This window comes from Manis pentadactyla, chromosome 10 (genome assembly GCF_030020395.1).
Source record: "Manis pentadactyla isolate mManPen7 chromosome 10, mManPen7.hap1, whole genome shotgun sequence".
NCBI lineage: Eukaryota > Metazoa > Chordata > Mammalia > Pholidota > Manidae > Manis > Manis pentadactyla.
Window position 1 is genome coordinate 98062619 of NC_080028.1, and position 288358 is coordinate 98350976.

General features: G+C 44.8%; 3 protein-coding genes and 1 non-coding gene across 17 annotated transcripts; 2 read left to right on the plus strand and 2 right to left on the minus strand.

Moving 5' to 3' along the window:
* Positions 1-736: 736 nt before the first annotated feature.
* Positions 737-103954, plus strand: SMURF1 (SMAD specific E3 ubiquitin protein ligase 1). Of its 3 annotated transcripts, none has more exons than XM_036896973.2 (18): positions 737-911; positions 75949-75987; positions 77086-77194; positions 78421-78554; positions 78700-78765; positions 80007-80082; positions 81566-81807; positions 82506-82590; positions 84076-84222; positions 85102-85300; positions 86826-86929; positions 93304-93418; positions 94640-94818; positions 95834-95971; positions 96651-96771; positions 97715-97916; positions 99215-99299; positions 100755-103954. In XM_036896973.2, exons 1-18 carry the CDS (start codon positions 857-859, stop codon positions 100852-100854), a joined length of 2196 nt encoding a protein of 731 aa, XP_036752868.1. In that variant the 5' UTR covers positions 737-856; the 3' UTR covers positions 100855-103954. The 3 variants fall into 3 exon arrangements, with proteins under 3 accessions (XP_036752868.1, XP_036752869.1, XP_036752870.1); XM_036896974.2 differs by having other exon boundaries at positions 99224-99299; XM_036896975.2 differs by lacking the exon at positions 78700-78765.
* Positions 103955-124333: 20379 nt separating this feature from the next.
* Positions 124334-235452, minus strand: TRRAP (transformation/transcription domain associated protein). 11 transcript variants are annotated; one of them, XM_036897094.2, is made up of 73 exons: positions 235314-235452; positions 233067-233227; positions 232623-232672; positions 227973-228083; positions 226864-226968; positions 225848-225931; positions 224674-224730; positions 222754-222879; positions 221426-221503; positions 221134-221222; positions 220188-220284; positions 217938-218076; positions 214828-214906; positions 213089-213323; positions 212068-212434; positions 211881-211978; positions 211212-211406; positions 210566-210757; positions 208649-208814; positions 206991-207247; positions 204821-205021; positions 202008-202159; positions 190617-190816; positions 189098-189315; positions 188794-188991; positions 187938-188198; positions 187322-187468; positions 184960-185056; positions 183558-183679; positions 183057-183227; positions 181318-181386; positions 179038-179091; positions 178893-178913; positions 177166-177285; positions 176813-176932; positions 176256-176420; positions 175983-176164; positions 175597-175795; positions 175014-175142; positions 173103-173369; positions 171689-171895; positions 170636-170794; positions 170418-170552; positions 169066-169176; positions 168063-168209; positions 166573-166786; positions 165999-166124; positions 163990-164136; positions 163117-163316; positions 162404-162525; positions 161897-162110; positions 159521-159700; positions 157535-157681; positions 154669-154788; positions 154164-154451; positions 153869-154006; positions 153079-153191; positions 152473-152608; positions 150779-150970; positions 150198-150426; positions 149368-149633; positions 148212-148312; positions 144301-144502; positions 142906-143070; positions 141320-141410; positions 139844-140043; positions 138758-139019; positions 135613-135838; positions 134108-134325; positions 132007-132191; positions 127903-128106; positions 127614-127808; positions 124334-125427 (listed from the first exon to the last, which is right to left on the minus strand). In XM_036897094.2, exons 2-73 carry the CDS (start codon positions 233164-233166, stop codon positions 125143-125145), a joined length of 11643 nt encoding a protein of 3880 aa, XP_036752989.1. In that variant the 5' UTR covers positions 233167-233227; positions 235314-235452; the 3' UTR covers positions 124334-125142. The 11 variants fall into 11 exon arrangements, with proteins under 11 accessions (XP_036752989.1, XP_057343346.1, XP_036752993.1 ...); XM_057487363.1 differs by having other exon boundaries at positions 150231-150426; positions 187307-187468; XM_036897098.2 differs by having other exon boundaries at positions 139844-139989; positions 187307-187468.
* LOC130679413 (small nucleolar RNA ZL1) lies at positions 232755-232943 on the minus strand. Its single transcript, XR_008992358.1, has one exon. It is a non-coding gene; the product is annotated as a small nucleolar RNA ZL1 (small nucleolar RNA).
* Positions 235453-239857: 4405 nt separating the features above from the next.
* On the plus strand, positions 239858-256294 carry TMEM130 (transmembrane protein 130). Of its 2 annotated transcripts, none has more exons than XM_036897090.2 (8): positions 239858-240158; positions 245556-245861; positions 247075-247234; positions 250827-250993; positions 251667-251751; positions 252349-252551; positions 254406-254518; positions 254927-256294. In XM_036897090.2, exons 1-8 carry the CDS (start codon positions 240020-240022, stop codon positions 255113-255115), a joined length of 1362 nt encoding a protein of 453 aa, XP_036752985.2. In that variant the 5' UTR covers positions 239858-240019; the 3' UTR covers positions 255116-256294. The 2 variants fall into 2 exon arrangements, with proteins under 2 accessions (XP_036752985.2, XP_036752986.2); XM_036897091.2 differs by having other exon boundaries at positions 254963-256294.
* Positions 256295-288358: the final 32064 nt, after the last annotated feature.

Consider the following 288358-nt stretch of genomic DNA (forward strand, 5'->3'; position numbering starts at 1 on the left):
GACTTTGTTTGAGAAGTCCTTCTGTTCAAAGTGCATCACCAAAACTGTCTTAAGAAATAAAACAGAAGGCACCACATGCCAAATTTGTGCAAGGTGCTTGGTGTAGTGAACGCCACGGTTTCATGGAGCCCCTTCAATAGCTGCCTGGAGGCTTGAATGAGAGACCTGGAAAATCGATTACGTTCTCGGAACCTCAGCGTCCGCACTGCAAATCGGTTCCATCGGAGAACGTGGCGAAGACCGAGGGCGACGACGCGCAAGCGGCCCCGGCTCCGCACGCCCGCACCGCTCCATCGCCTCCGGGAGCGTAGCTCCGGGTACCGCTACGATTCCCCACCCGACCTCGGCCCACGAGCCAGAGGACGCGGGAAGCACCGGTTCCACACCCCTCGCTCGAGAAGCGGGTGGGCGACGTAACCGCGAGCTCCGCCCCGCCGTAAACCGCGGGCGCGCGCACGCACGCAGGCGCGGGGGCGCAGGCCCGGGGCGCGCAGGGCCGGGCCGGCAAAGAGGCGGGCGCGCGCGCAGCTCCGGGAGGCGGTGGCGGCGGAAGCAGCGAGGGCGGCGGGCGTCCGGCTCTGAGGAGGTGGTGGTGGGTGACGGCGGCGGCGGCGGCTCCGGACTGGGCTCTGCTAGCAGCGAGCGAGTGTTGGGGCGCCGAGCCGAGCGCCGATTCCCCGGCTCGCCCATCCTCCCGCCGCCCGGAAGCCTGGGCCGCAGAGTTTGTGCCCCGGCTCGGACCCCGGCGCCCAGCCCGGAGCCGTAACCTTGAGGCGGCGGCGGCGGCGGCGGCGGGGCCGGGCCGGGCCGGGGGGCGGCGGCGCTGGATCCTCGGTTGCCCGATCGTTGGCGGGAGATGTCGAACCCCGGGACGCGCAGGAACGGCTCCAGCATCAAGATCCGTCTGACAGGTACGGCCGGCGGGAGGCCCCCGGCGCCCCCGCGGCCCCGGGATTTCCTGCAGAGCGCCCTGCCAGAGGGCCCTCCCCCACGCCGGCCGTTGTCCCAGGACCTCGTCACCCCGCGGCCAGTGCCCCTCGCGGCTCCCTCCGGCCCCGCCCCCTCACCGCCCCGGCCCCGCCCCCTCGCCGCTCGCCCTCGCCGCTCGCCCCCGCCGCCCGGGGCTTCCAGGCTCTGCCCCCGTACTGCCCCTAGGGTCTGCCCCTGGCCCGCCCCTCGCTCCACTCCTGGCCCCGCCGTCTCCCTCCTCTCCCCCTTGCCCCTCACTTCTCTCCTGCTGGCCAACTCCCCGCCCCCCGCTTCTCCCTCCTGCCCCCTCGCTTCCCGGTCTCCTCAACCTGCCCCCTCGCTTTCCCCCCGGGCCCCGTCCCGGGCTTCTCACCACCCTCCAGGTCCCACCTTCTCCTGCTTCCTAGTCTCTCCCCGACCTGTCCCCTCGCTTCTCCCGCCAGCCCTCCCGGACTTCTCACCCCTTCCCCCATCCGCCCTCCTACCTTCCCCGCTCTACCCTCTCCCACTTGTCCCCCTCTTCTCTCTGCCGGCCCCGCCCCCTCCCAGTCCCCACAAGCCCCTCCCCTCCCCTAAGCCCCACCCTCCTTACTGCCTGGTCCCGCCCCCGCTTGGCTCCCAGCCCCGCCCCCTCCCGTCTCGCCTCCACCCTTTCCTTCAGCCTCGAATTCCTCAGTTCTTCTGTCTTGTGGCATCTCCTGATCCTGTTCTCCTCACTTCCCCTATGGTCCAGACCTCTGGAGTCTAGTCCGTTTCCTTTCTCAGGCCAGGCCACTGTGTACTCTTGACTGTGCTGCTTCAATTCTTAACCTGCCTTGCACTCCATCACACGCGCCCCCACCCACCATGCTTGAGTCCCCATCAAGCGCAGCCCTCTCCCAACACACTGAGGCTTTGGCTGCTGCGCTAACGCAGGATCCTTGCTTCACCGTCGTTTAGTCCTCAATGAAATGTCCGTGTCTCCTAGGTGGCTCTGTAGTGCCACCTTCAAGGGTGAGCGCGAATCTCTGCTCCGGGCTTGTGACGTGGTGGCGTTGCATGTATGTGTGTAGATATGAGCTGTCTGCTGCAGGGGCCCCTGGCTGGCCGTCCCAGAGGTTGGGGGCCGTCTACACCCTTTCCTGCCCCTTCTCCGCTCAGAGCTGCGTTCTGTTGCCTAGTCTTCCAGTTTGCATCCATACTTGAGGCCGCATTCTAGTGTTGCAGATATGGTTCTGCTGGTGGATTTTTCAGACTCAAATATTTCCAGCTCTTGAAAGGAAATAAAGTTTAGGCTAACCCCTGACAGGGATATTGGGTTTTTCTCTTCAGCAGCCCGTCTGGTGAGGACTCCAAAGTCAGAGTCTGGTCTGATCCTTTCAAAGAGCATTTTGGACACTTTATGGCAGATGGCATAGCCCCACATCATCGGTAAAATGCATGGAAACAATAATCGGTGATTGTTTTCAGACAGAAATTTCCTTTGAAAGTCCATAGTTGCGTGATCCATTTTTTTTGCTTCAAGAAAAGGGTTATGATTTCTTTTGTATAGAGATGTCGGATTAGGTTATGGTCAGATAATACGATCAGATGAGATAATGATTAGGACTCAAACCCAGACCCTGGTTTTGTAAAGTAACAGGCGTATCCCAGCGTTCTTTGCTCTGGAGAAACACAATCCTTTATTCCAGGGCCGGTAGGAAACATTCCTTACCAGGTAGATACAGTATATACATTGTAATTTTTATGGTTGCATGAAAGCCATTTTAACTTTGTAATGCTTTGTAAAACTTTAATTACTAACAACTTTAATTTGGTTCTCATTTATAGTGTAATCTATAATTGATGTCAGATTGGTTTCAGTTTTCTTAAAAGCAGAAGTAACCGATTTTTTGAATTTTTTTAATTCCAAAGTTTGTCTCAAATGTATATGTATTAATCATGCCTATCTGGCAGCTCTGGGCCTTTTCATTGTGAAAAGGGAGGGCTTGGTTTGTCCTCCCAAATTCTTTTTGTATTCAGGAATTTAGATGCCATTAGACGCAGGGATGCTTTAAAGAGTTGTGGGTGGCACTTGATATTGAAGGATCAGGTGCTGGGTGTCATTTCCAAAACACCTTTTCCCTTTCCCCCGTTGATTTTATTAGTGATCTGGGATGATCTGAGTGTGGTCCTCCCGGCCGAGGGATTGAGAGTTTAGCGGAGATTGGGGACACCCCAGATGCCAGCCAGCTGTTGAATGAGAATATAAGTGGAAACCTTGGAACTAGGTATTCTGTCGAAGAGAGCTTAGGTTTTGGCCTCATCTTTAAGGTTGTCAGGGGTTTTGAAATCTCTTCACTTCTGGCAAGTTGGATAGCCATCTTTCAAAAGTTCTTATACTTTTGTTACAGGTTTCGGAGTTTATTTCCATAGGTGATATTTGGAAAAAAAAATTTTTTTTTAAATGAGCGATATTCTAACTTGTCAGTAAGTATCACACAGAGCATAATTGAGTGCAGCGGATGAAGACATTGGAGTAATAAAAGAGCATTTAAAACTTGGGGGTCCACAATTGTATTTCAACTCCATTGTAACATTCTTTGATTCTCTTTCACAGAGAATGTATGAATTTGGTTATTTACTTATTACAAAGTATTGTTGGGTGCTTATGTCTTCTGTTAAGTCTCAATCCTGATATTCAGAAATTTGTGTTAAAACACAGCACATGTGTTTGGTTTATGCTGAATATTTTGTGCATTGATTACATTTATGATTTTTTTTTCCTTCCTCTGGAACCTAGTTTGTTTTTGAGAACTTTTGGGTAGTGTGTTGAACTATGGAAACCTGGCCTAAGCAGTAGATAAAAGAGTGTTTGAGTCTTTTATCTTTAAAATAATATAACTTTAGTGAATGTCTTTGTGATATTTTAACAGGAAAAATTTTTAAATGGTTTCAGTAGGTTTAGGCATAATATGTACAAAATAAAGTGATTTTTGTTAAATAGCATTATCTTGCAGACATTTTGGAGTTCGCTGACCAAAGATTTTAAATTCAAGCAGGACTCGCAAAAAATTTTGTTCTTACGTGGTACACAAATGAATCCCAGATATGTTGTTTAGGCCACTTTGGGTATAATAATGGACTTTTGAGCTCTAAGGGTTCTATAGTGCTCTTCAAGCAAATTGAATTTTATTCTAACATTAACCAGTTAGCTGAAATAGCAAATGCCTAAACTTTTTTTGTGCTTTTATACCTTGAAATACTCTCAGACCTTGTTGTTTTTCTACCTTTTCGAGTGTGACTAAGTATTGTGAAGAGAGAAAACTTCTATTTCTGAGAAGCAGACAGAGACCTTCCTTGATAGCATGTGGAAATGGAGGCTATTTTTAAAGTGGTAGCACATGTGGTGTAAGGCCGACTTGTGTTTTGGTGTCCAGATGATGCAGCTGGGAGAGAAATAGTTGTGGTATAGCTGTTGATAACTTTAATTGAGCAATAACAGTTAGGTGACCTAATTCATTCAAAATAGTTAAGTTGCCCTAAAGAAAGTTTCAGAAAGCTGGTAAGTTTTGCCCTTGCCAGTTTGTATTAGCAAAGACTTCATTTCTGTAAGGCAGGCAACACTTTAGTTTTAACCATGGTAACTGGGATAAGATGGAGTAGTCATCAGCTGCTGGGCATGCACTACAACCTGAGTTGTCAGCCTAAGTCTATGAAAGTACAGTCCACACACTTCTTTGAGGCTGACTTAGCTAAGGGTATGGGATGGATTAAATCAAATACTCCTGCAAAACCCACACTGTAATTATGCTTTAAAAGGAATCCCATTCTACCAAATGCAGGTTCTATTACTGATTTTGTGATTTGATCACATTTCTTAAGAACAACTATTTTTCTCTGAAATCCATTTTTTAAATCATCTTGATCCACCTGACTTGGGACATAAATATTTCATCTATTTTATTTCTGTGTTTTTCCAGTAGTTGTGAGGAAATCCACCTAGAATTTTTGACTGCAAGTCTAATTATTTGTCAGAGTTGAAAATGTCTATATTTGCAGCCCTGAATGTGGTGTCTGACTTTGGAGTTTTTCCTTCTTACAAATTCCATTTTCTCTGTTTGGTCACATTGTCAGGTTCTAGCATGGAACACTGGGTGAAAGGGGAGGTGCTGAGGACTGAGTCATTTGTGAAGAAGTTATTTCCTCATGAATAAAAAACAAAAAAAGAAAGCAAAGAAAGACTGACCCATAATATTTCAACATCAGCTCAGTGATCCCTTAATTAGAATTGGCTGTTTTGTAACATGTTTGTGCGCCCTGGTTAAAACTTAAAATAGCTAAATTGTGTATTTTATGGAGTGCTAAGAGAGAAAGGGAAGTTCAAAAAACCTTCTGAAGTGGATGAAATAACTTGGTGTCTTCTCAGTGCTCTGATTTTCTGGTTAAGAAGCCTTAACTTTTAGAGTTCTTACTTGAATCAAATTTTATTAATTTAAAAAATGTCAGAGACTAAATAGTTACAAGCAGAGAATAAAAAATTTGTTACTCTGTTTTATTTTTGTCACTGAATAATTTATTAAATTACTGGTTTGCTTTTTGTTTTGTAAGTGAGTTTCATTGAGAGAAAGCCTGGAACTTCAATTGGCTTGTCCTCAGCACTCACCCTGGCTGACCACAGTCCCTAAGGCCATGCCGGTTTAAGGAGCCCTAGGCTGTGGTGAGAAAACAAAAGCTCCTAGCCCTGTGGATCTGGTAGAGCTACTTTTTTAAATGTTAGAATTACTGTTGCATCTACTTATTTGACTGAATCCATTTACATCTTTAAGCAGAATGTTGTTTCCACATTTCTGGGTTAAAGGGAAAAAAACCCAACCTTTTGTTTTAAAAAACAGCTTAAATAATGTACAGTCAGTGTGTCTGGTGATGTGCCCCATTCTTATTCCAGCTGTGTTCACCTCCATTGCAGCTGAAAGGAATTCTAATTGGCTGAGGAATGTCGGCAGCATCATGTACTGAGCAGGAACCTATTATGCTGGCTGCTGGGTGATGGGTTTCAGATGTTTTAAGCTCCTGAGTCTAAATTGGAGGTTGCTTTCAGAGTCTGGGAGGGAAGGTTGGGAAGCTGCGGGTTGGAGATGCCATCCTGCTTTCTTTGTATGTTGGGCATCACTGAATTCTCGAAAGGCTGTGCAGCTTTCTTGTGGCTTAAACGCTGGTACTCGGAGCGTCCGAATTTTATTTCTAACTCACAAAAGTGCCACAGTGAAGAAAGGGGATGGTGGAATTCTAATCTTTTCATGGCTGTTTTTCTATCTATAATGTGAAATACCTGCCTTTTTATATCGTGCAAGGGTTAAATATTTTGATGAGTAGTTATGAATAATTTATAGAGTAACAGTGTAAATAGAGTTAAATTCTTGTTACTTCTTAGTCCCAAATAATGATGTAAATGCTAAAGCTAATCATGTACTTTGACACTGAAGAAAAATCTGTAGAGCCTATTAAAAACCACAGAATAATAATACTCAAGAACAAATTGTTAAATTCTCTGCATTCAGGAAGTTCCTTAGAGAAATAGTGTTAACAAGTGAAAGCATCATCTTTAATTACAAAACCTGGGAGGTATTCAGGTTTTGTCAGGAAGGATACTGGTACGTACACTGTCACAGTTGTTATTAACAAGAGAAAGACATCAGAAAGCAGAAAAGAAAATTATTTGCAGATGATATTATTTTATATCTTTAAAAATCCAAAAGATTCAACTGGAAAATGATTTACAAGCAATTAAAAACCTTTACTGAAGTAGTTGGATAGAAAATATCTCCATGGAAAAATAAAAGGGATGAAAATCCATATGCAAAGATAAAGGAAAAACAATTTGCAAGCTCGATGAAAATGAAATCTCACTTCCTTAATCTATAAAGGTCTTTCAAAATCAAGTAGAAAAAGGCCAAAAACCTATTTGGCAAATAATGTGCACAATTCACAGAAAAGAATGATTTCAAACACATGAAGACATTCAGCCCTACATGCTAAACAAAGTACCAATTAAAACTAAGGGCAAAACAGTTTTTCATCTAGCAGATTGGCAGAGAACAGTTTGAAAATCTGTCATGATGACAAAGTTGTGGAAAAGCAGAAACTCTTTTACACTGTTGGTTGAGAAATGCCCTCCTTTTACTATGCTGCGTCACTTTATAGTCTGGTACTGTCTGTTAATAAATATATATATATCCTTTGATCTAGTACTTTTGCCTCTAGGAATTCCTTATGGATATATTTATGTAAAGCCTTATATGGAAAATTCAGAGCATTGTTTGAAATTATAAAAGACTGAGAACACCCTAAATGCATCAATAGATAACTAGTTAAAAAAATTTATGGTACAGCCCCAGGGATGTGTAGCTGTTTAAAAGGAAAAGAGTGCTTTATATTCTGATAGGAGGCATTCTTCAAATTATATTATTGAGTGGGGGTAAAACATGATTCAGAAGAGTGAATACTCTTCTTCCTATTTGAGTAATCAAAAATAAAAGGGGAGCTTAATAGATGTATTTGTCTAAAACATCACAGCAAGGATACAGTTGATGTATTGATGTGATTTCCTCTGTGGGGGAGAACCCAGGCCTGAGGTTCCAGGTGACAGAGACTTCTTTTCATTGTATTCCTTTTGTACTGTTTAATCTTTCCTCAACTGCCTTTTCTCCCCCACCAGCATAGGTTGCTTTTCAACAATTAAAAATGTTAAAAACAAAAAAATCTATAGTCCTTGCTCTTCGTATTAGAGCAACTAGTACATTAATTGCCAAAAGTAATTGTTTTCAAATGTAGGAATTCTGAAAATTCAAAGTAATTGTGTCAAATACATTTTGAAGAGATAAAATAAAATAGCATCTAAGGGCCTAATGCCCATGGCTGTGTGTATTTTCACCAGGAAGATCTCTGGGTTCTAGAGTGAAATACTTTGCATACTTTTTAAGGTCTGAACAAACTTATTTTTTCCCAGAGAATATATTTATTCTGATACTGAGACCCCCCATGTCCCCTGCGAAAAAAATAGTTTGAGCATGACATTAGAGTACACTTGAGTGATTCTCTACAGATTCAGAAATCGGGTCCTCCTCAGCCCTTCTTTCTTTAGTGAGTCCTTTGAAAGACTGGGCTCTTGATTCTGCATAATAGTGGTGGTTTATATATGTGGAATGTCATTTGGGGTTATCTCTGACCTACATTTACTTCATCCATAAAGTGGGGGTAAACACTAACTTGCCTAAACCAGTAATAATAATTTGTATTTCTCCTGAGTATTTCTAATCAGCGTGTTTGTTTTGAACTTCTTTAAGGGCCTGTTCATTTTAGCAGTGCCTAAAAAAAGAAACATCTTGCTCTATAAAAGGAAAAAAGTTGTAACCACATGTAATTTATTGCCTTTTTGTTCTTTTAGATTTTTGAGATAAAAATCCTTAGGTTATAGATTTGAGAATTGCTTGATGTCTGTTCATACCTGTCAGTACTAGTAGTGCCTTATATCTGTACAGTGTTTCATAGTTTCCAAAGAGTTCTCATGTGCATTTTCTCCCTTGAGCCAAGATACCAAGTCCAGCTCCTCAAGGGTTTTATTTTTGTATGTGTTTTTTATTTCTAGGTTAAAAACAATAGCATGCAATTTGTTTTTTTAAAAAACACATTTTACAGGCGAGAAAATAGTTTCTCTTGTCTTAAATGGATAATCATTCCATGTGCAGATACAAAAATACTTAGAAGCACACTTAATCCACCTGTAATAAGCTTGTGTGCTATTCAGTAATCAATAGTCATATGTGGGAGAAGGCCTGCATGTACTCATGGGACATTGATCTGACTCTTATTAGGCTTTAGTGAGCATAATCCATACTCACAAAATTAGACAAGCCTTTTTCTTTGGTTAAAAATTGCTTGGTAAAGTAGCCTTTTCTTTTCTCTTTAATTACACAAGGTTGGAAACGTGACATTCTGCTTCCCCCCCAAACATGCCTCACAGACACCTGAAGCTTAACATGTCAAAAACAGTCTGCTTGAGTCCCCTCCCCAGAAAACTTTCTCTCCCACTTTTCCCCCACTCATTAAAGCAGCCCAGTTGCCCAAACAAATCAAGACTCATTGTCACTCTTCACATCTAAAGTATCCTCTGTTTATCTGAAATGTGTCTTCGTGTCCATTGCCCAATCCTGCTTCAAGCTGCGACTGTCTCTGGCTTGGGAAGCTGCCGCTTGCTCTTTTTTATTTTAATGTTTCTTGCAACCCAAACCATGCTGTTATAGTACATTATTCCTCTATTTCAGAGATGTTAAAAGATTAATGATGGAAGTCCTCAGCTGGGTTGCCTCTAAAGCCGAGGTGGAGAAGGATTTGCCGCTGTGGGGTCTCTGCTGGTTTGTGACTTCCTTTGCCCTTTGCCTCTGGGTTCACTGTCTCTAGCTGCAGCCCCAGCAGCCCTGGCGAGGATGGCCAGTTGTGTTTATCATGGTAACATGGAGCTTCTCATGGTCTGATGATGTGGGGATGGCCAGTGACAAGTTTAATTGTGCACAGCCGTGGAGAGAGAGCAGGAGACCAAACTGAAGATTCCCACTTGAAAGAGTTGAGAAAGGAAATACGTAGTCTTTATGGTTCCCAGCACAGCTGCATTCTATTGTACAGGGATGGCACATGTGTCGCCTCTGGATAGCTCATGATTTTATCACCCCCTTCCCCAGTCATTCCCCAAGATGCCCTGACCCTAGTCTGCCCTAGCTTCATAAGTGACATTGTCAACCAGTTGGCTGCTCAGGCCAAAAACCTGGGTGTCCTCCTTGATTCCCTTCTCATCCTCTCGAACTTGTCCACTCTACCTTGTAGTGTACTGAGTCCTGAATCTTTCCGTGGCTCTCGCATCTCCTCCCCCCTTGCCACCCTGGTCGTAGGCATTCTCACCTCTTACTGGGGTGCCTGCAGTAGTCTCCTGAAGGGTCTCCCTGCTTCTGTGTATTGAAGTATATGCATACAGGAAAGGACAGTGTGGTTTGTTGACATTTATAAACCGAACATACCCGTGTAACTGTATCTTAGCTCAGTGATTCTCAACAGGGGGCAGTTTTGTCCCCACCCTTAAGGGACATTTGGCAATGTTGGGAGACATTTTTCTTGGTAACAGCGTTGTGAGTCCTACTGGTATCTAGTGGATAGAGGCCAGGGATGCTGATAACATCCTGCAATGTACAGAACAGACCCCTATGACAAAGAATTACATGGTCCAAAATGTTAATAGTGCTGGAGAAACTCTGATCTAGATCAGGAGGTAGAATATTACTAGTACTCAGAATACCCCACAAGCTCCCTCCCAGTATCCACCCCCTCCGACCCCAAAGATAATCACTGTCCTGACTTACAACAGCCTGTTTTTGAATTTCATGTCAATGGAATCACACAGTCTGCATTCTTTTGTTACTGCTCTGTCCGACGTGTTTATGAGATTCATCTGTGTGTGTCGTATATCATCTTTTTGTGGCATAGTATTCCATTGTGTGAATATACCATAATTTATCTCTTTACCAGTTGATGGGCAATTGGGTAGTTTCTAGTTTTGGCAGTTATGTCCAATGCTGCTGTGAACATTCATGTGTGTCTTTTGATGCATATACGTATGCATTTCTGTTGGGTATATGCTTAGGAATGGAATTGCTGGGTCATAGAGCAGGCATATATTCAGCTTCAACAAAACTGCTGAATGCTTTTCTAAAGTGATTGTACCAGTCTGCCTTTCCACCAGTAATGCACGTGAGTTCCACTTGCTATCTGTCAGCCTTGGTGTTTGTGTCTTTCATTTTAACCCTTTTGGTGCATATGGAGTGGTATCACTTCGTGGTTCCGCCTCTGCTTTTGCTTTTCTCTAGCCCATACCTTAAATGGCAGCCTTAGATGTCTTTTATTTTTAACTTTTCTTTTTTTAGGTAGGGTAGAACTTTGATGTAAGCATTGTAATAGCTAAGGTTTTCTCCTCTCCCAAGAAACAATTTTCACACCTAGGTAATATTGTCCTGTTGAGAATGAATCATCTACCCTGGTGTGTATCAGAATCACCCCAAGGGGTGGGGGGCTTGTTAAAACTCAGATTGATGAGGCCTTCCTTAGCCACTAGCAAATCTGTTCATATTTTAAAAATCTAGGTCTGTATTTGGATGTAATATAAGAAAGGTAAAAGAATGTTAGTTAAAACCTTAACTTGTTTCTGTGAATAGTTTGTAATTTATTATTTATATAACATTTTGTCTACATACCAGGTTTCCTTTCCTGAGACATCCCTTGGATGTTCAGACTTGTTTTCTTTCTAAATAACTAGTACTGTACAAAGATAATATGGACAGAGAATCATATATGGACTAATATAGGCCAAAATTCAATAATTTTGGTACAAATAGAAATAGGTGCATACTTTTCAGGCAATCAGCATGTGAGTTTTATCTATTTGTTTATCATTATAAACACATTTGTTCTTCCTAGAACCCCAAATAAAGTGGCTTGTATTGTATGGGCCAAAGATTATGAGTATTATCTTAGAATTCGTTTAAATATGATTTAGTTATGCTTTTATTTTTGTCTTTATTGATTAAATTGAGGTATAATTGACATATAACATGTTAAATTCACGTGTATAGCATGATTTGATATTTGTATACATTATGCGACTATTGCCACTGTCACCTGATATAGTTACAAAAACTTTTTTTTTTTTACTTTTGCCTGCTAAAAGGCCCAGCTTATTCTTTTTACTTATTTTTTATTTTTTTCTATTTTGTTATCATTAATCTACAATTACATGAAGAACGTTATGTTTACTAGGCTCCCCCCTTCACCAAGTCCCCCCCGCACATCCCATTACAGTCACTGTCAGCGTAGTAAGATGCTGTAGAATCACTACTTGTCTTCACTGTGTTGCACAGCCTAAAAAAAAAAAAAACAAAAAAAAACACAACTTTTTTTTTCTTGTGATGAGAACTTAACAGATCTGTACTCTCAGCAACTTTTAAATATGCAATACATTTTTAACTTTTAATTATAGGTTCACAGGAAGTTTCACAGAAATGTACAGGGAGGTCTGTGTGCCTTTCCCTCAGCCTCCCCCATTTTTAACATCCTGCATAAGTGTGGTACAATATCAAAATAAGGAAACTGATAGTCAACATTGGCACAATGCACAGGGCTTATTCAGATTTCACACGTGTATGTGTGCGTACAGGTGTGTGTAGAGATGTGTAACCACCACCACATACAGGTGTGTACTGCTGCCACCAGGCTCTTTAGTGCTGTCCCTTTATGGCCACATCCACCCATCCCCCCTAGTCCCTGGGACCCCTGGCAGTCACTGATGTGTGTGCACCATCTCAGATTCTCTCCAAAGCACAAACTAGATCGTGTTGTTCCCTTAGGTCCTCCAGTGGCTTCCGGCTCAGAGCCCGGGCAAGCTTACCCTGGCATCCTGCCTTGTGCCTCTCGACCCTCTCTGTGTGTGTCTCTCCCTCTTGTTCTCTAGGCCACAGCCACCCAGTCCTAAAACATGACAGGTTTGTCCCTGCTTTGGGGATTTTGCATGAATTATTCCTTTTTTTTAAAAATGGAATTCTTTAATGCTCTTCCCTCGATTTTTCCCTGGCTGTCACTCAGGTCTCAGTGTAGGTGTCCCCACATTAGGAAGGCCTTCCTTGGCCATCCTGTCAAATAGCCCCCTCAATTACTTCCCAGCAGCCTGTTGTGCTGTCTTCACCACACTCATCATTTTGTTTGTAGCTATGCAATTTTATTTTCTGTCTCGGCTCATAGTATGTAAGTTCCATGAAGCCAGGGGTCTTGCTGTCTTATTTACTTCTGTATTCCCACTGAATGTTGTCTGGCACACAGTGGTGTTCATGGACACTTGCTGCTTGAAAAGAGTTATGATCTCCTTGTTGACTGGGTCCCATGGCCACATCGCATCTGGGCGTCAGAGGATGCCTTCCTAGAGGCCCTGTTGGGTTTGTTAGTAGGCCGCTTCTCTTGGGCCACTTTGTGTGTGAGGGAGCCTGGGGACTGGGCACTCTCAGGCTGTTTCAGCCAGTATTGGAGTTTGTTTGACCATGTGACACCCCCAAAATCTAGTCTGCTTCTGGGCAATTCCAGGGACTTGAACCAAAGCCTGAAATATTCTTAAGTCTAGAATTTGGACCATCTTCGTAGGCTTTGGTTTCCTGGCCTTCTCCTTAGCCTCTCGCTTTGGGGCCATTGGGAATAACTGAGTGGTGTGGAGGGACATTATTAATTTGCCTCATGGCCACGGGATGCTCTGTGGCTGCGTCTTGAATGATGTTTCCCATTTTCAGGCTGAGAATACCTAACGAGTGTTTGGGAGATGCCTGGGGGCCAGGGTTCTTTTGCCCACCCTACTTTCTAGTCCAAGCGGCATCTGTCTTGGTATCTAGTAATGGTGTTAGTTTGGCCTAACATACAGAACAGGGGCATGGCGGGAACAAGAAAATGGATGCTAGGAAGGCAAGGAACAAATAACTGGACAATATCAGTTAAACAAAATTACAGTGCTAGCTTTGTGTATTCTGAGTGTAAGGACAGGAAAGCTGCCGTTCATTGTTGATTTGCATTATAGAGTTTCTGGATTGTTGTGTTGTTTTATGACTATTTCAATACTAAGATTTAAACAAAATTCAGGTACAGATTACAGGAATACATTCTTCCACCATTTCTCTAGAGATAACGGTGATTTTAAGAAAGCAAAATACATGTTAGTTGTAAATTGAATTCAGGATGTATGGGAAAAAAATTCATTTTTATGCAAAGAGCATATGCAAGAATATAATTTTTTGTAAGATAGATAATCCCCAACCCCTTATAATAAAGACTTTGAATTAATACCTGTTTCTGATATTTGAAGCCATGTATTTATTCTCCTGTAGGCCTAAAAGAAGCGCTTCTAAGATGCTTGGCTGAGCCTGTGCTCCAGGGAATGGTTGACTCTCAGATCCAGCTCTTCCCTCTGTAGAGTCAGCAAGGCGGGGTGGTTAAGAGCTGGGCTGGAGCCAGCCTGTGCCTTTAGACAAGTGATCTCATCTCTCAGTTTCCTATGCAGTAAAAATGGGGAAAATAAATGGAGTCACTTTAGAATGTTGTGGGTATTAAATGAAATAACCCACATACAGTGTCTGGTACATAGTAAGAGCTCAGGACATGTTAGCTGATACTAACACTGTCACATTTCAGTGAATCTGAGATGCCATTGATTGAAAATCACACCATAGTTTTATGTACCGCTAAAAAAGAAACACCAGTAGTTACATTAAACATGGTCATTAGCTGACTTCAGAGATATTAAAATAATGAAAAACGGTGTCTTAGAGTACTGTGTCACACAGTACTGTGGCTGCCTCTGACTTGAAAGGCCTGGAAATTGTATGTGTGCCCACCAGTAAGTGCCACTTGTCTTAGGTTTAAACATAACACAGTGTGACCTAAAGTTTCTTTTCATTTTTGTTTTTTTCCTTAATTTACATTGGATTAGGTCTCTTGTATTGGAGTATTGGCAATTTAATAATCACTAATTCATTATGTAGGTTTAATAATGGATTACACAAGGCCCTGTAATAGGTGTGGCAACTTTGGTTATTTGCCCTTCTTCAGCAATTTAGAGAGATTTGAGATAAATTTTGGAGATGATTAATATTGGTTGCATAAACCTATTGGGAAGCTAAAGGCAGGTTAAATGATAATGCCCATAATCTCTTAGAAGAGCACAAGCTGTTGGCAGACAGCCTGCTTGGGAAAATGCCTTTGATACACTGTCAGTCCCTCCCTGCCTCTGACCTGCAGATAAGGGAGGAGACGCCATGAGTTATCAAAGATCTGAAAGGACCAGCCAGGGGACTCAAGGCGTAACAGCGCAAAAGTAATGCCGAAAAGGCAGTCCTCATATTTATTGAGCAAATGAACCCAAACGTCCAAAGAATTTTGAGTAGGGGGTTCAACACATGATCAACACACAATCATTATCTGACCTTGAGTCCAGCCGCTCCTCAAGGACACGGAAACCATGTGAGGGCGGTCACGAGTTGTAGGAGCTGTTTTGTCTTTACTCATTTTGTCATTGATCATGCATCAGGAGTTGTAGGAGAAACAATCAGGTCATATGCGTTTGTACATTTGATTTCTTTATTACTTGATTTCTTGTATTAATCCCATTAATCCCACATTTCCCCCTTTTCTTTTAAGTAGTATAATAAAGAATATAGTAAGCAGATAGTTTCTAATAGAAGGCTTTTAACATAGTTTACTTCTCCGGATTCTGCAGTATGAAATAAAAGTCTGCTTCTTAAATAAAGACAGAAAATAGATTTAGTGCAAATAGAAGGTAATTGCTGGTGATCAGGTCTTTACGCCTATAGATGGAGTTTTGACCTGAGCTGGGCAAGGGCAGAAGGGAATGCCTTTCATAAATGGGGGAATGAGATTCTAAGCCTTGCCTCAGTTGGCCCCCTTCTCCTGGCCTGTTGGCCCCCTGTGACTGTGCCTGTCTTAGGTTGTTCCTCCCATGAGGAATCTTACCCATCTCTGGCTATCCAGCCATCCTTCAGGGCCATACAGGGAGATAACATGCAGCAAAAAGAGGCATTTGAAGTAGGCTGATGCTTTTCCTCATACTCTTACGTCCAGCCATAATCATAAAAATCACAAAATACAATGATTCACTGCACGGACTTTCACGGGTGGTAATGTAAACAGAGAACAATCACTTCTTAGACATTACTTCTTGAAAAGTAGCATAAGCATATATTGGCTTCAATAAGCTAGTGATCAAATTACGTACTCGTATTACCAGAACAGGAAAATAAATACATAATAGAAGTAAACCCATAAGTATTGGCCATATCCAATGAAACCAAGAGAACCAATTTGATAATCCAGGCATTTGTGAAAACTTATCAATAACATGATGAATATTATCTAATTGATTTTGGATAGTTTGAGAGAAATCAGACAAATTAAAACAACACATTCCTAGAAACTGTTCACATCCCATATGTTCTTTTAACAATGGATAATCTATAGTAGCGCGATTTTGAAGCACCGCAACTCGCACTTCTCCTAGGTCTTGATTGAGTTCAGTTAATACGGAAGCAGTCAAATTCGTTGTCTTACTGTACACACAGGCTTAGATATTTCATTTTGCATTCCACCAACAAGTCCAGGAACCAGAAGGATGAATGCAGCTGCAACTGCAACTGCAACAGAGGTGGGATCTAGAAGCTTCAAGTTGTCACAATCAGACGGCAGAGCCCTGAGAAATCTTTCAAGACTATTTCCAGGATAATCTATTAGAGCAGGAAGGATGCACCCCAAGCCATATATACTTTGATAATGTGAAGAGAAGGCTTAGAGTGTGGACTTGTACCACCTGCCCTGCCCCTAAGGTGGGCTGGGTTGTTGTCTGTTTGCTAGGGCTGTTTACAGTGATACAGAAATACCCTTCTTTATTTGCAGAACACTCAAACATTCCAGGCCAAGTTGCTTCTGGCCTTTTGAGCTTTAACTGATGTCACTGAAGAATGACTCTAGAGCTTAATGTTTAACACCGAGTTTTGGTAGGGGGTTTCCTTGCGTGTAGTTAGTTACATTGCTCTGACTGCAGGTATCCTGCCTTGCTTTTTCCGGAGGCCCTCACCCTATTCTGTCTAAGCTCAAGGTCCTGTCTCATTCCCCCCTCTAAAGATAGAGACCCTAGCTGCTGCTAGGGAAAGCGGGTGATGACCGCTCTGGCTGCTTAGTCCTGAGAAGGGACGCAGTAAAGGGTGCAGTTAGGTCTCTGTCAGTGGTCAGTGAGAGGGCCTCGGAAGATTGGCGCTTCTATTCTGGGTTCCAATTCTATTACTATTTGCACTTTTATGGCTTCTGGGCAAGACAGAACAAATCGTGTTATTAGGTTAAGCAGCAACATCTGGAGTTGGATTTTCCTTTCTGGAGCAGCTAGACAAGATTAAGAATGCGTGGCTGAATATGAGGACTAGAAACAGTAAAATTTTAATTGAAATGATGGGAGGAAATGAAAACATCTAGAGAATCATAGCTAGATATTTTGGGGAAACTAGAATTCTGGATCTAGTCTACATCCCAATGACTAGTACTAGGATTTAGTATAGATAAGGCTACATTATTGAAGCCATACTTTTCTCTAAAATCACCCTCATTTTTATTAGAAGTGACTAGATTAAGAAAATGATTAACACTTGGCCTGACTATTTGCATAAGTGAAGCAAGAAGAGCAATTGATTACATAGGATCTTTTAAATGTGCTTTGCTGGAACTTTTTATAAGGAATTGCAGATTGGACTTTTAAAGGCCTCTCGAGGCCAGAAAGCCAAGCCAGATTTGCCATCAGGTTTTGCCTGCAGTACCTGTATATTTGGGTGAATTCCTCTCTTCTTGAGGTCTCCGAGACATTTTGAGGTTCCTGCACCTGCCAGGAAGTGACCTTCTGTGGGGAAGTTGGGGTTCCTATGGCCGGGATTCTCACTGAACTTAAACCACCTGATGATGTAACTGGCCTGTTGCTGGGGTGCCGCTTCCACACCTTTAGGCAGTAAGCTATTATTGCACTATATAGAGAGTTCACCCCAGTGCTCTGGGTGGAGATAGAGACATTAGTGCTTGACCTACCATCGGAACAAGCCAGGTAATAAACCCTTTCACCCCAAAGAATGTTTTGCTGTCAATTTCTTTGGTCACACTGAATCCATAGCGAACTTGCCTGGGGCTGAAACCCATTGGCAAGACACCTTCCTTACTCACCTGGTAAAGCTGCTGGGAACCCTGTAAGCAAGGTACCAAGCCAGTTCTTCCAAGGGGCTTTGTTGGCTATATAAAGTCAACCTTAGTTCCTTAAAGCTGTTCATATCTGAGTTTATGCATGTGTCTCTCAGGTATGAGATTCTAGTCAAAGCCTTGGTAACATAACCAGTGTTTTTAATTGGTCTTGTTATAAGGAAAGCAGATTCTTACTGAGCTTATGCAAATAAACATACTGCCATAAAATATAAAAATACTGAAAGCTTTTAAATTCTGGAGGGGTCAGGTAGGGAAAAAGATAAATGTTTCAATTCTGCTTATAAAGGTATTGTCATTTACTAAACTGTTGTCAGTCAGCTTAAGAGAAAAAGCTTAAAACACTTTATCAGCAGCATTTGAAACAAAAAGCCACAAAGTCATTTCCCTTAGTTTACTTAATCTTATGAAACCAGTACTTGTTCTGCTGAAATCTAGTTCTTTACTAGTTTAGGAGTAATAAAACAGTGACTATAAATGACAAAAGACTAACAAATGACAATGGTTAAAGATCTGATGAGAGCTTACAATAAGACAGTTGACATAAGAAAATTTGGATATTTCTGTAACGTAAAACATTCAGTAACAAAGTTGAGCATCATTCCCTTTGACAGTGCTTTCCAGGTAAATATATATCAGATAAATAAGCCAAATTAGCCAAATATTTTCCCTGATGAGGAGAAAAAATTCCTCTGACATGTTCCAGGGGCCCTCTGGAAAATATCAGAGTTAACTAGAGGTAAAAGCTCCTTTTTTAATTTGATTTTGGAAAGTTTTCAGAAGAAAGTTTCTTTGGCATTTGTTTCAATAAGATTATAGGTTGCCATGAAGCAATACTTATCTATTTAACTAGAAACAACAAAATACTTCAAAGGCAGATACAGAAGTTTACACAGTTGTTAGCAAAGTTTAACTTTTAGTTCTTTAATATTAAGATCTCATTTTCTCATTTTACTCAGACAATTCATTGAGACTTTAAGCATGAGAAACTATTTTGATAAAACAATTAGAAAACCTTTTGCAATCTTTCAACATTAAGAGCAGACTAACAGTTTAAGAAAACTGTCTTTTTATCAGAAAACAAAATTCTAATTTGCTGTGTACTTGATATTGAGACTCATTTGCTTTAATTTTACAGAGCATGACCATATTAATTCTTCCACAAAGTTTCTACGTTTCTTTTTTTTTTTTACATTTAGAGTTCTTCCTCTTTAAATAAACAGCTGTACTTTAGAACAGTTTCTTTTACCTTCAACAGAATGAATTTCCATTCCTTATACTTTCTCTTATTAAAACACACTTCTTTTTTAGCAAGTAGAGATGTTTTCTTCTTTAAGTAGCTTTAATTAGACCTTAAAACCATTAGGAACTTTAATTTTCAGTGAACACAGAAGTGGGCTATTGTAAACCATTGCACTAGCATTCTTTAGATTAACAAATTTATGAACACCCTTTATAATTCCTGGAACCATGTGCTTTACAGCATAATCTCTAAGCACAAAATATGTCTGTTTAACTTAGGAAAACTTTAAGGTTTTAGGTCACTACAAAGATTCTCAGGCTGTTTATAGGTATACACACTGTAACACACTGTAATACATTAACACACTGTTACTAAGATGTTTACTTGCTACACTTATTTAGTTTACTTATTCCTAACAAATGTGCTCACAAAACTTTTACCAAACAATAGACCGAGTCAAGCCTCTCTTTAAGCATTTTTTCTTGAAAGATTTAACAGATAACATCAGCTTTAATGACTTTAGGTAAACTTAGGCAGCTGATAAGGACATGTCTATTTTAGTTCAACTTAAATTAGCATTAATGCTTAATATCTTTTATTAGAATTTTCTGGAAGTTTTAGAATGCCCAATTTTCACAAGCGCTTGTCTTCAAATCAATTTTTATTAATACCATCTAGAGGTAGAAAAATATTTTTCATTTACACACTTAGACATAAACATACAGATTGAGACGTAATGACTACAGTTAGCAACACTTTTCATAAAAGAACATACACACAGATAGATAAACTGATACAAACATTTGAGTTACTAATATTCAGTTGCCTTCTTTCTTTTTAGCTTGCTTGATTAAAGGTATCTCAATTTTCAAGAATACACTCTAAGGGTGAGAAGTTTACATAATTGGGTTAAGGTTTAGATGGCTCCAGATGAACAGGGCCGATGAAGGCTCTGAACTGATAGGGACTTGTGTGTCCAGGTGGCTGGAAATGAAATGCAAGTACAATTCTAGCACCAGTCATTTAAAATCAGGCTGTACTGCAGAAGATAAATTTCTTCCATTTCAGGGAGTCTAATTTTAAAATCTCCCAATTTTTGAAGATAATAATGAACCGAATAAGAATAGATTTTCACCAAAAAAAAATTTAGATAACTAATACCATATTGTAGTAGTCTATGGGACTTTTGACTGTTTTCCTTCTTTGTGGCAAAATATATTTAGCTGAATAACCTTATTATATTGTATATTTCTCTCAGGGGCCAAGCCTTTCTAATCAGACTTAAGACTGGTAGCTGATGCTGATCGTCTTTTAAATGGCTAACAGGTGCTCAGACACATTTTATGAGATAAAGAGTACAGCATTTAGTCAGGAATAAGAGCAATCTCTTCCCTTGCAGTGGTGGGCATCAGGTTCCATGAAACTGATGAAGTTAGGAGAGAGTTAGGAATGTCCCCTGCCTCACTCAGAGGCCAGGGCGGCCTGAAGAAGCAGGCCGGAAGTCAGAGACAGAGAAAGAGAGACACTCCTCACGGATACCCAGTCAGGTGTTCGGGGACTGATTCTGGACACGTGGGCCTTTGAGAAGCCGCTGAAGTGCAGCCTCAGCCTAGACTCTCGCAATTGCCCACGGCTTTCCTCAGGCCCTCGCATCCAAGGAGATGCCTCTGAAAGGGAACCCTGGCCTCCACTCAGGTGACTTTCCCAGCTCCCAAGGGAGACGGGGGATCCACTGAGGGAGACGCAGGGGAACCTATCACTCGAGACTTTGAGATCGGCAGCCGGGCTAGTCCCATTTAAGTGGCTGATGAGTGCCTGATGTTGTGTGCCATAGACGGCTTCCTTCTATAAGGACAGTGAAAGAAAAGGCAGGCTTGGATGCTGATAGTCACCTCTGAAGTTATCTTGGACAAGTCCCCAAAGATGATGCCAGGGTTCTTGTTTGCGGAGCTGATAAATGAACTTAGCAAACAGTCAAGGTAGAAGAGCTAAGGGGAGGCTTTTATTTAGAGATACAGTGAAAGAACAGACAGCTCCTGGCTCACACCAGGAGGGGACAAGAGAGCCCTGTGCACATAATTTTGACAAATTGTAGGGCTGTTTAACATTCCTTGAGGAAGTACTTCCTATTGGAATCCTTCTGAAGGAGCTTGTAAATTCAAGGAGGGTACAGTAAAAGCAAACTTTTCCCTATCTGCCACAGCTAAAGGAATTGTAAAAAAGAAAACAATCTTTAAGATCAATAATAACCATGTCCCAGTCTTTTGGAATCATAGCTGGAGAAGGGAGGCCTTCTTGTAAAGGACCCATAGGTTCAAGGACTGCATTAATTTGTCTTAAGTAATGTAAGAGTCTCCATTTTCTGGACTTCTTTTTTATAACGAATACAGAGGAATTCCACGGGCTTGTGGAAAATTCTAATCTATTTAGCTGAAGCTGTTCTTGAACTAATGTATGTAAGGCTGCCAGTTTTTCTTTATTGAGGGGCCATCGATCCACCCAAACAGGTACAGGGATAATGTTTCTCTGTGAGCCTTTTTGAAATCTCTTAATACATTACTCCAGTCAGCTTGTCTGAGGGTTCCTTGTGGCAGCAATCAGTAACAATGTTTTTTAATATATTTGTGAAGTCGAGCAAAGTCTTTTTTAGAAGTTTTCACTCCTGAGGTTTTCAGGAGGGTACGGAACAATTTTAAGTAATCCTCTGATTAATCTGCTTTAGTTTCATGTTGGCCCTACGTTGTCCCTGACATCTCGATCCTGTCCCTACGTAGGCTTTCCCGGGAGTCTTACTGGTTCGACGGTCTTCAGAGCTTCCCCGCTATGAGTTTCAAGGGTCCCTGTTAGGGCGCCACTTTTTGGTCCCTCCCTGCCTCTGACCTGCAAATAAGGGAGGAGATGCGATGAGTTATCGAAGATCTGAAAGGACCAGCCAGGGGACTTAAGGCATAACAGCGCAAGAGTAATGCCAAAAAGGCACTCCTTATATTTATTGAGCAAATGAACTCAAACATCCAAAGAATTTTGAGTAGGGGGTTCAACACATGATCAACACACAGTCATTATCTGACCTTGAGTCCAGCCCTAGGGCGTGATGCTCCTCAAGGACACAGAAACCTTGTGAGGGCGGTCACGAGTTGTAGGAGCTGTTTGTCTTTACTCATTTTGTTATTGATCATGCATCAGGAGTTGTAGGAGAAACAATCAGGTCATATGCATTTGTACATTTGATTTCTATGTTACTTGATTCTTGTATTAATCCCATTAATCCCACAATACACCCAGACACTTTCAGTTTAGAAAGCCTAATACCGATATTTGAATGCAATTCGTGTTAGTTGATTTTCCACTGAAATTTAAATGTGGACAGTACATTGTAGAGCTTGAGAGATAGTCACAGGCTAGTTAAGTACCAACTTGGGACTTGGGGATGTAAAAAGCTGCTCTGTGATATGCTTAGCCTAAACTTAGAAGTAAAATCCATAGGGTGGCCTTGACAGTGCTGTTTCTCTTGGAGCCTGGTATTTAGAGTGTGGTGAATGGAGAAGTATGAGCCTGTTTTTATTAGGTCTTTTTTTTGATGTTAAAGTCAAAATGAATTGTGAAAGTCCTTTTGGCGACTTGGCCTGACTGGTTACCTCCTGCACTCATCATGGCGTCCGGCATCGGCCGCACGTCAGTGGGAGTCTGCTTTTGTTTAAGACAAACAACTGTGTGAGGGGGCATGTGTGCTCTTGGGTTGCCTTGACAAAAGCCCCAGTGGCTGTCCCCTGGCATATCTGACATGTAAAGTATTTAAAAATTATTTGAGGCTGTTGATTATGATTTTTGTAAAGGATTCTGTGTTTGTGCATTCCACAATTTAACACTGAAACAGCAGTGTTTGCTTCTTGGAAACCCAGATGATTGGTTTGTTGCATTTTGTGTAGGTCTCAGCCTCCATCTTTATTTTAGAAAATGGTACTTGAATTGAAATAACAGGACAGTTCTTTCCAAAAGGAGACAGTTTATCAACTTAAGTAGTTTTCCTCATCACCTGCATAGTGATGTTTGTATTTAGAATAGACAGAAGCCAGTCCAAGCTCTCTCAGCAAGGCTTTGCAAAAGGATATGATTATGTCAGAGGTACTCCAGGGGTTCAGTTTCAGGCAAGATGAGTCAAGGATTTGGCGTTTCTTGTATTACAATAGATTGGACTTTTTTCAGAAAAAAACAAAACTCATTAATTTGATGTGTGTACATCACAGCCTAAAAATGATCTCAGTTTTTAAATAGATAATGCATGCATATGATAGAAAAGGGTAGCCATTAAAGCTTCCTGTCCCTTGTCACCTAGCTTGCCTTTCAAGAAGTGACATTATCACCACAGTGTTGCTAGTGTCTCTGCATTCTTCCAGAGGTTTTTTGTTCCGTCCCTCCCCCACTTTCTCTTTAACACAGACAATAGCATACTATGTGCCTTGTTGTGCACCCTGCTTTTTCACGTAATACGGGTCACGGATTGTTCCATTTTCATACATCCAGAGCTGCCTTTGTGGCAGAAACATCACTGCTCAGTGACTGTCCATGTGCCCTTCGCCGTTTCCCAATGGCCTTGCAGTTAGGTGGGACCACGTGACTAGTTCTGGCACGTGACTAGTTCTGGCTCGTGAACTGTGAGAAGCAGTATGTCCCACTCCTCACTCAGGGCAGGAGCAGTAAGATTCTCCAGCTCTGCTTTGGAGCACAGCCTGTACCAGCCTGGGTCTCTGAATGATTATGTGGAGCACACGGCCCCTTCCTGCACAGTACAGCCCCCAAACCTAACCTGTGTCAGATATGTAGTTGATAATAAAGGAATAAACCCTTTGTTATGTCAGTTCATTTCTACAGCTTATCAATTCTCCGTGACTGATGGAGCCTGTTTCTACTTAACAGTGAGAAATGTGTAACCCTTTGAATGAACCCAGTTCAGATTATCTGATGAAACAAACTAAAGAATATTCATTTTTTTTCTTTTTTTAAGTTGAAGTATTGTTTGGTATACAGTATTATATTAGTTTCAGGTGTACAACATAATGATCCAATAATTATATATAGTATGAAATGCTCACCACACCATGATGTGTATAGTTACTATCTGTAACCAAAGTATTACAGCATTATTGGCTATATTCCCTGTGTTTGTGATTTCTTTTTTATAATTGGAAGTTTGTACCTCTTCATCCCCTTCTTCCATTTCACCTGTCCTCCCATCCTGCTCTGCAGTGGCAACTACCAGTTTCCTGTATTTATGAGCCTATTTCTGTTTTGTTTGAAAGAATAATTATTTTAAATAAATAAATACTGGAGAAATGCATTTTACCCCAGTGTGTTACTGCACAAGTGTAGCATACCTGTTTTTATGAAATATGTATCTATTGAAAAACATAAAGGAGAAATAAACATTTTATTATTGTAATGAGGCTTGATTTTTTAACATTATAGTTCATAATTTTTGCATTCAAACTTGATATTAATTTTCTAGGCAGATGACTTCTATAGGAGGAAAACACCAATGCCATATATACTAGCCTCACTCATTCTTGAGCATGATGCTTAAGGATGAGAGGAGTGTAGCAAAATATAGTAGCCTCTACCAGGAACTTAAGAGTACATAGAGAAGTGAGCCATTCTCTGCAAACAGTTAAGCACAATTAAACAAAAAAGTACCAGACTGAAAAGAGAGCTGCCTGTGGGAGGGGTCCGAACTGAGGGGTCCCAATGGTAGCAGTGAGGTCTCGCAGAGATTGAACAAGGAGGTGAGATGATGAATTCTGATTTTAGAGGCCTGCGTGTAGAAGGGGCTCTCTTGTGCCCAGAGGGCAGCATAGGGTCCAGGGAGTGGAGTAGTGTAGTGGCTCAGAGCAGCCACGCTGGAGGCCTGGGTTCCAATCCTGCCTTTGCCACTTCCTAGTGGTAGAAAGTTCTGGAAGGGGTATGCAGCCCAAGTGCGTAGAGAGTTAGTTGTGTTGCATCTTGCTGTTACTTGGAAAGGAACTTGTTAACAGTGAGAACTGTCTAATGAGGGAATAAATTAGGCTCCCTCCCAAAGTAGTAAGTGTTGTTTGTTTATGCAAATGTTGATTGGTAGTCTCTCCAAGGTGCTTAACAAGGAATCTTTATTGGGGCCAAATTTAGACTAAATGGTGTGTAAAGTTTCTTTTAACAAAGTTTTATTGAATAACTACTATGTGCTCCTGGATAGAGACCAGGAAGGAAACATTCACTGTTCACCCTCTCTGTGCACTGTTACAAAGTTAACATCAGATTCCCTATTTGGCTCTTGAAAACCATTCCAGTAGAGGAGATGAGAAGTGTCTTGTGTGTGAAGCAAGTTAAGTATCTTCAGTCCTAAGTGATGTTGGACATCCTGATAAATTGCGGTGGGCATTCAGGGGCTGTTGAGTTAGCCCTTCCTCCCATGTGCTCTGGTGTCTTGCTGGTTTATTGCCACATGCTTTGTCATAACCTTAGAAGTTCTAACTGGAGCCCAGCTGTGTTCTCCAGTCTTGACAATAAGTTGGTGTTTGTGTAGTGGTTTTTTTGTTTTTTTACTTGACACTGAACTGTTTGCATTTACAGTCAGGTACTATTTAAAATCCTTCTGTGGGCAGAGTAGGTCGAATGGAGAGTGCACAGAAGGGAATTGCTTGGGGTGGGGAGGCAGATCCCATGGAAGGCGCTGTCCCGTTTCCCTTCCCTTTGCCCTGCCCCAGAACACTTATGCTGGGCTGCACAACCTTCACACCCGATGTTTGGAGTCTCTCCGAAAATGTTCTAGAGTGAGAGTCTGCCAAGTGCTAGCTTTAATGCTTCAGGGCTGGGACGGAATCCTTTGGTGCGCCCCTTTGTCCCTTGGTCTTTTTTGGGGGAACTAGGTCAGGTATTCATATTCCATACTGTGGAAATCTAGGGTGACCTCTATGACTAGTGTATGGGTTTTGGGGTCCACCTGGTCTGTTTTCAGTTCCAGCTTTGCTGCTCAGGAGCTGGGTGACTTTCGACAAGAATAATAAAGATAGTTGTCAATTATTAAAGCTTTTACCACTTGCCAGGCAGACATGCTAAGCCTTTTTCAGGAGTCACCATATTTCCTCCTCTCCATAAACTTAGGAGGCACCACTACTCATGGCCCCACTTGGGAGGCAGCAGAGTGCCGGGGAGTCAGCGGGCCCAGTTCCACAACATACCGGTGGCAAATCACACGCGTTGTGATGCCTCAGGCAATACCTACCTCATGAGGTCCTTGCGAGGAACGAATGAAGTGGGTGGGCAGCCAGGTGTTGCCCAGCAGAGGGACGCTAGCTGGCCTTGGCTTTGCTGAGTATTTAAGTAGACTGAAGCTAAGTGTTTTGTGAAGTAATTGTTTTCTTACTTTATAAATTGGTGTAAACATTGTTTCCAAATCTAGTTCTTTGATCTCTTTTCTCCAAATTAAAGTCTTCCCTTAGGTGCTCTCTTGTACATCAACCTTCTGGGAAAGCCCTCATTGCAGGAGCTGCGTATGGAGGGGAAAATGGCACTGGTACTAATGTGACATGGGTTTGTAATATAAACAGGAAAGGGAATATTCCCCCAAATTTTCCACCGGCCTTACCAACTTATTATTTTGTATTGCTACTTCTTAGTTGGCCTATACTCCTATTGCTTATTTACTAAAAATAAGTATAAACTCTGCCTTGTTATTATTCATTGTATATATATTACTGAAATGTTACTCTGGAACTGTGGTTCCACTAAAAAATGAAGTAAAACTTTGGTGACTTCCAAACGTTTGAAAACTCTTGGTTTAAGCTAACTCTGTGCTGTTTTTCTATTTGGTTTGGGCCTTGGGCCTCCGGCCTCATCTCCACCCTCTCCCTGTGAAAGAACTTTACATTCTATTTAGTGTCATGAAGCTGGCTGTCACTTTGAGACAGAGTATTTCGTGGTTCCACTTAATCAGCCTTGAACTCGTGAACCAAATTTAGGCAAGAATTTGTTAGTATAAATAATTGTTGAGTCTTGGAGACATTTTGAATAGTACCCAAAAACAACACCAGGGGTTGTCCAAAAGACACAAATGAAACGATGTGACATTATGATTATGTTAAGAAAAAATGTCTGGTTGATGTCAGGGTAATAGAGTTAGACTTTTCAGTGGTGCAGGGACAATGACATTGACATTTCCCCAAATGCTAAACCCTAGGCCCTTCTAGTCATCTTCACTGCCTCCTGACAGCATCAGGCACCTCCCCCGGGGGCTGTGTGAAGGAGACGCTGCTCAGTGCTTCTGCTGGAGGGACTGCTCCCGGCCGCGCCGCCCCTTCCCACAGGCCAGGCACTGGTGGGAGCTCGTGGACCGGTGGTTTCCCCTGAAATTTGAGGAGTGTGTCCTGGATGTGGTGCTTCCTCCACCATTTGGATTGTTTCCAGACTACTATGATTTTCTTCTCAGCAATGTTCCAGGAGGTTTTCGTGAAAATATTAAACTGCCAAACCGCCTATTGTACCAAGTTTGAAAGGAGACCTCTTGGGACAGGACAAATGAGGTTTTGGAAGTGGTCTCTGGTCCAAAGCATTTCCTGGGCTGAGTGTTTATCAAGGCTGTGCTTGACTTCCAAACTCAGCTTGGGAGGAATCTGGGACTGTTTCCCGGCTGGCTGGGGGTGGGGAGCAGAGGAGGATGCAAGTCTGAAAGAGCAGAGAAAAATCTCACTCTCTTTTTCTCTCTCACAGTTAGTTATCTGCTGAAATCTGTCCACAGACATGGCTTGCAAAATAGAACTGTTTTGGAGTATGAAGTAGGAGAGGCTGTTCAATGTTAATTTAAAAATTATATATAATATTTAAATCTTATTTTGGCCATGGAACATTGGGTAAGATTAGCTTTCAAATGGATCAGTCTTACTCTTCAGGGTTTAAAAAATCGCAGAGAAAAGTGCATTATCTCCCTGGCAATTATTAACCTCAAGTCACACCAGGATTTTTGTTGTGACAACATCTCGGAGTTCAAGGTCTAAACTGACACTTTGGGAAGGGTGAGGTGTTAGGGGGAGGAACTGGTAAGTAAGTAGATGGATTTTTCTTCCTGTCTAATTCAGAGAACTCTTTGTAGACAGTATATTGATTTCCATACCTCGATGCTGGGCTATATCACTACAGACATCTTAGTATATAAGGGTAGTTCCTTGCCCTCTTTAGAAATCTTATAAAGAAATCCTGCCCTCTCTTTTCACTGTTGCTGTCCCTAAGTTTTTGTAGTCACCACTCCTTTATTGAGAATTAAGAAGAAAATTTCTTTGGCCTGTAGTGTCAGCCTCGCTCCCTCAATGATGACACATTAATCTGTATCTTAAAGTTGTTTCCCCCACTACACTGCCGCGCATGTGAGTTCCCTGGTGGAAGAGGCTGGTGAAAGACTTGAGTCTCAATTTAGATTCTTTTCGGAGATTTCATACAGTGCTTCCCTAAACTAAGTCACAGACTGCGAAAGCTGCTGCTGCGTGGGGCTTCCAGGTTTGTTACTTTCTGCTCTAGAAATAAAGAAGACTGGGCAGGAGGGACTGGCTCTCACTCCCAGCTGCTTTGTTCATGAGGCTCTGCCATCAGGGCCAGAATCACTGCAGCTTCGGCAATGAATTTCAAAATTTGATGGGAATCTGACGGAAATGGACAACAATCCCCAGCGTGAGGGAGTGTGGGTAAAGCCAACACTTCGTTTGGGTTACACTGTACGTTGTACGTAGTAGTGGATAATGACAGGACTTCTTTTTTGCCTGACACCTGTTAATTACCTTGAAACTTACAGGGCATGAGTTAAACCAATACATCTAATTTTTAGGATAGCGATACACCCAGAAGTTCTTCAGAGTCAAAAGGAAGAGTTGAAAATGGGCTGTTGACCCTTCATGGCTGTTCTACACACTCTACCTCGCTCTCCTTGAGTCACAGAACAAGTGTTTTAAGGCTCCTTTCAGTAGGAGAGCCCCCTCGGCTGCCTGAGCCCACTCACTGTCAGTGCTCCAGGGCCTCAGACTGGAGAGATCCCGAGCAGTAGGATGCAGGAGGCCAGGTTTTCCTGCCCCCGGGGAGTCGGAGCTCTGCAGGCTGCTTGCTGGCTAGTGTTCCTGGTTGGACAGGCCCGTTGTCACATCCTCAGACAGCCTTTCCATCCCTGTTGTATAAGCATCACACTGTTTATATAATCTTATATTTGAAAAATGAATAAGTATGTTCTTAAAAAGTACTCCAATATCTTTCATTGTCAGATGATATACATAAGATCTCATTCCTAGTGTGTCCCCCCAGCAGGGACCACCAACCTTCTGAGGATATTTCATTGTATAGCCACCCCTTTATTTAGATATTTCCTCTTTTAAAATGGTTAATTTGTATTTTGGAAGAAAGGTGGTATGTACATGGCACAACATGTAAATTGTTCAGATGGCGGTTTTGGAAAGGAAGTCTCTCCCACCTGCCTCTTGCCTTCAAGTCCTCTTCCCCAGAGACTATCCACTGGTAACAATTTCTTGTGTGTTTTTGCAAAGACATGTTAAATAAAAATGCCCACAGGTTTTTCTTCTTCTTTCTCCTCCTCCCTTTTCTAGGGGGAACATACTATATACAGGTCTGTATCTTGCTTTTTTCACTCACTAATCTGTTTTGGAGAGTTTCCCACATCAATAGGCATCTTCATTATTATTATTATTTTTTAATTGAGGGAGAATTCACTGTGTTTAATTGAGTGGCTTTCAGCACTTTCCCAGTGTTGCTCAGCCATCACCACCATCTGATTCCAGGACATTTCCATCACACACAGAAAGAGACCCAGTCTCTCCCTGTCCCCCAGCCCTTGCTTGCCCTGGCGACTCCTGACCTGCTTTCTGTCCCCATGGATTTGCCCATTGTGGGCAGTTCATAAAATGGAATCATTTACTTATGGATTATTTATTTTAGAGTTTTCATTGCTAGTTCATACAACTGATTTTGGCATGTTGATCATGTGTTCTGGAAGTTTTCAAAACTAGTTTATTAGCCCTAATAGTTTATATGTGGATTGTTTAGGGTTTTCTTTACATAAGATTATGCCATTTGTGAATAGAGGTAGTTTACTTCTTCCTTTCCAACATGGATGCCTTTTATCTGGCAAGAGCAGGCATTCTAGTCTTATTCCTGTTATTGGTGGAAAACCATTCAGCCTTTCATCATTAAGTACACTATTAGCTGTGAGTGTTTCATAGGTGCCCTTTATCCAGCTGAAGGAGTTTCCTTCTGTCCTTAGTTTGTTGGGGGTTTGTTTTTAATCATGGAAGAGTATTGGAATTTGTCAAATGCTTTTGCTGCATCAGCTCAGGTGATACCATGTTTTTTCCCCTTTATCTTATTAATATGATATATTACATTGAATGATTGTTGATTGCTGAACCATCCTTGTATTTCTGGGATAAAACCCACATAGTCACGGTGTCTATTCCTTTAATACTTTGCTATATTCAATTTGCTGGTATTTCATTGAGGATTATTTGCATATCTGCATCTGTATTCGCAAGAGATACTAGTCTGTGGTGTCTTTTTCTTTGGCATCAGGGTGGTACTGGCCTCATTAAATGATTAGAAAGTATTCTGTCCTCCACTATTGTTGGAAGAATTTATGAAGGCTGGTGTTGATTTTTCTGTTTGGTAGAACTCACCGGTGACACCATCTGGTACCAGAGCTTTTCTTTTTTGGAAGTTTTTAGATTACTGAATCAGTCAAACTTGTTATAGGTCTATTGAGATTTGCTGTTCCTTCTTGAGTCATTTTTGATGGTTTCTGTGTTTTTAAGAATTTGTCCATTTTGTTTAGGTTATCTAATCTGTTGGCATGCATTTGTTCGTAGTATTCTCTTACAACCCTTTCTATTTCTGTAGGATTGGTAGGAACCACCTCACTTTGATTCCTTATTTTAGTGATTTGAGTTCTCTTTTTTTTTTCTTGGTTAGTGTAGCCAAAGGTTTGTTGAGTTTGTTGATCTTTTCAAAGAACCAACTTTTGATTTTGTTGATTCTATTTTCTCTATTTCACTTATCTCCTCCTGCCTGCTTTGGGTTTAATTTGCTCTTCCTTTTTTAGATGCTTTTGATGGAAGGTTAGGTTATTTGAAATCCTCCTTTTTCAACATAGGCATTTACAGCTATAAATTTCTCTCTTTGCATTGCTCTTGCTGCATCTCATATGTTTTGATATGTTGTATTTTCATTTTCATTCATTTTAAAGTATTTTCTAACTTACCTTGTTACTTTTTTCTTGACTCATAGGTCTTTTAAGTGTGTTAATTTCAAAATGTTTGTGAATTCCAGATTTCCTTCTGTTACTGATTTCCATTTTCATTCCATTCTGGTTGGAGAAGATACTTGATTTCAGTCTTTTAATGTTTACTGAGACTTGTTTTATGGCCTAATATATGGTCTGCCCTGGAGAATGTCCCACATGCACTTGAGAAGAATGTGTTTGCTGTTGCTGTTGGGTGGAATGCCCTATGTGTGTCTTTTAAGTGTAGTTGGTTCATAGTGTCAGGTCTTCTGTTTCCTTGTTGATCTTCTGTCTAGTTCTATCCATTATTGAAAGTGAAGTATTTATGCCTCTAACTCTTACTGTAGAATATTTCTCCTTTCAGTCCTGTCAGTTTTTCCTTTATATATTTGGGGCTCCCTTGTTAGATGCATATATATTTGTAATAGTTAGAGCTTCTTGCTGAATTGACTCTTGTAACATTATAATAAAAGGTCTTTCTTTGTTTCTTGTGACAGTTTCTTGTCTTAAAGTCTGTTTTGTCTGATATTAATATAACCATTCCAGCTGTCTTTGGTTACTGTTGGTGTGGAATATCTTTTTCTATCCTTTCACTTTCAACCTATTTGTGTATTTGGATCTAAAATGAATCCCTTGTAGAGAGCATATAGTTGGATCCTGTTTTGTATCCATTCTGTTCTTCTCTGTCTTTTATTTGAAGAGTTTTAACACACATTCATGTACTTGCTGATAGATGTCTACTATTCGGATATTTGTGTTCTGTTTGTCTTAGGCCCTTTTTTGTTATTCTGTTCCTCCAGTACTGCCTTGTTTGTGTTAAGTCAACTGGCCCTCTTTGGACATGTAGGGTGTTAGCAGTCTTGTGCTTTTACACATGGTGCTGCAGTATATCCTTGAACATGTGTCATTTTGCACATCTGCAAGTTTATCTGTGGATAAATTTCTACAACTGGAAATCAGCTGCTGCTGGAGTGATGCTGACAGGAATAGGAAAACAGAAAGGAAGGCTCTTTTTCTCTCCTCTCATCTTTTAGCCTCTCTCTAGGACTTCTTAACAGAAGTGAACAGGGAGCCAGACAGCTTGGGGTCTGAGAAATGCAGTATGTGGAGGTCTGGGCCCAGCACCATGGCATAGAGTATAGAAGAGTGGGCTTGGGGAGGAGAGAACCTGGGTAAAAATGATCGCACATAAGAAATCACCATATTCCTTTAAGATCTTAGTTCCAGATGTACAGACTGATTTTCAACTTCTTAATAGCATATGGGGAGAAATCAGTCTCTTCTAAATTATGGTCACATCACAAATTTGTTAATCTGGTAGATTCTGAGTCCCATCTATGGCTCTTACTAACCTCTCCCTTGGTTCAAGGTGTGCATATTGCTTTAGGCTTGTAGTTGTGTCTTTAGTGACTGAATTAAAAAAATGGCTCTGGGAAATGCTGTGCCTATAATGGACAGTGCTACTGAGTTCTTTTCACATCGTGGATGAGCAATACTCTCAGTTCCTATAGTAGCTTATTGGATGAATAACATTTTAATAAAGTATTTCAAGCCTTAGCTATATCTTATCTTCCTTTTCTCCCCTAGTTTCTATTATTCTGCCATTATCAAATAGCATGCCTAAGAGGAGGTGACTTATTGCATGTTTTGGCATCTATAGGAGAGTAGAAATATTTCTGGGAACTGGAAAAAAATAGTTTTATCTGGTGGGCAGATTCCAGAGTGATCATATTTTCTGCTTCTGCCTGGGACAGTTCTGTTTTAAACCTGTTGTCCTGACATAAATATTACCCTCTCTTTTTCCAAAAAGTGCCTTGGTAGATATGGTCGTTTGATACAAAACTTACCTATCTGACTCATGTTGAAGACATCTTCTCTGGTAAAGTTATCTTCTTAGAAATTCTGAAACTTAACCTCTCAGATGTTTAGCTGAGTCATAGGTTGCCATGGGACAAAGTCATACAGAGAGAGGTTAAATAAAGTCTGGGGTTGCAATTAACAAAAGGGCCCATGACTGAAGGCATATGTAGATACATGGACATGACATAGACGGGGTCTTAAATTACATGCTTTTGTAAGGATGTATGTTTGTGCATCTAGACACAGGCACATCTCTAAAGAGATTCTTTTCTCTTAAGTGTTGTTATTCTTTATTAAGGGAATGATTCTTTTTGGGATCATTCCTAATCATCTGCAATAGAGAGAGCCTATTAATCTTTTTAAAATTGGAAGTCTTGAGTGCAAGGGCGTAACAGGGATTGCCTGGTATGGACCAGTTGTGAAGACTCCACACAACAATGGCCAAGTGTTCTTTAGGTCGTGAAGAGGGTGTGAGTTTCATTATGATGTGATTAGATCCGCTCTGTTTGTGCCTTTCACAGACTCCCATGGGATTTTCTTAAACTTCTAAGTGAGTTTGGAAATGCCTGTTATGCATAATTTTTTAAAGAATGAATTAAGAAGTGTTCTCACATGGGCAAATTTCCCCTCCTTTTCACACTTTTTGGATACTTGTCACATATTTTCTGGGTCAGCTGTGGATAAATGCCAGTAAGTTAGCTGCTGAGGTGAACGATAAAATATTGGATAAGTAAAATGTGGAAAATGGTAGGAAGAAACCTAAATGTAGTTATAATTATTAACCAAATGGAAAAAATATACTGATCCAATAATGAAAAAATGAAAAGGGAATATTTCATCTTCACTGTAACAGTAACACAAAAAACGCTAAGCTTCTTAGCTTTGATTTAATCTATAACTCACTGGGGGAAAACTAAACCAAAGGACGAAGAGAAATCGAGCAAGGGGCGGGATTCTTAATGAGAGCTGGGCACCTACCTGATTTCCCTGTGGCTCTTACACTCACTGCTCACTCTAGTGGCAGCCAGAGGCTAGCCGGTTCTGTGTGGTCATGTGACCTTGTGTTCCCAGTATTTACGAAATATTTTAAATAGTTTTCTAAAACATTTCCTTCATTTCCCACAGTGTTGCACATTGAGACCATAAAAGGACCTATTGAGATAAATGTTAAAATTCCACAAATGATAGTGTCTCTTAATGATAGGTTTTTAGATTTACAGGGACTGAGAGTAGTTTAATGATAGGCTAAATTTTCCTAAATCCTTTGATATTTTCCAGTTTCCTTCCTTGGGACAGTCCATCTTTTTTTTTTTTTTTTTTATTGAAGGGTAGTTGACAACAATATTACATTACATTAGTTTCAGGTGTACAACACAGTGATTCAACATTTATATACATGATAATTCTAGGTACCAGCTATCACCATACCAAGTTGTTACAATATTTTGAATATATTCCTTATGCTATACATTACATCCCGGTTACTTATTTATTTTACAATTGGAAGTGTGTTTATATATATATATATATGTATATATATATATATATATATATATATTTTGTGAGGGCATCTCTCATATTTATTGATCAAATAGTTGTTTACAACAATAAATTTCTGTATAGGGGGGTCAATACTCAATGCACAATCATTAATCCACCCCAAGCCTAATTTTCATCAGTCTCCAATCTTCTGATGCATAACGAACAAATTCTTACATGGAGTACAAATTCTTACATAGTGAATAAGTTACATGGTGAACAGTGCAAGGGCAGTCATCACAGAAGCTTTCGGTTTTGCTCATGCATTATGAACTATACACAGTCAGTTCAAATATGAATATTCATTTGATTTTTAAACTCGATTTATATGTGGATACCACATTTCTCTATTATTATTATTTTTAATAAAATGCTGAAGTGGTAGGTAGATACGAGATAAAGGTAGAAAACAGAGTTTAGTGTTGTAAGAGAGCAAATGTAGATGATCAGGTGTGTGCCTGTAGACTATGTGTTAATCCGAGCTAGACGAGGGCAATAAACATCCATGTATGCAGAAGATTTCTCTCAGAACATGAGGGGGGAGGTTCTAAGCCTCACCTCTGCTGCTCCCCATTTTCTCACCAGATGGCCCCCTGCGACTGTGCCTGTCTTAGGTTGTTCCTCCCTTGAGGAATCTTACCCATCTCTGGCTAACCAGTCATCTTCCGGGGCCATACAGGGAAATGTGAAGTTGGTAAGTGAGAGAGAAGCCTTATTGTTTGAAAAGGTTAGCTTTTTACTTCTTTGCATATTTATGTCCTGTGGCTTCTATGCCCAGCATTTGTCTTGAGGTGTCTTTACCACTTGGAAGAATTATGATACTCGGTAAATTCGACATGTGGCACGAGTTCTATTTAAAGGTTGTAATTAGGTAGGAAGAAGAAAAGCTATAGAAGTAGCAGGCAGAAGAAAACCTGGGAAGATTGATTATTTCTTTGACATATCTTCTTGTAGAGTAACTTCAGCATGGATAGGTTTTAAACTACTAATTAAATTGTGCACACACATTAACATAATACGAATATAGTTACCTAACCAAAGCATACCTTTAATTACCTGCCATCTCCAGTGAAACCAAGAAAACCAGTTAGGCACCTTAGGCATTTGTGAAAACTTATCTGTGATATGGTGGATATTGTCCAACTGAACTTAAACAGTCTGAGAGAATTCAGATAAACTAGAACAACCCATTCCTGGGGACTGTTCATATCCCATATGTTCTTTTAACAATAAATAGTCTGTGGTTGTAAGATTTTGGAGCGCTACAATTTGCACTTCTCCTAATTCTTGGTTGAGTTCCAACAGTATAGATCCAGTCCAATTTTTTGTTTTACTGTATGCACAGGCCAGCTTAGATATCTCCTTCATCATTCCCATGGCAAGTCCAGGAACTGGTGGGATGAGTGCATCTACACCTGTGGCAGTGTGTGGATCTTTGTTGGAGTTTTTTTTTTTTTGCTGATCATCTTCTGGCATGAGTCTTCCCAAGAGTGCTGATGTTGGAAGTTCTTTTTCATATCGTATCTTAGTTCATTTTCGGGGTAGCCAAATTAGGCTTTGATCCTCTGTATAAACACAAACAGACCCTTTGCCTACACTTTTATATGCCCTTTATATCATTGTGTAGAACTCATTAGAGGTCACCACATAGGAATTGCTTTTTTTTTTAATCATTAATCTACACTTACATGACAAATACTTTGTTTACTAGGCTCTCCCCTATACCAGGTCCCCCCTATATACTCCTTTACAGTCACTGTCCATCAGCGTAGCAAACTGTTGTAGAATCACTACTTGTCTTCTCTGTGTTGTACAGCCCTCCCCTTTCTCCCACCCCGCTATGGATGCTAATCTTAATACCCCTCTTTTTCTACCCCCCCTTATCCCTCCCTACCCACCCATCCTCCCCAGTCCCTTTCCCTTTGGTACCTGTTAGTCCATTCTTGAGTTCTGTGATTCTGTTGCTGTTTTGTTCCTTCAGTTTTTCCTTTGTTCTTATATTCCACAGATGAGTGAAATCGCTTGGTATTTCTCTTTCTCTGCTTGGCTTGTTTCACTGAGCATAATACCCTCCAGCTCCATCCATGTTGCTGCAAATGGTTGGATTTGCCCTTTTCTTATGGCTGAGTAGTATTCCATTGTGTATATGTACCACATCTTCTTTATCCATTCATCTATCGATGGACATTTAGGTTGCTTCCAATTCTTGGCTATTGTAAATAGTGCTGCGATAAACATAGGGGTACATTGGTCTTTCTCATACTTGATTGCTGCATTCTTAGGGTAAATTCCTAGGAGTGCAATTCCTGGGTCAAATGGTATGTCTGTTTTGAGCATTTTGATGTACCTTCATACTGCTTTCCACAATGGTTGAACAAGTTTACATTCCCACCAGCAGTGTAGGAGGGTTCCCCTTTCTCCACAGCCTCGCCAACATTTGTTGTTGTTTGTCTTTTGGATGGCAGCCATCCTTACTGGTGTGAGGTGATACCTCATTGTAGTTTTAATTTGCATTTCTCTGATAATTAGCGATGTGGAGCATCTTTTCATGTGTCTGTTGGCCATCTGTATTTCTTTTTTGGAGAACCGTCTGTTCAGTTCCTGTGCCCATTTTTTAATTGGGTTATTTGTTTTTTGTTTGTTGAGGCATGTGAGCTCTTTATATATTCTGGACGTCAAGCCTTTATCGGATGTGTCATTTTCAAATATATTCTTCCATACTGTAGGGTTCCTTTTCGTTCTATTGATGGTGTCTTTTGCTGTACAGAAGCTTTTCAGCTTAATATAGTCCCACTTGTTCATTTTTGCTGTTGTTTTCCTTGCCCGGAGAGATATGTTCAAGAAGAGGTCACTCATGTTTATGTCTAAGAGGTTTTTGCCTATGTTTTCTTACAAGAGTTTAATGGTTTCGTGACTTACATTCAGGTCTTTGATCCATTTTGAGTTTACTTTTGTATATGGGGTTAGACAATGGTCCAGATTCATTCTCCTACATGTAGCTGTCCAGTTTTGCCAGCACCATCTGTTGAAGAGACTGTCATTTCGCCATTGTATGTCCATGGCTCCTTTATCAAATATTAATTGACCATATATGTCTGGGTTAATGTCTGGATTGTCTAGTCTGTTCCATTGGTCTGTGGCTCTGTTCTTGTGCCAGTACCAAATTGTCTTGATTACTATGGCTTTATAATAGAGCTTGAAGTTGGGGAGTGAGATCCCCCCTACTTTATTCTTCTTTCTCAGGATTGCTTTGGCTATTCGGGGTCTTTGCTGGTTCCATATGAATTTTTGAATTATTTGTTCCAGTTCATTGAAGAATGTTGCTGGTAGCTTCATAGGGATTGCATCAAATCTGTATATTGCTTTGGGCAGGATGGCCATTTTGGCGATATTAATTCTTCCTAGCCATGAGCATGGGATGCATTTCCATCTGTTAGTGTCCCCTTTAATTTCTCATAAGAGTGACTTGTAGTTTTCAGAATATAAGTCTTTCACTTCTTTGGTTAGGTTTATTCCTAGGTATTTTATTTTTTTTTGATGCAATTGTGAATGGAGTTGTTTTCCTGATTTCTCTTTCTGTTGGTTCATTGTTGGTATATAGGAAAGCCACAGATTTCTGTGTGTTGATTTTGTATCCTGCAACTTTGCTGTATTCCGATATCAGTTCTAGTAGTTCTGGGGTGGAGTCTTTAGGGTTTTTTATGTACCGTATCATGTCATCTGCAAATAGTGACAGTTTAACTTCTTCTTTACCAATCTGGATTCCTTGTATTTCTTTATTTTGTCTGATTGCCGTGGCTAGGACCTCCAGTACTATGTTAAATAACAGTGGGGAGAGTGGGCATCCCTGTCTAGTCCCCGATCTCAGAGGAAATGCTTTCAGCTTCTCGCTGTTCAATATAATGTTGGCTGTGGGTTTTTCTTAGATGGCCTTTATTATGTTGAGGTACTTGCCCTCTATTCCCATTTTGCTGAGAGTTTTTATCATGAATGGATGTTGAACTTTGTCAAATGCTTTTTCAGCATCTATGGAGATGATCATGTGGTTTTTGTCTTTCTTTTTGTTAATGTGGTGGATGATATTGATGGACTTTCGAATGTTGTGCCATCCTTGCATCCCTGGAATGAATCCCACTTGGTCATGGTGTACGATGGTTTTGATGTATTTTTGAATTCGGTTTGCTAAAATTTTGTTGAGTATTTTTGCGTCTACGTTCATCAGGGATATTGGTCTGTAGTTTTCTTTTTTGGTCGTGTCTTTGCCTGGTTTTGGTATTAGGGTGATGTTAGCTTCATAGAATGAGTTTGGGAGTATCCCCTCCTCTTCTATTTCTTGGAAAACTTTAAGGAGAATGGGTATTATGTCTTCCCTGTATGTCTGATAAAATTCCGAGGTAAATCCATCTGGCCCGGGGGTTTTGTTCTTTGGTAGTTTTTTGATTACCGCTTCAATTTCGTTGCTGGTAATTGGTCTGTTTAGATTTTCTGTTTCTTTTTGGGTCAGTCTTGGAAGGTTGTATTTTTCTAGGAAGTTGTCCATTTCTCCTAGGTTTCCCAGCTTGTTAGCATATAGGTTTTCATAGTAGTCTCTAATAATTCTTTGTATTTCTGCGGGGTCCGGGACAGTCCATCTTGATAGAGAAGTCTTCATCACCTGATCTCCTTACACCCTGTAGCCACCAGTTGAGCGACTACGTCTCACAATCAGTTTTTTCTGTACAGTGGAGGACACTAAATAGAAGAAGGGAATTTTTCAGGAATAGGCCCTGCTTTCTAGAATCTGACATTGGATAGGGAGAGATGGGGAGGAAAACCAGCCGATTGTAATACATGCCCTACTGAAGGTGAACAGAATCACAGGAAATGGAGGCAGATGGATTTCATTCCATCTGAATGGCCTTGAGGAAGGTTTGTATAGAATGTGATATTTGAACTTGGCATTGTGTTATTGGGTGGAAATAGGAAGATGGGTGATTGGTTGGGAGGGTATCTTGAATGATGGAAAAAAATAGCTTGAGTGAGGGCTTAGTAATAGATCAGCACTTGGCATTTGTGGGGAAGGGAACAATAACTTCTGTGCACTAGCATCAGTCTTAGTGGGAGAAGCTGTAATAGATGAGGCATTTATTGGAGTTTATATGGTAAATATCTTCTTGCCATTTATGTACCAACTCTGACACATAATAATAAAAATGTCATATATTGTCAGAATTTAAAAAAACTGTCATTATAAGGCAAAAAAATCAGGCCGTACAGGTGGTGGTTAAGAACACAGATCCCGAAGCTGGATTGCCCAGGATCAAATCCTGAATACTGTGTGACCTTGGGCAAGTTACTCAATCTCTGATGCCTCAGTTTCCTCACATATAACATGGGGAAAATAATTGTACCTACTTAGAGGTAATTGCAGGAATTAAATGGCTAATAATACTTAAAGTATTTACAATAGCACTTGGTATATAGTAAAGTGGTATATAAATATTGGTAATTGACAGTAGCAGCAATAGTAATAATAGTATTTGGGTATAATGTGCAATTTGATTTTTTTCCTTTGAGAAAGAGGAGATTAGTCTTTCTGTAGATGATAACATTCTATGTAATTTTGCATTAGTTTAATTGTGGCATCCCAGGCTTGTAAGTGCATGAAGACTTTCATAGCAGATTTTTTACCAGAATAAAAATGTTTTTCAGTCTGTGGACCTTTGTGCTTTGCACTGCAACTGTCTAGTTTTACTGACTGCTTCCTGGGACATGGCCAGTTGTGAGGTTAGTTGGTTGTGTATCATTTGTGCCTGAGTAATGGAATATCGTGGAAGAGAATGGTATCTTGTATATCAGTAAGTGTTTGAGTTTCAAACAGCAGAAACTGACTTTGGCCAACTGAACCGTAAGAATTGATTGGAAGGGGGTGGGAACTAGAATGGCCAAAGGCTGGGCACCAAACTTGAGACAAGGCGAGAACCGAGGGAGCTCAGGCTGCCAGGAAGCACAGCCGCTGACGACTCGGCGAAGAGCCTGGTCTGTTCCACTGTCACGGGAATTTAGGACATCCACCTTCCAAGCACTCCTAGTCTTGTTGTATAAATATCCTGTTGTAATAGCCAAAAATTGGGAACATTTTCAATGTCTGGTGAGAAGGATCAGAATACACTGTAGAACAGCTATGTAATGGAATACATTGCGATGCTTGACATTGTACATAAGAATATTTAATGACATGGGAACTGTTCACACATCCTATTAAGTGAAAAGGGCAGGTAGCAAAACTATGGGTAGGATAATTGTATTTAATAATTTGATGAAGTAGTTGCTAGTATTATTATTCCCATTTGGCAGGTGAGGCATAGAGCTATTGACTGGGTTGTGCGTGGTCACATGGCTCGTCAGTGGAAGAGGCAGAATTTAACCTTGGGAGTTGGGCTCGGAATTGGGCGTGTAGGTACGCGCTGCACTCCCACAAAGACGGAAGGTTCTGTGTGAAGCAGTAGCAGGGCTTATAGTTAAGGGTGAGATTACGGGTGCTTTTCTGATTTGCTCTGAGTTCTGTGATGAGCATATGTTATTTCTCTAATGAACCAAACTGATTCGTGAGTTATTGTAAAATTTTTAAATTTTAGGATGTTTTTCTTCTCGTTGCAAAGTTACATGTCCAGAGATACATGCACTGCAAATTTCTTTTCATATGTAATGAGAAATCTCAATCGTTCTCTTCCTTTAATATATCAACTTCCTTTTTAAAATTGTGTGTGTCGACAAAACAGTGAGTTTTCACCATCATCAAAATCAGAAGATGTTCCTGGGATTTTAAACTCAGTGTTGCTGCATTTCCAGGATTACATCCCAATGCTCTGATAAAATAGTTTTGTGATTTCAATGGAAGATTTTAATCTGTGAAGATTTTAAGATATTTGTCCCTTCTTGGCATGAGTTTCTTACTTGAAGCCTGGTTATGAAAAGACTCTAGTTTCCATATACATATTTAAAATACTCTGAGTCATGGATTCAGATATGTAATAACATTATATCCAGATCACATTTCTGCTTTGTCATACCTTTACATGCAAGCACTGCATTTATTTTAGTACTTGCAATAGCAAACACATTGAATTGGCAAAGTGGTACTCATTTATTCTTCCATAGTCTTCTCAGTGATTTTATTACTTCCAGAAATTACTTTATTGGAAGGAAAATTTATGTTTGATTTCACAGGAAGCTTAGGAAAAGGGTCCAGGCGTGTGCACAAAGGCACATGTATGTATATGGTGTCATGGGTGGTGTATGTATAGTTGTTTGGAAATTAAAACTCCACATCTCCATTTCTTCATCTTTTTCACCAAGTCTCATCTCAAAGCTAAAACCAAACTGAGATGTGCCATTATGTGCCCACTAAAGGAGAAAAAATGCCATGTATTAGATGACAATGTTTTCTTACTATCTGTAATTTTTATTTATACTCTTCAAAGAGTGACTTAAGTATGGATTTTTGTCATGTAGTATTCTTGTGCATTATAATTTAAAAGTATAAGCAAAGTCAATTAAAGAATTCCTCAAATATGTTCATGTTCAGTGTCCATCTCTTCTAAATCAACTGTCTGACAGACAAACAACAATAATTGTGTATTTCCACACACTGTGCCATGAAGAGCATTGGTAATGTAACTTTTTTAGAAGAGTGGTCCATTCTTATCTCTGTAAAATTTTAAAAACCATTGTATTGAGAGACAAATCACATACTATACAATTCGCCCACTTAAGTGTAAAATTCAGTGTTTTTTTTGGTATATTACATTATTTTTTTTAATTGTGGAAAATATAACAAAATTTGCCATTTAAACCATTTTTAAGTGTACAATTCAGTTTCATTAACTACATTCATAATGTTGTGTAATCGCCACTATGTATTTTCAAAACTTTAAATCACCTCCAACAGAAGTTCTGTTCCATTAAGTAATAATTCTCCATTTCCCCCTCTCCAGACCTCCTGGTAACCTCTAATTTACTTTCTCTCTCTCTATGAATTTGCCTAGTCTAGATCTTTCATAAAAGTGGACTTGTACAATATATGTCTTTTTGCACCCGGCTTTTTTCACAGCATTGATATTTTCAAGGTTCATTCATGTTCTAGCAGGTGTCAATTTTTCCTTTTTTTTATGACTAAGTAATATTTCCTTGTATGGAAATACGTAGCTTGTTTATCCATTAATCAGTTGATGGACACTCCGGCTATTAACACCTTTTGGCTTTTGTGAATAAGCTGTAATGAACATGGGTAGAAGGGAATCTTTCTGAGTCCCTGCTTTCAGTCCCTTTGTGCATATTCCTGGGAGCGGAATTGCTGGGTCATATGGTCAGTCTGTGTTTAGCTTATTCTCCAAGTTTTAATGCTGGTTCTTTTGAACTTTACACACATATAGACAATGACAACTACATCCCACCTGTCACTGACTGATTGTAAAATGCATCTTGATTTCAGGGGTGCTAAAATGCAGGCCTTGGAGGTTGGTGAAATATTGTATTTTGATATTCCATAAGTTGAATGCCTTTAAGGATGTGGTGGGTCTATGGCCTATATCAGAAGTTTTCCATCTGAATATATTCTTAAAAATCATTTTTTAAAAATACAAGTTTCCCTTTATAAAGGAATATATGCTCTTTGCACAGTATTTGGGGGAACAAAACAGAAGAATATGAGGGAAAACATAACTTGCCCATTCTCCTCAGAAATACTGCTATTAGTCTTTTACTCTTTTATTTTTTCAGTTATTTTTCCAGGCATATATGTTTTTGTTCTTTATCTTTAGGGTCCCTGACAAAAGTAATATCACTCAATTTTTAAATTACAGAATTATTTGCTATAGAGACTGAAAGCCACCTTCCTGTGTGTGTCAGTCCTCTCCACCCCACTGCCCTGAGTGCATAACTGTTGGCTACAGAGTTAGGAACAGGAGCCTACATATTTTGTTTTATGCCTATATCAACATTTATTATTAACATTTTGTTGTCATTATATTGTCATGGGATCATACTAACATTGTTTTTCAAATTATGTGTAAGGAGATCTGGCAACATTGTTCCATTTTATGCTTAATTAAAATTTATATTTAAAAATTTTAATGCCTACATATAGTAATAAATAAATAGCAAAGTAGCACAGAAGAGGTTAGACAGAGAAATTAGCTTTCCCTTCCTTTCTCATGTCCCCTGAGTTTCTATTTTTAGTTCTTTTGGTTACTTCTCATACTACAAATATACTTCTCAGTGTTTACTTAATTCTGCAGAACAGTGCAGCTATGCTGTGAGAATTCGCAGGTCTGAAGATAACTGGCATCTTAGTTGTACCCTTTGTGCTAAGTCCCCCACCCACTTTTGTTTTTAAGCATCACATCTGCTCATTAGACCAGGGTATCACCCCTGCTCCATTGTTGAATTTCCACTAGACCTTTTTCTCCCTACTCCTTGATGTTTCTTAACCAGTGAATCTAGGAATAGAACCCCCCCCCCCCACACCATCATCCACTATGCTGCACTGTTCCCAGTCATACAGCATGGCTTCGGTCTAGTGTTGATAGACTGTTGAGTAAATTCCCTTTCAAAATTCCTTGGAGACACATGTATAGGACGAAAGGTACTATGTCAAAGAACAGAAAAATAGTGAGATTATTCCATTAAAATGCTAGTGAGATTTTCGAGTGAGATACCAAAATTTCAAGTTAACCGTTTTTAGAAGATCATATTTTGCCTAAATTTTGTGCAGAATATGGACACCATAATGTCATTTTTATTCCCTCCAATAATACCATATTAAAATAGTATTTGAGCTTGTCTAGACACGGAAATACAAACTAAGAGAAACTTAATTATTGTATATTTTTGCATATCATTTTTCCCCCTTTAGTGTGAGATGAAAATGTCTGGACCTTCAGGTATGGAATTCTCACCTCCATGTACAAAAGTTGATTGTACATTGTATAATAAGTACATGTATTGTGTGTGTTTGAAATTTAATTGTGCATGTCTCCAGTAGTGTATTTATTTGTATGTCTAAACCTCTGCTCCAAGTAGGAGCCAGGTAAACAGTATCTCAGTTTTTAAATTATTGGAAACTGTATGTCATGCAGATGGGACTTCCTTACCACTCCTGTCCCAGCCCCCACCCAGATTTCTTCAGGGAAAGTAATAGCATTGCTCCTTATCCAGTTCATTAGTAACTTTTCGGAAAATTGAACTGAGTTTAAGATGAAAATAAATAGCTGAAAAATTTATCAAGTGCTGTTAAAAATTGGTTATCTCTTCCTGTAATTGTTAAAAAAGGTCTGAAAATCACTTTTAAGTAAAGAGTTCTTTTTCCTGTCAGGCAGTCTGTGGCCATTGGTTATTGGATTCGGGTTTAAAATTTGATGAGGATTATCTTGTATCTCTTTGACTCTGACCTTTTTGTTGCTTCAGAGTGTCTAAATTTGTCTCCTTCACTCTGTATAATGGAATATGCCCTCTCTAGTCTCTCAGTCTCAGTTTGATTATTGATAAAATGCTTCTAGTATTAGCTTATAAACTATTACTATGAGTTAATGATCGTTGTACTAACAAAAATATAAAACTTACTCAAATAAATACTCTTTTTCACATGCCTCACCTGGGGAGGCTGGATATGCATTTCTTAACATTAGGCTCAGAACTTGCCCCTGCATTTTTAAATAGAGGTGCTGGTTACTCTCTTCCTTTCTTACTAGATACAGTGCAATGTCTTTCTAGCATTGAAGTCTGCCAGCCATTACTGTTAATCTCAGTGTGGTTAAGTGAACATTTGAGCACTTATAAGCCTCAGTTATTAATAGTGATCCTGAACCAGTTGTTTCAGATGAAAGGCAGAACCTCTTTTAGTTTCAAACATAATTTGCTTCAAACCCTCCGAACACAGGAAATAAACACTTAGACTTTCATTCTATCCTAGCTGATTTTAAATTGTATTACAGTGCATGTCTTTACTGTGTATTTCAGAAAAAATATATCCAAAAGTACAAAGTAAAAACTGAGACTGTTGATCAAACTGAGATGAAGTTGACAGTTTTTAAATAGATGTTTCCCTATATATTTAGAAAGATTATAACATGTTGGCATTATTCAAGGTTAAAAATCTTTCATAGTCATACCTCTGTGCTTTTCATCTCACTTTAGTGATAATTTTCTGGTTCATTGTTTTTCCAAATAATTTTGAAACAGATTGTTTATAGAAGAAAACCTATCAGTGCAGATGCAAATTTAGCTGATAAACAGTAGGTAGGTACCATTTGAAAAAATATCTATATGACAGCTTTACTGTGATATATTTCATGTGCCATAAAATTCAACTTTTAAAAGCACACAAGTAGCTTTTAGCATATTCATAGTACTGTACAGCCATCACCACTGTCTTATTTTAGAACATTTCATCACTCGAAAGAAGAAAGGCTGTACTGTACCCATTAGCAGTACCGCCCCATATCCCATCCTCCCAGCCCCTGTAATTGCTAATCTCCTTTCTGTCTCTGTGGATTTACCTATTCTGCATATTGTATATCATTGGAATCATACAAGATGTGGTCTTTTCTTTCACTTCGCATCAGTTTTCAAGGTTCATCTGTTGTATGTATCAGACCTCATTTCTTGTTACTGCTAAATAATAGAATAATGTTCCGTTATATGGATATGCTATGTTTTGTTAATTTATCAGTTGATGGATATTTGAATTACTTCAACTTTTGGGCTGTTGTTAATGCAGCTAATGAAAATCCATGTACAAGTTTTAATGTGATGTATGTTTTCAGTTCTCTTGGCTCTACACCTAAGCGTGGAATTGCTGGGTTATATGCAGTTCTGTGTTCAACATTCTGAAGAACTCCTGAACTATTTTCTGAAATGACCAAACCATTTTACAGTCCCACTGTAAATGCAAATCCAAAACTAGATGATGTGAAGAAACACTGAACTGGCACTGTCTATATATCAAACCATTTCCTTGGTTTCATTATTAAAAATACAAATGTGGCATTCTCTGGTCAGGATATTGACTTTGCATGTTTTATTTTTTTACAACTCTCCACACCATTGTTTTGAGACTAGTGATAGTGTGACAAAATGAAGACAAGGAGCATCTGTGAGAAGCGGGGCTCTTTGGGATCTTAGCTGTATGTTAGAACGGTGTGCACGGCATTGGTGTGCATGTGGTGTGTTGGTGGCTTCTGCCCCCCCACCCCATCTTGAGAAAGGAATTGCCTTAGAAAGCAGGAAAGCACTTTGCAAGATATTTAGGTATTTTTCTTAGAGTCAATTCACTTCAACATTACTGTTCTCTTACTATGCGTAAGGCTAGCTGCTGCAGGGGGAGGAACGAGTAGAATGAGACCTCCCTAGATCATTCAAACAGCCTCTGCATAGGTCAGCTGTCTTGCCTCCTGCCTCTTCCTGGTCCTTTTCATTTTCTACTCCAGTACCAGAGTTCATAGCTTCCTTTAAAAAAGCCCACCTGGTCCTGCCTGGCTCCCCATTGCCCACAGAGTAAAGTTCATACTCCCGAGCATTCCAGAGAAGGCCTCTTCTAGTCTGGCTCTAGCCTTTCCTCTTGCTCCTGAACCAAACAGCGCATAGAAGCCCATGCTTTTCCCTGACTGCACCATGCCTCTCAGACATCATTTTACATGTCCCTTCCCTGGAGAATGCCCTTCTCTACCCTTCTTGCTTGGCAGGGCTAGTTACCCTTTCTAATCTTCCTACAGCGGTGTCTTCAGAACCTTATTCATAGTATTCATTTCTTTGTTTTGGCTGCTGCTAAAGATGAGAGGCAGAGACTCAATCATCTCTATTTCTCCAGTAGCATAGGGCCTGGCCAGAGCAGTTCTGAAATGTGATTTCAAACGAGTGAGGTAGAATACCCACTTAAGGGACCTTCTAATCTAATGGGGAGGGAAGATGTTCAAAGGGCTGAGAGTCCCTGGTGTGTGGTTGAATGGGAAACAGCGTATTGTTCTCTAAATTCTGCAATTTCTCTTGATCAATACAGTGCAAACAGAAATCTGCCCACAGTTTTAATCAACCACATAGCTGAGGGTTCTGTGTCTTTCTCAGAGCACTGGGGTGTCATTTTCTGTGTGGCTGGCCTTTGATCAGTAAAACTCCAGGCACAGTGCCTGTAAATAGGGGGCTGATGTGTGGTGACACAGGGCAGAAACATGAGTCGATTAGTGATGAAAATGGGAAAGTAAGCTGTTGTACGTTATAGACACAGTCATGTCAGATTAAAAAAATATATATTCCCTGTACAGTGTGAGACCTCTTCTGGCATTCTATGTTTTGTTACATAGCTGCCTCTCTCTGACTAGCATGTTCATAAGCAGAGGTCCTTTTAAAACAATTGCCTTTCATAATGTCCGTAAAATGTTCATTTTTGGGATTAAAATGTTACTGTTTTCCCTACCCCTTTCAGTTTCTTTACCTTACCAAAAAAATAACATAATTGTCTGTTGTATTTTAACTGTGAAGATCATATTTAACACCTGAATATAAGAGGCAGATGGTAGATTATTTATTCTCAGATTATTTTATTTATTCTTACAGTAAACATAGATTTACTTATAATGACTATAAAGTTTCACTGATTGAGAACTTTGTTTTTTCTTTTATGTGTGTTTTAAGTAAAAGCATCTTGTAACAATGAAAATTTCACTGGTGGCTTGATCAGGTTTTGTTTTTCGGAAGAGTCATTCTTTCATCTTGCTTCTTGAAAGCTATTTTGGTTGGGTAGAGAACTCTAGGTTAGCAGTTATTTTCCTGAAATACTCCCTGTCTTTTGACTCCACTGTTGCTTTTGAGAAGTCAACTGTCAGTACTTGGAAGGTACTCTTTCCTTTTTCTGTGGCTGTTTTTAAGATTTTCCTTTTGGCCTTTCATTTTCTGGTGTTTCATTGTGATATAGCCAGGTGTGTATTTCTCTTTATTTATTCTGCTTGGGCTTTTTGAATTTATGAATTGGTGTTTTTCAAATTCTCAGCCAGGATCTCTTCCATTGTTGTCTTTGTCCATTTTTTCTCTTTCTCTTCTCGTTCTGGGACTCCAGTTGAACTTAAATTAGAATTTCTCACTGTAACAGTTTATTTTGCTTCTTTTTCTAATTTCTTAAGGTATAAGGTTAGATTTTTATCATTTGCAAGTTTCCTAATAAAACATTTTATATTTGACATTTTATGGATAGCTATTTTGACCTGTGATTATTTAACATAGAATAAATGGTGTGTATTTGTTTTGTACATTTTATCAAAATAAGCTAGCTAATTGACTTTTCCTGTACCATCTTTTCCTATCACTTATGTTCTATTAATTTTATTTAGTTTTATTGGAAACATATACTATTAAATAGCTTGAGTTGAAAGTTTTAAGCCAGATTGGTTAGGACACTCTTTGAACTTCAAGGCACACAAACTAAATGATACTTTAAACATTCTGTTGTAGTTTTTCTTAGTGACTTTGGTTTATTAATGACTCTAGAGAAACTGTGGAAGTGTAGCTTAAATTAGAGTTAGTGGTTATTGATTTCTTAGTCTTAATGTAGTTACCTAGTGGTGGGTTTTCATTATTGGGTATCAATTCCCAGAAAGTGATGAAAGTTTAATTTTCAGATATGTCTTGATTGTGCCCTTTATATTAGAAAAATAGAGATGAAATTTTTATCATATAAATTTCCTTCTAAGGAAATCAAAAGATAATAAATTTGTATGGTATTACTGCTTTAGCTTAATTCTACAAATTTTGATATGTTAATTAAAATTTTTTCAAAATACTCTAATTCTCCCTTAAGACCTCCCCTTTTGCCCTTGGGTTATTTCAAAGTGTGGTTTTTACTATCCATATGTTTGGAGATTTTCCTGTTATCTTTTTGTATTGCTTTCTAGTTTAATTCCATTATGATCAGAGAACATATTTTGTACAGTTTAATTCTTTTAAGATTTGTTTTATGAATATTCCATGTGTATTGAAAAGAATGTGTATACTGCTGTGGTTGTGTGGAGTGTTCTATAAATCTCAGTTTGATACAGTTAGTTGATGTCATTCAGTCCTTCTGTATCCTTGCTGACTTTGTGTCTACAAGTTCTGTTGATTACTGAGAGGATTGTTGAAGCCACCAAGTGTAATTTGGGATTTTTTGATTACTCTTTTTGATTCTGTCCGTTTTTGCTGTATTGTTTTGAAGCTCTGTTGTTAGGTACATACATGTTTTGTGTTGTTATGTCTCCTGGGAAATTAACCCTTTTATCATTATGTAATGTCTCCCTTTATCCCATGTAATTTTCTTTGTTCTGAAGTCTACTTTGTCCAATATTAGTATAGCCACTCCAGCTTTCTTAGGATTAGTGTTTGCATGGCATACTCTTTTTCCTCATGTGAGTTGTAGTTTTCCTGGTTCTTTGTATGCTGAGTAATTTTGGATTATATCCTGGACATTTGGAGTATTATGTTATGAGAATGCCTCTGGTTTAAATCCTGTGGTGAATGTTGGCATATTTGTTTAGCAGGCATTGACCTGGCTGGGTTCAGAGCATGTGTTCTGACCAGTTTTCTCTGGGTTTTGATTTCTTTGTTAGTTCTATTTTCATAACCTTTGCAGTGTTACTTGTATCTGATCTGTCTGTGGGCCACCAGTAAGCACTTAGAGCTTGGTCAGTGGTTTACCCCACAGTTCAGGTGGGCTAGACATTTGTGTTTGAAAGTTACCACAGTGGTCCAGAATCAAGGCTTGATATTTTCTTGGCCACCCAGCTGCTACAAAGCTGGACTACTATCTGAATTCCTACCTGCCTTTTGAGGGCTAGCCCATACTGAGAGATCCCAGGACCCCATCCGTGGCAATTAAGAGTCCAGCCTTTATCCCCAAAGCCTAAAAGGGCACTTCTCAGCATATGACTCCAGGGCAAAAGGAACTGGACTTCTGAGTTCTCTGTAGGCCCAAGTACTGGCCTGGATCTGGGCTCTGTACAACCTCATTGCCTTTTTAGCTATTTTGTGCTCTTAGGAAGATGCTTTTTGTATTTCCTTTAGCTTTTATTGTTTTAGCAGACTGACTTACCTCATCTGCCATTACTAGGAGCTGGAAATAATGATATTTTCTTGTGAATTACAGGTTGTTATGGATTGCATGTGTCCCCCCAAAATTCATATGTTGAAGTCCTAACCCCCAGTACCCCAGAGTGTTATCTTATTTGGAAATAGGGTAATTGCAGATGTAATTGGTTGAAGTGGGGTCATAGTGGAATAGGATGGATCCCTGACCCAAAATGACTGGTGTCCTTATCAAATGGGCGATATTTGGACACCGATGTGCACAAAGTGGAAGCACCATGTGAACATGAAGGTAGGGAGCAGGGGATGGATTAGTGCCAAGGAACACCAGAGATTGCCAGCAGACTACCAGAAGCTTGGAGAGAGGCATGAACAGATTTTCCCTCACAGCCTTCAGAAGGAACCAACCTGAAATACCTAGGTTACTTTTGGGTAACAATTATTGGATTTTAATTTTGAGGAATATATGGTTTCAGTTAACTTCTATCTTTCAGTTTTGAATCTTCTTTTTTTTTTTTAATTTTTGAGAGGGCACCTCTCATATTTATTGATCAAATGGTTGTTTACAACAATAAAATTCTGTATAGGGGACTCAGTGCACAATCATTAATCAACCCCAAGCCAGTTTTGAATCTTGGGCATAAATGTCAATGGACCTATTAATGAAACTTACAACTTGACTTTTGTTACCTTGTTTTGAAAATTCAAATGAATGCATTACAACATTAAAAATCAATTTATTTATTAAAGTTTTAATATCTAGACTTCAAAGCTTTTATTTTAGCAAATTATAATCTATTCATAAATGAAAAATTGGTTTATCTCAGTTCAACCTGGGGGCAGACACTTGGCTTTTAAAACAATTGAAACATATGTACAAAAGGGTGTACATGTAGGATGGTGTACTTTTAAGTAGATTAATTTTTCTAAATGAAGAAAATGTCTTAAAGAGCAACTCTCTGAGGAGAAAAATTATAAACTATACTTAGCTTGGCATAAAATGATTTTTGCATAAGAATCTTTGGAATAAAAATGCAAGAGCTCATCAGAATTTGGGTGCTATATCTCTAGGGCTCTGGCAATTTGGTAATACTTTCATGTTATCCATAGATGGTTGCTTTGTTGCATTTTATTGCATTTTTGGCAGTAAATTCCAAGGGAATCTTTATTTTCCAGGACAAAGTATAGTAAATCATTGTGGTGCTAATACTGGGCACACTCTCACCTGATTTCTATAGCTAATAGTTTGAGAGTAGCTTTGCACTGAGAGAACAGGACATTGGACAGTTATCAAGAATGTAGCTTTAAACATGATTGATTAATTTATAATTCATTTTTGGAAAGGTTTGCTGAGTATAGGGATTTCAGAGATCACCAGAGCTTCTTATAACCCTGCAAGTAGGAAGGAGCAAAGTAATAGCATCATTTTTAGTGGGTGTTGGCATTCTTTCCTCTTCTTTTTTGAGCAGTCCAAGCTTAGTGGGATGCCATACTTGCCCCTCTTTTGTTCCATCTTGTTCCTTCCTTTGCTGGTTCTCTCCCCAGCACACCAGCCATGTGTCTGATGGGTGCTGTGGTGTGGGCCAGGGGACTGGAAATTTCTGCTGTGTGTTTGTACAGTGTCAGAGGTGAAGAAAACACCAGACCTGACAGTCAGTAGAAAGACGACTATACTGTTCGTGGTAGCTCTGTTCTGTAAAGTCACCTCAAACACTGAATTAGCAAATACCGAACTTTGCTCCTAAGGAGTGTAAAATTCGGTTTCTGTGAGCCTGTGGTCACATTTTCATCAGTTAATCAATACATAAGCTTGTTTTATGTGTGCTTCTATTTAAAGACACCTTATTAAATGTGTATTGCTGATCATGAACACTTACCTTGTGGTCAACAGCACTGTCACACCTCAATGGAGCTTTTCTAACATGTATGTCTTCTGTAAGGCACATCACGGCTTTCCTGAGTTTAAGATCATTAGGTAGCACTTGGACACTATACTTTGGAGCTATTGTAAATAGGAAAATTGTCAATAAAAAGCAGAAAAATGTGAAAAAATCTGGCACTAAATAGGCCTCAAAAAGGACACTTTATGCTCAGTTAAAGTAAGAAAGCAGAGTGTCAGTCACAGCTGGTGACAGGCACATTGGGTGACTCAAGTTTTTTGTCACTCATGTCTGTGAATGACCAGAAAAGTGCCACAAGTATTAATTTTGGGGTTACAAGTACATTTTAACAAGTAGGCCGATTCACAAATACAGAATCCACAAGTAATGAGGATCCAGCTGTACTTGAAAGACTAGAATTGGGGGATTGGAGTCTTGACCCCATCACTTAATAGACATGTTATCTTAAGCAAGTTAATCTCTGTTTCCATATTTGTAAAATGGGGATAAATATTACACACATCTGAAGTTTATGAATTTGAAGGAGTAAAGTTATCACATTGCCAAACATATAGTAAATCCTTGATAAGTGGTAGTAATTACTAAGGTAAGTTAGTAATGGAGGTCATCTTATTGAGTCCCCATTCTGATGCTCATGAGAAGTAGGAAGTGATCTCTCTATGGTACAGATGAGAAAATTAGGGCCCAGAGAAGCTGAGTAGTTGGCTCCATGTTATGCATCTGGTGAATAGCTGAGTTGCTATCAGAATCCAGGACTCAGTAATTTCGAAATCATTTGTGTCTTTGGTCTAGTACAGTGATGAAAGATCATATGTAGCTGTAGGTCCCCTATAATCCAACTGGGGTCTGTACATCCAGGCAAGGGCAGAAGGTGGTTAGGCCAAGAGAATGTGCTGTGAGGGAGGGAGGTTGTACTTACTGTTCAGAGTGGGGAAGATTGGGGCAGAGGTAGAGCCTAGAATGATCCAAGTGACAGGTCTTGGGAGGCAGAGACATAGAAATATCATCGCTTAGATTAGGGTAGAAGCCTCAGGTATAGAAAGAATAGAGGCACTAGCCAGCGTTCAGCTGGAGCAAGGCCTTGGCAAGAAACACTGGAGTTTGAGGGGGGATGATGAATTAGAGACTCTCTGGCATCATCTGCCATCTTCCCAGCTGTCCAAACCTGGGCTTGTAAACAAGAGCACCTGTAATCGCTTTCCTATACGTATTTCTGACCTTCAGAAGACCTTGCATCTACAGGAGAGGTAGCCTTAGGGGAAAGCTCTTTGCCTCCCGAGTACACCCAACAACTGGTGAAGACTGTTGTTGGCTCAAAGTCTCACTCCAGAGATGGGCCCTTCCTTTGCATGGTTTTGGAGAAAGGTTTCTCATACTCCCACAGGTAGGCAGCTCATAGGTGGAGCAGTCGGGAACCATCCTTGTTCTCACAGACCCCTGTATCTGGCTCTTTGGAAAACCAGGGCCTCCCAAAGGTGCTTTCCACTCTCCCCTCCCAGTAAGAGTGTAGAGATATTTCTGAGGCAGGGCTGAGTGGGGTTGTGAATGTACAGACTCACAGACATATGGGAGTTTCCCATCACTTTCTGCCTGTACTCTGCAAATATTTTTCAGTAGACTGCGGCGTAGCAGTCTGACAGGAATGCTTCCTGGTGTTCTCGTGGAGTGGCCATTTCTCACGTCTGGGTCGAGGTTGGTATGCATTGCATGCATTTCACCAAATTGTGTTTGTGTTGAACATCCATGTGAGTAAATGAGTAAGCAGTCAAAAGCCAGTGTAGTATTTTGGGGATATGTTTTTCTTCATGAATCCCCAAGAAGTTTGTCTGTGAGGTTATTATGTATACCTAGTCAGTATAGCTATGCATTTGGAGCAAGGGCTGGCAACCTTCTGAAAGGCCCGGAGAGTAAATATCTTAGGCTTTGTGGGCCATATGGCCTTTGTCACACATACTCAGTTCTGCTGATACAGGTGTAGACACTTAACAGCTGAGCTGTGTTCCAATAAAACTTTATTTACAAAAACAGGCAGTAGGTGTGTTTACAAAATTTGTTCCACAGTCCCTGGTTTGCCAATCCCTGATCCAGAGCAGAGCTGCTAGTTCAGAGTGTACGTGTTACTTTAGGACCTTCGTGACTTCTCTGTGGAGGTAAAGGCTAGCCGAGTTGGTGTGTGCAGTCTTGGCAAGTTCGCATTACAGCCTTGGGCAGTGGAAATAATGTTACACAGAAAATGTGTCTCTTATGAATTTCACTTTAAGAAAGAGTCTAATACCAAGTTACTAAGTTCACTGAACACTTTTTTGTTGGTGCTAGGAGAGGAAAACTGAAATTAAATATCAGGAACTCTTTAACAGCTTGCTTACATCATACTGAATTTTCTTCTATTACAAATTGTGCATTTAATGATACATTTTGAGGTATTTAACATCTCAGGACAGCAGAGCTCACTAATTTATTTGTCCCCTAAAATGTAGTGCATTCTCCTTCCTCCCCCGCCATGTGTTGAGCTTGAGAAGTTGGCTCTCAGCGGGCATAGATTTATGTGGGAGGAGAGACAAGGGGGTCCTGACACCAAGATCTCACCACCCCCAACCCTGAGAAGCTGTAAGCGGTAGATTGACAGCTCTCAACCCCTCATCAACTTGTTGGACCTCGATAGTTGTCTAAACATGAGCAATTAGTAGAAGATTTGTTTCTGAAGAGCTCTGTTTCAATGCCCCCTTCTCAAAACACTTGGATTATACCCAGAACCTCATACTACCTGGCCTAGGCCACAGAGGAATCCCTGGATTTGCGTGCAGCTTCTGTTGGGAGCAATAGTGCACATTCCAGAAGCATCACCAATTAACCAGCTGTTTCCCACCATCCCTTTCCAAACTGACATTTACTAACTCATGTTCAGGAAAGTGTATTTTTCTGTAGTTGCCAGTGTCTTCATAAATTTGTGGGTTCTTTTTTCAGGAGGTAGGTCCTTATCTTTTACATGCTATCATATGAAGGCCACATGCCCATGAAGTGTTTGTGATAATGTTATAACACAAAAACACGAGCCCCTTCCTACCAAACATGTACTGTCTCTTCGGAGATTTATGTGAAGTTGAGGAGAAAATAGTGGTGTGATAAAAAGGTCCATGATGGTGGGTCTGCAGGGAAGTTAACCCTGAATGCTATTAGAGGTAGGAGGCTGAAACCCTGGACTTCTGATGGTGTCAGTGCTGATGTCATGTTGTTCAGTGGATTGATGCTGGTTTTCTTTGCAACATGATTTTGATGAATAGCATAAAATTTCCAAAGGCCTTTGTGGATGCAAGAACTAATCAATTGCATTTTAAAGATTCGTTTAGTATGTGTGTCTAGAAGCTCCCTGTGAAATGCAAGTAACTGGCGCATGGGCCCTGGCATATAGCTCCCTCCCCAGTCCACGCCATCTGATTTCTGATATGTCTTCTTGAGAAACCCATAACCTACCAGCCCTTTGGAACCTAACCTGCCTCACCTCCACAAAAACAATCAAAAACACCAGAGCAGTCCCACAATATTATTTCTCTGAATTCTTGCAGTCTGTACAGCTCACTTTGAAATTTGATTCCATATGGTAGTGTTTACTGAGCTTAGATTAGTCTTAGATTTCCTTCTGTCATAGATCCTCTCAGTGAGTTGAAAATCTATGTGGAGTGTTAAGTAATGAAAAAAAAAAAAGGAAAGTGACTTTAAAGGGCAGTACAGGATAGAAGAAGGGGCGTGGAAGTAGGTCTGGAGGTGGAGGTCTGGGTGGGTGGAGAGGGGGAGGGAGCCCGTGGGAGGGGCCCAGGCAAAGGAGGGCACAAAAAATGCCCAAGGGAGGTCTGGGGGCTCAGAGTGCCCTAGGCCTATGGAGAGGATGGGTTCATAGCAGGGTGGGTGATAAGACCAGAAGTCCTGAGTGGGACAGCAGGATTGTGGGAAGTTTTAAGTGCTGGATGCTAGAAGTTTATACTTTCTCTCTCTTTTGAGGGGCGGGAGAAGGTAGTATGGAGGAATTTATATTTCATTTTGTAAGTGGGGCTAAGTGCAGAGGCTATGTGTGGGGGAGTTACATACTGAGGAGTGTTTTATTCATTTCTCCAACAAATAATTATTTCATGATTAAAATGAATTAGGAAAAAGAGATGCCAGAGCCTATTGTAATAATCAGATATGGGACAAGAGCTGCCTGGAATTGCGGCGCGGCTCTGGGGCTGGCAAGAACAGATGGAAGATACCACAAAAGATGGATTGATGTGACTTCATGAGTAATTGAACATGGTTAGTAAAAGTGATATGCTTTGCCCCATTGTTCGGTTGTGTTTTGTCTGTTGAGCTAAACTGTAAATTCTTTTGGGACAGACACAGTGTTTCATACTTCTTTTGTAGTGGGCAGCCTTTTTATTCCTGTTTAAAGAATTCACTTAACACCATTATCCCACGCAGCACGGCATTTTAAACAGTGACCTCTAACTCCCTAACAAGATAAAGCTAAGACTGAAGGGATTGTCTTAGAGGCACATACTGCTTATATTAGTCTTCAAATCACAATTGCATTTCATTTTTTTTATTGTGCTATTATCATACCATAAACTTTGCTCTTTAAAGTGTACAATTAGGTGTTTTTTGTATATTTAGTTATATAACCATCACCATCTAAATGCAGGGTATTTCCATCACCCCTGAAAGAAACCCCACACATTTAGTAGTCCCTCCCTATTTACCCCAGCCTCTGGCTACCACTAATCTCTGTAGGCAGCCTGGTCTGTCCAGGCTGCTATAACAAAGTGCCAGAGACTGACTGGATTATAAGCAAACATTTATTTCTTACATTTCTGAAGGCTGGGAAGTGCAAGGTCAGTCTGCAGGCAGACTCAGTGTCTGGTGAGGGCTGGGCCCTCTTCCTGGTTCATAGATGGCGGTCTTCTCATGGTGTCCTCACATGGCTGAAGTGGCGAGGGGGCTCTGTGGGGTCTCTCTTATAAGGGCATTGATCCCATTGGTGGGAACTCTATGCTTGTGACCTTATCACCTCCCAAAGGCCCCACTTTCTAATACCATTGCATTGGGGGTTAGGATTTAATATATGAATTTCGAGGGGATGCAGACATTTAGTCTGTAGCGATAGATTTGCCTATTTTGAACATTTCATATAAATGGAGTCATGTAATATCCAGCCTTCTGTCTGGCTTCTTTCACTTAGTATAATATGTTCAAGGTGCAGCCATGCTGTAGCACTCATCATATGTCAGTACTTCATCCCTTTAACAGCTGAATGATACTCCACTGGATGGATATACCACATTTTATTTTTCTGTTACATGATGGATATTTGGGTCTAACCTTTTGGCTATTATGAATAATGCTATGGACATTTGTGTACAAGACTTTATTTTCAATTCTCTTGGTATACCTAGGAGTGGACTTGCACACATTTTATGTAGCAATTCTATGCTTAACATTATGAGGAATTGCCATATTGTTTTCCAAAGTGACTGTACCATTTTACATTCCTACTAGCATGCATGAGTGTATGGTTTCTCCACGTCCTAGCTACCACTTGCATTTGTCCATCTTTTCATTTTAGCCATCCCAGTGGGTGTAATGTGGTATCTCCTTGTGGTGTTTATTCATATCTCCCTGATAGCTAATGGTAATGAGCATCATTTATGGGTTTATTGGCCATTTGTATATCTTCTCTGAAGAAATACCTGTTCAGCTCCTTTGCCTATATTTTAATTAGTTTGTCTTTTTTATTGTTGGTTTGTTAGAATTCCTTATAAATCATAGATACAAGTCCCTTTCCAGGTTTTGCAAATATTTGACTTAACAAATACCTTCTCCCATTCTGTGGTTTGTCTTTTTTACCTTCTTCGTTAGAATTGAGAGTTCTGGAGTCAGTGTCTTTTAGAGGAGAAAAACTAGACTTCATCAAAATTAAGCTTATCTGTTTTTTTCTTTTTGCTTCTTGTGCTTTTGATGCTACATCTAAGAAACCACTGCCTAGTCCCAGGTTATGAAGATTTATGACTAAAAATTTATATCTAGGATTTCTTCTAATTTTTGTATATGATGTGAGCTAGAGGTCTGCATTTTTTCTGTATGCTTTATTGCCTAGGTTGGGTTAGAGAGGCTTGGCAGCTTAGGAAGCTGATGTGCAGTGCATGAGCCTGCGTTCTCCTCATAGCTCCCAGTGCTCTCAGTCCCCCATCTGGCTTAACTGATGACTGCCGCTAAATGGAAAGGCCATCCGTTGTGTTTTATGTGGATGATAAGAATTTTCATTAAAGTTGCTTTTAACATTAGGTGGTATTACTTCCCAAGGAGAGAAGTATGGCTACTCAAAAGAATTTTACTGTATTTAAGCCCTATTTTGAGAGACATAAAAATCTGAAAAATAAATGCAGGGGCCACAGACAGGGAAAAAATATTTACAAAGGGTATATCTGATAAAGGACTGTTAATTCAAAATATACACCAAACACTTAAACCTAAACAATAAGAAAACAGCCCAATTTAAAAATGAGCAAAAGACCAGAACAGGCATCTCTGTTCTGTAGTTTGTCTTTTTTACCTTCTTCATTAGAATTGAGAGTTCTGGAGTCAGTGTCTTTTAGAGGAGAAAAACTAGACTTCATCAAACTAAAAACTTTTACAATTTTGCTGCTTGGTATTTAACCAAAGGAGGTAAAAATTTAGGTTCCACACAAAAACCTACCCGTAGATGTTTATTACAGCTTATTCATTATTGCCCGAACTTGGGAAGCAACAATGGCACATCTAGACGATGGAATATTATTCAGCACTAAAAAGGAATGTGCAATCAAGTCATGAGAAGACATGGAGGAACTGCAAATGCATGTTATTGAGATAAACCCATTTGAAAAGGCTACATACTGTATGATTCTGACTTCATGATTATTGTGAAAAAGACAAAACTGGAGATAATAAAAAAGATCAGCGTCTTCTAGGAATTAGGGGAGAGGAAAGGATGAATACGGAAAAAAGAGGGTTTTAAGGGCAGTGAAACTAATCTGTATGATATTGTAATGGTGGATACAGGTCATTACACATTTGTCAAAACCCACAGAACATACAGCACTAAGAATGAACCCTAATGTAAAACTCTACTTTGTGTGATACCAATGTGTCAATGTAGGTTTGTCAGTTGTAACAAATGCACCACTCTGGTGGGGGATGTTGATAATGGGAGCGACTGTGCTTGTGTAGGGGAAGGGAAGATATGGGAAATCTCTGTATCTTCTTGGTTTTGCTGTGAACCTAAAACTGCTCTAAGAAATAAATCAGCTTCAATCAAGGTTGTGTAGATTTATGGGTCAAAGGCAAGAGGTACTTCAGAAGCTCAGAGAAAGAAGAAATCACTGTTGGCTTCACAGGGAAAAGGGTAGGATTTGAACTGTAACCAAAAGAATGAATAGAATTTCAGTCACTGGATAGTGATTAGGTGTGTGTAGCCTTGGGTAAGTAACCTCTCAGATCCTTAGTTTCTTCGCAGGGCTGTGGAAGGAGATATAACACAGGTGAAGGGCTTAAGACTTAGAATCTGGCCTAAAATACTAAGTAGAGCTCTTCAACAGATATTGAATGGGCACCTGCTATGTGCCATCCACTATTGCTGAGCCCACATTCTAGCTCAAAAAATATTGGTCAGATGTCATATAGGACAACATGCAACACAAAGAAAAGGCCAGCAATAACAATGGCTGTGTTGTGGTCTGGTGGCAGTTAAATAAACCATGCTTGGGTTATAAAGTTGGTAAAGTTGATCAAGAGAAGTTGTTTGGTGTTTTGAACTCCAAAGAGAGCAGTTTGTAGGCAGTGTAGACCCTCGAGGTATTATCCAAAAGGATTTGGTAATGTTTTAGGAATAATTAGTATTTAAATCAATACAGGATGCAGGGATTTGAGTTGAGAGACTATTCCAATAATTTTTAAATCATTACAGCAGCCGTTAGTTGGTTTAATGGGCAGGTCATTTATTTGTCAAGCTAAAATGTACTTGATCTACATCATAAAAGTAAGCAGCAGAAGTTTTTTATTTCTTTTCCTAGTTTAATATTATGGCAGTCATATATATCTTTGTTTCAGACTAATTTAACAAGAGTTAATGTTTGGAAGTAAATCACCAGTGTCCTAACAGTGTCTTTTTTTGACACTGCCTTGGGGAGGTGGAACGACCTCTTCCCTACTGAAATAAATGAAAAAGTACAAAATGCTAAGAGTTTGTTTCATTGACTCAGTAGTGTTCTCTGTCTGGTAACATCTTTATTGATAGATAATTCGCATACCAGAAAATCCACCCATGTAACTGTACCATGCAATGGTTTTTAGCATATTCACAGAGTTGTGTAACCATCACAACAAACAATTGTAGAACATTTTTATTACCCCAAAAAGAAACCCTGTACCGCATAGCTGTCACCCCCAAACCCCCTCATTCCCCCTTCTCTATGTAACCACTAATCTACTAGAGAAGAAACTTAAAACAATTCCTTTTAAAATGGCATCAAAATAAAATATTTAAGAATAAAATCAACCAGAGAAATGTTAAGACTTGTACACTGAAAACTAGAAAACATTGAAAGAAATTGAAGAAGCTCTAAGTAAATGGAAAGACATACCATGTTCATGAATTGGAAGACAAATGTTGTTAAGATGGCAGTCGTCCACAGATGTACCACAGTACCTACCAATCAAAATCCCAGGAGGCTTTGTTTGCAGAACTTGACAAGTGGATATTAAAATTCATATAGAAATGCAAGAGATCCGGAATAACCAAAACAGTCTTGAAAAACCAGAATAAAGTTGAAGACTCACACTTCCAATTTCAAAACTCACTATTAAGCTATAATAATCAGGACAGAGTGTTACCAGCAATAAAGGTAGACATATATGTATATCAGTGGGATAGAATTGAGAGTCCAGAAATAAACCCTCACATTTACAGTCAATTGATTTTCTTCAGTGATGTCAAGACCATTAGATGGGGGAAAGAGCAGTGTTCAGCAGATGGTGCTGGGACAGATAATAATGAGTGGTGGCAAGGAAGTAGAGAAATTGAACCTTATATATTGCTGATGGGAATGTAAAATTGTGCTGCCACTTTGGAAAACAATTTGGCATTTCCTCAAAATGTTGAACAATAGAGTTAGTATGTGACCCTGCAATTCTACCCCTTCATATATATTCAAGAGTTTGACAACATGTGTCTGCATAAAACCTTGTTACAGGAATGTTCATTAGTAGCATAATTCACACTAGTCAAAATGTGGTGACAATGGAAATGTCCATTAGCTGAGGAATGGAGTATATCCATATAACTGAATGTTTTTTAGCACAAAGAGGAGTGAAGTACTTACACTTGCTATGACATGAATGAACCTTGAAAACAACATACTAAATGAAAGAAACCAGTCATAAAAGTCACATACTGTATGATTCCATTTTTGTGAAATGTCCAGAGACAGAAAGGTACATCAGTGGTTGCCAGGGCCTGGGGAAAGGGGGGTTGAAAGGATTGGTTGCTCATGGGTACTGAGCTTCTTTGGGGGAATCATGAAAATACAAAATAGAATGGTGGTAATGGTTGACAGTTCTGATATACTAAAACCCACTGAATTGTAGTCACACTTTGAAAGTATGAGTCTTATGGTTTGTGAATTATATCTTAACATGTTACATTTTCAAATGTATACTTAATGAGATACTGCTACTTTACAATTTTTTTTCATTCTCTAGTTAGAAGCAGAACTAGCAGAGTTCCTGTTTAGTATTTTTAAGTCATATTTGTTTGCTTTTCTCAAAATACATGTTTCTCCAGAGTGTTCTGGCTTCCTTATGTTGTATGTCAATTTGTCACCGTAATTATACCTTTCAAAACATACTGCATCCGGAGCGCAGTGTAGAGCTTGGGCGCCCGAGGCAGACAGACTCAGTTTTCCCTCTTACTGGCTTTGTGGTCTTGGGAGGGTAACAATCTCACCTAAGCTTGGGTTCCTTATCTGTTGTGAGTACTAGATAAAATATAATCTGTAAAGTGCTATTCATAGTGCTTGGCACAGAAAAAGCATGATTAAATATTAGCAATTGTTAGGTTTATAGTTAATAATTACTAAATCTATCTCTGGAGAGTTCTCTCCATATTAGGGCCATTCCTTCCTACAAAATCAAACCTAGGAACTTAAAAATAATCTTATGTTTATTCTTCCCCTGGTTTAAAAAGAAGATAAACAGAAAAAAATGCACCAATGAATAGTTTAGGAAGTCTCATTATCTGTTAATAGGGTGGGCTCAAGAGCTCTTCCAGTCTACTATTCTACAATAGTGGAATTAAATGAATTTCTTCCCTCTTTCCTTCCTCCCTAACTTTCTTCCCTCTGTTAAGTTTTCCTTCTTCCTCCTCCTCTCTGCATTCTTTCTTTTCTCTTGCTTTTCCCTTGGTCCTGTGAGATTTACCTTTAATGAAGAAGCAATGTATAAACAAATATTCTCCTTATGGAAGAACAAAAATGTTAGGCTTAAAGGCCTCCCTGTCCACCAGTTTCAAGCCTGGTGTTCTGCCTGCGCCTTCCCTCTGCACCCCCACTCCCTCCCCAGGTAATTTATTTAATTTGTGCAAAGGTTCTTGGTCGGGGTTTGTTTTCCACGTAGTCATTCACGTATCAAGGCTGGCGGGTATCTGCCCTTCCATCATCTCACGTGGTGGCTTCAGGCTTTGCGAAGGCTTTTGGAGACCTCTTACCTGTATTCTGTACTTGGACCCACAAGTGACACACACCCCTTCCGCTACTACAGTCCCATGGTTCCCGCCAACTCCGGGGGAGCTGCAAGTGTAGCCTTCTGGGTATTGGGAGCATTAGGGAGCACTGTTACAACAGCCTGTAGTTTTCTTTTCTTTTCCTGTAGTTTCTGGTTTTGATGCCAGCCTCATAAACTCAGTTGGAGTGGCTTCCCTTATGTTTTTAAAATTTTTTATAAGGTGGGAACTGTCTTTATAAGGTGGGAATTACCAGTATCTTGAAATCTTGATAGAATTCTCCTGTAAAGCTGTCTGGGATTATTTTTGTGGGAAGATTTTCAACTACCATTTGAACTTTTGTGGTTATTGGTCAGAGTTTTACTACTTTTGGGGCCAATTTTGGCATGATATGTTCCTAGAAAAATGTTCAGTTTAACCACTGGTTTAAAATTGCGTCTGTGGTGTACTCTTAGGATTTGTAAACTGTATTCTCGCGGTTTGTCTCCGCCCTTTGTCTTTGTGTGAGTTAGGTGTGGCACCTTTTCGGTTTTGGGGGCTTACATATAAAAGGTGTGTTCATTTTCAAAACCTAATATTTTAAAAGAACTGGCTTCTAATTTTACTGACAACATTCCTGTTTTATTTTTCATCAATATGTGCTATTTATTAAATCCTTCCTCTGCTTTCTTTAGACTTAAACGTATTTATCTTTCTTGAGTTGAAAGCTTCATATATTTTCCATCTTTCTGGGTTTTTAATGAAGTTAAGCCTGCATTTTAACATACAGTTTTTTTTCTTTTCATTTGACTTTTAATCAAAAGTTCAAATTAATGTTTCTGATTTCACTTTGACTTTTCATTTTAATTCCAGAGTTATTTAAAAATAGGTTTAAAATTTTGCAGGTGTATGGATTTATTTAGGATATATATTTGGTGTGGGTTTTTATTACATTTAGTGAATGAATGTGGACTGTCTATTAGTTTGGGGAATGGATTGAAATTTCCTTTGTAGCTTCGTACCTAGTCAGCTTTTCTAAATTCCACGTGTGGTTCCTCTCTTTTAGGAGGAAAATGATTTATTTTCTCTTTCGTGGTGTGACTTCCATAAACGTTTGGTGATTCGCGGGTTCCTTTTTGCAGCTGGGATTTCCCGTTCCTCAGCCAAGGTGCAAGGGGCAGGGAGGGAGGAGGCAGCGGGGCTGCAGGAGCAGCGCAGGGCCGCGCGGGGAAGGCGCTCTGTGTTTTGATGTTCCACGCCCACCCCGCCGCCCTGCGCCCGCGGCCCCCGTTGGGCAGTGGTCCCCTCGACTGGGAGCTGGACCGTACTACCCCAGCGGCCTCTCCGGCCTCCGCCTCCCGACTCCCACGCCTGGAGTCTGCGGCCCCCGCAGCCCGCGTGTGGCTGTGTCGTCTGTCTACACCTAGGTTGCCCCCTCCTGGCTTGCTGTCCATCTCTGGGGATTCCTTTAATCTGCAGGCGCAGAGCCGTGTGCGTATTTGCCCTCCTTCCTGTGGGTTTTGTGAGGAAGGGGCAGCAGCGAGGCCGAGGCTCTCGGGCGGGAGACCTCATCCAGGTTGGCAGTGGGGTCGGTGTGGTGCTGCCTTTTTGTTTTTTCCCAAAGAAAGAAACAGGCACAGGAGTTCAGGTACCAACGCAGGGAGAGCAACACAGTGAGTGCACCCGACGTTCTTTGAAAAAAAACCATTTTGTGAATTAGTTTTTGAAAATTCCATCCTCAGGACAGCTTTGTGTTTTTATGCTCTTACTGACTTAAGTGGGGCCCCTTCTGCACTTGCCCCCGTGTCCGTGGACATGTTTGTGTGCCCGCCTGGAAGGACGCCGCAGCCGGCCCTGCGGGCTGCCGGGCCGGGGGTCTGAGCGGCAGAGCCGCGGTCCGATGCGGAAGCGGAGGCGGCAGCCTCGGCGGCGGTGTGCGGAGAAGCGAGCCCAGGTCATTGCCGGCACTACGGTCCTTTTCAAAGTTGCTAATTTTGTGACTTTAAAAGTAAGATTTTATTTTTCCTTATAAATGTTATTTCTGTAGCCATTCTTGGCAGAAAGTTTAAAGATTACAGCCAAGCAAAAACAAGAAAATAAATGCCATATTAGTTTATATCCCAGACATTTAAATACATATCTACACACACTCACACACACACAGACACAATTTCACCAAAAAAGGAGTGCTGTGCACACTGCTTGTTCTACAACCTGCCTTTGTTTCAGTTTTTTTATTCACAATCTTTATTTTATTAAGATATCATTGATATACTCTTATAAAGGTTTCACATGAAAAACATTGTGGTTACTACATTCACCCATGAAAGTCCCCCCCATAACCCATTGAAGTCACTGCCCATCAGTGTAGTAAGATGCCAGAGTCACTACTTGCCTTCTCTGTGCTACACTTTCTTCTCCGTGAATCCCCCCCACCATGTGTACTAAACATAATACCCCTCAGCCCCTTCTCCTCACCCCCTCCCCTTTGGTAATGCCACTCCCTTCTTGGAGTCTCACAGACTTTATTTTTTAGAGCAGTTAGGTTTACAGAACTATTATAGAGGCAGTACAGAGTTCCCATATTATCCCCACCCCCTTACACACATATCCTGTACAATTTCCCCAATTATTAAAATCTGATATTAGTATGGTACATTTGTTACAGTTAGCGAACCAATATTAATACATTATTAATGGTGTACCTTATTCATTCAAATTTCCTTAGTTTTCCCCTAAATGATTTTGTTCAGGATTACTTCAGGATATGATGTTGTATTTATTTATCATGTCTCTTGAGGCTGCTTTGGGCTGTGACAGTGTCTTAGCTGCTCTCGGTTCTGATGATCTTGACAGTGTTGAGAAGTACTGGTCAGGTGTTTACGGAACATCCCTCAGCTAGGATTTGTCTGGTGTTTTTCTCACGGTTAGACTGGTTGCTTTTGGGAGGAAGACTGCAGAGGTCTACCATCCACATGACTTACCGGTGTTGCTGTTGACCTTGGTCGCCCGGCTGAGGCATGTTAGTCCACTTTCTCTGTAAAGACCCTCTTTCCCCCTTTTCCATACTTTACCCTTTGGAAGGAAGGCACTGTGCAAAGCCCGCACTGAATGAGTGGGGATCCTCACCCTTTCCTTAGGGTGGAATATCTATGTAATTTATTTGGAATCCCTTAGCACACTAGATTTGTCCCTTTTCCTCCATGATTATTCAGTCATTTATTAATATCAGTATGGACTCATGAAATACTGAGTCTTATACTTGGGGGTATAACCCAGTCTTACTTTATTAATTTTGTTTCTCAAAATGGCTCAACTTTAGCCATTTCCAGCTCTTGTCACTTGGCTCCTGTGCCCCTGTGTCATACCCTCTTCAGTATGGTGGGATTTTTTTTTAAAAGCCTCTCCTTGTCTTCTGTCACTAGAAGTTTCTCATTTTGTATATTCCCTGGCCTGGTTCTAGAAGCATCCTTTCTCCATGGAACCTTTTTCCTTTTAATGGATGATGATACTAGAAATGTAACCTTTTTCAATTAAATATGCCAATTATATTGTCTTATGTCATTATATATTCTTGTACAGCTGTAAGTCCGGGAAGAAATCCCAGGGAAAAATACCTCTAAAAACCAAAATCAGTCAAAGGGAGAAATAAAGTTTAAAATCCATTTATTGCTTACAAACTGCAGTCCTGGGCCATTTCTCTTTCCTGCTCCAGTAGGAGCAAAATCGGCCCTCCCCCTCACCTCTCAGGTACAGACAGATAAGCCCTCCTTGCCCAGGTAATTACCCACTGATATGGAGATGAACTTCTCTCTACCCTTGAGTGCCTGTTGATATGCAGATATACTAAAGCCAGGTGAGATATTCTGGAAATATTACAATTTTACCCACAACAGCACTATGACTTTTTTTTTACTCTTTAAGTTTATTGAAGTATAATTTACCTATAATAAAATGCACTCATTCTAGTGTATAGTTCAATGAATTGTAACAAATATGTGACACTCATGTGTCACAAATATTTTTCAAGTGTTTCATGTGTTCTTCCAAATATTTTATACCACCCAAATTGAGGTACAGAATATTTCCATCACTCCAGGAAGTTCCTGGTGATCTTTTGCAGCCAGTCTTCCCATCCAGCTCCCAGACCCAGCCAACCAGTGATTTGCTTTTTACTTTAATTTTACTCGTTCTAAAGTTTCAGTCATATAGCATATACATGCAGTCATATAGTACATACTCTTAAATGTTTCTTAATTTCTCTGAGATTTACCCATGTTTTTGCATCTATCAATAGTTCACCCTTTTTTTATTATGGTACTGTAGTCATTGCATGAACGCATGACCATTTGTCTATTCACATGTAAAAGCCTGTCAGTTTATCGTTTTCGGCTGTTATAAATAAGGCTGCTGTTAACTTATTGCACATATCTTTTTGTGGACATATGTTTTCATTTCTTTGGATAAAAACCTAGGAGTAGAATTACTAGGTCATAAGGTAGATGTCTACTAAACAGTTCTCCAACGTGACTGTTTCATTTACACTTCCCCCAGCCATGTATGAGAGTTCTCATTCCTACATATCCTTGTAAACACTTATTTTAGCCATTCTAGTGGGTGTGTAGTGGAACCTTATTGTGGTTTTCATTTGCATTTTATTGATTAGTGATGAGCATGTCTTTTTGATGTCTTCTGTGAGGTATCCATGGTTTTTTGGCCCATTTTTGAATTGGGGTTGGTTTTCTTTTTCTTATTGAGTTGTAACAGTTCTATATACTCAGCATGTAAGTCTTTTGTTGGATATATGTGTCATGAAGATTTTCTCACCACTGGGAGAATTTTCCCTTGCCTTTTTATTTTCTTAATCATATCTAGTATTTCAATCTGTGCTCCTTTTCAAGTCCATTTTTCTGTAAAGTGTGGATTAAGGATTGAGGTAAGGATTAAGGTTTATTTATTTTCCCCTTAGGGATATCCCATTTATTCCAACTGAATAGCCCATTTTCCAGTAGGAAAAGACTATTTTTTTTCCTCATTGAATTATCTTGGTAACTTTGGTGAAAATCAATTGATTTCATACCTGTAGGTTGGTATTTGGACTTTATATTTTGTTCCATTGATTTCTATGATTGATCTGTAAGTATTTAAGTGTGCAGGTCACTGAATTCTCACAAACTGAACACACATGTGTTATCAGCACCCAGGTCAAGAAACAGAGCCTGCCCAGTTTCTTGATCAAGCCAGGGATCTAGTTTCTTGATCAAGCCAGGGATCTAGTTTCTTGATCAGTTCCAGGGATCTAGCCTTCTTCCCATGATCCCTTGCAGTCATTACCTTGTCCTGCTCCTGGATCATCACACCTGACTTCATCAGCACATACTAGTTCTGCCAGGTTTTGTTCTTATATAAATGATACCGTCTAATGTATATTGTGTCTTTCATTGAATATCATGTTTGTGAGATTCATCAATAATTTCTTCCTAATTGTGTTGTAGTTTGTTCTTATTGCTGTACCCTATTCCATTTTGTGGATACCGCAGCTTCCTTATTCATTGTACTGTGACGGGCATCTCAGTGGTTCTCAGTCTTGGGCTATTGCTAACTGTACTGCTATAACCATTCTGCTGCGTGACAAGCACATGTATATGTGCATTTCTGTTGGTTACATACCTAAGAGAATACCTGGGTCGTGGTTGATTTTTTAAAATCTAAATTAGCTGATGAATCTAGTGTTGGCCACATTTATTTGAAAGTTTTCATGTTGTGACAAACTGTTTCATTTTTAACACTCAGTTGTCTGAATGAAGGATCACAATTCAGTGAACTATGTGGTTTCCATTCATGGATGGACCAAGTTCTTCTCTCACTAATTTTGCTGGGTCACCTTGAGCAAGTTCAATCTCCTGAGCTTCTATTTTTCTCAACTAAATTGAGCATAATGGTTTTATCTTGACTTACACCGTGATGTGAATAATGATTAGCTAAGTAATTATATAAGACTTTATGATTAAAATCATGCAAAATAGTACCTTTTAATACTTGAGTGCTCTAGAACTGATTGTTTTTCATAACCATGTGTGCGGCTATTTGCATTGTGATACTTTGCTAAACTCTGTCCTTACCCTGGGGTTTTCTGTTGACCATCCTATGCATCAAATTATTAAAGCCTCATTTGTCAGCTCAGTAACTGAAGGAGAGAAAATGCTGACAGGACTTTCTCTTGCTATTATTTATTAAATTTTTTGCCTGTTTGTTTTAGGTCTGGTCTTTCAGGTTATAGGCTAGTTTGCCTAATTCTAGCTTTCTTCCCACTAACCCCTCAGTTTCCCCTCAGTAGCGATCACCTTGTTTAAAATGGCATCCCCAGAACACAGGTTTGTTTTATACTAGTGTGCCTGCAGGGGGCAGGTGGGTGAGGATGTTTGGTTTATGTGCCCCGCACCCCCACCCCTGACAACGCACTCACCACTGACCCTGGATTAGCTCCTGTTAATGGAGTTCATTTGGTCTTTCTAGGGTGACAATCAGATATAATGTACTTAATGACAGGATTTTGGGGTTAAAATTCATTTCCTTCCTGACAAAGTTGAGTTATATTTTATACAGTTTATTAACTTTTGGAACAGTCCAAGCTTGAGAAGTCAATTTTAAGCAGTTGTTAAAAAGAGGATGATTTTAGTTACCTTTCCTTAAAAGTCAAACCCTCAGACATGGGAAGTACCTCAGACAGGCACCATATTTAGTTGTTTTTCTTTGGAATCTCCAGAGTTTAGAACAGGGCTTGGCCCATGGTGGGTTCAGCAAATATTTGTTAAAGGGATAAATGGATTCACTGCTCAGAAGCAGGAGCTTCTACTAACTGGGACTTTGATTGGTTAAGTTCTGTGATCTTTTAAAGCCTCGGTTTTCTCTTCAGGAAAATGAATACCAGGAACTATCTCTTGTGATTGTGGCGCTGAATAAATGCAATCCTGACTTAGTATAGTGCTAATCACCTTGTAAGCATTCAGTAAATTTTAGGGGCTGTTATTAGGTCCTGAAGGGAATCAGGCTATATTTTCAAAGTTTCACAAAACAACGACGAAGTTTCCAAACCCTGTAATTCCATTGATAGGTTTTGTCAAATGTTTCTGGCCGATGTATTGGTCGGATGGTTGCCTGGGAGACCTTCCACCTGCAGGTTGGTTTTGGAAGCCCAAGTTGCTCACTGCTCCTTAGCTCCTCATGTGAAATCACCGTGTGCCTTTCAGGAGACCAGGCACCAGACTAACAGCGCTGAAGTAAGTGCTGGAGTTAATAAACTTTGTCATTTTGTATGGCGTTCGAATTAGGGACATCTGAAGGGAAAATAAACATATTTAGGGAGACAATGTTGATAAAGGATTTTCCTCCAAGTAGATTTTAAAAAGTGAGTTTTACAGTTTAAAGTTAGGTGAGGTCTACAGCTGATGATATACATTAAGTGCATATTATGTGTTGGCAGCTATCTTAGGCGATAAATTATATTTTTTAATGAAAACTTAGTGAAAACATTTCTGAAGTTGAAATAATAAAGTATGAAGTTGGTGTTGCTGAAGCCTATGTGGGAGTGAGCGAAACCACAGCAGCCTTTTGGGGACCCAGAGCTTTCATCAGGGACCTTGTGGAGAAGCTTGTCTTCCTAATGGCATGTGCCTCAGTTAGCAAAACACTTCCATGGAATTTCAGATACTGAGCGAACATTATGTCACTTGATCTTGCTATGTCCCCAGCATCAGGGAACTGGCATATGATGAGGAATTTAGGGGATGTAAGAGACATGGTTTGTCCAAGGCAGGGGGCATGTCAGAGTTGGAGATGAGTCGGCCATGCAGTGGGCCACCCTGAACAAATGTTTTCTGAAAGAGCAAATACCTCTTGTTCACTGTTGCGACCCCAGAAGCTCACTCCTGACTGGAGGATAGCCTGTTTGTTTAAAAATGAGTGTAGATCTACATGGAATGGGAATTTATGTCTATCTGGAGACCACAAAATTATTCTAGGAGGAGAAATCATAGGCCATTAACTTGGCTAGTTTCAGTAGGACCCTAAATGACCTTTGCACAAAATGGAAGGAAAAATATTCTTTGTGCCAACATTCTCGAGACCTTCTTCACTTTATAATGTGACCAAAATTCCACTAGAATGAGCCTTCAATGAAAACATTGCTAGTCTTGTAAATAGGAACAAAGATTAATCCTTTTGAAATGTTACCAAAATTCTTACAGTGCCTCAGAAAAATGAGGCGCCAGAGCTGGTGGCTAATACCTGAAGCTGGAGAGGCGCAGTTGGTTGGGCTCGGGGCCTGACAGGGTTGGAGTTTTGTAGTGGAAGTCAGTGCCGAATTTTTAAAGAGGAAGAGACATGAGGGGATTTACATGTTGCAAAGATTACTTCATGATGGCTCATGCTGAGAGCTTGAATGAGGCTGGAGATGGTGAGGGCTCAGCACATTTGGGGGAGATCAAGAAGTGACCAGGTTTCTCTCTTGTGCAGCTGGTGGGTGTTGCTGAAGGTCTCCAAGGTAGTGGATCCTGGGAGAGGGCCAGTCCTTAGGCAGAGTGCAAGAGTTCACCTTTAGCTTTGGACACTTTGAGTTTGATATGAGGGCCTCTGAGACATCCAGAACTGTGAGCGAGAACAGGGAAGTTGAAGGAAATAGTGCCACAGGCCCATTTGAACAGAGCTGAAAAGATGGCTGATGTTAAATTAATGTAAGAATATGAATAGCTTTCCTATATCCAAATGACAATTAGAAAATGCAGTGAAAGGAGCACTCCCATTTTCAATAGTAACAAAAACAGTAAGAGTAAACCCAGTTAGCAATGTGGAACACTTTTGTGAAACACTTTGAAACCTTACTTAAGGACATTAAAGAAGAATTGAGTAAATGGATAAATATACGACATACATTTAAGAATGGGAATATTCAATACTGCAATGAGGTAAATTCTCCTCAAATGTATTTACAAGGTACTTTTTAAAAACTTGCTCCAAAGTTCATTGGGAAAAATAAACATGTGAGGCTAGCCAGGAAAGTGTTAAACAAAAGTGATAATGAGGTTTCAGGAGAATGCATTTTCTACATAACACATTTCCGAGTTTTCATTTGTATAACCATGTATTACTTTTGAAATTAGAGAAACAAGAAATAAAACACCAGTAGGAGCTTTAATAAATTGTGATCCATCCACAAAAAAGACTAAAAGAGTGCATGTGTATGTGCATGTGTGTATATATATATATATATATATATATATATATTGCAAAGAAGGATATAAAGACTACACTGAAGAGGAAATATTACTACCAACTGTACAGAAATAAAAAGGATTATCTGGGAATACTGTAAACAACCAAATGCCTACAATTGGTACCAAGGGTGAAATCAACACATTTCTAGAAAGACAAACCACCAAAGCTGATTCAAGAAATGGAAAATGTGAGTAGACCTGTACAAAGTAAAGAGATAGGATTGGTAACTACACATTTTCTTCAAAGAAAAGGCCAATCCTAGATGACTTGCTGATGAGTTCTAAACTTAAAGAAGGATGAATACCAATACTTTACAAACTCTTCTTAAAAAAAACAACAACTCAGTCCTACAGCTTAGGAGAATATATTCATAAATGACTTACCCGATAAGGGGTTATTAACATCCAAAATACATAAAGAACTCACACGCCTCAACACCCAAAAGACAAATAGCCTTATTAAAAAATGGGTGGAGAATCTAAACAGACACTTCACCAAAGAAGAAATTTGGATGGCCAAGAAGGCACATGAAAAAATGCTCCACATCGCTAATCATCAGAGAATTGCAAATTGAAACCACAGTGAGATATCACCTCTCACCAACTTCCAACATCCGAAAGACAAGAAACAACAAATGCTGGCAAGGATGCAGAGAAAGGGGAACCCTCCTACACTGCTGGTAGGAATGTGAATTAGTTCAGCCGTTGTGAAAAAGCAATAAGGAGGTTCCTCAAAAACTAAAAATAGATACACCATTTGACTCAGTATTTCCACTGCTAGTAGTTTACTGGAAGAAAACAAGATTCCTGATTCAGAAAGACATATGCACCCCTATGTTTATCGCAGCAGCATTTGCAGTAGCCAAGGTATGGAAGCAACCTAAGTGTCCATCAACAGATGAATGGATAAAGAAGATGTGGTATGTATACACAATGGAGTATTATTCAGTCATAAAAAGAAAAGAAATCCTACCATTTACAACAACATGGATGGAGCTAGAGAGGGTATTATGCTCAGTGAAATAAACCAGGTGGAGAAAGACAAGTACCAAATAATGTCACTCATTTGTGGGGTATAAAAACAAACCAAACTGAAGGAATAAAATAGAAGCAGACTCACAGACTCCAAGAAGGGACCAGTGGTTACCAAAGGGAAGGGATTGGGGAGGTGGGGAGATGGGGATTAAGTACTGTAATTTCCAATCACAAAATAGTTAGGTCACAGGGAAGGCAGTACAGCACGGAGAAGACAATGGCTCTTACAGCATCTTACTGATAAACAGTGACTGCAATGAGGGGATGGGGTGAGGACTTGATAATATGGATGAATGTTGAAACCACAGTGTTGTTCATGTGAAACCTTCATAATTTTTTGTATATCAATGGTACTTTAATAATAAAAAAAACTCAGTTTATGAGGTCACTATCACTCTGAAGCAAAAAAAGGCAACACAGAAAAGGGAAACTACAGGCCAATACCCCTTAAGAATATAGATAGGAAAATTCCTTGACAAAATATCAGCAAACTGAATACAGCAGCACATTAAAAGGTTTATGCACCATAACCAAGTGGAATTTTTCTTAGAATGCAAGGTTGGTTTAACATCTGAAAACCAATTAATGTTCTGTATCATGTAGATATAGGACAAATACCAAATTATCATCTCAGTAGATGCAGAAAAAGCATTTGACAAAAGCTAACACCCTTTCTATGATAAGATACTGGATGAACTACGGACAGAAGGAAACTTCCCAACCTAATGCAGGGCGTCTCCAGAAAGCCCACAGCTGACACCATAGTCAGTGTGAAAGACTGAATGCTTTCCTCCTAAGATCAGGGACGAGACAAGGACACCTGCCCCCTCGATTCAATATTGTATTGGAGGGCTGGGCAGTTAGGCAAGTTAGGCAAGAAAAAGAAGGAAAAGGCTCCCAGACTGGAAAGAAAAAATAGAGTTCTGCAGATGATGCAAAAGAATACGAAAATGTATTAGAGCTAATAAATGTGTTCAGCAAAGTTGCAAGACACAAGTTGAATATAAAAATCACTTCTATTAGACATGAAGAGTCTGAAAATGAAATTAAAACAATTCCATTTGCAGTACCAGCAAAAATAATAAAATAGTTCATGAAAAACACTATATTCTTTAAAATTGGCAACATTTGTGACACAATATAAAAAGACACTGGTGTTTATTCTCTTTATAATAGCTTTACTCACATAATGGGTCAGTTACAAAGTTTCTTAGCAGTGATGCCACCTCAACAATGAAATAATAACAGCAGCTTTTGCTGCACTCTTTCCATGTGCTACTGTTGTGCTTAGCGGGCAGTCCGTCATTGGTTTTCCACAATGCCTGATGGTGTCCCCATATTTTCTGCCTCTCCCCTTGCTTTCTGTTCTCCAACGTAACACACTTTACACTTACAAAACTGCATCGTTTATCAGAATATCCAGAATGCACATTTCCTGTTGTTGCCATTAGCAATAACTATAAAAGTGAACACTGGAGGCTTCATTTGACTTGGTATTTATGTGATCCTGAGCAGTTATAAGAACATCGATAAATCTGTATGTGTTTAAGATTTTAAGCTTAAAACATTTTGTATTTGTTATAGTTATTTTATAATTGGAGGAGAAAACACTTTTTAGTTACTTGTCCGTCTTTTGTTTAATGTAGCACTAAATCAGACAATCATTGGCAACAGTAATTTTTAGAAGAACTTTCTTTTTCCATTGCAAATATGAACTAGCATCTTGGTCTGTCTGGGCTGCTGTAGCAAAAAGCTGTAGACTACACGGCTTAAACACACTATTTCTCCCGGTTCTGGAGGCTGGAAAAGCCTAAGAACTCGCGAGGTGCGGGCAGATTTGGTTCTGGTCCCGGCTCACAGACAGCCGCCTTCTTCCTGTGCCGTCACGTGGAATGCAGAGCCAGAGCAAGCCCTGGGTCTCTTACAAGGGCACTAATGCCATCATGGGAGCCCACCCATGTGACCTCTTCTAGGCCTAAGAATTCCTGCAAAGGCCCACCTCCAGCGCTATTCCACTGGGGCTAGGGCCTCAACATGGTGGCGGGGCTGGGGATGGTGAGTGCAAGACGCACTTCAGTCCATTACAACCCGCTGTGATGAATATCTTGTCCATAAATGCTAACCCTAGCGTTTTGTTTGTTTGTTTTTAGTATTATGTGCCAAGAACCTTGCAAAGAAAGACTTCTTCAGTAAGTAAACACCCTTTTTTGCTCTCTTAAAGTATTGTCTTCACATTATTTCTGAAATTTTAAACTTTAAAAAAAAACACTGGGTGGATCCTCCTAAAAGCCCTGCGCTTTACTGAATAGAAATTCAGGGTCTGACAAGCTTCATTTCCCAGTTGACTACAGTGCAGACACTCCTTTGCTCCAAGGCGCAGAATAATTCATATAAGAAAAATGGTCTCCTCTCATTCCCTGTGCCAGCCACACCCTGTTTTCTCTCTCTTTCTGCCCATTAAGTATTGCTTTCTGCTGGATGAAGCAAGCATTCTCAGCTCAAACACAGATGAAACATTTTCCCAGTAACTAACTGGGTTTGTGTAAAATTGTTAGTCAAATTTTATATATTAAATCACATTTTAAAAGCCTAGTCATTAAAGGAGTTGTAAAAAGGAATCACCCCTGAACTTAAGAAATTCACCTACTGTTAAGTAGGTGCCTGCAGCATGAAATTTTCACACTTTTTCTGATCCTGACAAGAGCGTTGCTCAGTTCTTAAGTGGTATTATTCACACTTTAAAGGTGAAGAAACTTAGATTCACAGGCTTTCTTCAAGTAGCTGGGATGCTCAAGAGCAGTGGCTCATATTCAGGTCTGCCCCAAAACCCTTACCTTGCCACTTGGCTGATCTTCTAACCATGTCTGATTCATACTCCTGCATTTAGGAATTTACCGAATTAAGACTTGGTGAATACTTCCTTCAATGGATAAAGTAGACAAAAATCAGTAAACAAGATTATTATTTTTTAGAGGGTGTAAAAATAATTAATTACAGATACCTTTTCCTCCATGAGCCCCTCTGAGTGATCATCAGAAATGGACATGAGAATGTAAGCCCGTGTTCATCATTTTCATTTCTAGCCTCTAAAAATCTGGGGGTGATGTCCTACTGGGCTACTTTTCTTAGAAAGCTAAATAGAAAGAACTGATTTTGCTAATCCAAACTAACCTTAAATTAGAGATAAAATGTACCAGGGTAATCGTCTTCAGCCTGCAAGCCTATGTTCTGTGTTGAATTGATAGGTCTGTAGTCTCATCAAGATGTGGCTGTCCCCTCTCCTCTAGGACTCCCCGACCCTTTTGCTAAGATTGTTGTGGATGGATCTGGGCAGTGCCACTCAACAGACACTGTGAAAAACACACTGGACCCAAAGTGGAACCAGCACTATGATCTGTGAGTTGAATATTCTATAAGCCATTTGGGGAGTGGCAGGAAAGTACGTATCCAGCTTTGAAGACAAGCATTTAATAATTTATAAAAAGGGATTGCTAACTTATTAATGATAGCAGAAGTTGATGTCCAAACAGACATATATTGACCAATTTTAGAATTCATATGTGTGGAAGTTCTTACATTTGACATTTTCATAGATTTTTGTGGTTTGCTTCTGTAACTGTGATCCTCAAACTTTTCCATTTTTCTTGGCCATTCTAACAGGAAAAAAAGAGCCACAGTCATGTCCTTGATAAGCTTTTTTTTTTTCCAGTGAAACCCTAAATCTGGTTTTATATAAGAGTTTTTACTTGAAAGTAAAAAAAAAAAGCTTTTATTTTAAAGATGTGGTACTATTATACACACATATTATGCAAATATGTATTTATATATTTCTGTTGATTTTTTTAAAAAAAATTCAGCTTCTTAGTACAAAAATTTTCTGCAAGAGATAATACAGTTTGGTATATTGAACATATAAAAAGCCTGTGCGTCATCAGATAGCTTCTTATATTGAAGAGTGGATTGTACTTTGAAAGCCACTAGTTTATATGCACCTATGTTTTCATATCCCTGCTAATTAATTATCATCAAGGTAATAATACTGAGTGATTATTGATTTATTAAGACAAATTGTCCTGGGTTTGGTGGGATTTTCAGCAGTGGGGCCCAAGACTCATTTCTGCTTACACTGAGGTCACCATATGTGGCCTTGGAAAGTGGCTGTCAGTCCTTGTCTTGAAAGCTCTCCTCTGTGGTTACCTTACAGTGAGTTTAAGTGGGGGGATGAATGTCTGAGTTAGTACTCATTAGTGTACTTGGATTGGCTCTGCAGATTTATAACTAGTCCCTTATTGCAAATTAGTATTCGATATTAACTCTGTAATTAGTGGGAATTTGTGAATCATGTCACTGTCCTTTGGAACTATTAAAATATAGTAAATCTCTGTTAAAAGATTCTCATCATCATGTGGTGATCTACATCAGCTTCTTCCATAACCGATTGAAGTCCTTTCCAAGCCTATTGAAGTTCATTGATGAATATTTATTGAGTGCCTCTCACATGTGTAGTACAGAGCCAACAATAGTTAAAAAGGATTCTTCTGTACAGTTCAATCAGATAAAATCTTAATGCACTCTAAAGATTCAGAAATGCAATTAAAAGTGAGTTTGCATGTTGTTTTCAGATATGTTGGGAAAACTGATTCTATAACCATCAGTGTGTGGAACCACAAGAAAATTCATAAGAAGCAGGGAGCTGGCTTCTTGGGCTGTGTGCGGCTGCTCTCCAATGCCATCAGCAGATTAAAAGATACTGGATGTAAGGACCAAATGCTTTTCTACCTCTTAATGCAACAGAAGGCGGCTTATGAGGCTTTTTTTTTTTTTAATACTGAATACAGAAATCCTGCCTCCCTCCCTAGTTAATATTTCCCTGGGTTAAGTTTTGAATTGTTTGTTTGCAGACCAGCGTTTGGATCTATGCAAACTAAATCCCTCAGATACTGATGCAGTTCGTGGCCAAATAGTGGGTAAGAACTTTCTCATCTGTATAAGAGATGCTTTTACAGAACTTAACACTCAACTCTTCATCCCTGAGAAAACACAAGTGGGCACTGACGATGGGGACGTACTTCGAAGGGCAAACCACATATGGGGCCATATCTTCAGTATTAAGAAGTTTCATCTGTGTGGTTTTTACTATTTTATCTAAGTCTTGTCATCCTGTCATTCAGAGTTGAGTTAAATGACTAAGGTACAAAGAGATTTAGGGTTATAATTCTAAATATAATTGTAATGATCACTTTAATGGACAATTAGCTTGTCATTGTATTTCCAAGTGTAGATGATAAGAATGGTGGCCACGTATGCGAGAGTTGAGAAATAGTTTCTTCACGAAGGCCCATCATAATATGTATAAGGCAAAGATGATTTCTGAAAATTTTACGTAATATGATTTTAAAGTCAGTGGATTGAATTTTTTAGAATTAAAAATAAAATGTGCTATTGCTACAAAGTGTTCACTGGAGGTATTCTGTCACAAGTGATTTATCTGAGGAGCTCATCCTATCATCCACCCCATTTTTATCAGCATCTCAGGGTACCCAGATGTTGATTGTGTGCATTGCAGAAAATCAAAGAAAACATAATATTTGAGCAGCATACCAGAGTGACTTATAACCCCAAATCTTTTAGGTATTGTCTTAATGTAGACTTGACCCAAGATATAGAACAGTGGGTATACATCCTGAATCATTATCATGAAAAAGTTCCCACTTAATGCTTTTTCTGTTCTGATTTCTTCTTTTCTCTTTGGAGGGAGGTGGCAGGGGGAAATAAACAACTGTAAGCAACTTTATAAATGTCTTTGTTGTTCATATTAGGGATATAGAATAAATATTTAGATTGATCTAGACTTTGCAGGTACTCAAAGTGCTCTCTATGTCCTTTCTAAACGTAAGTCAAAGTCTTCTTAAAAATAAGGTAACTAAGAGGAAGTGAATATTGTGGTGGTGTTTTTATGGAGGGCATGAAAAACAGAGCACTCTTTCTGCTCCACATTTCCTGGAGGGTCCCAAGCAGTGCACAGTGGAATGCATCTGATGGAGAAAATGCTTATACTTGAAAGCACAGGAATATATGTGTGTGTGCATATACATATGACTTGCTTTTAAAATATTGTGTATAAATTATACATTCACAATGGCTCACTGTATTACAGTTGTATGCAATGCCACTGGATTTTAATGCAGGCCGTTCTTCTCTGTTTTAGTCAGTTTACAGACACGAGACAGGATAGGCCCCGGAGGGCCCGTGGTAGACTGCAGGGGACTGCTGGAGCACGAAGGGTGTGTATTGCGCGGCTGCTGAGCTCTGCCGCCAGAGGCTCCGCTCAGAGGAGGGGCCCCGTCACACGTGTCCCTGTGCTGAGTGCTGGGGATGCACGAGTGCGCGTGGGGCTCAGACTGGCATCTGGTGTCCTCGTTTATAAAGGAAGCTGCAAAGACCAGTGAGGTCATGCCCCAAAGACTCAGGGTCCAATTTATGGAGGTCCCCACTGGCCAGTGTGAGCTTTCAATAAGAATTATCACTGCAGTGGACTGAAACACATTAAATATATTAAAAATCCTTGAGTTCATAATGACACACAGAGAAAAAAAAGCCTTAAGAAACTCAAAAAAACCCCCGAAAACTCTCAAAATCTTTCCTTGGTCACTTTCACGATTTTGCAATCCCCAGGGAATGAGTGGAGCTGGGCAGTGATCACTACTAGTTCATGGCATCCTCACGTAATCCAACATTAACATACTCTGGCAAGTCCAGGGCCCAGAGGAAGGTGTTGCGGAGTCCTGGGAACGCAGTCGGCATCCCCCAGAAGAGGGCCAGAGGGGAGAATAGAGCCCAGTGTCTCCAACAAATACATTGCAAAAAAATAAAAGGAAGGAAAAGAACCTATACAATAATAATAAAGAGACTTAAGAGACATACCTCCCAAATGCAGTGTGTACCTTGTTTGCATCCCAATTATAAAACAACTGAGTGGAGAAATTGGAACACTGACTAGGACTTGATATTTAAAAAAAAAAATCTGTGTCCTTTTTTTTTAGTTATGATAATGGAAAAAGTCCTTATCTTCTAGAGGCATATGCTGAAATATTTAAGGGTAAAATGGTAAAATGTTGGGATTGGTTTCATAATAATCCAGTGGAGGGGAGGAGCTGGCAGAGCAGCCATGAGATGATCATGTTAGGGCTGGTGGGGAGTCCAGCGGATTCACTGAAATAGTCTCCACTTTGTGTGTATATTTGAAAATTTTCAATGTAAGATGTTTCTAGAAAGTACTTGTTTATAAGGACAAATGGCCTATTAAGGTCAGTTGTCTTCAGAATTGTTCAGAGGGTGATGATTTACATTAAAGAGTACTTAGAGTCATTGCAGTATCTTACGGTATCAGGAGTTCTAGTACGGAGTATAACAAGGAAAAAAGGAGGATTTGGATTGGACTCTGAAGCAAAAAAAATGTAATCTCATTCCACGAGCTCCTTAGCGCAGGGCTGGTTTTTCCAGTTGTCCTGCTCCCTCTGCCCAAGGGCGAAATCCTGGGTGGCCTCCATGGCACTTCACACATGGCTCCCTTTGGCTGCTGGTTCCTCATGAGAAAGTCTGGCTTTCTGTTTCAATAGGACAGGACAAACTTTATGAGACCGGCACTTGGAACACTGTATCGCCCAACGAAAGCAAAGTAAATGGGTGTGCAAACATCGCGTTGAGTTGCAAGGTGCGTGTCTTGGGCTGGCGTCCCCATGCGTGCTGTGCTCTGCTCCCTTGCAGAACTGTGTATGAAGACTCGGGGCCGGGAAGGCCGCTCAGCTGCTTCATGGAGGAGCCGGCCCCGTACACAGACAGCACTGGTGCTGCCGCTGGTGGAGGGAACTGCAGGTTTGTGGAATCTCCGAGTCAAGATCAAAGGCTTCAGGCACAGCGACTTCGAAATCCGGAGGTCCGAGGGTCACTACAGACGCCCCAGAACCGACCACACGGCCACCAGTCACCAGAACTGCCCGAAGGCTATGGTGAGAGAACTCGCCCTCCCGCCCCAAGTGTTGTCTGCAGTCCCTGAGCGCCTACCTTTCTAAGCCCGTTTTGGTAACTGGCCCCTGCCTTAGCCGCTGGGGCTTGCAGAGCTGTGCCATCCAATGGTCGTGTCCGTGTAGACAAGTACCAGAGAAAGATGGTGCTGAGCGTTGCTCACAGTGAGCTTATCAGCAGTTGCTCCAATCACCCAGTTTAGAATTGTGTGAAAATTTTAGGCAAATGAATATGAAAGAAAACCAAATGGTGTATGGGCCAGTCGAGGGTGTTAGTAGTACTGTGTGCTTTGCGGGCAGAAAGGACAGTGCGGGGTGGGGGACGAGGGGATCGTTTGACAGCCACAGAGAGGAGACCCAACCGAAGAGGACTAGGATTTAGATGTGGCAGATCAGACAGAGTAAATGTCAGAGTAAAGGGTCAGTCCTGAGGTTGCTGGGGGCACACAGCGCCTCCCCCAGGTGGGCTGAGTCAGGGGAGCCTTTGCTCCAGAGGGTGGAGGAAGTGAGACCCGCACCCCCCACGGGGCTTATGGAGGGAGGAGGACAGGCAGAGGGAAACCACTGGCCTCCCAAACCCTTTCCTCAGTGATCAAGGAAGCCGAGCCTCTGCTTAGAGGATTGCTTGAGAACGTGCCCTGGAATTGAAGTTAACTAATTGCATCTCCTAATTTTTTGTGCAGAACAAAGAACAACAGTGCAGGGGCAAGTTTACTTTTTGCACACACAGACTGGAGTTAGCACATGGCACGATCCCAGGATACCCAGGTAGGTTTTCTAACATGAAATGTGCACTTTCCAAGCCATTTTCCCAGCTATTGCCTGGACTCCACCCCCAGCTGTGGATGATAGGGCCTCTTAGGTTTGAAGGTATAAACTTGGATGTCTGCCTCTGGGCCTGGGCTCCAGCTCTCTGGGTGAAAGTCCAGCCCAGCTGCCCTTGCAGACTCTACCTGGTAACGCAGCAGCGTGTAGCACAAGTGGGTCCTCAGGAAGCCATCCTGTACCTTGAAATCACATCCATAACCAAAAAAGACCCTCACCCCTAGAGTAAATCCAGTGTGCTCTATTTAAAAAGCCAATAAACCCTTCAGGATGTGTTGCTTTCATTTTAAACTAAAGATATTAATGAAAGAAGTGAAAAGGATTTGCTTCAAATAATTGAGCTGGAGGAATGAATTGAAGGGGGTATATTTGACACCAGTTGACTGAGTTGGTAATTTTTAAAGTGGGCTATTAATGGTCTCTCTGCTTTTTTATGTGCTTACAATTTTCCATAATAAAAAGTTAAAAAGGAAGTATAAAGATTCTGTTGCCCTTTCTCTTTTCTACTTTACTGTCCCTATTGCCTCAGTCCCTTGGGAGCCATTCATCCGAGCCCAGGTCAGAGAGACCCCACCCCCAGCCTCTAACAGAGTTGTTTTTTTTCCTTTACTTACTTTTCTTTTTTAATTTTTTTGTTTTAGAATAGCATTACTACCTGATAACATTTTTAGTAATGCTCATTTCCTTATTATTCATAATTTGTTTCATCTGAGAACAAGCTTCCTGTCTTGATTTTCTGAGTCTGTTGAATTTATGATTTAGTAGCTATAATTGGAAGGAAATATTACCTGCAAATGAATGAGGTGTCTCTTTAGCACCCACCCTGTGGAATGTCAGGGTCCCTGTGAATTAGAAAAGCATCTCGGTCAGGAGTGCTGTGCCCCTGTGTGATCTTGAGTGGTATTGAACTAAGTAATCAGGGGTCAGGATTAAAAATGCTTGGCTAACAAAGCTAACTAAAATGAAAACGCCCCCTCCCAGGGGTGTTTTGGAGTGCTAGATTTCCAGTGTGTGTTAATGTATCCCCTTCAGCTTTAACCAGCTTGTGCTGTCTGGGAGCTTTTCTGCGAAGAAACCTTTCTGACCTTGAGCATGTAATTTCACTTGTGAATTCATAGTTTTCCAGCAGCTTTCAGATGCCCCCAGTTTTGGCCCTCTTCCCTCCGAGAAGTGGGGCTCCCGGGCTGACCATTCTCTGTCGTGGTCATGGGCCCTGACAGTCCAACTCCTGCTGGATGGCGCTGCCACTTGCAGCCCAGGGCCTGGACTCGGTGGGAGGCTGGTGTAAGTAGCGCCATGACTGGCCCCCTTAGCCCGACCGGGGCATGGCCGCATCGGTAAGGGCCTCTGTGGTTCCTCCTGCTGAAGCTTTGGTCTTTGCCTCCACACTCAGTCGGACAAACCTCTCTGTGTCTTCCATTTTGGCAGAGACCTTAACAGTGTGAATTGTGATGAACTTGGACCACTGCCACCAGGTTGGGAAGTCAGAAGTACGGTTTCGGGGAGAATATATTTTGTAGATCATAATAACCGAACAACCCAGTTTACAGACCCAAGGTTACACCACATCATGAAGTAAGACTTTTACAAAATCTTTGACTTCTTACATTTGTATTTTAATGTTTCCTGCTTATATTTTTCTTAATTTGCCTACTGCATTGTTTGTTAATGGAGAGGGAGCATAAAAAAATACGGTACATGTTTGGTGGACACTTGCATGTTGTAAACTCAAGTTAGCTGAGCAGTGCTGAAGCCATGTGTTCCTGCTGCCCTTTGCTTGCTTGTGGCCTAGACGAAATTCACTGAGGTGGCAGATCAGCAGCTTCATTCACGAAGCTTCTGCCCGCAGTGCTCTGATGAACCTCGTGGCCCTCACACTGAGCAGCAGGGAAGTGGGCTCTCCTGGGCACCCTCTCAGCACTGTCCTGAAGGCTGCAGGCCTCAGTCGGCTTGCTGTGCACGCCATTCCCAGGTGACAGGGACTGGGAGTACCATGGATCCCGGTCAGTGTCCTGGGGTTGCTGTGTCCCCAGAGCTCTTCTCGTTGGCAGCTGACATCAGCAGCAAAACTTGAACAAGACAAGTGCCACTTTGTTCCTCTAGTAGTCCTACTCCTTTTATATTACTGGAATTTTGCTTTTAATGAGTGGGCTTAGGAATCTGTTGGTTATGAAGATGGGGAGTAGTTACCACTAGGTCTCGCTTGGGCTGTTGGCTCCTGTGCATGTCGCACCCCCCGCCCGACTCTAATCTGCCTTCTGCTGGTATGTTGGTCAGTCTCATGGAAGCACACTAGATGCGTGATAAGTGGTAGGCAGTTTGTTTTTATTTATAGCAGTGATAGTGAATGAGGAAATGTGTAACGAACTCTCTCTCAGCCCCATGGTGTAAGGGGCACTGCATGCAGCTCCCCAGGCCACTGCTTTTAGAGTGACTGCCGTTTTTGTTCTCAAGTCACCAGTGCCAACTAAAGGAGCCCAGCCAGCCACTGCCGTTGCCCAGTGAGGGCTCTGTGGAAGACGAGGAGCTCCCTGCCCAGAGATACGAGAGAGACTTAGTCCAGAAACTGAAGGTCCTCAGGCACGAGCTTTCCCTTCAGCAACCCCAGGCTGGCCATTGCCGCATCGAAGTGTCCAGAGAAGAAATATTTGAGGTATGATCCAGCACAGCTCGCCGTCAGGCATAGGCAGTTCCTCCCCATTAATAGCGAGTTCTTTCCTTCTGGTGTCTCAGGTACTCATTTTATTAGTCAGTGAATTGCAGGGTTTATCAGGACCAGAGGCACAAACTATATTTCCTCCTGTGGCAAAAGTTTAAAACCTAGATAGCTTCTGAGGTGAAAACCAAGTGCTCTGTAGAGAAAGGAGTACTGAATAATAGTGACATCCCTCAGCTGCATTATGCAGATTATATACCCTGCAGGCTGCACGGTTCCCCCCGAACCAGTCACTCCTCATCCTGTGGCTTTGCACTGAATTTCATCTCCTCAGAAAAGTGTTGCCACCGCATTGCCTCCTCAGAGAAGCCTGGTGGCCAAGTGGCCACCCTGTTGTCACTTCTGGAAATAGGAAGGTTGGATGAGGAGGGTTCTGTCCTTCATTCAGCCCTCCTGCTGGATCAGGGTCCCTAAACAGGCAGGGAGGGCCCTTTTCTCAGTGAAGAGGATCATAATGGGGAATCTCAGCTGAGTTTGGGCCATGTCCTGCTGTTCCTGTAGGGTCATTGGCAGAAATGATCCAGTGAGTCTGACCTGGCTGAGAACTGAACACAGATCCTCACTGGGCCTCAGCAGCTGAGGGAGGCCGTGGAGGGTGGAACCGGGCTGCGGGGTGTCCAGCGCCTTCTCCACAGCCAAGGCCATGAGGAAGCGCCAGGGCCGTGCTGGGTGCTTGTGTGCGGCCCGGGGTGGATGAGCACAGGTCAGCTGAGCTGTCCAGTTTTGCCCCTGACTAGGTGTAAATGGTTGCCAGGGACAGAAAAGACTGAATTATTGATGTTTCCCTGCCAGATCATTTCCAGGCAATGTCCTCTTTCCCCTCTTGGGATGATAGGACTTCAATTACATTAGACTTAAAAAGTGGGAAAAGATTCGTAAGTGCCTTATCCCTGGAAAGATCTACAAATATTGAGCCAGTTCCATTCAAAAGACTGAATCTGAGGGAGCATGAGGCTGGCCACATGTTCTCTGTTGTGAGCAAAGTACTTCATGCTTTAAAACCTGTTTTGCTTTTTGACTCAGGTGACTTTTCACTTTAGATGTAAAAACAGGCTCAGAAATCTTTTACTATTAAGATTTGCTAGTGATGTCTTCATTCCGGTTAACATGTATAAATTGTTCATAGTCTGGACACATTGAAATAAATTCGGGTAGAGAAGCCAGCTCTAGTGAGGACATTTGTTAAATCTTAGTAGTTGTGTCAGAAATAAATACATGTGCTTCACTATGTCACGCATGTTGGTTTTGTTGCTGTTTCTGAGGGAGACACGGGGGGAAAGAAGGTGCTGGAGGCGGCCACATGCCAGATGCCAAGTGAACATTGAGTGGGGACCGGCTAGAACTCGGGTTTGAATGAATGCTTATTTTTAGTCAGTTTCCATTATCATTAACCTTTAATCTTTTCATAACTTCAAGAATAAGGAAAATTCTTGTATCTGAAACAGTGATTTTGATTATGTAGGAATCTTACCGCCAGATAATGAAGATGCGACCAAAAGACTTGAAAAAACGACTCATGGTGAAATTCCGTGGAGAGGAAGGCTTGGATTATGGCGGCGTGGCAAGGTGAGGTGCTGACATACTTGCCGTCTCAGCACTGTGGCTGTAATAAAGTGCTTTCAGAGAGAAGTTGTTGGCCCTTCTTGGCGCTTGTGTTGGAGCTGTCAGGGCTGAAGTGTTGCTTTCAGTGAGCTTTCTCAAAATCCGGGTTCCAGAGCATGTGCACACTAGCATCTTCCATCACCTGTCGGAGTGCACATGCTCTGCAGCATTAATTTACTTCTTGTGAAGATAGATTGGCTTTTAAACTTACCCCTTCATCTAGCATGTCTGAACCTGAGGCATGAAGGGCCTGCTCCTGAAGTTCATGTGGGAGGCAGCCTTAATTTTCTCATTAGAGGACTTTATGGGTGGGAGGAAAGCTTGTAAGTTGCATTTGTGTCAAAGGAATTTTGTAAAATGAAATTTTGGTTAACATTATTCATGCAGATGATTTTAAAAATAGAATGTAATAATGAAAAGCTACAATTTCCTGTCCTACCTCTTTTTGCCTTCAAGAGAACTGCTTTTTTAACTTTTTTCTAACAGGTATCTTTATATCACTGAATTGGTCACGTTCAGATATTATCTACTGATTTCATGTTTTATGGTTATAGGCACAGATAGTCTGGGTAATGGTTGTGGTGAGGATCTAAATTAATGCTCTCACTTCCCTTTAAAGATATTTTTTGATTTTTAGATCTTCCCTTGTCTTTGAAACTTTATGTAATGTGTTTTCACCATTATTTTTTGGTTCGTCAGTTAGAGACAGTATTTCTTGACCTCTCTTTTCATAAGAAAAGGATTATCAATACGTCTGACTTTCCCTTCAGCATCCCTTCCATCACCTCTTATATTCCATCATTTATAATACTACTATTATTTTGTCAAGGTTGAAGATTTCTATTCTGTAGCCAAAGTGAAACAAATCTCTAGTGCTAGTTTACCTGTTATTATTATCATTATTATTATTTTTAATTTAAAAAATTTTTATTAAGGTATCATTGATATACACTCTTATGAAGGTTTCACATGAAAAAACAATGTGGTTACTACATGTTACCCGTATTATCAAGTCCCCACCCATACCCCAAAGTAGTCACTGTCCGTCAGTGTAGTAAGATGCCACAGATCCACTATGTGCCTTCTCTGTGCTACACTGTTCTCCCCGTGATACCCCACACCATGTGTACTAAACATAATACCCCTCACTCCCCTTTAGTTTACGTATTATTTTTAAAAGTTGAAAATCAATACATTGCTTATATTTTTATGACAGCATAAATATTGCTCACTCTGGGGCACAGAGGTATTCTATATTTTTATCCTTTTGAACAAATTTGGTTTTTCTAAGAATGTTTTCTTTTCTTTAAAGCAGGCTTTGTTTTTACTTTATTGTGCTATTAAACCTTTTCTTTTGCTGGCCCCCTCCCATTTATGTCCCTCATGGAGACCGTCCAATGTGACTGACCGTTCTCTAGGCTTTCTGCACAGTTGTGATCATGGGACTTCACTGCTTTCCTGGGTTAGAGCCATAGTTTTGTGGATCCCACAGCTGCTTCTTTCTTGGATTACTTCCTTGTGTTACTGGAGCATATCTTCAAGTGGCTTTCTAGAAGGGGGATGTGGGAAGTGAATTCTCAAGATCTTGTGTCTAAAAAGGTTTTTTGATTTATTAGTGTCTAAAAATGTTTTTTGACTGATAGTTTGGCTTTCTGTAGACTTTGAGGAAGAAAACAGCTTCCATGTAGAACTCTGAAAGCGTTGCTGTGCGGACCCAGTGTTGCTGTACAGAGGTCTGATGACCCTGATTATATCACTTCTTTCCTGGGAGTTACTTGACCCCATCTGGGGCCACCCGTCATCCATAGCTTCTAACACCTTTTTCTGTTTTTCACCCCAGTCCTGTCCTTACATCCTCTGTACCCATAATCCACTATTGTAATCACTGCCATGTGCCTCATTCCATTTGTTGCACTTGCCTGGCAAAACCCCAGCTCTGTGTAAGCCCCACTCAGGCTGCCAAGCTCGCCAGAGCAGCTGCATGTGCAGAGGGAAAACACATTTTCATGCCACTGGCCTTTCTCCACATCGGTGGCCACAGCCTCAAGGTCTTGGGCCTGCTGCAGCTCTGCCACGGTTCTCATCACCCATCCTGTGCCCTTCCCCAGACCTCCGTCCTCACCTCCCCCGTCCTCACTCCTAGCTGCCGACTTTCCTTCCTCTGTAACTGAGAAAACAGAAGCAGTGTGAAGAGTGTTTGCTCTCCATCACCAAATACCCAGTCTGCCAGTATCTATACCTGTGTGGGGCCCTGCCTGCTGTGGCCCTGTGCCGCCATGCATGTTCCTGCCTGGGAGCAACCTCATGCCTCACAATGCCTCCCAGCCCTTTTGCTTCTGCTGGTGTTTCACATGTGTCTCATTTCATCAAAATGTCCCTTCCTCTTGGGTCAGTCTCATCCACATACAAATGTGCTACAATAACTCCCTTCTTAAAAGAAACAAATTGCCCCCAAAGCCTTCCCTGGATGCTGTATCCACTTCCTGTCTGAGCTTCAGGGGGGCAGTAAAGGCAAATAAAACAAGTAAGAAGAAAAACAGACATGCCAGAAAAACCAAACATCTGTTGAAGGACGCATCCCTCAATCATCAGCTGTCTCTCTCTTCTCATAGCACGGCCCCTCCAAAGAGTGCGCACATCCCCATTTCTGCTTCCACAACCCTCGCTTCCACCCGAGCCCATTCTCAGCAGGTCTTTCTGCCCTTTGACACCCTTTGTGTCAAGATCTCCCACACGCAGTGCTGACACCGCAGTGTCTCCAGCTGTCTGTCAGCAGTTCTTGGCTCCGCTGGCCCGTCCTTACATCCCTTGGCCTCCGGGCCACCGCACTCTGTGGCTTCCCGGCAGGCCCCCCACAGCCCCTCTGCCAAGTTTCCTCAGCCTCCTGCTGGGTTCCGAGCCTCCCGAGCATCCTGAGCTCTGGGTCCGTGGCTGAATCCTGACTGTCCTCCTGCCCCTTCTCTCCTCTCAGCTCCACACTTGTTTGCCCACCTGCCTCTCATCTCTCCTTGGGTATTTTTAAGGCCTCTTGAGCTTAGTTCCCTTCTCATACCTGTTCCTCCTGGTGTCACCTCGCTGAACAGCCCACGGGGCCACTGGCTCAGACTCAGTCCATTCATTCTTTCCTTTTTTTTTTTTTTTAAATTTAATTTTTATTTTTCATTCTTTCCTTTTATGTTTTGTTATAGTGAAATTCGGGAAGGTGTATGTTCTGGTGATTCAGCCCCTCTCGCCTTGCCCCTCCCTTCCTGGCCAGGCCGCACCCTCCCTGGGTCTGAGCCCCAAAGGCATCCCTGTCCCCCTAGCTTCCCCTACAGTCACCCCCCCCAGAGGCCTCCCCCGACCTGCTCAGCAGGCAGCCTGTCCTGCTGTGTGACGGTTCATCCCCACATCTACATCTCCGACAGGCAGAGGCTGCCTGCGGTCAGGAAGTCTGTCCTCTCAGTGGCATCCTCAGGGCTTGGGGGAGCACCTAACACACAGTGAGCACTCATCTCCATAAGCTGCTTAAAAGGAATTTTGTGTTTTGCTAATTTCCTCTCCTCCATTTCCTGGCTTTGGTCTTTCTGAAACATCTGTTACTGTGTTGGGTTCCCTGGAGAGATCCTGTGTGTCTCTCACCTTTGTTCTTTTATTTCCCGTCTTTGCTTTTTTCCTCACTCACTTCTGGGAGATTTTCTCAATTTATTTTCTAGTGCTTCAACATTTTTTATCTTGTTTTTTATAATCACCATAATATACTCCTTCACTGAATTCTACTGCAACAAAATGGAAAATGAAAGAAATAATGTATAAATAACAAATGATTGAATCATCTTAAAGAAGAACACTCCTGTAATTTGTGTGCCATTGTAAGAACTTTATTTATTCATCAGCCACTAAGTATTGAGACCTACCATGTGCTGGGTACTGGGGGAACAACAGAGAAGTAGCATGTTCTCTGGCCCCTCCACCCCTCCAAACCCCCCATGCGGAGGAGTTCCCAGTCTGATGAGGTACGGGTGGGAGTCAGAGATCTCTGCAGGTGTGGAACCCCGTCGGGCGGAAGCTCCCAGGAGGGCCTGAGTTCCTGTAAGGAGGGGAGTGGGCCTGTCCGGAGCCGTCGGGGGATAGGAGAGCCTCACATGCCTACACTTCGAAAACAAAGCTAATCCCAGCCCTGCAGTAGGTATACCAAGCAGAATTATGTTCTGAGAGGCATTAATAGCGGGTCCCCTTTGGTTTCTGGGGAGAGTTGGGGTTTTTACCAGCAGCCAACACAAGGGAATTAAAAAGAAAAAAATTGCGACATGCCCTTTGGCCTGAGAACAGAGTCATCTTGCCTTCCCACTCACTGTCTCTCCCCCTTTCTGCGTCCTCCTGCCCCTCAGCTGTGCCAACCCATCTGGGTTAAAGGGTGCGGAGAGGCCTGCATTTCCCGGACTGAGCTCACGTGGGTACCGCCTCTCCACGGGAAAGATTCGTCCTTGCAAGATTGTCCCAAGTTTCTTGCTTGATCTCGATCTTGATTCTGGAAACCGTCTTCTGGCAGATGTAACTTTGCTTTGCCCTTGGGAGCTGATTCCATTTCTGGGCAGGAGGCTTTCCCATCCCCCTTTTTAGGTGAGGATCTTCCTACTTGGCCACTCATACATGTCCTAACAACAGTCTAAGTACTTCCATTTCCCTTTTTATGTGTTTTCCTTTATAGTCTCGTATCCCAGACTGTTCCAGTTCACCATTGCTCTGCATGTCTGGTGGTACCTATTCCTAGGCACACATGTGGATGGCTTCATTGGGTTCGGTAGGAGCTGTGTTCTTCTGCATTTGCAATTAGCAGGTCTTCCCCGTGGAGACATGTCTTTGTGGAGCTGCCTTGATTGATGTGATGGCCTAGTGGGAAGAGCTGGGAATCCTTGCTTTACTACTTCCGGTTTGACTTTGCATTATGTCACCCTTTGGATTCTTCTTTATGCCTAAATGAGATCATACCCATCTTGGAGAGCTGTAGGGTTTAAATTACACATACATCTATGTATTTGTTTTATTATCTGGTCAACGAGACTCAGTTTACACTCATTTTCCCAGCGTTTGGTTCGGAACCATTTCTGTGCTTGCTTTTGCCTATACCGTCAGCTCTTGCCTTGCCATTCCTAGAACATACCAGTGTGCCTCTTTAGCTTGTCCGTGGCTAGGTCAGAATGTCAGCTTGTATTTTAATCACTTCCTGTCTAGACAGTTACAGGTCCTTGGCTTTTTTGAAAATGATTCTTCTCAAATCCAAACTCCAAGCTAACTTTGGGGATGAAACTGTAGGTGGGAGATTTTGCCTTTCTAGTAAAGACACTTTGTAAGATTTGGAGTCTCATCCCCTCTGGCAGTTCTTTCTGTCCTTTGAGCTCCATACTTAACTTGGTTTGGGCCCGATCATTGCCTGGGCATTCTTGCAGTTCTCTCAAATCCTTTTGTATTTCTTCTCAGTTCTACACGTGTTTGCTACCTGAAAAGGTAAGAAATTCCAGAGTAAATTTGGGGCTGCTGTCTTAATGAGATGTATCCATTTGAAAGTTCTGAGCAGAAAGAAGAAAAGGCTTTTTGTAGACCTGCCACAGGTGTTTATATAAGATATATATATATAGAGAGAGAGAGAGATTGGGGGGGGGAATATATATAAGGTTATATAGTGGGCCCATTTCAACCTGAGCAGGGCAACTCAATCAGGCAGATTTTGTATAGAGTGGTTTTTTTGTGTGATTGCTTTTGATTTTGGGCTTTATTAAAAATAATGAAATGATTGAAACATAAAGGAACTGAGCAAATAATTTATTATGAAGGGCAGTTGTTCTTAAACTATCCCTTTCTCTCTAGGTGGAATGTTTTCTGCTTGTTTAAACAGTAATCTGTTACAATTGGAAGTTTAAACACTAGAATCAGAAGAAAAATGACAGTGCCGCAGAATGCTAATTCTCAAGCTAATTACTGTCAGCGTCATGTAAACCCTCCCCATTTTTTTCTGTGCTCAGTGTGTGTATCTTTTCCTGCCGTGTGTGTGCTATGTACATACATGCCTTTAACCACATAATTTGCATCATCGCCTGAGATGTTCCTCTGGGAACATGTACTTTCCAGGTGACAAACACTCTAGGCAACTGCAGCTCTTCCTCAACTTCAGAATGGGGGGTGGAGTGATCCTCCCTGAGGCACGTTTTCACTTCACTAGGCTTTCTTGCCTGATCTGTGTTAAGTCACATTCTCCAGAGCCAGTGTTGCCTTCTAGGGCACAGTGAATCAGTCCTTGTGTTATGATCTAAGACTAGTGATTTTAGCACATATAAAATGTTTTTTGTTGTTGTTCCTAGGGAGTGGCTTTATTTATTGTGCCATGAAATGTTGAATCCATATTATGGACTCTTCCAATATTCTACAGACAATATCTACATGTTGCAAATCAATCCAGATTCTTCAATCAACCCTGTAAGTATTAATGAATAAAGAGGAAGGGAATTTTAGTTGGAGGATTTTTAAGGTGGATTTTCAATTTCAGTCTCTATCCTTGGTTTATTTATTGTAGACTTACCTTAATGTCTATGGTAAGTAAAACATGGAAAAGTACAGTGAGAACAGGGTTAAGATGAATGATTTCAGTCCTGTATTTTTAGTGATTGTGGGGTCACTGGTATGTTTTCAAGGAGAACAAGAGTGAAACTGAGCTGTTTACATCAAAGTGCCTGTCATTTGGGGGAGATCTGGTATGACGACTATATTTGTTGACAGTGTCATCCTGAGATGTGGGTTAGGAAGTCCCTCCTCCTCCCAGTCAAAATTGGGGAATTTCCATTATTGGCCCTCTTGGCCACCACTGCTGACACCCTGAGCTGCTTGTTTTAGAAATACGGAAGTAGGTGCAGAGTGTTTCAACGACCAGCCCTGAGTTGGGCAGCAGGTGAGCAGAGGACCCTTCCTGTGCCACCATGGACATGGCCCGAGGCAGAGGCAGGGGCCGGCTCTGCTCTACAAGCTTTCAGATGTGACAGAACCTTCTGCCAGTGTGGAAATGAAGCTTTGACTAATTCTCTGATGATAGCTCCAACCTGAAAGTAGAAATGCAAGGTTCCCTCGTTAAAAGCAGAGTGGCTCTGGGTCCAGAGGGTCTCGCGCTTGTGTTGTCCCTCCTTATTTTCCTCTGTGGTCTTTCTTTGTTCCTGCCCTTGGATTTCTTCTCTCCTTTCCCCTGGGTTTAGGGGAGGGACGACAGAGGAAGGAATGCCCTTTGCTCTTTATCTTTGTAGAGCAATGGGAAGGAGAAGTGGGTGGCTTCCTGGGCAAGTGGCCAGTGCAGAGCACAGGCCCTGCTCTTCGGAAGGCAGCACTGGGGTGGTTTTCTGCTGTCACCTTGTTGAAATTTTTACTAATTTTTGAATAAAGTGTCCTGCAAATCATGTAGCAATTCTGAGAAGGTATTTGAACTAATTGCACATACAGAGTCGTTCAGAGGATCTGTACGAAAGACGTGCTCTAAATTTTGGCTGCCTGAGTAGTCTTCTTTCATTTGGTCATGAGCACAGCCCGTGAGTAACTCTGATTGTTGGGTTGCCCATGGCCAGCCAGTTCTGCCATGAAGCTTGGAGAAAGCACAAGAGACCCCTCAGCTGATCTTTTTGCTCATGAATTCGTGTTCTCTGGTGCCCCCTACAGGACCATTTGTCTTATTTCCATTTTGTGGGTCGGATCATGGGCCTGGCTGTATTCCACGGACACTACATAAATGGGGGATTCACGGTTCCCTTCTATAAGCAGCTATTGGGGAAGCCCATCCAGCTCTCTGATTTGGAATCGGTGGACCCGGAACTACATAAGAGTTTAGTGTGGATCTTGTAAGTATTGACTCCCTGTTCAGTTAACTGAAAATTCATACACAGCCAACCACTTAGTGTGTACCACACACATTGTGGGTGTGTGTACATGTATATATACTTGATTTATTTTCCTCATGATCTTTGGCCAGTTCTTCTTCATGGACTAGTTTTTTGTGTTGTTTCCTTCAGTTATTAATGCAGGATCACAAATATTAATCCCCAGGCCTGGTGGTGGGTTGGTCGGCTTTTTTTGACAGCCCAGGGCATCTTGAGGATAATTATCAAAAACAAAATTAGTGTCAAAGTACCTTGTATCAAAGCAGAATTAACATTTAGTCCCCTTTGTTTTAGAATTATCCTAAAACTCCCTTGAGAGCAGCAGGCAGTTACGTGGTCAACTAGGTGCTGCATTCCGTCTTCCAGTTAGATGGGAGGCCCAGGCTCTGCAAGGGAGGACAGGCCAGGGAGCAGGGCGGCCGGGCCTCTGGACAGTATCCCGTCTTGCTTCTCACCTCCCAGCCTGATGTGGGTCATCTGCGAGGGTGAGGGCCTTCATACTGTAGGGGATCTTTCACTCCCTGTTTTCAGAAATCCAACAGATGAAGAAGCCAGTTCGGACTTTGAAATCTGCTTTGTTTGGACTGATGCATTTGAAAAGGCTGCCTTAAAAAGGGGAACAGTTTTCTCTGCAGGTTGATTTCCCTTTGACTCAGTTTCCCTGTCATGATTCCCTCCTTTCTGCTCATAGACTTCAGTTTACAAGGCAGCCAGGTCACCGTGTCTCATGAGGTCACAGGCTGGGAGAGCTACCATCGCCTCCCAGGACCCAGAAGCCGAGAGCCCGGGGTACACCAGGGGCCAGCACTCTGGCCCCTACCGCAGGCCCCATGTCCGCCTGAGGCTCTCCTTGCCTCTTGGCTCTGGACCTGGCAGTCAGCAAATGCTGTCTCTCTCCCCTTCTCCTGGATTGTTCTCTCCAGGTTTGTTCGCTGCTGTGTGTAACTGATACCCATCTTCTGTCCTAATTCGACAGGGAGAACGATATCACCCCTGTGCTGGACCACACTTTCTGTGTGGAACACAACGCCTTCGGGAGGATTCTGCAGCATGAGCTGAAGCCCAATGGCAGGAATGTTCCTGTCACAGAAGAGAACAAGAAAGAATATGTCCGGTAATGTCCTGGGGAACTGTGGTGGTGGCCAGGGATGACAGCCGGGTGCTTGGGACTGTCCTGGGCATGGCTGGGTTCACGTTTAGATTCCTGTGGTCCCTTTGCTGTGTGAGGCTTACCTGTGCCCACTGCACCTGAGCTCTGTGGGGGGGAGCCCTGGTGATGAGAGAACAGTGACCCCCGAAGCCCAAGTGGGGGAAGGATGTGTAAGTGACCAGCCAATTCTGGGCGTGAAAGGTGGTGAGCACAGGAGGCTGGAGGCCTGGAAGCTTCCTCGAGGTCAGTCACAAGGAAGTCTCCACTGCAGTCCACTTTCCCACCCCTTGTTTGAGGCAAATAAGCAGCTGGGCAGTTATGGGGGACATATGGAAACGGGGGCAGACGGAGTGCTCAGCCGCAGCCGGCGTGTCGTTCTCACAGGTCCCGTGTCTCATTTTCAGGTATACTTAAATTATGGCAGTTGCTGTATGAGGTCAGATGATCAGATTGGGGGGTCTGTGCTGATTTGTGTATAGCCCGCTACTGGGTGAGGTGCTTACCCACTGGCAGGGATTTCCTCCTGGCAAGGTGGGGTTGGTGGGCTGGGCATTAGTTTCTGCAGATGTCAGGCCTACTAATGGAGAGAGGTATTTTCGTGAACCAATTGGTATTGCTTCCAACTTGAGAATTTTTCTTTCAGATTATATGTAAATTGGAGGTTTATGAGAGGAATTGAAGCCCAGTTCTTAGCCCTTCAGAAGGGGTTTAATGAATTAATTCCTCAACACTTACTGAAGCCTTTTGACCAGAAGGAACTAGAGGTACGTGCTCAGCAGCTGAGCCAAGTTGGCATTAAAGGGCACAAATGTCACGGGTGTTTTCTTGGTTTATGACCTGGCTGCAGTGAGGCTTGCGGGGTTTCCCAGCAGCCCAGGAGCTTGTCGGGAAGAACCCAGGACCGGAGTGATGTCCGAGCCTGTTTGTGACAGGGCCGGTGTCTACTCGGCCACCATGAATGCGGGTAACTCTTGGAACGTTGGTCAGAAAGCTCTGTGGCTTCTCCTTGTGTCAGGATGTCCAGCAGTGGAGACTCCTAACCCCTCCTGTGTTCACCCCAGATCCTGGAGGTGATCTCATATATAACCAAGTTCTCCCATAATGTCAAGCTATTGGTTTTACTCTGCTGTTACTAGGCCCAGCACAGAGCAATATTGTCTCTTTAGCCATACTTCATGCACCTGAACCTCTTCTGTCCCTGGTGCCAAGTAGCTTGGGCCTCTTAAGTTGCTCTCAGTGGGTGAGATGCCACGGGCGGGGGCAGAGCAGGGCTGGGGGCAAGGCACGGTGTGCACTCCCTCGCTGCAGCCCATCCTCAGTGCAGACCTCACAGGTCCCCGTCCAGGAGAGCTGTGCCCTGTGGTGGTCGCCCTGTGAGGTCTCGCGGGTGGTTCTTTGTGCTGACCCCTCGCTGGGGTGGTGGCCGGGCAGACACAGACGCAGCTGTAGGAAGCGTCCTGTTGGTGCTGTGCATGCAGTCCTCGGGGACGAAACAGGCCCATGGTGGCACAGACAGAAGCATTGTGCTTCAGACATACTGTTTATCTTTCTCCTTATCTAATGTGCATCTAGTTTCTTGGGACATAGCTGTCGCTTTGCTTGGGGAACCAAGTTTTTCCCTCCTTTCATATATTGGGAGCCTGGGAGGCATGTCATGGTCTTGGTTTATACATTTGAGAAATAACCTGTCTTTAAACGTCATCACAGTTGATAATTGGTGGCCTGGATAAAATAGACGTGAGCGACTGGAAGTCCAATACCCGGCTGAAGCACTGCGTGGCCGACAGCAACGTTGTCAGGTGGTTCTGGCAGGCAGTGGAGACCTTCGACGAGGAGCGGAGGGCCAGGCTCCTGCAGTTCGTGACCGGATCCACCCGAGTCCCTCTCCAGGGCTTCAAGGCTCTGCAAGGTGACTGACGTGGAGGAAGAGCTGGAGTGTGCTGGGGTGTTCCTGCATTGCCCGCTGGGCCTCGTATGTCCTTCCGTGACAGATGCTTGGCATTGCTCAGGTGCCACCTGGCCAGGGGCCATGGGGACCCCCTTCCCTTCATAAAAGATAAAAGCCCAGTGTCTGGTTGCCATTCTCCCCCATCTCCCAGCACAGGGTCTGCTGTCCTTTGCCCAAGTTGAAAGAAAATGTGAACATGTAGAATAGCCACACAGCAGCCCAGCCTCCTCTGCACCCACCTCCCTGGTGGCTGTGCAGGCTGAATGTTACCCGCTGCCCACTTGGGGCATAGTGTGGGAAGACCTGAGCAAGGAAGGGTCCAGTGGAGCCTGTCGCCTCCCTCCCCTACAGGACTGGTGGGTGGAGGGCAGGCACGGAGAGCAACAAGGCTTTTGGGAAAGAAACATGTTTTTAAAGGGCACCAGTGGTTCATTTCTGGATCTTCTGATAGTAGCTCTCTAGTTGCAGTCCTGAGATAGAGCAGAGAGGCCTGGCCTCCTGCTGCCTTGTGAGTCATTAGCTCCAGGGGTCCTCCCTGGTCCCGTTTCTTCATCTATATAAGTGGACTGCCTGACAGGCTCCACTCTCCAGTCAGGTACCCATCCTCTCTCATCCCTTTTGGCTCTGATAAAAAAAAATGTGATACCTAGATTTTTGATAACTGATGCCTGGAAGTAATAAGGTGAAGAATATTATGTATTAAAATGTAGTAAATTGAAGGTGGCTTATTAACAGAGAGAGTAGATACAGTTCATGTACAGAACATTACCTGTAGATTGCCCTTATTTTAAGGACCTCTTCAGGTAAGAGAAGTTACTTGTGTTCTCTTGGGCTTTGGTCCCAGGTTTGTCTTTTCAGTTGGAGCTCTGCCTGGAGGGCTTTCATGACTCCAGATCCTGCTTTTCTTGTAATGCTTCTGTCTTTTGCCAGTGGTGGGCCCACTTCCTAAACTGTCCCAAAAAAGGGAAAAAAACACTGGCAGTGTAAGGATTTTTCCCCACATAGCCACCCAGGTGGGCTGGTCAGGGTGTGGAGCGGAGTGCTCTCCGGACTCGCCCTGTCCTGTGATTTTCTACAATGTCTGGTACTAGTCACTTGATGCCATTGTAGGCATAGCCTAAAACCAGGCTGCTGCTGCCCCGCCAGCCCCACAACCCTCCGGAAGGGCAACCCGCCTGGGCCTCTGGGCCTTGGGTGGGGTCGGCAGTGGGCCCGGGCCCTGCCTCTGAAGCGCGTTAACTAGAATATTGTCTTGTAAGGTTCTACAGGCGCGGCAGGGCCCCGGCTATTCACCATCCACCTGATTGATGCTAACACAGACAACCTGCCGAAGGCCCACACCTGGTAAGGACAAGTGGTGTCCCCATCCCCGTGGGGTGTGCTCATTCACTTGACTTCCGGGAGCTGTTTTCCTGTTTGTAGTGCTCTGCATCTCATTTACACAGGCGCCCTACGACAGCTGGGCCGGGCACTGGGTGGGGTGGCGCAGGGCGGTGGGAAGTCTCTCTCACTGAACCAGGTCTGTGTTGAGATGCGATTACTGTTGGCTGCCACTCCGGGCTGCAGCCTTCCCTTGGCCGGTCTCGCTCTGGGGTATGTGTGCACATCTGTGCACGTGTGGGCCTGTCAGTACAGAAAATTGTAGTTTTTAATTTGAAGTTATTGGTCTTTGCTTTGAAATTCCTGGCCCCCCGTTTTCCCTCTCAGAACTCTGCCTATGGCAGATGCACCTTAGGTATTGGAAAGTTTCCTCCCTAAACTTAAACAATATCTGTATTGGAGTATTTCCTTTGTGATTTAAGTCAGATCACTTACACTTTGTCTCGAGCCATTTATTGGAAAGAGCAGCTACCTCTAGTTCAGGTTTTAAATGTTGCTGAGGTGCAGCATGATGTTCTGGAAGGTTCCTGGCTGGGGACCCCAGGATGTGGGTTCAATAGCTGGCAGTGACAACACCCAACACTGCGACTGTGGGTTGATAAGTGACCATGGTGCGGACCCAGAGCCACGCACAGCTGTTAGGAGAGGCAGCTCCTCCAGTGGCCCTCAGTAGTTGGGTGGTTGGCGTAAAATGGATATGAAACATGTCCTCTGATGCTAAAGCTCTCTCTTACGCCTTTAGCCCAACTCTTCTTGACAAAAACCATCCTTAATTGCTTAGCCCCTGGTAATTCAGTAGGCTGCCCTATGTCCTCTTGGTGAGCATTCTGTATTTTTTGCTGTTAGGAGAGAATAGCTTCTTAAAGGGTGTTTTATTTTTTGCACTACAGTGGAAATGAATTTCCCCATGGATGTATTGGTTAAGTAGTTTGATATTTGTTTCATTTGTCAAGGATTTGACATTTTGTTAGTTCTGAGGGACAGTATCTGTTTTGTAGGAATATTCCAGACTGCCCCATTTTGGTCTCAGATCAAGTCACAGAGAACTAGATAGACATGCAGTCAATTATTAGTGGTGATCTGACTGCCAGCCAGTCTGGATTATGGTGGTCTGCAAAGATGGTATTCGTGGAACTGAGAAATAATTTCTCCCAAAGACAACAAACAGAACAAGTCAAGAGCCTTGTCCTAATATACTAGCATTAAATAGTAATTTGGCTTTATTTTGGATTTCAAGATCTTAAGATTTGTTTTGCTGGTGTTGATTGAAAATCTTAGCGTTAGAAGCCAAAGAGCAGTAGGGGGAAGCCTGTACTTGTCCCACCCCCAGAACTAGCAGATGCGTCTCCTTCCGCTGGCCCTGGCCCGGCATGCACATGTCCCTGGACCAGCAGCAGTGACTCCTCTGTCCTCTTCCAGCTTCAACCGGATAGACATCCCGCCTTATGAGTCGTATGAAAAGCTCTACGAGAAGCTGCTGACGGCAGTGGAAGAGACCTGTGGGTTTGCTGTGGAGTGAGGAGCAACCGAAGGCACCGATTCTCGCTCACGACCACCAGACGGAAAGCGCTGGCTCTGCGTGCCTCCTGTGAAGTTGGCTGAGGCACTGGATTCTAGACAACCTGAGGGAAAGGGCTGTCGCCCTCCTTTTTGCTGGGGAGCGAGGGGGTGGGAGAACTTCAATCGGTGGCTCCCACCCTTACTTTACTCCTTCCTGACAGTTCTCCACCCCTTCCATCACCCATCCAATAAAACGCAGCCAGGGTTTGCATTTGGCTTCGGTCACAGGGTTGTGCCCTCATGGTGACCGGCTCATGGCCCTGTGGTCCTCAGGAATGTTGGCCCACAGCTGCAGACCGAGCCGGGCTTACCGAGGGTTGCTGACTGCTAGCTCTACAAGCTATTCTGTCTCAAATCAGTCTGGGGGCCCCTTTTCAAGTTCAGCTCGAATTCCAAATTTCACATTCTAGCAGCCTGCTCTGTGTAGCAGATTAATTTCTAACGGAAAAGTAACTGTAGAATATGTGCTTATTGGAATACTGCCACAGCAGGAAGCGCGGGTTAAAATATGTTTTCCCTTTTAGAAAGGTAAAGGAATCGGGCAGCTTTCACTGGAGACCCAGGGTATTACTTATTTTCAGGGTATCCTGGCTGAAAATTTTGTTTTACATAAGGAAAAATGATCTTTCCCTTTAAAAGTCCCTTTGCCACTTTAGCCAGTTTGAGATATTTTTCTGCATAATGGAGCTTAGAAAGGAACAGACCCAAACAGGCCTCACAGCCATGCAGCCGGTCCCGGGCTGGGGCTCCCACGCCATCTGTCCATAGAGGAGTGGTGGCTGGGTCACGGGAATACTAACAAACTACTGTGCAGAACATGCTCAGAGCCGAACTAACGCAACACAACTGTTAAAGCTGCTGGCTTGGTGCAGGCTAGCTTTAATGGGAGAGGGGCACGGGTGACCCAAGTCCACCCAGGTTACCTCTTGCGGGGACATAAACCTGACAGCAGGGCAGGGCTGGTCCCCCGCTCGCTGGGCCCCCTGCCTCAGGGTCAGATGGTGGCGCTAACAGTTGCTACTTGATCTACTTGCCCAGATGCCTTTGAATGGTTAGCAAGGTAAAGCAAGCGTAGAGTCTGCGTCTCTGACACTGTTCTCCAAATTTGCACAAAAGTCCAAACAATATTTCAACAAAGTGGCTTGATTTCAGATAGCTGAATTTCAGTGTAAAACAGCGGCAGCAAAAACTATCTGATGTGTTTTGTTGTTGTTTTTGTTTTGGGGGTAAGTCAGGGTAATCCATTATAGCAAGATATCACTGTTGAAATTCTGCTGTTGAGGTTTCCAAGTCGAGCGCCGGGCCCCAGCTGCAGGGCTGAGGTGTGCTCGGCGGGGGCTCTCGGGCGACTGTTTTTTTGTCACTGATACCTGGAGACTGGTGGGATTGGAACATCCACCCGTATGCCCCGGAAGCAGTGCTTCGACCTCTTGGGAGCTAGGCCCTGCCCTGAGTGGGAGGTTGGCTGGCTTGGCGGTCTTAGATTGGCAATTGGCAGTTCCAAGAGCTGCAGGGGTGTGCTTCTGGGCCCCTTGTGGCGGTTCTGGGGCTGGAGGGACATTAGGTGCAGTTCTGTCCATTCAGAAAGTCCGTCCAGGTCTTTCAGAAGTTGTGCTTTGTCCCAGTTGGGTCAGCCTGTCCCGTGGTACTTCCTGACAGCGTTCCAGCAGCTGACTCCCCATGACTCCATCCAGTCCTCCCTCGGGATCTTCCTGTGGCAGGGTGAGGAAATGAGACATACAGAACCCCCCCGCCCTGTGGGTCTCCCTCTGTGTAACTCCAGACGGGGGGGGGGGGGGAGGACCCACCCAAGAACTGAAAGGACCTCAAGGCCCGGGTGGGGAGAACCACCGGTCTTTGCTGTGGTGTTGGCCAAGATCTGCTCTATTTAGGAAGGAAACGAGGGTCTAGTAGGAATGTTGCATTAGACTCCTGCTGTTAGGTGTGAGGACAGTCCTTAGGAGCTGTGCCTGTCACCCCCTTGCTGCTCTCAGATGTCAGTGTCACCTTGGCAGGATCCAGAGGGTGGTGTCCTGGTGCCTCCAAGTGTGCGAGTGACCCATCTGAGGCCTGGGTCTGTTTTCCTTGCACTTGCACGTGGGCCCCCTTGTCTCCTGTGGGAGTGTTACAGAGCTGGAAAGAGTGAAACTTTCCAGAGCTGCAGCTTACTCTTGCCCAGCAGACCTGTCAGTGAACCCTAAATATCAAGAGTGGATTAGGCCTTTTGAACCAACCCAAAGAACAGTGTGGCAACTAACTGGCAAAAGCTCCCAGTGCCTCTGCTTAGGGTCTGCGTGAATCCAGTTCCCACAGGCCCGTCTGTCTCCTTCTCGGTACCTCCAGGCCTCCCACCCACCCGTCCCCCTTACCTCTTTGCCCAGATGCTTCAGGGCCCAACTGCCAGGCTTGCCCTCCTGCCGTCATCAGCCGGCCCTCAGGGCTGCGGCAAACGTCGGCCCTGCCAGTGCTCTTGCTCGGGAAAGCGAGGGGGCTGCTTGGGGGAGCAGCGGCTATGGTTCTCTATGCAACTCCGACTTCTGAAGGGAGCATCTGCCTGCCAGGGGGAGCCGCGGCCCCTGGGCTTGCTCAGCCGCGTGATCCGAGTTTAGGTGAGGTGGTCCTCCAGTCTGAGCTGTCAGGAGTGGCCTTCTGCAGAGAAAACACCACCCCCACCCCCCACCCCCACCCACCCCCACCGCCAGGCAGGTATGTGCTGCATGGCAGCCTTCCCAATACGTAGTATGAATTTTAAAATTTTGTTTATTTTTGTTTCTCAACCACTTTATAACGTATTTTTTAATTTATTTTGTAATGTCTCATTTTTAAGTATTGCTGCTATCCTTGTTACTCTTCCCACTGTTTTATTGCTGATTTATTTTGTGAAAGTTGTACACTAATGTTCTGTTTTATGTCAAAATCAAAAGTATTTAAAGAAATACTAGTTCTATTTAACGTAGTTATGGAACCAGCTGGAAACACAAAACAAACTGATTGTACAGCAGGCTGGACCCAGGAGGTCAAGTTCATTTTGTTACATATGCAATAAACTCACTACTTTACATTTTTGCCATATGTTATTTTGGTGTGGAAATGAGATTCCAGATTTTTTTTTTACAGTCCCACAGAAAAGGAAGTCAGTGGTCAGAAGAAATACTGGCAAGGGCCTTCTGAGGAAAGAGGCAAACCTAAGGACAGAGTTGGAGAAGCAACTGACGAAAGCTTGGCAGTCGGACATGCTCTGCCAGGCAAAAATCTGTGGGATTGAGAAAGTTTAGTATCTGTCGAATTCTTCACATACTGCTCATGTTTGTTGGTTTGGGTTTTTTCTTTTTTATACATTTCTATGGAAGTAAAATATACACACTGTTTTATCAATTTAACCATTGGTATATGTGCAATTCACTGGCACAAAATAACATTCACAGTGTTTGTGTAACTGTCAGCATTATCTGTACCCAAACCCTTTCCACCTTCCCAAACTGAAATTCTGGACCCACTGGGCCAATAACTGCTATTCCTCCTTTTCCCCTCCCCCTGTTCTACTCTGTCTCTACGAATCTGCCTCTAGGTACTTCATTAAGTGGAATCATAAACTATTTGTCCCTCTGTGTCTGACTTACTTCACTTAGCATAGAACATTTTGAAGATCATCCATGTTGGAATATGTATCAAAACTTCATTCTTTTTTATGGCTGAATAATACTCCATGGTAGGAATACAGTACATTTTGTTTGTCCATTGACCTGATGGACACTTGGTGTGCTAGTTAATTCTGTGTGTCAACTTGACCAGGCCATGGTACCCAGCAGAGACATTATGGGCTAATATCTGCGTCGTCTTTAATTTCTTTCTGCAGTAGTCTGTAGTTTTCAAAAAAATTTTCTTTTCAGATTATTCATTGTTAGTATTGAGGAATGCAGTTGCTTTTGATGTGTTCATTTTGAATCCTTCAATATTGCTAATTTATTCTAATATGTGTGTAATCTTTAGGGTTCTCTACGTTTAAGATCATGTTGTCTGCAAACAGTTTTATTTCTTGCTTTCCAATTTGGATGCCTTTTATTTCTCTTTCTTGCTTAACCGCTCTGGCCAGGACTTCCAGTATTGTGTTGAAAATAAGTGGTGAGTGTGGGCATCCTTGTCTTGTTCCTGATCTTCTGATCTTAGAGGAAAAGCTTTCGGTCTTTCGCCATTGAGTATGGTGTTAGCTGTGGGTTTTTCATGTAAGACTTTTATTATGTTGAGATAGTTTCCTTCTGTTCCTAGTTTTTTGAGTGTTTTTCATGAAAAGGTTTTGAATTTTTTCAAATGATTTTGTTGCATCAATTGAGAATTTTTCTCCTTTCATTCTGTTAATATGGTACATTACATTGATTTTTGCATGTTGAGTGATGGTTGCATTCCAGGAATAAATCCTACTTTGTTAGGAGGTATAATCCTTTTACTCTGCTGTTGGAGTTAGTTTGCTAATAATTTGTTGGAGACATCTGCATCCATGTTCAAGAGAGCTTCTGGCCAGTGGTTTTCTTGTAGTGTCCTTGCCTGGCCTTGGTATTAGGGTAATGCTGACCTCACAGAATGAGTCAGGAAGCATTCCCCCCTCTTCAAGTTTTTGGAAGAGTTAAAGAAGGATTGATGTTAATTCTTTAAATGTTTGGTAGAATTACCTGTGAAGCCATCTGGACCAGAACTTTTCTTTGTTGGGAGGGTTTTTGATTACTGATTTAATCTCCTTACTAGTTAAGAGTCTGTAGAGATTTTCTGTTTCTTCATGATTCACCCTGGGTAGGTTGTAGTTCTAGAAATTTGTCTATTTCATCTAGGCTGTCCATCTTGCTGGCATACAATTATTCATAGTACTCTTGAATCCTTTTTACTTCTGTAACATTTGCAGTAGTGTCCCCTTTCCTTCCCTTAGTCATTATGTTGATTGATTTTTCTCTACTGTTTTTGTCTATTTTATCTGTTACAGATTCGAAACTTAAAAAAGCATTTAGAGCTATAAATTTCCTTCTTAGCACTGCTTTCAGTTTTGATATGCTATATTTTCATTGTCATTTGTCTCAAGATATTTTCTAATTTCCATCTTTAAAAAATTTTTGAGACTTGTTTTATGGTCTAACATATGGAGACTGTTCTGTGTGCACTTGAGGAGACTCTGTGCTCTGCTGTTGTGGGAAGAGTGTTCTGCATATTCCAACTGGTCTTAGTCTAATTCAAGTCCTCTCTCTCCTTCCTCGTCATCAGCCTTGTTCTAGCCTACTATTATTGTGGAGCTATTTTGCCTTCGGTTTTTCAGTGTTTGCTGTAGGTCTCTTTAGATTTCTCTTTGTTGAAGTTCATTGAGGTTCTTAAATTTGTATCTCCATTTCTTTCCTCAAATTTGAGAAATTTTTGTCCATTATTACTTCAGGTAAGTTCTCTGCCCCTTTCTCATTCTCCTGGAACTCCAATAATGCATATATTTCTCTGCTTAATGGTGTCCCTTAAGTAAGCCCTGTAGGCCCTCTTCAATTCTCTTCATTCTTTCTGATGATTTCAAATGACCTGTCTTCAAGTTCACTGATTCTCTTGACTGCTGTTGAACTCCTTTATCGGATTTTCAATTCAGTTACTGTTCAATCCAATTCAATTCAATACCTCTCTCTGATACTCTCATTTTGTTCAGATAATCATTTCCTTGGTTTTCTTTCATTCTTTGTCCATGTCTCCCTTCAGCTCTTTGTAGTTATTTTAATGTCTTTTCTAGTAAGTCTGATGTCTGTATTTCTTCAGGGATGGTAGCTGAAGATATATTTTGTTCCTTTGAATGGGCCATGTCTTTGTTTCTTTGGTCATTTGAAAAAAACAGCCATCTCTTTCCAGTCATTACAGAATAGCAGGAATACCTTCACTAATCAGCAGGGGTGTGTTCTAAGACTTGTGATCGACCCAGGGTGATGGCTTAAGGTCTCAGGCCCTGCCTGGGCCTGTTATGTGTGCCACTCTCTTTGCTTTTCCCTATGGATTTTTTTTTAAGTCTTAATTTCCCAGAGTCTCACCCCAGCTTATTCTTGGAGCTTAGATGTTCTGTTGTAGTCTACCCATAATGTCTTGCTGCAAGCATCCATAGGTCTGCTTTTCCCCTGCAGCTTTCACATGTGGTGGTGCCTGCCACTGCTTTCCCTGGCTTTTACCAGCCTGAGGTTTGAGCTGTTATATCTTTGCCTGTCTGAGCTCCAAGTCAAGTGAGACACAAACCAGTCCCTTAGGCAGTTCACAGGTCAGAACATAGCAAATGAGTTCTGCTCTGCTCCTGGTGCAAAGGAGGAAACCAGGAATCTGGCTGCTTCCTCCCAACCACACAGTGAAAATGCCACAGTTTCCTACCATTTTGAATGTGGCTTCTTTTGATTGGGCGCTCACCTGGTTGTGCTAGGTCTTTGGTTCCCAGAGGTCCTATAAAGCTAGTCAGTCTCTAGTTGTTTGTATTTGATGTCTTCTAAAGGGGTAGCCAGGGCCTGGAACTTCCGAGTCTGCCATCTTCAATCTCTGTCTCTTACCGAGTTTAATTCATTAACATTTAAAGTAGTTATTCGTAAGGAAGGACTTCCTCCTTTTGTTTTCTACATGCCTTATGGGTTTTTTTGTACTTTGTGTCTTCCATTACTGCCTTCTTATGTTTGATTTTTTTTGTAGTTACATGTTTTGATTCTCTTATTTCCTTTTGTGTATGTTTTATAGATACTCTTTGTGGTTATCTTAGGGATCGCACTTAAAATCCTAAAGTTACAGCAATCTAATTTGAATGTATGCCAATGACTTCAATAACATACAAGAACTCTGTTCCCATACAGCTCCATCTCCCTCTCCTGTTATTGATGTCACAAGTTACATCTTTGTACCTTGTGTGTTTTATGCATTTTTTGACTAGTTTTATACATTTGCATTTTAAATCCTGTAGAAAATACAAAGTGGAATATAAACCAAAATTACAATAATACTAGCTTTTATAATTACCCATGTTATTTACCTCTGCTGGAGATCCTGATTTCTTCTTACAGCCTGAATTACTGTCTAGCATCCTTTAATTTCAAACTGAAGGACTTAAGCATTTCTTGCAAGGCAGGTCTACTGGTAATGAACTCCCTCAGCATTTGTTTATCTGGGAATGTCTTAATTTCTCCCTCATTTAGGAAGAACAATTTTTCTAGTTACAGAATTCTGACAAATTTTTTTCTTCTTTCATCAATTTGAATAAATGAACCCTCTGATTTCTGACCTTCAAGAAAGCTGGTAATCTCACTGAAGATCCCTTGTATGTGACAAGTCACTTCTCTCGCTGCTGCAAGACTCATAGTGTGTCCTTGAGTTGATTCTATCTGGAGTTTGCTGAGCTTCTTTGATGTGTAGACTGAGAGATTTTAGGTCATTATTTCTTCAAATATGCTTCCTGCCTCCCTCTGTTCTGGGATCCCCATAAGGCATGTGCTTGTCCGCTTGCTGGTGTTCCCATGGATCTCTGTGGTTTTGCACACTTTTCATTTTTCCTCAGTAATTTCAACGGTCCTATCTTTAAGTTCATTGATTATTTCTTTTGCCTTGTGTTTTTTCTACTCCCCTATGGGATTTTTCATTTCAGCTCCAGAATTTCTTTTTGGTTCCTTTTTATAATTTCTTATCTCTATGTAAATAACAGTATTGATATTGTTTTCTTTTGTCTCAAAGCAGCTTTGAGACAGAGTTGTTTTCAAGTCATTGTCTAGTCAGTCTGCTGCTTTGTTTAAATGACCTATACTTTCTGGTTTTTTAATATGCCTTGTGACTTTTTGTTGAAAATGACATTTGAATCTTCTAATGTAAATTGGGAAATCAGAGCCTCCTCTCCCTGCAGGGTTGTTGAAGGTGTCTCTGATCAGCTTGAGGTGAGCCCTTAAGGTCTTCACCAGTCTTCCCTGAGCCCGTTTTTCCAAATTCCCCTGTACACAGGGTTGCCTTTTTAAAAAGCAACACATTTATTATCTCACACTTTTCAAAGATCAGGACTCCTGGTACAACTTAAGTTGTCAGCCAGATTGTAGTCCCCTCTCAGGGCTCAACCAGGGAAGAATCCTTACCCATTTCCTGCAGCTTTGTGACTGAGGGTCCTGACTTCTTACTAGTTTTTAGCTTGAGGCCATAGAGGTTGTTTATGCAGTTGTTTCTGAATGTCCTGATGCTTAACTGTTTGGCTCCCAAAACTGGGGAAAAGGGGGGAAAAGAAAACAACTGAAGCTGTTTCTCTAAATCCCCTGAGAGCCACTTCAGCCAGAGGGGGCTGCCTGCCCCCTCGCTCAAAAGCTGCATCCATAATGGGAACACAGAACCTGAGAGATGGAGGGCAAGCCCTGGCGGCCTGCCCCTGGCTCTGGCAAGTTGTCCCAGACCAGCTGCCTGCCACAGGGCTAGGGGTTGGGGACAGGCAGCCACTGCCACACTGAGAGCCGGAACTGACTGGGACTCACCAAAGGTAACCACAACAGGTTTTGTCTAAGTGGAGATGGGTTCCTGGTGCTCCCTACTCTGCCTGCTCCCTGACACCACCGTGGTGCTGTCTGCCTGTGTTCCCAACCCTGTCCCAGTCACTAGGACACAGAGCGTGCCTGTGGGGCATTCCTAGGCTAGGAAACATGTCTGGCTCACTAGGGCTTCTTCACAATACTCTGAGGCTTTGGCTCAAGGGTCTCCCTAGGTAACTGGGGCTTTCAACAAATCAGTACACCTATCTGCGTCCCCACACCTGCCCTGCCTACTCTCAAGAAGTCTGCTCTTTGAAACTTCCTGGCTGTTCCCTTCACCCTCTCCTCAGGCAGCCACATCATCAGACCACCTGTCTTGTGTACTTTACCTGAGGATTGGAAACATTTGTCATACAACATGCCCTCAAGAAGCAGGATGGCATCATTGAGAGGAAAGTCAGGACCTGGGACTGAACCCTGGCTATTAACTTGACCTTGGACATGTTACCTAAACTGTGCCGCAGTTTATTCATTTGTCAAATGGGGGCAACAGCTTCCTCCCGGGCACTGTGCCCTGTAAACGTGTTCGTGCAGACATAGAAGCACTCCCTCATCATGGCGCATGCTGTTCCGGCACAGTGAACATGCATGGCAACGTTCCGCCACGCAGGGTCTCCTCACCAGTCTGCACCATGCTTGCCTGGGAGGCTGCTTCTCCCCTTCTGGTCTGGAGCTGTCCTGGGACCCTGGTGCAGCCTCTCCTGGAAAACAGCATCAGGGTCAGAGTCTGGAGGGCCTTGAGTTTGAAGGCTCCAATTCAGAACTATGACTTAACCCTTCTCTGTAAAATTAGATTAAAATAGGGGGGAGGAGCCAAGATGGCAGCATGAGTAGGGCAGTGGAAATCTCCTCCCAAAACCATATATATATTTGAAAATACAACAAATACAACTATTCCTAAAAGAGACACCAGAAGATACAGTACAACAGCCAGGCTACATCTACACCTGCGAGAACCCAGTGCCTCACGAAGGGGGTAAGATACAAGCCGTGGCCCGGCGGGACCCAAGTGCCCCTCACCCCAGCTCCTGGCGGGAGGAGAGGAGTCAGAGCGGGGAGGGAGAGGGAGCCCAGGACTGCTGAATACCCAGCCCCAGCCATCCGCACCGGGAGTGCAGACACACAGTGTGTGGAGTGCTGGATACTAGGGAAACAGGACAGTAAAACCTGCGAGCGGGTCCCCGCAGCCGGTGCCCCTGGGACAAAATAAAAGCGAGTGCCTTTTGAAAGTCTTAAAGGGACAGGAGCCTCACAGCTGGACGGAAGCGTCCCGGCACACACAGCCCAGCAGCTGGGAATCCCGGGGAACTCTGGGCACCCTAACCCCCTGGGCAGCAGCGCAGCTAGGAGGCCCCTCATGGCAATAAACAGCCTCCCGCCCGTTCCCCCTCTGGCGTGGCCCCACCATGGAGAGCAGCAGCCTGAGACCAGCCACGCCACACCAGCCACACACAGCCTCCCCAGCAGCCGCCCGGGCCAGACTCAAGAGACCCCGTTGGCGCGCAGTTGCTCAGCACAAGCCACTAGGGGTCGCCATTCTCACAGAAGAGAAAGGTGACCAGCAAGTAGGAAGGGACTTTGTTCTCCCAGCTGACACGCGCCAACTGCCCACGACTACCTCGTATCACCATGAAAAGGCAGAAGAATTTGATCCAGACCAGAATCACACAGACATCACCTGAGAGGGAACCTGGGGAGAAAGATTTAATCAATCTTCCTGAAAAAGAATTCAAAATAAAGGAGGGAAAATACAGAAATAAAACAATCTCTGGAAGGACTTAAAAGCAGAATGGATGAAGTGCAAGAGGCCATTAATGGAACAGAAATCAGAGAACAGGAACACAGAGAAGCTGACGCAGAGAGAGATAAAAGGATCTCCAGGAATAAAAGAATATTAAGAGAACTGTGTGACCAATTGAAATGGAAGAATATCTGCATTATAGGGGTACCAGAAGAAGAAGAGAAAGGGGTAGAAAGTGTATTTGAAGAAATAATTGCTGAAAACTTCCCCAAACTGGGGGAGGAAATAATCAAACAGACCACGGAAGCACACAGAACCCCCAACAGAAAGGATCCAAGGAGGACAACACTAAGACACATAATAATTAAAATGGCAAAGATCAAGGACAAGGACAGTATTAAAGGCAGCTAGAGAGAGAAAAAAGGTCACCTATAAAGGAAAACCCATCAGGCTATCATCAGACTTCTCAACAGAAACCTTACAGGCCAGAAGAGAATGGCATGATATATTTAATGCAATGAAACAGAAGGGCCTTCAACCAAGGATACTGTATCCAGCACGATTATCATTTAAATATGAAGGAGGGATTAAATAATTCCCAGACAAGCAAAAGTTGAGGGAATTTGCCCCCCACAAACCACCTCTTCAGGGTATTTTAGAGGGACTGCTCTAGATGGGAGCACTCCTAAGGCCAAAGAGATGTCACCAGAGAAAATAAAATCACAGCAAAGAAAGCAGACCAACCAAATACTAACTAGGCAAAAAATAAAATCAACTACCCACACAAGCAGTCAAAGGAAACACAAAAGAGCACAAAATAAAACACCTAACATATAAAGAAAGGAGGAAGAGGAATAAGAAGGGATAGAAATAAAGAATCATCAGACTATGTTTATAATAGCTCAATAAGCAAGTTAAGTTAGACAGTAAGATACTAAAGAAGCTAACCTTGGACCTTTGGTAACCACAAATCTAAAGCCTGCAATGGCAATAAGTAAATTATCTTTCAATAATCACCCTAAATGTAAATGGACTGAATGCACCAATCAAAAGATGCAGAGTAATAGAATGGATAAAACAAGCAAGACCCATCTATATGCTGCTTACAAGAAACTCACCTCAAACCCAAAGACATGTACAGACTAAAAGTCAAGGGATGGAAAAAGATATTTCATGCAAACAGGGAGAAGATAGCAGGTAGGTGTTGCAGTACTAGTATCAGACAAAATAGACTTCAAAACAAAGAAAGTAACAAGAGATAAAGAAGGACATTACATAATGATAAAGGGCTCAGTCCAACAAGAGGATATAACCATTCTAAATATATATGCACCCAACACAGGAGCACCAGCATATGTGAAACAAATACTAACAGAACTAAAGGGGGAAACAGACTGCAATGCATTCATTCTAGGAGACTTCAACACACCACTCACCCCAAAGGATAGATCCACCGGGCAGAAAATAAGTAAGGACACAGAGGCACTGAACAACACACTAGAACAGATGGACCTAATAGACATCTATAGAACTCTACATCCAAAAGCAACAGGATACACATTCTTCTCAAGTGCACATGGAACATTCTCCAGAATAGACCACATACTAGGCCACAAAAAGAGTCTTAGTAAATTCCAAAAGATTGAAATTCTACTAACCAACTTTTCAGACCACAAAGGTATAAAACCAGAAATACATTGTACAGAGAAAACAAAAAGGCTCACAAACACATGGAGGCTTAACAACATGCTCCTAAATAATCAATGGATCAATGACCAAATTAAAATAGAGATCAAGGACTATATGGAAACAAATGACAACAACAATACAAAGCCCCACTTCTGTGGGATGCAGTGAAAGCAGTCCTAAGAGGAAAGTATATAGCAGTCCAGGCATACTTAAAGAACGAAGAACAATCCCAAATGAATAGTCTAACATCAATTATCGAAATTGGATAAAGAAGAACAAATGAGGCCTAAAGTCAGCAGGAGGAGGGACATAATAAAGATCAGAGAAGAAATAAACAAAATTGAGAAGAATAAAACAATAGAAAAAATCAATGAAACCAAGAGCTGGTTCTTTGAGAAAATAAAATAGATAAGACTCTATCCAGACTTATTAAGAGAAAAAGAGAATCAACACACATCAACAGAATCAGAAACGAGAGAGGAAAAATCACAACAGACTCCACAGAAATACAAAGAATTATTAGAGACTACTATGAAAACCTATATGCTAACTAGCTGGAAAACCTAGAAGAAATGGACAACTTCCTAGAAAAACACAACCTTCCAAGACTGACCAAGGAAGAAACACAAAATTTAAACAAACCAATCATGAGCAAATAAATTGAAGTAATAGAAAAACTACCCAAGAGCAAAACCCCCAGGCCAGATGGATTTACCTCAGAATTTTATCAGACATACAGAGAAGACATAATACTCATTCTATGAAGCCAACATCACCCTAATACCAAAACCAGGCAAAGACCCCGCCAGAAAAGAAAATTACAGACCAATATCCCTGATGAATGTAGATGCAAAAATACTCAACAAAATATTAGCAAACCGAATTCAAAAATATATCAAAAGGATCATACACCATGACCAAGTGGGATTCATCCCAGGGATGCACGGATGGTACAACATTTGAAAATCCATCAACATCACCCACCACATCAACAAAAAGAAGGACAAAAACCACATGATAATCGCCATAGATGCTGAAAAAGCATTCAACAAAATTCAACATCCATTCATGATAAAAACTCTCAGTAAAATGGGTTATAGAGGGCAAATACCTCAACATAATAAAGGCCATATATGATAAACCCACAGCTAACATCATACTGAACAGCAAGAAGCTGAAAGCTTTTCCTCTGAGATCGGGAACAAGACAGGGATGCCCACTCTCCCCACTGTTATTCAACGTGGTACTGGAGGTCCTAGCCACAGTAATTAGACAAAACAAAGAAATATCAAGGAATCCAGATTTGTAAAAAAGAAGTTAAACTGTCACTACTTGCAGATGACATGATATTGTACATAAAAAACCCTAAAGACTCCACCCCAAAACTACTAGAACTGATATTGGAATACAGCAAAGTTGCAGGATACAAAATTAACACAGAAATCTGTGGCTTTCCTATACACTAACAATGAACCAATAGAAAGAGAAATCAGGAAAACAATTCCATTCACAATTGCATCAAAAAGAATAAAATACCTAGGAATAAACCTAACCAAAGAAGTGAAAGACGTATACCCTGAAAACTATAAGACACTCTTAAGAGAAGTTAAAGAAGACACTAACAAATGGAAACTCATCCCATGCTCTTGGCTAGGAAGAATTAATATCGTCAAAATGGCCATCCTGCCCAAAGCAATGTACAGATTTGATGCAATCCCTATCAAATTACCAACAACCTTCTTCAGGGAACTGGAACAAATAGTTCAAAAATTCATGTGGAAACACCAAAGACCCCGAATAGCCAAAGCAACCCTGAGAAGGAAGAATAAAGTGGGGGGTATCTTGCTCCCCAACTTCAAGCTCTACTACAAAGCCACAGTAATCAAGACAATTTGGTACTGGCACAAGAACAGAGCCACAGACCAGTTGAACAGAATAGAGACTCCAGACATTAACCCAAACATATATGGTCAACTAATATTCGATAAAGGGGCCACGGACATACAATGGGGAAATGACAGTCTCTTCAACAGATGGTGCTGGCAAAACTGGACAGCTACATGTAGGAGAATGAAACTGGATCACTGTCTAACCCCATACACAAAAGTAAATTCAGAATGGATCAAAGACCTGAATGTAAGTCATGAAACCATAAAACTCTTAGAAAAAAAACAAAGGCAAAAATCTCTTGTACATAAACATGAGCGACTTCTTAATGAACATATCTCCCCGGGCAAGGAAAACAAAAGCAAAAATGAACAAGTGGGACTCTATCAAGCTGAAAAGCTTCTGTACTGCAAAGGACACCATCAATAGAACAAAAAGGTACCCTACAGTATAGGAGAATATATTCATAAATGACAGATCTGATAAAGGGTTGACATCCAAAATATATAAAGAGCTCATGCACCTCAACAAACAAAAAGCAAATAATCCAATTAAAAAATGGTCAGAGGAGCTGAACAGACAGTTCTCCAAAGAAATTCAGATGGCCAACAGACACATGAAAGATGATCCACATCGCTTGTCATCAGAGAAATGCAAATTAAAACTACAATGAGATATCGCCTCACACCAGTAAGGATGGCTACCATCCAAAAGACAAAGAACAACAAATGTTGGCGAGGTTGTGGAGAAAGGGGAACCCTCCTACACTGCTGGTGGGAATGTAAGTTAGTTCAACCATTGTGGAAAGCAGTATGGAGGTACATCAAAATGCTCAAAATAGAAATTCCATTTGACCCAGGAATTCCACTCCTAAGAATTTACCCTAAGAATGCAGCAGCCCAGTTTGAAAAAGACAGATGCACCCCTATGTTTATTGCAGCACTATTTACAATAGCCAAGATATGGAAGCAACCTAAAGTGTCCGTCAGTAGATGAATGGATAAAGAAGATGTGGTACATATACACAATGGAATATTATTCAGCCATAAGAAGAGAACAAATCCTACCATTTGCAACAACATGGATGGAGCTAGAGGGTATTATGCTCAGTGAAATAAGCCAGGCGGAGAAAGACAAGTACCAAATGATTTCACTCATCTGTGGAGTATAAGAACAAAGGAAAACTGAAGGAACAAAACAGCAGCAGAATCACAGAACCCACGAATGGACTAACAGTTACCAAAGGGAAAGGGACTGACAAGGATGGGTGGGAAGGGCGCGAAAAGGGGGGGTGGGTGGGAAAGAAAGGGGGCCATACGATTAGCATGTATAATGTGGGGGGGGCACGGGGAGGGCTGCGCAACACAGAGAAGACAAGTAGTGATTCTATAGCATCTTACTACGCTGATGGACAGTGACTGTAATGGGGTTTGTGGGGGGGACTTGGTGAAGGGGGGAGCCTAGTAAACATAATGTTCCTCATCTAATTGTAGATTAATGATACCAAAAAAAATATGATTAAAATGAAAAGATCACAACACCAATGATTCTCAGAAATGTGGACAAAAGAATCTCACAAAAAGACATCATGTCAGAACAGTCCTTCCCTCTGGGGAGCAGCTGAGGGAGCTTCTGCATCCCTGGACCTGCGTCCCTTGGTCTGGGTTGTGGTAAATGAGTGACTACAGATGTAAAATTGTTCACCGAGTGAAAGAGACAGAGCGTCCACCATCAAAGCTGCAGCCACAGCAGGAGGGGAGCCCTGGGTGGCTGGCTCGTCCCTCCCCGGCTTCCACATGAGGGCAGTGCCTCTCCGCCTCCCGAGTGGGGCTGAGCAGGGTGACTGGGGGAGCCTTGCCCGGCCAGATACACTGGCGGTTAGTCTCCCCCCACTTCCCTCACATGAAGATTTCCCATTCTCTGCACAGGCCATGCAAGCTCACCAGCCACACTCACCCCAGCAGCTGCTGCCCCGAGCCCTTCCCCACACCGAGCACCTCATTTCCCACTGCAGCCGGCAGGCCTGAGGCTCTGCTCTCTGGCACCAGCTGTCCTTGGAGGGAGGGGTGGCCAGGTGCAGGCCTACCCCAGCACTCACGCTTCTCCTGAGACCGCCCAGTGCCCCTCTAAGCGGGCTCTCCCTGTCTACTGTCACCTCCCTTCCCACTCACCATGCAGCAGCCACAGGGAAGTTGGTGAAAATGCCGCTACAGGGCACTGCCCTCTCGGGAGGCGGCAGGATGCTGGGCAGCCTGCAGTCCCGCCAACCAGTTGGAGCTGCTCCCAGAGTCCATCAGGTGGGGTCCTGGGGGCAGGGATCAGCCGACGGTGGGCTCAGATGCCCCCAAGATGGGCACTCGGTCCCCCTGGATCCCCATTCTGATGTCGGTGTCCTGGAGGGCTTCTGCCTCAGCCTCTCACTGTTTGCAGGCAGAGTTCTACAGAAAGTGCCCTTGCTCACAGCTGGACCACACGCTCCTGAAATGGAAATGAGGAAATGCCACTGGCTTTTAAGGGAAGAATAGCAAGGTTAGGAGAGTCCTGTGCAGGATCCTCTACAATCCCCCACCATCCAGGCCGGTCAGATCCCAGCCTGGAGGAGCCTGTGGGGAGGAAGCTGCCACCTCTGCCAGGTGATGAGGCCTCAGGTCACGGGATGACTCGAGGAAAGGAAGAGGGCTGGCCAGCACCGGCCCTGCCCCGGCCCGTAGACCGCGCGTGTCCTCGGCCCTCGCCTGTCAGGCAGGGCTGGCACCTCGTCTAGTTCACCCACCCTGGAGGGCACAGAGTAGGATCCGCATCCAGGGACCCCCAGGGACAAGCCTGTCCTTGTGCTGGTCTGCCAGTGACAGCGGCTTTCCGTCATGATGGTTGTGGTGACGCTGCTGCAGGGGGCCTGACACGGGGCCCAGCGGCCATGATCGCTGTGAGGCATCATGAGAGGCCGTACTGGACTTTTCGTCAAAAAAAGCCTGCTTTGTGCAGACAAGATGAGCAGCTGCTGCCGGCGTCTGCTCTCCTGGAGATGAGGCAGTACTCGTGGATGCTTCACTTCATGCAAAAACACTCTGGAAGCCTTGAAACAACACTAGTGGAAGCCAGACTAGAAGGTAAATTCAGAGAAATAAATCTATAGGCCACTTATAAAGATCTGGAGAGCTCCTACTCTTTACTCAGGCTCAACATTGAAAGTTTCACAAATTTTGTGAACTAAACAGACATCTAAATGTATGGTATGAGCTGAGCTGACGGCTGATATAAGAACAAAAGCTCAGTGTTCAGGGGATGCCTCAAAACATACCTGGTGTTGGGGGATGGAACTGGAACAACAGCCTCCAGAACCCGCCAGAAGAATGAAGGCCAACCTCAGCACTAAATGCCCTTGTCCAAGTTCTGATCTCAGGGAAGCAAAAAGCAGTTTTCTAAAGGTGAAGATGGCAGAGAAAAGTACGCCTGCACACTGAGCAGGGTGGAGTGCAGCAGCAGACCCGCCTGGTGAGCAGGGGGGCCCGGCCACGTGTCTGGGTCAGTCCTGCCACAGGTGAGGCCAGGCTGACCTGCACCTGGGGCTCCAGCTAGGAGGGATGGGTCCACACCATAGACAAGATGTGACCATGGGGGCGTGGACCTGGATGCCACGGCTCCTTCAGGAGATAGAAACGCCTCAGGAGGTGGGTCAGAGGGATTCTTTTTTTTAAAAATTTTTTTATTAAGGTATTATTGATATACACTCTTATGAAGGTTTCACATGAAAAAACAATGTGGTCACTAAATTTACCATATTATCAAGTCTCCACCCGTACCCCAATGCAAGCACTGTCTGTCAGTGTAGTAAGATGCCACAGATCCACTATGTGCCTTCTCTGTGCTACACTGTTCTCCCCGTGATACCCCACACCATGTGTACTAAACATAATACCCCTCAATCCCCCTCTCCCTCCCTCCCCACCCACCCTCCCCTTTGGTAACCACTAGTCCCTTCTTGGAGTCTCTGAGTCTGCTGCTATTTTGTTCCTTCAGTTTTGCTTTGTTGTTATACTCCACAAATGAGGGAAATCATTTGGCATTTGTCTTTCTCTGCCTGGCTTATTTCACTGAGGGGTCAGAGGGATTCTGAAGAAACTGACTGATGGGGTTGAGTTGGATACTCACTCACAGGCTCTTAAAAAAAGCTGAAACCTAACGGCTGCTAAAGGGGCAAAGAGAGAGGAACCCGTCGGTGGCCTTAACACCAGAAACCCCCAGGCAGAGCGCTTCGCTGCACCCACAGAAGACAGTGGTAGATAAAGACACCAGGTCGTCATGACCTTGGAATGATACAATGTTAGGTCAATCATGTTCAGTGAAACTGAGAAAACATTCCACAAACTTTTATAAAAACTTAAAAGTTAGAAATTATTTAAATGAGTTTGAAAAATATTTAAATAGGCTTGGTCTGTACCCGAGGGGTTGGTGAGTTCTGACTGGCTTTTGGCAGCAGTACAGACATCAGGATCCAATTCCGAGGCAGAGAACTCCGCTCTGAGGAAGTCGATTGCATTAACTCATGACCGTGTTAACTCAGAAAGCTGGTGCTGGGGATACACTATTGTTCCCATTTCCTTTTGTGAGTCTCTAAACAAAAACCAGTGGTAGAAAATGAAATGTAGATGTTCCAGCAGGAAGTACACTGAGATAAAGAAATGAATTTGTACTGAATATTAAATCTGGATCGAATTCCTTGTGAAGAGAGAGAGGAGAATCTTCAATAGAAGAGATCAGACATGAATGTGAAGAGTTGGAAGCTGACAGAGAGATCACAGTTCTTCCAGAAACATCAGAAATCCTCAATGGCCACCTTCAAAGCCAGCTTATTTCCCATGAGAGAAACACTCACAGTACCTTAAGAAAAGAAAATGCAAACTTAAAACAATAATTACTTGGAAAGAATTCAGAGTTTAACATATGTCCCCAATGTTTCAAGTGAGGCATGGGCAGAGGCCTGAGAGGCCCACCAGGGAATCCTCTGGAACCAGATTCCCGAGGGAGAAGGAACACGGCACCACAATGGTGCAGGGCCCTAGGCTGTGACCTGCATCCCCCAGGCCCTCTGCAGAAGGGACCCTCCACTGGCCGTGCCCACCCTCCCGGTGACCAGGCAGAGCCAAGACCCTCAGACTCACTGGCTGGAACCAGTGGCTGAGACTCTCTGGTCCTTCCCAGGTGCTACTGAGGGGGCCCCAGGACCGGCCCCTAGAGCACCTGTCCTTCACTGTGTTGAGGAAACTGAGGACGGGGCCTCCCAGGAATTCCTCCCCCAGTGGGTTTCACTGGCCCAACACATACTCCACTGATGACCCATGTCCGCAGCAGGCGCTGGATCCCAAATGTGCCAATTGGAAGACCCAGACGTTATTTAAATGTGAATCTTATAAATTGCTTTCACTTCATTCTGTTTGTAGGTAGTACTGATACAGAATTTTTGTTGCTAATAAGGTCACAAAAACAATCCATAAATACAGCAATAGTTTGTCTTCTACAATAATTTTGACTATTTTCTTTTGGATTTTATTGCTGTTATTTAAGTGATTGCATAAAAGTTAACTGAAGGCTTCATAATATTTTAAATTCTTAGGATATGATTTATAAATACATGAATCTTATTACAAACTTATTTCCATTCTATTTGGCCTCTGGCTAGTATAAAAATAGTACTTTTGTTTTGCTGCTTAACAAGTTTCTTCTAATGGCCCAGAAACAGAGCAATTTCTTGTTTCTTCTCCAAAGTAATGTTGCAGTTTCTTTTAGTTTCACTTATGTAGTCAGCTGATTATCTAAGTGCTCAAATGGAAACTTAGCAACAATTAGAATCCTTTGGGGCTTACTTTAAAACTGAACTTCATTTAAAGGTGAATTTTATAAGAAACTGTTTCCTTCTTTCTGGGTCTGGAGGATGAGAAGCTGGGTTTTCTGGGTGAAGTTCCTGGTCGGTGTGAGCACGCTGGTGCACCTGGGGGCCTCAGAGTTCATTTCTGTGAACCAGAGGTCAGATTTCATCTAGTTTTTAAGGTTAGAGTAAGTTAACATAAATGTATTTTCATTTACAGTTTTAAAAACTCACACTTCTGTAAAATAGAACTTAATAAAAATTTAAATCCATTTTAAGTTAAATAGATTTAAATTAAAATAAAATGCCTGGAAGTGACATGCCAAGGTGGAAGATTAGGACTAGGACACCCCACGTGGGAACATGAGGTGAGCAGCTAGAGGCTGTGGCTAAAATAACCAGCGGCCCTGGGAGCAAAGACCTGTTGGGCAGCACAAACCCCAGGCAAGGAGGAGCTACAGAAGGGCAGGAAATTTCAAGGCACTTCTCCTGCCCTTGGTCCACACCCTCCCCAGCAAGGCATGGCTGATGGTTTGGGGGATGGGGCTGCCTGGTCCCCAGGCTCCCTTCACAGCCCAGAGAACAAAGCAGACTGACGTGCAGCATGCTTACCTGACCAGCTGCCTGAGAGAAGGGTCGTGTTGCCTAACTTGGAGCTCAGTCAAAAGCCACTCAGCTCCAGGTGTGCCTGCGAAAACCAGGCTTCCTGCAGGCCCTGGGCAAGAGTCCTGACTGCGGAATAGACGGAACGTCTGAGGCCCCTGAAGGGAAGTGGGGTGACTCTCAGCAAACCTGTGTGTGAACAAGCATACGAGCATGCAGGGAACTGGAGAAAGCCCAAGGCAGGCCGCGGGAGGATGCACGTCCAGAACAAGCCGGGGAGACCCCAGGCCCCCACACTGGGCTGATGGGCCGGGACACCCCTGCACACAGCCAGCCCGCAAGGACTGGGACGGGGTCTTCGTGAAACGCCCAGTATTCAACAAAAGATCACAAGGCAGAAAAACAAACATGGTTTGCACACAGGAAAAACGAATCTCCAGAAACTTCTGAAAAAACATGGGCATCAGGCTGATTAGACAGAGACCTGACGACGGCCGCCACAGACATGCTCGGAGCCGAGGGCCACACGGACAGAGGACTGACGGAATCAGGGAGGTGCTGTAGGAACAAGTCAAGGTCTCAACAGAGAGAGATTAAAAGAGCCAAAGAGAAATTCTGGAGCTGAAAAGTAGTTACATAAGAACAAGAACTATGAAACTCCTGGATGAAACATGGGGAGGGTGTCCTGACATCAGGCTTGGCACATTCCTTGGACATGACAGAGCGAGCATAATCAGCTGGAGAAAAACTAGGTGATTAGGCTATATCCAAACCTAAAGCTTGCACGGGAAAGGCGGCCCACAGAATGGGAACAGGGGCTAATATCCAGAAGACACAAGAACTCCTACAACTTAAAAAAACAAAAACCCGATCTAACAATGGAGAGTAGATCTGAAGAATTATTTCTCCAAAGATACACAATGGTAATAAGCTTGTGAAAAGGTGCCCAACATCACTGATCAGAAGGGAAATGCAAACAAAACCCTGTGAGACACCACTTTACACCAGCTAGGATGGTTATTGTGAAAACAGAAAACAAGCACTGCTGAGAATGCAGAGAAGCTGGAGGGCCTGGGCGCCGCTGCAGGGGGTGTAGAATGGTGCAGTCGCTGGGGAAAGCTCTATGGTGAGTCTGCAAAAAATTAGAAATAGGACTGCCATGTGACCCAGCAATCCCACGGCTGTGGACGTTCCCAGAATGAAAGCTGAGAGTTGAACAGGTATTTGTGCAGCCACATTCACAGCGGCATTATTCACGGCAGCCAAAGGATGGAAGGAATCCAAGTGTCCATCGACGGAGGAACGGATACACATGATGTGGGTGATGGATACGCGACGCAACACTCAGTCTCATGAAGGAAGTAAGTTCTGGCACCTGCCACCACACGGGTGAACCCTCAGGACGTCAGGCACAGGACAAATCCCGCAAGATTCTAGTTTCGTGAGACTCCTGGAGGAGTCAAATACACAGACAGGGTAGAAAGCTGGTGCCAGGCCCTGGGGTGCGGTGGGGTTAGCGTTTAATGGTGCAGAGTTTGGGTAGATGAGAGAAGTTCCAGAGATGGTGGTGGTGGTTAAACGTGAATGTACTTAATGCCACAGACCCGCATAACAGAAAATGTTTATATAAATGTTATGTGTATTTCACTGCAATAAAAAAACCCAATGTCTAGTAACTGTACTTCCCTTGATGTGTTTGGCGAATCAGGCATACACCAGGCGTGGCCCCTTCTGTTTTTCCTCAGCTCCTAAGGATTCCTGATGTTCCCACTTAACGACTGAGCTCAGAATATGCTCCATCCCCACTGGGGAATGCTCGTCTCCCTAGAAGCTTGGGGCATGGTGGCAAGCCTGGCACAGAAGCTGGGGCCCTGCTCACCAGCGCACGGCCTTCCCTTTACCCAAATGCCATCCACGTGACCTCTGCAACCACCACAGTCAGTGAGCACTTGGCTTTCAAACGACTCCTGACCCCAGCTTATGAGGCCATTGTACTCACAGTGAGAACTGTTGGGGGCACGTTCCCCACTTCACAGTCCCCATCAGCTGCCAGTCTGCAATCAGCTGTCATCTTAGACACATGGCTTTCGTAATGGTCATTCCAGAATCCAAAACTCTCATGAAGACAGCCCTGTAAGTAATTGTAAAACAACTGACAATTAGCTCCAAAGAAGGAACAGGCCAGTCCAGTCAGGCGGCCAGAAGCTGGCCGCTCTGTCCATGCTCCAGGGTGCAGCTAAGGGGGCGGCAGTCAGGCGGGCCGAGGTGCAATCCCTCTCCATGACTGGCTCTGGGACCCTGGGTGAGTGCCTCACCTTCTGAGCTGGCAGTCCCCTCCCGGTAGAGCAGAGACCTGGCTCTGGGCTTCCAAGGACGAGGCCAGTGTGAAGTCCCCTGCTGCGAATGCTGGCGTCCCAGGAGCGATCTGGCACCACCTCGGCCCAGAGCTGCTGCCTCTGCACATTTGGTTACTAGAAGCCCCTTGGGGCTGGACGCTGGTGCTACCGAGACCAGCCACAGGCTTCACCCCAGGCTAGCTAGGGCCATGGTACAAAGAGGACAGCAGGCCTGGGAGCCCCGAGTTGTCCTCGCAGCAGACGGAGCACTTCCCAAAGGGGTGAGTCCTTCCAAACTCAGAATCGCAATTTGAGAACCAAAAGGGCGACGGCCCCAGTCGTGCTTCACCGTTATCTCATCCCGCTGGTGTGCTGGGAACTGCCCCCACGTCTTCCAGGGCAGAGCTTAACTTTGTTCTCTCTCCGCCCTTGGTGTGGATGGATAGGATGAAGAACGACCAGCTGGTGGAGCCGAAGCCCCTGCGCATGCAGGTTACACTCAGCTGCAGCCCCGGAATACATAAACCCGGCTGAGGGGGCCCCAGTCCCCCACGTGCCCCTCCTGCCCTCCACTTGGCACTCCTCGTCACCGTCACACACGCTGAGCAGTTTTGGTTCATGCGGAGACCACGCCCGGGCAGCACGTGTCCATTACCAGGAAGCCACACGGGAGCAGGACTCCTGCTGGCCTGGGGCCTCCAGTCCCTGAGGGGCTCAGAGGGCTGCAGGCAGACACACCCCACACAAACAAGCATTTTAACACATGGAAGGCATGACACATCCTTTTATAAAATATTTATTCTAAAAAAATCACACTGTACAAATTTAGATAGAATCTTCTCAATGCTCATATTTATAAAAATGTGAACATTTAACAGACTGGAGTTAAGCTTCTGTTGCTGTTTCTTTTTAAATAAGGAAGGAAAAAGTGATTTTTTTCCCCCAGGTATGATAGTAAACATCCAGATGACATCCAAAGAGCCAGCTGACAGAAAGCGTAAGGCCCGCCTGCCACCTCCGTCCCGCTCCTCCCAGGGGCTCCGCACCCGGGCATCGGGGGACGGCGCTGCCTGCAGGTCACAAGGCCTGTGGACCCACGCCTAATGCTCAGTGGGATTCCCAGAGCTGGTTACATACAGCATAAAGCTTGTGCTTAAAGGACAACCAGCATGATCTGTTCATAATTTCCTGTTTCTCTAACAAAGGTTTTCTGTACACTTCTTACAAAGGTCTGTACAAAGCAGGAGACTCCTGTGAGGTGTAATTTCTGAAAGAGTTAAAAATGGAAGATACAGAATTGTTTTCCACAGTTCAATCTGTACATTCACACAGAGGGAGGAATATGATAAAAAAAGAATTCACAAAGAAATTCCAGACCAGGGAATCCTGGTTACTTAAAAGATCAATTTAAAAGCTTAGGCGGAGGCTGGGCCCTGCCATTTCTAAGCACTTCACTGTCTAGTGCAGGCTCCTCCCTTGCACACACCTTCAGGAGGGCAGCTGCAGCCGGCTCACACCGCAGGACTCCTGCACATACCATGGCTGGCGCGGCAGAGCTGTAAAGGCTGTGGGCTCGGGAGGGGCCGGGTCACAGCCACGGGTGCCAGGCGGGGTCCATGCGGCACAGGTTGTCCAGGCTGTTGGCGGCGGCCACCAGGGTGTTCACCTTGCTCTCCCCGCCTTCAAACTGGGCCAGGCTGTGCAGGCGGGTCACGATGGCGGTGACAGCCTTCTGCACGAGGGAGACCAGCTGCTGGCTGTCCATGTTCTCGGGCTGCCCGGCAGCCGAAAGAGGAGAGGACGTATCCTCCTGTGTTTTTTTGTGCCAAGCAATGATCTCATCCCGGAGCACTGTTTTCAGGATGCCGTCCACCTGCGGGAAGAGAAGGAAACAATCTGTGTTTGACCAACAACCCAGAGGGGCAGCTTCCCAATGACACTGCTTGGCCGCAGCAGCCGTGGGGCTAGCCAGCCTGGGCACCCAGCGCTGGGGCATGTGCCCTGTGCATGTGCTGGAGAAGCCGCCTGGGGTGAGATCTGCTGCCTCAAGAGCGCCAGGACATGTGTGTCTATGGCCCCTGCCACCACCAGGCTGTTGACTGGTGCCAATGTGTTAATCCATCTGTTCCACTCCAGGCCTTTGGGGGCCTGGTCGGGCAGACCTGTTCCTGGCCCTGCTGCTAGGAGTGCACAACACAAACACCACGCCCCCTGCCCCTATAATGGGGGCTTAGGTCCCCCTGTGACTGGCCAGGTGATGGGCGCTGTGGAGAAAGCAGCAGGTAAGGAGGGTTCAGCAGGGTTCTCAGCAGGAGACGTTAAGAGGTCACATTTGGGTAGAGATGGGACGGAATGTAAGGCACATCTCAGGCTGAGAGAACAAAACTCGGGCCAAGTAGCACAAGTCTCCCTGGACATCCTGGAGGATCAGCGAGAGCTGTTGCCAGGCCTCCGTGCAGTCACAGCACAGATGCCGGGTCTGGCCCCAGCTCCGGCACTTGGTTTCCCTGTTTATACACAGGACATAGCAATAAGGCCCCTTCCCCCACATTACATGGAGACTAAAAGCTAGCAGCTATAGAGGGTCCAGAAGAGAGAGCACTGCTGCAGACACCCCAGTCCCAGTCACATTCAGAGCCTGCACAGCGCTTTTTCACCTCAGGCTCCCAGGCTGGTGAGAGTGACTTCAGACCAGCAGGTTGAAGGCTTATCCTGTCTGACTTGCTCCCAACACAATGTTTTTAGGAGAGATTCCTGCACAGAATGGTCTACATTTCAGCCTTAACCTAAGTGCATCCCCTTGACTTAGCTGCTAAGAAATTTGGGCCCAAGTGTGGAGAAGACCCAGCCCCACCCCGTTTACACCAGCAGAGTCTATGTAAACAGTCACACACAGTGTTACTCCACGTTGTAATAAAATATGGAGAGTCTTCTTCATTCTTTTCAAAGTTTCCAAACTAAATGCCATCCTAAGGATTACCCTATCATTCCTATAAGTGTAACATTTCTGTATAAAAGAGAACTTCCTATTTCAAGCCGTAAGCCAAAGGCGGATGGTGGGAACTGCTATTCACTGCACTGTTCAGAGTACAAACTCCTCCCAAGAAGAAACTGAAAGACCAGATCACAGCAGCATATGTGCATAGATACACCGTTCCCCAAAAGCAGCCGCACTAATGGGGGTGTTCAGTGTACCACTAACATCAAAAAGAACAAGAGGAGCAGCTAATACAAGGTCCTTGTTCACAGCTAAGCATTTATTCAATAACCTAAAAACAGTTCTGAGTAAATGTTTTTGGAAAGCAACTGCTGTCTAAAGCCTTCTGTGGTCACAAACTGCTTATTTGGGAAAAAAAGAAAAAAATAAGGTACAACGCATCTCATAAGTTAAGACAAATAATCTGTGTCCAGTCCCCAACTAGGAAGATATTAGTATCTCGGTGGTGAGGAGACAGGCTCAGGGTCCGAATGAACTGGACCTGAATCCCCGCCTGCTTCTCCCTGCTGGGGGCCCCCTGACAGACACCTGCCCTCCCGGCCTCAGGGCTCCCATCCGCACCACCGCTGGGGGAAGTGGGTGGTGTTGTGCTGGGCACAGAGAAGGTGCCGGGGAGTGGCCACCGTCCTGTCCCCGGGCAGGGCTCTCACACTCCTTCAAGCAGCAGGGCGCCTTGTCACACCTCACACCTCTGGGAGGTGAGCCCATGCCTCCCATGCACTTGTTTAGGCCCCACAACTACAGCCCTGGTGAGGTAGGTGCTGCCTTAGAGAACATCGCTGCCCTTTTATACAGCAGAATGGTCTGCAAAAATTGGCAATTTATCCAACAGAGGCTTCTAGATCTCTTTTTGTAAATGGAGTTCTCAACATCCTAAACATTTCTGGATGGAGAACACCGTAAAACCCCTTTTCCCAAATGAATACACTTTAATTGTACTATAACAACTAGGTTTTCTAACTTGGCTTTCTCTTCCTCGTCAGCAGATCAGCAGCTCCTGCCAGGACACATGTGCACTGAGCAACCCCAGCCTGAGCCTTCTGTGGGACATGGCGACCCACCTTAAAGTTTGGCTGAGCGAAGCACCGTGCGACGGCGATCATGGAGGCAGTCAATGGGCCAGAGACGCCAATGGTGGTCAGAAACTCAGAAATGTTGGGTGTGAGGCGAAAAGGGACAGGTCGGTTGGCATCTAAGTCTCCAGTTGCATCATTTATATCAAATCGAAAGTAGGCAACATTCAGTTTGCCTGTGTCCTAAATATGAGGAGGAGAATTTCAGAACTTACACAGCAGAGTGTAGTTGTTAGTAGAGAGGGTCTGTCTGGTCTGGCTATTCACACCAAATTACCTGAGCAATCTGTAACATCTCGGGGTTGAGTCTATTTAAATGCAAGACGAATTCTGCAAAGCCAATCAGTGCGAGCTGGATGGTGAACATCTTCCGGAATGTCCAGTAGTCTGTGGCGTTGGGGAATGTGTGCAGAGCCCACTCTTTAAGCATGCTGCGTGGCACCATGTTACTCTGAACCTCCTTGAGGATGTCTCGAAGGACCTGAAGGGACACAACATTCTGTCACTCTTCCACTGAATTTTGGTACCAGTACAGTGAATTTTAAAAGCTGACAAATACATATGCATTGTCATTTGACTAAACACGGGGATGCACAAGACCAGTTGGCTTCCTTCTAGGATCCCACATCTTTTGCTCAAAGCCGTCTGAACAAAAGCCTTCGTTTCCTGGGTGAGATCTGTCTCGCTGAGAATGTAGGCAAATATCTGAATACTGTAACTTGCTAAATACAGAAGTATAACAAAAAAAATATTAGAATATAACAAAAGAACAAAAGAATAGTTGAGCACTGACACCAACCACCACTACATATAAGACAAAGACAAAAATATTATAAACTGAAGGAGCTTGTCTAACATTAGAGCAGATCTTATACAATGCTTTCAACTGAATTCTGTACTGGAAGACTCACAAGACTGTTTCAAACATCACGAATTTAGAGATCGCCTCAATGAAGAATTTATTAAGTTAATTTAGGTCTTGTTAGATAGACCAGCGACTAAAGGCACAAGACGCTCTGGGCTAAGTCTTACGTATGTGCTCTGAAGAGCCCTAGAGTCCAGGCTCTACACAACCAAGAGCCACACAGACCAGCCGCCGCACGGAGCTCCAGGCACGGACACACGCACCTCTGAGAGCAGAATGAGGACTTCTAAAATCCAACCCTCCATAAAAGCATTAAGAACACGGGCAAAAATCATCAAAATAGACTTTTCCAGAACTCTGAAAATTAAACAAAGGCTTACAACAACCTGAGCAGTTCTTGTTCAAGAAAAAAAGGCCAAATCTTGGTGAGAACAGTGAACTTTGTGGCAGTTTAATTAATTCATCCTATTCCCATGCATTTCTCCCCAGTTCCACAAGTGGCCTTGAAAACCATCAGATCTGCACCCACGCCAGCTAGAAACACCAGCAGCCTGACAGCCTTGGGGTGGACAGACCAGGTGTGGTGAGCGCCCATGGAGCCTCAGAGCCTGAGCACTGTCCTGTGTGACCTGTCCTCAGGAAGCTCCCTCGCAGGGCCATCTCCGTTTGGCCTCAGAGTTCAGTCGGCGATGAACAGCCTGCATGGGGCACTTGTTAGCAGTGAGCACAGGTGCCCATGTCACAGGGACCCCAAGCAGGAATGCTGCCTGGAACGCACGAGGGTGGCCAAACCCAAGGGCGGGCTGGGAATGCCAGGACTGGGAAGCTTTGAAAAGCTCCAATAGGTTTCTGGGACCCTCTGCTCACGAAAGCCTCAAAGGCCTGCGGCTCTCACCCACGGCTGACCTCAAGACTGCACAGGGGACATGAAGGCTGATGCCGAGTCATAAGCTGCCCAACCGCTGAAGGCACGCTGCCCCGCACACCCAGAGGCCCCAAAAAAGGAGGCGGACTTACTGGTTCAAGGCATCTAGGAACTGCTCTGTCAAATTATTAGCTGACAACTGAGGTAAGGGAGCAGGACAAACACTCCATAGAATCAGTCCGGGAAAGTCACTCAACAGAGCAACAATAACAAACCTAGAGGTGGGGATGGATCTGGTTTCCTGAGCTGCCACATTGTTTTATTTAAGATGTACAGCTTCCAACAACAACAAAAAGGTAAGACATGCAAAAAATCAGGAAAACATGGCTAATATACAACACAGGAAAAAAGTGAAGCTGCTTGTATAAATATTAAAGTAGAATCAACAATAAAAAGACAAATCATCCAATTTAAAATGAACAAAGGGACTGAATATACATTTCTCCAAAGTAAATATGCCAAGAGCCAATCAGCCCATTACGAGCTGCTCGGTATCCCTGGTTACCAGGCAGTGCGCGCCCATGAGGGCCGCTGTGGGCAGAGGGGCACACACAGCTGCTGGTGGGGAAATGTGGGAACTGCGACCCTCACGCATTAGGGCCACTTCGGAAAATCTCGGGGCAGCACATGAAAATGTTAACAGAAGACTTACCACTTGACCCAGCAATTCTCCTGGTGTATATCCAACCGAAATAAAACATATGTTCATAGGAAAACTCATGCATCAACGTGCACAGCAGCACTTGTCATAATAGGCAAAAAGATAACTAATCCAAAAGCCCCTCAGCTGATGGACGGATAAATTACACATGGTATATTCACACCAGGGAGAATTACTCCATAGTAAACAAGGACAAACTGCTGACTGATGCCACAGAGTGGGTGAACGTGGGAAACACAGTGCCAAGTAAGAAAAGCCAGAACAGAAGACCACATGCTGTTTGACAGTATTCGTAAGATATGGCCAGAATAGGCAGATTCAGAGACGGAAGATCTGCACTGGTCAAGGGCTGGGGGCAGATGGGAAGGGGGAGTGACTAGTAATGGGTATGAGGTTTCTTTTGGGGCTGATGTTTTGCAGACAGACAGTAGTGATGACTTCACACCTCTGTGACTTTATGAAAAGCACTGAGTGGTACATTTTAAAGGGTGAATTTTCTTGCCCATGAATTGTATCTCAACAAAGGTGTTAGTAAAGAAACGCAAAGGATGAAGCAGCAGAGTTAATGAAATAAACCAGGTACAAAGGGTAAGCAGCAGATTGACGCTGGGACCAGCATCCTTAGCTGTTCCTAAACTGGACCAGTCATCACAGCTTCACCAGTTTATTAGGGGGATTCTCATGTACATGTTTATCCCAACAGAGGTCATCAGTTTCCACATTGTCAGAGGTAAATGTAGCCACAGAACACAATCCATTCACTGCCCACGAGCACCTCAAAACCATCCACAGTCCACAGAGCGACGAGGCAGTGACCCGCGCGTGAAACTGAGTCCCAAGGGAGGTGACAGACTCTGTCCACACAGGCCAACGAGAACAGAGGGACTCCACCTCCTCAGCCTGCACGAATGCGGGAGGCCGCAGCAGACCCGGAGGCCCGGAGCCCCAGGCCCTGCCTGCACCCTGAGTGCCGCCATGGCCAGTGAAGCCAGCGCCCTGTGGGCTCCATCCTCCTCAACAAAACATCTGGCAGGACCCAGACCAACAAAAATGAGTCGCTGGAGGAATGGAGGCCAGGTCATAGCTTCAGGCTCTCCTACAAACTGTGAGGCCCTCTAGGGAAGTACAGGAAGGCCAACAGTGGCATCTGGTGAGCAGGCCAAGGGAAGCGCCTCTCAGTGATCTGCAACAATCCCATACAAGACCTCCTCATCCAGAGCCCACACGTGCAGGCCTTCTACCTAGTACAGCGATCTGCTCGGCAGAGGGACCTCGTCCACCGCTGGGAGCTGGCCAGAGCGGCCAGGTTGCTGTGGTGGCCATGTGCTCCTGCCAGAGGCGACGGAAAGAGCTGGGCCTGATGCATTTTAGCAACTATACATGGTACAGAGACTACATATCCCCTAACGCCCCCAAGCAAAACCAGATGAGGTGGGAAGAGCGAACAAATAGCTTCACATCCCTAAATCAGGTGTGGCTGCCAAATGAGTTTGCCATAAAGTTATTTTTAAAATTTGAACTTCTGATTCTACAGCATCTTACTAAGCTGATGGACAGTGACTGTAATGGGGTTTGTGGGGGGGGACTTGGTGAAGGGGGGAGTCTAGTAAACATAATGTTCTTCATGTAATTGTAGATTAATGATAACAAAATGAATTAAAATAATAATTAATACCAAAACAAAATCGAACTTCTGTGCTTCTAAGTGCAGCAAAAGACCACAAACATCTCCAAGGCTAAAATTTTGCTTGATTTTGTTGTGACAAATGGTCTGTAGCAAAGGACACTTCACCAGGGTCTGTGACCATCTAACTGCTACCATCTCACAAGCCCAGCCCTCTAGGGAAGGCACCTCTAAGGCCCCACCCCCTTTCCCAGCACACACATCATGGAAGCACCACCTGGCGCCCTGCCCCTCCCGACCCGGTACCTGGTGGCTGGCTTGGGTCCCACGTGCCTGCACGGTGGCCAGTCTGTCATAGTAACGGGAGATGGGGTTGTCGTGCTCGATGCCCTTCTTGGCACAGCGCTGCTTGTAGATCTCCACGAGGGACAGGGAAGAGGGGTTGTCCTGCACCAGGCGCATCTGCGGGGACACTGCCACCACTCGCGGGACTGAGGGGGCAGGGAAGGAAGGGCAGCTGAGGGGATGGCCACGGGCGGGCACCAGCCTTCATGCCAGGCAGCCCTTTGTGAGCAGAGGAAGCTGCAGAGCCGATCCCACACCACGTACTGACTCAGCACAGGGCGTGAAGCTCGGTCTCCTGGGGGACAGAGCTGAGCAGCCACCATCCTGAATTCAAGACGCAGATGAACAGGAATGACTCAGAAAATCTTTAAAAAATTAAAAATAAAGAGACTCTGTCAACTGTTCACATTTTAGAGGCTCTCCTTGATTGGGGTTCATCAGGGGAGTCACCCTTCTCCCCGCTCCCGTCGCCTTGCCCCGCAGGGCCAAGTGTGACGGTGCTGCGTGTGGTGAGTCAGTGACCACTCAAGGGGTCCTCTGTGCTCTACGGCTTGACAAGGAAAGCACCCAGAGTGCATCTTGTGATTCCATCCTGTTAATTTACCTGTACGGACAGATGGCGACACATGGGGCTCCCCAGTTACCGTTCTCGCATCTGAGATGTAGTTTATGAAACAATTCATGGAACAGGGCAACAGCCGGCATCACAACCACACCCAACCAGCAGGCCGGGGGAGCCGGCCCGCCTGCCCTCCCGCCCCAAGCCCACTGCCCAGGTGCGGTGACCCTGCAGACAGCTCCTGGACTTGGGGAATGTCAGCTTCTTCACCCGTACACCAGAGAGCAGCGCCCACTCCACAGTGTTGTTGGTGGATTAAATAACACTTCAAAGATAGTAGATTAAAGCCTTATCATAAAGACATTTTGTAGAAAGCTGAGTTTCCAGAAGATGGCAGCAAAATTAAGCTTGTCCAGGGTGGGGGTGTCACAGCACAACCTGCTCTGGTGCTCTGAGCAGGGCCTGAAAACCAGGGCCTGCGGCGGCCTCAGTCCATCACCACATGAGCCCAGGGGTTGGCGCAGGGCACACAGATGCCATTCTAACAGACACACTGCTCAGCGAGCCCGCCAGTTAAATCACAGCTACTGGCTTCCTGCCATGGCTTCAGTCCATGAAGAATTTCAAAGTGACTCCAGGGCACATATTTGGACACCATCACTTGGTGCTAACCAAGGGTCTGTTTCTTTGGAAGCAGCCAAGATCAATCTATTACATAGCTGGGTCAGCAGCATGATCATGTTTCATATGTGGTAACTACACACGGCTTCCCACAGACTTGTTTCCAATCTACTTCTTATTTTGGCAATACTGAACTTAAAGGGCAATAGATGTAGGTCAGAGTGGGTCAGATTTCACCTTAGCTGTCAGGACAAAGTTCCACATGGGACTAGACAACACGTGTCACAACGGGCCCCTAACCTCAGGGACTAAATGCTCATATGTTTGAACCGTGGTTCTTCCCTCCGAGTGAGATGACAGGCGTCTCACTCACGCCCCATTATAACAGGAACAGGTCACCCATAAATCAAACATGACCACTTGGTGTGGAAAGACCTCACTCAGGGGCTGCTGGCTGCCTTAGCCAAGATTTCTGGGGCCTTCACGGAGCTTCCTCAGCTTCCCAAGGCCTGCACTTTGCTTGGGGAGGGTAAACCCTGCAGTGTGGGTCCCAGGAGTCACGTGGAGGCTCACTCAGACATGAAAGCGTGCTGTGACATGCCTAACAAGCCCCGTGCTCAGCCCAGGCTGATTCCTGGGGAAGAAACTGGCAGCACCCTGGGCCTGGTGCCCCCTCTCCAAACTGGACCTGGGCACAGCCTCGTCCTGCAACAAGGAGCCTGAGGGCTGGGGGCCACGGCCCTATCTAGGGGACCTGATCTCCCACCAAGGCCTTTCCTACTTGGTCAGTCCAGGCACTCTGGGCTGCTGACAGAGGGCACACACGAAAGCCCTCAAAGGCTCATGGGAGCAGCCATGTGCCCCAAAATGCAGTTCTCATACCTGTGAAAAACAAGTGCCTCTTTGTGGTTTCCTTCCTCTTCTCCAAACAGGGATTCAGCAGGCGGAGTAGCTGCAGCACACGCTCCTCTCTCCGTGACTCTGTCAGGCAGGCATCGTTCATGACAAGGTAGGGGTAGATCTTGCCATTGTGTCCACGGATGTGCAGCCTCCTGGCTGCAGTATTGTGCTTCTGCACAATCTCCACCCTGGGCATAAACCTACAGAGACAAGCAAATAATCAAATACCAGCTCCGAGGCTCAGTTTCCAATCCTTCGGCAGTCAGACAGTGTAGTTACAGCAGCCATTTGTTAACTTATTTCGACCCCACCTCATTCTGACAAGGCATAAACAGCATGATAATGTTTTATGATACAAGAAAAGAAACTACATCAGTTTCCATACTGGCAGAGGTGGGGCGGGAGGGCAGGCAAAGGGAAAACAAAAGGTAGAAGAGATGACGCTGGAGTCCAATCAGTCACGCCACGGGGACAACTTCAGAGAAGACAGGCTGCTGATCTGGCTGAGAGCATCAGCAGGGAGCTGTGAGGGACCAGGGTCTGAATGTCAGTCTGCAAATCTGCACTGGGGCAGTGAGGAGCCAGCGTGGGGACTGGCACGCCCCGCAGTCACCCTCCCCGTGGGCCTCTGGAAGTCAGGGAGGAGGAAGGGCTGGCCAGACACAAGCTGGACTTGGGGGAAAGGGAAACCAGATTCTGCATGTTTGGAAAAGCAGAGCTTTGGTGATGACCATTTGTCACAGCACCTTTTATGTTTAACATGAGAAGCAATGCCTTCTAGTAGATTTTAAAATTGTCTGTTTTTTTTTAAATTTTTTAAATTTTGGTATCATTAATCAACAATTACATGAGGAATATTATGTTTACTAGACCCCCCCCATCATCAGTTCCCCCCACATAACCCCATTACAGTCACTGTCCATCAGTGTAGTAAGATGCTACAGAATCACTACTTGTCTTCTCTGTGTTATACTGCCTTCCCTGTGCCCCACCCCCTACATTATGTCTACTAATCGTAATGCCACCCCCCCTTTTTTTCCCTTATCCCTCCCTTCCCACCCATCCTCCCCAGTCCCTTTTCCTTTGGTAACTGTTAGTCCATTCTTGGGTTCTGTGAGTCTGCCATTGTTTTGTTCCTTCAGCATTTTTTTCTTTGTTCTTCTACTCCACAGATGAGTGAAATCATGGTTCTGTTTTGAATATTGCATTTTAAGTGTTTACAAAAGACTGGGAAACTATATTTTGTCAAGTTCTCTGGGGATTCAGAAAAGGTTCTTTTGGAAACGAAAGGAACAGAAATTTGACTCAAGACATTTGACCTATCAGAGCAGACCCTTTAAGGGTGTTTGATTACTCAAATCCTAGAGCATCTCATGTTCCCATGTTCCAGGGTAAAGGAGAGCACAGGGAGGGGTCAGAGCCTGAAAGGCTGCCCCAGGCCTCTCACGCCGATAGGTTAGTGATCAGGTGCTGCCAGGCGGACTCACCGAGCGATCTTGATATAATAATGTGTTGGCTTTGGCATCAGAAATTCCCCAGGGATTTCTACTTCTGCTGTCTGTGCTGAGAAATTGCTCAAAAACCGGCACTTTTCTTCTATGAGGAAGAATTTTGGAAGCTGCTTCGTTTTAGCCTCTAGGATTTTGATCCACTTTTTCAATTTAGAAATAAGATTATGAAGCTTCATGGATCCTGGAACACTGAAGTCAAAATCTTCAAAATAAAACATGATTAAAAACATTTAAAATCATCCAGGCTACTTTGAATTCACTACAAACTCGTGCTTAAGCAGCTCCTTGCTAGGAACCAAGCATCCTTTAAATCTAGTCTGGAGCAAAAACATTTTAAGTCCCTCGTACTCTTGAAGTGTAACTTAAGGCCTGAAAAAACAAGAGAGCCTAGTGGGGGGGGGCCCTGTCAATTCCCCAGGCAGGAGGAGGGGGAAGAGATGAGTGGCTAACAGGGAAGGTCACCCCCATCACAACAGGCTTCTTTCAGGAGAGGATGCAGGGCCCAGGGCTGTCTCAGCGCTGAGCCACGGGGCCTGAGGGCTCAGGAGCCCATGGAGACGGCCCACAGATGACTGCCTGGCGGCAGCCCCGCCTCCAAGCACGCATCACCCCGAGGAACTAGTAAGGCCCCCGGTCAGTGACCAACACGTGACCGATCTGAAGCTAAATGGGAAAAGGAAGACATCCAGGTGAACACTGAATTATAAATCAGTTCATTAAAGGGATTAAGGCAAGAAATAAAAATCACAAAAATGGAAAATACATACTTCTTGCTTAAGCAATTAAAACCCCCAACTACTGTATTCTCTCATTTTACTGAGACTCAGTATTAAAAGGTCCATTAAATTGAAAAGTCCTTCTTTTTTTAAGAAACCTCAGTTCCATCCAGATTAACACCTATAGTGGGAGGGGCTCTAATCCTAATTCACCAGATTCTGAAGGTCAGGATAAGCCCAACGACTTCTGTCTGAAACACAGATTCCGTGGGGGCCGTGAGGAGGCCCAGTGCTCATGTCACCAGGAAACCGTGATCCAGCGGCCAAAGGAAAGGTCGGATTGTGGTGCAGAGAGGCACCTTCACACACACGCTCGAGGCGGCCAGACCTCTCAAGCGCCTTCCACGCGCTTTTCCGTGTTTGCTTTTGCAAAGGCAGGTTGGGCAGCGAGAGCCCAGGCAGGGCTGCCCTGGAAGGTCCTCTTTCCACTTGGCTGGGGCAGAGCCTTCCCCGGGCTGCTGCAGGGTGGATGGAGCTAAATGCAGCATGAATGCGGATCCAGGGCTGGCGGGGCCCCATCAACACTGCTGAGGGAAGCCCACAGGCACCAGAGGGGGGTGGCCGCCCAAGTGCAGACCTTGGGCGTAAGTAGCACCACAACCAAGATGTCCTACTTGCCCATCCCCTCACAGCCACACCCACCTCCTCCCCAGGGAGGGGCCCCCAAGGAGGTGGTGGGGCCACAACTCATCCACTCTCCACCTGTTATTGTTACCTTATAGATAGAATTATGCAGTATGCCTCCTTCTGAGATTGGCTTTTTGCACTGGGCATAATCTGAGGTCCATCCAGGCTGTGAATAACCATAGTTAACTCCATTCTGTGTGTTTCATGTGTGTGTGGACGCACCGCACTGCTGGTCTACTCCCCTTTGAGGGGCGTCTGGCAGTGTCCAGTTCGGGGCTCTTACAGAAAGTGGACAGGAGCACCGTGTGCAAGCACCCGGGTGTAAAGGGGTCTTTGCTCTCCGTGTGAGTCCGCTGTGCCGTTTCTGGGCTGACTGAACCTCCACATGCACTCCTAGTCAGTGGCCAGTGGACCACCTCTGATTCTCTAATTCAGACTATATTTGATTTAATGATCAGACATTGGAAGGTAAACACATACTGAGTATCATTTCTTTTAAGTAAAACGTGATGATATCCATAAAACTTCACCTCAAACTCTTTCTCTTTCAGGGAACAGGGACAGACGTCACCTGGACGTCACACAGAAACATCTGAGATATGAAGCCCTTTGTTCAGTGTGAACAGCAGGAGGGGCCGGACTCACGAGCAGCACCTTCCTCAGGGTTTCGGCTCCAGCGAAGCCCCTCAACCTTCCAGCAAGTCCAGCGTTTAACACCCGACCCACCAGGAGTGGGGGACCAGTGCCCCCGGTCCCTGGGCACGAGGTGGTGGCACGCTGTGCTCCAGGTGGGTTGCTCCCTTTGTAATCAGTGGGGGTAATGTTTTGTTATGTGATTTCAACCTACTCTACATACATACAATTTTTAACTGTGTTCTCTGAGGTACAAGTTGTTAAAACATACTTTAATTATCTAAAAATGAGAACCATTTATTTTCTCATTTAATGTATCAGTAAAGAAAGACTATTTTAAAGTCAGTTACAAAAGGGTTAATTAAGCTGAAATGTTTCCTTCAGCTCTCGGAGATTCAGCTATCTTGTTTTCACATGGTGGTCTCTCCCAGGTAGGTGCTCAGGACAGAAGCCTGCAGAGGTCACTCAGAAGCCAAAGCGACCGTCTGGGACCTGGTGCTCCCCAGGCATGTCAGGGGGATGGCGGCAGGGCAGGAGAGGGATCGGGTGCTGGAGCACCTGCCTGAGGCCGGGGGCCTGGGAAGGCTCAGACCAAGGGAGGCCGGACTCGCCTGCCTCAGGTCGCACAGGGAGTGAAGCCAGGATCCGCGCTCCTGTGGGTCTAGGGACGTGCAATGAAATATGATCTCCCCATCACTGCCACCAGGATCCACTTCGTGTGTGGACTGACTCATGCCTGTGAGTCTCACAGCCTCACCTGACAGTGTTAAGTTTCTCCACAGAAACCAAGTGATGGGAGGAGCAGGCGAGCAAGAGCAGGGTCAGCTCGAAACCACCCTCCTCCTGACGCGAGGTGGAGCCCCGAGCCCTGGCTCCACACCTTAACCCTCGCTGTGATGGGTGTGAGCTCTCAGGCTGCGGAGCCGCAATGTCCTGAAGACCTGAGTCTGTTTGAACCCAGGGCAGCCAGCTTCCCACACGGTGCTAACACAGACGGTGACCGCAATCAGCTTGGAGGCTGAAGACGGAGGAAGAGCGGGGGACAGGACCTCCCCCAGGCGCAGGAAGAGCAGACAGAGACTCACCAGTGGTGAACTGGCCCTTCAGCTTCTGGAAGACGGGGTCCTGAGCAGTGGCCTGCGCCCGCCTAGCCAGAGACTCGGAGGCGGCGCTGGAGAACATGGTGGAGACATTGGACACGTTCTCCAGGCCCACCCCAAACGTGCTCACCAGCTTCTTGACGAAATTGAGAGTGTGGGGGGTGATTTTGGCATCAGACACAGCCCCGCTTTTCTCAAATGCGACAGAGTAACATTTCGCCAGGCCCTGCTGGAGCTGCCTGAGAACCTGGTGGGAAGAACAAGGGGCAGTTCGCCAAACACAGCTTCCCTCCAAGCACTTGACTGACCAGATGCATCTGTCTAGCACCCCACCCTGGCCTGGGGCTATTCTGACAGCCGCCTGGTGCCCAGCAGGTGTAAAACCAATGGGCACAGAATATACAGGCCACCCACGGGCTCCACACAGCGAGCTGTGTCCCCAACAAGGATTAAGTGTCCTGAGTGTCACAAAAAAACCAAAACCAAAACCCCACTCTTTTGATCATACATTTACCTTCTCCTGATCAGCCACGGAAGACCTTATATCCAGACAGGGTAGTGCTGCCTGCATGGCTGTGCTCACACAAAGTAACGGTCATACCTAGGAGCCTCATGGCCAGCTAGGGGAGCATCTGGATAACAAGGGCTGGTCTATTTTATTATCAGCTTATGCAAACAGCTTTGAGGAGGGGGCCTGGCTACTGAAAAGATCTGGAGAGACTCACTGGTGCCACGGGAGATCAGGAGCCAGTGGTTCCTTAAACCATTGCGGCTGCCTGGTCGTCTGGCGCTAAGTGACTGAGCTCACAGGGGCAAGCAAGCAAAGTAGGCATCTTAAGGACAGACATGGTGCTCGCAATTTCATCTCATTCTGAAGTACTCTGCTTCAAATAGTTAAGGCTACACCAGTGCGCAGACATTAACTATTTGCCTGTTCCATTGTTCAGTTCAAGAACAAAAAATATGTAAAATGACCAGGCAGCTAACCTAAAGATAATATGGCCACAAAAGAATACAGAACGATACAGTCCCTCGCCAAGAAGCCACGCTCCCGAGATCATGTCCAAATACCTCCTCATGCCAGTTCTCTCTGAACCAGACCATCTGGTCGACGATGCCTTCCAGGGAAGACAGAAGTGTCGGGTGGAGCTCTCGTTGCATGTGCATGATTCGGCTGCAGCGCCACATGGGGGCTGTTGCTCTTATGGGCCCTGGATCTGATGCAGAATGGGACTGGTTACCCACTGAACTTGGCTGCTGCTGTCCAGAATCTGAGAGCAACACACACAACGCCAATGTCAGCGCAAACCTGGCCCAACGTGAGAGCACAGGGCTCTAGAGGACCCATCGGCCAAAGGAGCGCTGGCTCCTGCCGGAGCGGACTCGTCATGACACTACTTCCCCAGGGCTGTGGGAAGCGCAGCCTGGCTCCAGGGTCTAAGGAGAGGTGTGCTCAGGGGCACAGGCGCCTGCCCACAGCTCGGCTTCAAACGTTATGGTGGGAAGCAGGATGTGCCCACGCTGAGAGAGGGGAGGCATGGTGGCAGGCTGGGCGACGGCTCCAGGTGAGGGTGTCACGGGCTCACTCCACTCTCTCTTAAGTCTGAGGATTTTTAAATTTGGGGGAACATATTCCACAATACGTTTGGAATCTAAAAGTAGTTAATGAGCAAGTCTACATTTTTTTAATGTAGGAAAGCCAAAACACATGTATAAAATGGTATTTTGGACAAAGAGCTGCCAGCTGTATGAGAACTATGTTGTAGACCTGTGACAGCCACTTTTCTAGCTTTAGCTCAGTTACAATTTAAAAAATCTTAATTTTCAGGAGACCAGAACACAGATCTACCTCAGCAGACCAGGCCAGAGCTGCAGTGAGCAGGCTCGTCACGGGCTTCTGTGCGATCTCCTAACCAGCCCAGCCTGTCAGTGGGCGATGCTGTGGCCGTCGGCGGGGAGACCACCTTCTCAGAGACAGGCCTCGCAGCATGGAGTGCTGCGAAGCAACAGTGCTTTGACTGTTCACCAAGTACCATGCTTAGTGGGCACCTGAGCCATTACGTAAGCTATTTCTTTATACCCTGGGACTGTTAAATTTAAATTAAAAACCTTGTATTTCAAGTAAGTTTTTTAATCTGGGGGTTTTTGATTTCTGTACTGGTTTTGACAGATGAAGACACTCCTTATGAGCCAAGTAACATACACAGAGCAGCTCGCATTTGCACTGCTGAGCAGGTTACATTTATACCTCATGAGGCAAGTTAAACTTTGTAATTATCTATAACTAAAAATTTCATCTATTTTTTCCTACTTATGGATGAAAACTCTCAGTAAATGAACGCCCCTATACATCATGGAAAAAAGAAACAAACTTCACTCCAAGATCAGGCTTTGCCCTCTGACCCCCCAGTGTCCTCACTGGCTAAAGATAAGACTGGTCCATGTGCTGGAGGTGCACCGAGGGCAGGAGCGTGTCCACAGCAGTCTGGACATGGAGTCCCCTGCGGACGTGCTCTCTGCAGCCGGCCGGCCCCGCCTGAGACGTACCGCTCTTGTAGCGTTCCCGCTGCTCTATTTTCAGGGTCAGGTACAAGGTCCGGATGGGGAAGTAGACTGCTTGGGGATACACCCGTCCAACCTGCTCAGAGACATGGAGCAATAAAGGGCACCACTTAGCACCACGCTTCCAGCTGAGGACAACGTGCACAGACAACAACTGATGCCATTCATACATGGGCTGGGGTCTGCACCTGGACCAAGCAAGCAAACACTGCACTGCTGAGCTCACACACGGGGCCAGATTAAACAGCAGGTAAAGCATCTAGCTCAGCTTTAAAGATCCAAGGCAGAGCAGCACCATGCACGTTGTCAGTCCTGCCCAGGGGCGGCTGAGGACAGAGACCGCACCTTCATTCGATCCTGGGAATCTGAACAAGTAAAAAATGCACTAGTCCCTATGGGTTACGTCCCTCAGGCAAGTAACAGGAGAAAACAAATGACACCATTCTGCGTACGAGGTACAACTTGCTGGGCACTGTGAACTGATCCTAACTGACTGCTAGGCTCCTTGGTGAGAACTTTACCCTGTGTTAACTGCAGCACAGAGAGTGAAAGTTTTCTATTTAAGGTAAGAAATACCACTGCTACTAAAGTGGGATTTTATGGCTCCTTCAGAAGGCCTGACTAGATATTACCAGACTCCTCAGACCTTTGAAACCATACCTGTAAGAAGACAGGGAAAAACACCCAGCTCTGCCAGGCCACAGGGTGGCTGGTTCACCACACTAAACAGTTAGTGAACGCTGACTCTACATCCTGACCAAGATGCTCTGGCACCCAGGAACACAGCCCCTCGGGGAGAAAATAAACCCTTTTCTGGGCAATGCAGATGGTGCACCACATGGAAAAAGCCGAGTAATCCAGACAGAGGATGATGCTCGCTGAGGACACTGTTCCTTCGTGAGATGTTGTGTGATGCTGGGATTTTATAAAAGCAGCCCCAAGGTGCTGTATCCCAGACTGAACTGTATCCAGGCTTCCACTTTTTGGTCCTTCCTCATCCCATCAGTCTTTCCATGGGAGAGGGACAATCCGGCACCATCTCCCCTGACAGTCACAGTCACCAAGGCCTTTCTGCAGGGCCTGGTCTGTCCCAGCCGCACCCACACCCAGTGCACCCGCTTTCAGCCTCTAACAGCTGCAGCCGAACAACCTGGCAAAGGGCCGCGACCACCACGTTATTACAGGTGAGATTTAGTCCAAGCAGATCTGAGGAGCTGGGAGTGTACGCCAGGAGGCATCTGTGAAACACAACCTGAGCATGCTCTCAGAGTGCTAAGTAACCTTACGCTTTAAGAGAATGTTTACTTTAATTGCACCTTAAAGGGCAACACAATCGAGCAAAGATATTACCATTTTAATATTGTGATGCCCAAGAAACTGCTTTATTTCATCCTGACATATCCATCAATCACTTTTAATTATGCTTTATATCAAGTGATACCTACATACATACATCTTCGTGTCTCTGTGACTTATGTTCAGGACTATGAGCATCACATTTTCCTTCTAGAGGAAAAGAATATAAAATGAAGACAGTTGTTCAGTGAACCAAGCCACCCTGTTATCCCCACCTGGCTAATGAGGTTCAGAAGCAGCTTCCCCTCGGAGCCCACGAGGCAGGTGAGCAGCTGGGGGATCCAGGCCAGCCACTGGATAGGCGGCACACCGATGCAGTACTTGTCCACAGCGTCCGCCAGCGTGTTCTTGTCATCATCAAAACTCAGGAGCCACAGCACCTAAGGCAGAAGGAAAAACCACAGAGCGGAAGGAAAATCCTGAGGCCTTAATCAAATGGCTTTCCCTCAACATGAAAATACCATACTGAGTAGCTTTATTGGCAGTGTGGAAAAATAGCTACAAAAGGGCCAATAATACTGCTAAATTTAACATATAAATCTTACCAATAGAACCTAAAATTTGAAAATACTTTTTATGTAGATTTCGCTTTACTGCCAATTGCTGACTGATCCGATCTGCTGCCTGGTGGTGGCCAGTGACTCTGAGGAAGCAACAGGCGGAGGGCAAGGGCCACCAACCAGTCGAGTCACACTCGTGATCTCACCAAACAAAATGTACTTCTGCTAAACATCTCAGAGGAACACCACCCCAGTATCAGGTAGGCCACACGTAGGCAGCCAGGGGTCCATGGATGTCTGAAACAATTACATCTAGAACATAAGCAAATTCAGAGTATTTAGGCAGCTTCTCTGTGTCACTATACTAGCTGGTCTGTGTTTCTGTGGTTGGCTTTAACTTCTACATGCTGATGTTCACTCTATATATCGACATTAATGCAAGAAATTCTTAAAAAATCCAAACCTTCAGTGGACAAAAGACAAAAGCAGAACAACTTATCCTGAAGTTTTCTGCAAGAGTTAATTCTGGGTTTTATTAATGTGTTTCCTGGGGACAGAAGAAAGGGAGCAATGCTGAGGGGAATCCATCCCTAGCAAACACCACTTCAGGCACCGGTCAGCTGCCAACCCTGTGCCAGGCGCTGTGCTGGAGCGATGTGGGATGGGAACTCCAGCACCCAAAGCCTCATCCTCAAGTGTTCACGGCAAACGTGTGATCACTGTCACCTGCAACTGGGGCCAGCTGGTTCTGTGACTCTGCATTGCCCTGCAGGTGAGAGATCAGGGCCTGGCGGGGGTCTGAGAGACCCCTCCCCAGCCTCCAGGAGCCTCTGTTCAGGATGAGACCCCACAGGATGGGTCTGAGTCCTAAAGACCCAGACTCCAGGGACAGTTTTGCTGCTTAAAGTCCTGGGACCCCAAGTATGTCTAGGCCTCAGTTTTCTCAGCTTTAAAACGGAACAATGGAAGACACTTTGAAGAGGGGTGGGATCCGACAGTCAAGGCACGGAATCACACCCACACCCAGCATGGATTAGTCCACGGTGAATCTGCATCCAAACTCGAAGGCTACCTGATGGTCCTGGGTCAGAGCCAGTTCTTCCATCTCACCTTGGCTAAGTACTTCCTGGATTTGCTCTCATTCTGATGCCGGCATGCGTGCAGGTAACAGGTGATGGCAGACACCCCGAGATGCAGCTGCCGTTCCTTCACGAAGATGTTCTCCAGGTAGTCACCCCACATGGCCCAGGCTTTCACAAGTACGTCGTGCATCTGCACAGCTGCAGAAAAGGCCTTGTTTGCTTCCTCAGACCTGGGAGGAGACAAAATCAAAACCTAAGCCCCTGGGGGTTTTTAGGTGAATGTCACATATCATAAAATTAAGCATTTTAAAGTGAGTAATTCAGGGGCTTTTAGTACATTCAAAATGCTGTACAATGACCACCTTTGTCTGGTTCCCAAACACTTTCATCCCCCTAAAACGAAGCCCGTACCCCTACCACTCACTCTCCATCCCCCCACCTCCAGGCCCTGCTGAACCACCAAGCTCCTTCCTGTCTTGGGGCATCTACCTAACCTGCATGTTTCCCACAAATGGAGCCATACTATATGTGATTATTGATGCCTGGCTCCCTTCACTTGGCACAGTGTTCTCGAGGTCTGTCTGCTGCAGCATGTTGGCACTTCACTCATTTTTATGTCTGAACAGATACACCACATTCTGTTCACCCATGCACTTGAGTTGCTCTGACATCACGGCTCTTGTGAACCGTGCTATGAACATCAGTGAACAAGTACCTGCCTGGACACCATCTCTAATTCTCTGGGTGTGCACCTCGGAGTCAAAGTGCTGGGTCATATGGTCTCTCTGTATGATTTCCTCAGGAACTGCCAAACTTTTCCACACAGATGGAACATGTCACTATCATACCAACAACGTGCAAGACCTTATGACACATGAGAACTGCAGACTCATGTCCCTCATGCACACAGATGGCAACATCCTTCACAAAATACTATCCCAGCAGCATATTAGAAGGATCAGACACTATGACTGATTTGTCCCAGCAATGCAAGCTTCCACATACAAAAATCCATATAATACACCACATAAACAGAATGAACGAGAAAAACAAGACCAACCAACTCAGCTGATACATTAAAAGGATCTGACAAAGTCCAACACCCTTTCACAATAAAAACACTCAACTAGGAATAGAAGAAAACGATCGTAACAAAACAAAGGCCGCATCTGAGAAGCCCAAGCTAACATACTACATGATCAAAGACTGAAAGACTGTCCTCTGAGATCAAGAATAGGGCAAGGATCCCACTTTCCCCACTTATACGTAACTTTACTGGAAGTTCCAGCCAGAACAATAAGGCAAGAAAAAAATTAAAGGCATCTAGATTGAAAAGGAAGCATAAAACTACCTCTATTTGCAAGATGACATGATCTCATACACAGAAAACCCTAAAGAAATCACTAAAGAAAACAGAGCAAATAAACGAATTCAGCAAGGGCGAAAAACATAAGAGCAATATATAACATTCTTTATATCATAGCAATGTAGAATCTGAACATAAAAACTTAAAAAGTGATTTATAACATCAAAAGGAATAAAATATCTAGGAATAAACAACACAAGAAATGCAAGACTTATACACTGAAGACTATAGAACATTGTTAAATGAAATAAAGGTAAACCCATCCTGTGTTCACAGACTGGAAGACTCAGTACTGTTGTGACAGCAGTGCTCCCCAAATCAACGTACACATTCAAAACAACCCCTATCATAACTGCGACTGCCTTTTTTGCAGAAATGGATAACCTAATGTCCATATGTAAGTATAAAGGACCCCAAATAGCCAAAACAATCCTGAAAAAGGACAGAGTTGAAGAGAACACTTCCCAATTTCAAAACTTACAAAGCAACAGTAACCACCACAGTGCAATGCTGGCTTAGGGATGGACATGCACCAATGGAAGAGGAGTGAGACCTGAAATAAACCTGTGCTTTCCTGGTCAACTACTTTTCAACAACCGTGCCAAAGCTATTCAATGGGGAAAGAACAGTCTTTTCAACAAATGGGGCTGGAACAGCAGGTAAACATGCAGAAGAGTGACTATGGGCCATTAGACCTTATGCCAGTCAATAAGGATTAACTCAAAATGAATTAAAGATCTAAATATAAGAGTAAACCTGTAAAACTCCTAGAAGAAACCATAGAAGTAATTGCTTGTGACCCTGGGTTAGCCACTGGTGCTTTAGCACCGACACCAGAGGTAAGCAATGAGAGAAAAACAGGTAAACTGGACTCCATCAAAATAAGCTTTTTGCATTAAGGACACTATCAAGAAAGGGAAAAGAGAACCTGCAGAATGTGAGAAAATACTTGCAAATGATTTATCTGGAAGACACTTAGAACCAGACATAAAAATTAGGACAATAAGAAGTCAATTTTTTTTTGCCCTAGAAAAAGGGCAAAGTAACTGAGTACGACATTTCTATAGAGAAATAGACAAATGGCACATAAGTACACAAAACATGCTAAACATCCTTAGTTCCTAGGAAAATGCAAATCAAAACCACAGCGAGGCACCACTTCACACTCACCAGGATGTCTACAATCAGAAAAATGGAAACTAACAAATGCTGGCCAGGATGTGGAGAAATTGGAAACCACAAACATTGTTGGTGTGAATGTAAAATGGTTTATCTGCTATGGAAAACCTTTTAGCAGTTTCTCAAAAAGATAAGCAAGGAAGTACCATATGACCAGCAACTACACTCCTAGGTATACATCCAGGAAAACTGAAAACGTGCTCACATGAAGCCTTGTACATGAATGTCCACAGCAGTGTTATTCCTAATAGCTATGAAGTGTCAGCTACACAAATGTGTCCATCAATTGTTGAATGGCTAAATAAAACATATGGATATGCAATGGGATATTAATCACGCATGCAAAGGAGTGAAGTACTGACGCATGCTATAATGTTGGGGAACCTTGAGTACATCAAGCTAAGTGAAAGAAGCTAGACACAAAAAGCCACACTGTGTATGACTCTATTTATAAGAAATATTCAAAATAGGTGAATCACAGAGACAGAAAGTAGACTACTGGTTGTCAGGGGACAAAAGAGAGGGAGAATGGGGAGAGACTAACAGATATGTGGTTTCTTTTGGGGGTGATATTCTAGAATTAAGTGGTGATGGCACAATACCATGAATACACTAAAACCCACTGAACTGTACCCTTTCAAACAGTGTACTTTATGTCATGTGAATTTAAAACATTAAAAAAAAGATAAAACCCTTCTATCTCAACAAAACTCACTTCATTTAAATATAAGCTAAAAATGTGACGCTTACAAACTAAAATTGTGGAAAGTGGGCTCTAAAGCTCTCTATTTGGCAACTTGCAGCATCTTGTTAAGTTCATTTTATTTGTATCCTAATTGTAACAAAATTTCATCTCATGTTTCTGGCTTTAAAACAGAGCTCTGTGACCTTTTTCTGTAATGGGCCAGCCAATGGTTCAGGCTCTGTGGGCGATGAAACTTCTCTTTTAATTACTCAATTCTGCAGCTGTAGCATGAAAGCAGCCACAGCGTCAAGGGGTGTGGGTGTGTTCCAATAGGCCATTTGCAAAAACCAGATTTGGCCTGCAGGCCACAGGTCAACTGACCCCCAAAACAAGACTCCATATCCATTAAAGCAATCAATCAACTGTTAAAAACTGTCATGCTGAGAAAACAGGGAAATGAATCCATGCCTTCAGCAGTTCTGTGTTCAGGCCACTTGTTTTTAAAAAGTTTGTTTAAGCACTAAACATCAAACTGGCTTATTCTGCTCCAAGGTACTAGCTTCAGAGGTATAATACCAGAAATACCACACCCGACAACTATCATTAAACCACATCAATTTATAGCTTGAGCTACACAATGACTTACCATTATAAAGAACTATCTAAGTAACCCGAAGCCCCGGTCCCTCCTCCTGTGTGATATACATACTTGTTGATCTGAGCCAAGAACATTCCCTTCAGTGCATAAAATTCAGCTGTCATCTCTTTTGTGAAGTATTTTAAGTTTGTAGATTCAATAACTTCAAGGCCCTGTTTAAAAAAAAGAGTAGAGATAAGGGCAGGGAAAAAGAAAGGGGGCCTTACAATTAGCATGTATAATGTGGGGGGTGCATAGGGAAGGATGTGCAACACAGAGAAGGCAAGTAGTGATTCTACAGCATCTTACTACACTGATGGACAGTGACTGTAATGGGGTTTGTTGGGGGGTGGGGACTTGGTGAAGGGGGCAGTCTAGTAACCATAATGTTCTTCATGTAATTGTAGATTAATGATAATAAAATGAATTTTTAAAAAAAGAGGGAGAGGACAAAATAAATGGTATTACTATGCTTCTTAGTACCTCTAAGAATGCTTGACAGCTTCTCTTCTCCCTAGACAAGTCTTCAGAAATAAAGTTTCCTTAGTACAGCACAGAGAAGCTTACTATGCTGATGGACAGTGACTGTAATGGGGTATATGGTGGGGACTTGCTAATAGGGGGAATGTAGTAACCACAATGTTGCTCATGTGAAATCTGAGCATAAGATTATATATCAATGATACCTAAAAAAAAAAGTTCTTGAAGTTTCTGGATAATAATGTGAAAGCTTCATTAAAATACTTATCTAGGCAATAAGACCTAAAGGTTACTGATATGTAACCTTTAAACTAACAGCAGACTTACCTGTCATGAATATCTGACTGACAAGTAGATACTAAATGCCAAACTCAGTCCTAAACACTTTAAGGATATTATTTTCTGCAAAGCTTTGTATGTCTATAGTCAGCCTAATTGTTTTTATTAATATTCCTCTGAACACAGCCCAAATAGATCCTCATAATTCTGCAGTTTTTAATTTTCTTTCCTTAATTACATTAACCAAGTATACAGTAGAATAGAGACCATAAAATGTTATTAATTCAAATACCCCAGCAGTTTCCTTTCCCTTTCTTGTCTTAGAAGGATTGTTCCTACCATAAAGACTGTGTTTACAGAAAATTTGAATCCCCTTTCTCTACTACCTGAACCAGTAGTTTCCCACAGACACTTGTTCTTCACCCCCAAGCCCCCCTGGGCAGGGGTGCGGGTCCTGTGGGCGCCCTACCTGCATACACTCGTTTTTCCCCATGACTCCTGCCAGTTGGAGGTAGCATTTGACTTGCTGTCGAATCTTCTGGAAGCAATCCACGATAGGAACGGTTGGAATAGTATGAATACGACTTAATATATCCAGAGCCACATTGACCAGTCCTTGTTTCCGGGCAATTTTTCCATATTGGATGATTGCAGAAGCTGATGCGTGAACCCCAAGCATAGCATTATTTGAACTTGGATCATGCTGAGAACTATTTTCGTATGCAGTTACGATAGCTAGAGAGCAAAGAAATGAGTTATCAGTCCAAGTCAACCATTTTTCGGTGTTCTACAATAAATCGTAAATAAAACATGAAAAACAAAACACGTATGGCTTATGAAAACAGGACGTTCTGTGGCAGACCCTCATTACTGTTTTTTATATCAAAAGACAGACATAAGGAGCATGGACTGTTGAGCATTACCATCTTGGCTAACTGAATCACGAACGGCGTTCTAAAGAGATGCCTGGCAGGTTTAGGGGATGAGCAGAGGGCCAGGAAGCTGGAGAGGGCTACACAGAGCCACCTGAGAGCAGCTCTTCTTCAGGGGATTACTAAACAGTGTTACAGCCCAGAGCTCCAGCTGCGCTGCGACGGGCGTGTCTGGCAGCAATTCTGTTCTAGTTAGAAAAGTGGGACAGGTTGGGGAAGGCCTTCCTGTCTCTCACACCTCTGTCCTCACCCTGGCCACACCGACCACCATCTAACCACACCTGCCGAAACATAGAGAATCCAGTGAAAGATAAAACAAAACAAAACCAAGACATGAAACCAGAACAGTGGGGCGTCTGGAAATTACATGATGAATGCATGCCGGACCAGGTAGGTTTACCCTGGTAATGATGCTGCCGCCACATGAAGACGCTGCTCCAGTGGGACAAGTCGTCGGACACGATGGGCAGCCTGTTCCTCCAGGTCTTCACCACGGTCTTCATGTCGTGCAGGCTGTTGTTCCTCCCCAGGTTGGTCGGCTGAAGGCCTGCATTTATTTGAGCAGCTTCCTGAAGTTCAATGATTTGCTGGGCAGCCTAAATGGGTCCAGCATAGAGACCACGTCAGCATTGTAGTAAAGACTAAATGACGAAAATAAACTGCAGAGTGAATCAGGAACCTGCCGGTTACAAAGACCTCACGACTCACTCACCAGGAGGCCCTCTAACTCACACAGATACCTTGGACTCTGCATTTATTCCTCACCTCGAGCACGGCTCGTGTGAACCCCCAACCTCAAACCTCAGCTCTGGCCTCCTTTTGCTGAAGACAAGTTTAAATGAGAAGAGACGAGCAAGACAAGCAGAAAGAGCTTCCTGCCTGCTGGCTATGTCAGTTTAAACCGGAGCCTGGCCAGGAGGTACTGGGCTCACAGTGCAGCCCACCCACCTGGAGAAGTGGCGTGTGCACGTGAGACACCACGTGGGGCAGCCTCCGCCACTCACGGATGGCCAAGCTGCTGGCCATTTCCACCAGGCGCTCGATGAAGCTAAGCTGCTGCTCCTCGGGGTGGCAGATGGCCAAGTATCCACGGTACATGTTCACCTTCCAAGCCATCTCCTTGGGACAACTTACTTCCACCTGGTGGTGAAAGAACATTACACAGGAAGCGATGGGATTCTCCCTCTTAGTATAAAGGGTCAAAAAGGAAAGCCAGTGTATTTGGTAGCCAATTATATGCAAAGCAATAAACAGAAATTAATCTATAACAGACATTTATCTTCTTTAGGGAAGTCATGTATTTAGACTGCGTTTTCTAGATACTCTTCTTTTCCAAATACGAGAGAGTGGCCAATCTCCCCAGCTACAAAGACATCCCATAGGCTCCTTGCTCTGAGGTCATCAGCTCCGACAAAGAGGGAAACCGATTAACACTATTATGATAGACCGGATTAACAATCACCACCCGCCTAACAAAGTCAGCCACTGAATTTTCAAAGTATTAAATATACATGCATCACCACTCTGATAAAATCAGTATAATTGTGGATTGTTTCCAATTCACATTGTTATCCTGGGAAATGTATCTGATTTGTTCTACATTACACAAGGAAGAAGGTGGCCATGATTCAGGTTCCTAAGAATATTAGTGAACATTCACAGATTTTATTGTCATTGAAAAGCTGCACTTTGGCAGATTTCTTGGGTCCTGGTTATCAGCTCTGCCATGAGGCAGACCGAGCCTGGAGTCCCCCCACTTCCTGTTCCCAGCCCTGACGGCTGCGGGCCAGGTAAGGGCTCCATGTGCCCCGCTTGTGCCCCCCGCCTTTCGGCCACTATGTTCTACAGAGAGCGCTGGAACCCATCGCATCTTATCCATCTCTCACACAGCATTTAAGACATAAATGATAAAAAATTAGTCTTTTCCAAAGCCATCGGTGTGTGTGTAAGGAGAAGGTCATCTGTTGAGGGAATTTTATAGGACCTGCTGCAACAAGATCAGTGACACTGAAGCACCTTTGCAAAACAATAAAATCATCCAGTTTAGCGCTATAATACCATCTGTCCAAATGACCTAAGTATAACGATAATGCCATCGTGTTTTTATACAGCTCTTTGGCTTGTTTGTCTGACATGTTTGAAAGCACAGCTGCTTTCACGGCCCCCCTCTGATCTAGTAACCCCATGGTGAAGGAAGTCAGGGAGGCACACAGGTGACACATCTGCTTCCAACGTGATCCTGTTAGGTGCACCTGTCTCACAGCCTCTGGGCTGACCACCCAGGACAGGCTCCTGTCGGCTGCTGCACCCCCAGCTGTGTTTCTTCCCACTGAGTCCTCCAGTAAAGCTGCTTTCTCCCAGATTTCTCCAGGCACCATTAAATGGCCTTCTCACAGAATCCAAGTCCCCACACGTGGCACTGTTACCATCAAACAATGAACCAACACTTAATTTAACTCCTAAATCTTAACAAAATTAGGAACAATACTAGGCATATCCCAAAATAGCACTTGCTTCCTAAGAGCTATCTTTCATCCGCCAGAATGCCCAGCTTGCTCCCAGATCTCCAGAGGATGCACGGCTTTGCAAAAGCAGCCCATGCAGCTGGGGCATGTGCCCCGAGTGTGGGAGGGCCGGCTCACCTGCACCAAGGCCTCCTTCATGGCGGTCCAGTTGGATACCCGCCAAGCACACTCCAGGACGAGGTAGGGGTTTATGTGACCTTTGGACTGGCCGTATTCCGTCAAAGCTTCCCACTGGTTCAACTCCTTAGAGCACCTAGAAGATCAGGGATTCCAGCAAAAAGCTCAGTTCCAACACCAACAGGTTCAGAAAGGGGGGGACAGGATTTTAAATCCTTTATTTCCATTCTGTAGAAGGAAAACAAATACTTTCCCCCACATAGCAAAAGATGGGCTTTGTGGGACACTGTGGTGGGCCACGGCACTGAGCTGCCTGCTGTCCGGAAGAGAAGCCCCCAGGACAGCAGGACCGCCTACTGCCCAGCAGAGCTCCGGCACCCAGGTCAGTGAAGGCAGGACTACACACTGTTTCTACAATGCACACTGTTAATTACTCAAGACTTTAAAGCTGTTTCAGATTTTCATCTGCTCTTTTCTTTACAGGGCCATAAAAAAAGGAGCAAGGTTCCCCCTTAAAAAAACAACACTCATTATGAGGAATTTTAAGACATTTTTTTACTGGTTCCTCAACCGACTCTTCAATACATCCAGTGCTGTGCAGCTCACCGAATCCAGTGGTCCTCCCAAAGCTGGTATTCTGGGAAAATAGCAGGGGACGCGTTATTCCTCTCATGTTCCTTTTTGGCTTTATCCATCGCCTTTTCATAGGATTCTTGGGCCTAAAAAAGTTAACAATGCTCTCAAGCTGCAGTTCTACTAGGAACTTCCACTCAGCCACTGTTCAGTTATTTAGGGCAAACTGGCTCACAGGCCTGAGAGGGTCCCTGCTCTGTGGAGGTCATAGAGCCTGGGGGCCTCTCCTCCCAGAGCCTGGGAGAGAGCGGGAGGAGAGAGGGCGTGTAAGCCCCACATGGATCCAGACGGGCGGGCAGGGCCCCAGGGTCAGTCTTGCCCTGTAGACAAGAGCAGGGGCCACAGCCGGGCCTGTGCTTCTGGGGTTTCTGAGGCCCAGTGTCCCACACAGGGTTGAGGACCAAATCCTGTGATGCTGGCTCCACTACACTGAAAGGACAAACACAAGGACTGAAGTTTAAACACCAAAAGCAGTCTACCTACCACTTCCAACAGGGTCATGGACTGCAGATAAAAAGCACCCCCGTTCGCAACTGACAGTGAAGGGTTTAGGATGCGGCTTTAAATGTCTGTAGCATATGTGCACGTTTATCTTAAAATCGAGACTTCAAAGGGCTTTTACACATAGGATAAATGCTTCAAATAAAACAGTAAGCTTCTTGCTAAAACGTGAACTCTGACTTAAGGACACCGTATTGAACAGATACTATAAACGATCCTTCACCAACCACGTAACCCAGCCATTTTGCTCGGCAGTGGCTACCTGCTCAAAGAATCCGTGCTGCTCGTAAGCAATAGCAGTCGCTGTCTCTGAATACTTGCACCGCTTCTGCCATAAGCCAGCCCACATATCTTCCTCTTGTAACAGAGAGTAAAGTTCAGCAAGGGAATCCAGTATCTCCTGAAAACACAGATCATGGCTTCTGACTGCTTGTGACAAAACCTTGTTTTCCTAGTAAAGCAACTTTGTTGTCCTGTACTTCAAAATCTTTGGGAATGTTTGCTGAAACCCTGAAGTCACTGGCAAGAAGACTACTTAAAACAAGGTGAGGCCTCACCTGCTGAGGGGGAGTTATGCTCTCTTGCTCATAAAATTCTGTTGTTTGCTTCGGTTTAATCTGCAGACTCAGACCTTTTTCAAAAGCCTGGTGCTCTAGCATTAATGTGGAGCGGAACCACAGGTTGTGCGTCTTCCCCAAGTACTTCAGGACGCAGGGCCTGATGGGGATCGGAGGGACACACTGGGACATGGCCTCCACGAAGCAGTTCAGGGCGCTGGGCTGACAGTCCCGCTGCACCTGGTGGCTGCCGCTGCACAGGAACGGACTGATCTCACCGGCCAGAGCCTGAAACCAGACAGCACGTGAGCTCAGGGCTTCCTCAAAACTCAGCACGTCTCTGCTCTCACACAGCATCTGCGACTATAGTTTGGTAATTCTTAGGTAACACTCAGTAGTTTCCTCATCCTCTGAAACATTATCAAGATCATTTTCATTCACAAATACTTAACCAAAAGCTAAAATGAAGCACTGTCCAAAGCAGGATCTTGAACAATATACTCACATGCTGCTGTCTGTCAGACAGAATTTTCCACAATCTGGGAAAAAGCTGGACCCATGTCTTTTCGGCCAGTGTTGTGGAAATGTGACACAGCTGCACAAAAGCACCGAGCAGTGCCCCTGTCTACAGACAGAAATGAGATTAGTGTGGCTAGGCGCAGGCCAGTGCGAAAATCCTGCCACCAGGAGCCCCACGCGTCTGTGCCCAGCAGACTCCACCATCCCCTGCTGCAGCAGACACCCCTCCACTTTCAAACTTTCAAAGATCTGAGGGCAGAGTGAGAACACTATTCCAAGCACCTGCACCCAAGGCCACAGGTATTTAGCAGCCAGGCAGCCGTGGGAGGGGCTCAGCAGTCACAGGCCCTCGTTTCTTAACCTTAAAGGGCATTTCTCAACATATCTGAGAAGAGGGAACACAATGCCCACGTGCGAAGTGCCAAGATCACACAGATGCCATTGGCGCAGAGGCACTGCAAATGTGAGAGAAGAGAAGCACATGCACAGAGGTACACTATCTGCCAACAGGTGCAATTCTGAAGAACAAACCAAGAACCACAACAGCTCAGTCTGTGTGACTGACCGGGGACAAGGGGCAGCATGTGCCTGGACCGGATGTGGTGCCCTGTGGACAGGGCTGGGCTGGGCACAAAGGGCCTGAAGAAGGGGGCTGTTTTTGTCTATGGCTTTGTTTTTAAACACCTAAATTAGATGCCAACATTTCCTATACACAGGCAGGCTGCAGTCTGCTTGAAGCCCACAGGGCCCCGGACCCCCACGCAGGGCACACACTTCACAATTATGCTTCCCCTTCTCCACAGCAGATGTGCGAGCGGTTACCCTCACAGCCACATCTCCATTAAAACTGCAGAGACCAGTGACAGCAATACTTCGAGGGGAACAAGTAAGCACACTTAAGTGACAAATCTGAAGCTCAGGCTACCCGTGGGGAAGGCCAGGACAAAACGAGTCTGCTTGACCTCACGTGACTGCCCCTTGTACCCTGGCCAGCACGTCAGGGGGCCTCTCGGCTCCCAGTCACTTTAGCAGAGGCCAAGAGCACTGACCACACAAGGTCACAGATCTGCCGGTGAAAACTCATCTTGAGCTATGAGTGGGGGATTCTCCAGGTCCACGGCTCACTCTCATTTACACATAACCGCAGAGACAAGTGAAAGGTAGGTGGATGCCGTGCAGGCTCTGCCTCACCACGGAGACCAGCAAGGGGACAGCAGCTCTGACAGACCTCCCCCAGAAAGGAGGATGGTCGACCCCAGGACAGGACACCCAGGACCGAGGAAGAGCAGGGGTGCCTCCCAGGCCCTCTGGGCCTAGAAACAGAGTCCAGAGGAGCCAGCTGGCCGCTTCAGGAATGAGTATGTCAACGTCAAAACTATTAATGCAGTGATTTACAAACCCCACCTTACTCTACGAAAAATGTATGAAAAATAACTCCATAAATGCTTATGAGCTGAAATAACATGAACACCACCCCCTCCAATTCCCTGAGACTCCTGGCTGCTTTGCTTTCCTCCACGGCACCACTTGACGCAGTACACACCAACGTCACCTCTGTTTGTTACCATCCCGCACACCAGAACAAAAGCCTGATGAGGGTCAGCAGCTCTCACCTTTGTGTTCAGTTCTATTTCCAGTGCCCAGAGCAGTGCCTGGTACACAGCAGGCACTCAGTAAGTGTTTGAATGGCTCAGTAAGATAAAATGTAAAAGATGGGAACAAGAAAAATGAGGCCAGAGCCTGAGTAACTGTCTCAGAAAGGGTGAGGCCTGAGCAGCAGGCCCTGATGCCGTGACACCGAGATGGAGGGGCGGCGAGGGGGACGACCTCCATGGCAGCCACGTCCCGTGTGCACCCCAGCCCCAGGCCAGGGGCAGCAAGGTCCCAAAAGTGAGGAAGCACACAGCCGCGACCCACTAAGCCAAGGAAAACGTTTAAATGCGTGAAACCAAATAAATGTTGACACTTTGAGCAGCATCCTGCTGACATGTACTCTGATGACCTTCCACAATGAGCTGATTGCCACCCTTGTGCCAATGAATCAGTATCTGCATGGTGACTTATCACGGTGACCATCAGCCAAGAAGGCCTTTGGTCTTGGGGCATGGATCCCAACCCCTCTTCCAGGCAGGGACGGCAGGAGGGATGGGTCTATCAGGGTCTTCAGCCTGAGAACAGAGCACGGCATCCATGCATGACACTCTCTCACAGAAGACCAAGCGTTTTGTGTTTATCCAACACCACAACTATGTGACTCAGATCCAGGTGCAAAGTTTGATTTACTGCACGAATTCAAGGATGGAGCACCAGAAAATATCAGACATAAAAATTATTTGTAGTAAGGGGTTTATCATTTTTTCTCCTACTTCCTGACATGAACCAGAATCATTGCTGTTGTTTTGCAATACTCTTCAAAAGCAGCCTGGGATATGGAGCCTTAAGTGATTCTCAGAGTCATTACCTGAAGACGATCACACTTATAATTCATCTGAGATTTCAAATAGATACATTTGGAGGTCCTTCCCCCAAAAGTGGACTTCATTTACTACATTAACCAATTCTCATTCCCTCTTTTTATTGCACTTGAAAAATAACCCAGCAACGTCTCATCACCTATTTTTAGTAAACAATGTTACCATTTCTTTCAAAGGACAGCAGTGGAGAAATTGACCTCTTTTCCTTATTTTCTCCCATAAGACTCTGCAATTCCTTTCTCCCATTTTACATAAAATATTCACTTCAGAGTCTCACAGACCTATAGTGCTGTCAATTGCAAATGAAAGGAAACTTTACTCTGCTGTGCAAATATTCAGGGGAAGAAAATACCTATCCCTCCAAACTTGCACACAGACCTTCACCTCCCGGAGAGTATCAAGAAACTTGTCATGTCTGTTGGTTAGCATATGCAGCTGGTTTCCAATGTCCTTCTCAGAAAGTTCTTTGGTTTTGGGTGTGCTGGTCTGATCTCCAGGAGCTAGTTCAATATCTATCTCTACATCCTAAAAAGCAAACACAAATAAGCAAAGCCAGAAGGTCAAATAGTTCAAGGAAATCCAACAAACACAACTCTTGTAAACTTCTTGTTACACTTTGGGCAAGTCAAGTGTTAGTTTCCTAGAAGTTTATAATTATTTAACTGATCTTGAATTCTAAAATAAACCAACAAGCAGAATAGCTATACCAGAGATACCTCTCTCTCTTTTAAATGACACTTGGAAAATACCACCTTTTATTTTCATATTTAGATTAGGGAAAGCAAAATAAAAAAGGAAATACAAACTTTAGACAGTAAAACTACTAAAGAGTATTAGGAATTACAGTCTACCATTCCTCAGAATGCATACAGGTGCCTAGCTGCCTGGCATGCAGATTAAGAACCCTGTCAGGGCCCCTGCACAGAACCTCGCTGGTACAATGCTTTCTATGACTTTCCCAAAAGGGAACAAACCTTATTTCTGTCTCAAGAGTCTGGGGAGCCACAGTCAAGATTCATTCATCAAACTGCCTCTGAGTCAAGTTACCAACTGTTTGGTACGTACCCTTGAAAATGCAGAAGAATCACTTCAAAGTCAGAAATTTACTCCACACAGGAGAATTACAGAAAGAATATCATTACCACCAAATGATCTGGTGTTTAGCAATAGTGAAGAGAATTTTTAATTCTGACTTGTTAATAAAATGACAGGCTATGCCACATACAGGAGAGGGAATGAACTGCCCCTTTGAGAGCCAAGCAGGGCCCTCTCCTTCGTTAACATGTGGTGTCCTCCGAACCCAACACCCCAGAGAGACTGGGCTTCTGGGAGCCAACAACGTCAACCACACGTGGCTTAAAGATCTGTGTCTGCAGTGTCAGCCGCTCCATCACAGACCACTGAGAGCTGTCAAGATACAACATGGGCTGCTTCTCACCTGGACAGAAAACTCACCATACAGTAAAATATCCTGTACTAAGAAATACAGGCTCACCATAAGTGATCTGTCTCACAACTGAATGGCACTGTGGGATGCTTATCACTTCTAACTTTAAAAAATCTAATTGAATGGAAACAACCCAAATGTCCATCCATGGATGGATGAAGATGTGGCATATATAGACAGTGGGAAGTTATTCAGCCATTAAAAAAAGAAATCTTGCCACTTATGACAACACAGATGGACCCTGAGGGCCTTATGCTAAGTAAAGTTAAGTCAGAGAAAGACAAAGACCATATGATCTCAATAACATGTGGAATCTTTAAAAACAAAAATGAAACAAAAAACCAAACAAAAACAAAAAGCCCAAGCTCACAGATATGGGGAACATACTGGTGGCTGCTAGAGGGTAAGTGAAGCAGGTCAAGGTGGTCACAAGGTACAAACTTCCAGTTACAAAACAAGCAAGTCCACAGGATATAACATACAGCAAGGTGATTATAGTTAATAATGCTGTACTGCATATTTCAAAGTTGCTTAAGAGTGAACCTTAAAAGTACTCATAAAAAAAATCCTAGTTACATATGGTGATGGATGTTAACTAGACTTACTGTGGTGGTCATTCTGAGTATATACAAATGTCAAATCACTACGTTGTCTGTACACCTTAATCTAATACAATGTATGTGAATCATACCTCAATGAAATAAGGAAAAAAAAAACCTAACTCAGGCTTTTTTTTTTTTTGAGAGGGCATCTCTCATATTTATTGCTAACTCAGGTTTTTTACCACACTCTGGTAGAGACAGGTTTTAATACATTGCTCTTGCCCTAAAAAACTCTTTTAAGGCTCATACAAAATTCTTCAGAAGAGATGGGAATTCTGCTATGACAAGGAGGCGCCACCCCACCCAGAGTGTCACCTCCTCCTTGGACTCGCTGTTCTCACGCTCGCGAGGCTCCTGCTTGACGTGTGTGACCATGGCAAAGGCCGCGCGGTCGTGGCTGTCGGCCAGGTTGATGACATTTGTGATGGATGGGAGCATGGCTCCCTGGCAGCTGGTTCCAATGGGCGTGCTCTTCTCACACACAGCCAAGAGAAGCTGAAGAGGTTTAGGAAAAAGAATACAAACGTTGGACAAGGGCCTGGCAGGTGGGGATTTGGGACGCAGAGGTAATGCCCAAGCGGCTCCCATGTGCTGACTCCCCCCGCGCCTGCAGCTCTGCCCTGGGCTACTATGCAGCTGGGGCAGAGTCTGAGCCACCGCTGCCCTTCCAGATGTCCGCCACTCAGGTCCCACTGACTCCACATCTAATTGTAAGCACAGTGCCCTTCCTACCAGATGGGCTTCCTCTCAGAGGCATCTCTCCTCCCAGAGAGAAACCTTTGCCTCATCCACCTACTTCTCCTTCACTCGCCCCCCGCAAACCTGTCACCAAGTCCTGCCCCTTAAACCTCCTGAAGACCTAGGCAGCCGTCACCTCCTGGATGTAACTACCTAGCTCATCCTGACTTAACTCTTCTCAAACCCACCTTCCTCCACACAGCTGACCTCGGGGCCCCTCCCTCGCCTTCCGATGGCTTCAACAGCCCTCAGGGGACAATGCGAGCTCCTCAGAGTGGCTCACAAGATCTTCCGTAATGTGACACTCCCCACCTACACGGAACATTTTGGAGACCGTCCCCACACCTCAACACGCTCCACCACCCGGCCTGTGCTCATGCTTCCCCACAAGCCACTCTTGCATTCTTTCAGCAGATATTTACTGAGCACCCAGTAGGTGCTGTTATGAGGCCCTGGAGATTCATCTGTTCACCTCACAGAGATGGTGTCCCCTGCCCTTGTGGAGCTGAAGTGTCAAAAGGAAGGACAAGACCAGCACAAACACCTTCTCATGGTGACAGTGTGGCTGAGCCAGGCAGGCCAACAACAAAGGGTGCCCGCCCACTTTGGCCTGCGTGTCACGGTGGCATGTCTGAGAACTTGAGGGAGGGAGGGAGGGAGGGAGGGAAGGAAGGACAGCAGAGGGCTGGAGACAGGCGAGGGCCTGGTCACTCGGGGGTCAGCAACTCCGTATCTTTGGAGGCTGGATTTGTGCCAAGTACAACCTGCGGCAAGGGCGGGACACGATTGGCTTTCTTCTTCAAGGACAATTTTGCAACAATAAAAAAACTGGTGGGTAAGAGGGAAGATGGATGAACACAAAGGAAACCCTTCCTGTCATCCTTGTGAGCAACGATGGCGCCACAGCCGGGAGGCAGCAGAGGTAAGGGAGAGAGGTGAGTGGCTGTGAACTGGTGCCAAGCTGCGAAGGAGCAAACACACAGGACAAAGGGGAGAAGGAAAGAGGATTCCTGGCTTGCACCCTGGAGGCGCCCCCTCCACTTTCAGCTCCTGGGGACATGCCTCAGCCAGTGTCCCCTCCATCCCTGTACCTGTGGTGCCTGACCCCAGGCCCGAAACACAATGGCAACTGACAGGTCTCCTGAGTGACTGATGGCCAAACCAGGGAACTGTGCCCGACGTGTAGCCACTAGCCATGTTCTGGATACATGCTGTCTACGGCACTAAGAACACGTACATTCAGCACAAATGGAAAACAAGCTCTCACTGACACCCAGTGCCACAACTCCCTTCTTTTCCCTCAGAGAAAATCTCACAATCTTGTCTCATCAGACAAGGTAATCTGCTGACCTTCTGGCTTCACTCATTCCAGGTAAGTGGATTAGAACCATTTGCACAGCATCAGTAACTACAGGAAACGAGATTGGTCATCTGGTGCAGGAAGCTGGTGATTAAGCCAAAGAAAGGACAGATGACCCGAGTACCAGAGAACAAGGAGCCTCCACTACAGTCCCGTAAGGAGGTCAGACGCGTGACCTGCAGTCCAGGGGAATGGCCTGACCATCAGGCCTCCGTCACTGGGCACCGGCTCCTCACACTGGCAGCTGCTCTGGCCTGGTTGCTCTACCTTCCTGTTTTAAGAATCATGAGAGCCGACAACTACAGTACATTAAATTTTCTAGGGCACATAGACAGAATTTACAATTTTTACATTTGAGGAAAAATGCATCGTTAGCTAAGCTATAAACTATGGAATAGTTTTCAGTTTTCTGTTTAAAGGGTTTTAAAAAATCACTCAAAAAAAGCTTTAGGTGAAAACAGAGCTTTAGGTCTTTTTTCTTCTTCTCATTAGAGATTAAAAGCAGCTTTATGGTGGAGATTTCTTATTTATCTCAGCTCGTGTGATCACCTCCCGGCTTCAGCGCCCCAGCCACAGGGCTGAGCACATCCTACCTCGATGCACTGTTTAATCCAGAAGTGGTTCCCCATGGCCTCCCAATTCTGAGAACAGGTCACATAAAGCAGGCGCTCGTAGACCCGACGTTTCATAGAGTTGTCAAAAACCTCAAAAAACTTTGCCCTGATGAGAGGCTGGGCACAGCGCAGCCCAGAGAGGAAGGCAGGCTCGAGTTTCGCAGTCAGCTCACTGCCGGACAGTGTCTCGTCCCTGTAAGCAAAGGAATGACACCCAGTGGGTGAGCTGCCCCAAGGGCAGGCTCCCCAAACTGCAGCAAATGAGCAGGACACAAGTTATATCAGTTTTTCAAAATGCTGCTATCAAAGCCAAGACTGTGTTATAATGATGCAGTATTTGAGCAAAAGGCTCATTAACGACACCAAATGTGTTAAGTGATTTAGTATTTAAATGAATATTTAAAATTTAGGTATAATGAAAAGTTGTCAGTCAGAGAACACATTATGGAATGATTTATGCAATATTTGATTAATTGCTGTAATTACCTGTAGACATAGTTAACAAGGTCTAAAAACTGGGCGTTTAATTCAAGGTCTTCTGGAAAACGCTTTTCTATGTAGGTCATCATTTTCACAAGCAAAATGGACTTCTCCCGTAGTGTAGGTGTCTATGAATTTTATTTTAAGAGGTTAATTACTTATTACTTACATTTGAGAAAAGATACTTTCAAAAGCATTTCAGCCACCTGCCCTATCATTTTTTTAAGCTCCTACAATTCTGTTAAGTAAAATAACATCATTTCTAAACAGAAAAATCAAAGATGGCTCTGATGCTTTGGATGCTTAAAATCGAGACAGATACCAATGAAATTTTCCAAGTGGCTAGAGCTCTCTGGAAAGGACACTGAATTGTGAAACAAATCAGAAGTTTGCACACATCTTACTAAATTAAATAATAGTCCCTCATTATTAGGTGGTTTTTTTTTTTGGCTTACCTTCGCCACCACCAAGACTAACAAGTCAGGATTATTTAATACTTTAACCAAAGTAAAACCACATTAAGATGAGTGACCTAACACTTCAACTTTCTATTTAAAATCTGGTGAGCACAGTGAGAAAAATTCATCTTAAGAAAACATACAGGGATGCAAATATGGGGAAAAAGTTTCACCTGAGAAGTTTCAGAAGAAGAGCTGAGAAAGCAAAGTGAAGCCTGAACTTTCAGGCAAAGAGACCGCAGAACGGCCCTCCCAGCTCACCTGATTGGCTGCCATTGGGGAATTATTTTTAACCCATTCTTCCACAATTTTAACCACAGCCCGGAGGATTTTGGCATCGGGTGATTTTTCGATGAGGGAGGTCAGGATGGCCTGAATGAAGTTCTTGCGCATCTCCATGCTCATCACAGCCAGCCGTGCTTTCACCAGCTCCAGACTGAGCATCACCAGCTCACTCGTTCCTGCTTGTGCAGAAAAGGGGCCCCACAGCCTCTGTAAGTCCAGCTCCGCAGGCAGCCATGTCGCACTGCATGGCATGCTGGATTCTGCCCACTTGCCCCATATTTTCTCCAGCAACTAGAGCTCTGGGATTTGAGTGCCTCCTCACTTTCTCACTACCCTTGAAGAGCCTCCCACTGTGGGAGGGGACGGTGGAGCTGGTGGGATCAGTGCAGGCCACCCCATGCAGCCACGCCCTACGTCAGGCCCATGGCACTTGTGATGTGAAGGGCCAACCACAGCGTCCTGCCCCACATCACATGTCACCCAGGTTCCTGAACCCACTGCTCAGATCTCAGACCTGCCACCAGCTCTCTGTCAGACGGAAGAGCTTTAAGCAGTATGTTTTACAGCAAATTCGTTAGATAATTCTCATTTAGTGGTGAATGTTCCACTTGAACATCCAACCACTTAAAAATGTCTTCATTCTTAGGCTCAAAAATATTAAAAGTAACTTATTTTAAAAATGACCCTCACTTTGGTTTTAAATGAAATGCTCAGAACCAGTTAAGAGCAACTGATAATGGATGGCGTAAAAACAACAGGAACTCATGTTTGTTTTAGGATTCAGTCACACTGCTGGCCCCATTTAGGTGTCAGAGTCTGAGGAACACCCAGGGGGACCAAGCCTGTCACCTGAGGTGGCTTCCGTGCTGCCCGATGCGGCCTGCGGGCTCAGGTGCTCTCGGACCATCTTCTGGAGGGAGCGCATAAAGACGGAGATCAGCCTGTCTATGTAGCTGGGATTGTTGCTACAGGCCGACTTGAGGATCATAAGGGTCCCTGAAAGGTAGAAGGGCTTTATTAAAAGTAAAAAAAAACCCACAACTGGGTAATTAACAAAAATACACTACTTACAACATTAAAAAGTGTGCTAAATGAAAATGTATTTCTGACATATAAATCTCCAAAGTCACCATAGGCTTTTACATGGCATACGCACTGTGAAGCATTATAGTTTCACTCCCAATTAACTCATTGTTAACACATCAGGCATGAAACCTGGTTTTTGTGCTTCAGTACAAACAATATTCTTAGCTTCAGGCCTGCTTTTTATGTTTAGGTTACACAAACCACCCTAAGTGATGTTTTTTGTCCCATGGTATGTTTGGGGAGGGAAGGGAACCTCTTTTTCTATCTAGGTCATCTGGACATGACAATTCAGCAAGCCAAGAGCAGAGCATGGCCACTGAGTATGCGAAAAACAATTTATCTTTCATAACTAGCATTTTTACGAACACCCCTGACCTACACATTAAATAGTAAATTTACATTCATGGCTCACATCACAGTACCATAAAAGGTATTTATTTGCCATTTGCAGATGTGATCATCCCAGACTTTCTGGACAATTTCAGGCTTGCTTTGTTAAAAGGTGATTCTCAGCAGAACAGTGAACACGTGAGCAGGCTGAGTACCCGACACCTGAGGATGAAGAACACAGCCACTCTTGGCTGCCGTGCTCCCCTCTTCAGAGCAGGTGTCGGTAACTGTGCCCTGGGTCTCACACAGGGGGAGCAGCATGGCCAGCTCCCCAGGCTGCTAGCCCTGAGCCTGCCATCACCCCCATGAAGTAGGGAGGCAGGGCCAACAGGAGTCAGCTCTGCTCACTGCATTCGGGAGAGTCAACTCCATATTCAAGCTGACTCACGACAGAAGCCAGGCTGCAGAGCATAATCCACTGTATGATACCACTTAAAAAACCGACACGGAAGTGTACCTCACTATCAAAGTATATGTGGTTCCAGAATAGAGACAGCAAGCTTGGACAGCAAGGGGTGCTGTTTTAACTACATCTACCTGGCTCCTAAATTTCAGATAGTAAGTAACAAGAGTTTGGAGGGCAACAAATTCGTTAAACAATGTGTTCAGTTTGCACAAGTGCTCTGCGTAACAAGGGTTACTATGTATGTATATACATGTGCACAGAAAAGACATACACACCAAAACACTACGAGTGATTACTACTAAGTAGAGAGGCTTATAGGTTACTTTTATTTAGTTTTCCTCCATTTGCATTTCCAAAGTTTTATACAACAAATGTGTAAAAATGAGAAAAACATTTTCAGAGTTGCTAACCCAAAATCTAATCTACTCACAGATGTCTGAGTTTCACAGAAAGTAATAAGCAGCTATGCATGTGACTTCTGGGAATCTGAAAGTCAATGTCGTACAGCGGCCCCACGACCCAGAGACCAGTTTTTGTTTCACCTATGGCAGCCAGAGCCTCACCATGGCGATGGGGGCTAGCCTTGTGAGCAGCCTGATAGGTGAACACGTGGTGAGAAGCAGTCACTCCGCGTATCTGTGTACTACTTTAGCAGCATCCCTCCTGTGTGTAAAACTGCACCCGCAGGATCCATGCAACCTGGTGCAATTCCTCTGGCACCCAAATCTTCACCTGAGGCCAAGGTGGGAGGACCCGAGGAAGTACTGGAGCTGGTGGTGGAGGCTGCTAGCCTCAAGGCCCACAGGGGACTGTGGCTTGTGTGTACCAGGCCACACAGACACTCTCACCAATTCATCAGCTCAAAGCTCCTCCTGACACCCCAAGCCTTTCCCAGAAGGGAAAGCTCATCCAGAAAGTAGATAGACGAATGCCAAACTGAACCACTGCTGGGAAAACCAGTAAGATGCACACTTACCAAAGAGCTGGGAGGGATTCGCATTGCCGGCCTTCTCGTAGTTGGTGAGTCCTTCATAGATGACCTTCCCGACGGCCGCATACAGACACTCCAGCTCTTCGTACTTGGAGGCCACACTGGAAGTGCCTGAAACAGGAGTGAGAACCTGGGCTCATGGTTTCGGTTCTCACACCCATCCAGGCACCACCAGGACTTTCCTTATTCTGGGATCTGCAGCAACTAGCACAGGCAGGTCCCTTCACTGCAGCACAAGGGAGGTCTCTGGGGGGGGGGAGCAACAACCTTTTATCTCACCTCAATTTGCTCTAAATGCGCTTCTTTACTACATGCCCAAACTTGAACTTGCCAACTGTTCCACATCTGACAAAATACTTTAACCTAACTTCCCTTAATACCTTAAGGGAACAGGAAAACATTCAGCTGACGAAGAACTACATTTCCACAGCAGACAAAACAAAGAAAAGTGGGATGATAAAATGTTCGATACAGTGACTGGAGGATGAACACTCTCAAGTAATGAGCTTGGTGCCTGCCCACCCTCAGAAGGAGAGACACTGACAGAACGGTCACATACTTGGCTCTGTTGGGAAAATGCTCATGAGGCGTGAGAGGAGGCTGTGGACTGCTCGTAACACTTTGGTGTTCCCACACGTCATACAGGCAGCGACACCACGCTGCAGGGGTTTGAAGCTGCTGAGGATGGCTGGGGACTGGAGAACAGTTAGCAAGAAACCCAGCACTTCCAATCCTGTGCAAATATTTCCATAGTTAACTTGATTAGGCTGCTCCTGAAACAGAGAACACAGGTCACACAAGGATTGCAAAGTGAATCACAGAATTTAAAGCTATGCACCATTAAGTTAAGTTTTTGGAACAAAGTAAAAAAACCACTGAAGGATAAATGCACCAAACATATAAAAACATGTGACCACTATTTTATTAGTACACATTTTTGTGTTTCTTTTAATAAATTTATCTTATTCAGTCAAACCTCTTTAAAAGTGCATGAAAAGTATCAACATTCAATAATAAAGTTTTGAAAATGACTAAAACCTGGCCTAAAAAGGCTATTACTGCACTGAATTTTGCTTTTCTCCTCCTACTTTTTCAGTTAAAAAACAAATATCCTTTCAAAAGGAAGGAAGTATCTTTGAAATTGTGTATCATGAAATCATCTAAGAGAGAGTACCAGCATTAAAAGAGAAAGAAAGCAATACAAAAGAGAAGAGGGTGCATGGTTAGTGGTGAGGTGATCCCACTGCGTGACGCTCATCTCTGATGGAAGCACACATGTGGCACATGTGCGCTGTGAGGGGCGACCTCCCACTATGGGAAAAACGTGGACGGTCTTCATAAACCCAGCCCATGGCATTATGCAAGTGTTAGCCTATTCAGTGGAAGAGGCTGCCTGCTCATGGCTGAGCCTGATTCAACTGTGCCTGCCTTTGATAGGAAAGTAACTGCCCTTTCAAAGAGAAAAAGGGGAAGGAAATCTGCAGACAATCCAGAAGTTAGGCACCATGCTGGAATCAAAGTGCGTGCTCCCACTGCGTCTCACAGCGCAGGTAACCTGTGCAGCCCTCCTAGCTGTGCAGAACAAATGCTCACAGCAGGTCTGCACCTGCCAGAGAACTAAAGGATGCTGGCTACTGCATAAACAAAACAAAAACCCAACAAGTTAATCGGCATTTGGGGCTATTTCTTTATTTCTTTGCTACCTGAATATTCTGCTTATAAATTATGCACCCATCTATCTTAAAAATGTAAGTTCATTTTAAAGGTTATTGCAGAAATCAACTAAAAACGTTTATCCCAAGCCAGCCAGTGGGTCAGTTTAAGAAATGAAACTTTGAAAGGCAGGAGAACTATTCAATTTTCACAAATCCTAGCTGTGCTTGGCACCAGGGCAGAGCTGAGGTTTTAAAACCAGTTTCAGGGAGTGAAACCCCTCTCTCTAGGTAGCACTGGAAGAAAGTGGAAGGAACCCAACTGGCTGAGGCAATGGAAGATTCAGGCTTCAGCGTCCCAGCCCCAGCCCAGACCGCTGAGGGCCCGCACACCTACCACGCTCATCAGCAGCTTGTCAAACCACTGCAGTTTGAGCTCAGACTTGGACCACATGTCTGGCCGCAAGGCAGTCTTCAGCAGGGTAACGCACCGGCGAGACAGCACCTCCCCTGGAGACCCCGCAGTGTTGGTGTTGTCGTTCACCTGGAAAGTCACCCAAACTCAGGCCAGAGCTTCACCCCGAATGTGTCCTCGTCCTGCCGCCCCTCCTCTCCCACCAGACTCAGCTCAGCCATCCTGGCTTCAGGGACACCCACAGGGGACCCTCCAGCTCCTGGCAGCACTATCCGCACTCCAAGTGGCGGCTGAGCGTCAGGTGGCCAGAGGGCCAGCCCAGGCCGCACCCAGCGCACTGCCCCCCAGGGACATGGCACTGAGCAGCTCAGTAGGTTCTTCTCAGGGCTGGCAAGTCCTCTACAGTATTGCAAGTTACACTACTTTAATCATTATAAAACCATACAGCTCCCAAATTCTAAAAAAATACCCTGGAAATTTCATTTACAATGTTTTTTGACATGTAAAAATGAAAGTTTCAGAAATAGATTCCCAACAACTCCTTGAAAATATATATATTGATATGAATGGTAAATAAACACTGGTACAAAAGTATTTAAATGACTAAATGTTGAACCTAACTTATGTAGGTTGGATCATCCAATACCTTTATGAGATAGGTAACTTGGAAGTTAAATAATCTGTCCAAGATCACTGAGCTATCATGTTTCCCTAGCACCAACATACCTTTAATTTTAAGATACAGTATTTTATCACTGCTGAAAGAAAAAACGTTCTTAAAAAAATCATATCATTTCTAAGACAGGCAGATGTCAGCATTACTAGCATATTGTGAGATCAACGGAATTTGTTATGGAAGTGACAGAACTAGCTCTGACTTGCTTTGTCTATTTCTTTTTTGACTAAACCACCACAGAAAAGATTCTGGTGTCTAAGTGGTCTTTGTTCTGAAGAATCCCTAACATGAGCCATGAGAAGGCCGCACCTGACAAGCCACCCGGATGAGGAAGTTCACCACAGTGTCCGTGTGCTGCTTGTCGATGGGCTTGGCAAGAAGGGAGTCGGCCCCGGGCAGCGACTGGCTCCTCCCGAACACCTGGTGAAGGCAAGAAGGGCCTTCAACAGCGCATCCCATGCCAGGTGCTGACTCCTGTGGCCGCCTAACGGCACCCAGTCCTCCGGAGCAGGCGCTGTCCTGGGCACTGGCGACACCAGAGGCAGGACAACAAACAGACAGAGCAGCCACAGGGAAGGTAATGGGCCCTGTGCTCTGGGGTGAAAGGATGACATCAAGTGGCTCTTTAGACAGAGAAGCAGCCAGCATGAGTGGAGAGGAGGGGCAACTGCTCTAGGGAGAGGAGAAGGAGCCAGCGGACAGGTCCTAAGTGAGCAGGGACTCTGGGGCATTTCTGGGGCGGAGGAAAGGCCTGTGAGGCTGGCACATCATGAGCAAAGTGTGGGAGCATGAAAGCCACAACCAAGGGAAGGACTTGGGGAGTCCTTAATTGCTCAAGTTTTTATTTGTAAGCAATTACATATTCATAAGAAGTTATAAAACAGTACAGTACAGGTCCCACACACATCCAGCCAGCTTCCCCTGAATTAAATTTTGAAAAGAAAGTTTCTGGTACTCTGCTTTGTGAAAAATGCACGGAAGAGACACAAAAAGGGAACAGGTGGGAGGTAATTCCATGGTCTGGGTGAGGCACCAGGGCTGGCGCATGATGGCAGGGCAGGGGGAAGGGATGGGTGCTCATGGGGCAGCTGACAGAACTGGCTCTCTGCCCATGGTTAGTGGACAGTAAATGGCCAGGTGGTAGGGGGCTCCCGTTCTAATCTGGCATGGGGATGGGGAGGTGCAGGCCACATGCCCTGGAGGAACTGTGAGGCATGGGAGGGAGAGTTTACCCCCGGCAGACAACGTTACAGAGTGCTCACCTCCACAAGGGGCAAGGAGAGGGGGCAGCCGGGGCCTTCCTGGTGGCTGCCCCCCTAAGGAGGACATGCTGTCTTTTTAACAAAACTGAGTGCAACATGGTGAGAGTTCTCAGTGAATCTTCTCCTCCCCGGGAGTCCCCTGGATTCCTTTCTGTAAGCAATTAACCATTCCCGCTGGAACTCTAAGTACGTGCAAAGGAGAATATGTCTGGTAACTTGGGAAAACCCCGGAGTGGGTCGCGTGTCACCGGGGTCTGGTGAGTGTAGCCATTCCCAGTTGTCTGACACGGTGCTGAGCACTCCGCACCTATTCAAAACTTGGGAAATAAATGAACAAACTTCCACAAGGAAGCACAGACCCCATAGAAGAAAGCATACAGCAGGGACACACGATCTTACTGCACTGATGGCTCCCGTGGCCGTCCTAAAGCGTTTCACTTCCTGGGCAGAGTCCACCGACAGGCCTCTTTTAATGGAAGACGAGACAGAGTTGACTCCTTCTCCGCTTGAATTTTGGTCCAAGTCTGAGTCCGGCTTAAAACACACACAGACACACACACCTTACTGACTGATTTCTAGGGAGGAGTATAAGGCCCAGGGCTGGGGCGACACCCTACCTGCTGGTCCTTGATCCTCTGCAGTTCCCACTTGATGACAACTTCAGACAGGTCCACAGCCAGCCTCCTCTGCTCGATGGTGACGCTGGGTGTGAAGCCCAGCCTCTGCATGGCGCTGACCATGTGCTGAACGAGGTGGTGCCGCACGGGGTAGTACACCTATGACAGGGGACCTGCATCATGCCAGGGCCGCCACACTGTGACTCCGGCCTGTGTGTGTGCACACGCACTTGTGCGTGCACCCCCCACCTGGGCCCCAACACAAACACACCTGACGTCCTGCTCAGGAATTCTGAACTGTAACTTCAGCAAGGAACTTCTCATTACCTTCGCATGTGTATGTATGTTTACGACTCCCTCAACCCCTGGCTGAATCTCAATAAATAGTATACTTCAGTCTGTTAGTACCATCTTTTAAAAATGCTGAAACACTGAATTATGTTTTAGGTAGGCAAGTCTAGTCACGTGGTCACATGTATCAATCTTTAGACTTGACATCATAGAAGTTTAGCCAAGAAGCAAATTTCTAATTTGAAAAGAACTGGCTGTAGAAGAACTAGCTTTCAACTCAATCCTTTATCGTCCACCCAAAATCTACAAGAAATATTTACATATGAATAAATCCAACAAAGTGGGTGATTTGGCTGTAGGGAAGGTGCCAGTGACATGAACAACTTTTCAAGCCAAGTTGCCAAAATCTTGAACTGACGACAGCCACCCAAGGTTAACTCATCTGTAGGCACTGTTAATTCTCTGAGTTTTCATTATTAAATGGTTGTAATAGTCATGAGAAGTCACAAAAACCTTCTTGTAAGTACTGACAAGAGAAATGCAGTCTCAGATAGAAAGCAGCATACATCTGGGACACGTTCTTTAACCTACAGCAATTTCCAGGTTGATGAAGCCATACACGTACATTATCAGTGCACCAGAAGCACCTTTACTGAAGGATGAGTAATTGCCTCATTATTGCAGAAAACGACAGAAAGGCAAAAACTCAAAGGAAACACTTGACAACGCATACACCCCCCACCCCCCAGGGTGCTCTCCTACCTTACAGTGCTGCACTATCAGATGGAGAATGTGGACCAGCTGAGGGACCGTGTGGCCCTCCTCCACAATGATCTTCCGCGTCCAGTGGGTCAGCATCTGGTGCCCATCCTCCATCCTGGCAGGCACAGCTGGGGTCAGGATGGCCATCGCTTGTCTGACAATTGCTCGAGCTTCCATCGCATGGGCCTTGAGAAGACTGTGAAAAACCTGAAACCAGAAAGAAATTCGTCAGATGATTATGAAGGCCTTAAAAAACAGTAAGATAAAATCAATTACCTAGAATTCAGGCATGATTCTGCACAATGATTTTTACAAAATTCCTCGGGGCTCTACAGGGAACAAGGTAGTTGCTATCTTCTTCACTGAGGTTTGATAACCGAAGACATTCATGCTAACATTTCCTGAGCACCAGCATGTGCCTGCCTGGGCTGGGCTAGGGTGGAGTGCACAGGGAAGGAAGCCCTCGCTCGCTGCAGACCTCAGGTCTGCCTAACTTGGGGAGTGAGCTGAGGCGTGCTGCTGCGGGACGGCGGAATGACGGGGCCAGGATCAGAGGCAGTCTTGCAGTCACAGGTCCAGTGAGCCGTGAAGTCCTGATACAAGCAGGGCCCTGACTGGCAGCAAGGGCGGCAGGGACAGGAAAGGTGCAGGAAATCAACAGGACTTGCCCAAGCCTGCACACTGGGGAGAACCAGAGGGAGTCACGGACAGCCCGAAGGACATGGGGTGGGCAGTGATAACCATGGAGACTGTGCTCATGTACCAGGGCCTGAGGCAGAGGATACTGACAGCCACGGGGTAAGGCCCGGCTTTAACGCCAGAGAGGTTCCCAGAAGAGAGAAGTCAGAGGAAAGCAATTAAGAGCAGCCTCACAGACAGGACGGAGTGATCACTCAGCCGATGCTAATGGGACAGACAGGCTGCGCATGCAAGTATATCATTACATTTAGTTCTTATATGGAGATGTAACTAACTCAGGGTCACAGAGCTCACAAGCAGAAGAAACAGAACTCAAACCCAGGCTGCGATGAAACAAAGCCTAAAGCACTGCGGGGCTCAGACTCGTCAAAAACCACCAGTGGCAGAGGCTGATGAGCAGAGGGCTCCTAAGTCCCTACTGTCCTTCATTGCAGAGAGGGCCAGGGCCCTGGGCCCAAACGGGGTCAACAGACCTGTGGGCTGGCAGCAGCGGGCAGAGGAATGCAAGGAGAGCGGCAGTAAGTGGGGAGGAAGGGGAGAACAAATACCCACGGGAGGCTCCTAGTGCTTCTAAGATAGCAGAGAGCAGCACTGCTGATGGTGCTGGGAAAGGAAAATTGGAAGGAGAGGTCATGACCGTTTGTGAGAGCAGCAGCATTTACACATGTGTGCAAATACACGTGAGTGTCAGGGACAGGAGGAAGCCTCAAAGTACCTGGAGGACAATTTTCTTGTGTATTGCAAACTTGGCAATGATGTGCGCCAGAAGCAGGTGCCCGCTGTACTTGCACGCCGGGTCCACACAGGCCTTGGAGAGTAGGCAGGGCCAGGCAAAGGTCATGAGGCGGCGCAGCTTGCTGTTGCGGTTCTTATTGTTGTCATGGATGTGGTGGGGGGCGTGCTCCACCAGCAGCGTGGCGCATTGCAGCAGGTAGATCCTCAGTGCGTCCAGCATGTCCGCCTGCTTCTCTGGGTCGAGGACCTGTGGGAACAACCCACGGAAAGAAGCTCGCTTCTGGGCTTGAGCTGTGTACCCACTCCAGGTCACACAAGTTCAAACCGTAGCAACACAAACACACACACTACGTAATGCTGTTCCAGACAAGGGAACCAATGACGCTGCATCAATTTCCTTTAATACGTATGGATCAGAACCACTGAATTTATTTCAGTGCTAAAGAAAAAAACTCAGAGCACCAGGAGAAAGGGGCTTGTCATGGAAAAGGAGGGCCTCCTCTCTGATACAAGGCAACAATGGACTCAGCTTCCTAATTTCCAAACAGTTGATATATTTTTTCCTGATCAACTATTAATTACCTGGTCCTTATTTTTCAGTATTATGAGAAAATGTCACCTGGAAAAATTTACTGTACCTGGTAGATTTACTTGTATGCACTGTATGGCTATAAAACATGCACACTGAGGAATGTCTAGTTGCCTGTACTGAATCAAGTGTACTCACCATGTAAGTCGCCTAACTACTCTCAGCCAAGAAGGCCTGGAGGAAGGACGGTTTCCATCACAAAAGTGTTTCCATCAGGGTCCCTTGGCCACTAAGTCCTTCTCCCCTGGACTTGCCACCTCACAGAGGCTCTGCCCCAGGGCTCCCGCCTGCCTGGTGCCGTTCATCCTCATCCAAGGCTCAAATCCCTCCTCCCACTCATGCCGGATCAGCAGTGTCCAACCCAGAAGACCCAGCCTAGAGAGGGCAGCCCAGGGGAAGGTGCCACGTCTGGGGCACCATCTCCCCACAGTTGCCCAGACTACGGCTAGTTCATCTTGGGGCGAGGGGAAGGGTGGCTGGGAGCTAAAACTGCTGGAAGGAGGCTCATCTTGAGGGATCATAACCTGCCAAGAACAACAGTCCCCTCTGCCTGGACCTCCAGCGAAGAGGGGAGAAAACCGACTGCATCTTCCAAAGAGTGTCTGTGTGTGTGCACCACACCGCAGATGGGGAAGGCCCACGACTCACAGCCCTCCACCCAGCAACGCATCTGCTGGACACTCAGTCTAACAACCCTGAGGCCAACACAGTACCTGCTAGTGAAGGTCAACAGCCCCACCTGCAAAGCACATGAGGCTTGTGAGTGACACGGTGCAGGCATTTCTCAAAGACACTCAACTCTAAACCTCTCTTTTGCAAACTGGAAACACTACTGTAGAAGGTCAGAGACCTTAAAACCTAAGCTGATTTCAGATATCACTACTGCCACAATGATGTTTCATTAAATGGCAGCAAAAGGTCACAAGAGCAACTGGGGTCAGTCCAATATTCTCACTGGTCTTTAGCAGATTCCTTTGCAAAGCTAGAGATGAGAACAGTACATGAAAACTCTACTGATCAGCACTGGGGTTTTTATAAAAAACTTTAGTATCTGAATATTCACTGAAATATATGCTGTTTCTTACTGGAATCTATTTATGTGGAAAAGTCAATTCATTCCAAAGTGAGGTTGCCTTGAAGAGTCCCTAGTAAAAACAACGTAATGCTCTGCTATGAACTAATGCAATTGTGAAAAATAAAAGCCTTAGGGAAATAGGCTTGTTCGGTGAACCCATCTCTCTTTCTCTGTCTCTCTCTCATCCACCAAGCCCCTCGCCACACCAATGCACTGAGTGATGTCACCTTGGTTATAAACACACTGGTGATGCTTTCTGGGTTATCGCCTTCTGGGTTGGGAGGTCCTAAGAGCTGCTCTCCTTCCCCTTTCTCAAAACTGTGTAAGAAAGCAGGATTCAAGATATGCTGCAGAACCTACAAAAAAAACCAAAATAGAATAAAAGGGAAGGAGAATGAAAACAAAGCCAGGCTCTCTATTTCTGTAAGGTGGGCAGGACCACCCATCTGGTCACACAATACGCATAAAGTTAGAACTCAATCAAGGGCACAACTAATGACCTTGACTTTCATTCAAATGGTCAACTGGAAGGGTAGGTTAAAAACTTGAGAGAAAGAGACTTCAGCCTGATTTACTAGTCTCATTTCAAACAAGTCATTTCCTAAAAACAAGAAACTAACAAACTACTTTTCAACACTGACTCACTGCTGGATCTGCCTTATGCTTCTCAACAACAGGATTTCCTCCTCAGCAGTCCAGGCTGCTATTTAAGTGTCAACAGAGACCCAGCAGATCGTGAGTAGTGCCCTTGATTCCCTAGGAAACTAGCTCGCATGCCCATGGCTGCTATTGCACAACAGCGGGACTCACCCTGGCTTTGAGCTCATCTCCAAAGTTGGGGTCACTGAAGTCCACAAAGCGAAAAAACAGGGCACGTTTCTGAGCAATGCTGTAATTTTTGGGGATCTCTTCCTCCATATACTCTTTTAAGAATGTCATGTTGCAGAGAAAGCGACCAGTAAAGGCTCGGAGCAGCTGGAACAGCAATTCTATATCTCCGTAATTCCTTCTGAAGGTCAAATAAGAAAACAGGTTAAATTATGGCCAATTTCATGACTAAGTGCCATCTGAGACTTGCCTTTTAAACAGCTCAAAGCTAAGTCTGTTCTCTACAGTAAGCTGGACCACAACTATGCACAAGTGTGGACAGAGGGCCCCAGCTTCCTGGAAAGAACGGGTCACATGATGACACCCACTTGCAGTAGTTCAGTAGACAGTAGGCCAGCAGCTTGGGCTCCTTCCAGTTTGTGGCAGCCATGTTCTCCTTCCGGTGTCTCTCTTGAAAGGTTTCACTGACCCACACGCGTCTCAACTGGCTCACCAGGGAATGCTGGTTGGCCAGCCAGGAGTCATCGTTTTTAACTATGATGCTTATGATCTGTCAAAGAAGAGACAATCAGGGAACTGAGAGCTTCCCTCTGTGTCTATCCTAAATGTTTAAGATTCTGAGAGTCTAATGCGGCTGCTACCTTGATGGCCTGAAACTGAAGGTCCAGGCGCATGGTGCTGGCACTGGGTGAGCCTGGGCGTACGGTGGGCTGGGTGCCACCAGGCAGCAACAGAGTGATGAACCTGTTGGGGTTTGCTGCCAGCACATCTCGCAGAGGTCGGGCATCTTTGTGTTTTAAAAAACTCTGAAAACATAACAAATAAGCTGTTTGAAGCTAATCAAAACTTAAATGGTTTAGATGACATAAACTCAAAGGTTTCTTCATAAATCTCTCTAGGAAGGCTTTAAAAATTCACTGTAAGCACCCTTTTCAAATAAATGCTTTTCAGAAGTAATTGCACATCATGATCATGATTTTCTTAATCCTAGCAGCTTATTCATTTGTTACCACCACCAAAACCCACAGAGAGGGATTCCTGGACTCTTAACTTTACCTATACACAACATTTTCAATATTCAAACACATTATACAATATACAGTCAAGACACTGAACAGTGAAATATGAATTTCAGATTTTCCCACACTGCTGACAAAAATTTGCAGGGACACCCACCTCCTATTCCTCTCGCTCTTACCATAAACATCCTGCTCCACTGAGGATCATTCAACGTCGCTTCCATCATGAAGAGCTCCACCGTCTGCGAGGGGTGCCGAGTCAGGAACTTGATCAGAGGCTCTCTGAATGGACTGCCAGCCTAGAAAATATGTGATGAAAGCAGCATCTTCCCAGGGCTCAAGGCTTCCCCAGTCTACCAACCCAACACAGAAGAGCACGTTTCTCCCCCTCACAACCAGGGTACGAGCACAGGCATAAGCAGATGTTAATATCTAGCATCTTTATACTTTTAGATAATCCATCAAAAATATAACAAAGTGAAAACATTATAAGCAACAGATGGGGGGAGAATCAGAATTAACTCTCAATTACCTCGATCAACATAGCCCGTTCTGTTTTCATCACAACCTCTAACAACGGCTTGACCAGGGTTTGAGGTGCAGCTGGGATCAGATGAAAAAGGTTTATAATTGCCGAACAGATTTTCATTTCCTGATGAAGAAAACCAGAAATTATAAAACAGGCCAATTAATTCACTAGCTAGAGATACTGACATCACTACAGATCTGACTACAGTCTAGCTACATTCTCAAGGCTAGCCACCGGAAGAAAGAATTAACATGTAAGGGAACTACCTGCCCCTGGGCCTTCAGTGCTGCTGTCAGCGGGGAGCAGGGAGCTAACTGCGTGTAACTGGTGTGACCGTGCTGCATCTGTTCTCACCAACACACAACACTCTGACACGTGTTGGAAGCAGGCTGGTGGTGGCCTACACTAGCCCCCCTCACGGAGGAGGCAACGATCATGGCCGTGGCCACGAGAGCATCAGGCTTCCCCTACTTTGTTGTGACATCACAGTGTCTTCCCAGTACACTAAGTTTGGAGGGCATTCATTTCTTCTGCCCTCAAAACTTAGCACAGAGAAAGACATCAAAAGGACTTTAGGTATTTACCCTGGAAATTAAATATCAACATAAATAAACAACTGACCATGATGTTAAGTATTTGTCAATCAGGCCTAAAAATGAAGCTGAAAACTGCTCTACTCAATCAAGTGAAAAATGTGATGTGCCAAGGATTTCATGCTTTTCAATGTGCAACAGCTCAGTGGCCCAGTTACACTAATTCTAACTTTCTATTCTCAGTTTTAGTTTCCATAATTTTGTGTCTATAATTTAAAGGAATTCTACATGGCCGCAGGAAAGGGAAGACTCCCTGATGTGCCATCCTGCAGTGTGTATCAGGCTACCCATTACTGTAAGCAAGGTAAAATGGGGAGGATAAACCCTAGTCACCAGGGACCACATCCCAGCCACATCCCAGCTGCTGCTCAAAATGCCTCTTTAAGCAAAAGGCAGAACAGTGAGATGGGTAAGAAAGGAGAAAAATTAGCTCAGTGTCACCTGCATCCCACCTCTAGAGTTTTCTTCTAAGGAATTTCTGCGTCTTCAGACAGAGTAAATTGTATCCTGAAATTGTAACATTGTCATAATGGTGCTTTTTATATTGTGGTTTTCATTTTCAAAGCACTGTCACAAAATCACTTCTTTGGTCTTCACAACAGCGCAGAAGACAGGAAGGACAGATGTTATCATCCCCATTTTACAGAAGAGGGAAAGCTCGGAGTCTGTGCAAGGTCACAGCGTTGTAACTCCATCAGTGTGGGGCGCGTGAGTGAGGTGCTGGGCCTGGGAGCGGAGGAGCCATGAGGTTGTAAATTCAAGGCAGGCAGGCAGGCAGGGGGGAAGGAGACACAACTCTCAACTTCTGGCAGGTATAAAACATTCTTTGTGTGGTTTCCTCTCAAGAGACTGGATGTATGAGTACAGAATGAACCTTATAATAGCAAAACCCAGTGAATCTTAAACAGTGCCGAGGGACGGCAATTCTATTATTAGAGAACCAAAGAACTTAAACGTCCTAACAGAAAACATGCGTGGCACCCGGACAGTTCACAGCAACGGTACTAGTAGGACTCCGCCACAGACAGACGATACGCTCACTGCACTCCAAGGCACAAGGCACTCTGTCCACCACAGACCACGAGTCACAGCAAACCCACAACAACGACCCCCTCCTGCACTCCACTGAGTTCTCACCTCTACCCCTTCCATGGCAGGCTGAACCAAAAAAATTACAGCATGAAAAAAGGCAACGAAAAGGTAAAAGGGAAAGAAAAGAAAAGGAAAGAAACTGTTCTTCACATTGCAAGTCATAAACTGACTTTCAATAGGTTGTTCTCACCTCAAACTGACAGAATGGAGACAAGGAACATCTCCCGCACTCGGAAATGCTTTCCTGAGGATGGGGAGGAAAATCATCTTTTTTCTATTTATGTTATTTACATTGAAACTTCCCATATACTCATACACAGTAAAGGTTATTGGGGTAAACAAGACAGTGAAGACACAAATATCAGAAAGCACACAGTAATTAACAAATGCTCAACAGCCAAGAATACACCTCCACCCTTCAGATGTCAGACACGGCCCTTCTGATAGTACTGAATGGGGTGTTTCTTCCCAAAATCACATTTTAAAAACAGGAATTTTGGAATTCTGGTTGAGGGAGAGAAACTGTAAGACCTTGTATGCAAAAACATTATAAAAAGTGCTTTGTTAGAGTGAATATAATTTAAGAGTTTGTGTGCAGTGCTAAGACATTAAAATAAAAATTTATCTTTCCCAGCTAAAGTCAGAAGAATACCAAGTGGTTCAGCCCCATCAATTTAGGCATGTCTGAAGCCCCCACACCCAGAAGGGCCCCCAGACCATGATACCACCCACCGGATACCTGGTTATCTTGCGAAGTGAGGCTGCGTGTGTGTGTGTTTACAGACATGGCATTAACAGGTGGGCATCAAGTCTCCCCTCTAAGTTTGATGCCCAAAAGGCAAACCTTCCTAAACATGATGATGTGCAAAGCCCTGGTCATCGGGGCTACCTGACATTACAAGACCTTTTATTTTTTAGTCAACTATTTAACATGTCTTCACTTAAAAGATTCTCAACTGGGCAGTGTTAGTTGGGGATTCAACCAAATAGGTACACACAACTTTCTAAGACTCATTCCCAATCCTGCATAACATCCATAAAAAAACGATCAAGGCTCAAGAGCAAAAATGTAGTGTGGCCCCCAGCTGCGGTGACCCCAAACGCCATGGCCCGAGTTCAGAGCTGCAGAGCAGACGTTCCCAGGCTGCTCCTGGGTACACTCACACAGCAGCTAACGGGCCTCAGCAGGAGTTCTCGGGCTTCCCGATCCCACAGCTCCACCTGCTAGGCCACTGCCCCTGTCCTGCCTCCAGAGTGCCCTCCAAATACCTCGCTGGGGAAGTTCTCGATCTAAGGAAGTCATTCATGTGCCCCCTAGGTTTATTAATGTTTATTCTAGAACTGACTATGTGTTTCAGAGAATTAACAGCTTATTATAAAACAAAACTTAAAATTTAGAGCAAAAATACCTAACAGATGAGAGACAGGGGAAAAACAGAGGCACCTGTGCCTCAGAAGCTTAGGATTCTGAATTTAAAATCCTGGCTTAGTTTTCTTTGCTGGCTGTTTGGCAGCAGCAGGAGTAAGATTTACATAAACAAAACACCTTAACACAGGATGGTCAAAATAAAGCATGATAAAGCCAAAAAGAAAAACCCAAGTTGGGATGAAGGGCAGCATCTGATAAATATACACAGGAGGACAAAAAGCCACGTGACTTTTGCCTCTGAGGAGCTACAGGACTTCCCCTATCAGGACACGGCTGTACGACTGCACGGGGTGGTAAAGGGTACTGAGGGAAAACGCAATCCCACTGATAGGATAATAAACTTTAAAAATACTTTAAAAGGGTATTAACATATACAAATAAGAGCAGATTTAAAACAATAAGAACAGTTTGTTCTTAAGAGACCAAGTATTTAATAACCAACATAGATACTTAAGATTTAACTGAAGTGGTTTTCCTTCAAAGCCATAAAATGTGTTTTCAAGTACTGGCTATTTGACTCTAGTCAAACCACTGGGGTGGAGGATTTAGAAACAGAAAACATATATGCCAGTATTTGTGATACTTTTTTACATGCTCCTTAATGCGTTATTCAGTCTTAAACTGTCTACTTGGCTTTTTCAGGCGACTATGACAGAAAGCAATGGAAAACGAGAGCTGAGGTGCACCACCATGCAAACAGCGGCTGCTAAGAACAGCTAGAAACACACTTCACACACTTTAAGGCAAAACTAGTAAAATTGAAATAAAACAATTCAAGCTTCCCAGAATTTTCATCAACAAAAACATCATGTTAAATTGGACAAAAGGGAGACTTTAAAGAAGCATAAAAAGGAATGTCCAACAATTAAGAGAAATAAAAGCAAAATGTAATGCAGATAAGTTATATTCAACAAGTTACACGGACTATAATCATGTAAGACTAGACTTCTGACCGGCAAGTTAACTAAGAGCTCCGACACGTGCACTGGCAGCCGTGGTGCACGCAGGGCTGCCCTCCCCACAGACAAATGAGTCACTCACGTTTCCGTCGCTCCTCTGGCCCCCTTTATGGGTGAGGACCACCACTTCCATCCACTTTCGCAGATGTTGCTGTTGAAAAAGTATGCTTTAGACATGTTTTTCCTCACAATAAGAGTATTTCAATTACAAAACACTGCTTTTTGGTGAAAACTCATACGTAATTGTTCACTTCCATGTTTCAAGTGAGGACAGCAGTGTTTGCTTTACTGACAGGACACCCATCAGACGAGTGATGTTCAGTCACTCTCATCCAAGAACGTCAACACTCACTGCTTTTAGAGGGTTTTCAACCACTTCAAAGGCAGCTTTGATGGCAGAGGAGTGGAAAAAACCCCCAACAAACCAGAACACAAAACCCAAGTACTATATTTTAGGGAAGGACTCCCAGCCTTAGCTGGAACCTACAGGCTGTAAGCTACAGTTCATTCTCTTCACACTGCTCTAAAAAAACCTGGGTAGGATGTGCACTGAGTGAATTCCCAGCTCACAGCAAATCTGGAGTGTGGTTATAAAACAAACGAAAAACCTGTAAATACGTCACTTCGGGTAGGCAGGCAAAGGCAGCAAGAAATGACAGCTGACAGAGGGAAGAGGCAGACTAATTTTTAAAAAGAGTTGAGTATGAAAGACACTGAGGACACACGCATAGATCTCACTCATTATGACAGAGGCACGGAGATACCAAGTGTATGTTTGATGTGTTCTGGTTAGGAAGTGACACAATTTCATTTATTTTAACCATGTTTGTGAATGTTTCATATACATGTAAACTGGTAAGTATATATGGGTATTACATATACTTGGATGCTTAAAGGGAAGGAGTCTCCAATTTGGAAAATTAGCTTCCCTGTAATACTTTATTTCCCAGTTACACTCTATCACTGGGGGCACTGCTTACAATTTTTAGGACCTACCATGTTACTATCAATTCTCAGTTAGGTGTTTTGGTCATTGTTCATTTTGTAGGTTCTATAAACATGAAACCAGTATGTGAGGTAAAAAGGTGTGTGGTTTTCATATACATGTACACCTACACTCCTTACACACTGCATCTGTCTACTCACTCCTGCTCACAGCTGGGGGAAAGGTGTGCCACAAACAAAAAAATACCTCTAGTATCTTAAGATGTCTACTGGCCAAAGACTACTTAGGAAACATAACCGTGAAAGTAGAGGCAGAAACGCACCACGAAATCCTAAGTTAACAAGTTATTTATAAATGTGTTTACTAGAAGGAGAACCAAAGCGTAAGAAAGTTAACAGTTGAATGTCCTTCATATGCTTATACTTCAATTTAAACATCATCAAACAAATTATTTTACTTGCATTAGTTATTTCCTTGGTGATTCTTAAAACCTGACGGCAAAAGACTGGACAATCTAGATGTTCTCTCGAGGCGGAGGATTCAATGAAGTGTGGCGTGTTCACATAATGAAGTATTATGTGGCCAACAGAACAAAGCAGCACTTCACTTTCTGATATGAAGTGATACCAAATAGAAAAAGCAAGAACTGTGGTATATCATGCTTCCTTTGTGGGAAATAAACACTGCACCCACGTCCTGTCACGAATGACCCGCAGGACACTGTCCACCTGGCAGGCTCTGGAAGGCTGGAGGATGGGCAGGAGGGGACGCTCTGCACATATGTCCTTTCACATCTTTTGGATTTTAGACCAGGTAAATATATCACGTACTAAAAAAAGAATTTAAGTTTTCAAGTTTAAATGCACTTGGCTTACCATCATCTGATCACAAAATTTATCATTGAAGGAGTTTGGGAAGAGCCTGGTGACCGAAGTCAGACGATTCACGACGTTCAGCGTCAAACTTCGATAATCCCCCAGCATCATCAACAAAGGTCGCATGTGGGTATGGATCTGATCTACTTCTATGGTAGCACCTTCTAAAAACTATTTAAAAAGGAAGGATACAAAGTAAAAGAGATAATGGAATATCCTTTTAACAGAATAGAACTCATTCAGCTCTAGCTAGCAGCAAGTTTCTGCTTGTCTTGGGAGAATGGAGTATTATTCACATATATTCCAGAAGTTTATAGTGAAATGGGGAAGACCAGAATTACTGTTAAATATTTTAAAGGCTCAGTCTAACTGTGAAAAAGGGAGAGGCATTATTATAAACCAGTGTGTATTAACCACAGGTAGACTTCCAGGTGTAAGACAGAGTAAACAGAACTCCTAAGGCAAAATTCAGCCACATGCACACACACCCCTCTTGCTCACCTTTCTCATACAGGCCTCCCCAGCCTCCTGGAGCTCACTGTTTGTGGAATTAAGGGCTTTGAAGAGTGCAGCGATGATCTTCTCTCTGGACTGAGGAAGGTAATTGCAGGCAGCAAGTGCATCTTTAAGGAGAGAAATCAATACAATTTAATTATTAACCTGAAAATTATATGAAAAATTCCCCCGAAGTCTCTTAGCAACCAATAAAAAAAACCAGTCTTCCTAACATCTGCCTTCCTAACATCTGGCCTCAAGAAAGACAAGAGAATGCATGGTCTTCTCACATGTTCAGTAATCTAAAAGGGAAGTCAACAGCCTGCCAGAAAGGCCCTGATAAATCTTACACTGTCCAGATAGGAGGAGGAAGGGCTGGAGGGGGGAAAAAGGCAGGGCCCCCACTGGTACCTCTGTGCCCAATATAGCCTCACACAGGGTGAGAGCAGGGCCGACCTGAGGGCAGGAGTTTGCGGAATGAATGTAGAAGGCATGGCCCTGAACCCTGATGATGAAGGAAATGGACACACAGCCCAGCTTCTCCCCACTATCCATGTCTAATCAGACAGTCTGTACCCAATCTGGAGGGTTAAAGGCTTTGAATGTGCAAGTATTCTTAGAAAGGGAGACACACCTTAATCCTCTGTTACTTAAGAGAGAACATTCTACCAAGAGAAATGCCCAGCTTAGCTAACAGGAATGCATCAGTAGCACCCCAAAGAACAGAACCACAGGAGAAGTGAGAAGCTACCATGCGCCTCCCTTATCTGGCTGGCCCTGTCTTGACCACCCCAGCTCCATTCTTGAGCTCAGGTATTACAATCTGCCTCTCAGCTCCTCATCCTCTATTCAAGGAGGATTCTAGCAGTACTTTATTAAGTATATAAAAATCAACAAAGAAAGAGGCAAAACCAACTAAAGAAAGTGTATTCGATATTTATTTGCCAAAAAAAGGGAAATGACTTTTTTTAAGTACAAGGGTGAGTACTGAGTGTATTTTCCTAAACTTTGCACAACTCTGTACTAAGCAATGACAACAGACATTTTTCATGAAAGCCTTGAAACAGAATTCTCAAATGCATCTGAATCATCAAAAAGTCTATAAAGGTTTTAATATATCTAGTTATATACACTGATTCAGAAGAAAATGGCAATATATGGGTGGTATGGCAACTCAAACCAGAACGTTAGAGTCGTAAGTCAACTAGAGTAAAAATAATTTAAATCCTAACAATCTATATAATCCATTTAACATCTCATTATTAGTTTGATAAACATACACACATCAATTTTTGATCCCATCTTAAAAGGAACATAAGCCAGAAAAACAAAAAGAGACAACAAAAAAGGCCACAGTTTCCTTTAACTTTTGTAACCAGCAACTTGCTTCAGATTTGTATTAACTTACTTAAAGCTGCAATTCGTAAAGGTACAAGTGACGGAAGGCTTTTATAACAGGGTAGCTTTGTTAAAGCTGAATCTTCTGCCTCACACAAATTCAGTAACTGCAAAAGACAAAATGATTTAATTTAGCCTGCTCTTATTGTGAAAACAGAATGACCTTGCAAATAAAAAAACACAGCAAACTTAACACACACGCCAGAACACAATTAACTGAAACTAGGCCCATAAAAGAATTTCAGTGTCAAGTGTGACTGAGCTTTATTCTAAAGCAAACTCAACCTCATTAGTGAAATAAATTCTTAGACACCTTCTTACCCACCCTGGCACTGTAACATATTTTTCTCTGCACAGAGGAACACTTTATTTAACTGCCAATGCCAAGATGGCAGGACACCGCCTCGTTCAGAGCTGCTTCCCAATGCCTCAGACCAGCGCTCAACAAATATACAAGCTGTAACTCAAATATGTGAGTGGTAATTTTTTTTTTTCAAGTACAGGAAAGCATAAAGAAGGAAAGTGGAAAGTCACTGGGAATACTGTAACTCAGAGATCCCACTGGTTATCTGTGTAGACATTTTCCCATACCATAATATATTTACATATCTACTATCTGAAATATCATATATGGTATTCTATTACTTTCTCCCCCTTTATTTACATCCTAGAAAAATGGTGTAGTCTTTGCCATTTTTTCCTGAAAGATTCCTAATTAGTAAAAGATTTAAAACAGCAGGAAAGGATATACAGTAAAATACACTTCAAACCACCACCCTATTGTGCTCACCTAGGAAACTACCATTACTAGTTATTTGTAAGCCTTCAAAATTGCTCTCCTCATATATAAACACGTGTTTATGTGCACACATACAGGCACTTATATCTCTATCTCTTCTTAAAGAAAAGAGAGAGAGAAAGAATAAAAGAGAGGGAGAGGGAGAGAGGGGGAAAGTGTCAGTTACTTCAATATAAAGCCATGTTCCAAACAATGCATGCACAGGGATCACCTAGGGAGCTTTTAGATGGTAGATTCCCAAGTCAGACCCTAAATCTACAAATCTACTTCTCCCAAATCTCTAGGGAGAAGACTCAAGAGTCTCTATTTTTCATAAGATCCTCACGTTTGCACAGCTGGTGCACTGATTTAACACTTAGAAAACCAGTTTCATTCCCTGAGACTCATCACTCAACACTCTCAGGTTCTGATCTTTAAGCTGAGCGAAGAATTTTCCACACAGATTAAAATACAGACGCCCCTCTGGAGCCACCACAGGGAAGCCGCCCTCCCACCCTCTGATGCCACTCCTCGGCTCTGCCAAGCCATGCACACCATGCTCTCGAAGGCGAGGCAAGGTCTGAGAGCGCACTGCTGGACCGCGTTATCAAAGGACCCTCCGTGCCAAGGAACACTCAGGACTTAAAATTCCAGGTGGTACACTTTTCATAATTGGAAATTCAGACTGAGCTTGGATCAGGAAGAATTCGTTTCCTTATAACTTTTGTCTTGGTTTATTCTGACAATGCCTTTAGGAGTATAATTGACATCTTATAAAAATTTCAAATTGGGACTGATCACCAGACCATTATTGTATTCTAAGAATTAATGCTTATAGTTTGACTGTTATCTGTAATTTGTTTCTGTGTATCACTAACATCACTCCACTCTGGAATGTACAGTGACAAATACGTGTAAGATGCCACCAGCCACTGCCCACATGTTGGGTTAAGGAGCAAGTTAAGTCCACGCAACAAAATGAGAACCTGGCAGGACAGTGTGGTGAACTGGGGCCAGACTCTGGAGGTCATGGTTCTGATCGGAGCGCCTGGGCGGTGCTCTAGGTGCGTAACAAACCCCAAGCTGTTTCTCACCTTCAGAACAAGAATAATCAGTATCTGTACTTCATGGGGTGCCGTCAGAGCTAAATAAGGACATTCACGTGAACTAAATTCTCAATAGTGCAAGGCACATTTAAGTGAGTAACAAATTCAATAAACCGGCACTTGCTCTGAGCCAGCCTGATTCCAGGCACCCAGCAGATGGGAGTGATTGAAAGAGATGTTTCTTTAGATTACAACTTTAAGGCTCCAAGGAGCAAGGCTCATCACAGAGGGCTAAGAGAGTTCTAAGGACTCAGAAAACACCCCCATTTTGTTGAACACCTCCAGTCACCCTGCCCACCCTCTCCCCAGGGCCAGAACATACCTGTGCAGAGGGCTGTGCCAGGTGTGGCTGGCTACCTGCCGTCGCCACCAAGCCTTCCCTGCCTGCTGCCCGACTGGTCTCCATGCACAGAGACGGGCCACCAGACACACGCCATCACCATCCACACCACACCGCACCGCCACCCCCCTACCTCTGTGTAGAACACCTTATGCTCCACCACGTTAAGGTCCATCGTGAAGAGCCGGGGCTGCAACGTGGTACAGAACGTGTTCCCCTCCATCAGGCCGATCTGCGCGTTGGCAGGCTGGTGTCTGAGCAAGTGCTTCTTAGGCGGGACCATGTCCTGGAGGACCTGGGGGAAGCAGGGAGGAAGCACCACTAAGTGGCTATCACAACATTCTGGAGCAACTGCCGGTCTGCAAACCCTAAGCAGGATGAAAAGATACCACAGCCGTCCTTCAATTAGGGGAGGCTGGGCATGTTTCGTGTACTGGAACTGGGTCGTGGATGGGGAGTACGTGTTGGATGCACTGAATTCCTAGGTCCCAGAGTCACTTCTCCTAAAACAAACAAAATGAGAACAAAGCTACCAGACTGGGCTGCACAGACCGAGGAACCCAGTCTTCCTTTCTCTCGACACTGACTGATCTAGCCATGCATATAAATACACAGTTTGCGTACCAGGGGTCAAAAAGAGCATGTAGAACAGCACTTTATCAAGTGGGCATAAAATAACACATATCATCTGCAAGTCAGATTTGAAGGGATAAGTGACAAGGGTGTTGCTCAAGCTGTGCTAATCCCTGCGACAAAGCTCTCACCTCCTTATGGGGCTCCATTATGACTGTCACACTTTTCCCAGTGACCTGGGCCAGCACCTGCAACGAATGCATGGCCTGTTTTCTCACAGTGGAGTTCGGGGAGGTGACTTCTCGAACCAAGTCGTGGGTCACATGGTGAAAAGACTTTTCTTGGGCTGCCACAATCTCTTCGGCCCTCTCCTCGTCTCTCAGGGGCGTGGCACACCGCATCAGGAGCTGCTCCAGGGTGGTCTTGGCCATGGCCACCGCCCCATTGGACACCTGTAGGTGAGGGGGTGCCTCAGAATGGAGGGGCAACGTGTCTGTGCACCTATGCCTCCTGTGCGTCAGCCTGCCACAAACACCACCCCTGGGGGTCCATGCCCCTCACATCAGCTCATTTAACAAGATTACGTCGTCACCTCCACCTTCCATCAGGAGCTAAATCACCTTCTATAGGAAATTCCTGCTGGTCATTCAGGAAAGAAAACATGGATCTAGATGTTATCCTTGGGTAACAGCTAAGCTGGCAATGCCTCCCACGTTCTATCTGCTTGGACTACACTGCAGATAGATTCATCCAGAGGGTGACTACTATGGAAACTTTGGCACAGCGTGAACTCTTCAGCCCTATGGCAAGAATGAGCAGACGGGCACCTTAAGTGCTCCGGCCCATGGTTGTTCTTTATCAGGGCAGACAGGTATTTAGGTACCCAGCAAAAAGCCTAGAGGGCTCTCATCTGTCCTGCTATGAGAGATGCTGTGATGGATTCGAAGCTTCCAGAGGAGCATATTTACAGAATTGGCTCACATTATTCCTCAGGCAAATAAGCTTCTGGCAATAGCTCGGTTAGGGCCGGGGCTACACATTACCTACCTCTCCAGTCAAGTCCATCATGACAAAGAGAAGTGCTTTGAGGAACGTCTGCTGGTTCTGGAGAACCCAAGTGAGAGGAAGCCGCTCCATGAGAAACTTGATGGACACCACGCCCCCCAGCTTTGCATACCAAGCCTGCTCATAACAGCACGCACACAGGCGCTCCACGATGTAAGAAAACAGAGGCAGCTGGCACGCCTGGGGAGGGAAACAAAAAACCACCATGTGTTACCACAATCCCTAAACCACCCACTTCAGGCACAAACAGCCCCAAAATAAAAGACACCCTTCAGTCCCTCCTCACCCTCTCCTTTGAGCCCAAGATGATACTCGCAACATCAAATATCACAGCTAGGGCCACCTCCCCGATCTTGCAAAGCTCCTTTTCTTCATATGCCATGCAAATAGCTATTGCGTCAATAAGAACCAAGGGATCCATTCCTTTCGACCCATTTTCTTCACTGTGAAACATGGCTGTGCTGGGCTGGCTGCCCACCTGGTAGCAAGGCAGCAAGAAAGGACCTGAAAGGAGAGGCAGAGGGCATGCAGGAGTTTATTTCCTAAACAGTCTTGTCAACCTCATTTTTGCCTTGGAGGTTAGGAGCTCAATAAAAGGCAGCACGGGTACTTTAAACCAATGTCTGTTAAACCGTAATTATTTGTTAACTAAACGGTCTGATTTGCACTATGGTTATTTTTATGAATGTTTTCCATCTTCCACTATATTATTTTCAGATTTTGTCAGTCATAATTCAAAGCTGCCTTACTTTAAAATGATAACTATACTCAGTTAATCTTCTTTTAAAAAGTCATTAAGCAGGCCACAGGGCACAGCACAGGAATGACTCTGGGTCACACACTGGACAGTTCCTGAGAAGCAACAGGATCCAGCTGTGGGGCACAAGGCACACGGGCAGAGGACCATCTGCCTGTGCTACTCACACCTTGTGGGCGCCCAACACCACCGCGCGACACGGGCGTTAACAGGCAGTGGGTACGTCTGCTGTGCTGACAGTGTTAACACAGAAGAAACACTGAGAAACAACCTAAGTGTTAAAGTGTATAGTCCTGATGGCTCTTCAGGGTCAAGAGGAATTCAAAAGGGGAAGGTGCTACATGTTCTGCAATGTCCAGAGAAAGTTGCTCGTTGGTCTCGAGGGTGAAAGGCTTTGAGGACACAAATTGAAGTGGGTTGCTGGCCCATGCTGCTCCAGGAGGTGCAGAAAGTGAGAGAATGTTCAGAAACTTATAAAGCAATCGGCAGTCCCACATTTTTATTGTTTTACAAATACATCTGTCTACAGTGGATTAGAAATAAAAACAAAGGGACAGAATGGTTCTTCATCATCGAGAGCCTGAGAACCCCTGAAGCGGAGGTTAGCAGTCCCTTAAGGTAGAGGGACGGTAGGGATGGCAGATGGTGGTAGAGATCAGCATGGACCTGGGACTCAGAGCAGCCGCTGAAGAGTGGAGGGGAGATTGGGCCTTGGGAATGACCACCAGGGAGATGAAGATGAGCAGTGAGTGTGACCACCAACTGTCTGTCTTCCAGGAAGTGCCCAAAAATATTCAGCGCCCATTTTACATTAAAAACAAAGGCCCAAAATATTTAATTGGGTGTATTTTATACATAAAACTTACAACAGTTAAGCTAATACAGCACCCATTGCTGAAATACCAGGTATCTTTTTCAATGTACTAAGTGGAAAATTAGAATACAAAGGCCAAAAACCAATCAGCCAAGCCCAGCTTCTCTGAAGCACCGGTGTTCTAAGTTTTGAAGTCCCTGAAGAAGGCAAATGCCACTCCCACTGCCTGCTCACCGCACTGCTGGGCGACTGCTACCATCGTGTAGTGGCGGATCAAGCTGGCCACGAATGGCAGGGCACTGGGCCGGAGGTCTTTAATGACGGCAGACATGAAGGCGCCAGTCAGAGCCTGCTCAAACGTCTTCCGCGCAGGAGTGTCCTGTGCTTTGTAGCGATGTGATATGATGACATTAGGTATGGTCTTTTCCGTAAAGCTGAAAGACAAATTAAATCCTTCAGCCCAATGTTGAAGCCCTGAGCTGATGATCCCCCATGGCTCATTATTTTATTTTCAACCTGCCCACTTTCCCCCTTGCTAAGATACGCCTGTATGAGTTACCTCTTTAATTTCAGCAACACCTAAAATCAAACATGATGAACTTCACTATAAACATCTGTAATGAATGGTTCGAGACACTAAGTATGTCCTACCTAACACAGGTACAGGCAGTGAAATCAGAGTAAGTTACAGAATGGAGGCCCATTCAGTATTACCACAATTTTTTTAATTGTAAGGAAGCTGACATGTGATTTTGACATTTGATTTTGGTCTTTTCTAATTAAGCCAAATAACTCCATCAGTGATCAAACATGGATAAAAAAAGCTATTATTAAAAGGCAGCTATACACCTATTACACACTGAAAAATCATTCCATGGGTATGGAATTAAATGGGGCTATGGATCTCATTGATAAAGCATTTATCACCAATGATATGAACTTAACTACAACCCAGGAAGTCAGACAGGGAAGTACACACCAAACATAAAGATAATAGGCAGCAATATTTTTTTATTTTTATTTTTATTATTTATTTATTTGTTTATTTTGGTATCATTAATCTACAACTGCATGAGGAACATTATGTTTACTAGACTCCCCCCATCACCAAGTCCTCCCGACAAACCCCATTACAGTCACTGTCCATCAGCCTAGTAAGATGCTGTAGAATCACTACCTGTCCTCTCCGTGCTGTAAAGCCTTCCCTGTGCCCTCCTCCCCACACTATACATGCTAATTGTAATGTCCCCTTTCTTTCCCCCCTCAGCTTATCCCTCCCTTCCCACCCATCCTCCCCAGTCTCTTTCCCTTTGGTAACTGTTAGTCCATTCTTGGGTTCTGTGAGTCTGCTGCTGTTTTGTTCCTTCAGTTTTTGCTTTATTCTTATACTTCACATGAGTGAAATCATTTGGTACTTGTCTTTCTCCACCTGGCTTATTTCACTGAGCATAATACCCTCTAGCTTCGTCCATGTTGTTGCAAATGGTAGGATTTGTTTTCTTCTTATGGCTAAATAATATTCCATTGTGTATATGTACCAACTCTTCTTTATCCATTCATCTACTGATGGACATTTGGGTTGCTGGCTTTTCTTGGCTATTGTAAATAGTGCTGCGATAAACATAGGGGTGCATATGTCTTTTTCAAACTGGGCTGCTACATTCTTTGGGTAAATTCCTAGGAGTGGAATTCCTGGGTCAAATGGTATTTCTATTATGAGTATTTTGAGGAATCTCCATACTGCTTTCCACAATGGATGAATTAATTTACATTCCCACCAGCAGTGTAGGAGGGTTCCCCTTTCGCCACATCCTCACCAACATTTGTTGTTGTTTGTCTTTTGGATGGTGGTGATCCTTACTGGTATGAGGTGATATCTCACTGTGGTTTTAATTTGCATTTCTCTGATGATTAGCGATGTGGAGCATCTTTTCATGTGTCTGTCTTCTTTGGAGAACTGTCTGTTCAGTTCCTCTGACCATTTTTGATTGGATTATTTGCTTTTTGTTTGTTGAGGTGCGTGAGCTCTTTATATATTTTGGATTTCAATCCTTTATCGGATCTGTCATTTATGAATATATTCTCCCATACTGTAGGATGCCTTCTTGTTCTATTGGTGGTGTCCTTTGCTGTACAGAAGCTTTTCAGTTTGATGTAGTCCCAGTTGTTAATTTTTGCTTTTGTTTTCCTTGCCCGGGAAGATATGTTCATGAAGAAGTTGTTCATGTTTATGTCCAAGAGATTTTTGCCTATGTTTTTTTCTAAGAGTTTTATGGTTTCATGGCTTACATTCAGGTCTTTGATCCATTTCTAATTTACTTCTGTGTATGGGGTTAGACAATGATCCAGTTTCATTCTCTTACATGTAGCTGTCCAGTTTTGCCCGCACCAGCTGTTGAAGAGGCTGTCATTTTCCCACTGTATGTCCATGACTACTTTATCATATATTAACTGACCATATATGTTTAGGTTAATATCTGGACTCTCTATTCTGTTCCACCGGTCTGTGGGTCTTGTGCCAGTACCAAATTGTCTTGATTACTGTGGCTTTGTAGTAGAGCTTGAAGTTGGGAAGCGAGATGCCCCCTGCTTTATTCTTCCTTCTCAGGATTGCTTTGGCTATTCAGGGTCTTTTGTGGTTCCATGTGAATTTTAAAACTATTTGTTCCAGTGCGTTGAAGAATGCTGTTGGTATTTTGATAGGCATTGCCTTGAATCTGTAGATTGCTTTAGGCAGAATGGCCATTTTGACAGTATTAATTCTTCCTAGCCAAGAGTATGGGATGAGTTTCCATTTGTTAGTGTCCTCTTTAATTTCTCTTAAGAATGTCTTATAGTTTTCAGGGTATAGGTCTTTCACTTCCTTGGTTAGGTTTATTCCTAGGTATTTTATTCTTTTTGATGCAGTTGTGAGTGGAATTATTTTCCTGATTTTTCTTTGTTGGTTCATCATTAGTGTGTAGGAAAGCAACAGATTTCTGTGTATTAATTTTGTATCCTGAAACTTTGCTGAATTCTGATATTAGTTTCAGTAGTTTTGGAGTGGAATCTTTAGGGTTTTTTATGTACAATATTATGTCATCTGCAAATAGTGAGTTTGACTTCTTTAACAATCTTGATGCCTTGTATTTCTTTCTTTTGCCTGATTGCCGTGGCTAGGACCTCCAGTACTATGTTGAATAACAGTGGGGAGAGTGGGCATCCGTCTTGTTCCCGATCTTAGAGGGAAAAAAAGCTTTCAGCTTCTCGCTGTTAAGAATGATGTTGGCTGTGGGTTTGTCATATATGGCCTTTATTATGTTGAGGTACGTGCCCTCTATACCCATATTGTTGAGAGTTTTTATCATGAATGGATGTCGAATTTTGTTGAATGCTTTTTCAGCATCCATGGAAATGATCATGTGGTTTTTGTCCTTCTTTTTGTTTATGTGGTGGATGATGTTGATGGATTTTTTAATGTTGTACCATCCTTGCATCCCTGAGATGAATCCCACTTGATCATGGTGTATGATCTTCTTGATGTATTTTTGAATTCGGTTTGCTAATATTTTGTTGAGTATTTTTGCATCTATGTTCATCAGGGGTATTGGTCTGTAATTTTCTTTTTTCATGGGGTCTTTGCCTGGTTTTGGTATTAGAGTGATGCTGGCTTCATAGAATGAGTTTGGAAGTATTCCCTCCTCTTCTATTTTTTGGAAAACTTTAAGGAGAATGGGTATTATGTCTTCTCTATACGTCTGATAAAATTCAGTGGTGAATCCATCTGGTCCAGGGGTTTTGTTCTTGGGTAGTTTTTGATCACCGATTCAATTTCTCTGCTGGTAGTTGGTCTGTTTAGATTTTCTGTTTCTTCCTTGGTCATTCTTGGAAGGTTGTATTTTTCTAGGAAGTTGTCCATTTCTCCTAGGTTTTCCAGCTTGTTAGCATATAGGTTTTCATAGTATTCTCTAATAATTCTTTGTATTTCTGTGGCGTCCATCATGATTTTTCCTTTCTCATTTCTGATTCTGTTGATGTGTGTTGATTCTCTTTTTCTCTTAATAAGTCTGGCTAGAAGCTTATCTATTTTGTTTATTTTCTGAAAGAACCAGCTCTTGGTTTCATTGATTTTTTCTATTGTTTTATTCTTCTCAATTTTATTTATTTCTTCTCTGATCTTTATTATGTCCCTCCTTCAGCTGACTTTGGGCCTCATTTCTTCTTCTTTTTCCCGTTTCAAGAATTGTGACTTTAGACTATTCATTTGGGATTGTTCTTCCTTCTTTAAATAGACCTGGATTTCTATATACTTTCCTCTTAGAACTGCCTTCGCTGAGTCCCACCGAAGTTGGGGATTTATGGTGTCATTGTCATTTGTCTCCATATATTGCTTGATCTCTGTTTTAATTTGGTCATTGATCCATTGATTATTTAGGAGCATGTTGTTAAGCCTCCATGTGTTTGTGAGCCTTTTTGTTTTCTTTGTACAATTTATTTCTAGTTTTATGCCTTTGTGGTCTGAGAAGAATTTGGTTGGTAGAATTTCAATCTTTTTGCATTTACTGAGGCTCTTTTTGTGGCCTAGTATGTGGTCTATTCTGGAAAATGGTCCATGTGCACGTGAGAAGAATGTGTATCCTGCTGCTTTTGGGTGTAGAGTTCTGTAGATGTCTGTTAAGTCCATCAGTTCTAGTGTGTTGTTCAGTGCCTCTGTGTCCTTACTTATTTTCTGTCTGGTGGATCTGTCCTTTGGACTGAGTGGTGTGTTGAAGTCTCCTAGAACGAATGTATTGTATTCTATTTCCTCCTTTAATTCTGTTAGTACTGGTTTCACATGTTGGTGTTCCTGTATTGGGTGCATATGTATTTATAATGGTTATATCCTCTTGTTGGACTGACCCCTTTATCATTATGTAATGCCCTTCTTTATCTCTTGTTACTTTCTTTGTTTTGAAGTCTATTTTGTCTGATACAAGTATGCAACACCTGCTTTTTTATCCATACTGTTTGCATGAAATATCTTTTTCCATCCCTTGACTTTTAGTCTGTGTATGTCTTTGGGTTTGAGGTGAGTCTCTTGTAAGCAGCATATAGATGGGTCTTGCTTTTTTATCCATTCTGTTACTCTGTGTCTTTTGATTGGTGCATTCAGTCCATTTACATGTAGGGTGTATCAATAGGTATGTACTTATTGCCATTGCAGGCTTTAGATTTGTGGTTACCAAAGGTTCAAGGTTAGCTTCTTTACTATCTAGCCGTCTAACTTAACTCTCTTATTAAGCTATTATAAACACAGTCTGCTGACTCTTTATTTCTCTCCCTTCTTATTCCTCCTCCTCCATTCTTTATATGTTAGGTGTTTTATTCTGTTCTCTTTTGTGTTTGTTTTGACTGCTTTTGTGAGTAGTTGATTTTGTTTTTTGCCTTTAGTTAGTATTTGGTTGGTCTACTTTCTTTGTTGTGATTTTATTTATTCTGTTGACATCTATTTAGCCTTAGGAGTGATTCCATCTAGAGCAATCCTTTTAAAATATCCTGTAGAGGTGGTTCGTGGAAGGCAAATTCCCTCAACTTTTGTTTGGAAATTGTTTAATCCCTCCTTCATATTTAAATGATAATCGTGCTGGATTCAGTATTCTTGGTTCAAGGCCCTTCTGTTTCATTGCATTAAATATATCATGCCATTCTCTTCTGGCATGTAAGGTTTCTGTTGAGAAGTCTGATGATAGCCTGATGGGTTTTCCTTTGTAGGTGACCTTTTTTCTCTCTTTGGCTGCCTTTAATACTCTGTCCTTGTCTTGATCTTTGCCAGTTTAATTATTATATGTCTTCGTGTTGTCCTCCTTTGGTCCCTTGTGTTGGGAGTTCTGTGGGTCTCCGTGGTCTGAGAGACTATTTTCTCCCCCAGTTTGGGGAAGTTTTCAGCAATTATTTCTTCAAAGACATTTTCTATCCCTTTTTCTCTCTCTTCTTCTTTTGGTACTCCTATAATGCGAATATTGTTCCATTTGCATTGGTCACACAGTTCTCCTAATATTCTTTCATTCCTGGAGATCTTTTTATCTCTCTCTGCCTCAGCTTCTCTGTGTTCCTGTTCTAGATTTCTATTCCATTAATGGCCTCTTGCACCTCATCCAGTCTGCTCTTAAGTCCTTTTAGAAATTGTTTTATTTCTGTGTTCTCCCTCCCTACTTGCTCCTTTACCTCTTGCATATTTCTCTGCAGGTCCATCAGCATGGTTATGACCTTTATTTTGAATTCTTTTTCAGGAAGATTGGTTGAATCTATCTCCCCAGGCCCTCTCTCGGGGGTTGTCTGGGTAATTCTGGACTGAACCAAATTCTTCTGCCTTTTCATGGCGATAGAGGTAGCTGTAGGCAGGTAGCGCAGTGTCAGCTGGGAGAAGAAAGTCCTTTCCTGTTTGCTGGTCACCTTGCCCTTCTCCACTGCCTGTGTTGGTTACCCACACACCTGGAGCAGCCTCCGGATTAATCCCCTAAGCTGCCATGGGTGGGGTCACAGTCAGGGTGCCCAGTGCCCTGCAGGGAGTGGCAGGCGTGCCGGGTGTGCTCTCCTGCGAGAGAGGTGCCTCTTCGCACCTTGCCCAGCTTTCTTCTCCCTGCGCCGGGCAGCTGTGCGCTGGCAGTGGCCTTTCGGTCTGGCTGGGTGGCTGCATGTTGGGAGGAGATTCTGGGAGGCTGTTGGGGGCGCGGCCGGTCCGAGGCTGCTCTGTCGCCGCCGCAGATGCACGTGGCTGTTCCCAGGCTGCTCCACTGCCGCTGCGGGCACATGCAGCTGGTCTCCGGCTACTGGGCCACTGTGTCGGGGGCCATGCCAGCCAGGGGAATGACTGGCAGGCTGATTATCGCCATGAGGGGCTTCAGAGCTGTGCTGCCACCCAGAGGGTTAAGGCTCCTGGAGTTCCCCGGGATTTCCAGCTGCTGGGCCGAGTGTGCCAGGACGCTTCCGTCCAGCTGTGGGGTCTCTGTCCCTTTAAGACTTTCAAAAAGCACTTGCTTTTCTTTTGTCCCAGGGGACCCAGTTGCAGGGACCCGCTCGCAGGTTTTGCTTTTCTGTTTCTCTAATATCCAGCACACCATGCAGTGTGTGTCTGCACTCCTGGTGCGGATTACTAGGGCTGGTTGTTTAGCCATCCTGGGCTTTTACTCCCTCCCTGCTCTGACTCCTTTCCTCCTACCGGGGAGCTGGGGTGGGGGGCGCGCTCGGGTCCCGCCGGGCCATGGCTTATATCTTACCCCCTTTGTGAGATGCTGAGTTCTTGCAGGTGTAGATGTAGCCTGGCTGTTGTCCTGTATCTTCTGGTCTTTCTTTTAGGAATAGTTGTATTTGTTGTATTTTCAAAAATATATATGGTTTTGGGAGATTTCTGCTGCCCTACTTGCACCGCCATCTTGGCTCCTCCCCTCTCAATAGTCAGCAATATGTTTTACACTATTAGGTTCTTTCAACCTTGAACAGCTCCAGTTTACAGAAATTTCTTCCTATGACAACAACTCTGCCTCTAATTTTTACCCACTCTATCTTGTTCTGCCTCTGGAGCTAAGAAAATATATCAGACCCTTCATTTATACATCAACATCTTCAAGCAGAGAAAGCGTGGTCACATCCCCTCTCCACACCTGAATGCTTTCTCTGCTCTCTCCCAGTCCTGATCACACTCTTTAAAATACTACTGGCATCACAGTGCCTAGAACAGACATCTCGGTCCTCCTGTTCCTGCAATTGCTCTTTCCCAATGTTTCTGACACCCTGTCAGTGGCACCTTTGGCTTAAACCAAGAAAACTGCAGTCAGCTAGAGTTAGATCCTTTCATCGACTTCCTGGGACACCCAGAACCCCAGCCCTCCCTGTGACCTCCTGAAGCCCCACACAGCCCTGCCCTCCCCACGGACCACTCCAGTATCACTAGGCTCTGGCTCTGCCCGTTGGGTTTCTTTTTTCATGCTTGCTGTCTGTCTCGGCCACCAGAATCATGTTTCCTGGAGGCTAGCATGCAGCCCTGTATGCAAACCTTGGACAATACTTGGTACTAGAAGGTACTCAATCTACGACAGCAGTGTCAACGGAGGGAGATGGAGAAAGGACAGTCTGTATAACAAAAGCATACTGGATATCCAGAAGGCAAAAATCAAACAGACCCCCACACCACACCGTCCACAAAAATCAGTTTGAGAGCCTGAAGACTAAAATGTGAAGGACAGAGCTACACAGCTTTCAGAAGAGAATACAAGAGTAGCTTCATGGCTAGGATGTAGGAAATGATTTCTTACGAATGATGAAGAAAGCACTACGCAAAAGAAAAGACCTATCAATCTGACCACAGTAAAATCATGAACTTTTATGTATCAAAAAATTCAGCGGAAAGGCTTGGAAACAATGGCACCCCACTGGCAATGAGCACTTCTCCAAGGAGCCCTTCCTTCCTTCAAGGGGGAATGGCAATTCTGAGGCTGGACAGAGAAGGCACAGGGGAGCCAGAAACACCCTGCTGAGCTAGAAAGGAAGTGCTCCACACTGATGGGGCTGTGCCAAGGGGATACAGCCACCCGTGGAGCGGCTCTCCTGAAGCTCACTAGGTCTGCAATAATGAGCTGTCATCTACTAAGTAGCATAAGACTCCATCAGTCTACCTGCTATACACACATTATTAAAGAAGGGGGAAATGTTCTCCTTTACTAAAAAAGGGAAACTGGAAATAGGAAATCTCCATTTAAAAATCCCTAAAGTGGAGTACTATGCAGCAACGAAAAGGAGCAGACTGCTGACTATACATTGTGGATGAGCTCAAAAGTATTAACGCTACAGGAAAAAAGCCAGATACAAGAGACCACATATCGCATGGTTCCGTTTTTATGGAATGTCCAGAAAGGGCAGATTTATAGAAACAGAAATAGATTAATGGTTGCCTGGGATGGGGAATGGGGATTAACTGTATGTGGACATTGAGGGATTTGATTTGGGGGATGAAAATGGTCTAAATTTGATTTACAGTTGCTAAACTCTATAGGGTACTAAAAATCTGGAATTGAAGTGGATGAATTCTGGATATGTAAAGTATACTTCAATGAAGTTAAGAAGAAAGAAAACCATTCTGTAATTGTCATACCAGCACTCATATCAGAGAGATTCATGAGTGACTGCTATAACCAGGAGATGAAGTGTGATGAGAGACAGGACCATTCATACAGTCTCAACCTTCCTCTCCACCAACATCTGTTATTACAAGGAGCAAAATAATAACCTGATGGTCGAGACAGGGCAGACACTCTCTCACCACAGGGATGAGCCGACACCAATTGCTGGTGTGACTGGGGGAAGAACACCTGCGTGGGGTTTCTTCCAGACAAGCAGTCTGAATCTAATCATGACACGGGCAAACCACACTAGGGATATTCTACAAAATAACTGGTCTATATTCCTCAAAAATATCTATGTCATAAAAGACAAAGAAAGGCCAAATAACTAGTCTACTTTTCTATGAAGTTATCTATTTCATTGAAATTTTTAAACTTATTGCCAAAGTAGTTGCTGAAAACTGCTTTTTTCCCAATGTCTGACACATCTGGAGTGGCCACTGCATTTTTTGTTTCTGATACTGGGTATTTCTGCCTCCATGTCTTTCCTCTGAGGGAGCCCTGCCAGAGGCTTTCCCATTTTATTACCCTTTCAAAGGATCAACTTTTGGACTCATTAAACCATTATATTACACATTTGTTTTCCTGTTTTGTTTATTCTTCTTGTCTTTTTTGCTTACTTAGTTCTACGTTTTCTGACTTTTAAAACAGAATTTAGCCCCATCTTCAACCTCACTCTTTTCTCTCTTGCTTTTTCACAGCCTCATGCAGGTGTAAACTACGTGCTCATGAGCTCAGCAAGTTTCAGCTGGGTTATACAGATGTGCAGCCATCACCATAGTGCAATTTAACATGTCACCCCGAGAAGGTAATCCCTACCCCCACCCCCAGGCAAGCACTGATCTACTTTCTGTCTCTGTAGTTCTAACGTTTTTTTGAAACATCACATCGACAGAACAACATAGTGTGCAGTCCTGGGTTTGGCCTTTTGCCCAGCACGGTGCTGGGATGATTCGTCCACACTGCAGCTCGTCAGTGCTCGTTCCCTTTCCTGCTGAGCAGGACGTCATCGTATCCATGCAGTTTACCTACGTACCGCTGGTGGACATCTGCCTTGTTTCCAGGCTGCTGTGACACTTCTAAGGCTGTAAGTTTGCCTCTCAGTATCACTCTAGCCCTACCTTACCTACAACTGACCCCAGACTGTATTCCTTTTCCATCTCAAATCTTCCACTGGGGAACTTTCATGCCTGCATGAAGACCTGCTGGCGGGAGACTTCTGTTTTACTTAAAGACATACATCCTCTTTCACCTTCGCCCTGAGTCATATTTTCCCTGGGACATGATTCCAGGTTGGCAGTTATTTCCTCTTGGACTAAAGGCTGACTCCGCTGTCCAGTGGCTTTCACAGCTGCCAATCTATTATTCGTCTGAGGGAAACCTATCTTTCTGTTCTGTCAATTTTTAAGATTTTCTCTATTTCTGATTTGTAGCTCTTTCAATACAATATGTCTATGTGTAGACTTTTTATTTAGTCTGCTTTGGTTTCATCAACCATCTTGAATCTGTGCACTACTGGTTTTTAATTTTTTCATCAGTTCTGGGAAATTCTTGGCCATTATGCCAAGTGTTGCCTCTACGTCCTTTTCTCTCCCCTCTCCTGGTGGGACTTCCAGCAAACGATGCTACTTCCTATTCATGTCTCCTGCTCTCAAATTTCCCATCTTATCTCTCTCTGTATGCATTCTGGATCATTTCTTTGGCCTCTTCTCTTATCTAAAGATTCTCTTTGTGCTTTTTCCAATCTGTTTGGGCACTCTTTATAGGTTTGGACTTTTTGGAGTATTTTCCAGTTTGCCTTTTATTTATTTTAAACACTGTAAGCATAGTACAACCTAGTTCTGATGATCCTAACATCTAAAGTCTGTGCACATCTATTTCTGTTTTCTGCTGATTCTGTAGGCTCTTACTCATGTTGCCTCATTTCCCTCTATACATGGTTATCTTTGCTCTTTCCAATGCCTTTTTAACAACTGAGCACCTACTATATACTCAGCATTATTTCTGATGCTATGAGAAATGTGAAAATGTAAAGGAAAAAATCTATTCCCTGGTCACAGCCATTAAGTGGTAAGAGCAAAATACAAATGTCAAATGACAGATATTTGGGGAATGAAAGGATCACCCTGGACTAGAGAAGCAGCAGATCTGCTGAATGCTTATCATGTATTAGAGCTGTGGATATAATGCTGAGCAGAAAAGAGAGAGAAGGACACAGTCCTTGGTTTTTGAAGCTGAAAGCCCAACAGAGGAGGCGACGATAAAGGGTGTGTTACAACTGAGAGAAGTTCCAATTCCCAAGCACTCAAGTTCCCCTTTCCACTCTGCTGTAAAAGCCAAGAGAAGCATTACTAGGCAAGCAGCATTGTCATTTTTCTGACTTGAAGGAACATGCTTGTAACACTAAGAAATCTGAGAGGTCCTGCCCACCCCTAATTCCTAAAGTAATATACATCCCCTCACAGAGAATTGAATTAAATAACCAACTTACTTAGGGTGTGCAAGGAGCTGGTAGAGCGCATGTTTATTGTCCTCTAGACTCATCATTGCCACAAGGAAGCATTTGATCACTTCCCATGCCTGCCTCCGGTAGTAGGGCTCAGTGTTGGCACTTTTCAGGCAGTCCAGAGCAGTTTCAATGGCCTATGGCAAAGAAACACAAAATCTATCATTAGTGCTGAAACTACATGATTTTGAAAGGTTTTCACTGAAGGCATCTGCAGCACCCAGAAAAATCTTTATGCATATTTTCTTTTGAAGAGACACAGTGGGCCTATGCAGGCTAAGAGGTATTTACCAGATAACACCTCTAGAAAGGCAACAAAATCTCAGTGTTATGAAATAAGGAACTGAGTAGTTTGAATTAAAATGTAAAATGAGTTTACTAATTCCAAGCTTACATAGCAAGTAAGAGATCCCAGAAATTATGTGAGCTCAGAAGGCCTCTTACAGCTGATTTGCTGGATTAAGCTGGATTCTGAGTCATCTACACAAACCTATCAAGGTCCCTGTGTGAATAATGAACTTGTTGCAGACCACAGGCTTTCCTGTGTCTAAGTTCAAAACTAAAAGATGGCTTTCCCAAGCTTTTACTAAATTCTCTTTGAAAGATAAAAGGATTTCCTTTATTTTTTCAGAAAACCTACATAACTACACACCCATTTTATCCTCTTCAATTAGGTAGGCCAGGAATGTGGTGGAGGCACTATCACACACACACACACACAAATAATCTAAGCCTTCAGTAGCTAAGGTATTAGCCCTAGTGATAATAATATACCAATAAATCAAAGAACTATTCTGTTAAAGATTAAAGATGTATCCAGGCTCTGTGTGAGGAACCAGAGGGGCCGACAGGGACCGAGGCCCTGCCCTCCAGACCTAGCCAGCCGACAGAGCGCACGGCCACACAGCGTGACCCCAGTTCCCCACGTCAGCACCCCCAGCTGTGCCCCACTTCTTCTGGGGCCCTGTAAAGCTGCCCTAACTCCTACGGCCTCTGATCTGGTCAGTAATAGGTAATAATTCATGTGAGGGTAACTCCAGAGGGATTATTTTTAAGAACCAATGTAACCTGTGAGCCAACTGCCTGCCAAAAAAGAATACAGGGTTGTAAAGTGTGCCAAAAGCAGGACTGTTTTAACAGCAATCTGCTGGCGTGCAGTTTGGTCCAGATGATTCCCTTCACCTAACTGGCTCCCTTGGCTCCGCAGGCTATGCCACAGCCTTCAGGATGCCGCCTGCTGGGGTAGGAGCTCCACGAGCACTGGGAAGTCTCTGTGAAAGTTCAGGAGGACTACTGGCCCATCTTCAAAACTCAGTTTCTTGCATGCGTTAACTGCACTTGGGAAAACTACTTCAAAGATTTCTTGCTCAGTTTAGTCTATGCAGAGGTCAGATAAGTCATACACCTTAGTTTTCACTACTAACACCAACCTTGTGACTGACAGGCTAAAGCTAACGGAATCCTAAATTAAGGATATTACCTAAAATGTGGGAATGTGCAATAGATACAAGATGTTTACTATAGTAATTTTCAATGTAAAGATGGAGATTTACGGTTGTCAATATTCTCTTAGGAGTCAAGTAGTGTTTATTGGCAAATATTTTGCTAATGGTTTGGTGAGAAGCCAAGACTGCAGCTCAGTCCTGAGATTTGGAGAGGACACCAATCCCTGGGGCAGGGGTTCAGGGAGGGTCAGGGAGAGCACATGTGCTCGAGGAAGTGAGGGGGCAAGTTGACTGAGAAATGACGATAGGAAACTCCAGAGTAACACTTAGCTGTGATGGGTGCACCTCCTCCCAAATGCTGAGTAAAGTGTGATTAAAAAACAAGACAAAACAAAAATCACAGAACTTACTATCTGTGGGTAAACTCCCTATATAGAAAGGTAAACAGGCAGAGCCCTACAACATGATGCAACAGGACAAGACAGTTATTTATTCCCAAGCAAAGAGAGGACTGAGTCATTCCAGGCCTAGAATGCTGGCTTAAGACCAGAGCTGCAAAGTGCTCAGGAGTCCCGGTCAGCATCCGGGCACTGAGAGGACCGAGCCACTCACGTACATGCAAAAGGCTGCTACAACATCCTTTAAAAAACCCCACATCTATAACAGCTAGATAAATGCTTTGAGAGACATGGTAACAAAAGCTGTAACACAAGTAGGTAATGAGGGAAACGCTGAGGAGGACGATGTAGATAAAACTAAATAAAATAAGATGTCTGTGACAAAGGGCTGGGGAATGGTTTTCAGAAAGGGCAACACAAACACAGGAGAGTGGGACACCCCGGCGAGTGCTGGGGACACTTATTTTTTTACACCATGAAACGGAGGTTCTAAGAGGTTGGAGAGAGAGAGGCCGCAGTGGGCTCAGGAGCCAGGGAGACAGCAGGTACTACACCTGGACAGGGGGTGGGAGAAGAGCAGGTTCTTGGGAGTGCCGGTCATGACTGAAGGAATGGCAGGAACTTGGGTTCCACATGACACTGGAGGCTAAGCCTGTCAGACACCAAAACCGACTAAGTTCAAGGGTGGGCTGGGCATCACTTCCTGGTCTCTTAGGAAAGAGGAACTGATCAAGGGTCCAAAGTGCTCAGGGGCAACACCCCTCCAGTGGCCTCTCCATGCCATAAAAGGCCCCTCTGCCAACCCAGCCAGTTCCCAAATAAATACTGTCTACTTTGAGTCAGAAATTCCCTCCCAAAAAGTACATTTTATTTACATATTTTCAAGTAGAAATTAACTCTTTGAAAATGAAAACTGTAGTATCTTTGAAAAGCTCCCACAGACTTCCAAATTTACCTTCTCCATTGGGAGCTGAAGAGACGCCTTACAGTCAGAAAACTCCACTGTAATACTGGGGCCTTGGACTTCAGTCACGACATAGTGCAGCTTCTGGGACTCCTTTAGCATCTTCCTGTTACTGCCACCGAATTTACCAAGTACCCGATAGGCCACGTGAGAAATGCTATCAGCAGGATTGCGCAAAGTGCGCCATAAAGCCTACAAATCAACGTGTTCATTAAAATTATTTCAAGGAAATGCATTTGCACAGTTCACAAATCAAAATTCAAAGGTTGTAAAAGTCTCTGTAGTGAAAACTCTTTCACCTCTGTCCCCCATATGGTTCCTCTTCCTGAGAGAAACCAATGTTATTAGTTTTGTATATCCTACCAAAAAATCTTGTCTTTAAAGAAAATGCAAATATAAATAAATACAAACGTTCTTCCATGTTCCTGAAATACAAATGGTAGCATATAATAAATAAAAGAGTGCTCAAAGAACAAGAAAACTAAGCTATATATTGTTTAAGCATATATACAAAATGGGATCCAGAAGAGCATAGAGGGAAATGCAATTTGCTGGTAAAGTTCTCCTCCTTGGATTTGATGGTGAGTTCTTACGTTTTTCTTCTATCATTGGGCTTTATAACCTATAGACATGCTATATGAATCGCCTTATACATTTCAGATCTCACATGAGACAGGACAGTGAAAAGGGAAACATGGACTTATAAAGGGGCCTGTGTGATGGCAGTGAGTCGACTTGTCCCTCACGCTCAAGGTCAGCAAGCAACACACACTCACCTGCTTCAAAACACTGTCAATTTTCCTACATTCTTTCACCTAAATTATCATTAAGTCTTGAAAATTACTACAGCGGACTATGTGAGTCCATTTTCTTAAGTCACCTCCTGTAACAATGCCAGATATTAGTAACTAGCAATAGTTGACATAAAATCTTGGAACTTTTCTTTAAAGCAGAATACCAATTTCTCTTTCATTTGGGTAGGTCCAAAGAGGCTTGTCCTTACTGATTGCTGAAAGATGCAGGCCAAGCCCCTCACCTCTGCCCCCTCCACCCAGCCCACCCTGTCCTCCTGTGTCCTCAGAAGACAGAACCTCTGCCTAACTCCCAGCCTCCAGCCTCCCAATGCCCACTCCTGGACTGGCGGCTGCTGGGCCAGGGAGAGACGGGCTGGGCCGCCGTCTGGTGGAGGCAGCTACTGTGCCTCCAAGAGCAGGAAGCAGCCTCACCCAACCCCTCACTGGGGCTGTGTGCCTCACAGAATGGCCAGTGACCCAAAGGCCAGCCTGCCACTCGCAGGGAGCTTGCCACTCCTGTGTCAGGCCCGGGGTTCTGCCTTTCCAGAATCAGTGGTGCTGTTCTTGTGGCAGGCTCACCATCTGTCCTCCAAATGACTGGCTGACAGAGTGGGCTGGAGGCCCTGAGCCAAGCTCCTCCTGCCTAGATGGAGCCCAAGGCCTACATTTCAGAACTGATAGGCAAAGCTCACAACCTCAGCCTCAAGTCTGAGCTGCAGTCTCCAATCTCATCTGCCCAGAGACCCCTGTACTTTGGGGGTTACTGAGTCTCCATCACAGAAAGCTGGCATCCAGACCCTACCTGAGGTCAAATACTTCACACTAAAGGGACAGATGAGTAAGTAACAGGCAACCTAAACCACTTAACAATTATAGATAACAGTACAAGTCAGTAACCACAGCAAAACATGGAAAAAACCTGGTTTTGACATAAGAGCTCTAATGAAGAGAAATACAAAATGCTTTCAAAACAACTTCACTATGTGTTCCATTTCCCTTAGGGTGGATGGGACACCCACACCTTCCCTTAGGACTGTGATCTCTTACTATTTTACTCAAGATCTTTTATGTATAAAGAAAGGATCTCCCTGGAAGCAACACTAGCCATACAGTAACCGTAACACCTGCCTCCCCAAGTCCTCATCTTAATGAGCATGTGACACTTGTAGCCGCCTCTGAAAGAGGGGGCAATGATACAAAACAAAAATCTACTCAATGCTCACAGTATTTTACATCTTTTCATAGACCAGAAAACCCACAAAGTAAGGTGGAAGCTGCACCATTCCATCTTGCAGAGATGGCCCATCACTTCCAGAAACTGCTGGCCTAAAATCCTTAGCAAGAGCTAGGTCAGCGAGCACACATACCTGCATGAGCTCTGCACGCACCGGCTGGATGTGGTCGTAGAGGAAATCGGGCTGCAGGTTGTCCACACACAACTCCAGCGTCCTCAGGCCTTGGCTAACCAGCGTCTGAGACCCATTGAGTGCAGACACCAAGGGGTCCATTAACATGGGCAGATAGGGCAAAAGCGAGCTCAGCCGTACAGGTACCGTGAGGCACAGCTCCACGAAGAGGTCCTTCATGTGCTGCTTATGCAAGCCACTCTGCAGCATATTTAGTCCTAGAAACAGGGTTAAGGACGTCAGAGCAACTCCCAGACAGAGGCTGAAGTGAACTGTACCAAATAAATGTTCCACCTGTTGTCATAAACATCAGTGGGATGACGGGAAGGCTTTTTATGTGTAGCGGATTATGTATAATCTACTATATGAGTTAAATCTATCACATAATTTCAAAAGACCCTGACTCCAACATGATGCGTTCATCTCAAGTTTAAGGATTACAACCTTACATAGTTTTCAGGCTTCTAGTAGACCCAGTTGATGTCTAGGCTCTAAAATAAATCTTTTTTAAGAAATCCACTTTTGTTTCTTATAAATGGAGAGGAGCTTCCTTCTTACAAAGTCAGTATCCCCACTCTTCACGAGGGTAGCCAAATATTTACTAAGCTCCTTCCTAAACTTGGAGCTGTAAGGTCAGGACCCTCCCACAGAGAGAAGCTCAAGAGAGAAGGGCCCGTAATGGTGGACCCCAAACAAGGAGCAACTAGGAGGTGCAGGATGGAGAGCTCAGAGAACAGAGCATTTACCAGGGGAGGCATCATGGGGCAGCAGCACCAGATGAGGGGAGGATGAGGAGAGAGCAAGGCTGAGTTCTCACTTGAACAAAACTAGGTGGGGAGAAAGGAGCTTGGACACAGCACAGAGGGCAGGAGGGAATCACAGTGACGGAGCAGAGAGCTCAGGCCAGGGAATGACTGCAGGCAGGGTTAAATACAGAAAACGGAGCCTGCTCGTGGGCCGCCTTCCATGGTGGACTCGTGCCACGTTACAGTCAATGTATTCAAATAATCCCAGGGCCTCCTGGGAATACTGCACTGAGGCGGCTTCTCTAAAGACTGTGCAAAGAAAACACAGAAGATTCAAACTCTTGCCAAGAGCTCGTATTTACCAAAAAAAAAAAAAAAAAAGTAAGTCCTAGGATAGGATTTCCAATCAGCTCGCACCAATAAATATTCAATGGACTCAAGATCCCCGGGCTCTACATCTTGGAAACATTCCTAATTACATAGAGATTATAGGAGTCTGGATACACAAATTAGCAGCTAACTAAAAACATAAAACTTTTTCCCTTCTTGTTCTGCTTCTCTATCTAGGAACCCCTAATCTAACCAAACCACTAGAAACCACTTCCTAAACATAGCCAGGTCCTAACCAGGGTGATAAGATCCTTCCAACTCCCACCTGACTCTGAGTGGGGAAGGGAGGGCCCATCCCTGACAGGTCTCCCTTCAAAGTCCCATGGCCTTTAAGGAGGGCAGTACTTGGGGACACACACACTACCCACATGGGACACAAACACATACCTTCACTGGGGGCAGGGGAAGAAATGCAGCAACCCAGGGCAGCCAGGCCCAGGCACACACACAAGACTAAAAGGCAAGCAAAATTACAGCTCTGACCTTGCAGGAGGTTTGGTAGGAGAGGCAAAAATTCCTGATACAGGAGATCATGGCTACCTCCCCCGATGGAGCGGAACAGGGCCCGGAGCAGCAGGAAGTAGTTATAGGGCTCTTTGGCAGTCTGGGCAAGCTCCATGGAGCTGTTCACAATCTTGTGCAGGTGGGGCTGCGGGGTGGAGCAAAGGCAGGTTAACAGGCCCTACAGTAAGAGGGTCACAGCCCCAAAGACTGCAAAAGGATCACCACAGCCAGACAGGAGTACAAGGGAATCGTGATGGATTTATTCCAACATGAAAAACATGGACTTCCCAGCCTTTGTTATTGGTTCAAATTAATTTCTCTTAAATTAAGCTGGCTTCCACCAGTTTGGCAGTGAAAGCAGCTGCGGCAGGCTGGTCGGCTGGGCAGCAGTTAATGGTGTTTGTGGCGGGAACCAGGGCTTTGTTGGCGCCATGGCTCTGGGACTGGGGGCATCAGTCATTGGGCTGAGGGAGATTGTTTCCTGTTAACACCTCAGGGCAAAGTAACCTAACAGGACTGAAACTTCCCTACCAAATCCAATATATGCCAAATTTGGAAGAGCCTCAGGGGACATTTGAGATTGTAATGGAAGACTGAATTGAGAAGTATTTTTAAAACAAGAAGCACTTCATTAGCTTATAGTACTTCAATTAACTTCTTGAACCAGATTAGCTTTTATTTTGCACTTTAAATCCTGGTATCAGGTTAACAGTTTAATGTGAATTTTTCCTGCAGGGGTGTTTAAAGCCAACTACTGGTACAGTCACTGATACAGCTCCCAGCTGCTTTGGTATATGGCATGCTACATTTATTTCACAGAATACATCACCTATCTTATACTCTTGACAAAACCTTCCATGAAATTTGTTCGCTGAGTATCTTTCTTGAGCAATATTCCAACATCCTTCATTTGGTTTTATTGTTTTGTTATTGTTCTGTACACTTGTACTTAGTTTGAAAAAATGCAATTACTTGAAGATAACAAATTTTGTGGTCACCGATTACAACTAAGTTCTTTTTATCTTAAAAAAAAATTGAGTATTTTCCTTCCGTAGTAACACAAAAGTAATGTTAGAGTTGTTGACAACTGGTTCCTGTGTAGCCAAAAAAAGCTGAGGAAAACTGTTGCATAAAAGCAGAGATTACTGGCGCTTTTTATCACCATCTGTACATTTACCCCAGAAAAAATAGATCCTGTTTACATCTTCAAAATGCTCCCTAAGGGAAAACATCTCTCTTCAGACACAACCAGTGACAATGTTCAACTTCCTACAAAAATTAAACTAGTGGGAAGTGAATTTTTATAAGATTCTGCCATCTGCTGCTTTTAGTGGGTGATACAACCACAGGTAGGTTTTTAGCCATTTGCTAGAATCAAAGAACAGATGGGATCAAAATATATAGGATTAGTCATCTACAAAATGTGTTAGGAGACACATTCCTCCAAGATGATTTTCATAAAGGGATACAAATTGGTTGGAATTCTTGATTTAAAAGAGAAAAATAAACAAGCAGTCCTGACCTGGGATGTTTAGGTGCTGCCGCAGAGAACGTGAGACCAGAGTGGAATAAGCCCAACAGAAGATGGTGAGTGTCACAAGTGCAGTTAAATAGCAAACTGTCTCTCATCTCACCTGAGAGTTAAGTGAAGACTTTTTTCCCTTCTGTGTTCTTGGGTATCACTCAATTTTTAAAATAGGGACACTGTGCTCCTATTTTAGTTACGTGGATAATCCAGAAAAAGAAGCTGAGTTTGTAATTACTGGTGGCAGGACTAATGACAACCCAGGGCCTATGCTAAGAGTTTCAAGTTCTCATTTTAAGTCACCAGACAAATTAAACAACAACAAGCCCTCCCTGTAAACCAAGTCCTAGTTGGATCTAAATGAGCTTTACCTTCAGCATTTGTTCATTTTCGGCTGCAAAGAGGGAGACTGAGCCAAAGACCAGCTTGAACAGCTTGAGGTACAGGTTGGAGAGCTCCACGTTGGAGCCCATTTCTGGCAGGCGCTCAAGGAGATACTCCACCAGAATCGTAGCAAACAGGGCAGAGGTTGTAGGATTTGCCAAGAAGGAATTGGCAACAATCTGTCACAACAAGAAATACGTGGGACAAAAATAATCCCTCCCCCCACAGCAGCTCTAAGAGAAAGAAAGGAACTTCCCAAACCTACAAAACTGAACCAGATTAGACAGTCTGAGAAATTAAGTGTCCACCAAAGGACAAAAATGAGATAGACTTACTAAGCATTGAATGGAGCAGTTCAAGTACGTCATCTGTTATTTTATTCTCACCATCAAATACCAAAAGCCTGCATCTAACATGTGTTTAATCCCTACTTATGAGAGGAACTGTCCAAAACATCTTGGTTTTTCAAAAAAATTCTTTTAGTATCATAGCCTAATATTTCTCTAAGTTCTGCTCTTCAAGCACATCTTTAGGCATATTATCTAGAAAATCCTCATGATAAATGGAATACCAAGCAACTATTCAACACAAAGAATTTTAATGTTGAAAGAATATAAATAAGGCACTTCATACCTGAAGAGCATAATTTTTGGAGATTCTTTCCACCATATAAGGGACTGTAGTTTGAAAGATTTCTTTAAACGTTAAGGGATTCATCATTGTGAACACGCCAGCAAAGTGTTCCAAGACCTCCTTCTCTTCCTTCATTCTGACAGTCTGGCAGTTTGCCACTCGAATGTATGTTTGTCCATTTCCTGCTATCTGAACCTAGTATAGGGAAAAAAACCCACGGGCATTAAAGCTGGGCATCTCTGAATGTATTCTATAACATAATCACATCAGTGGCATAATGAAAACAGCACTGAATTAGATAATCCCCTCCCACCCTTACCAATTCTATTCAGTTCTCTATTCTCAGCTTTCTTTGGAAAATAATTGCTTAACAAATGCTTGTTAGGTGTTCCAAATAGGAACAAATTTAGTAAACTTAAATCTTGTTTATATTACATTGCATTTACATGACTTCCCCCATGAAATATACACACTGACACTTGTAAGTAAGAACTCTCACCATCAATTCAATGCTATGCACAGAACAGCAACAAACCTGGGCATACAGACACCACAGACCACCCCCCACATGACAGAAGACCTCTAAGGAGGTCTGTTCCATCACTAGCATCTCTAATTCTAAGAGGCGTTTTCCACACTCAGGAGCCTGGTTTGAGAGCACTTCCTTACCTGATAAATATCTAAAGCCTGCATTGCATATTTCACAAGCTTTATGTAAATCTGAGTCTCTTTGGGCTGTAACTGCTTGTTGGGAATGAACTGAGCTTCTGGAAAAGGAGACAGCATAATAAGTTACTGTGAATAGCACCCACTATGAAAAACATTATTTATCTAACTAATTCAAGAGCAGAATTACCACCAGGTGCTTTACATGACGTTATACCCCAGGTGATTGTCTTCACACCACAGACCAGGGTTTTCACCAAACTTCGACAGTCTGTGACTTGGAATGTCTGCTTGTCCTCCTTATCCTTTTCTCCTTGTTTCTCAAAGGGAGGCACAGGGGCTGGGGTCACTGGGGTGGCAGGGGTGGGGGGAGGTGGCGGGGCTGGGGCAGGGGTGGGCGCAGGTGCGGGGGATGGAGCAGGGCCTGGAGCCGCAGGTGCAGAGGGCACCCCGGGCAGGGCTGCTTCCACGGCACTGAGTTCTGACTGCGGCTTGCACTTCTTAAAGATGGCAGAGAGCTGGTACCGGGCGATGGTGTGGAACTTGAGAACAAAAACCTAACAGGAAGAGAAAGTGGAGGGGGAAACAAAAATCATTACTCTTCAATGACCAACAACCCTTTCAGAAAGAGAGAAAGAAAATCTCTCTCAAACCTGCCGAAGTTGTTCAACTTTGCATAAAGGAAAAGAAATGCAATGTTTTTCCCCTATGGTGTCTACACAAGTGTCACTATCCCCACTGTCCCTGTGAAGAATCTGACTCAGGAAGGCTCTGTGACAAGCAGGACCTGCACACGACCCAGGACCAGTCCACAAGCCACACTGTTGCCCACTTGCCCTGGGAGTCACACTTTACCCCTTCCCCACGCACCAGCCAGACACCTCTCCGAGGCAGTCGCAGTGAATGGAGCACCTTGCTACATGGGGCCCAGAAAATACCTCTTTTAACTACTTGCCAGGAACTGTGCTAAGGAGCTTTCACGTGCCCTTTTATTTATCCCTTAAACAACAATCCTATGAGGCAGACACTGATTATCCCTGGTCAGATGAAGTTAAGCAACTTGCCCAGGGACACTGGGCTACTTAATGGGGAAGTGAAGATTTGAACCCAAGTACTCTAGCATATGGGATCCAGCTTGGCAGTAAGGCAGCTCCATAAACCTGCCAGGACCACACTTGTGCAGGATGCCAACACCTCACGGGAGCAGGTACCTCCAGCATCCGCATGAGAACGTCCCTCCCGTTGCCACTCTCCTGCTCGCTCTTGGAACGGATGCAATCCACCAGGTTCAGCAGGAGCTTGCAGGACATGGTCTGGATGCTGCTGGGCAGGGACTCATCGTCGATGTTCTTGGCAAAGAGCTGGACGGCGAGGGAGAGGTCACTGAGGGGCAGGTGCTGACGGACGTGGTGCACGAGGTCGGCCAGCGTGCTGTAGGCAAGGGGCCTGCAGGCAGAGACCTCTGTTAGTACATATCAAACAGGGCCACACCGCAGGCCACCGTCTGCTCCTCTACCTGCCCAGGAATACCACCATGGAAAGGCATGCTTTCCATGGTTCCAGTTTCCCTGCTACAAGACTCAAAAGGCTCAAGTCTTGTCTTGGGGCTTAAATCTTCACTTTCCAAGTACATGCATGTCATAGTTACACTGCCACACACAGTTAACATGAGCAGAAATAATTACCAACTTCATCATATACCGAATGAGTTTTCATTCAGTATTTCATTCAATTAATGTCAGTTAATACCTTATATATCACAGTCATTTTATAGAGATACTATATAGGCTACTAAGTGCTCTCACTCACTAAATATCTGGACAGCTGCCATGGGCCAGACACCAGGCTAGGCACCAGGGCACCACAGCGACCAAAGTGAACCAGCCCCACCCCCAGGAGGGGAGACGCACAAGTAAAGAATTAAATTGCACAAGCTGCGAAGTGCCGGGGGGATGTGAAAAGGGCTCTGGGAGGACGACCTGCGGGGAACCACTGTCAGGCAGGCAGCCAGACAAAGCCCCAAAACCTTAAGACTAAAAAGGGGCCATGTGGCAAAAAGCCAGGGAAATTTCCAGATGGAGGAGATAGGAAAGACAAAGGCCCCGCATGGGAAATGCCTGGAGTAGCCAAGGGGCCATGGAGACCGGCGTGGCCATGGCGCATCTGGGGGGGAACCAAATCCCTCTGGAGTCTGAATTTGGGTTTTTTCTTTGTCTGAGGGCAGCAGAAAGCCACTGGGGGGGTCTGCAGCAGGAGTGGCACAATCTAAGTCTAACTCCAGCCAGGTTCAACCCCAAGTTATATAAACAATGTCTTACTTAGTATTTTGTAACTATATAGAAATATAGGAAACACACGGAATAGTCCACACCATATTCATGTTTCCCTCACACCTCCCTCGTTACAGTCAGAGCATTACTAATGTCGATTCACTGTACATGGTAGAAGGTAAACATGTTCATTTTCTCCCTCAGAAACAACAAGCAGGATCATTGTTACATTTATTTTATAAAACATGTAAGAGATAGACTAGAAGGAAATACACCAAAATATTATCTGTGTTACTTGAGCTCCTCGTGCAGAACCAAAAGGCTTTCTTTCATTCTTTTTTCTTGGTAGGTTAGTTAACATATATTCTTTTATAGAAAAAAGAAGCATTTATTTTATAGAAAGCAAAAAAAAAACAAAACTAATGCTAGTCAGATAAAGAATAACCTACAATTTAAATTAATACAACTACTCTGATTTTTCCCCTTGAGCTAATGCACAAAAAACAACCTAAGGCATTTCCGTAAATCTCTGCTGTTCTAAATCCAATGGGAGAGTGAAGGCCCAAAGAGCCTGTTTGTCAGAACGCTCCTAACTGGAGTTAGTTAGCACTCCTAATGGAGTGCCAGGAATGGCCGCCCCTAGCATTTAGTCAACCAGTACCATGGGTTGGATCTCATACCTGAGAGTCTCTCGAGCAGTATATCCTGAACCAATTAGTATGGATTCATCAAACAGCTTGTCCATGCAAGGAATGAACTCTAGAAAACAAATACCTTTATATATATCACCAACTACACCAACTATACATTAGGTTACTTAAGAGCTCTGTCACTGATGGCAGTCTGCAATCAGTAAGCAATCCAGGCTTGGGAAGGGGTAGAGAGGGGACCAGCAGCCCCGTGGGCCTGAAGACCCAGCTGGGGCAGAAACAGCTGGTCTCTGCTTGGGGGCAATTCACCCTTCCGAGGGTGGGCAATCGACATTTTCCAGGCCTCTCTACTCCGCATGCCCCATGGGAAACTGGCCACAAACCTACAAAGGACATTTAGATTCCGGAACAAGCCTGACTTCACACCAGCTTCAGTAATTCAGATAAAATACATTCTTTATACCAACTTTACATCTCCCTGTATGGCCCCGGAAGATGACTGGTTAGCCAGAGACAGGTAAGATTCCTCAAGGGAGGAACAACCTAAGACAGGCACAGTCGCAGGGGAGCCATCAAGTGAGAAATTGGGGATCAACAGAAGTGAGGCTTAGAACCTTTCCACCCCTGTTTTGAGAGAAATCTTCTGCATCCGTGGATGTTTTATTGCCCTTGTATAGCTTGGATTAACACATAGTCTACAGGCACACACACCTGATCATCTACATTTGCTCTCTTACAACACTAAACTAAGTTTTCTACCTTTAGCTTACATCTACCTACCACTTCAGCATTTTATTAAAAATAATAATAATAAAGGGAGAAATGTGGGATCCACATATAAATCAAGTATAAAAATCAAACGAATATTCATATTTGACCTGATTGTTTATAGTTCATAATGCGTGATCAAAACCGAAAGTTTCTGTGATGACTGCCCTTGCACTGTTCACCATGTAAGAACTTATTCACTATGTAAGAATTTGTTCACCATGTAAGAACTTGTTCGTTATACTTTAGAAGATTGGAGACTGTTGAGAATTAGGCTTGGGGTTGATTAATGATTGTGCATTGAGTACCCTATACAGAATTTTATTGTTGTTAACAACCATTTGATCAATAAATATAAGATACGCCCTCTCAAAAAAAAAAAAAAAAAAGGTACATTCTTTAGCAGCAAATAGCTACAAAGGGTCAAAGCATATGAGAAACATGGCCAGTGAGGGACACAGTGTGGTGAGGTGCCAGGTGAGGGAAGCTGCCTGGACTGTCCCCAGGGAGGTGGTCAAGAAGCAGAGGCACCGAAGGAAAGATGCAAAGGCTCCGTCACCAAACGCTGGAGGACTGGCTGGGGGACAAGCTAAACACACGAGAGGAGCAACAGAAGTCGAGCTGTACGGCGCTGGTTTCCAGATCCGCCCCTGGCCAAGAATCAGAACCTCTAGGATGGGTAACCTTGTCAAATAGTCAGGTTTTCTCAAATGATTGCTCTACAGAATTAAAACAAATTGATTACCACTTGGTATTTTGTCAGATGCCAAAAAAAGCAAGGCTATGTGAAAGTTAGTGGATGGATAGATTTTACCTATATGGATACAGTTTGTATTTTATAATAACATGATTAACATTTAACAAGATTTTTTTTTAAACATTAAACATGATTCTTTAAATGTTTCTTTCAATAAAAATTCTTTTTGAGATGTGTTGTGGTTACCTATTTAAGTCCAGAAACTAGTATGGGCTTCAATTAAATCATCCTAGCTTATTTAAAAAAAAAAAAAAAATCAAGCCAATCAGTAATAAGACTTAAAAGAAAGTGGGGGACAGGAGATCCTCTAAAAGGTGAATTCAAGTCTGCAGTGTTCCTGGAGAGCAGCATCTTGGAAACCCATCCATCCTTGCAGGGCAGGCCTGTCAAAAATCAAGCCCTCATAACAGGGCCTGTGGTGGAGATGGGACAGAGGTTATCTGGTAAGGATGGGGAGGTTTTTAACCTGTCAGCACTTCAACAAGTAGACACCTTCTACTACACAGCTTCCCAAACACCCCTTAAATCCGTTATTACCCAAATGGCAGGAACACTCCGTTAATCTCAGCGTGGTAATGAGCACAACTCAGTGCCTCAGTAAAGACTCTAAAACATCCATTTAAAGGTCTGCTATTTTGGTATCGCAGTGGCCATCAGCTCTGGAGGCTAGGGGCCTCTGAGTGACGACAAACTCAATTTCTCACCCTGAGAGGCTGTGTGATGGTCACACTCAGGTTTGTTCTGTGATTTTTGGTGACATACATATCTTTCGTACATTTTGTTATATGTGCTACATTTAAAAAAAAAAAAAGGGATTCAAAAATGTCTATGTGCCGTTCAGGTATATCCATATGTAATGGTCACACTATAATCTGTATGTTAACAGCACAAAAACCATCTGAGCTTTACGCTATTAACTCATGTATGAGCACTCTGACTGGACCCTTTCTTTCATGTTTAAAAACTATGCAAGGAAGCCCAATCTCAGTTTTATCTATGCTCTGATTTACAAGCTGGGGACAAATAAAACACTGAATATTTGAAAAATTACTGGGGTAAATGGTTATCAACTCAAAACAATCAGGACAAAATTTCAACTTCATGGCTTAGACATACCAAATAGGAAAAGTATTAAATTATAAATCAATAATTGATAGAAAAAGTATAATTATCAGGTTAGCAAAAAGCTCAGTCTTCTGCATGAAAACAGAACCAATCCATCATTTCCACAGCTTGGAGAAAGAAAACAGTTTTCTCACCTTCTAAAGATTGCCGGCTGTGACTCAGTTAGCAAATGGCTATTTGCAATTTCAAAAGATATGCAATCAAAAGGTGGAGAAGTACTATGAGATACTCAGGAGAAAGCCATGCTGAGGATATTATCAATGACTTAGGAGACTGTTGAGAAGGCAAAAGGAGAGCCCTGGAGGCAGGCGAGGAGAGGCAGCCAGAGGGGGAGGTAGAGAGGCAGAGAAAGAAGAAACCCAAGACAGCAGGGAAGAAAGGGCATGTGGGGCCAGGAGCCAGCTGGACCAGCACCACATGGGATGTCCACAGTGCCCTCCTAAGATGACAGTGGCACCACGCAAGCAACCCCAGGACAAGGCGGACGTACGATTCCGCAGCTCTGTTGTGAGGATGTGCTTGGCAGCGATCAGGAGCTCCTTTCTGAGGTGTGCAGTCTCTGCCGGACAATTTGAAAGTAACTGTAACATTCCTTTAACCATCTGCTGAGAATACTTAGTCACCAACTCCTATAAAAATAAAGAGCAAAACAACAGTTACATTGACAGGTGGGGGTGTTAATTTTATAAACTTTAAAAACGTTTGGGTAAGACTCACCTTGGTTCAAAGGACCCTCACAAAGTAACAGGCTTAATAAACTATTATCCAGAAGCTTTTAACTGTGTGTGTGTGGGCATGTGCATGTACATGCACTTGAGGAAGGATACATAGAAACATAGACAGCAGTTTCTTTTACATAATGGGATAATGGATACCTTGGTATTTCTCTATATTTTCCCAACTTTCAACAATGGAAGTTTGTTATTACTTTATTATTGGGAGAAGGAGGGTGAAGCAAATACTGAAATTAAAAAAATACTCTTTGTCACCCATTAATAGAAGCTGTGAATGACATCAGAGAGACACCTTCAATTAACTCAGAACAAGTCTGATCACAATCTTCTTCTGAGGTATTTTAGGAAGGCAATTCACCAACATAACTCAAGCTGACTGAAATACCAAAGGGTACCTTAATTCAGATTTTTTAAATCAAATGTTCCATATTCTTGGTGTAAGCTACCATTTTCTAGATAAACACATTAAAAAAGGAAAAACATGGCTACAAATGCTTTCAAAGGTAGTTTTTATTCTAAACAATATGGCACACAATCTTTTCATTTTTATTTTCCTGAAATAAATTCCTTTAAAAGATGATAAATTATAACATAATTCCATTGCTATAGAATTAATCAGTACTAAATTTATTCTATACTTTAAAACAATCACAACTACACAAGAATGTCATTCAGAAACATTATATGACTAATGGGAGATAAAGTGTCATTTTTTTTCCTTCAAGTTTTTATGATCTAAATGAGGAGCCTATAAGTATAAACAGGAAAAACAGAAACAAAAACAAAACCCCTCTACAAGCTCCTCAGAAAAGCACCCAGAGCTCCTTTTTTGGTTTCAATAATGCTGTTTTGAAGTTCCAATCTCTCCTACATTATTTGCTATTAACACACAATTTCCAGCAAGAGTAAAAATCTGTGAACCAAATACATCCATGTGAAAATCTGTGTGCAGATATTTATAGACACTTTATTCATAATGAGGCCCAAACTGAACCAGGCAAATCTATGAAGACAGAAAGCACATCAGTGGTTACCAGGGGCTGGATCCAGAAAAATGGAAGTGACTGCTAAATGGGTTTCCTCTTGGGGTAAAGAAATGGTTCTGAAAAATGTAGTGTTGACGGTTGTACAAATCCATGAATAAACTAAAAACCACTGAACTGTATGTATACTTTAAAACAGTGAATTTTGATATGGGAATTATATCTTGATAAAGCTGCTTTACAAAAAATTGGAAACAACTCAAATGTTCACCGACTGGTGAATGGCTACACACACCATGGTACATCCACTACTGCGGTGGACTGAATCGTGTCTCCCCACCCCCAAATTCATGTTATACCCCTCACCCGCCTTGTGACTGTATCTGGAGATAGTCTTTGGAAGGTAATTAAGGGTAACAACGTCAATGCGACAGAACTGTGGCCTTACAAGAAGCGAAAGAGCGCCTCTCTTACCTCCCCTCCCCTGTCGGAGGACACAGTAACACAGCGGCTCTCTGCAGAACCAGAGTCCTCCCCAGAAACTGAACTCTGCTAAAACTTCAATCTTGGCCTCTCCAGGCTCCAGAACTGTGCAAAACTAAATTGCTGTGTAAGCCACCCAGTCTATGGTACTTGTTATGGCAGCCCGAGCTGACTTCAGACAACCAACTACCAATAAAAATAAAATACCAAGGACGACACTCAGCATTACTAAGTGAAGAGACCACTCTGTGAAGGTTATATACAACATCAATTATATAACTGATTTACATGACATTCTGCGAAAGGCAAAACTACAGGCACAGAAAAAAAACATCACTGTTTGCTGGAGCCTGGAGATAGGGGAAGGAAACAGTCTAGGAATGAAGTTTGGAGGTGATGGAAATATGCTATTTCAGTGTGCTTATTGGTGGGCGCCAAGTATGTGCATCTGTCAATTCGTACAACTGTATACCTACAAAAGGTGAATTTTATTGCATGTATTACATCTCAGTAAAGCTGACTTAAAGTCTGTGAACTTACCTGGTAAATTCTGATGATATAAGCCAAAAACGACAATGTTTTAATCTGAGCAGCAATGAAATCAGCATACAACTCCTTGTTGTAAAGCTTATGTTGCCTGAGTAAGTGAATAAAATTTACAATATTAGCTCTTAACTCTTTAAGTGACATTAATATTAAATAAAGCCTATAATGATTACTAAGTCCCAAAATTTGATTTCTACACAGACCAGAACACAGCAGTAACAATGAGCACTCTACACTTTCACGCAGTTCCGAGAACACACAGGGTTTAAAGACATAAAGCAAGGACTTCTCCAGGCCATTCCACAGTGGCTACAATGTGCACACCCGCAAAACCCAGCTGAGCCCCTCACCCAGCAGACAGCATCAGAGAACCTATCTGCTCAATAAATAATCCTGTGCTAGGGCTACAGGGGTTGTTAGAGCTGATTCACCCTCAGATCCTGCCCTCACATGACTCAGAGCCCCACAGACTGCAAGTCAAGAGAGAAACTACTAAGAGAGGATGCTCTGAAGCTTGAGAAAAGCTTTACGGAGAGGCATGAAGGATGAATGCTGTGTGCCTATTCACTGACGAAGGTTGATGGGGTTGGGGAATCAAGGGAATAAAGAATGTTCTAGCATTCGTGCTGAAAGACTGGCAAGAACAAAGACTGGAAGGTGAGAAAGGCTTGGCTCTCCCACAGCTGTTGAGTAGTTAAGCCTAGCATTGGCTCTAAGTTTACAAGACACCAAAAACTGAGGTATTAGCTTATCTTTTTAAATTAAGGAACTAAAATAACTATTACTATCACCATTGAAATACAAGTTCAAGTCAAAAATGTGTATGATTTGATTTTATCCCTCAAAATTTTCATCTTACAAATGACAACAGCAAGTGTATTTTTACTTGGTATTATGGCACTGTGGCAGTCAGCTATGTGGCTGTCCGAAGAAGTCTCACCTGGCTTGTGCAGACACCTGAATTGCAATGGTATTCATGATCAAGGGCACAAATTCAGCAACAACATTGTGGATATTCAGTTTGTAGAGCTAAAAGCAAACATATCAGATGTTCATGCTCTTACACTCTGCTATAGCAAAATAATTTGGCACAGGGAAGAAACAATAGAGGTCATTACATTAGTTAGCATGTGTGTATGATACACATCTATATTTGCATAGAAAATAAGATGTGAACTTTGTCATGAAATAGGAAGCCCAAAACCCAAGAATCTAGTGAGGAATATGCATACCTGATACATTAAAACAACAATGATGGGCAATTCTGCTAACACTTTGAGAGAAAGAGATCCTCTTGGGATGATGGAATGCTGTAAGACAGGAACAGGGAGGGCTCTGGTTACCACTGCTCCACCTAAAATACCCCAATCTGTGCCCCACTGCTAAGCATCACCTACTGAAATAAAGGGAAAGTACTGACACATCTTTGTAGATACCTGTGGCAAAAGATCTAGACTATTTTGAAAACAAAGTGCACAGAACTATCATTTAATGTAAAGGTTTTTATGCCTTAAAATGTAATCCCCTGTAGTAAAAAAAAAAAACTTCAGGAAAATCTGTCAAAACTTATAAAGATTCAAATCACCTGGCAAAAACTTTCAATTAGTACCTATTATTTTATGTGCTTAAGAGGACAACAAGCAGGAGGCACAAATTTATCCAGTTTTATCCAAAGGTATTTATAAACGGAAAGTGTTTTCAGCAAATCTAAGAAAAAATTTAATAGTCTCATGTAAGAACTCGTAACACAGGTAAGGAAAATGTCAGACTCAAAATAAAATGGACAATGGCCATGAACAGACAACAGAAAAAGAAACAAAGCCTGATAAGAAGAAAACAAGTGGCCGATTCAGGACGGGTGAAGGGTGGAAGCTTCATTCACAATGTAGTTCTTGTTTATCCTCGCGCAGATGGAAATATTCTGCAAAACCATTTCAGTAAAACAAATGCAGACAATATTCTTAACTCAAGCATAAAAACGTAGCCATTAATAAACGCCCAGTATACGTTATGTGGCAGATACTTCAAACACATTACCTGCAGACAATACCTACCTTTACAAGATTCCATGAGGCAGGTTTTTACATATGGAGAGGAAAAATATGGTCAGAGCAAAGGTTCATGAACTTCCCTACATTTAGAAAATCCAAATGGTGGTGCTGGACACTGGCCCTGGGCCCACACTCTCAGGCACTGCCTTACAAATTTCTATGTAGTATAAAGGGCCTTCACTAACGACAAAGCTAAGGATGAAACAGAGGTCCCCCAGCCTGCTCAGCTGCTCTTTCCAACAGGTGATTCCAGATTTCCACTATAGTTTTATCTTTCTATCTTTGCATCAGCGGTGAGCAACTGCTCACTCACTTCTGCCACTTCCAGACTGCACAGTGTCAGCAATGCTTCTCGTGCACATGCCCGTGTGATAATCTCCAATGTCTCCAAGTGTTTTAAAAAAGAACAGTGAAAACAAGTGGCCTGAAAAGTCAGTATCTTAATTTTTCCTCTACCAAGTATAGGAGGCATGGGTAAGAACAAAGTGAAGTAACTAAAAAGCACGTACTGTCCTCGTCTCGCTGTCCTCACGCTCAGGATTGACCTTCACAGCAACTGTTGTGATCATACCAACCATTTCTGGGGCAGGGACCGTGTTCTCAGGGATCACCTGTGGGTTCTCAAAGTAGCGGTTCTACATAAAAGAAACAGAAGTTGTTTTTCCTAAGGTCAAACACAGTATTCCTTAATAAAACATACTGACATGTGGTAGAAGAAACCAAACGTTCCGCAAGTTTATGCTGTGCCATCCCACAGTACCTCTTTATTCCCTTAAGGGTGACATGACAGAGAAAGCAGTCTCCACCTCCAACCACAGAAAACAAAAACCTAACCCCGACATTTTCTACTGATAAACATGAAATGCACTATCACATGCCATCACTACCTCAGTGAGGCTGGGGACAATGCACCCCTGCTGCAGGGATGAGAGACTAGGCACTAGGGCCACTGAATGAACTTTCCAAACTGTCTCCAAAGTAAAAATCAAAGACAGGAACATAAGCAAAGCACACAGATATTTTTAAAAGCCAAGACCTCCCTGCCATCCTCAGCTCTCAATGGAATCTGGGCTTCAGCAAGACAGCTTCTTAGGAAAAAGCAGCTCTAAGGCTCGAACTGAAATGGTAAGTGACATGACTTGATAACTCAGAACAGAATGTTACGTTTTATGCATTCTTAGCAGATTAAAATCTTTAAAATAAAAGGAGTCAATTTTACCATATGTGAACTTCAAAAAATTACTTCAAAGCTTAAATAAATCTTTAAAATACAGGCATACCTCAGATATATTGTGGGTTCGGCTCCAGACCATCACAGTAAAGCAAGTCAAATGAATATTTTGGTTTCCCACTGCATATGTAAGTTAAGTTTACACTACACTGTAGTCCATTAAGTGTGCAATAGCATTATGCATTAGAAAAAATGTATATACCTTATTTCAAAAATACCTTACTGCAAAAAATGCTAACCACCATCTGAGTTTTCAACAATTAGAAATCACTGATCACAGATCACCATAAACAAATACAATGAAAAATCTTGATATACTATAAGAATTACTAAAACATGTCAAAGACATGAAGCGAGCAAACGCTATTGGAAAAAAGCATGACAGACTCATTCAGTATAGGATTGCTACGGACTTCACAGATTTTGTAAAAAATGCAGTTATCTGCAAAATGCAAAAAAGTACAATGAAATAGGGAATGCCTGTAAAAGCCCTGACACAGAAACAGACTTAAGCACAGTGACTTTTACCAAACCATTCTTTGTGATAGTAGAGAACTGGGAAAAACAGCAAGAGGACAACAGTCAACGTACATGCATGTGATAGAAAATTATGGGGTTGTTAAGAATTGACCGCCAGAAAAAGAGTCTTGGGAGATATTCCAAAGGTAACAGCAATTCCTTCTAGTAAGTGAGAACACAATGGGGAAGAGATGCCCCTCTTCTACTCCACACATGTTCACATTGACGGCCCTGCCTGGAAAGAGCTCTTTCAATACTGGGAAGAATTTGAATGACAGGGAAAGATGCTGAGAGTGTACACCACCTCCCCAAAAAGGCTTCAAGATTGTGAGTGCAACCATCCTTAAAAAGCACTAGGTGAAAAGCACAACACAACCGCAATGTCCATGGTTGCTTACAAATTAGAATTTGGATGATTTGTCTTCTGGTTTTTATGCAAAATTTCTATAATAAGAACATACAGCTCTGATGCCAAAAATAAAGTATTTAATCTAAACAGTGGAACCAAAAGAACTCCTTTTTTAAGCGGTTGATTTATCAACTTATATTCCAACCATTACTAAACATGTCTCATTCCAAAATTGGTATTCTCCCAATTATTCCTCCAAGCCAACTGTTCCAAATTCCCTTCCAAATGGGAAAGTAATAAATATAAGTTCAAATGATATTAAAAACATACCACTACTTTTGGAAGCTCCTTGTAAATCTGTTTCACAAAATCCAAAAAATGATGAATCTGCAAAATAGAAGGAAGATATTTATAAACAGAAAATGCTTACAATAAATAACAAAGGTGGTAACAGTTTTAATACACAGAACTCATAAAACAAGACAAATGTCAGACTCAAAATACAAATAGGCAATGAAGGAAATATAAAGGACTGACAGACAAGAAACAAGTCTCTACTTTGGGAAGAGTAAAGGAATGGAAATTACAATAAATGCTACTTTTTACCTTTCAAGAAGTACTAAGAGTGCACTGAGATGGGCAAGCTCATACACAACCAAAGGAAGCACAAATGGAGGCTAGAACCTTTCTGGAAACCCACTGATCAATACCTATCAGCAGCACTAAAATATTTAACACCTTTGACTTGGTAATTCTACTTCAACACACCCAGCCTATGAAATAATTTGGACTGCACACAAGATGTTTAGTATTAGTGAAAAAAGTTTTGAGATGCCTTAAATATCCAAAAATAAGGACACCATAATAAAGAATATTTTGCCTCCATTAAAAATTATAAAGAATTTTTTATGATTGGGAAAATACATATAATGCGAAGGGAAACAAAATACAAAATGTCATATGCAGTACTATTACAATTATGTAGAAAACATACACAAGGTGGGAAGAGCAAAAGGGAATCAAGACATTAAAGATAGAAATTCTACTTCACATTTATGCTTTTAATTTCTAAATAATCTGCAACAGGCCATCTACTAAGATTATCATCAGAAAAGATATTATCTTAATTGTGGCTAACACAGTATATATGTAATGCTTATTGTGTGGATGCCAATCACTCTAAGAACTTTGCCTTTTATATTTAATTTGTCAAGCAACCTTTTGGATGTACTGTGATTGCCCCCATTTCATGGAAAAGACTCCCAAGTCAAGGGGCTCACCCGGGATCACACTGCTACTCAACTGCAGAGCTGCGATTCAAACTTTGAGACCTGAAAATACCAGAACTGCCCCAATAGCCATGTCACTGCTAAGCCCATCAAGAATTTCCCCCAACTTAGGCTGTATTTTCTTGAAATGTATTCTGTCAATCCTAAACGGTAAAAAATTCACACAAAGCAACTTGCTGACACGCTTTATAAAAGCTATGAGGATAAACACTTACTTCCTGTGTGATGGGAGGCCGGAACTGTTTGTGCAGCTCAATAATTATTCTTAAACAAATAAGAACGTTTTCTTCATTCTCCGTCTTAAAAAAAAAAAAGCATTTAAAAAAGAATTATACTTCTGAGGTTACTTCACTCTCAAGATTAAAGACTATTTTCTCAGCATTTTCCTGTATACACTCCCTCCATATGCTGAACGTTCATGAATCCAGAGAGCACTGCTGTCCCAGGAGCTTTCATTCTTTGGTGGACCATCCCAAGGACACCCCACCAGTAAGTTCTGGGGGGGGGACACTCTGACAGGTGAGTAACTGGCGGTTTGGGAAAATCACACCATGAACTGAGGTCTTAATGGCCCAACTGACACTCTCCATTGCTTGAAAATAATGCTAGAAGAACAAACAATTGTTGAGCACCCACTGTGTACTGGACCCTGTACTAAACAATTTCCAAACACTGAGTAAGGGGTGCCTGGGAGGAAGCTAAGCTTGGAGAAGGTAAGCAACATGGCTGACGCTGATACAACTAACAAATGGCAGAGCCAGAAGCTGAATTCAACTCTATTCCCCTCCAAAGCTCATCTTCCCAAGGGACCCAGAAACACAACAGAATTCTAAACACATGAGTATCAGGAACAGTGAGAACACAATTTCAGAGGTTAGATGGATTCACCCCAAGAATTTGAGAAACCCTTTATGAGTATCTACTGTGCTCGACACACACAAAACTAGAAAACTCAAAGCCAAAGAACCCTGTCCTCTGAGTCTGTGGACCACCACTCAACTCACTTTCAAAGATTTCCACTATCTAGTCAATTCCCCAGTGACTCAAAAAATTGATCTTGAATTAATCATCTTTCTTAGTAATTTGATTGGTAAAATGGTTTATTAAGAAAATTTTTACTTATGAGAATCATGTTTAGTGAAAGGGAAATAAATAGTTGCATTAATACTAGATTAAGAAAATCATTGAAAGTTTTGAATGTGGCTAAATTATGAGAATTCTCAAAGGTTACCTCTAAAAAACGGAACATCACAGACAGAACATTCTTTGTATGAGGACGGAGATGTTCATTGGTTGGTATTCTGTGAATTATTTCAAGTACTAGTTTCCGCAATTGCTGGCAAAGAAAAATAAAAAAATGTAAATATAAAATCCTTCCAAGAGCCCCACAGTAATTCTTTCATGCATCTGCCAAGGGTCACACGCTGTCTGTAGCCAGGCACTGGCAACCCCCATATACAACAAGAGGGATCCCATTTAGGAAGAATCCTGTTAATTATTTAAATGTAAACCCAAGTAGGTACTGCAAACCATCACTTTCAACATTTCTACAATTGTGTGCCAAATCCACCAAGTCAAATTGGTCCTCTTTTGCAACTTAACGGTATTTCCAGTGGAAGGACATGAGTATAGGAATGTGAAGTGGATTTAAGACAAAAGAGCAAAATACAAATGGAACTTGGTTTGAGCTCTCCCTTCACAATCTCAATTTAACTCCTATAATGCCCTTCAATTACCCCAGGGCTAATTATATCACAAGCTAAGTTATCATGAGTTTATGGAGCAGACGACTAAAAGGGAGGCCAACTGTGTATCTTGAACTGATATGGCAAAAAAATGCTTTATTTAGCAAGGAGCTTTCACTGGCATTATGGTAATCTTTTTTTTAAGAGCTACTTTTAAGAGATACATGATCAAAGTTATAGGGAAAAAATGGCATCACAGAACTGTTTTCTAAAATGATCAAGGCAGGAGGGAGAGCAACAAGTGGGTGGAGGTACAGATAAAACAACACTGGCCATGTGGAGCTGGGCAACAGGTAAGGGGAGGGGTCATCAAACTAGTGTTCCTTCTTTTGTATGTATTTGAATTTGTCTATAATAAATAGTATATACACACATTACCAGCTGGCAAATATGAGTGATTTAAATAAATACCAAGATAAAATAAAACCAAGACATCTACCTGAGAAGGAAATGGTCTTGTACAAAGTTATCCTTATGTGATAAAACCTCTCACATTTAAAGTAGAACTGTAAGTTTTCTGAATTGTTTTAATTCATAAATGCTTGTAATCCTACATGACATTTTTTTCCCTCCCTGATAGTTTTGAAAAGATTACCTGGGCTGGTTTCTCCTGAAGAAATTGAACTTCTCCATCTTGAAGAAATGTAAGAAATCGAGGGATGATATGTTCCAGGAACGTGGAATATTGAGGAGATGATGTTACATTCTGATTATGCAAAAATAAAAGAAAACCCCATGAAGTTTGGGTACATAATTTCAAGTTCACATATTGTAATAACCTCAAGAAAATATGAAGTATTTTAGCAGAGTCAATAATTTTTAATGTTTTAAAGATGTTTTAGTGACCATATAGTTTTAAGTAAACTAGGATGACTGTTGCTTCTGAAATCCAATTCAAGAGAACTAAATGCTAAAATTTACTATTAAAATGGGATATTCTAACGCTGTGGAAAATGTTGAATCTGGGCCTGCTTTACACTGGCTCTGCCACAGTCAAGCACGGGACCTCTGGGAAGTCATTTCACTTCTGGATCATACCTTCCTCATCTGAAAATGAAGAGCCTAAACAAGCTGCTACCTTTTTCCAATCTACAACTCCAATTTACTGGAGCTATACTACTTAGATTATACTCTAATCCAGTCTTTATCCCAGCACTGATTTTGAAAGGACAGGAAATGAAACTACATTTGGGAGATGGCATAGCATAATAGTTAGTAGTGCAGTTTCTGGACCCCACACAGGAAGTGCAAACCTGTGCTCGGTGTCCCCACCTGCTAAGTGAGCATAATATTATTTCCTGCCTTATGTAATCATGTGAAGATTACATGAGCATGGTAGACGCTCAAGAGACATCACCTGATATTAGTACCAAAGCAGCTGGCCACTAAATACTGTGCCAGGTGCCCATTTTCCTTTCCACTCCACCCTCACCACCACTGAAAAGTAAGTATTAGCTCCATTGCACAGATAAAAAAGAGGCTCAAAGAAGCCAAAAAAACCTGTGGACATTAGTGGGTAAATGTTGGAAGTGGATTCAAATCAAGTGTCTCTAACACCCAAGGCCTTTTCCCCTTTTAAGGCCTCACTTGCTCACTCAGCAAATATTTACTGAGCTCCTATCATGTGCCCAAAGGATAAAATAATAGAGAAAGTAGATACAATTCATGCCCTCAGAGATGGGGAGTGGTCATGTGGAGGGGAAGTCAGATATCAAGAGAAGAACAATACAGAATTACGGTGGGGGGGGGGCCCTGGCGGATAAGAGAACATCTAACAACAGGACATACAGTACTGGATAAACTACCAGCAGAGAATGTCTTCCTGAAGAAGTGATGTTTACCGAAACCTAAAAGGCCAGTGGTAGTTAACCATACAGAAAAGAAAGTTCTAAGTACACACACACAGACACACAGCTATGAGAACGCATGAGTGTAGAAGGCACTAGAAAAGTTAAGTATGGCAGGGATGGGGGAGTCAGAGAGAGGAGTTCAGCTCTTACTTTCGAGTCTGACCAGCCAGGGAGACAAGGCAACTGGGCAGTTAAATATGAGTGTCTGTACCTCCAGACACTGATCTGGGCTGAAAATAAAGTTTGGGTCTGTCTGTCATATAAGGTAATCTTAGAAGAGGAGTCTATAAAGGAAGAGAGAAAGAAACAGGCAAAAACCAGAAGACTGGTGGTACCACAAGGGCAAAGAAAGAAGAGAAATTCTTGGAACATGCATCTGTGCATGAGCATCCCTGGGCCAACCAGGTGCAGAGTTCTGGGGGCTCCACCCACACATAGTGCTGTGAGGGGAGCATGCGCAGAGCACCACAGCCTCTCCCCTATGCAGACTGCGAATACACTTCGGGCAAGAAATCCCCAAAGCTTAAGCCTTTTTATGAAATACCCATATTCAAGGATTCAAGGAAAACAGGAGTAAGATTCGTGCTGGAACATTATCAAAGTTATCAAGAAATCAAGTTAGTGTGCACATAAACTCATACCAACCACTGATTCCACAGCCTTCAAAACATCTGGGCTTCAAAGTTCTCTCATAAAAAAAGATTCACTCAACAGATTTTCCAGTTATTCTGCCAGTATTTCAACTCAATCCCCAGCCTTTGGATCCATATGAATCTTTCAAGTGATGTTAGACTTGAAGGTGTCTTTATTTTCTGTGCAGAATGATGGCCCAAATGACATCTACTTAGCCCAGAATTTTATTCCTAAGAGGTTAAAAAAATGAATTCCTATGACTCCTGAAACCATGGGGATTTTTTTTTTTTTTAATTCACTCACTTCATTCAAGTATTTTCTGGGGTGGCATTGGTGGTGTTTCAGAATTACTGATGGTCATTCTAGTATTTAATTATTTGAAGGACTTAAGTCATCTGAAGTAAATGTTTATATCGTATAGATTTCAAAAGTCACTATTTGGAAAAGTCCCAAGGATACTGCTTCACCAACTTTTAATTCTGCTCATTTAATCAGTGCATCCGAGACCAAAGCCAGGAATAAACTTGCTACTGCCAGACACACTCACTACAGTCCCATCCCCACTCTCAGGGGCATGGTGCATGTGCGTGCTCTTGCTGATTTCAGCATCTCAAGCCTGCTAGGGCCGTGGTTCTCTACCATCAGTTCTTTCAATAAACACAGAATGCTGGCCTATCCTGTTCTACTTCCCACCTCTTCTTATAGTTTCTTCTTAACAGCTTGTGTTAGCAGCTTGGGCAGAAGAGAAAGCTCTTTAGCTCAATCCCTAAATACCTCTGGGGTTTTTTTCCATCTCAGTTCAAGGGCAACAAGTCCTTGAAAATGTCTCCCTAAAAGAAAACAAACAAAAAATCTGCACCAAATGAAAATATTATCTATCACTCAGATAGTAGGGTATCCAATTCAATCCTACTAGCATTTATTTAATGTTTCTAATTCAAATGAGTATGCCAGCAGCTAGGAAACATTTTATCTTTGTTCTTTTTTTATTTTGTTCTTTGTTCTTTGTTCATTTTATCATTTGTTCTTTGTTCATTTTATCATTTGTTCTTAATCATACTAACGGTGAGAAGGGCTTTATTATCCTCAGACAAAATAAGTGATGTGACTTTCCCTTCAGTCTGAGACTAAGGGACCCAGACTAACCATGAAGGTGGACAAAATACGAGAAAACGTTTTTCAGGGGCTGCGTAAGAGGCAGTGCAAGACCATGATCTCCAGGAGAAGGGGGATTCAAGAGCTGAGCCCCAAACCGACACCTCTCTGCCTAGGTACGATTTCCAGAATGGGACTCAGCAGGCTGGCACCCAAGGAGAGCATCGTAGTCCTGCTGTGCTGAGGTGCAAACACGAGAGTCTGAGGCAGCTGAACTAGCTGGTATCTGCAGGGCAGAGGCCCAGAGAAAAGGGAACTACAGAATGGAGGTGGGATGGTCTCCCATGAGTTCCTGAAGCCTTGACTGAGGGCTGGGCTGTACATACAGGTAAGGTAAGACCACCTGAAGCTCACCAGAGAGTGGCAGCCTTGGCCTCAAGAGTTGAGCAGAGATATCAGAGGTCTAGCTTGCTGTCAGGATATTGGGATTACAGCCTCACCACAGTGCAAAGACTTTCTGAACACCTCAAGAACACCCCAGACATCTAACTGAGGAAGGACTATGCCCTAAAGAAAGGCCTATTCTAGACCAGTTCCAACAAACCCTAAAATCAACTTCTGATGAGATTCACGGGGAGGCAGAGCTCGAAGGTTGAATTCCACCAAATCAGAAGGACTTGGGAAACACACAGCCCCTCCCTCCACAGCAGAAATCCAAGCCTCACAAGTTCAATGAGATCACCCAACAACAGACTGCCTCCTACAATAAAAGTATCAACACTCTTCAGAGGGAGATAACAGAATCCAGAGTCCCTACATTTCATGCCTGATGTTCTGTATACAACCAAACAGTGCTGGACATGCAAAGAAGCAGGATGATGTGACTCATAATCAACAGAAACTGACCTTCATATAGCCCAAACGTTGGATTTAGTGAAGACTAAACCAGTCATATCTTTGAAAAATAAAATATAGTCTTAATATATAATAGGGAATCTCTGCAGAAAAGTGAAATCTATAAAAAAGAAGAACCAAATGGAAATTCTGGAATTAAAGGACAATAACTGAAATTTTCAAAATTTGAAAATATAAGATGAAATTCTAAAACATCCCAGCCGATTGGAGATAACAAAAACATAATGAACCTGAAGACAGAGAACAGAAATTATCCAATCTAAAGAACAAGGAGGAAAAAAAATTGAAGAAAACTGAACAGAGTCTAGGAACCTCTGGGGCAATATAAAATTGCAGAACATGAGGCCCAGAAGAGAAACTACTTCATCAAGGTCCCAGAAGTTATAGCAGAGCCAGAACTGCCATCTAGCTCCCCATCACAGCAATGTACTACCTATTACCTAAACACACTATATTGGCAACCAAAGTGTGAGTGCATCCTGAAGGAATGCACCTGAGAGAGCTACCATATTTAAAAATGAAAAAAAATGTTCCAAAACTAAAGCAACACTCCTCAGCTGTTTGGGGATCACTACTGCTAGTGTGAAGAGGTTAGAAAACACTGCACAACTTGCAAATTTCAGTTTTGACATACAAGAAATTACATTAACAAAGATGACAGTTTTTTACCTACTAGTAAAAAAACTGACAGAGAAACAACAGGAATGCAGATGTATTGACCTCAGAATGAAAACAGAACATGAAGCTCATACCTCAAAATTTTCACTGACTTCTTGCATCATTTTTAACTTTGTCTCATCAGCTGTAAATGGCAAAACAAACCAATGGGTAATTGAAATTATGTTCACAATGTTCCTAAAATCACTGGATTTAATAAACTAGGAGAAGCAATCAGATCTTATCAGTTTGACTGTCATGGTCCATAGAAAGCACCTAAGTAGTTCCCTACAACCAGTCACACACATTCACATTCCCAGACATACGTGTGCATGCACACACACACACACATACACACACACACACAGGTGCCTCTTTAGGGCTCTAGCCAGTAATGCTCATCACTTTGCTTCTCCACCAGGCAGAGAAAGGGGATATTAGGATAAAAGTTAATGCTACTATTTATTTCAATGTGCATGTACAACATCTGAACTGAGGTCTCATTTAAGTATTTCTGAAGACAAAAAGGATCGACTCACGTGTATTTACATCTGTAAGGGCGGCCACAAACTGAAGATATTTTTTCATCAGAGTGGTTTGGTCAACCACCGTGGCCCCTTGTGTTGCAACGAATGCCATTTTTCTTTTGAGCTGGTTTGTTTCTCAAGAGAAAAGTATCGGGTCCATGAGCTCCCCTGGCCTGTGAAAAGCAGCATATGGTTAACCAACTTATTCAGAGTGTAGGCTCACAATCTTTATGAAAATCTTACCTGAGTGCCTACACTAACCTAAATATTTTTGCATTAATCCAGAATACAATATTCCCTCTGCTTTTCTGAAAATTTACTTAAATCCATTTTGTTTCTAAATTTCTCAACATGATTTGTATACACAGATACTTTTACTAATTTCCTTTTTTTCCCTAGGCCAGGAGTTGGAAAACTCTCTGTAGAGTGCCAGATAATAAATATTTTAGTCTCTGTGATCTCTGTCACAACTACCCATCTCTGTTGTAGCCAAAAAACAGCCATTGACAATATGTAAATGAATGAGCATAGCTGTGATGCATAAACTTTATGGACACTTAAATCTGGATTTCATATATTTCTCCAGTGTCTTGAAACATCATTCTTCTTTTGACTTTTTCCCAACCATCAAAAAATGTTAAAACCACCCTTAGTTCATGAAAGCTTTATAAAAGCAAGCAGCAGACTGGATTCAGCAACCTCTAACCTAGGCGATTGGTTCTCAAACTTCAGTGTGCATTAAGATCTGCAGGTGCCAAAGTTGACTTCCAAGCAGCACCTAGAGACTAACTAGTTCAGTGAGCGACCAGGAAGCTGTAAATTTTGTTTGCAGCTGGCACAGAGAAGACAACTCACAAAATGCTCCTTCGATGAATAAATGCTGCAGGTTGTTGATGACCATATGTTAATTGCCTCTCCAGGCTAACAGACAGAGGAGACTTGGATTCCATTTTGAGAGCCCTCAAAAAAGTGGTGAACCTGTGAAACTGCTTTTACCCATCTTCCTTGTCTATATGACTGCTTCATTTCATTCTGTCTTAAGAGGCAATTTCTTGACTTTTCTTCGTTCTTCAACACACACACTAATAGCTCTTCTGCAAGCGTTCCAAAGGCCCTCCCTGCCCGATGAACTCCCTTGCAGCTCACACTTCTGCCCCAAGTGGTGGGGGACGCCCTTGGCCACAAAGCCTCATCTGGCCACTCGAGTCACCAGAAGCACTTCTCCCAGGCAGAGAGGGGTTCCACGACTGCACTGTTCCAGCACGGCCCCCAGAAGGTTCACTCCCCTGGCTCAACTCAGGCCAAGCAGTAATGAGACCAAAGGGAGGGATTCTACTAACTCAGCCGCTTGACGCGCCTACTGCTTCCTTTTTCAGGTCACACTCCCGCCTCCAAACACCGAAGGCCCCACATCTCCACCCCTGGGCACCCCAGACTCTGGGTCACAGCTTCTCACTGCCTAAGAAACTTCTGGGCGTGCCCCCCTTTTCACCGAGGTCGCCAACCCTTCCATTTCTCGGGGCCCCGAGAGGCCAGGCTCCGCTTTCCGCAGATCTTGGGGGGCGCCTTCGGAGGGAAAACGCCCCATCACGCCCTTCTGCTGGGGGACAGCTCGCAGACCCCGTAGGCCGAGAACCCAGGCCTGGATTCCGTCGAGCCCCGGCGTCCCGGCCCAGATGGGAAGTTGGAGCAGGCGCCGGGCCCCGGCCGCCGGGGTACAAACGGTCCCACGGTCCCGCCGTCCCGCCCGCCCCGAGGCGGCGCCGCCGGGCCAGAGGGGGCGCTGTTGCCTCCTCTACCTTCGTTCTCCGCGCCCGACCGGGCGAGCCAGGTGCCTGCGTGGAGGCCGAGAGGTGCCAGGCTGGCCCGGGGCGCCTCCGGGGTAATGGGGCCCCAACCGCACTCTCTATTTCCCAGTGCCCAAACGGCCCTCCGCTTCCATCCTTTTGTCACGGCCCCGGGCACCGAGGGCCCGCCCGCCAGGCCGTGCTACGGCGAGCGCCGAGGGCCAATTCCCGCGCCGCCGGTCCTCCGCTTCCCAAAGCTCCCCGGCTCGGCGGCGGCGGTTCGAGGGCCGCCGCCGGCCCCTGCCAACCCCTGCCGCCCCGGCTGGGCACCGGTGGGGAGCAGGGGGTTCCAGAGCTTCCGGAGCCTCTCTCCATCGCTCCGCGGAGCCGCAGAGGCCTCTTCACGCCCGTGCTCGCCGCGCGCTCCTGCTGGGGCCATTCCGCCGCCCCCCCCACGCCTGCCGGTGCTTACCCCGACCTCGGGGCCGGCCTCCCGCAGCTCAGGTCCGCGACCCCCAGCGAGGCTCTCGCAGCCGCTGCCACCACCACCACCGCCGCCGCAACCGCGCGCAGTCCCACCCCCGCTTAGTGCGGCCGCGCCCCGCCGCCCGAGAAATAGGCCCCGGCGCACCGCCCCCAAGTGGGTGCGGCCTGGGCGGGAGCGGGAGGGACGTCGCGGCCCGCGTGGACCCGCCCGGCCCTTTAAACCTCCGCCCTCCGGGTCGGGGTGGCAGGCAGGTGCTTGGTTTTGGGGCTCCTACCCAAATCTCGCAGGAGCCAGGCCCTGGGTGGGAAGGGGGGAGGGCCCCCCTCGAGGGCTGCTACGGGCTGGGGGTGCCCGATGGGCTTCCTTAGCAGGCCGTGGGCGGGGGAAGAGTGCACCCCTGAGCTGAACGCAGCAGGCAGGGCGGGGTTTTCGCGTAGCTCTCACCCCCGCCGTCTTGGGGTCCTACTTAACCCGCTCTAGGGGGACGAGGCTAGGTGGGGCCTTGGGAAAGGGAAGACTGGAGACCGACTGAGACCCTGTAAGAAAAGGAAAGCTCTGGTGTTCTGCTCGGAGGCGGCCGGCCTAGTCAGTTGTTTTGCAGCTGCATGACCCCTAAGCTGACCTGCAGCAGACTGCTTTCTGTCTGCTCCTATCCAGCAGGCAGATGCCTCTGGGCAGGCCAGAACAATGATGAACCTGGGGCAGAATGCTCTGAGGCCCAGGTGAGGTGTGGGCTGGACCGAGAGGCCCTGGAAGGGAAAAATACTGATGGGACTCATCTACAGACTCCACCAGTGAGTAATTGAATGGTGAGCCGCTCCTGGTAACCCATGGTTACCATGTTAGATGGACCGCGCTAGAGTGATGGTCTGCCTCCACCACTGCCAGGACCTGGCCCCACCTCCTACCTCTTCCTGACAGCCCCTGCCTGCTCCACACACGCCCAGCATCACTAACTCTCCAAAATCTTCTTGTTTCCTTCCTAGACAGATCCATTTCACACCTTGTAAAAACAGAGCCTGTGACAACTGCAAGATATCCTGGAGGAAACGTGCCCAGTTCAGGAGCATGTTCTTGCTGGTTTAATGTTGCCACTCATGAACCAGCCTCTGCTGAAGTGTTGGGATTGTAAGTGGATGTATTTAATGCCAATTATTTCTACCCCAGGAGAAATAAAATGGGCCAGAATATCCTTTCTCCCATGGAAGAAGTTGCCCACTTGGAAGCAAAATCCTCTCTGCTCCTACCACCACCCCACCACCCCAAAAAGGAGGAGGTCCAAAGTTGGAAGTGGTTGAAAAATTGAAAAATTGAGACCTGGAATCAGTGCAGTGCTGGTTGTAGTTTAGTATTGTTTAGGGGGTGGAGAAAAAAGCAGCAGTTGACAAATCCTTTGATAAGCTTCAGCTTAATTGCATACAATAAAGACAGTTTGGCCTAGCCCTAACTTTGGGAAATCTCAATGCTTTCCATCCATCTAGCTTCTAGCAGAGTACCCAAAATGCTGTTAGATTTTTGCCTGTTTTCTTGTCTTTCCTGAATTAGAGGTCAGGACTGTATCAGCTTCATCCCTATCAGGTAAATTAGATCACACCCCTCTACGTAAAACCCTCCAAAGACCTTTCAGCTCCTCCTCATTCCCTGGCCCTGCACACCTTCCATGCTCCTTTGTGTTCTAGCCACAGTGGCCTCAGTGTGCCTCCTACCCACTGAAGATCTTTATAGCCAGTTCTCCTGTTTGGGATGATCTTCCCTCAGAAGCCCAAAGCTGACTTCTTGTCTTGTTGAACACAAATGTCCTTTTATAAAGGTCCAATGTAGGAAGACAATTGCCCCCATCCCGTCTCTCATAATAGTGAATTTTCCCCCAATAACTTCACAATCTGAGATTATTTATTCATTTATCATCTGTTTCCCTCCTAGAGGGTCAGCTTCTTTTCTGTCTTTACTAATGTTTTCCTGCTGGCATTGTCTTAGCCTCCTAGAGTTGCCATAACAAAATACTGCAGTCTGGATGAGCTACACAGCAGAAATGTATTTCTCACAGTTCTGGGAAGTCCAAGATCAAGGTGCTGCCAAGGTAAGTTACATTCTGAACCGTTTTCTCTTGTAGGTGGGCTGTCATCTTACTGTGTGCTCACATGACCTATTCTTTGTGCCCATGAAGAGAGAGAGGTCTCTGATGTCTGTTCCTCTTCTTATAAGGACACCTGATCTACTAGATTAGGGCCCACCCTTAGAACCTCATTTAATCTTAATTACCTCTTTAAAGGGCCTATCTCCAAAGCAGTCATATTGAGGGTCAGGGCTTCAAAACATGAATTTCTCAAACAATTCAGTCCACACACAAATGTATAAATTTGTACCCTGTTTGGAATAATACTATGTGAACCCATAAGGCAGGGTCAGCTGGAACACTAAAAAGAAGAATGCAGGGACCCCCTCCCCAGGTGTTCAATCTTTTGAGCATGAGCAATTTGTACAGGTGGTTTCTGCATGGAATGTGTCAGGTCACTAGGTCTCAGTCTGACCTTTTGAGAGCCCCCAAGAGGCCATCCCCCCTCCACTCTCCCCTGGTGTGCTAGAGTCCTTACCTTTATCTCACCTGTTGAGCTTCCTGGAAGCTGGCCCTAAGGGTTCCACCCCTGCAGAGGACCTCCTCTGTGATGAATTAATAATCCAGCATCTTATCCTCTCTAGGTCTCCTGTGGATTTCAGCAGGATGGTTGAGTGTCCTGACATCTAAGACTGCCAGCAGCCCTGGCAGATCTGAGTCCCAAGCCTGGAATCGTGGTAAACTAAACAAAGGGATCATGCAGAATTCCATTTTGCTCCCTCCAAGCTCATAGGATTTAGCTGCACAAGCTTCTCCAGAGCTGATCTGGGGTGATTGTTATCAGCTTAGCAACCCCCACTTCCCACACATTTCCAGTGTAGGACAGTGAGGAATGGTGGTAGAAATATTAACCCTGGGGCTGCTTCTCTTACCAAAGGGAGAACGACATGTAATCATGCCACCTTGCTAGGACCAACATACCAACTAACCTACTTTAGAAAGATTTTCAGTGACAAGAATTAACTCCAAAACAGGTGCTGTGAGAGCCCAAAGGAGGGAAGGTTTCTGGGGAAGGTGACGGCTGTGGGGAATTTGGGCCAAAAAAGACGGTAATTAGGCAAAGAGTTACCTCATCAGCTTCAGGATGGCCTTACAGGTGGCTTCGGTGACACAGATGAGACTATCCAGAGTGTTCAGTGTAATAGTTACACATAAAAACCCCAATAAATCTTATTAGTCTGTGCATTTAGTACATTTTAAAAATCACAACCAGACCTTTGAATAATGATAAATAAATACTTAAAACTCAATTTATAACCTTAACATACTGTTTTCTTTTCAAGCACAATTTTCTTCTCAATTCCTGATGGACAAGCAAAACCCTCCCAAGTCCTTAAGCAATTCTAATGATGAGAGCCAACACTGACTGGGTGCTTACTGTCCTGTGTGTGAACTCACTTCACCTTGACAACAGACTCATAGGGGAAGGACTATTTTTATTTCCATTGTAAAGAAAGGGAACTGAGGCTCACCAGAGGGGAAAGTGACTTTCCCAAGGTCACAGCTCTCAGGGAGAATCCAGAGTCTCCTGTCTCCTGGTTTCTATGCTTGGTATTTGTCCCCACAGGGTAACTGATGCTCTGGGGAGTGACAGCTGTCAAGCACTTGTAACTTTTCTAAGGAGCTCATTCTGTTAGGGTGAGATGGCAGCTGGGGCCACGGGGGCCCATCCTTGGGGGAGCCCACATCTGTCCCTGAGTCTTATGTGTAGCAGGTCAGGCAACCATGGAGCAACCAACTCCTGCCTCTGGGTGGGGTCCCTCGTGGGCTACAGTGTAAAGTAGAGGCAGTGCTGGAACGAAGACCCGGGCAGCCAGTCTCTAAGGCCGGCCAGGCCCAGCCACCTTCTAGTAGGAAAGACGCACTCTGCTCCCTTAGGGCAGATGGGAGCATCTGCTTAGGCCAAAGAGGGTCCAAGGAGCTGTCCCATAGCTCTTCACCGCCGTTGTCTGAGTCTCACAAGATCCTCAGTGTCGGCTGCTTCGCCATGGGCCCAGGTGTGACCACGAGCCCCATTTTACAGCAGACACAGAGGGAATAACTGAGGAATGAATGACATTATCTCAGCGCAGGGTCCCTGCGCTCAAGCCCCTCTCCCAGGAGGGGCATGGGGCGTTTTCAAGCGCTTTGTCCAGCGCCTGGCAACGGTGGGCACTCAGTATGAATGGAGAGCCGCATCTCCGAGTCGTGTGCGTCAAGAAGACAGATGGCACCTGGAGAAGAACCCAAAGGGGCCTGCGCGCGGCTCTGCAGCGGCGTGCGCGCCTCAGGGGACGCTGAGTCAGAGCCGGCAGGCGGGGACGCGGGGAGGGGGCGCGGACAGGAGGAGCTCGGAGCCGGGGAGGGGAGGGAGGGGAGGATTGCGGAGAGAGGAGGGGAGCAGTGAGGGGAGGGGGCGCGGACTCGAGGAGGGACGCGGGGAGGGAGCCTGCGGGGAGGACGCGGCGCGACTGACGTGGGCCGGGGTCGGCGCGGCGGGCTGTGGGCAGCGGCGACGCGCAGCGACACAGTGTCCCGAGACGAGGACGAGCTGGCGCCGCGTCCGCACCTCCCCGCACAGCCCGCGCCGCGCGGCATGCGCCGAGTTCAGCTGCGTCCGCTCGGCGCTCCGGCCGCTCCGGGTGCCGCCATGGCCCCGGCTTTCTGGCCATGCCTCAGCCACATCCTCGGGCTCGCCTGCCTCCTGCCGTTGGCCCCGGCTAGGGTGGCCGCAGGTAAGGCGCTGCGCGGGCTGGCCGCCCCTCCAGCCGCAGCGCGCCGCGGGGCCCAGGGCCATCGCCGGCGGGCGACCCAGCCGGAGCCCGGACTGCCGCGGTGGCGCTGTGCGCCCTGCGCCCTGCGCGCACTCCCTCCTCCGCCGAGGCCTCTGCAGCACGCTGCGCGGGGAGCACGGCCAGCCTGCGTCTCGGAGCCCGGTCCCTTCCCCCTTCATCCCTCTCCCCAGAAGTCGCCCCGGCACTTGAGGGGCTCCTCTCGCCCCTCGGTTCCTGCTTCCATCTGCAGATCAGCCCTGCCCTGGGAACGGCGCGCGGTGGCGGGCGCATCCATCCCGTAGCCTGGGAACCTCGCAGCCTCTGTGGGTGGGGGAGGACGATGCGTAGAGGTCCGGAATGTGCGGGGTCGGTCATCACGCCACAGCTCCCAGGGCAGCGGGGACAGGTTGCCCGCACAATAGCGTTTTGGCCTTAAAACGTCGCCCTGTCTGAAGAGGTTTTCCATCCTGTTTGAATTGGCTTCGAGAAGGGTGCGATTTTAGAGCCCAGGAGGGGCGGTCTGCCATTTCCTCTCTGGGAATAATTTCCAAAATGGACCCCGAGCTGGCAGGTTCCGCCGGGTCCCACCCCGCCCGCCCGGGCTTGCTTCTGCCGTACCCACCTCCCCACCGAAGGCCGGCACCAGCCTTTCTGCCTCCTTTTAGCTACATGTTGGAGAGCTGTTGGGAGACAGGTGCGACTAGGGTAGCTCTGGGGAGCTGTGCTTGTTAAATATCCAGTATTTTTCATTGTCGTCCCCCTCCTCTTAAAGAGTGGTAAAGAGAGGACGAAATGAATGCAAAATGATGAAAGAAGAGCCACAAGGTAAAATAAAAATCTGCGTCTTGGGGATGAATTAAGAGAATTTTGTGGAAATTGTGTTTGGTCAGGATCACGGGCTTTCCCCCCACCCCCACCTCCGCCTGGAAATCCGTATGGAGATGGGGCCTCTTGTCCAGTAGGTCTACATCATCCAGAAATGATCGATGCGGCCTAAACTACAAAAAAAAAAAAAGGCTATTTATTTGGAAGTTATGTATGGTTCCCAGCCTGGCCTACTGCACCCATATGGTCAAAATAGCTGGGAATGGGGTTTGGGAGCTATACCTTCTCCCTCACCCACGGGATTAAAATAGAGGGTCCACAGCTCCTTTCACCCTTGCTGGGGTTTGGGTCCGCTGTGCTGTATGCTTCTACACCGGGGGTTAAGTTGGAAGTCCAAATACTGTACCGTTCATTAATTCCAGCCTGTGTTATTCAGACTTCAGAAGTACCCGGGAAGAGTTTAGGGCTGTCTATACATGTGCAGTGTGAAAGGGCTGATGTAGCCAGTTTCTAGAATGTTCGGAGTGTGCGTACTTCCAGAGGAAGCACTGGGGCCCCGATGTGGGTGTTGCTTCCACGGGTCCAGCTTCGCAGCAGCTGCCACTTTGCTTTTTGCTTTGGCCCTTCCAGCTCTGGGGCACCTGGGGCACCTGTGGGGCCCTCTATACTCTTGACCCAGTTGCTCCTTGTACCCCAAGGCCATGTCACACTCCGGGCTCCCACACCTGGGAAGAGGGTGTTTAGAGGGGGAGTCCAGCAGGACCTGGGCTTTCCTTCGGCCACATGTGGCAAAGCCTCGATGGGCCACTCCAGCCTGGACGCCCCGGACACTGCCGAAAGCCCTGAGGAAGAGCGGCAGCTTCACCAGGGGCCAAAAGATGGCATTTAAAAAAGAAAAAGAAAAAACAAAGCTTGAGAGGAAGTGCCCTTGGAACCTCCTTGTGTCTGAACAGGTGAGGGGCTTTCAGGGTCTGGGCCCGTGGGTGCAGCACTGTCGGCTGTAGCCACAGCCTCCTCCCTGCCTAGCCTGCAGCGCTCTTGACTCCATTGCCCTGGCAACGGATCTGCGTCTCGCTGACGTGCGCCCTCTCGCTGCAGATGCTGGATGGCCATTAGCATGCAGCCAACTTCCCCTCCACCTGCCAGCCTCGTTCTGGCCCACACTCCTCGCCTGGGGGGTCGGGGGACGGGAGAAAGAAGATGGCCTCTCATCCAAGCACCTCTCCCTAGAAGCCTGGTCAAATGCTGCCTCCCAGCCACAGGAGGGAGAATAGAACTCAGCTGGGGTGGTGCAGATCTGTTGGGTGGCCCCAAGCAGTACTTAGGGGTCTCCAGTCCCTCAGTGTAAAATACACACCATCTTTTCCTGGAGAATCTTCTGCTGCAGAGTCTGGAATTCTCTCTTTGGGGTTAAGATGCCGCAGGTCCCTTTTACAGAGCCAGTTCAAAGGACTTTATAATCCAAAAATATGGCCTGAAGAAAGGGATTCAGAGCAGAGAATGCGCGGCAAGGACATGGGGAAAGGCTGGGCCCAGAGTTCCCATGGGGGCAGGCAACGTTGCCGCAAGGCAAATGGGGCACAGTTAAGGACACATTGCTCGCCTCCCAGGTGTGCTGAGTCCAGCAGGTCTCTTGTGAGCTCCCTGAGGGCAGGATGCATTTCCTGCACTTCTGGATACTCCCCAGCACCCATGGGGGTGGGGGGCGGGGTGGCATAAGGAAGGGGCTCAGTCAGTACCACCTGGATGAAGAGTCTCCTGTGGTTGTGCCAGGTGGACTGGGCTCTTTGCCATGCCCTTCTTTCCAGGTGCCAGCGGCAGTGTTGAACACTTACTATGTGCCAAGCACTTTGCTAGACACAGGGAAGATGGAGGTGATCCCTGCTCTCAGAAGTTTGCAGTGCAGTGAAAGAGACAAGAGACTTTTCATGCCAACATGAGATTGTGACCACTGTGTGCTCAGGCTGTTTGGAGAGTACCCAGGGAGCGAGGGGTTCAGGGAAGGCTTCTTGGGAGAGGTTATATCTGTGGATAGGTGGAGAAGGACAGTGTGGACAGCATGTGCAAAGGCCCTGAGGCTAAGAAGGACAGATTCTGTGGGGGCGCTGTAAGATTTAAAGTGAACAGCTACAGCTTGGATATGCCGAGCTGTGAATCTGGACTCCACACCATGGACAAATTAGCTGTGCAGGAACCAGGATGCTGGGGTGTGGCTGAGACAGGGGCTGGACTGTAGCTGAGGGTCAGGGACAGAATGAGCAGTAATCCAGAGAGCTGAATGCTGGCCTTAGGCAACGTTAATAGTGATGGAGAGGAAGTGAACGTGCCCAGAAAGGAGGAGTTAGAGAGGCAAAGGGGTGGGGCTTGATTCTGGGGATAGAGCTTCCAACCCAACAGAGAGTGATGGGTGAGGATACTAGCAGTTCTGCGGAGGGGAGAAGTCCAGAGTTTAGAGCTCTGGGTGATGAATGAAATGATCTGTATCTGTGCTGGCCAGAAGTGTAGCTACCAACTCCATACGGCTATTGAGCACATAAAATGTGGCTAGTGGAACTGAGGAACTGCATTTTTCATGTTAATTAAATTTAAGTAATTAACTTTGATTAATTGAAACTTAATTACATGTGGTTAGTAGCTATTGTATAGTGCAGGTCTGGAGCTCAGAGAGCGGGCCTGGGTTATTGGGTCCCATTAGCATTTAGGAGGCACTTAAGCCATGAGATGGGAAAGCCATGGTGGGAAGGTGAGTGGGAGTGAGAGAAATGAGGAGAGTTCGCCCCTCTGAGACCTCTGCCCTTCCTTCTGCGTCACCTCTTCTGCTCAGGTGTCCACCACAGCAGGCTGGACATTCTCTGGCCTCAAGCCCTTCAGAGATCTCACTATAAAAGGAGAATTATAAATTATAGGAAAATAGTTATCAATACATGCAGTAGTGCTACTGACAGGAGTGAAGGGTCCTGTGAATTCAGATATACCTGCTTGAGGGATTCTTGTGCAGATACTGAAATTTGTATGAGTGTGATTATGGACATGCTTTTGACATGTTATCAGGTGAAAATAAAATAATTCTGAATTGTGTGCAGAGTGTGATTATGACTAAATTGAAAGCTTTTATGCATGAAAGAGGCATAGGACAGCAATGTGAGAGCAGTCATTGTTTTGGGGGAGTAGGACACTGGGACATTTTTAATATTCTTTATGCAAATGTATTTATTTTGTGATGGAAACAAACCATATTTTTAAAATCCGACCTTATTTGCATGATAAAATGTTACGCAGCTCTCTAAAGCAGTTGAAGAATAATGACTTAGAAAAAATGTCTATGGTATAGAATTGAAAAAAACAATGGCTATGTAATCTCAGAATATAAGCATAATTTTAAAAAATAGTAGGATATATCCAAATATGGTAACACTGGCTGTTATTGATCATTTTAATTTTTAATAAAATTTAATTTTTTTTAATTTTAAACTTTTCTCTATTTTCAGGTTACAATTAGTGTCACCTTCAGTGTGGTGGTCAGGCGGGGAGTGTTATTTCCAAGACCTCTTACCTGGCCTCCATCCCATATGTTCAAGGGCCTGTTCTCTGCTAGAAACCTGCAAGACGAATTCCCAGGTTCCCTGTAAGAGCAGCACCCCCAGTGTTTCAGTTCAAGTTCCTTGAGGAGTCAGCCCAGATGGAATCACAAAGTTCCGGGATCGGCCCTGGCAGGAGTCTTGGAGGTTGCTTAGAGCAGTACAGTCCCATGCAACTTCCTGTGATAATTAAGATATTCTATAACCATACCAATATGATGGCCAATATAATGACCCTCAGCCCCAGGTGGGTACTGAGCACTTGAAATGTGGCTAGTGCAATGGAGAGAGTGGAATTTAAATTTTGTTCCATTTTAATTCAAACTTAAATAGCCACATGTGGCTAGCGGCTACTCTGTTGGGCAGTGTAGGCTTAGAACTTCTCACTTTACAGATTTAGAAACTGAGACCAAGAGAGAAGGTGGCTTGGTGGGGTCAGGGTGGACCATCTTCCCAAGGTCTGTTCTATTACCTCCAAGGCTCGAGGCCTCTTATGGGGTCTGGGCTCAGCTTTGTGTTCCAAACTGGAATTTGTTTCATGTGCAAAAGATGAGTCCGGAAGAGTGGGTAACAGTGACCTTGCTTGGCGGCCACTGTGGCAACTCCTCGTGTGACAATCATTGGCAGTCTTTTAATGGTTGAGACGTAAGTCTGTCATGCCAGGCCTGTGGCACACATCAACAAGCCCTGCAAGACCATGGTTGGCTGGCATGTGAAGAAAATATAAATTGGGGAACCATGGAAAGAGCTTAGGATATGGAGTCAGTCAGGCCTGGGGTTTGAATCCCAGCTTGACAGTGAGCTAGCAATATGATCCTTGGGCAAGTCACTTGAGCTGTCTGGGCCTCAGTTTCTCCACCTGTAAAACAGAAAAGAAGCCAGCCCAGAGAGTAGCAGTGGGGTTCCTTGCCACACCCCCTCCTGAAACACTGTCTTTGTCTCTGGGCTCCTCTAGGGCTGTATGAACTTCGCCTCACCACTGATGGTGCTGCCACCACTGGGGCAGAGGTGACCATCACAGCCAGCCTGGTGGCCAATGACAACGGCAGCCTGGTCCTGCCCAGCAGCACCCACCTCTACCACTTTCACTGGATCCATACCCCGCTGCTGCTCACAGGGAAGACCGACGAGGCTTTCAACTCGACCATTCATGCCGTGGGGAATGTGCCTGGGGACTTTCCAGTCTCTGTCTGGGTCACTGCTGCTGACTGCTGGAAGTGCCCACCTGTGGCGAGGAGCCTCCTTGTCCTCCCCATCACAGGTGAGGACATTTCTTCTTTGCTAATTTGCCTTCAGAATTGGTGCATAGAAAAACATCCAGCCTGGCTGGTAATCGCATAAATGCAAATTAGACCCGTTGTTTCTTCTCTGTCATCAGTTAACAGCAGATCAGAAAATGGTAATACCCACTGCAGGCAGTGTTGTGCTGAAACAAACACTGAAAGCACATATTGCTAGTGGGGATATAAATTAATACAACCCTTTGGGGAGCAGCAGATCTGTTATGTATTAATGGTGATAAATTAGTCCTTGGTCCATTTGTTCTCATTCTGTCTATCTCCTTCTAAGAATTTCCTGCTCTCTTGGAGTTACAGTCTATTAAAGTATTTATCTTCATGAAATAAATCTCCATTTGGGTAATGCTTTAGGCACAAAGATATTCATTGCAGTGGTGTTTATAACAGAAAAAATATAGACAAGGATGCAACCATATGGGACTGGTTAAGCATATTGATATAATTTGTATAACAACTAATAATGACCTTTACAAAGAGTTTGTAATGTCCTGGGGGAATACTCATGCTTGTACAATTTTGAAAAGCAAAACACAAGTTCTATAACCAATTTGATCAACTGTGTTTAATATACTTATACATTAACTGTGTACACAGATACATTGCAGTTCTTTCAGAACATCTACTATGGTTTTGAAGGATACACTGTTTCTTTTCTTTTCATTTTACTTTTCAGAATTTTCCAAATTAGTTTATGGAGCATGCGTTACTTTCTGCTTTTGTGGTAACAAATCAGCTCTTACATTTTTTTAGAGGAGACACAGAATGGTGATCCTTACCCAGCCCAGCACATTGTGTGTGAGGATGTGATCAGTAGAACTGCTAATTTTTCTAGGCTCATCTAATATTTCGAAACATTTCCTGAAAGTTACTTGCAGAGCTTATGTACTTCCTTCTGGCCCTGGACATCTTTGTGCTAGAAAGTTCAGGGTCCTGGTGAATGAACTGCAGGAGCAAAGGAATGTCATCTGCCTGTGACACAGACCATGAGTCTTAACAGTGTCACGCAGCACCTCCATGTTCAGTGACCTGCAGGGTCCTATCTTGCCACTACTCAGTTCTAACAGCTAGAAGGCCAGGGCTGGGAGAGCTGCCGGACTAGCTCATGTGAGGTCCTGCCCTGGCTCCGCCCTCCTTCCACCTCAGGGGACTCACCTGCCTTCCATCTCTCTCTCCCAGAGCTTCTGGTGGGGAACCTTGTCGTCACCCAGAACACATCCCTGCCCTGGCCCAGCTCTTACCTCACTAAGACAGTCCTTAAAGTTTCCTTCCTCCTCCATGACCCGAGCAACTTCTTCAAGACGGCCTCATTTCTCTACAGCTGGGACTTCGGAGATGGGTATGTCCTTCCCTTGATGTCCCAAAGCCGTGGGCCGTGGTTGGTGGCCCTGCCGTCCTGTGCAGAGTGCTCTGTACTTTCCCACCTTCACCTGCTCACTTTCTCATACCAAACATTCCTTGAGCACCTGCTCTGTGCCAAACTTTGGGTGCATGGGGACCAGTGGTGAGTCAGTCACAGGACCTGCCTTTGAGGTACCTACTAGTAGAGGAGGGCACTGGTGCCCAAAACTGCCCTTTAAGGAAAGACAACATAGGCAGGATTTTTCTCCCTCCATATGGAGGGACCTCATTGATGACGACACGTGCGAGTACCTGTCCGTGCTAGGACTCAGGTGTTCCAGCTTCATTTCTCCTAACTCTCCTTCAAGCAAGTCTGGCTGGAGGAGGCGGTCGGGAAGTGGGGGTCAGACAATGAGCCCCAGAAATGCACAGACATCCAGAACTTATGTAAGGGTAGTGACTCCTCACTCCACTCGGGTCCCCAGAGCCCCTGGCCAATGGTCCCTCATGCTGAGCCTGTAAGTCCCATCAGGGTGAGAAGTGGTGCCTGTGAAGGGTCACCCTGGAGCCTTTGATGAACTTTGGGAACTCATTTGTGGGCTCCAAGGTTCCAGTGCCCTCTGTGCACACCTGAGAAACGTCTTGTCTTAAAGAATGCCAAGATTTGGAAGGTAGAAAGTAGGGACTAGGGTGGAAGTTAGAGAGGCCTGTTGGGCTGCCCCCCTGGTTTTAGGGAGAGATGCTTGTCTTTCTTCTTTGCAGAGATCCCAATCCCCTAGCAGCAGGGAGCACTTCCTCCATGCCCTACTGAGAGTCATGCATGTCTAAAATTGTCACCAAGATTCTTTTACCTTTAAAGGAGAGCGAGCAATCCCCAGGCTCTTGAAGGAGTCCATCCCAAGAGCGGTGTGGCTTTCTAAGTTGTATCTGATACATTGAAACAGATGCACATTTCGTTCTCCACTCTCTAATGTTTCTGTGTTTCTTTTGATCTAAAAATAACAGTAACATCTCTGGAAGATGCTGAGCTTGCCCATGGCCTTTGCATAACAATGTGAGAAGTATAGAAGTCAAGATTATTTTAGAATACTAAAATGGTTCGCTATTAGGAAACCTATGAAGATCATGCAATCATCTCTTTAGATGCCAAAAAGGCGTTAGAATGAACAGAAATGGATTTTCGATGTTATCTCAGTAAACTAGAAAAAGAAGTTTCTGGAACCAGCAGCAAACACTAGGTATTCTTAGCCCTTGGTGAGAAAAGAGATCTGTGGCCAAAGGCTTTTGGGGAATCATTCCACTGAAATGCTGGGGAACCCTTTCCTGCATTCAGGAAAAAGAAGGATACCTCTGTCATTCAACATTATCCGGAAAGCTCTAACTTACTCAGTAAGTCAAGAAAATAAATGAGATGTACATACTGGAAATCAGACAATTTACAGAAAAGATCTACTTAAAGAACTCAATAGGAACACTGCCCAATGGGACTTTAAGCGATATTAGAAATACCCTATATCGATGCCACATGCAATTACTGGGCCCTTGAATTTTGGTTGGGATGCCTGAGAAATCAGTTTTTAGTATTATTTAATGTTAATTTAAAATTGAATAGCCACATGTGGGCAGTACATATAGGAGAATGCAGTGCTATAGACCCAACAAGAAAAAAAAAAGAATTTGGTAGGGTAACAATTTAAAGTATCAGTAGCTTATGTACCAGTAATGAGTTAGAAAATAAAGTGGGGACTCCTTCTAATAATAGCAAAACAATATACAAAATAAACATAGGAACACACTTACTTGGAAATGAGCAAAATCCTGCGTGAAGATAACTATAGAGCAATGAGTGGAATCATCTGGACACCAGGTCCAGGACGGTGAGTCTTTAAATTATAAAGCTGCCCATCCCAGTTACTCTGTAGGTTTAATGGAAATCCGATAAAAATTCCAGTAAGGATAATGTTTGAAATGTGACAAAGATTCTACAGCTCATCTAAATTTGGTGTATAAATATACAAATGTATACACACACACACATGTATACATATATAATGTACACAAATACATTATATATATATATACATATATATGTGTAACGTCTCAAACCAGGGGACAATCTCCATACTTATTAGGGGCATTTCTTTTCACATTAAAGACTATTTCTTTAAACATGAAAGACTTCACTTGCTATTTCTACTGCAAATGAACATTTTTGACTAGCCAATGAAATAATAGAAGAAAAACAAATATGAATATTGTATGGAGGGGACAAAAACCATCGTGCATAATAACAATACTGTTTACCTGGGAAACACAAGAGACTCAACTAAATAATCTCAGAACCAAAAGAGATTTTAGTAATATGGCTGATTACAAAATAGAGAGTCATAGCATTTCCATAAAACGGCAATCAAAACAAGTCTTTCATAATAGTTTTAAGACATAAAAACTGAGAGAATAAACTTAGCCTGGAATTATAGGATTTATGTGAACAAAAACACAAAATGTACTGAGAACCCTAAAAAGACTTAAAAAAAAAAAGAAGTTCACAGTATTGTAAGGAGAAAAAAAAAGATCAGAAAAGGAGAATGATGATAAGTGAGGATGAGGAGAGGAACTGGAAATACATACCTAATGTGTTTTAAAAGCTACAAATATTTGCATCAACAAAAGGCAACTCAATGAAACATAACAGAAGAAGCAGGGACAAACCTAGGTTTAAATACACATTGGGTATGTGAAAACTGCTACTTCTAGCCAGTAAGTGAAGACAGCTTATTTAGTAAATGGTTACTAGGGCAGCTGGTTAACTATTTGGGAAAAAACAATCTGACTCCTAACAAAAGTAACTCCAGGTAGATTAAAAAATTAAATTTAATGAACCAGGACTAGACTGAAATGTAGATGACAACCTGCAATTAGATAATTTGGCAGTGGGAAAGGCATTTCTAAGTACAGAGCAGAAGATTTAAAGCAAAAAAAAGAAAAATTCTAGATTTGGCACCACCAGATTTAAAATCTGAGCATGAAAGAAAGAAAGCAAGATAAAGGTTAAACTGGGAGAAAATATTTGGAAGATACATAATAAAGGCTTGTTAAACTTCATATATAAAGAGCATTGAGAAATCAAAGATTTTATTGAACTTCCTTTTGAAGTGATTTAGGTAACTGCAGGGAAAAATCATGATCTTATACACTTTATAGGTTACAACATAACCTGTAGTGGAGGTATGATTCTGTTTTACTGATGAAAAAAGTAAGGCTTAGAGTTATACAGTTAGGAAATCGAGCTGAGATTTAAAGCCAGATGTGTCTTAACCCCAAGTTCATACTTTTCCCCTCCCCAGATTGTCCCTGTCTCTAATGAACGCCTGTGCCAGGAGTTCTCCCCTGTAACTTAACAAGCACAAAGACGACCAGCAGCCACTTATCCAGAGACAGCTGACCTTGTGCTCTGGCTGCTGCTGCGATGACCCGTTTGCTCATGAGGCATTGGCAGCCGCATGTGTCACTCACTGTACAGTCACTCCTGACACTGAGAAGTCAAGTGAGTCACTTCTGTCATCTTTCTCCTCCCTGTCACCTTCCAGCACCCAGATGGTGACTGACGATGCTGTGGTCTACTACAACTATTCAATCATTGGAACCTTCACTGTGCAGCTCAAGGTGGTGGCGGAGTGGGAGCAGGCAACTGTGGACACTGGGAAGGGCACTATGCAGAAGACGGGTGACTTCTCTGCCTCACTGAAGCTGCAGGGTGGGTCTCCAGGGCTTGGTGCAGGTTGAGCATTTAGCCCCTCAGGGGGCCCAGAGCAGCGCTCCTTCCAGGACTGGGCCGCCACAAATAAGAGTGGCTCCAGTAGGGCACTAGGCTGAGCTTGGGCCGACATCCTCTCCTTCCCTGGCAGCCCTCTAAGCAGTCTGTTATTTCCCACTTCTGAGAGGGCACTCAAGGCCATGGAGGAGGTCATGTGGCCACCAGGTGGCAGAGCTGGCCCACCTGCTCCCAGAGCGAGCCTGTGGCCAGACACCGCTCTCTGAGGTGAAGCATTCACATTGCACCTTGTTCCCCAGTCACTTCAGCCTCCGTCAAGGACAATCCTGTCATGGCTAGGACAGCCTCGGTCTACTGCAGAGAGGGAACACCCAAGCCTGCCTCACCCTGGCAGGATGAGCAGGGAGTGGTTACCCTGAGCAGCCCTCGGTCCTGCTGTCCAGAGCCCGCCTGCTTCTTGCAGCTTCCTCACTGTGAGCCAGCTCCAGCGCCGGCCGTTGATGGGGGGCTGGACCCGGGCATGCCCTGGACAGACCCGCGACTGCCTTGGGAGAGGGTCAGGGGGAGGACATGGTGGTCTCAGAGCCCCAGGCCCTGGGAGCTCTGGGATGGTTGTCCTCGGTCACCAGATCTAATGGGGCCCTCTGCCTTTCAGAAACCCTTCGAGGCATCCAGGTCTTGGGGCCTACCCTAATTCAGACCTTCCAGAAGATGACTGTGACCCTGAACTTCCTGGGGAGGTGAGTGAACCCAAGTGGGCTGTGGCCCTGCCCTCTCTCCCCACCAGGTGATCCTGAGCTGCTCTATCGGCAGAGGGGCCCAGGTCTGGGGGCTGGTGGGAGGGTGATGCCATCCTGCTCTGCGACTGCCAGGGGAGAGCCATGGGCACAGTACCACTGTCAGGCCCAGGGGACGGCAATGCGAGCATCAAGGCAGAGGCAGGTGAAAAGCCCTCTGTGTGTCTTGGGCTTGTTCCCAGGCCCCAGGAACCAGCTCTTGGCAGGAACAGCATTAGGCTGAGTTTGTAATAAGGAACAAGACGTGCAGATGCCGAGCGTGTTCTCCCCGCAAGGGTGGACAGAGCTGCAGAGGTCAGTGGCGAGGGCCCAGCCCCCAAGGGCTATCTGGGAGAAGACCAACCCACCCCCGTGTGGGCACACGTCAGAGGGAAGCAAGGCTAGACTAGGAGCAGGCAGAGCAACCTAGGAAGGAGGCAGATGAGCAAGCAGCTGGAGATGGCTTCCGAAGCTGCCAGGGGCCTGGCCTTCCTAGGACTTACTCTGTGGTCATCCTCCTTGCCGAGCCATTTTTGAAAAGCCACCCCCATGTCCCTGCAGCCCCCCTCTGACTGTGTGCTGGCGTCTCAAGCCCGAGTGCCTCCCGCTGGAGGAAGGGGAATGCCACCCGGTGTCAGTGGCCAGCACAGCCTACAATCTGACCCACACCTTCAGGGATCCTGGGGACTACTGCTTCAGCATCCAGGCCGAGAATGTCATCAGCAAGACGCACCAGTACCACAGGATCCAGGTGTGGCCCTCCAGTAAGTGACACCTTGTTTTCTGCTCCAGCACCACACAGATCGCAAAACCCAGGTAACCCTGCCACCACCAACAGGCTACCGTCAGCCAATCCCACCGACACTGGAATCATCAATAAACCTACTTCCCTGACTGACCCCATGATCAGCTGCCCACTCTTCTCCCAGCAGACGCTGCTGGTGCCACCAACAACCAGCCCCAATGCCCACTAGTTTTACCTACACCCACCCCAACACCAGCACCACTAGCAGTGACAACAGCCAGCTCACTGGCCACCAGCCAGCAGGACCACCATTGCCACATGCACTGCCACCAGAGCCAGCAGACAGCTCTGTACCCTCCCTCCTGCCCCCCAACCGGCATGGCCATCAGTGCCCTCCCATCAGCCCTGCACCAACCTCCCCCGACCCCACCGTCAGCCGGGCTGCAGCTCTCTCATTACCACTTGCACTGCTGTCGCTGTCCATGTCCCTCTGCAAGTTACCAGGGCCACACTTGTCCCCAGCACAAACACTCCCACACTAAAATGAGCCACAATGGTCACAACACTCCCTCCCTTCCCAGCACTGCCCCTGCCCCAGTGCCTCTACCCTGGCCCTGTTGCCACCCCCCACAGTGGCTCTGGAACTCGGGGCTTTGGGGGTCTCCCCAGAAGTGTGAGCCACTCAGAAAGTGGGAGATACAGTTCCCATCATTCATAGGGACGCCCAACCATCTCCCCTGGGATGCCCTTCCCCAAGCCACCATCAGACCTGGCCACTGGCTTACAGTCACAGGATTAGCCGATGGTGGCATTAGGTTCTACCATTCATTTCTAGGGAAGACTGTTCTGTGAACCCAGAAGAGTGCCCTTATGTAGAAGGGAAAGTAGGATCTCAGAACCCTACAGGAAAGTCTTTCAGATGCTCAGCCAGTCCCACCCTGTAGACTACAGAGGAGACCCTGCCAACTACCCTTGCCCACAAAGCTGGTCCTGTAAGTGTACCAGAGGCTGTTGGTGTTCCTTCTGGCCACCCCAGCCCTTTGCGAAGCCCTTGACCAGGTGCCATGCTCTGCTCTGGGCCCAGGCTGACCTTCTGGGCCAGGCAGAGTCTGCGACCTGTGGGCATCATCAGGGGTCTTAGGCCCTGCCTCCCCCAGCGCCCCGTGAGCACTGAGTGCCAGGAACCCCCCGAACTCTGTGGAGAAGCCAGCATTTCAAGTAATCAGTGCTGCCTCTTCTTGGGAAATAGATCCTATGACATATGATGGTGTCTGTACCAGGAGGAGGGTCGGAAGGAGTGAGGAACCTGCTGTGCACCTGGCACATTCACACACATCCCCAGAGCAGCCACGCAGGTCAGCATTAGCATCAGGTAGCTTGGCTGGAGCCAGGATGGGAACCCAGGACCACCTAACTCTAGACACTGGGCTCTTCCTGCCCAGAGCTGCCAGAGGGCAGAAGGCTGTGACAGAGCTCACAGGGCTGCTCAGGTGTCCTCACAACATGGCTTCCCTTCTCCAGTGCATCACCCAAGAGACTGAGGAAGAACATTTCTTATGGCCTAGACTTGGAGTTTTTGCTGTCATTCCTGTCATATGCTATTCATTAGGAGCAAGTTATTAATTCCAGCCCACACTCAGGGGATTGGGAACTTAGCTGCACCTCTTGAAAGTGACTATCAAGTAACTTAAAATCCTTATACACCCTGACTTGGTCTTTCTGAAATCCTAGATTTGCCTGTTGGGGTTGCCTAACTGAGGGACATACACAGCTCTGGTGGGGTCTGACTGTTCTCTCCCCTGCTGTGGTCTCCTGAGAGCTAGCATTCGGCACCAACTACGCAGGCCTGTGACTTCACCTCTCTTGCTCCCAGGCATCCAGCCGGCCGTCTTTGCCTTCCCCTGTGCCACATTCATCACCATGATGCTGGCCTTCATCATGTACATGACCCTGCGGAATGCTGCTCAGCAGAAGGACATGGTAGAGGTGGGTGCTTAGGAGGGTGAGGCTGGACCACTGGACCCTCACCAGAGATCCATGGGGAGGGTCCAGGGCCATGGAGGGAGGCTGCATGTCAGAGCAGGGTCCTGGGGCTGGGGGTGATTTGCCCAAGAGTCGTCCACAGACCAGGCCAAATCGAGTTGGCTTTTTCCTGTATGATTCATCCTTTGTGCTCGCCCCTTGCCTGCAGCTATGCCCATGAACTGGTAAGGGAGCAGGAGGGCAAGCAAAAGAGGGAAACCCAGAGAGCAGAAAAGCTAGAGGCATGGGAAGTACATTGCTTGGCCAGAAAAGCATTTCTTGTACTCTGCCACGGGCTGCTGAGCTCATAAGGCCACCTAATGGGGCTCCTGGCAGGCGGGTGATTGACCCGTGGGGTTTTGTTCACCATAGGTGGCTGATTTTGACTTTTCCCCCATGTCTGACAAGAATGCGGAGCCACCTGCTGGGGTCAGGTGCTGCTGCCAGGTGTGCTGTGGGCCCTTCTTGCTGGAGACCCCATCTGAATACCTGGAAGTTGTCCGCGAGAACCATGGGCTGCTGCCACCCCTCTACAAATCCGTCAAAACGTACACGGTGTGAGCACCCCCACCCCCATCCCATCTCAGCATTGACTGACTGCCAACAGGGAGCTTCAGGCAGGGTGGTGCACACGACCAAGCAGGAGGGGTTTGCGCGTGGGGGCTGTCTGCCCTGGCCAGCCACCCATCTGTAATTCTCCGTTACACAGCCCAGCCATCATCCATCTGTATAGTCAGCCACTGCTGTGAGCCCCTCGGTCGGCTGCACCCCACCCCTGGCCTCTGAAGAGGCCCCAAGCAGGACTCGACGCAGTCCCTCCTCTCTCCCAGGTGTGCCTGGCTGCCCCTCGCCAGTTCCTCCCTTACTGGTATATCTGCCATCCCTCTGGGGTGAGCGTCCCTCCCCCAGGTGGCCCCACTTAGGTTAGAGAGCTGGGAGGAAGGTCACAAATAGTTAAGGCTACATCAAAGAAGGTCATACATATGGAGACAAGCATACACACATGCACACAGCACAGAAAACACACGTGTCACAAAGCCAGCTCAGATGACTTCCTGTGTGTCACTTACATCGGTTGCTGGGCTGTACCCTGAACTAGAACTAAAATGAAATGTGACCTTCTCTACTTGCCCCACAGCTCCTGGGCCCGGCCCCTTCCCTCCCTTTGTATGCTGCCCCTGTGGCTACTGGGCCCTATTCTAAGGACACTATTTCCAGCCTGCTTGCTGGGGTTTTAGTAGGGGCAGGACTGACACTGTGTGAGTGCAGAGTGCTTTATGGGGTGCAGAGCACCTCCTTCTGTTGAGACCACTGTAACTGCCACTGAGGAAAAGGCCATGCAACAAAAGAGGAGTCAAGCCAGTGGGGACGTGGGTTCCCTGCAGGGGGAACAGCGTTCTTACCTGTTCAGCCGCCCCAGGGTGGCCTTGAGAAGGAAGAGGCAGTGCTGGATGGAACCAGCTCGCTCCTTTCTCCTGTGGCCCCGAGGCCTGGGAGAGGCAGAGCACGTGGAGAGAGCAAGTTTGGTGCAGAAGGAGACCAGAATTAGGCCCTGGCACAACCACGCAGTAGTAATGGGAGCAACCTAGGCCTGTTTGCAGGGGGGCAGGGCTGGAGCTCTGTTACTGTAACCATTTGCTCTCCGACTTTGTGCACTTTTCCCACAGTCATGCAGCTCATCTCATGAAATACTGCCATTATTGCTGAATAAAGCTTTTGTGCTCTGAATGTAACCAAGCATATGCCAGGTGGCAGGTCTCTTTCTTTTTCATGCATGGACATTTGGGCCTTGCAAGCAGCTCGAGTGGTTCTCAGACACAACAAGACATCCCCATCATCTTTGGCAAGCAGACTGGATGGCACCACAGTGTGGGCTTGGGTCCTAGTCAGTGGTTCAGACCCATGGTTCTTAAACTGCCCCTTAGGCTGCACTGCACTGATGAGATTCTGATGAGGGTCTCTCAGAGGTGTGGCCCATGTCCCTGGGTGACTCCGAATGCAGCCAAGACTGAGACCCCAGGCAGATTCTAGATCAGAGCAGGAAGGTAGGAACTTAGAAACTCAGATCCTTGGGCCCACCTCACACCTGAATCAGCCCTGGAGCGGGGGTGGTGTGGGGAGCCACGTGTGTTTCCACAAAGATCTGGGATCCCGGTGCGCCACCAAGCATGAGAACCTCCAGTCTCGGTAGGGCTTCTAGAACTTGCATGTGTGAGAATCCCCGGAGGTCTTGTTAAGTGGCCTGTCTTCACCCAGAAGTCTGCAGTGGGTCCTGGGATTCTGTATTTCTAGTACGATTTCCTGATGCTGTGGGTCCAAGGGCCACACTTTGAGCTGCAAACCTCTGTATCTACTGCCTTCCTAAACTCTTTTCCTTCTGGAAGATACCTAGGGTTTTTTCTTAATTGCCTCTGCTCTCTGCCACCTTCACCACCCAACCCACCCAGGGGATGTGCCCCAGTCCTCAAGGAGCTGGACATGGGTGGGAACACACCCTGACCCCACCTCTGCTGTACCACTCTGGGAAGCCCCATGTTTAACAAGCCAAGTTGTTGAGGGAACTTTCTCAGGAATCAGCATCGTTGGCTTGTGGAGCGGTTGCTACCACACACACCTTTTCCTCTGACCAACCCCCCCTTCCACCAGCCAGGGTCAGCTGCATCAGTCAGGGTTTGGGGTGGGAAGGAACCTGGGTGTTGCTGGGGACCCTGATGCCTCAGAGAACCAATTAGAGGATCAAATGAAACCTTAGAGAAACGGGAACTGTTCTTGCCCTGAGTTGCTGTAAAGTGTCCCTAGTAGAGGAGGGGCAGGTGTCATTTTAGAGCCAGTCCCTGGCTTGACAGGTGACTTTAAGAGAACCCGGGAGAAAAAAACATCTGAACTCCGCCCAGTGGTTGCTCACGCTGCAAAAGGAGTTACATCAATGCAACCACCCAGGGAATCGGGTGTTCGTCTTTCAGTAGTTGGAATTTTTTTGAAACGAATTGTCAACAACATAAAAGAGTTTTGATAGAAAGAACCACTGGGACAAAAATGCAGAAAAACAGCTGTAGAGGTAAGGGTCACTTTGCCAACGGAAGACACACACAGCTGCCATATGATTCAGCAGGAAAATACTAGGCTTGTAAAATCTGGGGAGATGTAGGCTGTTGAGGCAGTATGCGGGGTCTCATGGCAGAGCTGTGTACTTCCCATGCACTTACATCGGTTGCTGGGATGCACCCTGAGAACCAGGCTGCCTCCTCACCCCGAGCAAGGGAGGCCTTCCAAGGGGCTCCCTGATTGTTGGTGTGGGTGTGGGTGTGGTGCAGTGGCTTCCAGAGCTGCAGCCCAGGTTTGGGGACTTCTGGGGAGCTCACTGAGTATTTACTCACCAGCTGCTGGTGTCCTAATAAGCAGTGTTACAATTCACATGTACACCGTACACCCCAGCCTCGATGGCAAGGGGGCCTGGGGCAGGTATTGCCACCAGCCTGCAGTTCCAGGAGGGGCCTGATTGTCACTGTGGCTTCCTATGACCACAGGGAGTGGGGAGAAGAATCAACTTTATGTATTTTTGCCTGTACCCAATAAAAGCCATATTTTCCTTTAAGATGCCTGACCCAGGGCTTAGTGGGGTCCCCTACCCCATCATCCTGGACATGGGTGTTTTGGAAGGACTCTGAGGGTTTATACTTGATAGGGTTAAAGTGGGTTTCCAAGGAAATGGAGGTGAACACACTGGGTTGAATAGTGACTTCTCCCAAATTCATGACCCCCCAGAACCTGTGAATGTGACCTTATATGGAAATAGGATTTTTGCTGATGTGATCAAGATGATATGAGGTCATACGGGAATAGGGTGGGCCCGAAACCCAATGACTGGAGTCCTTATGAAAAGAGAAGAGACACAGTGACACAGGGAAGATGGCCATGTGAGAGGCAGAGGTTGGAGGGACGCAGCTACAAGCCAAGGGACGCAGGACGGCACCACCACCAAGAGGAGGCAGGGAGCAGACTGGGTAGTGGTCTGCTTGGCCGCCGTGACAAGGCAGCACAGATGGGGGCGGCTGGCACAACAGATGTTACCCCCTCACGGTTCTGGAGGCTGGAAGCGCACCAAGGAGTCGGCCAGGTGGGTTCCTCCGGAGGCCTCTCTCCTCAGCATGTAGAAGCCTGTCTTCTCGCTGTCCTCACGTGGTCATCTCTCTGTGCGTGTGTGTCCTAATCTCCCTAGAAGGACACCAGGCGATGGACTAGGCCCCCCTAATGGCCTTATTTTAACTTAATCACCCCTTTAAAGGCCCTACGTCCAAATGCAGTCACATTCTGCGGTGCTGGGGGTCAGGACTTCCACATAGGAAGTGTGGAGGACACAATTCAACCCCTCACACTTGCTTTCACACTTCTGGCCTCCAGACCTGGGAGAGCAGATTTCTATTTGAAGCTGCCCAGTTTGTGGCACTTGTTTCAGCAACCACAGGAAAGGGATATGCTCTCCGTGTCCATTCCAGCAGCTCCATCTCTTCACTCTGCCTCACCCAACAGGGAGCCTTTCCAGACAGACCCAGTGTGCAACCACTCTCCCCACCCCACCCCCTGCCCCACGGCCTCCCTGGTGGGGCCTCCCGCTCCACCGACCAGCTCTGTGCCCCAGTATGTTCTCAGCAGGGCAGCAGGACCACGTCCTCTTCTGCCCAAACCCTTCCATGTCTCCCAGCTCAGAGTCCCTCCTGTGACCCCGAGGCCAGCATGACCTCGCCACCCTCACCCCTGCTGCTCATTCCTTCAGCTCTGTCTTCCTCAAGGCCTTGCTTTGGCTGTTCCCTCTGCTGGACACTCTTCTGTACACATGCTTGGGGTTCCCTCCTCTGCTCCAATGTCACCTGCCTGGGAGGCTGACCCAGCACTCCTTGCCTCCTGTACCCATCGTCCCCCACCCCTATAGATCACCTTTTAGCATATTGTTACTCTTGCTAATTTATGTATTTAATCTCTCTTCATAGAGTAAAAACCTCAAGAAGGAAGGGACTTAACCTACTGTGTTCACTATTTTTATTTCTAGCACCTAGAATAATGCCTGGCACACAGTAGGTGCTCATTAAATATCATTGAGGAACTGAGGTAGGGATGAAAAATATCCCCCTCCCCCAGTTTATGACCTGATAATGTCTGGAATTTAGGAAGGAGGACTCTAAGGAGAGGACTCGGTGTCTCCCCTGATTGTCCAGAAGGGCAAAAAGCCTGGAAGCTCTGGCTTGGGTCCTGTGTGACATCCAGGTGACAGAAGGCAGAGGCCTCCCCACCTGTATCCTGGACCAGGGGACTACTGCCTGTCCTTCCCTTCCTGGAGGACCTGGACTTGCCCCAACAGCATTTCAGAAATCATGTGATTGTCCATCATCAGAGCGGGAAGCCCCTGGGCTGCCTTTGGAGGATGATGCCTCCTTCTGTGTTGAGCAGGGAATAGGCAGCCAGGTGGTGGGTGGTGTGGCACGGCCAGAGGAGCCAGCTGGGCTGCGATGTGCTTGGCAGCTGGCCAAGGCACTGAGGAGGAGCTGGGTGCACCTGCGGCTCTTAACCTGGGGTGCCTGACCCTCAAGGGAGCCATGGAGAGAATTCATGAACCTGGGTGGGAGAAATCACATCTTCAATGTTACAGACCCTTAATCAGATCATGGTGTTTCCTTCCACCATAAATACACGCAAAAAAGAAAAAAAATGGTAGCATTAGCACTTTCTGTGATTTTGCCATCAGTAGAATCACAAATGTTTTCGTATCACATTCCAGTCATTTTGCATCTCTCAATGTCATCTGTGCTGTTCATGTCTTCAAAATTACAGTTGCTATTAGACCTGTTGCCGAATCTTATTTCACTGAGCATGTATAGTACAGTCACTATTTTGATAACTGTATTTCACTGTAATTGGTTTCCTTTGCAATCCTACTATTTTATATTATGCTTTTAAAAACATCATTCTGAAGGGTTGATCTGACTGGAGAGAGGCTTATGGTGCCAAGAAAGCTGTTAGGCCCCTGTAGCTGTTCCATGGAGAGGCTCCCAGGTACACGGGGGCTACAGGGGACTCTTCCTACTTCTGGCAGAGGAAAGGATCCTCTGGAGGCCAGCAGACCGGGAGCCTTGAACATCTGACCCAGAGACAAGGCACCAGGTCCCCACAGGCCATCTGCCTGCGGTACCCTGTGTGACCAGCAGGTGGCAGCCCCATATAGCCATGCTTCCTGCTCCATCCTCCCAGCAGAGGCCGTGGTCACCACAGGGGGAGAGAGGGGACACGGATGGCACAGGTCCCAGCACGTGCAGACATGTGCGCACCTGTGCATATGCGTTGAACACAAGCACACACCACACACATATGCATGCTCACACCCACACAAACAGAGCAGCCTACCTGGCTGGGAATCAGCTTCCAGAACATTCGGCCCCTTCCAAGACACAAGTTATGCACACCAGGACACTCCTCCTCGGAAAGCCCTTTCAGAAAAAGGGACTCACTGTGCTTTGCCTCATCTTTCCCTTCCCTAATAGCTTTCCTGAGGGGTCCAGAAGTCAGCATGAGCCAGCAACTCCAGCTACAAAAATGATCTAATTGCAACACAGGTGGGAGAGGGCTGAAGAGTTCTAGCCCAGCTCCAAGACTCTGGGCAAGAGACTGAGTCTCCCTCAGCTTCTTCTTGTTGCCCACTTTGTATAAAGAGTGAACTCTTAAAACTTAACAACTAAGAGACAAACAACACAATTTAAAAGATGGGCTAAATAAAATCAAGAAGAATAAAACAATAGAAAGAATCAATGAAAGCAAGAGCTCATTCTTCAAGAAAATAAACAAAATAGATAACTCCCTAGCCAGACTTATCAAGAAAAAAACAGAGTCTACACACATAAACAGAATCAGAAATGAGAAAGGAAAAATCACTATGGACACCACAGAAATACAAAGAATTATTAGAGAATACTATGAAAAATTATGTGATAACAAACTGGATAACCTACAAGAAATGGACAACTTTCTAGAAAAATACAACCTTCCAAGGCTGACCAAGGAAGAAACAGAAAATTTGAACAGACCAATTACCAGCAACGAAATTGAACTGGTAATCAAAAACCTACCTAAGAACAAAATCCCTGAACCAGATGGCTTCACCATTGAATTTTATCAAACATTTAGTGAAGACCTAATGCCCATTCTCCTTGAAGTTTTCCAAAGAGTAGAAGAGGGAATACTTCCAAACTCATTCTGTGAGGCCAGTATCACTCTAATACCAAAACGAGGCAAAGACACTACAAAAAAAGAAAATTACAGACCAATATCCCTGATGAACATAGATCCAAAAATACTCAACAAAATATTAGCAAAGTGAATCCAAAAATATATCAAAAAGATCATCCATCATGATCAAGTAGGATTTATTCCAGGGATGCAAAGATGGTACAACATTCAAAAATCCATCAACATCATCCACCACATCAACAAAAAGAGGACAAAAACCACATGATCATCTCCATAGATGCTGAAAAAGCATTTGACAAAATTCAACATCCATTCATGATAAAAACTCTCAACAAAATGGGTACAGAGGGCAAGTACCTCAACATAATAAAGGCCATATATGACAGACCCACAGCCGCCATCATACTTAACAGCGAGAAGCTGAAGGCTTTTCCTTTAAGATTGGGAATAAGACAAGGATGATCACTTTACCCACTTCTATTCAACATAGTACTGGAGGTCCTAGCCACGGCAATCAGACAACACAAAGAAATAAAAGGCATCTAGATTGGCAAGGAAGAAGTTAAACTGTCCCTGTTTGCAGATGACATGATATTGTACATTAAAAACCCTAAAGAATCCACTCCAAAACTATTAGATCTAATATCTGAATTCAGCAAAGTTGCAGGATACAAAATTAATACACAGAAATCTGTGGTATTCCTATACACTAACAATGAACTAATAGAAAAAGAAATCAGGAAAACAATTCCATTCACAATTGCATCAAAAAGAATAAAATATCTAGGAATAAACCTAACTAAGGAAGTGAAAGACCTATACTCTGAAAACCACAAGACACTCATGAGAGAAATTAAAGAAGATACCAATAAATGGAAACACATCCCATGCTCATGGATAGGAAAAATTAATATTGTCAAAATGGCCATCCTACCTAAAGTAATCTGTAGATTCAATGCAATTCCTATCAAAATACCAACAGCATTCTTCAATGTACTAGAGAAAATCATTCTAAAATTCATATGGAATCACAAAAGACTTCAAATAGCCAAAGCAATTCTGAGAAGGAAGAATAAAGCTGGGGGGATTATGCTCCCCAACTTCAAGCTCTACTACAAAGCCACAGTAATCAAGACAATTTGGTACTGGCACAAGAACCATAGACCAATGGAACAAACTAGAGAGCCCTGATATAAACCCAACCATATATGGTCAATTAATATATGATAAAAGAGTCATGGACATACAATGGGGAAATGACAGCCTCTTCAACAGCTGGTGTTGGCAAAACTGGACAGCTACATGCAAGAGAATGAAACTGGATTATTGTTTAACCCCATACTCAAAAGTAAACTCAAAATGGTTTAAAGACTTGAATGTAAGTCATGAAACCATAAACTCTTAGAAGACAACATAGGCAAACATCTCCTGAATACAAGCATGAGCAACTTGTTCCTGAACGCATCTCCTTGAGCAAGGGAAACAAAAGCAAAAATGAACTCATGGGACTACATCAAACTAAAAAGTTTCTGTACAGCAAAGGACACTATCAACAGAATAAAAAGGCATCCTATAGTATGGGAGAATATATTTGTAAATGACATACACAACAAGGGGTTAACATCCAAAATATATAAAGAATTTACATGCCTCAACACCCAAAAAGCAAATAACCTGATTAACAAATGCGCAGAGGATATGAAGAGACAGTTCTCCGAAGAAGAAATTCAGATGGCCAACAGACACATGAAAAGATGCTTCACAATCACTAATCATCAGGGAAATGCAAATTAAAACCACAATGAGATATCACCTCACAGCAGTAAGGATGGCCAGTATCGAAAAGACTAAGAACAACAAATGCTGGCAAGGGTGTGGAGAAAGGGGAACCCTCCTACACTGCTGGTGGTAACGTGAGCTAGTTCAACCATTGTGGAAAGCAATACGGAGGTTCCTCAAAAAACTAAAAATAGAAATACCATTTAACCCGGGAATCCCACTTCTTGGAATTTACCCAAATACAACTTCTCAGATTCAAAAAGACATATGCACCCCTATGTTTATCACAGTACTTTTTTTTTTGAGAGGGCATCTCTCATATTTATTGATCAAATGGTTGTTAACAACAATAAAATTCTGTATAGGGGACTCAATGCACAGTCATTAATCAACCCCAAGCCTATTTCTCAACAGTCTCCAGTCTTCTGAAGCATAACGAACAAGTTCTTACATGGTGAACAAGTTCTTACATAGTGAATAAGTTCTTACATGGTGAACAGTTCAAGGGCAGTCATATCACAGAAACTTTCGGTTTTGATCACGCATCATGAACTATAAACAATCAAGTCAGATATGATTATTCATTTGATTTTTATACTTGATTTATATGTGAATCCCACATTTCTCCCTTATTATTATTATTATTTTTTAAATAAAATGTTGAAGTGGTAGGTAGATGCAAGATAAAGGTAGAAAACATAATTTAGTGCTGTAAGAGGGCAAATGAAGATGATCAGGTCTGTGCCTATAGATTAAGTATTAATCCAAGCTAGACAAGGGCAACAAAACATCCATGGATGCAGAAGATTTCTCTCAAAACGGGGGGGGTGAGGTTCTAAGCCTCCCCTCTGTTGATCCCCAATTTCTCTCCTGATGGCCCCCCTCAGCACTTTTTACAATAGCCAAGATAAGGAAGCAACCTAAGTGTCCATCAGTAGATGAATGGATAAAGAAGATGTACGTATGAACAATGGAATACTATTTGGCCATAACAAAGAAACAAATCCTACCATTTGCAACAACATGGGTGGAGCTGGAGGACATTATGCTCAGTGAAATAAGCCAGGTGGAGAAAGACAAATGCCAAATGATTTCCCTCATTTGTGGAGTATAACAATGAAGCAAAACTGAAGGAACAAAATAGCAGCAGACTCAGAAACTCCAAGAATGAACTAGTGGTTACCAAAGGGGAGGGTGTGGGAGGGCGGGTCGGGAGGGAGGGAGAAGGGGATTGAAGGGTATTATGTTTAGTACACATGGTATGGGGGATCACGGGGAGAAAAGTGTAGCACAGAGAAGGCACATAGTGGATCTCTGGCAATTTGCTGAACTGATAGACAGTGACTGCATTGGGGTATGGGTGGGGACTTGATAATACGGGTAAATGTAGTAACCACATTGTTTTTTCATGTGAAACCTTCATAAGAGTGTATCAATCATACCTTAATAAAGAAAACAAAAAAAAGCTATTTATAGCAGGCAACTGGAATAGATATTGATCAAGACAGTTAATTCAAATACCTAGCCTTGGACATGACAAGCCACAGAATTAGCAGATGCTGAGGTTCCTAATCAAACTGACTCCAGGGCACATGCTGCTTTGCTCTCCACCAGGTGGCCCTTTGTGATTGGCCAAGTGAGTCCCCTTCCCAGTAACACACCTATTGTCCTGCATTAGGATGGGTTGGCTTCCCACTGTTCTTGAGCCTACATCTTCTCAACTGGTCCCAAACTTGGTTTTCATGGGAATCTGCCCAGCCTATCCCACGTTACTCTAGTACTCAAGGTACAGATTATAGAAAGGTGATTGAAACAATAATTCATTATCTTTTTTTATGGAAGAACACTTTCCCATTTCTTCAGTTAAAATGATTTATTTTGTGTTATAATAGAAGACACTGTTCACTGATTATGTGCTATCAAAAATTCTTGGAGGAAGGAGCAGGAAAGATTTCCTTCAAGTTCATTTTCCATTTAGTGCCTACGGTGAAATAGACTCCCAGATGTCCTGCAGAAACAGACACATCTCACAGAACATGCCAGCATCCTGTTTGCTGGCTCATGTGGTAACCAGTGCCCGGAAGCTGGCAGACCTTGGTGCAGAGAGGCCTACAAGCCATGGCTACTGAAGACTAGATGCCCCCAGGAAATGGGAGCAAATTTGCTGTCCATTGAACAAGGAGGATGTGCTAGAATATCAAGGAAATGTCAAGTGAAAACCAAAGGCCCAATATCCCTGTCCCACTAAAATATGAAGTCATTTGCCCAACTGCATATTCAAGTTTAGAATTCCCAAACTCCCTTACTTCCTGAATAAGAGGCCCAGCTTCAGTATCGTATAATCCCATTCTAGGTTGAGTTGAAGATTATTCTGCTAACAGGCAAAGGCATTTTGGAGCAGTCAATAAACTCCATTGTTTCAATTTTTGTCTTTATGAACTTAGGAGCTTTATTCCAATTTACTGTAGGGTGACTTTCACTGATGTTTAAAGCTGATGCTCTTACTCCTCAGTAGATGAAGATACAGAGATATTCTCTCTGCCTGTGCAGAAAGATTCATTGCCAAAAAGCTGATGAAATCCATGCTGACCAGAGTTGTATGGAAGTCCATACAATTCATACGAGGCTGTCTGGCTGCGTTCTTCCCCCTGGTCATTTTGCCGTCCCAGCACATTTGCATGCTTCTGGAAGCTGGCTCTGGAATCCCAAAATGATGTTTGTTCTTCCAAAAATAAGTAATAAGTAATAAGACCTCACAAATAAATAAATAAATAAATAAAAATAATGAAAAATGAAAGATGGGCAAAGGGCCTGAATAGACCTTTCTCCAAAGAAGACATACAAATCGCCACTGACCACAGTAGAAGACTCTCAACGTCATTAGTCATTAGGAAATGCAAATCAAAACCACAATGAGATGCCACTTCAGTCCCACTTGAACAGCTACAATAAACACAACACAGTAAAAATGGAAAGAAGTAGTATGGAGAAATTGGCAAGGCTGTGGAGAAATAGGAACCCTCATACACTGCTGGTGAGAACATAAAATGGAGAACAGTTAGGTGGTTCCTCAAACAGGTAAACCTAGAATTGCCATGTGACCCAGCACTTGCACTCCTAGGTATTTACTGAAAAGAGCCGAAAACAGATGCTCAGATATGTGTTCATGAAAGTTTGTAGCAGCACTGTTCACAAGCAACAAGAGGTGGGATCAGCCCTAGTATCCACCAACAGAAGAATGGATAAACAAAGTATGCTGTTCACACATGGTGGAATATTGTTCAGCCATAAAAAGGAATGATGTATTGATACATGCCACGACATGGATGAACCTTGAACATGTGATGCTCAGTGAAGGAAGCCAATCACAGAAGACCACGGATGAAATGATTCTATTGATATGCAGTGTGCAGAAGAGGCAGATGCACAGGGACAGAAAGGAGAGTTGGTGGCTGCCAGGGGACTGGGTGCAGGAAGGGAGGTATCAGGTGTGATGAATCAGGTGGTAGTGGGTGGTCTTCTGGGGTGATGAAAAGGTTTTGAAACTAGATGGGAGGCAGTTGTGTAACATTCTGAATGCCCTGAATGGGGCTGAATTGTTCACTTAAAAATGGTCAGTTGTATATGAATTTCATCAATTTGTTTTTCAATGAAGAAAAAAGAGAGCAAATGGGTGCATTCTCCAGGCATTCATTCAGAGAACATTCTGGCAGCATCGATGAGTCCAGCACTTGGGAACACGAGCCCTTCTTCCCAGCTTGCTGCCTCATGGCAAAGGGCTGTTGTGGAGACCAAAGACGGAAGATTCTGAAGGAACAGGCGAGGGGCCCCAGCATCTTTCCCAGGTTCTGCCCCAGCCTGTGTCACAGATGCACAGCCCAGCATTGGTGCACCGAGGCGAGTTTCTCCCTGGTGAGGGAAGTTTCCTAAGTGAGCCCCTCATTTAGTGGACATTTTTCTAACCTTCTATGTTCCTGCTGGTGGGACACTGTGGCCTGAGGTGGGAAGGCCCTCTCTGCTTCCCTGGCAGTGTCCCTCATCTGCTCATCAGGACATTCACCCCCTCTACCAGGTAATAAGCAGAAGGCTGCCCAGGTCCCCTGGTGCAGAGCTGGGGTCGGGAGAAGGAGTGAGGCCACAGAGGCCACAGGCTGGACCCCTGCACGCAGGCCCTGGGGAGAACAGGGAGGCCTTAAGGGAGCCGGAGCATGCTAACCTTTGGCTCCACTGCCTCTTCCTCGGCTCCCTCCTGAGGTCTGATTTCCACCACTGTGACACTGAGCTTGCTCCACATCTATTTCTCCTGCCTCTACTGACCAGCTTGTGTCTCTCTCCTGCGTAAATGGCATGCACATGTATGCATGCATGTGCACACAAGGGTGGTGTACACACACCATATATATAGATGGTGCATTGGGCACACTGTGAGCCTCAGGAGTGCTGGGATTAAGCACCAGTGGAGACCCTCAGAACCAGCAGGTGCTGGGGTCCAGCTTGAAGCAGGGATGTGACCCAGTAGTTCCAGGACTTCAAAAAGGAGAGAGGGTGAGTGAGGACAAAGCTGGGGAAGGTGGCTCTGCCTCGGGCTTTGCCAGGGCAGCTAGAGTACAGCGCATCACCCTCGGTCTCCCCGTCTACAGTATGAACAGACCCGGTCACCTGCGAGGCTCAGGGTTATTTAAACCTTCTGTGGCTCAACCTTTGCCTCAAAGCTTAGAAAACATGTGTCTGGTTAGGTCTGCATCTTAGGGGATGTGAGATTCCCCTTTCAAAAAGCCTGTTGAGTCCCATGGTTCTACATTCCACCTGAACAACCCCCAATCTTTGTCCCCACTCAGACGGCGCCCTGAGCCCTGGTGCATGTGCCCTGCTCCCTCTCATGCAGCTCCTTGCCTGTCCCACACTGGCCTGTCCTTGAGCCGGGACCTCCCCCATAGTGGGAAACCTCATCTCCCACCCACTGGCCACTCAGGCTGAACACTTAGATTTTGAATCTTTCACCTTCCCACATCCAATCCGTCGGCGAGGCCTGTCTGCTCTATTTCTAGAATATGCGCTGAGTCCACACTGGCCTGTTTCCCTGCCGGCACCATCCCTCACCTGGTGGCTGCTCCGGGTCCCCACGCTCTGTCCTCTGTGCGGTAAAGGCGCACCTCCCTAGCCCTCTGAGGCTCCACCGCCCTATGAATACACCAGGGTCCTGGGCTTCCACCAGCTGCTCCCTGCCACGTGCCTGCTCCACAGGTCTTCTCACAGGACCTGATCAGTTTCCTGTGGCTGCTGTACTGAAGTACCACAAACTGGGTGACTTGAACAGCAAACATTTCTCTCTCACAGTTCTGGAGGGCAAGAGTCCGGACCAAGGTTGTCCCTCCTGAAGGCTCTGAAGCAGGGCTGTGCCAGGCCTCTCCCCTGGCGGCTGGCGGCTCCTGGCAGTTCTGGGCTCCCCATCTTGTGTGCAGCGCCCCAGTCTCTGCCCCCTCACACTGCCGCCTTCCCCTGTGTCCGGCTCCTGCCTCCTGCTCTCACACAGGCAACAATCATGGGTTTAGGGCCCATCCTAAATCCAGGATGACCTCCTCTTGAGATCTTAACTAATTACATCAGCAAAGGCCCTATTTCCAAACAAGCTTGTATTCTGTGGTTCATGTAGACATGGTTTGAGGAGGTCACTACTCAAGCCACTACCCAGGCCAAACCTGGAGTCGTCCAGAGCCTGATGAGAAGTGGGTGGGACCCAGACCGTCCTGAGTGAAGGGGGTGGGGCTGGAGCTTTGCTTCCTTCTTCATTGTCCTCCCCCAAAGCCCCGGTGTGCTTCCAGGAACGGGCAGCAGGTGGCGCCCCAGGCTCTCCTGAGCAGAAGCCGGCTGCAGAACACGGGATGGGAGGCCAGGGTGTCTGGCCAGCCCCATACTCCCAGTTCGCCTGGTTAGGTCTGGTTAGGTGTTTGACTGGGTGCCAGAACACCCCTAGCCTGGTCCCCGAGGCCAGAGGGGTGTGGCAGGTGCTGCATCTTCTCTAAAACAGCATCTGCAACCTCTGGCCCCAAGGAGAGGTCCCATCAGCTCACTCTCCTGCTCAGAACCCTCAGCGGGTCCCCATAACCTTTGGCACCAAGTCCTCACTCTCTGTCTGGCATCCAAGCTACTCCTGCTTTCCAGCCCTAGTCACTATAGCAGTCACCCTTCTGCCATGGCGCACGTGGTCTTGTGAGAAACATACTCACTGGTCCAAATTCAATAAGTGGACACGGAGACAGAACAGCGGAGCGAGGCTTTAATGACGGTCTTGCAAGATCGGGTGTCTGGTGAGCAGGTACACTTGGGAAGTTTGGCGCCAATAATTTATCTCCTAGTGCGCCAGTCCCCCCCACCCCTGGTTCCTCATTGGCTGAGTACTACAGGGTTCACATTCTTTCCCAGACGTCGCCTAAGCCAGTTATATCTTTCCCTTACATTTGCCTTAATCTTATTGGTAGGTTTAAAAAAACTCAAACAGGTATAGCCAGGCCCTTATCAATTCCCCCACCCCCACCCCCACCCCCACCCCCACCCTCAGCCCGAGCAGCTTCCGTGGCCCTTTGTTGATACCTTACTGTTAAAATGTTTTAAACCTCCTGGTGGGAATAAATCACATTTAAGTCTTATGCTGTTTTCTAACAGCCTGACAGCACCCCCTGGCTGTCAGGGCTTGCCCTTCATTCATTCAGCAGATGTGCGCTGTGCCAAGGGCCTGGAATGCAGCCATGAATGAAGCAAGTCCCACCGCCCGGGGCTCCCTATCCCAGAGATGACCGACATCAGGCCAGGAACCATAGAAATAGCCATCTGTCAGGGGCTGTTTCCTGTGTGCCTGGAGAATGGGCCTGAAATCTGGCCAGTGCCCCAGCACAGGGCATGTGCCAACGAGGCCAGTTTTCTAACTCCAGCCCAGACTACAGTGATGTGAATGCTGGTGACCACGCTGGTTCTTCTGGCAGAAAACCCGGAGGCGGCCCCAGCTCAGGCTAACCGGGGAGACGCTCTAGGATTCTGAGTTCAAGGGACAGCAAATAGCTGAGCAGGTGCCTTATTACAAGTGCCACCACCAGCTCTACCCAGGGCAACATACATGCCTCTGCCAGATTTGAACATTCATTAGGAAAAAGATTATTGCCTGTGATGTATTAATTTCTATATTTCACTCTGGACACAACTAACATTCTTGCCTTCCTCAGATTCAACCCACTAATGAGAACAATGTTCTCACCCTTGACAACATTGAATTTTACCTGGTCCCTGCGCTCCTGGGAAACAGAAGAGGTTAAGGAACCTCCCACCTTTTGCATTCTGGGAAAGGCTTATTGCAGAGCACCACCCTTCACCACATGACTCATGGCAGCCCCCTGACAAGGCCAGACACAGACCCTTAAACTCTCTTTTGTCTCATAAATGATTATCTAAACTGCTTGTCTCCACTGGTCAATAGGAACAAAGTGCTTGTTAACCAGACTTTCATTTAATCTTCTCTTCTTCCTCTGGGCCCTTAGCCTGAGCAAGCAGCCCCTCCTGGATAAAATGTTATCTGATCTTCTATCCCGTGCCACCCTTCACCCCACTTCCCCACACCAGATTCTTCCTACCTTTGCTTATTCCTTTCCATAGAAGATGCACTCTTTTTGCCTAACTCTCCAGACTCCTGCAGACCTGACGGTCACAGCTCTCCCCACTGTGACAATCCTTGGAATACAGTCTCTGACTGAGTCTGGATTTGTTTTGATGTGATACTCCTGAGAGGTTGCTGAGGACTCAGTGTAAGTTTTAGGAGGTCCAAGCAGGTGATATCAGAAGCCTGCCCACCTGCCTGAGGTTCTAAACAGGGGTTCACAGTTGGGGAAAATTGCTTTTCTATCCAAACACGATTCCTAGGAACAGAGCACAGTTGAGCTGTAGCCCATCAGGTTACAAACCAACAAGGTGCTTTTCTTCTGCACTGGGCCCAGCAGCCTGCTCCCACCCCATCTCCTCAACCACCTGGCCCAGGGCCATCCCCTCTAGTTCAGCATTCACCATAAAAGTCGGGAAGTGATGATCTGATACAAAGACTTGGGTGGCAAAGGAACACAGAAACCTGCTCTCTTCTTGGAACCTGGAAGGGGAAAATGCAACAAATACAAAACATAAACTTATGGCTCAGTGATTTCTCCTGCCTGAGCAGCTTGTCTGAAGTTGCAGAACTGGGGGTGAGGTGACACAGCTGGGATTCGACGTACTGGCTTGCTGGCCACACCCTCACGGGCTTTCCGGCTTCTCAGGCCTTCAGGAGGACCCACCTGTTCTGGGAGTGACCAGGAGGCTGGAGGCAGAGCCGCAGGGGCTGCTCTGACCACCAGGGGGCGCCCAGGCTCAGGACGGCCCGGAAATGGTTTATTGCAAAGAACCACCTGCCCCAGTCAGGGGCTGAGAGGAGAGAGAGTTCAAGGCCACATGCTTGCATTCCGTTTAAAAACAAAAATCAACCAAGTAAATTTGAAGCTCTAATTGCTTTATTGAGTGATTCTTGAATCAGGAAGCATCACATTAGCGAGCACAGTTGTATGGAACAGAAGGCTTTTATACAGGCAGGAGGGCGGGGCAAGAAGTTATTAACAAAACAAGGGATGTTTCAGGCAAGGCCAGCCTTGGAGGGAAGAGCAGGGGGTCAAAAGAAGACGACCTCATCACCTTGGAGGTGGAAGGGGGTGGTGCCGAGGAGGGAAGGAGGGATAGAGAGGGCTCCTGACAGGTCATCTCATTGGTGCTGACCAGAAAATTCATGATTATGAAGGTCGCATTCCTGGACAAGGCTGAAACTGTCATTAAGTCTTGGTTTGCTGTCATGAGGGGCAAATGGTTCCTTTTGGGCTCATTGTTTCTCCTTTTAATAATCTTCTTCCCCACAGCCCAGGGTGAGCTAGGAAGTGCTGGCTGGGCTCAAATCCTTGCATGCCCTGTGAACTTGGACAAGTTATTTCGCTCTTCTGGGTTTCAGTTTCCTTGTTTCAATAGGGGAAATAACTGCTACCCAGGGGCCTCTGTGCCACATGCCCCATAGTAGGGACTCAGTAAATAGAAACGCCAACTACTGTTAGTATCAACCCAACCAACCTACAGCCCAGGAGACTGAGTCCCCGAGACAGTGCTACTGACACACAAAAGCTGGAGTGAAACTTCCCCACCCAATGCTGACTAAAAATCCAGGGGCAGCAGCTCCCAGGCATGCCTTCACACAAACTACTAGAATCTTCCAAGCCTCCTGAACCAGAGATCTATTGTGGGAGAAGGAGCTCCCTGCAGTGTATAAGGAAGGCTGGAACCATGGAGACAGAAAGAGCCTCAGGTCTGAGCCCCAGCTAGGCCACATGCAGCCACCAAGCTCTCTGGGCCTCAGTTTCCTTGGAGATGATTCCTTGGAAGTGACTGGGAATTAGGCATGGGGGTATGTGTGAAACCTGTTTGTTCCCAGGAATGTTGGCCCCCTCTTGGAGCTCCTTGAGGGCAGGTCTGAAGTCTTGGCTCCCAGAGTGGAGCAGGGTACATGTGCGCCTTGCATACAGGCAGCATGTCCGTGGGGTACATGCAGGGGTGGGTTGATAAAAACAGTCACCTGTGGGCAGGGAGATGGGAAGCTGAAGGAGGAAGCAATGTGCAGAGGCAGTGGGGGGTGGGGAGACAGCTATGGCATCTTCCTTGGAAAGCATGCAGCCCAGAGTCCTACAGAGTCCCGAGTAAGGAGACCCGGGCCTGTGGTTCACAGAATCCCTTGGTCCAAGGGACTGGGCAAGGGACACTGCGGAGAATGGAGAGCCACATGGGCAAATGACCCAGGTGCGCCAGGGCAGGATGGAGCTGTGTCCAAGGCGTTGCATCCAGGACATCCTCCTGCTGATGGGGCTGTGAGATGCCCCAACAGTTCTGGATTGTTCCCAAAATACTGGATGACCTTCAGAAGATTGCTCTCTTGTGATTTTCCTCACAGCCTAGCCTGTAGCTCCATCTTTAAAAATAGTTGCAGAGAAGTCCATTGCTTATTCAATGAGCTCTTTTGTTAAAAACAAAAAAACAAAAAAACCTACAGCTTTGGTTTGTTTAGTTCATAGAAGGGCCACTGTGATTATCAAAGAGCCCCCTCATTAAAGATAATAAGATGCTGGGAAGGAGTGGGAAAGGGCAGGGGTGGGAGGGTGAAAGAGTCAGGCCTGGCTGGGCTGGGCCAGGCTGGGCAGAGGTGCCAGGGCATGGTTCCTCCCCTCTGGAAGCCTGGGGCAATCAGTTCCCCTGGGGAGCCTGATTTTTCCCTCTGCACATCAGGGATGATGCTAATACTGCCAGGGCCTGGGATTCAGCGCTAACAACACTGTGCCTTCCTCCACCCCATGCCCCTCCCCAGCCAAACTTCTGGGAAGAACTGTGCCCGCTGTGCTCTAGCTTCCTCGCACCCCATTGCTTGGTGCAGCCTGGTTCCCTGCCATCTCTGAACTGCTCTTCCCAAGGTTACCTGTAATGCTCACATGGCAAAACCCACATTAGTCAGCATTTCTCTAGCACCTCCTGGGAGCCAGGTGTGATCCCTGCCACGTTCGGCCGTCACCCTGCCTGGCACTCAGAAGTGTTGGGCCTGGGGCAGCAGCCTATCCTCCCAGAAGCCTGCAGTCCCTAGGCTCGGCTTGGTGGCCTCCCACCCTGCTGGCTGTGTCTTCTCTCTCTCTTTCCTTGACTTTCCAAGGGGGTGGCTGGTGGCCCACCCCAGCCTCTGTTCTTTCCATTTTCCTTAGGATGGGGTACCAATTCTTTTATGTACCACCATGAGCCCAACCAAATGACTACATTTTCCAGCGCCTCGTACAGCTGGTGGTGGCTGATGAGATAAGAGCAGTTTTGGGTGAACCATCTACAAATCCCCTTAAGAGGGAGATAGGCAGCTTCTCTCCATCCCTTCAGCCACTGTCCTGTGGCTAATCCAAGTCCCTGTTGTGCCTGATGAGCTTGAGGACAATGCTTTCCATCTGGCAACCTGCTCCCCTCATTCCCTAAAGACCTGGGGTCACTTCTGGGCCAAGTCACCAAACTGGGGATTTAATGTCCAAACTAACTGAAGCTCAGCCTCTCCCAGGAGTGGAATTTTAAACCAATCAGTCTGGAACTTCCTAATCATGAGGGGGTAATCTGCAAAGACCCCCTCCTCTTCCTTCTAAAGGAGAGTGACCTTACCTAAAACAATTTCTGATCTCCCCTCCTGACTATAAAAACCCTCCATTTTGAACAACTCTTCAGAGCATCTCTCTACTTCCTGGGTGGGATTACTGCCTGATTCATGAATTACTTGATAAAACCAATGCGATCTTCAAATTTACATGGTTGAATTTTGCTTTTTAACACTTCAGAGGCATCAGTATCGGATGCTGCCATTGCTCTGCTCAAACACCAGCTGTGGTCCCCCTTTACCCCAGAAGCAGTTCAAACTCCATATTGAGTGTTGACAAGCCCTCCATGCCCTCTGCAGCCCTCTCAGCTCACTGCCTAACCCTCTTGACCCTAGTCCTGTGTTGACCCATAGAAACAATTTTGAGCTGTATATGTAATTTAAAATTTTCTAATGGCCACATTAAAAAAATTGGAAAGAAACGGCTGGATTATTTTAATAGTGCCTTTTCTTTAATACAATATATCCAAAATATTATCACCCCAATATGTAATCAATATAGTTTACTGATGAGATGGTTTACCTGTGTTTTCATACATCTTTGCCATCTGGTTGTGTATACTTTCCTCTTACAGCATATTTCAACATGATCTGTATTTAGATTTCATAAAATGTAGAGTTGGAAAAGTAGATTCGTCTACTTGAGTTGTTCCAAATACAAGAGCAGTCTTCCAATGACTGCATTAAAGGTCTGTTTTTCAGCAATTTTAACTAATTAAATTTGAAATTCAGTTCTTCCATGGCATTAGCTACATTTCAAGCCACCTGTGGCCAGTGGTTGTCACACAGGACAGAACAGCTTGGGGTCTTCCCCAGTACCAACTCAGGAACTTTCCAGAAGAAGAAATTGTTCCAGATACTCTGCCCCTGGGCTGTCAATGCAGCGTGGCTTGTGAGAACCCAGGAACTGAATCATTCATTGTTCAATTTTCATTGATTTAAATGTAAAAGCCACACGTGGCCAGTGGATACCTGTTAAAAAGAAAGACACAGGCTCAGCCTGGTGTCACTCCCACCAGGCCAAGTCACCAAACTGGGGCTTCATACCTAATTGTAGTTCCAAACCCTCCCAGAAACGTAGCCAGTCAAGAACTTTCTGGTCAGCATCGATGACATCACACACGCCCTCTCTATCCCCAAAGGAAGATGATGTAATACACCTAAAAAGATCCTTATCCTTTCTCTCACTGACATGGATAGTACTGTGCACAGAATGTGCACAGCACAACCCTTTAGGACACTAACTAGATGCATCCAGGCCACACTACTGCTTAACGTATTGATAAATGTAACCTCCCTCTCTGTGCGTGTCCCCTGCTGTAGAGAAATTATTTAAGACGTCTCCAAACAAAGGGGCTTTAGAGCAATTGATCAGAGCACACTGACCAGAAGCTCTCAGGCCATGGTCCTCGCAGCAAGACTATCAATAAACTCTTTCTTAAGTGTAACAGTCGTGTTGATTTCCGGGGACACACTGTGCTGGGAAGTGGCTGTCATTCCTGGCGCCTCTCAGTTTGGGCCTCGCTGCTTTCTCTACCTCACTCACAGTCTTCTGTTCGCCAAGTCTTAAACATCAAGTCATTGTCAGGTTACTGCTCCCATTCTGTGGTTCCCTGTCACCCTGTTTTCTTCCCCACCCCGATGATGACATTTTTATCACAATTATTTAATTTTTCTCCCAGGAAGAGGCTGAGCTCCAGGAGAGCAGGACCATCTCTCTCTTGGTCACCACTCTATGCCTAGTGCCTTGGGGCTGGTCCCCAGTGCACATCCCATAATGCCACTGAATGAATGTCCATAAGTGAATGACGGCTACACTACCCAGAATTCCACCATTATTCACTTCACAGTGTTAAAAAAGAATAAAAGAAATCAAAGGCCCAGGGAGGAGACACTTGGCCCAAGGACAGAAAACCAAAATTTAATTGAAGTTTCAGCTTCTCCCAGGAGTGGATTTTACACCAATTAGTCTGGACTTTCCTCATTAGCCCTAGGGAGGTGATCTGCCTGATAAGATCCTAGGCCTTCCCCTAAAGGAAGGTAACCTTGCCTGAAATAATCCTTTCTGTCCTTTGGCTAATCATTTCCCTGTTCCACCCCACTGCCTAGAAAGGCCTCTGGGACGCCAGTCGGCTGGATGAAGATGCTCTCAATCCTTGAGTAAAACCTATTCAATCTTCAGATTTACTCAGTCGAATTTTTGTTATCAATAAAGGTTAAGCATGGCCTTTTTCTTACAAAACACACATCCTCCCTTTCCAGGCCAACAAATTCCTGACACTATAGTAATATACACAATATATATGTTATAGACACTGTAGTTTTATATATATATATGTGTGTGTGTGTGCTTGTGAGAGAGACAGACACTATGGTAGTAGTTACTACCTACTGATCACTTACCATGTGTTAGGGGAACTGTTGGAAGCACTTCACATCTGTTAGCTCACTTAATCCTCGCAACAGTCCTATGATGGGGTAGTCTTATTAGCCACACTGAGGCACAGAGAAGTTTAATTACTTGCTCATGGTCACAAAGCTAGGAAGTGACAGAACGAGAACCCAGGCCATCTGATTGCAGAGGCCACAGTCAAATTAACTATGAGAAATCACTTTCTAGCTCTTTTGATTGCGACCCACAGTAAGAAGTACATTTTACATTCAGACCCAGTTTGCACACAAATATTATACAGGATGCATTCTGGGATGTTCTAGTCTGTTCTCTTTCTCATTTTATAAAATGCTGGCTATGACTCGACAAATTGATTTCATGACCCACTCTACTGTACTTTTTTTTTACAAACATTAGAGAACATTTCAAACACATGAAAGAAAATGACCACCCTCCCCATCATAAGCCCATCACCCAGCTTTAACAATTATCAGCTATAGCTAAGCCATTTCATCTCTACCTCTGCCCACCTCCTCTTCCGTATTATTTTGAAGCAACTCTTAAGCCTCAATTTCATTTAATCTGTAAATATTTTAGTTCTTACCTTAAACTGCTAGGACCACCATAACAAAGTACCAAAGACTGGGTGGCTGAAACAACAGAAACTTATTCTCACAGTTCTGGAAGCTGGAATCCAAGATCAAAGTTCTGGTGGGTTTGGTTTCTGGGGAGCCCTCTCCTTGGCTTGCAGGGGGCTGCTTTCCTGTCCTCACAGAGCCCTTCCTTGTGAAGGTATGCAGAGAGTGATCTAGTTAGTGTTCCTTCTGCAGATAAAATTAAGGTTCCTGTGGCCAGGATTCTCACCTGGCCCTGGTTGGCTAACTCACTACACACATGTGGGCAATGTATTTGACTCTATGTTATCGACTCTATATAAAGATCTCCACCCAGTGCTCTGCACGATAGAGTGGCACGGCTGCAAGGCAGAGGCCCAGAGGACGGCTATGGCTGTGCAGGTAGAGAGGCCCAGAGGATGGCTGTGCGGGCAGAGAGGCACAGAGGCAGAGAACCTCTTGCTGCATGCAGACTCACTCTGAGTGAATGGGATTTTAGTCATTGACCTGCCACCATAGGAATAAAGTTGGGTATAACCCTTTCACCCCAAGAATGTTTTACTGTCATTTCTTTGGTCACACTGAATCCATAGTGACCTTGCCTGGGGCTGAAACCCATTGGCAGGACACTTCTAATAAGAACACTAGTCCTGTTGGATCAGGACCTCACTCTACGACCTCATGTAACCATGATCACCTCCTTAGAGGCCCTATCTCCTAGGCATATCGGGGGTCAGGGCTTCAGTATTTGAATTTTAGGGGGACACAGACATCCAGTCTCTGACAGTTCTGTGATGGTTTTAGTGAAAATGTCCCCCTTTGAGGAGGAGGAGACTGGGGAAGGCCAGTACTGTGGAGGCTGGAGTGGAAAGGAGGAGATAGGAAGGTGCTAGCCTCTGCCCACATCACGGTCTGGCACCCCTTACCCTGGAGGGGGAATTTAGTTTAGGGGAGGCATCCAGGTCCTGCTTGTGACACAGATTTGGCTGCATCAGACACCCCAGCTGTCACAGCCAGGAAAAGCTGCTTGTTCAGAGAGCTGTCCTATGAGGATTCTGAGTTGTTTAGGGAACTCCCCCTCAAACAGCTCTGTGCTTGGGAGGTGTTGGGGGGATTGAGTTTATTTTCCTCTGTTCTTGTCCCCACTGCAACAAAGAAATGAAGGGCAGAGACACAATAGTGAAATGGAGTAAATAGAAGTTTTATTTAATTGCACTCCAAGAGAGGAGCGGGCCTGAGTTAAGGTAGATAAAGGCAAGCTTACTTGAATAATGAAGAGAGGAAGGAAAAATTGAGGAAAGGAAAGCTCACTGAATGTCTATTTGGCATAAGGGCATAATCCCCTGGTCCAGGGGTCACCTGACGTCCAGTGTCCACTTGGCCCTGCAGAGCAATGGGAACTAAGTCCCTGAAGGGCCCCCACCCATAAGATGGCGAACCTCCTGCTTCTCTTCCGGGTCCTCGGTTCTGCCGGCACCACCTGAAGCCCAATCACCCCTTGCCCCCCTAATCCCAGCACCTAGCCAATAGCCACCAACCCCGTATAAGTAACACCACAATCATCCAATGCCCCTTCCTATATAACCCAGCACCTTTCCCTAATAAAGCGGAATTCTCCGGTAAATTGCTGCTGTGTGTCGCTCCTTTCCTTTCATTGGTGCCGAAACCCGGGAGACGGGACACCCCAACTGGGCCCCGTCTTCCCCCGACACCAGCAGCAGCTTGCCCTCGTCCTCTTTTTCCAGTGCTGGCTCCTCACACTCACCACTCCTCTCTGGCCTTTGGGTAAGTTTTCCCCCGAGGTGGGCCACTCTTCCCCGAGCTATCGCAGCGCCATTGACCGTGATCGTCCGGCAAGGCCCTGACGCTCGGGGATGAGGAGGGAACTCTCCTCACCTTAGGCCTTCACGGCTGCGGCGGACACTCAGGCCCCTCCTCCAACAGCCATACACGAGGTGACTCCTTTGCGGATGAGAACGCTCCCTTCCCACCCCCCTCCTTCCGTTCCTTCCGCCGAAAATTCCTTCCGCCGAAAACTCCTAGTACGAGGTACCTCGGACCCCGGCACTCTGCCTTCTTAGAGAAGTCTGGGTGACGACCCACACCTCCTAAGAAACTCCGACTCGTATACGAGTTTCCGCAGACCACCAGGGATCATCGGGGACGCCCTTTGTCCCCTTGCCGTCTGCTCCCAGTCCGAGGGTCTCCGTTCGTCTTCCCCTGTTTGTCTCCTTCTCTGTCCTTTAGCCGTGGGAGCCTCCTCATCCCTCCCTGGAAGTTCACCTCTTGAATGCCTGCTCAAGTATCTAGCCACCCTCTCCCTGACGCCTGATATAAAACCAAAACTTCTCCACAAATACTGCTCCCAAGATTGGCCGACACACCCCCTAGACAATCACAACCAATGGCCCACTGGGGGAACTCTTGATCCTAACATCACTCACAATCTTTTTAACTACTGCCAGCGCCTGAAAAAGTGGAAGGAGATTCCCTATATCAAAGCTTTCCGCCTCCTCCCCCCGCCTTCCCCCAAGTTCTCCTAGCCTGCAAGCCGTCTCCCCCGCAAAAGCCTCCCTTTCACTCCCTTCCCCCTCCTACAACCCCTCTGCCCTCTTCCGCCGTGGCCGCCGCCTCCCCCTCCTCTCCTACAACAGCCCTTCCCCCTTCCTCCACCACCATCTCCTCCCTCACCTCACTCCCCTTGTAGTTCAAGCCTGAGCCTTTCAGCCCCCCTCCAACTAATTTCCAGGAGCCTCCTCTGTCTTTGCCCCCATCACCTGTTTCTCCCCCACAGACTGAGCCTGAACCCTTCAGTCCTCCTCAGACTTGGTCCCGAGGGCCTCCCAAACTTATTGCCCCCCTCCGAGAAGTAGCAGGATCCGAAGGCATCGTGCGCATTCATGTCCCTTTCTCCTTAGGAGATTTAGCCCAACTGGAGAAATGCCTAGGTTCCTTTTCCACTGATCCCACGACATATATCAAGGAGTTTCAATGGACCCTCCAGTCATACAGCCTCACACATCATGACATTTTCATGCTCCTGGCCAATACCCTCCTTCCTGAAGAGCGCAGACGAGTTTGGGACTTCGCCCAAACGCACGCCACCGAAACCCACAGGACTGACCCCACCTATCCCCCTGGCCCCACCGCTGTCCCCGAACAAGACCCACACTGGGATTATAACAACGCCGTGGGTCTCCGCTCTCGAGATATTTTTGCCTCCTGCTTAATAGCAGGTCTGAAAAAGGCAGCTCGTAAAGTAGTCAATTTTCAAAAGCTCCAAGACATAATTCAAAGGAGGGAGGAGACTCCCTCCGAGTTCTTAGACAGACTCACCCAAGCCCTATTACAGTTACCAGCCTGGACCCAGAAACGCCTGACGGAAGATGTGTCCTTATGACATACTTCCTAGCTCAAAGCTACCCCGACATTAAAGCTAAACTCAAAAAGTTAGAACAGGGCCCCGCTACCCCACAGACTGAGGTCCTAACAGTGGCCTTTAAAGTCTTCCATAACCGGGAGGAGGAGAAAGAACGCCGTAAACAAAAGGCTGATCAGGCCAATTTCCAAATGTTGGCCCAGCTGATAAAACCACAACCTGGGCGCCCCTCTACAAACAAGCCCCCCACAGGAGCTTGTTTCAAGTGTGGACAAGAAGGACATTAGTCAAGGGCTACCACCCCATGCCCCAGATGCCACAAAAAGGGCCACTGGGGGTCTGATTGCCCAGCCACCCGAAGGGGAGGCTGGACGAACAACCCCCATCCTAAGCCCGCCGTAGTGGGCCTGGCAGAAGAAGATTGACGGGGCCCGGGGGCTTCTCGCCCGACCATTTCCATCACCAAACAGGAGCCCAGGGTTACTTCAATAGTAGACGGTCGCCCCATCTCCTTCCTCCTAGACACAGGAGCCACCTTCTCAGTCTTGCAGGAATACCGGGGCCCTACCACGCCTGCCATTACTCCTATAGTCGGGGTAGGAGGTTAACAGATTTTCCCATTAAAAACCCCCCCTTTTATGCACAATCCAGGACAATCCCATACCTTTCTCCCACTCCTTCCTGGTTATGCCCCAGTGTCCCATCCCCTTACTAGGACGAGACATCCTTTCTCTCCCCCATGTTTCCATAACTATATCCACTCCCACAGCCCCCAGTACTCCCTTTCTGATGGCCCTCATAGCCGACGGCCCCCCTCTACCCAATGAAAGCTCCAGTTCTGCCCCCATACACCCTGTAAATCCCAAAGTTTGGGACATTACAAGCCCCTCCATGGCTCTATGTCCTCCTGCCTCTATCAAATTACGTAACCCCTCTCAGTATATCTGTCAGGCCCAATACCCCCTAACCACTTCAGCCTTCATAGGCCTCCAACCCATCATTCAAAATCTTTTAAACAAAAATTACCTCAGACCCACTCACTCCCCGTTTAATACCCCCATATTAGCTGTTAAAAAAAACCAACAGATCTTTCCGCCTTGTCCAAGACCTTCGCCTCATTAACATGGCCATCGTCCCTATCCATCCCTTAGTCCCAAATCCATACACCCTTTTATCACAGATCCCTGCCTCGGCCTCCCACTTCTCAGTCCTAGATCTCAAGGACACATTTTTTTCTATACCTCTGGACCCCTCCTCCCAAGATTTTTTCGCCTTTACCTGGATGGACCCATACACAAGACATTCTGAACAACTCACTTGGACAGTTTTGCCACAAGGCTTCCGAGATAGTCCCCATATTTTTTGGACAGGTCCTAGCTCAAGACCTCAAACAGTTTCATCATGATCACTCTTAGTCCACCTTATTACAATACGTGGACGATCTTCTACTCTGCAGTCCCTCGTGGGAACAGTCTCAACTTGACACTGCCTCTCTACTTAACCTTATAGCTTCCAGAGGTTACCAGGTATCCCCTGTCAAAGCTCAAATCTCTTCCCCTTCTCTCACTTACCTTGGGTTTCTTCTATCTCAACAAAGAAAGTCCATTACCGTAGACAGAAAACGGCTCCTCTCTGACCTGCCCATTCCCAAAACCAAGACAGAAATCCTTTCCTTTCTAGGCCTGGCTGGGTATTTTAGAGCGTGGATCCCTAACTTCTCCCTGTTGGCAAGACCCCTATACGACCTCAGCAAGGGCCTCCCTGAAGAACCATTATCCTCCTCACCCCAACACTCCTTCATAAGCTCCGTCGAGCCCTTGTGGAAGCCCCAGCTCTCCATCTTCCTGATTTGTCGAAGCCTTTCTCATTACACATTCATGAAAGGTCCAGTCAAGCTCTAGGAGTCCTAGGCCAATATTATGGCCCATCCTTTGCCCCAGTAGCTTATTCTTCCAAGCAATTAGACCCCACAGTTCGGGGATGGGCCCCCTGCCTATGGGCATTAGCCGCTGGACAGCTCTTGCAGAAGGAAGCTCATAAACTGACATTCGGGGTGCCCCTTACCATTCTGTCCCCACATCACCTAAAGGATCTCTTAACCTACAAAAGTTTACAGACTCTCCCTCCTTCCAGACTCCTGACCTTACTGTCCTCTTTCCTCCAAAATCCCGTTCACCTCCTTTGCCATCCATACCCGAATCATGACTTTTTCCTCCTTTACTGCTCCCTCGCTCTCTCTCGCTTTTTTTCCTCATTCCTATTGTCTTCCCCGCCACCCCAGCCTCCTTTGTATGGCGATTCAAAGCCAGACAGACTTACACACAGCATCAAACAAAAATTACTGCCCTCATTGACATGAATAACTCCCGGTACCCACAGTATTACTCCTCCAACCCATTCTCTTCAATACTAACAAACCCCTTCCTTACCTGGCTTTGGCCCATTGCAGGCCCTATAATAATCATTCTTCTCGCCTGTCTCTTCTTACCTTGTATAGTAAAGTTTATCAAATCCCAAGTTGGTAAAATCTCTAATCAAACTTTCAACCAGCTTTTACTCAGGAACTACCAGCTTTTAGCCACAGAAGATCCCTCACCCTCATGTAACCTTCTCACCACACGCTGAGATGGACCCCTCTCTCCGCTGGAAACTGTTCCTGGAAACAGTGGCCACAGACGCCTGGCTTCTGGCACCTGTATCCTCTTGGCACCATTAGAATCAACAAGTCCTCGACCTATGGTTACAGGGAACCTTCACTGATTTCCAACCTGAAGAAGTCCACATCTACTCGTCCTTACTGTGGGGAGTCCTATCAACCCTTTCCTCCCAGTCCTCAAGCCCTCACTCCCTTCTCCGCCCCCGTTCAGCAGGAAGCAGTCAGAGAGAAAGCAACGTCCACAACCCCATAGAGGAGAAAGGGGGGAATGAAGGGCCCCCACCCATAAGATGGCGAACCTCCTGCTTCTCTTCCGGGTCCTCGGTTCCCGCCGGCACCACCTGAAGCCCAATCACCCTCGCCCGCCTCCCACTCCCAGCACCTAGCCAATAGCCACCAACCCCGTAGAATCACCACAATCACCCCATGCCCCTTCCTATATAACCCAGCACTTTTCCCTAATAAAGCAGAATTCTCCGGTGAATTGCTGCTGTGTGTCGCTCCTTTCCTTTCAGTCCCTACCACCCCAGGATTTGGGGGAGCCGCAGAGCACTGGATGGAGTGAGATTGTGTTCTGAGAACCTCCCAAAGGCGAAGAAAGATTTTCAGGCAGGCTACTAAGGAGCATGGTCGTACAGCCACAGTCCCGTCTGGGTCACCCAGGTGGTGGGAACTTGCAAGCCCAAGTCAGAGCTCTCAGCAGCCCCTCCCTACTTACCTGGAGTAGAACAGAGAGGGTGGTGCACTTGAAGAAAAGGGAGTGTGGGAAAGCTCAGAGAGGAGGCACGCTTAAGGGTCTGGGATTTTATAGGGCCTTTTGCGTAAGGGGCAGCATTAGGCATGATGTATACAGGTGATTCATAATTCCTTTGAAGTTTTGTCATAAGAATATGGTTATTTAGGGGACTGTGTTGGTTTGGGACTTCAGTATTCTTTGTCTACATAGCTTTATTTACATTTTCAAGGTCTGCCTTCTGCCCTGCTTACAAAGTTATTTGATTAGGGGCTGGAGGAAGAGGAAAAAACAGCATATAGATTAAGTTAAAGAATAAGATGGGCCTTTTTGCAGGCTAAAGTCAATTTTACAACGGCATCATCTACTTGATACAATGAAGAAATGGGCTGCGCTCAGATACTTTCCTTTATCTGGGGAATATCCGGACATTCCAAGTTGCTCCCAGACTTTGGAGCTTCAACTGACAAACTCATTAACTCAGTGAGGCTTTTCTGGCTCTCTAGTTTCATCTGGTTAACTCTTTGAGTCCCTTCTAGTGTGTTTTACTGGCCTTATTCTCCCTCCACCCATTAATATCTATTCTTCTGCTTAACAGGAGGGCCTGCTGCCCTGCAGGCTGGGATAAAGATCTCATACCAAGTCAGGAGACCTGGGCCCCCATCCCCTGGGACCCCGGTTTACAGCATGGCCCAGGTAAGCTGATCCTGATGCTGGGGTTCTTGTTTGCAGAGTCAAAGAATGAACTTAGCAAACACCCAAGGTAGGTGAGCCAGGGCAGAGGCTCTTATTTAGAAATAAAGTGAGAGGAAAGAGCTCCTGCCTCATGCCAGGACAGAACAAGAGAACCTGGGGTGGTACATTGTCTTGGGGATTTATAGGCAGTTGAGGATTTTAGGGAACTGAGGGCTTAGGGTGTGGACTTGCACCACCTGCCCTGCCCTCAAGGTGGGCTGGGTTGTTGTCTGTTTGCTAGGGCTGTTTGCAGTGAAGTCATGGGTTATGTGAGATACCCTTGTGGAACACTCAAACATTCCAGGCCAAGTTGCCCCTGGCCTTTTGACCTTTAACTGATTTCACTGAAGATGTCTATATTCCTAGTCTGGTATCTTTATCCTAGAGAATTAATGTGACCTGACTTGAACACAGAGTTTCGATAGGGACTTTACATTGTTACATTGCTTTGACTGTAAATATCCTGCCTTGCTTTTTCCAGAGGCCCTCACCCTACTCTGACTATACCCATTGTCCCTGTCTCAATCCTTTCTCTGGTCTCAGTTTCCCCTGGCAGACAGGGTTTCAGACCAGGTCGCCCAGCCAACATGGCCCTAGATTCCCACCACTGCAGGTCAAGTTCAGGGCAAACACCAGCAGGCCTCTTCAGGTCATCTTTCTAGAAGAACCAAGGGATCAACTGCCTCCAGGAGGGCTGGGAGGCCCCCAACTCCCCAGCGGGGCCGGAAGAGGGTACGTTCCTGCCCAAGTGGCATGCAAAGCTTATAGTGGCTGTCTTTGTTTAGCAGCCCCCTGACAGGCCATTCTGATGAAAGAGGAGCTTGGCAGTCTGCACAGGGGGAGGTGAGGGCCTTTGGCCAGGTCGGCTCCCAGCGGGGGAGTGATCAGGGGCCTCCTCAGGCCAGGGTTGTCTTGTTTCAGTGTAAGGATGTTGGAGGCTGTGACGAGGCCCGGAGAAAGCCGCCTACGGCAGCAAGTCCCTGAAGCTCTGTGAATGTGTTGCCTGGAGGAAAGGGACGCCTGGCACAGGGGACGATGTGGTGTAGGCAGATGGAAAAATTCAGTGAAAGCCAGAACTCGGTGCCAGGTGGGGCTGGAGCCAGGTCAGCCTGCAGAGAGTCTCTGGGGAGCAACAAGAGGTTGGCATCCCTTCCAGGCCCTGGACAGGGACCAGAGCCAATTCTGTTGATATGTAACAGGACAAGGTGACCCCAGCTGGCTGGGGACATGAAGACGATGTGAGAGACTGGCAGCTGGGCAAACGGTCGAAGGAAGCCTATGCTGTGTCTTCGCTGGGTTCCCCACACTTGCCCGCACGCACGCAAGGCCAGCAGGTGTGCCCACCTGTGCAGGGGAGCACACAGTGGGCATGTCTGCAGACACACAGACACACTCAGAGGCAGGCTCATTCCCCGTCTCCCCTCAAGCTTTGCCACTGAACACATTCTGTTCCTAGAGGTGTGTTGTCCTGGAAATCCCTTTCCATTCAAGGATTTCTTAGATGCTGCAGCCAATTTCACTCCTGCTATGGAGTTCCTCTGCAGACCCTGCCAGGAAAGCCTCTTTTCCATTTATTTCAGGCGCCTCAGCGGCATTGAGGGGAGAGCCCAGCAGCCGTCTCTGTGGTATTTTCATCAGCACAATCGCTTCCCAAGCACGTACAGCCTGGGAGCCCGGGCCCAGCTCCAGAACCGGGTCCTTCTTGTTCCGGCGGAACAGCAGGCACAGAACCCCTCCCTGGGAGGCAGGGCAGCAGGAGGTATCCCAGCACACAGCGCACCTCTGACCCCAGTCTGATCCTCCCCTGTGCCCCATGCCCACATTTTATGTCCCACAGGCCATTGGCTGCACCTGGGTGTCCCCCTTTGTAGCTCCAGCACCTAGCATGGCGCCTGGCCCACAGAGGGTGTTAGTGCAGGCCCACTGGCTGTCCTCAGACCTCAAGCCACGTGCACCCAGACCTCAGAATGTGACCTTATTTGTAATAGTGTGTGGGCAGGCGTAATTAGTTAAGGGCCTCAAGACGACATCACCCTGGATTTAGAAAGACCCTAAATCTAATGACTGGGGTCCTTATGAAGAAACCACACAGAGACACAGAGAGAGGACCGTGTGAGAGTGGAGGAGGGACAGAGCCAGGGACGGCTAGAAGCCACCAGAAGCTCGGAGATGCTGGGATGGTCTCTCCCTCAGAGCCTCCAAAAGGAATCAACCCTGCTGATACCTTGACCTTGGACTGTGCACTTGTGACCTGTGAAAAAATGCATTTTTGTTGTGCAAAGCCACCGGTCTGTGGTGATTAGTCATGGTAGCCACAGGAAACTTACAGGGCCGAATGAGAGAAAACTGGGAGGAAGCAAGCAAAGGCTGGGGATGTGGGCCAGCGCAGCTGCCAGGGGTGCTCTCATGGCCTCACGGGGGCCCAGGGAGTGCAGGACAATGAGGGGAGCTGCCACTGGCCCAGGAGAGACTAGGCCCTTTTGGAGCAGGGCCCTGGAACAAAAGCGAGCCACCACTGCAGAAGCCATCACAGGGGAGGCCTGTGTGTGTTCCCTGGCTGAACTGACGCACAGCTGGTGAGCTGCACAGATGCTGAGGTCCTAGTCCTGAGCTTCTATTGACTTAAAACAACAGAAATGTTTTCTCTCTCAGCCCCAGAGACCACTGAGGAGATGGGTCACAAAGTCCTCCCCTCTGACCCCAACAGTGGAGGCCAGAGTTCTCCAAGACCCTCTCATTTCTGACAAAATTGCAAATTTGAGGGTCCCCAAGACTACCCTCAGGTTCAAGAATTCACTGGAAGGACTCAGAGAACTCCGGGAGCTATTGTACTCGAGATTATGGCACATGATGGTTTAAGGTCAGCCAAGGGCCGGGGCTCACAGGGCAGGTCCCAGAAGGCTCCACACCCAGAGCTTCTGGCTGGCTTCTCCTGGTGAAGGTGTGGATGGCACGGACATTTCCCAGTGACATGTGAAACACACATGCAGTCCTGCCCACTGCTCATCTGAGCCTTGATGCCCAGGGTCTTTCTTGGGGTTCAGTCATATAGACATGGT

Excerpts from the sequence above, each read along its gene's own strand:
- SMURF1 (XM_036896973.2), top strand. The coding sequence starts at position 857 with ATGTCGAACCCCGGGACGCGCAGGAACGGCTCCAGCATCAAGATCCGT. Across the intron at positions 82,591-84,075 it reads CACGATCCCAGGATACCCAG|AGACCTTAACAGTGTGAATT; the intron begins GTAGGTTTTCTA and ends CCATTTTGGCAG. Across the intron at positions 86,930-93,303 it reads GATTATGGCGGCGTGGCAAG|GGAGTGGCTTTATTTATTGT; the intron begins GTGAGGTGCTGA and ends TGTTGTTCCTAG.
- TRRAP (XM_036897092.2), bottom strand. The coding sequence starts at position 233,166 with ATGGCATTCGTTGCAACACAAGGGGCCACGGTGGTTGACCAAACCACT. Across the intron at positions 222,880-224,673 it reads AGGAGCTTCCAAAAGTAGTG|AACCGCTACTTTGAGAACCC; the intron begins GTATGTTTTTAA and ends TCTTTTATGTAG. Across the intron at positions 166,787-168,062 it reads ACAAGCTGCTGATGAGCGTG|GAGCAGCCTAATCAAGTTAA; the intron begins GTAGGTGTGCGG and ends TCTCTGTTTCAG.
- TMEM130 (XM_036897090.2), top strand. The coding sequence starts at position 240,020 with ATGCGCCGAGTTCAGCTGCGTCCGCTCGGCGCTCCGGCCGCTCCGGGT. Across the intron at positions 250,994-251,666 it reads TGCCTCACTGAAGCTGCAGG|AAACCCTTCGAGGCATCCAG; the intron begins GTGGGTCTCCAG and ends TCTGCCTTTCAG. Across the intron at positions 254,519-254,926 it reads AGCAGAAGGACATGGTAGAG|GTGGCTGATTTTGACTTTTC; the intron begins GTGGGTGCTTAG and ends TGTTCACCATAG.